Source organism: Staurois parvus, unplaced genomic scaffold, assembly GCF_062004578.1.
Source record: "Staurois parvus isolate SC_StPar_1 unplaced genomic scaffold, SC_StPar_1.0 ptg000005l, whole genome shotgun sequence".
Taxonomy (NCBI): Eukaryota; Metazoa; Chordata; class Amphibia; order Anura; family Ranidae; genus Staurois; species Staurois parvus.
Window position 1 is genome coordinate 5,374,002 of NW_028317801.1, and position 288,358 is coordinate 5,662,359.

The window sequence follows — 288,358 nt, forward strand, 5'->3', positions numbered from 1 at the left end:
CAAATACAGGGCAATCCTAGAAGAAAACTTGTTAGAGTCTGCAAAGACTTGAGACTGGGGCAGAGGTTCACCTTCCAACAGGACAACAACCCTAAACATCCAGTCAGAGCTACAATGGAATGGTTTAGATCAAAGCATATTCGTGTGTTGGAATGGCCCAGTTAAAGTACAAACTTAAACCCAATTGAGAATCTGTGGCAAGACAGAAAATTTCTATTCACAGATGCTCTCCATCCAATCTGACAGAGCTTGAGCAAATTTGCAAAGAAGAATGGGCACAAATGTCACTCTGTAGATGTGCAAAGCTGGTAGAGACATTCCCAAAAAGACTTGCAGCTGTAATTGAGGCAAAAGGTGGTTCTACAAAAGTATTGACGAAGGGGGGCGGAATACAAATACACGCCACACTTTTCACATTTATTTGTAAAAAATTTCGAAAGTCATTTATCAATTTCCTTCTACTTCACAATTATGTGCTTTTGTGTTGATCTATCACATAAAATATATTTACATTTTTGGTTGAAACATGACAAAATGTGGAAAATTTCAAGGGGTATGAATACTTTTTCAAGGGTGTGTGTATATAGATATATATATATATATATCTATATACACACACACACACACACACATACATACATATACATACATACACACACACACGCCACTTTATTAGGTATGCCTTGCTAGCTAGTACTGGGTTGGACCCCCTTTTCCCTTCAGAGCTGCCTTATTTCTTCATGGCAAACATTCCTCAGAGATTTTGGTTCATGTTGACATGATTACATCGCGCAGTTGCTGCACATTTACGATGTGAATATCCCATTCCACCACATCCCAAAGGTGCTCTATTGGATTGAGATCTGGTGACTGTGGAGGCCATTGGAGTACAGTGAACTCATTGCCATGTTCAAGAAACCAGTTTAAGATGATTTGAGCTTTGTGACATGGTGCATTATCCTGCTGGAAGGAGCCATCAGAAGATGGGGACACTGGAGTCATAAAGGGATGGACATGGTCAGCAAGAATACTTAGGTAGGCCATGGCATTTAAACAATGCTCAATTGATACTAAGGGGCTCAAAGTGTACTAAGAAAATATCCCCCACAACATTACACAACCACCACCAGCCTGAACCATTGATACAAGACAGGATGGATCCATGCTTTCATGTTGTTTATGCCAAATTCTGACCCTACCATCTGAATGTCACAGCTGAAATTGAGACTCATCAGACCAGGCAATGTTTTTCCAATCTTCTATTGTCCAATTTTGGTGAGTCTGTGCGAATTGTAGCCTGTTCTTAGCTGCCAGGAGTGGCGCCCGGTGTAGCTTTCTGCTGCTGTAGCCCATCTGCTTCAATGTGTTGTGCGCTCAGAGATGGTATTCTGCATACCCGGTTTGTGACGAATGGTTATTTGAGTCAGTTGCCTCTATATCATCTCAAACCAGTCTGTCCATTCTCCTGACATCAACAAGGAATTTTCGTCCACACATTTAACCCATTTAGCATTGCCTTGTAGGAAAGAATTAATATGTCCTGAATTTATTTTCTTATGTGCACAACAATATCACAGTGCATCCATTGTTCAAGTGTAACGAATCATGGCAGATTACATATTAAAAGTGTCTTACAAACTGTGTACTGCTGGTGATTTAATATTTGTTCTTGCACCATTATGTGTAGTTTTAAATAATAGCTGTTAATGTTAATAGCATCTCTGAATTTTCTGCATTTATACCCATAGAGGAACACATTAAAGTACAACATTACAAAAAAACGTAAGCATAGATTTAGGAAACAAAAAAGTTTATTGAACATATAAACACTTACAAAAAATCCAGTAAAATGCACACAAAAATGAAATACAAATAAAAAAAAGAAAGCACAGACCACAACTAAACAAAATTCGAAGTGATCTTGTTCACATTTCAAACTCTGTGAATTCTCCATTAACAAAAAAGGAGAAAAGAAATCAGTAAACACAAGACTTGTACTGAATGTAAAAACAAGATGATGAAAAAGACATACATTCAAGTAACTAGAATTGTATTTAGTGAGAAGTTTGTCTAAGCTTTAGCAACAGTGACTACTCAAATCTGGATTGAAAAAGGTATATGAAATAAATGTAAAATGGATTGTCAAAAGGGAGAAGAGTGTTTGGACATGCAGCAGCTATTTAGACTACAGGGTGTGTTTTGGTGTGCCATGCTACTTTGGGAGGGGGGGAAAAAAAGAACCCCGCTTGCTGCATGAAACCTAACATGGAGAGATGCAAATGTATTGTTATACTGGCCATAAGCCCATCTATCCAATTGTTTGATAGAAGGATTATTCTAATGAAGAGTCGCATCTTCAGCAATCCATTTAAAGAAATGGGCGGTTCCATGTAACAACTGTAAAAGGGAATGTTTAGTTCTGGCAGAATCATTTTTTTATGTAACTTACAGTGTTCAAACAAAATAAAAAAACAAGATCAGCTGAAATGATCTGAGTTCAGCCAAGTGAAATAAGCATCTGCAGTGTCTAGTCTTAAAATTCCCCCTCGATACAGCTTCCTGCAAGTGTTGGAGATTTAAATGTGGCAAAATCACTTATTAGTTTGTGATGGCAGCTCGAGTTCAAAAATTAAAAATGAGTTTGCATTATCTGTGCTAAAAGAATATGTGGGCCGCCATTGCCAGCCTTGCTGTCATGCGAATGCAATGGCTTCAATACTTTCTGAAGCACAGACCTGTAAGAAATATACATATAAGGATTTAAGAATTGGCAGGTCTGCTTTCTCTAAATTACAGATCATGTGACATTTGGGTCCTTTTAAATACGTCCTGCAACAATTACTAATGACGTCACAGGAGAGAACTAAGAAAATGATCAGCTGTCAGTATAGAAGCCAGAGGAAATTACTAGATTGTAAGCTCTAACGAGCAAGGCCCTTTGTTTCCTCTTGTACCAAATTGTAACTGTAATGTCCACCTTCATTTTGTAAAGTGCTGAGCAAACTGTTGGCGCTATATAAATCCTGTATAATAATAAATTAATTGGTAAAATACTGATCACAACACCCATTTGAATATCTGAAATTTTCTAGTGCAAAAGAGGAGGAAAGCTGGTATTGAATTGGTTTCTGTGGTAACACCTCTACCTTCCATTCCTCTAGATCAGTGGTCTCCACACTGTGGCCCTTTGCTTGCTTTTGGAGCACTTTTCCTTCCAGTGATATGAGGCACTATTCCTCTCACTGACACCAACAGTGAGACATAATTCTTGCCACTGACACTAATGTTGGTGCATTATTATCAATGATCAGGCACTATTCGTCCTGATATCCATAATGGGCCACTATGCCTCTGACTAATATCAATGATGGGGAACTATTCCTCCACTGACACAAACAATGGGGCACTATTTTTTCCACTGATACCAATAATGGAGCACTACTCCTCCTACTGACCACCAACCCTTCGGTTGTTTATTCTCACTGAGGCTGGGACCAGGACATTTTCTACCCTCTGGCCAAATCTGCCCCCCCCCTGGAGACCCCTGCTCTAGATGCACTGAGCTTCTAAATTCCAGCATCACATGCTGTATTCTACTGCCGACATGTAGCTTTATAGTTTCTAATTCATACACAAAGCAGGTCAGGTCAATGCTCCAACTAAAGTCTGCACTAACTATGTACAATGCAAAAGTTACAAAAGTTAAATCTTAGCAAAGAAAGTCAACCTAGGGATTTACCCTGAATATCAATTTGAGATCAAAAAGATTTAGCAAATAGAAGAGGTTGAGACAAATGGTCCTTACTTATATAACCAAGGATTTGTTCATCAATAGCTGCTGAGGACTGGACTTTTTTTTTTTTTACCAACAACCAGAAGAGTTTCTGTATGTATATGCCTTGCTTTGGTACAGCTCAACATACCAGGCCTTATTTATAAGTGTATTAAAAAAAGATCAGCCTTATAAAGCAAGTTGCCTAGCCCAGGGTAACTACAGCACTAAACACTGCTATAAATGGTCATAGATTCAGGGTAGTGCAGGACCCTAGATCAAAAGCCCTCTAACTGAATAACAAAATACCTGGAAGATACCGAAAAATGTATGGTGCATGGCTTCACTTTTAGTCTATGCTACGCATTTTCACTAAATGTGAGCTAGTACCTTGAGCAAGGAAGGCTCCACTACGGCACCCCAAGAAGTCAAGATTTGCAAGACATGCTAGGGTCCTAGCTGAAGAGGGTTGCAAGACAGGATCCCAGCATCACTGGCTCATGACCCATCATTATGAAGTAGGGCAGAGGTACTGTAAGGACCCTGGGCTAGGCAAGTTTGCATTAATAAATCATCTTTTTCAAAAGGGTGGAAACGTCTCTTAAGAACTGTTGTTGCCTGCTTTCAGATACCAAATTACATAGTCGTAGGATTATTGGCTGAGGACAATGTACAAATATAGGACATTTTTACAGAAGACTCCAGCTGAAGCTGGCAATAAATTAAGGTGATACCCATATAGCATCAAACCTTGATGTTTCTTGATGCACTTGAGTTAAGATCTGATTGGCTGTCAACAACAATGAAAATAAACTAAAAATGTAGCTACAGTTTACAGAAGTGTTTTAAATGCCATGTAAAATGCTCCATGACCACAGTAAAATGTGTGACATGGAGACAAAAAAAGGGCATTTGCAGGGTGGCTGCCTGCTTATCACTCAGAGACTCTAATGGTGCAATTTCTATAAGCCATTCCTAATGAAAATGTGACTCTCCAGCAACTGAACTGCTAATTATGTTATCATTTGGTTTTATGACCTCTGAACAGAAGTGAGAATTCCAGTGCAGAAATGTCACCATTGGCTCCATGAGATACAATATGTGATTACACCAGTGGTTTCGGGATCAGGCTGACCTATGCGTCGACAGATATAGATTTAGGCTTGAGAGAAATATTCCCCATCCATTGAGAATAATATTGCTATATGTGTTTCTTTTAGTGCATAGATTAAACAACTACCTTTTGTAAGCATATGTCTATTATCAGGTGCATGGCAATCAAATCACTTTAAATCTTAAATCCATGCATGTGCCACAAACTGATCCACAAAAGGCCTTACACTGCACATTCAAAATACAACATGTATGCAAAGTTCCCTCATTTTCTTCATTTGTCATATGGTATGGCATATTTGAACTTCATGACACATCTGTAAAATGGTTATGTGCAGTAAACAACAACTAGATTCAGCTTTCATAGTCAGAGCACTATGACCTGTTATAGGGTCGATACTGCACACCATTTTTTATGACTTTAAACATAGTAATGGCTAATAGGAATTCTTTGGAAGACAGACATCTTATTTTAAAACACAGGTTCCAAATGTATTATGGGGCAATGCATGACTCGGGTTAAAACAACTTAAATCAACCTTGCTAACTGCCCTCTTCTCATCGCCATTGCTAATGATTAATATTACTTTGTGGCTGGAGTGCTTTTATTAATAGTGTATGCATTTAAGTGATAGGATTATTTAGCTTTCCTGTAATGGAAAGCACAGATCCAAAACTTATTTTTGGGTGAAAGACATTTTAAACGGTCAACTCAAAGCTGACGATTCAACTGGTAGATGCTTAAAAAGAACTTCACCCCAAAGTTTCCAATATCTTTCAGAGACCCCTGTGGTCAGATGGTTACACCTACTTTGGAAATACAAGAAATTTGCATTTGATTTACATTATGCAGAATTAAGTAGTAGTGTGGTCATGAATCTGGATGGAGACTTCAAGGTGGGTAGGATGACAACTAGGGAACTGTAGAATTATGATCTCTCCAACACAGAGCCAAGAGTTGCAAGAAGCCAGCAGGTGACCCACCAACAACTGAAATGCAACCTGTGCGTGGACTAACAAGCCTATACAAAGCATACAAGAAGATTGTGAGTGATAGGGCATCCTATTCCTATGTTACGGCTTTAGAGCCATGTACATATCTATCCCCAGCCTACCACCCATTCTACACCTGACAATTCACCTGAAATCTGGTGTAAAACCCAGTGTGCTGACAAACCTCCTATGGGCTCCATTTTCTCATATGGATGCATTTTACATTGGGGGTCTATGATTTATGTGATATAGATATGGGGATAGTAATTTGTAGATAACATTAAAGGCTATTGCTAGCATATATATCTATCCCAACTGTATGAGGAGTGAAGACAGGGTGTATTTTATATGTATAATTTACATAATGGAGGGTACGTTTATACAGCACATTCAGGAGCCAGTCTCATCTAAACCCCAGAATCTGCTTTATGCAGGCAGTGAACGTGTGTGTGAACTAGCTGCAGCAATATAAAAAAACAGTAACATTTAAGAAACCTTTTCAGATCTGAGCCTGCCTAGTGTGTTCTGTACCAAAGATGGACTCTGCATCTTTGAATCTATTCAGCTCCATTTTGCATCAACGTAATGCAAAGCAGGCTTTACAGCATTAGGACAAAGCATAGTAAAAAGAGGGACTTTCCTGTGCCAGGAGTACACAACACACTAGGAAAAGTGTATTTTACATGTCCAAATGTAACACCTTCTCTTTTTATAACTATTTAGGCTAAAATACTCGTGTCACCATTACACAGAGATATGTGTATTCAGCATTAGACTGATAGTGCTCTTATCACAGTACAACAGACGATGTCTAGTGATCATCGACTATCAGCTAGCAAGTCTTACTAACTGAAATTAAAGAGACATGGAGGTAAGGTCACAACAATGGCATTATAAGACATGGCAGGAAGGAGATATAAATGTAACTCCTACGCTGGAATGTCTTTCTATTAACGGATATAAAATAATTTTCTTGCATACGTTAATTGGCTTCAAAAACTTACAATGAGAAGTTTCAACACAGATCATGTGACTTCTCAACAAATGCCAAAACACTCATACATCTTCTGTTTCATATTAGCTGCTCTGGGAAGAACACTGGCCCTTTAATAGGTTTACTAAACAGGAAGTTGGATGTATATAACAAATACCTTTCCTTTATTAAAAAAACTTGTCATACAGGCAAGTCATTTTACTTAAATATCCCCAATAAAAGGCACAGATCTATTGCTTAGACTAACTTCTCTTGTAGGTTTATTAGTCTGGATTCTGCAGCGGCCATCAGTAATAGATTGAAAGTGACCTAAAGACTCTTCTAGTTAAGGAAAGCAGTAGGTGTGCAACTATTGAGCATACGTCATGACAATAATTGAAAAGGAAAAAAAAAAAAAAAAAAAAAAAGGCAGTATCTGTTTAGGGAGGCATTAAACATAATTCCTGTTAAAACAGAACTAAAATCCTGTAAAGACTGGGATGTAATAAGCTATTGCCAATAAAGTCCATTGCAAGATAAAGGGCAAAAACACTCAAAAATATACAACTCAATTAACCAGATCACTCCTACCGGAGCTCTGAAATCTCAAGAGTGAGAGCTCCTTTGAGATTGTGCATCTCCATCATCAGCTCAGCTGTGATTTACAGATAGGTGAGCTCTACAGCAAGCAGTGGTGTCAGCTGACCTCTGCTGGGATTTTTTTGCTGAAATGTATAGAAAAACCAACACAGGCCTTGGACACCCTTGATACACAGAGGAGCTTGAACAGTCATGTTGTCCTAGATTTGGGATCCTGGAGACTTGTTTCCTTCGGGAATTGCAGGTGATTGTTCTCCATGGCTTAAACTTGTAGTCTCACCCTGGAAGTTCTCATATATCAATGCTGCTTTTTTAATTGTGTGCCAGATACCAGAGATATAGACCTGTGCAGCATTTACATTAGTAAACCAATTACACATGATCACCTTTAGAAAGAAGACAGCTAAAGCGGTCATCAAAAAAAACCCTTTCAGCAGTCAGCGTGAGGTAAACTGGCTGGCCAACAGTTACTGCACCTTGACTTTTGTCTTGTTAAATAACCTAATATTGGTGAGGGTGAATATGTGGAAATATTCAACAGTTATTAAAGGAAGCAAGGCTGTGTTCTTAGCTCATCAGATAACTGACATGTAATAAAAGATTACAAATAATTTAGCAGAAAAGATTAGCCTCCTCCAGGTGTTGTAGGAGAGAGCTTCCATGGAGAAGGGATGTGGACCAGAATTTTAAATTAGAAAAGATCTTGCTACATGAAAAAATAATAAACCAGAATATATATATATATATATATACACAGTTGTGTTCAAAATAATAGCAGTCAGACATCACTAACCTGATCAATCACTGTTTATGGTAGAAATGATATTTCTACATGGCAAATAATTTACTAGCAGGTGTAGTAGAGTAAAAGAAATCCAACAGACCCAACAGTGATGACATGCATGCTGCTGATTCTGTGTAATTGAATCACTAATTGTAATGGGCATGTTCAAAATAATAGCAGTGTGGAGTTCTATTAGTGAGGTCATTCATGCTTTGAAAAACAGGTGGCAATTATTGCCCTTTTTTAGGGAAGGAAGGCAGCAAATGTTGTACATGCTGGTTACAGTGCATTTCTCTCTGAAATTCTGAGGAAAATGGGTCGTTCCAGACATTGTTCAGAAGAACAGCGTACCTTGATTAAAAAGTTGATTGGAGAGGAGAAAACATAAAGAAGTGCAGAAAATGATAGGCTGCTCAGCTAAAATGATCGCAAATGCTTTAAAATGACAACCAAAACCTGAAAGACGTGGAAGAAAGCAAAAAACTACCATTCGAATGGATAGAAGAATAGCCAAAATGGCAAGGACTCAGCCAACAATCAGCTCCAGGAAGATCAAAGAAGGTCTAAAGTTACCTGTGAGGACTGTTACAATTAGAAGACGCCTATGTGAAGCTAATCTATGTGCAAGAAGCCCCCGCAAAGTCCCACTGTTGAAAAAAAGACGTGCTGAAGAGGTTACAATTTGCCAAAGAGCACATTGACTGGCCTAAAGAGAAATGGCGCAACATTTTGTGGACTGAGGAAAGTAAGATTGTTCTTTTTGGGTCTAGCGGCCGGAGACAGTTTGTCAGACGACCCCCAAACACTGAATTCAAGCCACAGTACACTGTGAAGACAGTGAAGCATGGTTGTGCAAGCATCATATGGGGATGTTTCTCATACTACAGTGTTGGGCCTATTTATCGCATAGCAGGGATCATTGATCCATTTGAATACATCAGAATACTTTTAGAGGTCATGCTGCCTTATGCTGAAGAGGAAATGCCCTTGAAATGGGTGTTCCAACAAGACAACGACCCCAAACACACCAGTAAACGTGCAACATCTTGGTTCCAGACCAACAAGATTGACGTTATGGAGTGGCCAGCCCAATCCCTGGATCTTAATCCAATAGAAAACTTGTGGGGTGACATCAAAAATGCATTTTCTGAGGCAAAACCAAGAAATAGAGAAGAACTGTGGAATGTAGTCCAATCATCCTGGGCTGGAATACCTGTTCACAGGTGCCAGAAGTTGGTTGACTCCATGCAACACAGATGTACAGCAGTTCTCAGAAACAGTGCTTATACAACTAAATATTAATTAAGCGATTCAAAGGAAAGCAAAATCTTCAAACATTTTTCAGTTTATATAGTGAATGTTTGAGTTTGTAAAGAAGAATACAAACACTGCTATTTTTTTTGAACAGTCTAATATTCACTTTTCTTCCATTTTTTTTTAGAGGAACAACACAAATTTGATATATTTTTTTTCATGTTTTGATTTGAAATAGAATTTGTAGTGTTCCCAATGAATTTGTGTGTATGGAAATAAAAGCTATTAGAAGGATTTTGAGCTTTATTCACTTTTTTCAACACACTGCTATTATTTTGAACACAACTGTATGTATATATATATATATATATATATATATATATATATATATATATATATATATATATATATATAAATAAAATATTTTTCAAAAATGTCAGCACTTTTTCAAACTCATATATATATATATATATATCACCATTTTTCTCAGTAAATATATTTCTAAAGCTGCTGCTATTGACATGAAATATTCATCATGTTGGTAACAACCCATGCCATCTATACCTAAAAAGAATCCAAAACAAATAGGTTCAGAAATTAAAGTTATGTGTAATAAAATGGAATGACCCATGGAAAAAGTATTAAACACATGAAGAAAGGGAGGTGCAAAAAGGCGTGGGAAGCCAAGACACCAGCTGAATTTTATCAGTAATTAGAAAGCAATCCTGCCCCTTGTCAGTGCAAATTAATATCAGCTGGTTCAGTCACAACTGATGGCCTATAAAAAGGTGTCTCATTACCAAGGTGTCACACAAGTAACATCTCATGATGGGTAAAAGCAAAGAGCTCTCTTAAGACCTTTGCAACCTTATTGTTGCAAATCATACTGATGGCATTGGTTACAGAAGGATTTCTAAACTTCTAAATGGTCCAGTGAGCACTGTTGGGGCCATAATCCAGAATTTCACCATAAACCGGCCACAACCAGGTGCTCCTCGTAAGATTTAGTGAAAAGAATTATCAGAAGAGTTGTCGAAGAGCCAAGGACCACTTGTGGAGAGCTTTAGAAAGAGCTGAAATTAGTAGGTACAATTGTTTCAAAGAAAAAGCACTCAACCACCATGGCATGTATGCAATCACAACGCAAGACTCCATTGCTGAAAAAAAAAGCATGCTGAAGCGCGTTTAAAGTTTGCAGCACAACATTTAGACAAGCCTGTGAAATACTGGGAGAATATAGTTTGGTCAGATGAGACCAAAACTGAGCCCTTTGGATGCCATAGTACACACCATGTCAGGAGGTCAAATGGCACTGCACATCACTCCAAAAACACCATACCAACAGGGAAGTTTGGAGGTGGGAACATCATGGTGTGGGGCTGTTTTTCAGCATAGGGTACTGGCAAACTTCATGTCATTGAAGGAAGGATGAATGTAAAAATGTTCCAAGACATTCTTGATAAAAATCTGCTGCCATCTACCAGGATGATGAAGATGAAACGGTGGTGGACATTTCAGTAAGACAATTATCTTAAAACACAAAGCCACGGAAACTCTCAACTGGTTTCAGAGAAAGACCATAAAGCTGCTAGAATGGCCCAGCCAATCACCTGACTTGGATGCAATAGAAAATCTATGGAAACAACTAAAGATCAGAGTTCATAGAAGAGGCCCACGGAACCTTCAAGATTTGAAGACTGTGTGATGAAATGGGACAAAAACACACCTGAGCAATGCATGCGACTAGTTTCTCCCTACAGGAGGCATCTTGAAGCTGTCATTACCAACAAAGGATTTTGAACAAATTATTTCAGTTAGCATGTTCAATACAGTTTCCCTGTGTCATTCCATTTTATTAAATATAATACCTTTAGTAATATATTTACTGGTGACATGTTCAATACTTATTTTACCCAGTGTGTGTGTGCGTGTGTACACACACACTACACATGTGCAATGTATGCATATTACCCCTATGTACAGAACTCCTCTTATGTTTTGGAGATGAAGAGGGGAGGTATTTTGTAGTCTAGCCCAGGGTAACCCAGGCAGCACTGATAACACTGCTAGGGATTTCACTGCAGCAGATGCAGAATTGCCAGCACATACAGTCAAATAAGAGCCCACTGGATTTATGGCTGGAATGACAGGAATTCCAGCCAATTTTCACTACTTGAAGCATTTTTAAGGAAACAAATCATTGGGAAATGCACATGTAATGCAGAAATGTTTGCCCAGAAATACATTTTTAATAAATCATACACTAAATGTGACTTTAAGGATGGCTTGTCTAGGAAAGAGGAGGTCAAGCACCAAAATGCCTAATTCATAGTGAAAAGTGGGGTGCCATAAAATGCATCCAAATTTCTTGCAATCATTCTCATATGTAAAACTGTGTGAGGCTCAGGTTCTTCATTGGTGTACGACTCTACATGGTGTACATGTTGAAACAAAATGTCACATTTAATTTTTTCCTGTAACATACCAAGAAATAAGTAAAAAAAGTCTAGTTCACAAAAATGTGGCTACCTGGTCAAACTGACCTATAAGTCTCTGCTGTGTAGATAAGACTAGAGCTATGTGGACATTACAAGTGATAGGTCAAGCAAAGGGCCCACATCCTAAGAGGAATGTTGATTGCAGCCATACTGAATGATATTTCACAGTGTTTTCTGATGTCCATTGGTGGATGCGGAATCACTGGGCTCATTAGACAGCTGAAGTTTATCCAAACCTGGAAACACAGTACATTCAAATTAGCAAGGACAAGGTTTCCAACATTAATTGAAAGGGATACGTTATATCCCTATTACTAAAAACCTCTTTAAACACTATGCAAAAATCTATATCATTGCTTTTGTACAATATCACTATTTGTTAAATACCAACTACTTTTGATATTTAACAAATAAACAAGCAAAACAAATTGTATTCAAAATCAACCCTTGTAAAACCAAATTACACTTCTAGTAAACAAATTAGGAAAAAGAAAAAATCACAATTCAATTTTAGGGAAACAATCCTACCCAACAGCAGGCACATTTTTACCAAAAAAACCATTTGCGCTTCTCTACGATTGAACTTCACATTGTTACTGGGACCTGACCTTCATGGACTTTAAAATCAAGCCCTGCCAACTGCCATTTCAGTAAAACTAAGGGCACTTTAGTTGGATATGGGGTGGCAGTGTAGGTGAACATTAGGCCAAAATAAGATTTTTTTGTATGCTCACTGTAAAATCCTGTTCTTGGATTACCTTGAGGGACACAGGATTCAGTCATTTGGGTTATACTGACACCTAAGGGAGGATTGGGACACTTCCTAAAGATGTCCAATTACAAACGAAACTAGTTGAGGCAGTGTTCCACAGCCGATACAACACATCCCATCCCATCCCTGGAGCACAAGTCAGCTTCTGGCCACACCACAGGGCAGCGCAGCCATCTTAACCATTAGCGCTGTATGTACCTAGTGCCGGTCCTTATGCACATATACATGTTCACACCAATGCGTTTTTTTAGGGCTTTTTGTAGAAACGCACTACAGTCCATTTAATATGGTTTCCTGTAGGACATTTTCCCAATCCTTTTTTTTGAGCTGCTGCATTTTTTGGGAAGTGTCAGGGATTGCTTTTTAAACTCTGTGTTTTTGGTTCAATAGACTTCAATGCAAACACTGCAAAAAATGCACGTAGATCATTTTTCCGCATTTTTGATGCATATCGTGTTTTTACCACTTGCCCTCCAGAGGATTTACCCCCCTTCTTGACCAGGCCAGTTTTTGACTTTTTTCTTTTTTACTTTTTGCTATAAAACATTTCCAATAAAAATTTAAAAGAAAAATTAATTTCTTCATAAATTTAGGCTAAAATGTATTCTGCTACATGTCTTTGCTAAAATAAAATCCCAATATATGTAAATTATTTGGTTTACATGAAAGTTATAGTGTCTACAAATGATGGTATATATACTGAATTTAAATTTTTTTTTTATGCTAGTAATGGCGGCGATCAGCGACTTATAGCGGGACTGCAACGGGCATTCTGACACTGGGGGGGAACTAACTGCCACTGACATCCCAATGACACTAATACAGTGATCAGTGCTAATAAAAAGCACTAACACTGTACTAATGATACTGGGCTGGAAGGGGTTAACAGCTGGGGCGATCAAAGGGTTAACTGTGTGTGTTTTACACTATGTACTGGGTGTTTTACAACAGAGACATGGGTTGCTTACACACAGGTTTCTCTTCTGTGAGCTTTACCCGATGATCGCCAATAGCCAGCCAGGACCCGGTGATTGACATCCGTAGCCGCCAATAGCGGCGCGGGTAGGGTGGCACGTGCAACCCCTACCCAGGAATGCAAATCACGTATATATATGTGATTTTGCACAGCCCTGTTGCTCTGTAGTAGTAATTCTAACAGAGGGCGGCAGGCAAGCAGTCAATCTGCCCAGCAGCAAGTTAGCTAAAAATAAATAAATGCAAAACAGATAAAAAAAATGTGTGCAAAGACACAAAATTCACTGCAAAAATGGACAAAATGCAAACTGCATTGGTGTGAACCAGGCCTGAAATGCATTGAAAAGCAGCAAAAACGTGCGTGTTGCGTTGTTTTATCTGCCCAGCAACAAGTTGGCCCCCCGAAAAAAAACATTCAAAAAACGCGTCAACAACATGCATGCAAAAATGCAAAATGACTGCAAAACGGACAAAACACAAACTGCATTGGTGTGAACAAGGCCTGTGATGCATTGAAAATTCCTCAAACATCAAAAAAATACACACGTATTGAGTTTTGATGCGTTTTTTTTGAGCCACATAAAAACACACTCTAAATGTGGTAAAATCACAGCAAAATCATTTGTATAACCTCTGCAAAATCACGCTTTTTCAGTGTCCATTATTGCCACCTCTTTTCCTTCCTATCGGAGAACTACCGATAAAACCATTTTCAGTCGATATATTTTGGCTGCCAATATATCAGTGCATCCCTAATTAAGCCTAATGATCTTGAAGGGCAAACAGGTCAGTTCAGAGCTAAGAGGATCACCAGAATTACCTTCAGGGGGGAAATATGCAGATCAAGCTTTACTGCTCCCGGAGAGCTACCAGAGTAGCCACTGCTTCTGCTAGAAAATCTATACACCTGGGAGACGAACCTGTCTGGTTTTTGTTAACCCTTGAGGCCAGGAGGTCCATATGGGTCCTGGAACACCCAGCTGAGGAAGTCAAACAGAATGTAAACAGAAAATTGTGGAGCTAGAAGGTCTGCACATAACAGAATCCTTTCTACCTCTGTTGCTGTGGCAAGATTCCTGGTTCCTTTCTGATGGTTGGTGCATGCCGTTGCTATAGCATTGTCCGACTTGATCCTGATGAGATGACCCACATATCCAGCATTGTAGGGACAAACAAATCACTCAGGCTCCAGAATGTTGATCGGTGTATGGGATGGAGGATAGGTCTTCCCAGCTTGAGGGGAACCTAGGGTGTCTAATGCAGCTTGGAAGAGACAATGGCCCTTAAAAATGCATATGCAGAAGACTTGCCTACTCTGTAGGCCAACATTTTAATCAAAGAGTTCTCCACATATTCACTGATAGGCTCATCCAAGAAATAAGATGTGGGACATCCACTACCCCATCTACGTAGTAGTGAAGGGATTAGCTCTAAAACTACAAATAGTGTATCAGTATGAATGGAAACTGGATCCTTTTTTGTGACTAATTAATTCACCTGATCAGGGATGAACTCTGGCACGTTCAGAGGCAAGTCTAAACCCACTTGAGCTATCTGGTTGGGAAGCTCTCAAAGCTAACAGCCAATCATAGGTGACAGGGGCATTTCTCACCCCACAGCCACACGTTTGAAAGGGGTGTGTAGACCTGCGGCCATGGGGCAGGGACGCCTCCACCATCTATGATTGACGGTTGGAGTTGACAGCCTCTTGGTGGTATAATTCAAGTCTGATCAAGCCTGAGCTCTTGACTGCCCTTGATATTTGAGAGACAAATATCACAGCCATGGCAGGTTATTATGCAGGGCCTCACAGACCGCAAGGTTTTTGGAAAAACTTCCAAATGTTTAGCTATTGGGATCCTTAAACTGGTACATTTTCTACAGAATCGTTACCACTTAATTAAGACATGAATGCTACCAGATCAACAGCTGGAACAGCCCACTTCTTAAAGGAGGCCTACCCAAAAGGTTACTGGGTTGCAAAATGTTTGGGAGCTGCGAATAGTTTATAAAGGGTTTCCCAGGTGTGCACTGGAAAAGTTTTTTTTAAGTCTTGGAGCTCTAAGGGAATAAGAGCACTAGTGAAAACTACATGTTCTTCCATTTTTAGGATGCCATGCATCAATGAAAATTGAAATGGTTTCTAAATCAGGCATGATTTTTGAGATTTTGTCAGGTAAAGCCACTGCAGCAGAAGGCGAAGAGGACGCTAAAGCTGCACTCAGATCATATAAATGATTTTGGAGGGGAAGAAGTTGAGGTACGCTTAATTTCTCTGCGGTTAATCCGAGTTGCAATTTGCCCCATAATTTCCTGCCTAACTGCAATGAAATCTTCCAAGAATTAAGCCAAGGACGGAGACACACCCAAGAGGCCTAGAGAAGACTGAGGAATCAAGCAGGAGACAACATTCCAGGTGGAAGTGTCAGGTCCTTGAGATGTACTGCAGGTTACCCTGGAACGGTTAGTGGATCGTAAGCTTGAAGAAACAGTGGAACTGCTTCCCTTGTGTTTGGGGCCTGGCATGCTGCTTTAATTGGCAAAGACAAATTTGCTCAGAATACCAGCTTAAATCCTGGGTATTCACAAACTGGCTCCTAACAGCAAGAAAGATTCCAATGGTCAGAGGTGACCAGGTCATTGTAGGTGCAGCAAGGACTGACCAAGATGGATTTGCACGGCTCATTTAGTAGTATTGGTGGTCAGCTGTTAACTCCAAATAAATGGCAGGAACAGAGTGCAGTACTCCACCCTAGAGACGCAGCACTCTGTTCCTTAGCATTTTAGCCGTTTCTGTAAAAACCAAGGAGGAAAAACATAGGTGTACACTTGAGGGTCACACCAAAGGCTGTGCCCTGTCTCTAGCCCTGAAAGCACTCTGCAGGATGGTAAGGCCTTCAAAGCCAACATGGAAGTTAATCAAATACAGCAACTGCAGAATTTTTTTCAAATACACAGCACAAACAATTCCCTGAAAAGTAATCCACCTCCACCCCTGAAGGTTAATCAAAATTTGTGTACAAAACTTTTCTTTAACAAAACCCCATCAAGTGTCCAAAACAAATCCCCACTTGTGTAAACTAAAAGTTCAACCAAATCTCTTTCGTTTCTTCTTTCAACGAAAATTCTTTTCTCAACACCCGCAAATTCTGATGACAATATCCCTCAAAAGAAGAAAACTTAACATAGTGTCATACCTTTTTAAAAATTCAAATACACACGTGCCCCTTCCAGTGCAACATGCAATAAAAGTGACCAAACACACACAAAAAAAAAAATTATATTGTATCCCCTTATTCAGTGCAACACTCACAAACCGTGTACACTCTAAACTCTGTGTTTAGATAACTCAAAAATTATCACTGCAAATGTGTACCACCACACTAGATTTGCATCAGTGATCACTAAATCCTCTACACATCCTCACACCCAAAAAAATCTCCAACTCGTGTGTAAATGGATAATTACCCTATATACCAGAAAATAGGGCATAACAAAGATCTGGATTCACTTCTTAGCTGTCGGATTCCATCCAATATTAGGTCCAGTATTAAAGTTCTCCTTCCATTCTGCAAAGGTAGAGTCCATGTAAGTCCATCAGAAGCTTTCTCCAGCAGCTGGTGTCTTCAGGACGAACCCCAAGTTCTGACGACTTTACATCTAGGTAGTAGAAAAGTTGTTTTCTACTACCTAGATGTAAAGTCGTCAGAACTTGGGGTTCGTCCTGAAGACACCAGCTGCTGGAGAAAGCTTCTGATGGACTTACATGGACTCTACCTTTGCAGAATGGAAGGAGAACTTTAATACTGGACCTAATATTGGATGGAATCCGACAGCTAAGAAGTGAATCCAGATCTTTGTTATGCCCTATTTTCTGGTATAGAGGGTAATTATCCATTTACACACGAGTTGGAGATTTTTTTGGGTGTGAGGATGTGTTGAGGATTTAGTGATCACTGATGCATATCTAGTGTGGTGGTACACATTTGCAGTGATAATTTTTGAGTTATCTAAACACAGAGTTTAGAGTGTACACGGTTTGTGAGTGTTGCACTGAATAAGGGGATACAATATAATTTTTTTTTTTTTTTTTTGTGTTTGTTTGGTCACTTTTATTGCATGTTGCACTGGAAGGGGCACGTGTGTATTTGAATTTTTAAAAAGGTATGACACTATGTTAAGTTTTCTTCTTTTGAGGGATATTGTCATCAGAATTTGCGGGTGTTGAGAAAAGAATTTTCGTTGAAAGAAGAAACAAAAGAGATTTGGTTGAACTTTTAGTTTACACAAGTGGGGATTTGTTTTGGACACTTCATGGGGTTTTGTTAAAGAAAAGTTTTGTACACAAACTGCAGAAATTAACAGTGTGTAACAAAGTTTGACTGACTTCAAGGAGAAAAGAAATCTTCTCATGACACTAGCAGAAAACTAGGTATGCTGGGAGTGGAAGGGGTTATACATGGCTGGTCACTTTTTTTTGTTTAGTGTACAATCCTTGTGTAGGCATCAGTATTACCCAAAGATTACTAAATCCTATGTTAACCTCCCTGGCGGTATTCCCGAGTGTAGCTCGGGGTAGAGTCTCAGTACCAAAAGCATTAACCCCAAGCTACACTCGGGCTTACCATGTGGCGTTGCTCAGGGATTCACTGCAGCGCTTACCTTGTCCTTCACTCCCGCGATGTGTCCCCTGCAGCATCCCCGGCCGATGCCGGCTTCCGTGTTCCACTCCCTGTGACGTCGGAACCGTCGGCAAATTTGAAAGTTTTAGAAAATGTCTTTTTTTTTTTTTTTTTTATAAACTATTACATAGTAAAACATTGCGGTTTCAAAGCATTTCACATAAATTTTGTCCCTACTGCTTTGTCCTGTGCCCTGCCTGCATTTTGACTGTTCTTTCTGCCTGGAAACTGAGAAATGTCCATGGCGTCCAAAAAGCGTCCCTTTAGGTCAAAGTCGGTTTTAGACTGGCTAGAGAACAGAGATAGTAAATCAGAACTACTTGCAGAATTGAGTGATGATTCGTGGGGAAATTCGTCAGACACTGAAAACGATTTTGCGACTTTGCTCAGTGTGAACTTGGCGCTATATTTCAAATTTCAGTGTTTTGGTTTGATATTATTGAATTAAATTTATTATTATATTATTTTTTATGATTATTTATTAAATTATAATTTATGATTTCGTGTTTCAAGTTTTATCATATCCGGAATGTTTACTAGACTCTTGTTCAAGCAGTTTTCAGTGAGTTATTCTTAAAAATGACAGGCCTACAATAAAAAAACTACATATTTCTATGCAAAATAATGGTACCGCTTTCAGCACCAAAAATCTGAAATAATCATACCGCTAGGGAGGTTAATGAATGAGAAACAAAGTTTGTTCTCTTTAAAGTAAGTCAGAGGGACACAAGTTTTTTCAAGCATCTTGTGGTACCTGCCTTTATGCAAGATTTAGGAAAGGAAAATTATCAATGGTGTCCACTTTAAAAGTGAGGTTTTCAAGTGTGACAAATTATTTTTGGGTAAGTAGCAAGTTACTAATTAACCTCCTGAACATTCCTATATACTTAAAGTGGTACTAAACCCACAACAGTAAAATTATACTATATATGCAGGAAAGAATGCTGGTTATACTCACTGTGGAACCTAAGGGGTTAATCCTTTGAATTATGTAAAACCGCTGTTTGATCCTGACTTCTCTGATCTCTCCCTTCTTCTATCTCCTGATAAAGATATATTGTGTGCAGTCCCTTTGCACATGCTCAGTTTGGTATTGCTAGAGGTTTTTTTTTTTTCTTGGGGGAGTGCACGTGATCAGCACAGGGCCAATCAGCATTGTCCAGACAGGTCAGAGGTTCTGCATCCTCTTAGAGCATAATGAAAACTCCTCCTACAAGCTTTAACCAGTGCTCGGCTGGACACTGATAGAAGAAGTCACAAGCCTGCTCTAACTGCTGATAGGAAAAGGTATTTAGCAATTTATATTTACTAAAATAATTGCATGTCCATGTTCTGCATACTGTGGGAGACCAGATAGAGTGAATGCAGGGTCCTGGGTTTAGTGACACTATTATGAGGTCGATAATTCTGTGTTCCTTATGTTGGTTATTGGTGCATTTAAACTTTAGTTATATGTATACATCTTTCATTCAGAAAATGGACCACATGTTTACATATACAGCAAACATGCGTGTATACTCCTCCATGGAAAAATTGTTCAATTCTTGTTCGAAGGCTTGTTCACACTATTTGCAGTGACCTGCATTGTTTCCTATGTGCCCCATTCACACCGCAATGCTGGAGTGACGTGCAGAAAAAAATGCAACATGTCTGCAAATTTTCACTCTGCACTTGATGGCATCAAATGTCACCACACAGAAGTGTAATGCACTACGTGACATTTCAAATTAAAAAAAAAAACCACAAAAAAAAGCTTCTAGAGCCAGCACTTCTCTATCCTAGAGTTTTACCTTGAGGGCTAGTACACACAGCCATAAAGGCTGGACTTACACCTGCAGAAGTACATTCAATAACTCTTGTATTCAGAATGTTCTTTCGTAAATCTAAGAGGTAAAAGGGCCTACAACCACTTTTGAGCAGAGTGAGTGGAGAAATCGAAGGAGAAGGATGGAGCATTTTCATTTAATTTAATGGTATTAAACAAATTTCTATATGATAAATTGGCTCCCAGACTTGAAAAACTGTAACTTGTGTTATGTGCATGCACTCGGTAGGGTGCTTTCACACTGCCCCCACTGCCCTTTGGCCGTAGTGCAGGTGCAACGCAGAGCGTTTTTGAAAGCGCACCAAAATCGCAAGACATAGTAGAAGACTATGGGAAAGTCACCGCTGACAGGGTTTCCATCTTCACCCAGTCCTTTTTCCGGGTTCACAGGCACCGGCGGCTTGAATGGCCGAGCCGTGATCCCATGCATGCACACAGGAGTCACACAGCCCTGAAGGAGTGGCATGAGCATGCCGTTCCTTCAGAGCGCATGCACGAGTGCTCCTTTACAAGTAAATATCTCCTAAACGGTGCACATTTAGGAGATATTTACAGCCTTATTAAAGGCTTACCTGTAGGTACAAGTGAAAAAAAAAACTTTACTAAAAGTTTAAAGTTAATCCGGAAGTAGAACAGTCTTTAGCACAAAAGCTTGTTCATTCCTGCAAATCACTATAGAAGCATTGTGGCTGCCCACAAAGAAAACCAATTTTTGCACAAATAAATGGTTCTAAAGGTTGTCTAAAGGTCACGTGCAACATTACTTCACTGCCATGCACATCGAAATTGTCAATTGAAAATTGAGACATTGACATGGTACTTGAACATACTTGGAAAATCATTTGAAATTGTGTCTATGAAAGCACCATTGAATGCTCGGAGAAACAAGTTTGATCCTTTCTCGACTAAACAAAATTCTACAGGTGTAAGGGCCACCTTAATTGTTCCAGATTTATGGCTGGCCACACTTCAGATCAACAGAAAACAATTTGCCAGCTACGGATTAATATTGTAATATTTGGAACCAATAATTTGTTTTCAAAATAAATCTATTTATTTTGATTATTTTGGAAGTTTTATGGTACTTTTTTGGTGTCCAGCTGCTATTTCTGAGTTCGAATTCTATTTAGCATTTTATCTGAAGCGCTCGCTTGCTCTGTGAAATAATTTGTTTTATTTTTTTACACTGTTGAATAGAATTTCAAAAAAATTCATCTTCAGAAAAAAAAAAAAAAATCAGCAAAACAAGTAATGCTTCCTATGCAGCATATAGCCATTATATATAGGTACCTATTGCTTTTAACAGCTCCTCCCGAACAGCTGAGGTGAACTTTCTTACTAAACACAGAGTTGTCACAACTGCGAATATCAGATTATATGTAACAACAATATAGAAGTTTCCCAGCCAGTTGAATCGTCCAAAATCACCTAAGAGATCAAATCTTGTGATTCCTGGAAGACAGAATGAAGTAGAATGCATTGTAAGTGGCCACATTCTTTATGGCATGAGTCAGGAGCATATCAAGTAAATAGCAGGCAAAGGGTTACAATCATACTCAAAACAACTCAAAATCAATTTCAAAACCTAAAACTAACTCAGGGCTGTCTCCAAAAATAGAACACGTTGAGAATTCAGACATTTACTGTATATATACTTGAACTGTAATTTCAAGTAATCCTTTTTTGTTTCTTATAGAATGGCAACGCGTAGATCCCCATTCTGAGTGCCTGGCTGGGTAGGTTTGTCTTTAGTTCCTTTGTTGGACACAAGGAAGTAAGGATAAATCTACAATGGGGTCACAGACAACATTACAAAGCTGGCAGAGATTCTAAACTGGCCATAGACCATTAAAACACCCCCCATCCTTCCCGCCAGGACATTGTATTCTGACAGAGGAACCAGAAGCTGCTGAAGCTGATTAAATGACTGACACCTGTTGAGGGGGGATAGCCACACACTAAATCAAAATTCAGCAGGTCCCTACTGAACCAGCTGAATTTCAATCACTGTAGGGTCAAGCTTTATTCCTCCCATCTGACCAAACCCAAACACACTTTAATTAGAGCTCTACGTCAAACAAAAAGTACTCTGGACAAAGACTGCTTATGTTTGTACTCAAACGCAAGGCGGGATATTGATGTCCGAATGGAGTTTCTTGCTTGGAATAATGTCTGAAAAAGGTCTGTGTCTAAATGTGAAATGTTTTTAGCTCATTACAAGGACTACACACTCACGAGCCACTTTATTAGGTACACCCTTGCTAGTACCAGGTTGGACCCCTTGCTTTCTTTGTGGCATAGATTCAACAAGGTGTTGGAAACATTCCTGAGAGATTTGGGTCCATATTGACATGAGTTACTGTTGCCTTTCTATCATCTCCAACCAGTCTGCCCATTCTCCTCTGACATCAATGAGGCATTTTCATCCACACAACTGCCACTCACTGGATATTTTCTCTTTTTCGGACCATTCTCTGTAAACTCTAGAGATGATTGTGTGTGAAAATCCCAGTAGATCAGCAGTTATTGAAATACTCAGACCAGCCTTTCTGGCATCAACAGCCATGCCACCTTCAAAGTCACTTAAATCCCCTTTCTTCCCCATTCTGATGCTCGGTTTGAAGTACACCACGGCTAGATACCTAAATGCGCAGAGTTACTGCCATTTAATTGGCTGATTAGCAATTAGCAAGTGACCGGTGAGTGTACTTAACATTTGCAGATCTCAAAGTAAAATCAGTGGAGTGCAGTTTCTCCACTTGCTCCTGCTATTGAGAATTGATGGCCAGGTCCATTTACTTTAGCAATTCACTCACTACAAATCAGGATTCAGCAGTATGTGAAGCTAGAAAAGTAGACCCAAACATTTTATACATCCATGCACCTATTAACAATGTACATAAATAAAGTCTAGCATGATCACTGGCACCACAACAGTAACCAGGCTCCAATAGTAAGTGTTTGTAAACCCCAAAGCAAAAATTAGTATAATGCAACTTACCAGTCCTGAGATGTAGTGGTTGCATTCTTTCTTTTTTTAGGCTTTTTTTTTAATGTATTTTCACCTAGCAATCCTGTGTGTAAGTCTCATTTTTCAACTTCCTTTGAGAGACCACCTTGTGTAGCGAAGTGGCAGTTAGAAGGTTGGAGACAAACCATTTAACACTCACAGAGGTGCTTGTAATGATCAGTTTTTAATCATTTATGTAAAACCTTTATTCCAAAATGGAAAAACTGTTGCTGTAACCGCTCTAACAGTGTTAGCTGGAGTTTGGCTTTTGTTAGTCAAGTATATCTAAATTTGATAGTGTATCTAACACTACCCTCCCCCCAGAAAAATACATTGTTGCTGTCAAAAGGTGTCTCTGTTGGACCCTAGGACAGAAAGTGTGTTGCTGGTCAGATCTCCAGGTGAATATAAAAGGTGAAAAAGCCCAGAAAAGGAAACAAATGCAGCCACCGCAAGTTGGCAAGCTGTAATATATTCATTTTTTGTTTTGGGGTTTAGATACACTTTGATGAATGAGCATTAGGAAAATTAAGCATCCAACTTTTACATACTAATTTTTAGTCTTTACCTATAGTTAACCGTCAAAATGAGACATGGGATTACAACCATTTTAAAGTGAACCATAAAAACAAAGGGGCCTACTCTGCAGACATTCCTGTAAAAATGCTATTTGACTGGCTATTAATCTGCCCCCCCCCCCCCCCCAATTTCAATAGAATCTGAATTACCGATGCAGAATAAGTATATAGACCATAAAAGTTAGAAGTCCTTATCTGCACGCAATGACCAAAACATTGAAATCATGGGTTCATTTTGGCACCAAGAAAACTACTATATTCACAAGAAGAGGTAAGCCCAAAGGTTTCTGCTCTGAGTGGTTTACTCCTCCATACAAAACCTTATCAACAGTCTAAAATGGGGAAGGGGTCTCCCTATAATATATTAAACTACTGCCAGGCACTAGGGAAGGCTGAAGCTGCACAAGGCTTTTTGAACAGCATAAACGTCAAGTACTCAAGAAGCTGAAGTGTCATTATTACTGCTAACTTGAAAAAAAAAAAAAAAAATATGAGATGTGAATTACTAGATTGCTTGTTTTATTATTCCAGTTTGTCTTTCCCATCATGGTCTGTCCAGTTACCCCTTTGATTTTGGGGAGGAATAAAAAGGAAAAAAAAAAGTTTATTTTTTTAATGCTGTGAGAAGACCATGAATCTGTTTAACGTATTTATTTCCTTTCATCTATTGAAAAGCACTAGGCATAACATGTAATGCAATGCATGTTGATATTTTGCAAAGCACCACATGACTCACTGTACCCTAATGCAGTCTATTAATCCTGTTTGGACAGCTGTGTCTGTGCATTTGTTAGCGCTGCTCTAATTGTACCATCCTTCTTTTACCTTCTATCTTATTCTTTTATTTATCTCTATGGCAAACTATTCAGGAATGTCATTTGTAAGATTCGGGGCGGGGGAGGTGGGCTTCGCCATTAATTTGTTTTCTTTGTAACAACAATTGTACCCAGCAAGCGCCCTTCCTCTCAATAACCAGTGTACATTACTACCAACTGTTACCAACAATCTCTTATTATAGAGAGCACAAAATCAGCTTTGGAAACATGGAAACGGCGAACGGGGCTTAAGTGACACAAAAGCTATTTGTTAGTTCCCACAGTATTTTTTTAATAACTGTTTACATACACGTTTATACTTTTTTTTTTCCTGGGCAGAAACAACCGAGTTAATCCAATATGTTAAGGAGACTATAGTGAGGGAGGAAACGGAACCTGAATAAACAACATGGACCTTGTAGAAATATTCCTCTGGATGCCATAAATCTTTGGAAAATTTTACCAGAAAATATAAATACATATCTCCAATAGCTGCCATGAATTAAAGTGTGACTAACCTCAAAATAAGAAACTTAACAGTGGGTAATGAAAAGAAACACCCTCCCCCCTTAAAATAATCACATTTTGTTCCTTTGCAGCCTCAAATGAAGACAGACACAGATTTGTTTTATCCAGCTGTATTTACTCAGTGCAACTTATAACATCCAAGTGAAAGACATAACACCAACATGTCAGAAAAAAACATTCAAAAACAAAATCACTGAGTTGGATAAAGGATCACCACCATGTGCCAGTATTTTGTTGCACCACCTTTTGCTTTAATTCCCTCCTTTAGTCTGTTGGGATATGTCTCTACTAACTTTGCATCTAAACTTAATATTTGCTCTTTTTTGCAAAACTGCTCAAGTTCAGTTAAATTTGATGGTGACCGTCTTTGGACTGCAGTCTTCAAGTCATTTCACAGATTTTCAATGAGGTTTATGTCTTGGCTCTGACTAGGCCAGGGGTCTGCAACCTTTAAGACATAAAGAGCCACTTGGACCCATTTCCGAGAGGGAAAAAAAGACTGGGAGCCGCAAAACCATTGCAACATTTAAAACAAATCCGACACTGCATATATTGCAAAAAACGCTCTGGTCATGAAGGGGGTTTAAGGGCCCAGTAAGCAAAGGGTTAATCAGGGCCACAGTGTATAGTCATAATCACAATCATAGCCTTAGGTCAGTGGTGGGCAACCTTTTTTTTCGACTGAGCCAAATCTCGCCAAAACCACGATTGAAATTTATTTTGAGAGAAACATTTTTAAAACTGAAAATACATCCCCCATATAGTAATTCATCCCCCATAGTAATTCATCCCCCATATAGTAATTCATCCCCCATAGTAATTCATCCCCCATATAGTAATTCATCCCCCATATAGTAATTCATCCCCCCTATAGTAATTCATCCCCCCTATAGTAATTCATCCCCCATAGTAATTCATCCCATATAGTAATTCATCCCTCATATAGTAATTCATCTCCCCTGTAGTAATTCATCTCCCCTGTAGTAATTCATCCCCCCTGTAGTAATTCATCCCCCCTGTAGTAATTCATCCCCCGTAGTAATTCATCCCCCCTATAGTAATTCATCCCCCCTATAGTAATTCATCCCCCCTATAGTAATTCATCCCCCCTATAGTAATTCATTCCCCATAGTAATTCATTCCCCATATTGTGTGAATTCACTTACCTTTGCTCCGCGCGTTCCTCTCGCTGGGTTCCCGCGCCGTTCTGGTCTTCAGGGCGGACTGTGAGAGGAGAGGTGTTCGTCACGCTGCCCCGCCTACATCCGGGCTGCCCCGCCTACATCCTGACAGCCAATGTTTACCAGCGGGCGCCCGGCACACAGAAGATCTACATTAAAAGAGCCGCGGCTTGCCGACCCTACTGCCTGTCACCTGGTGGGCAGTGTGCTCCGGAGCCGCAGGAAAGGTGAAAAAGAGCCGCATGCGGCTCCGGAGCCGCGGGTTGCCGACACCCGGACTAGGCCATGCAAGGACATTCACCTCTTTCCCCTTCAACCACTGTGTGGTCATTTTCGCTGTGTGCTTTGGGTCATTGTCATGTTGGAAGGTAAACCTTCTCCTCATTGACAACTTTCTGGCAAAGGGCAGCAAATTTTCCTCAAGAATGATATTTTGCCCATCTATTTTTCCCTCTTTCCTGGCAAGTGCCTCAGTCCCTGCAGCAGAACCCCCCCAATAACAGGATATTACCACCTCCATGCTTTACTGTAGGAATGGTGTTATTTGGAGGCGAGTTGTAGTAGGTTTCCGCCAGACATCGTTTAGTGTGGAAGCCAAATAATTACATTTTAATCTCATCTTTTCCATGTGACCTCAGAATCTTCGAGGGGCGTTTTGGCAAAGCTCAGCCATGACTGCATGTGACCTTTCTTGAAGAGTGGCTTTTTCTTGCAACCCTCCCATACAAGCCACATTTGTGGAGGATTTGTGATATTGTTATCACATGCACACAATGACCACTCTGTCATAAATTCCTGCAACTGCTTCAGAGTTGCTTTAGGCCTCTTGGTAGCCTCTCTGACCAGTTTCCTCCTGGCTCCTCCTGGCTCTTTTATCCAGTTTGGAGCGATGTCCTGATCTAGGGAGGATCTGTGTTGTACCAAATATCTTCCACTTCCTAATAAGAGACTTCACTGTGCTTCTAGGCATTGATAAACCCTTTGAAATTTTTTTTTATCCTGGAGATCTTTTGACAGTGCCTTGCCATCCATAGTTGATTGTTTGCTTCAGCTGCACTATCAGGGACTGAAATGCTCCAGGAAAGCTCTTTTCATGCTGAGCTAATCAAAATGACCACAGCTGAAAGTCAAATGGCTTTGACACCTGACTGAGCTTACAAGTCATTTTTTGAAGGACAGGGGTGGGGTTGATCCTTTTTCCAACTCAATGATTCTGTTTTTGAATTAAAAAAAAAAAAAAAAATTCTGACAAGTTGGTGTTCTGTCTTTCACGTGGATGTTATAAGTTTCACTGAGTAAATACAGCTAGATAAAACAAAAACTGTGTCTTCATTTCAGGCTGCAAAGCAACAAAATGTAATTATTTTAAAGGGGGTGATTCTTTTCTACACCCACTGTATATTTCAGCTTACCAGTTCTTAATTATGGTGACTGCATTAGTTTATTTTTCAGGCTAAGTACATGTTTTGCATGCACAAAAAATAACAGTTGATCCCACCTGAAATACAGTGTCCTTGTAACTTCCATTGCAATGAACTGAAATCTCAAACAATGCTATCAGCTTTCCCAGTTTCTCTTTTGTGAGTTACATAACACCCCCCCCCCCCATGTTACACAGAGGACAGAGGGGGATATGTTTGTAGTCTAGATCAGCAGAGCAATCTAGGATGACAACACTGCTTCTCTACATACACAGCACAGTAAAGCTGGATATACATTATATAATTTTCTTGTTCAATTTCTTTTAGATCTACCTTCAACTACATAGTGCCAGGTCCTGCCTGATTACATAGGAATTGAACGTATTTAGGTTTGACCTTGTATTATATGGTTGTGGTAAATCTAAAGGAAAATTGTATAAATGTATGGCCAGCCTTAGTGAGCATTATCACTCAAGGACAGAAACGGTGTTGTTGGTAATATCACCATGAGAAAAATAAGAAAGAAAAATCCAAATAAGGGAAACTAATCTCCTAGATTGTAAGCTCCAAGGAGCAGGGCCCTCCTATCCCTCTTGTATTGAACTGTATTGTTGCTGTATTGTCTCCTGTTATATTGTAAAGTGCTGAGCAAACTGTTGGCGCTATATAAGTCCTGTATAATAATAATAATGCAACCACCACATCTAAGGACTGATTGGCTGTAATATATTACATTTTTATTCTTTGTTTTAGATACACTTTAAACTCTGATAAGACCTAACTGAATATGAATTAGGTCTCGTGAACATTGGTGACTGTTTGCGTGCCCTGTGCAGGGCTGTGTTTTGCCAGCACAGAGATGCACAGGTGTTGCATGCATCCTTGTGTCGCCCATGTGAACAAGGCCTTAGACGCAAATATGAAATACTACATTGCACGTTTATGGTATCTTCATGAAAAAAATCAAGAAACTTGGTAAAGTACAAATTTTTATAGTTACGACACAACTTATGTTTTCAGTGCTTTACTGTGTTTAATCTGTCCTAGCTATCGAAATGAGGTAGTAGAAAGGGTGGGGACAGACATAATTTTCCTGGTGGACAGACACAGGCCTGCAAAATAGCCACACCGTCCTGGCAAGGAGAAAAAGTTAAAAGTATACTTGGTTCTAATTTGTAATTACCACACTTCCTGTCCTGATTCAGACACCCAGTCTTGCTAAACCCTTTGCCCAAGCACTGTTTTTTTATTTTTAATATTTTAAGACACCCTGTTCACAGGGAGCAATTTAGAAACAATGTAAAAACCATACCTAATGTTCTTGACATAACTGGTAAGGCCGAGCTGAGCACCAGAATAGAGACACAGTTCCCAATGATCTGTAACAAGAAGCAGAAGAATTTTAATTATTGTCATAATTATTGCTTTGTGTATGTATATATATATATATTTATTTAAGGATCAAAGCAATATGTATACTTATTGCCTGTAAAAAAGAAACATGTACCATACCATCCAACAAACATTCCTCTATATATGGTGGCAACATACAAGAACTCATTTATGTCACTTTGACAAAGGTGTCTTATGTCTACAAATCATTTGCTCTTGGCTCTGAATCCACTGTAAAGTGACATTAAACGATATCCTTATTCTCCAAAAATAATTCATACACGCCCACTACTTAATGGCCCTGTGAACTATTTTTCTTAATGTGTTTTGTCTTCTTATAACATTCTCCGTGAGCTCCTGAACCTCTCCATTTCCACCCATTTTTGTTTGTTTAGAACTCAAATGTTAGTTGTGGACACATGCGCTGCTCTATGCAGATTACACATCCCACCATAGCCAATGGGTTCCCTTAGTCCATCTCGGAAGTGAGCAAGAGAGGTTATCAATATCCCTATATACATTGGCAACAAGGTAAATCAATGTAGCCACCCTTAAACAGGAAATTGTATTACAGAAGCAAATAAAAAGGAACTTGGATCATGGAGGAGGCTGAGAGAAACAGAAGGTACATTTTGGAGTTAAGAGTACATACTTGAATAAGTTTTTTTTTTTAGTATGACTTTAATTTAGTGAAACATATCACTCCTGTGTGGTGGAGTGCATTTTCATCATTTGTGTTAATAGAAATTATAGCAAAAAGAAAAAAAAAAGGGTAAAAGGTGGTTTGGATATAAATCGTTGTTCACCAAATATCCCCTTCTTCCTCCAGTTCTCCTGAAGTCCAACATATGTCAAAGAGTTCTACAGGGCAATCTGATGAACATACTGCAGAGATCGGGCAGAATATGGAATTTCTAGATTAGTTGACTTGCTTGCTTTATGTTCCATGTGTATTAAAGATGCACTGTGATATTAGAATACTGTAAAGTGTCATTAAAAACTCTCAGTACATGCTGTTCATACTCAGTCACTATGGGATTTGTTTTCTGTACGTTGCACACAACTTGGTTCATCCTGCTGTTCTCTGGCCGTCCCCTATTTGTCTGTGTCCCCATTGCAGCCTGAGATAGTGTAGACAAGCCGTTGCCACTTTTCCTTTTTTTTGCCACATTTGTTTATTTTTTTAACATGTGGCCAGTTGAAGCTCCTTGACTTGAAGCTCCTCCCCCTGATGTTTCCCTGCAGACAGGCTGGGACACGTGACAGCTGATACATCGATTAAAAAAAAGTTTTGTTTTTTTTTTCATTAAAATACATACAGTGCCATCATCTATTCACAAAAAGAGAAGGGATAATATAAATTAAACAGGGTGTTTAATATCCTTTTAACTTCTTGTGACAGGTTAAACACACAAAACAAATGTACTTGTCCAGTAATACATTTAAAATATAGGGAATAGGATGAATAGGAAGTATACTGAAGCCTTACTATTGAAGCCTACTATATTTTGCTGAAAACCACCACACAGAATGAGCAGGCATCATATAATTCTAGAGGACCTCACTGTTGCTTCCTGACCACTCTTCACAGACTGAAATGTTTTCTCAATCCCCCTATGTCTTTTGTTATTGTGTTACACAATTTCACGAACTATAGCAGGAATGGTTCCAGTAAGTGATGGTATTTATCTATGATACTCTGTTTTCAATGCATGCTTGGCTTTCTAGGAAGAAAGCCCAGCACTGCCTAAATTCGAAGAAGCAATCCTTGTGACTGTCTGCCTACATTCTTTTCAAGCAGAAAGGAGGGGTGTCCTCACTGTGCAGTATATGCAGTCTGATTTCAGGATTAAGATATACATCACAGTTGCTTTTTCTGAGCCTCTAGAAAACTGGTTACAACCGGCTTGCAGCTCCCTTTACTCTGTAATTGTAACAGTGTTAACAATTTTGCAGAGGATAGACATTTTAATGTAAATGGATCTGGAGTACAGAGAATACAAGCTTGCGTTACATTGCCCTGCAATTTTTTTCTCTGTATTGAAAATCTCTAAACCCTTTATCTTTAAAAAGGGAGTTATGGAGCTCCCTCGATACAATTGACATAACTTTTATGGTGACAAATCTAAAATGCAAATGCAATCAATTTACTCAAATAGTGCCATGTGCCATGTATAAAGTGATACAATTTTCAAAACACTATCCTCATAACAAGACCATATCAATCATTTTATGGGACACTACAAATTAATATTTTCTGCTCTTATAAACCATTCAGTTAGGGTTTCAGACTAGATTTCTTCTCATGAATTTTGCTCCCGGGCTTTCAGCTGAGCCAGAAAACACTTGTTTAAGACGTTTCCAGACACAAGAGCAAAAAGCGTCATATGGGCAATTAAAAGAGACAATGCTTGCTCCTTAGTTACTGACCTCCCCAGCCAGCTTGTGGGAATATCCAACAAAAATAAATGTATACATTTGTGTCAAAGCGTTACTTAACAGTTTCATTCTTCTCAGGCTGGTGTCAGGTTGTGCTAAGTCAAATTAGCTTTAACTTGTAAGAAGCAATTGAAAAGGTCCCCCTTCAGTCTTATTTTAATTATTTAAATTTGAATAACTGTATTCCTCGAAAAAGCAGAAGTTCTTCAGATTTCAAACAAGCAGAGTGAAGTACAGTTTGCACAGAGTTACTCATTAGCAATACGGAGCTTTGGGAAGAAAGAAAACGCTCTTTCACTGTGTTTCTATGGCCAGTTAACAAGCCCAGTAATTGCAGGCCTTTTTTTTTTTTTCTAAACAAGTGAATGGATGGTGTCCAAACTAAACACAGCTCACATCCCTTTTTCCCACTCATTGGGGATTTAGAAAATCTTCCAGTTTGTGTTTACGCAGATTACCAACAAATAGTAATCCCTGCAAATGAGCCATATGTGGTATTTACTGCCTTATTTGGCAATTAATAAAGCTCAGGTTCACTTTTGTATGTTATTTACTTATAACATACTTGAAATGCATGAGTTTTCATAATTATATGCTTTTTATCTTCTCATACATCTTCACTGTGCTGCCTTTTAGGCTCCACCCACTTTTTAAAAATTACAAAATGCCATTGGCAACATGTATTTAAAAGGCAACCATCTATATCTATAGCAGCAGCTAGACCTTGGACCCAAGACACCCGTGCAGATATAAAAGGAATTCAAGAATAAATTATTATTACAATAGTTAAAATAGAACTATAAGCAAAACTATTTTTTTTTCATTTTGGATAGAACAAGGGAGGGTTATAACTCGTCAGGTTTTTTTCACCATGTGTCCTATTTTGGAGATTTCTCTTCACTTCCTGTCCCATAGCCAAACAGGAAGTGACAGGAAATCCCTGCAAATTAAAGGAACTCCTTGGGGACCTCCAGGTCACCAGAACTAGTGTCCCCGTTGGAAGATTTCCCCTCTATTACTTTTCTGGGGATAACTCAAAATTCGTGATTTTCTTTTACTTTCAAGAACGGTACAAAAAGGCAAATGGCGAGGGTGGATCTCGGTGAATCTCCCTAACAGGCGCAGAGCGCGCAATAAAAACTGACAAGGGTTAAAATACCTCTTCTCTCTGTCCAAAAAAAAAAAAAGTTTTTGCCTTTATTTAAACTTTAATTTGTTTCTGTATATTTTATTATCTTTAAAATAAAGTAGAAGAAAAAAAAAGTTTTTAAAGTTTCTGATATAGTGTAACAGGATTAGTACACCTGCCGTGTTTCTATTGCGGTCTGTGCCCGTTAGGGAGATTCACCCTCTCTATTTGTGCGGTTTATCATTTTCATCGAAAGTGAAAGTAAAAGAAAATCCCAAATTTTTGGTTAACACCAGACCAGTAAGAGAGGGCAAATATTCCAATAGGGACACTAGTTCTGGTGACACCCTAGGATTCCCTCACTTTCTCTTTTGGCTATGGGACAGGAAGCGGAGGGAAATACCCCCAATGGGACACAAGCAAAAAAATAGCAAATGACAAAAGCTTATAACATTGTTACTGTATCCAAATGAAAAAATATTTTGCCTTTAGTTCTACTGTAAAGCTAAAATGAAGTGTCACACCTTTTTATCTGTTTATCATCCCTCTTGCTTGCACTCCCGCATTAGTGCTCTGTGCTGGCATAGCTGAGTAACAGCCACACCCAGAGGTGTCCCTAGGGTTGGCGTCACCCGGTGCGGTAATACTTGGTGACACCCCCTCCGACGATCCCCGCAGAATGGATCGGATCTGCGGATTGAGCATAATGGATCGGACGGATCCATCCTGCAGGGATTGTCGGCTTGCTTTACAACTTACCTTTTTGTGGAGCGGGTCCGGTGTCACCCCGTGCGGACCACACACCCCGCACCTGCCTTGGGACACCACTGGCCCCACCCCTCATCACATGCACATCTCACACAACTGTACTGCAGGGAAAGAGAGGGGGGGTGTCATACAAGTTCAGTTACCATTCCTGATTATGGAGTACACTGGATATACTTAGTCATATCTACATATCCCAGTCACATTTAGAGTCACTGCAGAACTGGTGTAACAGGAATGTAAGTGGTAAGACTATAAACAACAAATATGCAGTCAGACAATAAACGAACATAGTCTTTCAGTAACTTCAATAGGGCTTTAGGAAGACATGAAGCTTATCTATGATGGGTGCCATAGGTAAGTACCTTTGTCATTGTTGTGTCATCCTTCCTTGGGGTGAAACTTCCAAAAAAGCGCAGGCTATAGAAGCCGACAACAGAGGAAACCATCAGATAGCTGTAAAGATTGAGGTAAGGGAATGTTGTATAGGAAGAGACTGCCAAGAGAAACATTGTACACTGTGCAGTCAGAGTATGACACCTCAAGTGTAAAAGGAAAAAAAAAAAAAAAACAGAGAACGAGGCACAGGCCTCCTGCATCATCTTTGACACCACTTTATTTATACAATCCAATAAAATAATCATCCAAGTTAAAATAATAGGTATGTATATGACATCCTCAGACAAGACCTTCTCGCATCTCCATCCCTGAATTGATCAAAGGAAGTGCTCCCTAAGGAACATGCAGATGGTAAACCAACTCTGACGCATTTTGAGGGCCAAGTCCTCTTTCTTAGAGCTGACTGGTTGCACAAATATTTACCCTTAAATAGTCCAGACTCAATGAGGGGTAATCAATCACCACTCCCCCATCCACCCTCAAAGAAATTAACTATTATTGCCATGACCACCAAAAGAGGTGGTGTGGGGGGGGAGATTAATTTTCACGGCCATAACCACCACCAATGCAGTGGAGGATGGGGGTTAACTTTCACTGCCATGACCACTAGTGCACAGGGTATGCAGGGTTAACATTCACTGCCATGACTACCAGTGTAGGGGTTTATGGGGTGAGGGTTATTAGTACAGAGTCCAGTGCTGGGGTTTATTATTGCTCCCACTGACAACAATATTGAGGGTTGTAGCTGTCTCCACTGACACCATGCTGGAAGATATTAATATGTCCACTGACACAAATGTTGGGAGTTATTATTGCACTAACCGATACCAGCGATGGAGGGTTATTACTGCATCCACTGACATCAATGATTGTGTCCACTGACACCAATGAAGAGTTTATTTATTGTGATCACTGACACCAGTGCTGGAGGGTATTATTACTGCCACTTACACCAATGCTGGGGTTATTGTACTCCATTTTCTTCAGTGTGAACTGTGATATGCTGCATAAAATGCAGCAGGACCAACATTTTTGGATGATAGGGTGCATTTTGAATGGGAATGCCCCTTAATACATGAAAATATGCTGCTGCGGTATGGCCCTCTGGAGTGTCAGGGGCCACACTTGGGGTCTTAATAATTTTCAAGTTGACCTCCACTGGCATAGGGCATCACCACAGTGCCCTGCACATACACTGTAATAATGTAGAAAACAACACTGAAATCGTCACATCAGTGCTGCTCTCTGGATTGAGGCCCACCCACCATTGAAGATGATCTGATAAGGACTACGTCATTGGCTTGAGCACTGAACAGTTTTACATAAATTTCTGGCTTCTAGTATCTCTCAGTATCTCAGTACCCCTCGCTCATAAGACATCGTCGGGAGAATTCCCAATGCCATTCAAATTCAGCAGCCGTTACAATGCCAAATGATGATGTCCTACACATCTGCTGGATTCCTCACAACTCAAAATGAACAAATAACATAGGAATCCAGCTCCAAGACGGTCGCAACTTCTTCACAATCTTAACCACTTCCCACCCGCCATGTACTGCGAACGGGCGGTAGCTGCAGGCAAAGTGACGTACCCGTAGGTCACTTTTCTCTTCCGGGTTTAGACCACGCATGCACGCACCCCCCCCACTGACCTCCACTGTCATTCGTTGTAGGAGGTGTATGTCAGGTCTTGGACAGTGATTTTGGCCAGGACTCTGCTGATCTCCTACAGCGAATGAAGATGCAGAGCTCTGCCTGTATTTGTAAATACAGGCACAAGATCTAACTGGTTCTTCTCTCCCTGGAACCATTTTGTTCCAGAGAGAGAAGAAGGACATCACACGTGAGTAAAAGCCGCACACTGCACCCACACGTTAGATAGAGACATTTTAGCCCCTTGATTGCCACATTTAACCCTTTGATTGCCCCTGCCACCGCCATTAGTACAGTGTCCGTGTACAGTATTGTTCAGTGATCACTGTATTAGTGCCACTAGTGAAATCAGAGAGCGTCAGATAGTGTCAGGGTCAGTTAGCGTCCCTCCCACCTAGGGTCAGCTAGCGTTAGATTGCCCGCACATTATTGCACTCACGCTATAGGTCACTGATCATCATCATTACTAGTATAGTGTTTGTACGGATCAATATATTGATCATGAACAAAACTATACCAGTGCCCCCTTCGTATTCGTGTCCCCAAAAACGCAGTGTTAGCAGGATCATCCTCGTTCGCTGTCAGCACTAGCGTTTAGTCCCAACGCTCCCCCCCACCCCTAACAAGAAGTGCAGTGTCAGTATAAATTTCTGATCACGGTCACCTGTAATATATTGCACACAAAACCGCAATGTTCACAGAATTAGGCCTGATCTCTGTTAGCACTTGCTGGTAAATGTTTTTGTAGCAGTTCAAGCAGTCCCTAACAGCCAGGTGCTCTTTTTCTTGTGAGTCACACTAGGTACCTGTAAATTTAGAGGCCAAAATGTCCAAAGAAAGGTACACTAGTGAGGCCTACAGGATTCTGAGCATGTCAGGTGAGAGCGAAGGGGAAGACTCCCTGACACAATCAGCCTCAGAACACGAACCTGTAGACAGCAACGGCACCCTGACATATAGCTCAGACGATGAAGAGGTCCCTGTTAAGATCAGGCGTACCCGACCCCATGAAGCTGAAGTCTCATATGCAGCAGGGTGCCAGTACTAGGTGTGCACTACCTTTTGGTGAACTGGCGAGCACCAGCGACCTAGTATATCCTGGTCTTTTTTATACCAGTACTGCAGTATCACTTGGTGACGTGGCGAGTTCCACAAGTGCAGTACAAGCTGGTGTGGTGGCGAGTAAGTAGTGTCCCGCAGCCACCAAGAAATCGCACACAGGCCCGTAGAGCCCCTAATGTCCTTCCGGACATGCTTGCAAATCCTGATTGGCAGCCCACAGATTCTGCAGCACCCGTATTTCCCTCATTCACTGCCCAACCCGGAATTCAGGTGGAAAGAGCAAATTTAACTACTCCCCTTGATTTTATGGAACTGTTTTTCACAGAAGATTTGTACAATTTGATTGTAGGCCAAAGTAATTTATATGCTCAACAATATGTCGCCACAAACCCAAATTCAAACCTTGCCAGACCATTCGCATGGAAACCAATTACGGTTTCCGAATGTAAAACTTTTTTGGGCCTAACCCTCAACAAGGGCATTACAAAAAAGAATGAGTTGCAGTCCTATTGGTTCACAGACCCGATTTCATCATATGCCCGTATTCTCTGCAGCCATGACCAAACATAGATATGAGATGATAATGCGCTTCATACCAGGGGTGGACTGACCATTTGAGCACTGCCCGAGGGCCCGGGGTCAGTAGGGGACCCCATGAGATGCCCCTGGTACCTTTCATTGGCTTTTTCATAGGCTTTTTTGGGTGTGGGCGAGGACACGGGGGCCTCATAATCCCCTATTGCCTGGGGGCCCCATGAGTTGTCAGTCCGCTTCATACATTTCAGTGATAACACACTCTGTCATCCTCGGGGTGACCCTGAACATGACAGGCTCTAAATAATTTGGCCTCTCAAACCACCTTACTGAGAAATTTGCAGGTGTGTATACGCCCCAGCAAAACATCTGCGTGGATGAGTCCCTCATTCACTTTACTGGCCGCCTTGCATTCAAACAGTACATCCCCAGCAAGCGTGCCAGATATGGGGTCAAATTGTATAAGATCTGTGAGAGGGCCACAGGCTATACATACAAATTTAGGGTTTATGGAGGGAAGAGACAGCGAATTAGAGCCCCCCAACTGCCCAGACTACATGGGGAGCAGTACAAGATAATTTGGGACTTGGTGTCGTCTTTGTTCCGTAAGGGGTACCACTTATACATGGACAATTTGCATACAAGCATGCCACTATTTAGACATTTGTACAATCTTGGAATTGGCTCATGTAACACTGTGTGACCTAATCACCAGAGCTTCCCCCAACGGCTTGTAAATACCCGACTTAGAAAGGGGGAGAAGGCCTGATTAAGGAATGATGAATTGCTCACAGTGAAGTGGAAGAACAAACGGGATGTTTTCGTCCTGTCTTCCATTCACGCAGACGTGACGGTCCAAATTAACACGGTATTTGGCGTTGTTGAGAAACCCCTCTGTGTCCATGACTATAACCTTAACATGGGGAGGGAGGACTTCAATGACCAAATGATGAATCCGTACCTAGTTTCCCGGAAAGCTAGATACTGGTACAAAAAGGTGTCTATTTCAATTGGCTCTATATAATGCTTTTGTAATTTACAAAGCAACTGGAAGAAGTGGTTCCTTCCTAAAATTCCAGGAAGAGATCATCACGGCCCTTTTGTATCCAGAAGGTGCTGTGGCCCAATCCTCAAATCCATATGCAGTTAGCCGGCTGCATGAGAGGCATTTTCCAGATGTCCTCTCTGGTACCTAAACACAAAAGTCACCCCAAAGAAGATGTCATGTCTGTAGCAGACACTGAATAAGACACGACACCCACTTTTTTTTGTCCCTCCTGTCCTGGCCAACCTGGTCTTTGCCTCAAGGACCGCTTCCGTCGCTACCATACCCTAGTGGAGTATTCGTATAGGGTACAGAATTGCACAGTTCAGGGCATATATTTACACAGGGTCTCAAAAGATGTTAGGTAGTCAGGAAACTGGCTATTGCATTTTGAGAGACCCTACGATCTTAAAAAAGAAAAAAAAAAATGTAAAGAAAGACAAAAAAAATAAAAAGTTCAAGTCCGAAAAAAATAAAACATTTTAAAAACCAAAAAGTTTTTTTTTTGTTGTTGTTACTGTTCTACTGTTAACCATTGTTGTTTTCTTTGCAGGAATGTCATTCAGCTGCAGCACAGACCTGTTTATTCTGACAGCAACAGGAACTTGCTCTCAGAATATACAAGTCAGTGTGGGCAGTGCTTTTGGATGAGATTTTTCATCCGCAGTTAAAAACAAAAAAAAGAGCATATAGCCAAAGCATGGGGGCCTGGGGTGGCCAGTGGATGGATGGCCCCTATACTTTGGCATATGTTATAACATATTTTGGCACATTTCATGTGTGCCCACCGTTAGAAGTGGGTGGATGCAGGGAGGTATATTCTAATGGTGGGCATGCCACACAATTTCTGGCAGAGATGTCTCCTCTTTTTTTCCATTCAGCCCAAAGGCTGCATTAAAAAAAAAAAAAAAAAAAAGGAGGAACATAGCATATACACCCAACAAGGACCCGCAACGTGTTGGTATATCTTTGGACTTTGAGTGGTTATACCAGGATCATCCTGGTATCTTTTTTCAGCCGGTGGTCGGCTTTCATGTAAAAGCAATCCTAGTGGCCAATTAGCTGCAGGATTGCTTTTACAAGGATCGGGGGAAGATACCACCCCCCACCCCGCTGCCTTCCACAGCCTTCTCGGGCAGTTCCGTGCCATCGGGGGGAACCTGAGAATGCAGCCGGTGCTTCTGCCAGATGACCATAGAGCTGATTGGAGACCGGAATGTTGCCAATAATCTCTATAGTCTAAGAAATCAGAAGCTACGAGCAGTTCATCACTTCAGTTTCTCAGGATATAAACAGCGCCATTTGTAAATTGGGAAAGCATCTGATCACACCTATCTTGGTGAGATTAGATATTGTAAGGGCAGAGGAGATATCTAGAGTCTGATAGACCCCAAATTTCTAAAAAAAAAAAAAAAAAAAAAAAAAAAGAATATATGACAATGCCCATTGAAGTTATAGGGGATATTTGCATTCTCTGTGATAGCATTAAAAGTGATCAAAAGAAAATAAAAAATGAAAGGGACAGTGTAAAAATAATTAAAAAAAAAAAAAAAAAAAAAAAAAAGAATAAAAGCGTGAAAAAGCATGTTTATATTGTGCAAAATAAAAAGTGCACAGGTGATCAAATACCACCAAAAGAAAGCCATTTGTGTGAAAAAAAGGACATATATTTTGTTTGTGTACAGCATTGCATGACCGCACAATTACCGGTTGAAATAGTGCAGCGCTGTATAGCAAAGAGGCCTGGTCAGGAAGGGGGTAAATACTCAGGAGTGCAAGTGGTTAAAGAAAGTGGCCCAGGAGCAAACTATAAACTTTGCTGAACTTAATGTAATGTAATGTATGAATGTAATTTTTTTTCTCAACTTGCATGGCAATGAAAATATTTGGCTTTACACATTTTTAATTTTCCTACTTCGTGTCATCATGTAAAGGATACAATATTAAAATAATTTCTAACACAGCTCCAGCAAATCCAAAAGTGAACAGTGATGCATTTCCAATGCCCGGACCCTAAAGGAACAAATACAACAGTTATAATGATGTTTTAAAAACTAAAACACTGATTTGAAAATTAATATTAAAATGAAATGATCCATTTGTCAACCCTTATATCAGCGTATGTTGTGTTTCTACACCATTAATCCATGTAAAAGTGGAATTCCACCTTGTTTGCATGTAATCATCTGTGAACAATGGACTTTTTAGGAGAAACAGAAAAACAAAATTGAAAAGGAACCCAGCGCTCCCTCCTGCTGGCAAAAAATAAGAATACAAAATATTATATGTATATTTCATATCCCCTTAAATTAAAAATATTTTTAAAGTGTATAAAAATAAATACTTTTTATACTGTACATAGTTACTTATTACCTGTTTGTTTTGTGTTCTTCTATCAACTGCGTTAACATTAAATACTTAAAAGGTGACAAGAGGACAGAGGGTGATCATATGATGTAATATTGCTAAAGCCAGATGTAAATTTGAGTACATTCATTTGTGACCATGTGATAACATAATATTGGGTACTCACAAAAAGGCTGGGATTGCCTAAATCACAAAACTTAAAGCTAAATGCTAGATAATTACAGTGTTTAATCCAGTAAAATAAAAGCTAAAATGTGGATTTCACAAGAACTCAACTGACCATACACTAGTAGAATTTCAAACATTTGTAAGGAAATTCATCAGTATCTTTGATATCTTGACAAACGGTCATTCACAATTACGTCAAAATTTTGTTTGCTTTTAAGTCCAAAGTCCATTTTTATGTTGAGGAACGTTACTGTTAAATTGTTTAACAATTTTTAGATGCAGCTTTTCACAGATTGCCCATCTTAACTTCTGAGACACTCTGACTCTCTAAAATGCTCTTTTTATATCCAATAACATTACTGACCTGTTGCCAATTAAAGTACAACTAAAGAAAAAACTTGTTTGTTTTGAATAGAGTGGAGACAGATTAGAACACCTGTCAGTCTTTATTGCTGTCTGTGCCCCCCATTAGGGAAATTCATCCTCTCTACTTTTCCTGTTTACCATTATCATTGAAAGTGAAAATAAATGAAAACCCCAAAATCTGGGTTGTCCCCAGAAAAGTAATAGAGGGGAAATCCTCCACTGGGGACACTAGTTCTGGTGATCTGGGGGTCTCAAGGAATTCCCTTTATTTGCATGGATTTCCTGTCACTTTCTGTTTGGCTACAGGAAGGAAATGAATGGAAATATTTGAACTAACCTAATTAGTTGCAAAATGTTCTTCCAGCTCTTCCTTGTTAGTACCACTTGCTTTGTCAGCTTTTCATTGCCGTCCCAACTTTGAGACGTATTGCTGCCATCAATTTCAAAATTACCTTGTTTTTTTTACCTAAAATGGTACATTTTCTGGATTTAAACATTTTAAATGTTTTCTAATTTATATTCTGAACAACATGTGGGATTATGAGATTAGCAAATCATTGTATTCTGATTTTATGTAGATTTTACACAAGGCCCCAACATTTTTGGAATTGGGTTATATTCTTTAAGAAGGCCGAAGAGGGAGGGTGGACAAGCAGTGGGGAGTTTTTTTTTTACCTTAACCTTCCTAACAGTAATCCCGAGAGTGACTCGGGGTTAATTTACAGTACAAAAAGCGGTAAAGTCAAGCTACACTCAGGATTACTCTATAGTGCTTCTCCTGTGATACCCTGATCCTTACCTTGTCCTGCGATCCCCTCCCACTGTGTCCTCCTGCCAATGCCGGCATCCATCTTCCGGGTTCCGTTCCCTGCGAGCGTTGGTACGCAGGGGGGCGGAACCGGTGGGAGATCCAAAAAAGTAAAAATGTGACACACAATAAATTGTAACCTGTCAACATTACATTACTGTATCAAACCCTTTCACCTAAATTTTGTCCCTAGTGCTTTGTCCTGTGCCCTGCATGCACTTTTACCGTTCTTTCTGCCTGGAAACTTGAGAATGTCCATGGCATCCAAAAAGCATCCCTTTAGGTCAAAAGTGGTTTTAGACTAGCTAGAAAACAGCAATAGTGAATTAGAATCACTTGCAGAATTGAGCGATAATGATTTGTGGGGAAATTCATCATCAGACACTGAAAACTATTCTGTGACTGAGCTCAGTGATGTGCGAACTTGGCGCTCTATTTCAAATTTCAGTGTTTTTGGTTTGATTACATTATCGTATTAAATGTATTATTTTTTATAATTATTTATTATAATTTATGATTTCGCGTTTCAAACTTTATCATACCCGGGATGTTTACTAGACTCTAGTTTGGACAGATTTCAGTGAGTTATTCCTAAGAAATACAGACCTACAATATAAAACAACAAATTTCCATGCAAAACAATGTACCGCTTTGACATTCAAAAATATTGATTAGTTAGACCGCCAGGAAGGTTAACGCAGAAAATGCATTAAAGTAAAAAAAAAAAAAAAAAAAAAAGAAGAAGTTTGGACTTTAGAACTACTTTAAGGACTGTATGCAAAGTATATTTTTCACTGGTCCTTAAACTTGGAGCTACTCTTGTTTAAGAAAGCGCAAGCCAAGGAACTGTAGTTTTTATTTTGTTTCTGGTGTTCATCTTTCTCAAAGGACTTGCAATTTCATTTTTATAGGACTATGTCATTTTAAAAGCTTCTGAAAGGGTTAATATTTACATAGCACAAAAGTTAGGACATGCTTAAATAAAAAAAAAATAAAAAAAAAACTGAAAACAGTACATCCAGTCAGGCCAGACACATTATTATGCTGTAAGAATTGCTTAATGATTCTTGTTTAGCATAAATCAATTCCTACACACGATGAGATCAGAGCACTGGCATCCATCCAGGTTCTCTGGCTCACAGACATCTACCACAGCCATTGTACAGGTATCATCATCAAAAAAATCTAGGACAGGTTCTAAAGGGGAATGTACCACTCATGCCAAAAAATGTAAAGGCAGACAACAGCTTGTTTCATTAAACTGCTCGTTACACCTGTGCAGGCTTTGAAAATGCAAAACCAGTCAGGCTTTGTTTTTATTCAGCTAAAAAAGGATTGTTTTACAAACAAAACTTAATTCCATCCATTATCTAAGCATTTAGTTAAACCGGTTGTTTTCCCACTTAAAAATTCAAACACATCTAAAAAAGGCACATTGATAGATGTGCAGGTCCATGAATGTAGTCTGGTGGGTTTCTACACATCATAGAGTGTAGCCAAAAGGTTTTTAAAGAAATTTCCTATCATTTCCTGCTATGTGACTAGAACAGACAGTGAAGAGAAATCTCCTTCCAGACAGCCAAAGGAAAAAAAAAAAATCAAATATCATCAGGACCAAAACATAAATATACAGAAATACAATGACTGTGAATACAGCGTGTAGTTACCATAGCCATCTCAGACTGCATGTGTAAGCACATTTACAGTCAGGTCCATAAATATTGGGACATTGACACAATTCTAACATTTTTGGCTCTATACACCACCACAATAGATTTGAAATGAAACAAACAAGATGTGCTTTAACTGCAGACTGTCAGCTTTAATTTGAGGGTATTTACATTCAAATCAGGTGAACGGTGTAGGAATTACAACAGTTTGAATATGTGCCTCCCACTTGTTAAGGGACCAAAAGTAATGGGACAGAATAATAAATCATAAATCAAACTTTCACTTTTTAATACTTGGTTGCAAATCCTTTGCAGTCAATTACAGCCTGAAGTCTGGAACGCATAGACATCACCAGATGCTGGGTTTCATCCCTGGTGATGCTCTGCCAGGCCTCTAGTGCAACTGTCTTCAGTTCCTGCTTGTTCTTGGGGCATTTTCCCTTCAGTTTTGTCTTCAGCAAGTGAAATGCATGCTCAATCGGATTCAGGTCAGGTGATTGACTTGGCCTTTGCATAACATTCCACTTCTTTCCCTTAAAAAACTCTTTGGTTGCTTTTGCAGTATGCTTTGGGTCATTGTTCATCTGCACTGTGAAGTGGTGTCCAATGAGTTCTGAAGCATTTGGCTGAATATGAGCAGATAATATTGCCTGAAACACTTCAGAATTCATCCGGCTGCTTTTGTCAGCAGTCACATCATCAATAAATACAAGAGAAGCAGTTCCATTGGCAGCCATACATGCCCACGCCATGACACTACCACCACCATGCTTCACTGATGAGGTGGTATGCTTAGGATCATGAGCAGTTCCTTTCCTTCTCCATACTCTTCTCTTCCCATCACTCTGGTACAAGTTGATCTTGGTCTCATCTGTCCATAGGATGTTGTTCCAGAACTGTGAAGGCTTTTTTAGATGTCGTTTGGCAAACTCTAATCTGGCCTTCCTGTTTTTGAGGCTCGCCAATGGTTTACGTCTTGTGGTGAATCCTCTGTATTCACTCTGGTGACGTCTTCTCTTGACACACATACACCTACCTCCTGGAGAGTGTTCTTGATCTGGCCAACTGTTGTGAAGGGTGTTTTCTTCACCAGGGAAAGAATTCTTCGGTCATCCACCACAGTTGTTTTCCGTGGTCTTCTGGGTCTTTTGGTGTTGCCGAGCTCACCGGTGCGTTCCTTCTTTTTAAAAATGTTCCAAACAGTTGTTTTGGCCACGCCTAATGTTTTTGCTATCTCTCTGATGGGTTGGTTTTGTTTTTTCAGCCTAATGATGGCTTGCTTCACTGATAGTGACAGCTCTTTGGATCCCATCTTGAGAGTTGACAGCAACAGATTCCAAATGCAAATAGCACACTTGAAATTAACTCTGGACCTTTTATCTGCTCATTGTAATTGGGATAATGAGGGAAGAACACACACCTGGCCATGGAACAGCTGAGAAGCCAATCGTCCCATTACTTTTGGTCCCTTAACAAGTGGGAGGTACATATGCAAACTGTTGTAATTCCTACACCGTTCACCTGATTTGGATGTAAATACCCTCAAAGTAAAGCTGACAGTCTGCAGTTAAAGCACATCTTGTTCGTTTCATTTCAAATCCATTGTGGTGGTGTATAGAGCCAAAAATGTTAGAATTGTGTCGATGTCCCAATATTTATGGACCTGACTGTATATCATAAAAGCACATAAAGCATAATGTACCTATTGTATAACATCCATACACAAATTGCCACTAGCACTTCATAGAAGGCATTTTCAGGTCAGCGCTTCCTTTTTTCTTTTTCTGGAATCCATGAAACCTGGTGACATTCTATTATGCAAAGAAAGTCTTATGTGGTCCTGGGCTCTGCAAATTACCCCTCCCGAATGGGTGGGGGGGGGAGGTACCTGCTATGCATTACAAGTGGTAGTTTTCCAAGTATATTATGACTAGAGGTTTGCTTTAAAAATGTGTGGATACATATCAATCTACCTGCAGGCAGGGGCTCATACTGTACTTGTCAATAAAACCAAGTCTATTCTATACATCAGTAGAAAATCACACTACACTGTACCTTTGAACCTTTTGGCATTGCTGTTTCATCCACCAGTAATCGCAGAATGTTGCAGGAGACCAGAATCACGGAAAATGACTGAAACAATACAGGACAAAACTGTCAAGGGGGAATTCTTTAAAAAACAAACGTTAAATGCAAAAAAGGAAGCACAAAACCTTACTGTTGCAATGAGGAGAAGTATCATTACAGCTGGGTAGACCAGGTTTCTCTCCCAGGCAGAGGCTTTCTTGCGTCTTTCTTTTAAAAACAAAAAAAGGAAAGGAAAGCATGAAAACTACACAATTGTTTAAGAGACTTAAAGAAAAAAATCCACTCTGTTAAACCATCCAGGTTAAAAAATAGATAGTTCATAGTTCTACAACCCTCTTTCTATTGTAGTGGGTTTCACTGGAAGCTAAAGCTGCAGTTCCAGATGTAACCTGCATCACTACCTCCTGCTAAAATCTGGTGTACTTGTATGTCCATAAATGACAATGTTTCTCTATTGAAACCACGGTATTTAGAAGGTCAGAATCCATCCAGTGAACAGAAGCAGTACAGAGATCCCACTAACACTTGAGGTAGGTATTCATACTGCAGCTGTTTGCCATAATTAAGGTCTGACATACTCGTTCAGTTAGGTTCATGTTAAGCAGTACAGTAGCTCTTTTATTATTTTAATTTGCTCTTATCATTTATGGATGCCAGAGAGAAAGATACAAGCCCTGACTAATGGCATGCTAGGGTTGTGCTTACACATCAACCAGAGAGCTATCGGTTGGCTGTATATTGCCAAAGTGCCCATATACCCACCAAGTTTTGACTTCACGGTCTTGGCATTCATGAGATCATTCTCAATCTTCTTTGTGTTGTTCTCTACAACAGAAGCTCCTCCTGTTAAAACAGATATGCATGTGTAAATACACGACACGCTACAAGAAAAAGGGTAAGGTACGCGTGCTTACTAAATTAATTGCATACTTACCAAGCTATCATTAAATTTTAAGCTGAGCATACACAGATCGAAATCAGCCAGTTCAGCGGAGGCTAGCTAAATTTCAATCTGTGTGGCCCTCTCTGTTCGACTGAATTCTGTTGAACAGACACCCTGGAAAACTTTTGTTGATCAGTGGCTGGAGCTGCTGATCATTCTGTTCTGAAATCAGAGTCTTGCTGTCAGAATACAATGTCCCTGTGGAGGGCGGGGGAATTCCTCCATTAACCTTGCTTGTGTGGATGGATGAATCTGGTAGTTTTTTTATGTTGCCAATTAACTGTCCATGCCCAGCTTTAGAGTGGACCTTTCATACTTCTCTATATTTCAAAGCTGTTAAATGCTTACCAGTCATAGGCTCAGAAAAATCTATATAGAAAACTTTACACTCTACAGAGATCAACCAATGCCCATCAGCTGCATATACAGTATATCTGGGGTGCCTAACTAAAAGTTATTTTCTAGAGTTTGGTCCAACAGCTTAAAGCCTCATTCACATCGGTACAGAGGCCTGCAGTGTGTAAATGTAGCATTTGTTTATACGTCTGGAGCTGCCTGCAGACAGCCTATGTCCATTAATGCAGACACACACAGACACAGCTGCACATTTGAGTAAGACAGGCATGCAAGAGGTGGATGCACAGTCACAAATGCACACCGTCTGCTTTCTCATTGTGAGGCAGGCCTAAACCAGGGAAATTAGTGTTTTTTCCCGAAACAGTTCTGTGCAGCACAGTGCATCTGCAAGACAAATGGCACTCATACATACAATGTTGCACTCATTTTACCATTATGTTTTGCAGAGTCATACCGTTCTCTTTTGGGAACAAATTGCGGTTTTTCTTTTCTTATCCTGTTATCTAAATAAGACAGTCTTCCTTGTGCATTTCCTTAGCCTAACCTTGCATGCAATGATTTCTCTGCCTGAACAAGAGAAAATCAAAAAGACAAATTGCAAAACAGTGTGAATGGAAGAATTTCCACTGCTGACTATTGTATTCAGACAGACGGTCTCAACAGCTGTGGCTGCCTGAATACCCAAACATTGACTGCATCTACTAGGATGCAGTTACTGTTCAGCTGATAATTTTCTACCCGTACTGATTCTTAAATTGCGTTTTGAGGCAGATGCCTACAGGGCCACCCACTCAGCTGGAATTAGCCAAAATTCAGGACGCATATGGCCAACTTCAGGCAAGAATGAGTGTTTGCATCATTCACACCACACAGCATGCAAAACTGTGCATATGTGCACTGGAGTTAACACATGCTACAATGTAGTGCTTGCATGCTGCATTTTAGAGCTGGCTATTTTTTAAACCCACTGTGTAATTCTTTGTGTAGCAGTCCACTGTGAGCAAAGAATTGTGAGTTGCAAAAAAAAAAAAAAAAAAAAAGTGCAGCAGGTTTACATTTTTCAGCAGTGCAGACCAATGCAATGCTTTGGTGTGTATTGGGCACATAAACAGCAATTGTATTTGCTGTGCCCTTGTGTTAAGCCTACAGAATACATTAATGGAAGTGTGAGTTTATGTCTGGCTGTCTGTGCAGTGCCTGCCAGTACAGCTAACAGAATGGTAAAACAGTGTCGGCTGCAGTGGCACTGCAAAGGCTGTAATGGTAAAGCATGTTTGGCTAAAGTTTGAAAAACACTGAACACAAGTGTCTTATCTTGTATCTATTTTTCAGATTTTTTTTTTTTCCCAAGGAAGTCAAATCTCATTAGTGTCCAAATTGGCACAGGTGTACCAGAGTTGTTCCATGTCTCAAAGAAGTGCCTACTGCTCTGTGTCATAATAGTCTAGCCAACAGATCAAGATGGTAGACAAGACTTGTATGGGCTAGTTCTATAGAGTGAAGGATTCTCTACGCAAACCACAAAGCAGCTCATTTAAGGTCAATTTAACTGTATTATTCTGTTTTTCTTCCAGTCCCAACACTGGGTTTTAGTACCTCAAAGGAAATTGTAAGAGTATCTATTTGCATTCCCTGCAGGTGATTGGCATCTCTATACCAATTAGTTTGAAATTACACTGTTACTAGCATGCAATAAAAACAGCACCTTTCATCTTTGTTAAGTTTGCAAAGATACCGTCTAACCCAATAACTTTGATCAAATACAGATTTTTGATCCTGCCCCACCCGTCTCTGTGGATTTTGGAAAACTAATAGCTGTGGGCATTTTTTTTTTAATTTAATATAAAAGGCCGTGCTTTATTCTTTTCATTGAAAACCTGATGCTGTATGTGAAATTTAAGATGTTGGAAGGCTCCCCTCTCCAATCTTATTTTTTTGGGGGAGTTGTATTGACAAATCAAAATGCTCGATTGTACTAGTGACCTGAACGCCAACTTCTGGATGCAGGGCAAGATGGCACATAATTATACATTTTGCTACACAACTCTTCTGAAACTTCCTATGTATAATTTGAGTGTAATTAGATATTAAGGAATGCGCCGAGGTTAATCAAAAGGCAAAGTGTCAGGGATTTGTTTGTGTACGAGATAAGCACCAACATTCCTGATGTTTTACAGCACTAAGTTGGAATCATTTTCAGGACAAGTTAAAAGAAGGACTCAAGCTTATACTACATTTGCTAATACAATAAATGCTCAGGCTACCACATTTTAATATACAACCAAATGTAAAATTTTGGGTACCAGCCAAATTTAAACCTCTTTTGATTTTCTATGTGAAATAAATTAACACTAGCACTGCCACATATTGCTCTCAACATTTAAAGTGGTTGTAAATCTTTACATATACAAAGTGAAGTGACTGGCCTCAAGTTATACATAGAGATGAAAAATTCTTCTACATAAGTTGTACCTGTTTATCTGCAGTATTATCTTCTTTACATCTATTCAAAGTCCTGAATTTTAAAGCTTGTGTGAGAGTTCAGAAAAAAAAAGGGGGCAGAGAGCTGAAGATACACACTGCAGAGCTCAGTAAGGAGAGCTCTGACAGCTGATTGGAGGGAAAGGACACACCCCCTCCACACACCACACAGGAATGGAGTGGAGGCTGTCAATCTACTGAAGATCCTTCCCTTTCACCATTTTCTCTTGGTGTCAAGAAAACATGTCAGTGGTGTCAGAAGTGACTCATGCCAATAGCAGAGGAATAAAGCAGCAGACAGAAATGACTTTAATTGAGACAAGTACACACTATAGAGGAATATGCTTTGCTCATATTTCATGCCTGAGGTTTACAACTACTTTAACACATAATTCCTATATACCTTCTCTGTCTGTATGTGCTCTGTCTGAAATCATCAGGACTTCGTAACACTTGCAGAAATCACAGCCTCCAAATGCTTCCTGTAGCCATTTTAACATTCTTTCTGTCCTCAGATGATTCTAGATCATAAAAACTCAAAGGCTATTTTGTATGAACAGTATCTGAGATCAAATCAAAGATTTTCAAAAATGCTCATGTTGAGGAACCAGGAAGCATTCCAATGCCTTCGTCTTTTGTTTCCTGAAGTAGTTATTGGATGAATGGGAGTTTTTTAATTTTGGTCTTGTTCAGGTATCCATCCTATTTAAATCTTCAGTTTTCAAACAGAAACATAATTGGATGATAAACTTACGAGTATCTTTAATAATAATACTGCTAAATTTGAGGTTACATGGGAACCATGGATTAGGTATATTTCTATTATCTAATGGACTTATGGCTGGCCCTCTTCTCTTTCCTTCCTCCTTTCTTTCTTCTCTTTTGTTTTTTATTCCGTTGTATTCTTTACTCTCTTCTTTGACTCCTCTGTTCAATTTTTTTTAGTATCCTTATTTTGTCAGATGACTATCTGAAACTGCCCAGGTTTACGGACCGATGAAATATGTGCTACCCTACTGGGGCTGTGTCCTCTTGTTTACAACATCATTGGTTGATGTATTCTTATGTGCCTATATACTCTATGAATCTGTTTGTTTGCCTCAACTCACCATGTAGTTGGGCTATGTTTCCTTTTTTCTTTATATACTTTCTACAGTTTATCAATAAAAATATTAAAATATAAATCTTCAGTTTCTTCTCTAACATTGGCAATAAACCACCAGGATGTTAGATAACTGTCAACATTCCTGCACTGTGCACCAGTAGAATTTGACTCCAATTGATCAAAAACCCCAAAGCATTAGGTCTTTAACACAGCTGTTGGTGGTGTGGATATTAGGCTGCTAATGCCTAAGGCAGCAACACAGGAAGGTCTGGCAGTGATAGGCAACTAGCTGAATTGAGGATAGACCGACACATGGTCGGACAGGTAAATGGTCAAGGCAAGTGCCAGACAGAATCAGGGTCCAAAATACAGTCCAGGGTCAAATTCCAAAAAGCAATTCAAATGCAGTATTGTCATGGATGGTAAAGACTATGTAAACCTGCTGATCAAGCACAAGCTTAATAAAACAGAACTAACCAGCTGTGAGAGACACTCTGCTGCACAGTAGAGATCTCACTGCAATGCTGGAGAGTGTCCAGTAGATATTGGTGAAGAGCAGGATCCAGCAACTCTGGAATTCACATAATCTTCACATGAAGATGGTAAAACAGCCATTTCTGTGAGCTTGATGCATTTGTGAATAGAATTCCAATACTGCACAAAATCAATTGGTACATTTAAGCACATATTTCCTGCCCCACACTTAACAGTCCTTTCCAGCTACTGTATATATTTGGTGACTGAAGTCAAAGTTCAAGACCACAGTTGCTGATTTCCAAATAAATCTGTCTTAGCGAAGTGTTGTGTTGCATACTACCTTCAAAATGGTAAATTTTGTGAGCACATTGCAGGTATGGCTGAAAAGGATTAGTGCTGGATGAGGTCTAAGGTGACGTAGCAACTTGGCAACCTCCTCCCATACCTTCGATTGGCTATACTGATGACTGCAATAGCCACAGAAAGCCTACTGCATACCTGACAAGTCTACAATCACTTCTATCTGTGACAAGTCATCAGTCTGCTCACTCCACTTAACAGCACGTTTCTTGCCAGCGCATTTGCATGCAACTCCTAGTCCTGCTTCTCCTTACCTAAACTAGTTCAATATGTTAAAAATTAATTTAGGGAGCTCGTTCATTTTTAATTGATTGCCAATGCAGAAAAAAGTGGACATACGCCATTTCTTTTGCGATGCAGCACACCCCACAATGTACAACATGTGGGTCATGGTGCTTTGCAGTGCAGGTACATTTTTTACTACATTGGCATCATGCAAAATAAAGGTTACATTACTGCAATGTAAAATAGTGCTGCATTTATTTGTGTCTTATATGTATGTTTGGAGTCAAGGTTTAAGTTAGATCTAAATCCTAAGTGAGGACTTTCTTATTAAGTAAATCTCTAAAATGACACAAATTGCTAAAAGCACAGTGTATCACTAGCAGCTGACTTTTTTAAATATAACATTTAGTTTAAATGTGTTGCATACACCATATGCTGTCTCAATTGTATATTCTGTTAAGAGTTCACCGCACTCCACTTAAATCTAATAATATTGGATTGTTATAGAACCCGATATATGCCACAGATGTAGCAGAGATCTTGGGGACCTGATACACATGCTGTGGAGTTGCCCAAAGTTGCACAGATATTGGGAGACAGTTGTGGTCACTATTAATCAGGCCTTTCAAACAAATGTTGCTGTAGACCCCAAACAATGTGTATTAAGCATGCTTGATGAGGTTGTGGGATTCATTTATTGAGAAGGACGATTCAAGGGCCTTATTTAACCGGTTTCCAACTGCGCTATACAGTGCCACCCATCAGTGTCACCCACCTGTGCCCATCAGTACCACACACCGGTGCCCTGCAGTGCCACCCACCCATGTCCATCAGTGTCTCCCACCTGTGCCACCCATCAGTGCATCATCATCATTGCTGCCTATCCGTGCCACCTCATCAGAGCCCATCAGTGCTGCTTCGTCAACACACATCAGTGATGGAGAAAAATTACCGGTTTGCAAAATTTTATAATAGAAACAAAAGAAACTTTTTTTTTTCAAATTTTTTGCTTTTTGTTTATAGCATAAAAAATAAAATAAAACACCCAGTGGCAAGTAAATATCACCAAAAGGAAGCTCTATTTGTGTGAAAAAAAAATGATAAAAATTGCATATGGGTACAAGGTTGCTTGACCGCGAAATTGTCAAAGTGCAACAGCGCTGAAAGCTGAAAATTGGCCAGGGCAGGAAGGGGGTATAAGTGCCCAGTAGGCAAGTGGTAAGGCACGTAAGTTTATTTTATTGCAGTGGAAAAACACGCCACCACCTTCTATACCAAAGTAAATTGATCATATGGGCATTATGCTACGCTATGAACGAGTTCTATATCAACAAAGGAGTTTCCCAGCAACATAAGAGAAGGTTGGGACAGTTTGTTGAGCTTCCCAGACCTGGAACCAGTTGATGTGATGATATCCTAACTTCAACTTCAGTATGTTAATGGCTGACCACAAAAGTATGCTTAGATCAGTATTTCTCAACCTTATTTCAGTCATGGCACCCTTTAAAATTCTGCACAACTTTGAGGCACCCCATTCTAAAATTTAAAAACTAAACGTTTTACATAATGCAGCAACATCCACAAATGCAGGGCACCCAAGGTTAAAGGTGATTTATTCTTACAAAGCACACTGGTACTGACTAGGATTCCAATGTTTTTCTCCCTTAGTTTCTATCCCTCGCTAAGCTAATGTGACCCAAGTGCTGACGAAGATGGGTGGGGGAAGGGCAAAAAAGGATGCTGTGCAGGTGTCCAATGTCCTTCTTATCAACCAATGGTTTCTGGGATGCTGGCAGCTAGAAGGTTGTAATGGTGCACAATGAAAACCTGTGGCTTTGTGTAACTAAAAAGCAGGCTTCATCCACCCTCTGGCTTTACATACAATTTTTGGGAATTATTTAGGCATTTTGCCAAGGCACCCTGGTTGAAAAAGGCTGGCTTAGATATTCCAATTTGTGTGTATTACTGTGGAATGCTGGCAGACTAAGGACATGAGACTATTTGCAAATGTTTTTTACTGACTTGATTGTTACCTTGTCTCAGATGCAATGAGGTGATGCATGTGGAGATATGTAAGCTCTGCAACAGTTTGAATTGTTCAATAAACTTTATTTCTGATTTGAAAAAAAACAAAAAAAACAATGGTTTTAGCTTTTTTTTTCATCAATTTTTTTATCTCAATGCTGCTGCTCTCCTCTAGCCTTTTTCAGCCACTTTCTGTTTACATGTACTCACTTTAGGAATATCTGCACATCATTGCTTTGGATCAACTTTTTGATACTGAGAACAGTGGGCTCTGCCTGTACAATGTGTATCGGCATGGTAGTCTGGCAGTGTGTGACAGGATCAGAGTGCGCAGGATCACAGCTCAAGCACTAAGCTTAAAGTCCCTGAACAAGGACCTTCATGGTAAGATCACCACTTGTTTTTAAAGGCATATTCCACTTTTTGTAAAAAGTAAAATTGCACCCATATTGGAAAAAAAAAGAAATAGAATGCATTAATATTTGCATTGATGCCTTGCAAACTGCGATCAGTGCAACACAAGTTGTCTAGTCCCATGTCCATACAGAGGTGCAGGCTTACCGTTATGGGTCTAGAGGAAGTAATCAATGGACTACTACCTCCAGGTGTAGGAAAAAATTACCCTGGGTCTAGGTGCTGCAAACTGAAATCTGTCTGCCAGTTGTCCATACCTGAGATGTAAACAGCAGACAGGGCTCAATTGTGTAGTTCTGCCCAGGACAGAATCTATTCCACTTCTCTTGTTGTGGCAAGGTTTCCTCCCTGATAGAATTGATGTAAGCTACAGGTTAAAGTCTGGATCAGATGACCTTCCAGTTAGAGTGTCCAGAATTGCAAGGAAAACCAAATCTCCTTAACCACTTGACCTCCGGAAGATTTACCCCCCTTCATGATCAGGCCATTGTTCGCTTTTTTGACACTGTTACTTTAATTGACAATTGCGCGGTCATGCAAAGCTGTACACAAATGAAACTTGTACAATTTTTTTCCCCCACAAATAGAGCTTTCTGTGGTAGTATTTGATCAATACTTTTTTTATGCTATAAAAAAGGGCAATTTCACACCACATGCAGTTCAGTGCTTTTTTTTTTTTTTTCTTCAAACACGCATTTATAGTAGGTCACATGGTTTCCAATGGCATAGTTCACACCAGTGCCATCAGTTCCCAAAAAAAAAAAAAAATGCTGCATTTTTTTTAACACTGAACTTACAGGAATGCATTAAAATGTATCAAAAATGCACCGGAACACACCTAAACATACCAAAAAAGCACTGGAACGCACATGTCCTTTAAGTTTAAGAAAGAGAGGGGAAGAAATTAACCAGAACATGTCGAAAACCCACACAGAGCAACACATTTGTAACGCATCACATCCGGACTGCATCTCTATGGTGTGAACAGGCCCTAAACAAAAAAAAAAAAAAAAAGACCACAACATTTTTATAAAAATATTTTTAACTTTCTGCTATAAAGCATATCCCATAAAAAATGTATATGTATTCTGCTATATATTTTTGGTTAAAAAAAAATCCCAATAAGCGTATATTGACTGGTTTATGGAAAAGTTATAGCGTATACAAAGTATGGGATATATACTGGAAATTTTATTTATGTTTTTAAACTAGTAATCATGGCAATCAGAGGCTTATAGAGGGACTGCGATATTCTGGCGGGCATTCTGACACTGTGGGAACCAGCGACACCAACGCCTCTTTCATACTAAAATTCCAATCACAATGCCCTTGCGATCTGCTGCAGGAGTCAAAGTTAACGACACTTTGAACGCAGGTCGTAAACGCACTGCGTTTGCCCACACTGGCCCACATCAAACAGTATGGCACAGTACCATGTTATGCAGTTGGCGTGCATTTACAAAAAGTAGTGCATGCACCATTTTTAGCGCAGTGCAATTTCAGCCCATTCAAAAGAATGAAATTGCACTGCATAGACCCGCACATGAACGCACAGCACATTCCTGTGTGATTCAGATCAGGGCATAGTGTGAACCTGACCTATTACAGGGATCAGGGCTAAAAATATGCACTGTCAATGTACTAATGACACTTATTGCCCTAGATGTTTAACCCCTTCTCAGCAAACACCACTCAAGTCGGTTTCCTGATTCTACCTCCATTAATACACCTCCAGGTGCTGGCCTTGCCCGTCACAGATTCCACAGCGCAAAGAAGGTTCTGGATGGTCACACATCCAGTTAAAATCATCTTTATTTTTATTTATTTTTGGAAAATTCATATTTATAAATGCACAGAAAAATACAAAGAGATAAGAACATCAAACAGCTTGTATAACAAAGGTTACATCTCAAGTGAAAAGATAACCAAGGGATCATTAAAACTAATATTGTCAGTCTTGACATAAGCAAGTGGAAAGCAAGTGTTATAAAAGGCATGTCTGAGAGAAAAGGGAGGCTTTTTGAGAAGGCACAACGAGTGGCATAGTAGGGATGTAGAACCCTTGGACGCAATCGCTGATAACGTTAAACTATCATGCTATCTAATGTCTACTGGCCAAAGATGTGTGCATTAAGGAGTTTTTTTATTTTTGAAATAGGTGAGAAAGAACAGAAAACAGAAGAGCGTGCAGAGGGAAATGTGGGGAAGAGAAATAAAGGGAGAAAGAGGTGAGAGAGAAAAAAAAGAGAAAAGGGGTGGGGGGGGGGGTAGAGATGATAGAGGCAAGGGAAGACAGCAGTAGAGGTTCGATATGGCATGAAAGTAGGCCAAACCGCCAGGGCAGTAGCAGCAGAACAGGGATTTAGACGTAATGGGAATACTCGTCACAGAAACGAAACTGATCCCAGTAGAACCAACTAGTCCGGCATTCCTCTGATTTTCCATGAAGAACAGAGGTCATATGCTCCATGCTTTCTATGTCGTTCAACCTGGCAAACCATTGGGATATGGTTGAAGGGGTCTGCTGTTTCCACATAGCTGGAATACAGGCTCTTTCCGCATTTAATAGATGTTAAGTAGGGATTTGTAGTATTTTTTTCTTTGAGAGAGGGGTCAGCTTTAGGAAAATTGCTGCTGGGTCATCTGACAGGAAAAGGTCTGTGAATTTATGTATAAATTGCAGGACTTGCTGCCAATATGGGCGTATTACAGGGCATTCCCAAAAGATGTGGAGACGTGTAACCAAGTGAGCTCCACATCTCCAGCACTAATAGGTTTCCTGTGGGAACAATCTGGCCAGAACCGATGGGGTCCTGTACAACTTAGTCACTATTTCATAGGTTGTTACTTGATAATGCACAATGAAGATTTGTGTGCGAAGAAGAGGATCCGATCCTTTTGATGATCAGAGAAAGTGGTCTGTAGATCTGTTTCCCACTTTGTCAGGAACGGAAGGCCCGACAGTGCATGTAACGTCAGTAGGTGTTGGTAAGTGATTATTTATGGATCGGTTCTTCTCCCAGACAAAGCCCCTCAAACGTGGTAAGTGATCTTTGAAAAAGGTGCAGTTTGGGGTGGGTGCTCAAAAAATGTGAGAATTTATAGGCTTGCCAGTTGTTTAAGATTTTGGGTCCTAATCGAGCAAATATAGCGTTACCCGTCGCCTAACCTGTGGGTCGAAGAAAAAAGGATGCGTGTAGGAGTTTTTGATGAGCGTGTTGGAAAAATGTGGAGTCTGCCAGGCCAGGGGCGAAGGACGGGTGTCCTATGATCAGTATCATCGGAGACAGAAAGCTTTGTAAAGAAGAAAGTTTGTACAGTCTTCCCAACTTTGTCAACGTGGCATGGATCAGCGGGTGAGGAGATATATATGCGGTATGTTGATTGTCTGCCAGGGTATCCCCCTTAAGGGTGCTCCGCTGTGTAGTATAAAGCTGGGTCTGAGAATCCCATGCCCCCCCTTAATTTGGGCCGCAGTAAGAGCAATCTGCTAAGGCATGATGGTTTCCCGTGCTACACAAAATTGACAAAAGTTTACCGTAATGAACTGTATATATGTCTGCAGAATCTTAATCGGCAGGGCCTGTAGGAGGAATAGCAGTCTGGGCATTGCGTTCATCTTGAGTACATTACATCATCCAAACCATAAGGCCAAATGGCTCCATCTGGTTAGGTCTTGTAAAGAAGAAAAAAATGGTTGGAAATTAAGTTTGAAGGTGGAGTTCAGGTTTGCAGGTATTTTCGTTCCTAGGTATTGGATATAGTTAAAATTTGTCCATAAACTAGAAAGAACAGAGTCAGAGAGTGAGATATTGAGGGCTTCCGATTTGTGGAGGTTCATCTTAAAGTTAGATAGGGAGCCATAACGCCTAAGTTCTTGTAGAAAGGAAGGAAAGGAAGTAAGCGGTTCCGAGATATAGAAGAGAAGGTCATCCGCGTAAGCCGCAACTTTGTTGGAGGAAGGGTTCTAAAGTAAGAACAAAGAGGAGAGGTGAAAGCAGGCAACCCTGTCTGGTGCCATTAGAGATGTAAACGGATCGGAATTAAAGCCATTGACTTGCACTGTTGTTGAAGGGGATGTATACAGAGCTGCTATCCATAATATCGGGGCAGGCATGCTGAGATGTTTAAGAGTCTCAATAAGGAAAGTCCAATTGACTCTTGTCAAAACCTTTTCAGCATCGGTTGACAGCAGTAAAGGGGTGTTTTGCAGTTTGGCCGGTGCTATGATGTTCACTGTTCTGATGGTACTGTCCCGTGCTTCTCTGGATTGAATAAAACCCATCTATCATTCTTCAATGCCTTATATCACTAGATCATTAAGTCTTGTTGCAAGAATTTTGGTAAACAATTCAACGTCGTAGTTCAGCAGAGACATACAGCGGTAACTGGCACAAAGGAGGGGATTCTTTGTCTGGATTCGGGATCACAGAGATATTGGCCCATAGGAGGTTGGGAAAAGACCCTGGCCTTCCGTAATAGCATTAAAAAAGTGTTCAGAAAATTAGGTGAGTTGAGGGAGGAAAGCTTTGTAATATGCAATGACAAAGCCAGCAGGGCCAGGGGCTTTACCTGGCTGGGTGGTCGATACGGCTGCTGTCAGCTCATCAGCCGAGATCGGTTGTGTCAGGGATTCTCATTCATCTCGTGTAAGCACAGGGAGATTGGCTTCTCTTAAATAATTAGCGATGTCCGCAAGCTGGGTCGCCTACTGGGAGGCGGAGGTGGTGAGTCTTAGATTGTAAAGGGCCGAGTAGAATGTGCGAAAAGCCTTTGCTAGCTCCAGAGTGGAATGGATTTTTGTTCCCGATGGAGAATTTAGAGCAGAGACAAATGATCATGTATTCTGGGCCTTCAAAGCTCTAGCCAGCACGCGACCACGTTTGTCCCCATATTCGTCATAATAACAGCATGTCCTCAAAAGGATATGTTTAGCCCCGTAAAGTGAGTGTTCCCTGATCGACTCTCAAACTTTCGTGAGCTCCACTTCCGTGGCTGGGTCAGGTTTAGTTTTGTGCATACCTTCCAGAGTATGTAGTCTAGTAAGCAAGGTGGTTACAGATTGTAGTCTGCGTTGTTTGGCCGCATGTCCATGTTTAATGAGGATACCTCAGATGTAACACTTATGTGCCAGCCACACAGAAAGGAGGTTGGCAACTGATCCGGAATTCGTGGAAAAATAAACATCTAATTCGTACAGAATGTCGGCTACTACATCAGGGTCTTTTAGCAATGATTCAAGGGGAGACAGCGGCATCTCTGGATGTCTTTGGTGGGGAGCAAGTTCTAGGGACATTGGAGCGTAATCAGAGAGCACAATATGATCTATATCAGTTTTAGAGGAATGTTGTATGAGAAAGAAGTTGATCCTAGAATAAGAACCATGAGAGGGAGAAAAATACGTGTAATCCCATTCTTGAGGGTGGAAGATCCTCCAGATATCGACTAATTGTCGTGAGTGAAGGAGATCATTGAGATGTAGTTGCAGTCACTTAGGAAGGGCAGCAGATCCAGCTGAAGAGTCCTATTGAGGGTCAATGGTCAGATTGAAATCCCCTCCAAGTATAAGGGTGCCATCTAAGAAGGAATCGAGAGTAGAAAGAAACAATTTGAGTCGGCAATTGGTTAGTATTCGGTAGGTATACATTTGCCAGAGTGAATGGTTGAGTATAAATTTTCCCTTTCGATAGGAGGAATCTGCCCTCTGGATCATGGTACTCATCCAGGAATTGCCAGGGGATAGATTTAGCAATCAGTATACTCGTCCCTTTGCATTTGGAAGACGGTGAGGGGCTGTGATACACCGTGGGGAAGTTTTTGTTAGTAAGTCTCTGGATTTTATCAACACTGAAATGGGTCTCTTGTAGGAAGACTACCTGAGCCCTCAGTCCCCAGAGTTCAATGAATTAGCTAGTTCGTTTCTCTGGGGAAGTTAATCCCTTGATGTTCCATGAAACAAATGTCACAGCCATAGACTACGGAGCTTGAATAAACTTGTAACACAACCTCAAACGTGGGGAGGGTATGCAATTAGAAGGATGGGTAGTGGGAAGGAGAGAGAGACATCGGGAAAAAAAAAAAAAAAAAAGAAGGGGGGGGGGGGGAGAAGGAGAGGAATAGGTGAGGAAAGGTAGGGGAAGGTGAGAAAAAACTGAGAAGAAAGGAGAGAAGTGGCAAGGAAAGAGACGTCAAGTAAAAAGAAAAAAAGAGAGAGTAGATAGAAGGGAGAGCCCTATAGGTTAGAGGTCGAATGAGCGGTTCTATTGCCACTCAGGCAGAGAGTGGCTACAGGGGGAAGCGGTAAGGCACAGTTGGAAGTCAAGCCCCGAACCCAAGGGGGCCCCCCATCCGCACCCACAGAAGTACTAGAAACGACAGTGTCAGAGCACTCTACAAGATCTCCATCCTGCAAGAGAGCGTAATGGTCAGAATCAGGCACCTTCAGTGGATTGCATTTTAGCATCTCCTTAGTATTATTCCTGGGAGGTCTCTCTGCGTGGGTTGTATTCTTGGGATCGCACTAGGGGGGAACTGACCTGCGAGAATAGCCATCACAAGGCCATAGGTCCCCCAGGTGCAAGACCGTATATAGGCAATGTCACAAAGCATAATAGTGCATATTGCATGCTATCAAAAAAAGAAGGTCCACAAGATGGAGGCTTTATCAATTAGCCCCAGGGTTATCAGCGGTGGTCGTCCTGGTGTGTAGCTTGCTGTCAGTTTCTTCTGGATCTGCGGTTTGTACGAACTCTTTACGGCTTGCCCTGGAGTGTTTGCTCAGGAGGGTCCAGAGTGGGATTAATAGTGAGCCAGTTAGGAACTGGAAGGGGATCCTTTTTGGCGAAGGCAAATAGTGCTGGCAGATCTGATGGCTGGCGTACTGGAAAAGTCCAGTTTCCCTTACGCACTATTAGGTGACCCCATTGGTATGTCATCCCCAGCTCCAGGATTCAGTCTAGTAGAGGCTTTAGGGACTTGCGCATCAGCAAATTTTTTTAATGAATATCAGTGAGTAGGTGAACAGAGGATCCATTAAATTCGAGTACTCCCATTCTCCAGGCTTGTTGTAATATCTCTTCCTTGAGTCAATATGAGTTTAATCATAGCTTTATTAAAGGTGATTTTAACCAGATACGTGGCCAACCAGAACCTTCTTTGCATCGTGGAGGCTGGTATCTACCATGAGGATTTTTCAAGATATTGTAAGAAAGGACTTCCTTAACTGCAGAGGAGGGTTCCTAAGCAACCAAGACAGGGACAACCTGGTCTTCAGATGAGGCTTCTGCAAGGGAATAAGTGCAAGCTTATGGCCCCTGTGGTTAGACTCACAGCAATCAATGTTGCAATTTGGCATATAAAATCCTGCATGATTGTGGTGAAATCCTCCCATGATAAAGACAAGAGCCACGCTCAACAGGGAAAAATTCCAAGCCGTCAGTGTCAGGCTCTTCAAGGAATGCACCACAGGTAGCACCAGAACAATTAGTGGACCATGAGCTAGAGGCAAACAGGGCAGTGGGACTGGTCTGCATGTGTCTGAGATGCAAAGAAGGAAAAAATATATCCATTCTCTTTGGACACCAGCAAAAACATGAGACATGCTGGGAATAGGAGGGCTTGCCCGTTTTTCAGACTGCCAAATATTTTTGTAGGCAACAGTCACCCAACAGTCTCTGAATTCTTTTATGTGAAGAAGAAAGAAAGAGACTTACAAGTACAATCATGCAGCAACAATTTCTATTGCCACATCAAATGTTGCCAGCAATGCTAAAACTGCTCACTGCTTGCAAATAACAGGCCTGATAACATCTTGATCCAACTATGGATCCAAGTGGGATGAATAACCCTTATATGGTTTTCTCTCTGGGATCTCTTGTGGCAAAATCTCCACAAATGCTGTTTTAGCTCATCCCCATAAACATCTATTACAAATTCAGACAAAGAAGTCCCTATGATGTACTTTAAATGGAGAATTTAATAGCAAGAGCCAGGTCTGTTCATAGTGGCCAGAGCAGGAAGGGAAGACTGGAAACTCAATGAGATACACAAACCTACAGGGAAGTGAAATATTTCTTGTCAAGATCCTTGCAGAATGTTTTTATATAACAATCAGTCCACCCAAAAGCATATTTTTCTTCAGCCACTGGCATCTTGTATGCTTTAGTTATTCCAACAGTGAGAGCTCACTGTTGTAATTTCTGACTCTTTTCTTGTCTAACTGGAAGTTTGAGCGTTCCCTCCTATCTTTCCTTATCTAAGCACCCTCTTTCTGCATTCTTTATAATGTAAATAGAAAATTCTTTATAATGTAATGAAATAGAAAAATGCAACAGGAAATCACAGAGAGATCCTCATATGACCACAGCAGGTGTGTAGAATCCCAAAAAGGTACATGAAAAGGTGCAGGTGGTCTAAAACTCCATCTACTCTCACAAACCAAAATATCAGTTTTGAGGTTGACTGACCCCTTCACAAAAACTACATATACTCCTCTATACATAAACTACATAATTAGGATTTACTTACGTACTAGAGCAAAATGACAGGGAAGTGAAAGAAACTTCAGCAGCTCATGTATCTTTTCCCATTAGCATGCGAGTGCCAGAATGATAGCAGCATGTTCCTTTGATTAATACGTCTGCTGATAAAGGGACTGGCGAGCTTTCCTGAGCACCAAGTAAGAGACAGACACTAATCCTTCAGCGGATTCAGAACAAAGTGCTAATATGCAAGCTTAGAGACCTTATAGCTTTGTAGTGAGAAAATTGGATTAAGGGTGATTACTGCACATATACCTTCTTGAGAAGCTAATTTCTCATACATATAAAATGATATTCAGGAAGTCTAGACATTCCACAGGGAACCTGCACCGTCCGACGGTCAGAAACCAAAGTTTGCCATTCTTGTTATGAAAGCCAAATTGGATTTTCAACAGAAGCAACTGGTCTCTCTTCTAACTTCAAGAAATTATATCTCATTTACCAGCACATTTCAAACTGGGTTCACCAGGCCAGTCACACATCATAACATGTACAACTAAGAAACGCACAAGTAACCCATAACAAATTTTCATCAAACTGCAGTGAAGTCTGCCCGGCTGCTGTACTTTGCACATCATCTTCACCTCATCCTCACCCGACCCAGCTCTTAGCCAATCTTCAGGTCCCTGGAGCAGGCATATTAACTGTGGGCAGCAGGCTGTAAGTCCTTGCGGCTTCACAGCCAGCTGCTCACTGTGAATGGTCTGGCAGTCTCCTGGGACCTGTGATGTGATCCAGGAGGCTATAGGGAAGGAAGGGGGTGGAATTCTGCTCCGATCGCCTAGGCGGCAAGAGGGACAAAAAGCAAAAAACTTCTCCTCTTGGGTGAAGTTCTGCTTTAAGGAAGAAAAGTTCTGACATTTGCAGATTGAAACTCATTGCTTTGATCTGCAGACGAATGGAACAGAGTAAATACAAAAATGAGAATGTTACTTTGTATTGCTCTATCTTGCATGTAAACAGTGTTTACTGAGCCAGAAAGGTACTTTTTGACAGCAGCTACTGACAAATGCAAGAGAGAAGGATGTACTACACATGCCCCATGTACTTCCATGAAGTTTTTTTGAGTGTGTGTAATAACTTATTCTTCACCCTCTTCCCCTGGCTACTCTTTTCCTATGTTTATTTATTCTTTTCTAACCATTAATAAAACCCAATTACAAAAAACTTGGGACACTTTAAAATTTACATAAAAACAAAATGCAATGATTTGCAAATCTCAAACCCATATTTTATTCACAATAGAAAACAGCAAATCAAATGTTTAAATTGAGAATGTGCACCATATTAAGAAAAAAAATAAGTCATTTTTAAATTGATTTTCAAAACAAAATTTTTACTTTTTATGCAGAGTAATATATTTTAAAAAGTTTTTTTTTGTTTAAAAAATTACAATAATGTCATATTTGCAAGATAATTTCACCAAAAGAAAACGTTGTATGGGTCTAAAAAAATCATTTGTGTTTAAAGTGGTTCTAAAGGCTCCAGATTTTTTTTACCTTCATGCATCGTATGCATGAAGGTAAAAAACCTTCTGTGTGTAGCAACCCCTCTAACACTTACCTGAGTCCCATCCCGATCCAGTGATGTCCACGAGAGCCTAGGTTCTTCAGAGACTCACACTCCTGATTGACTGAGGCAGCAGCGGGAGCCAATCAGGAGAGGGAGGGGGCAGAGCAGAGCCGCATCTCTGTGTGTGAATGAACACGTAGAGCTGTGGCTCAGGAATACGCCTGCTTGGGTGCCCCCACAGCAAACTGCTTGCTATGGGGGCACCCAACAGGAGGGAAGGGCCAGGAGCGCTGGCGTGGATCCGAGAAGAGGAAGATCCGGGCTGTTCTGTGCAAAACCACTGCACAGAGCAGGCAAGTATGACATGTTTGTTATTTTAGTGTCAAACTTACTGAGGACTAAACAAAAACATAGCAGAAATATAAACTGTTCTGGTCCATAGGGGGTCGAGAGATGCGAGAGCTGAAGTGGTTAAAGTGAAAAAAAAAAATACAAATGTTTATAATTCTTCGCCCTCTTTTCTCTGCAGTGCTTCCAGAACAGATTAGAGGGAGAAGAACAGGGATTTCTAATCCCTAGACAGTGGGCACTAACACCTGATCACCAACGGTGGTAAGTGCGGGGGGGGGGGGGGGGTTAATACAATGATAGTTCATCTTTTATTTTTTTTCTGAAAACTTAACTTAAATTTTGAGAGAAGCTTGCTAAGGATACAGGTGTAAGAGGAATATACTACACACACACGCTAAACTAAAAGCAGCATTTACAATAAAGTTTATACAGTATAAGGTATTAGTGATTTGGATGGGATCTGCTTTTTTGAGCAAGTCCGTGCAGCAAAAAAAAAAAAAAAAATATTGGTGTGATTTCAAGATATGAATTAGTCTACAAAAAGTGTAAGTCCAAAAATTCATTTGTGGTTAACGAGTCTAGCAAATAATGCCTTACACCATTCTGCTAATTAATGAGAAGCTAAAACATCAATTACATCGGCAGAGAGGCAGATTTAATACTCAGTCAATACTGTTCAACTCAGCAAAAACTGGTTTCCGCATTGAAGAATGCAGGACTGTGACTGCATCAGTGGACAATCTGATACAGAGTGGATGGCTGAAAATCCATCTTTGCTGCTCTATGCCACTCACACAGCAAGGCTTGGAAAGTGGATAATCATTGCAATGAAGCGCTTGGTTTCTTCCGCTTTCTACTTCAATTCACCTGTTTCACAGTGATGAAAGCTCTTCCGTACAGAACACCATTAGTTCCCTTGACTTTAACCTTCTGAATTAAATGTTTTTTGCTGGTGAAAGGACAAGTTACGTAGATGATATCACAAGAACAGGACTTGTCATCACACTCTTGTTTTTGTTTCCTGAGGTTATCCAGACTGAACACTCCTCGTGCTAGGAATATCTGGCATGGCAGTGGGTTTATGACTAGCATTATTTTACTACAATATAGCACCCTGCACCTGTGTGTTCACATTCAAAGTCAATTTTACTCCAGAGCACATCTACAGATAAATATGGTTCATATGTATGGAGGAAAAAAAATTGTGCAAGACCAATTTTTTGACACGTTGAAGTTTGTATATATCCCATTCAAAATCAATGGGTGCCTAAGACAACACACGCCCCTACACATGAATTGCAGTGCACAGTGTTAGGGTGTGAATAGACACCAAGACTGGAAAAAAAAAAAAAACTATTGCATTTTTTGTACTTTTTTTTTTTCCACCAGATGTGTTTTCCACTGAAATCAATAAGCATTTTAAAAAACTTTAACAAGTGCTGCAATGCACTTGTAATGGCATGTGCATAATGCCATGCTATTCTAGGCATTGATAAGAATTTCCCAAGCACATTACAAACCACATCAGTAAAAAATGCACACACTGCAAAAGATGTATTTCCAGCCTCATGCTTGAAACCCAGGTGTGCTAGAATTTAGAAAAAAATAAAAGTACTTTGGGGTGAAGAACCACTGTATATAAAAATCAGCAACTTCAGCCACCAAATATAAACATGTCATATTGAAAATCAAAGCTAAATACAATTCAAACCACAGATTACAGCACATTAAACCCCCAGGTTGCTCATTTTAAAAAAGCTAAGGTAGTATTGGTATTTTAAACTCTCTACTTCCTGTCCCAATAGGTAGGTGGACAATCTCTCAAGTGGCACAAAACTCTGAAAAACACTGCTAACAGACCCCAATTAGATAGGGGATCTTTATTTATTTTAAAAGTCCCTTTACTCTCAATCCAGCTGGATATTGCATGGCATAAGAGAGTTGAAGACGCTGTAGCCTCTTTTTAACTTCAGAGAATGTTTCTGAACATCTGCCAAGTAGTCGGGGTAGAAGGATACCTTCGCCCCATTGTAAAGAATATCTTGTCGCTCTCTAGCAAGACACAAGATCTCCCAATCTCTGTAGTTCAGTAGTCTAGCTAAAAAAGGTCGTAGAGAAGCTCCTGGTGGCAAAGGGCGAGACAGGGTTCTGTGTGCGCTCTCCACCGCCAAAAGAGATGTAAAAGCGTCCTTGCCAAATAACTGCAGTAGCCACTGCTCCATAAATTCAGTAGGATCTTTACCTTCCACAAGCTCCTGCAGCCCACAATTCTGACATTATTACAACGCATCCGGTTTTCAAAATCCTCATTGCGCAAAATTATTAGCTCTGGCCAGTTGAAAGGTGGCCTGGGATTCTGCAAGTAATGAAGGCAATTTGTCTTCCAGGTTGCTAACCTGACTTTCCACAGCCGTAGTACACTCTCAAATCTTTTGAAGATCTTGTCGCAGCAGATAGACATCTATTTTCTGGCCTTCCAACTGGTCTTGCACAATATGAACAGAGGTGGTGCAGGTGTGAACAGAATTGTGTCTAGTGTGGGCTGTGAGGCATCCTCCCTCGAGTCATCATGAGCAGAGCCCCCAGGGATATCTCACTCTGCGTCTGCCTCAAGATCCATCTAGGGCTGATCCAAACATGGCAATGGCAAGGCCTGCGCTGCATCGAGTGCAGCTTCCAGATCCTCCTGAGCATCTGACGGGCCTGATTGCTTTTTTGCTTTTGTCCCACTAGTGTGCTTTCCCCACAGGGTGGGCTTGCCCTATTTACCCATTGCCTCTTTGTGCTTATCTGTTGGGCTGCATGGCATTTGTTGTGGCAGAGGGGCTTGAAAGCTATTTTGGTTCTCGGCAGCGGCCCCTCCTCACGGGTTTTCCTGGTCATGTCCAATGTTAAGTGAAGGGGAGACACACCGGGTAGGTCTCTAGGGTGCAGGCTGTCGTAGCAAGTAAGCAGAATCGGGAAGGAAGGCCAGTGACAGAATCGTAGACAGGATCAGTAGTGGGAGCTCCATGCAGTGCGTCCACGCACATGCCCAGCTTGGCCACGCCATAAAAGATCCTTTAAAATTGAACCTGGGTGTAAGGTCATTTTACTGCCCAGATGCCACTATATACAGGTGAAACTCCAAAAATTTGAATATCGTGCAAAAGTTAATTTATTTCACTAGTGCAACTTAAAAGGTGAAACTAATATATGAGATAGACTCATTACATGAAAGCAAGATAGTTCAAGCCGTGATTTGTCAGAATTGTGATGATTATGGCTTACAGCTCATGACAACCCCAAATCCACAATCTCAGAAAATTAGAATATTGTGAAAAGGTGCAATATTCTAGGCTCAATGTGTCCCACTCTAATCAGCTAATTAAGCCATAATACTTGCAAAGGGTTCCTGAGCCTTTAAATGGTCTCTCAGCCTGGTTCAGTAGGAATCACAATCATGGGAAAGACTGCTGACCTGACAGTTATGCAGAAATTCATCATTGACACCCTCCATAAGGAGGGAAAGCCTCAAAAGGTAATTGCAAAAGAAGTTGGATGTTCCCAAAGTACTGTATCAAAACACATTAATAGAAAGTTATGTGGAAGGGAAAAGTGTGGAAGAAAAAGGTGCACAAGCAGCAGGGATGACCGCAGCCTGGAGAGGATTGTCAGGAAAAGGACATTCAAAAGTGTTGGGGACTTTCACAAAGAGGGGACTGAGGCTGGAGTCAAGAGCCACCACACACAGACAGATCCTGGACATGGGCTTCAAATGTCGTATTCCTCTTGTCAAGCAGCTCCTGAACAACAAACAACGTCAGAAGAGTCTTACCTGTGATAAAGAAAAACAGACCTGGTCTGTTGCTCAGTGGTCCAGAGTCCTCTTTTCTGATGAGTGCAACTTTTTGCATCTCATTTGAAAACCAAGGATCCAGAGTATGGAGGAAGAATGGAGAGGCACACACTGCAAGATGCTTGAAGTCCAGTGTGAAGTTTCCACAGTCTGTGTTGATTTGGGGAGCCATGTCATCTGCTGGTGTTGGTCCACTGTGCTTCATTAAGTCCAGGGTCAACGCAGCCATCTACCAGGAGATTTTGGAGCACTTCATGCTTCCTTCCAAAGACGAGCTTTATGGGGATGCTAACATCATTTTACAGCAGGACTTGGCACCTGCCCACACTGCCAAAAGCACCAAAACCTGGTTTAATGACCGTGGGATTACTGGATCAATGCCAACATTTCAAAATTTCTGCCAGGGCATGTAAACTTTTGAGCACAACTGTATACCCTAAAATGACGGATGCTGGTATGACATATGGCAGTGATCAGGATGTTGGTATGAGGTATGGCGGTGATCAGGACATTGGCATGAGCTATGGTGGTGATCAGAACCCGGGTATGGTGTTGATCAGGATGCTGGTATGGGGTACAGCGGTGATCAGGACGTTGGTATGGTATATAGTGGTGATTCAGACACTGGTTTGACATACGGGGTGATCAGAATGCTGGTATAGGGTATGGTGGTGATCAGGACATTGGTATGGGGTATAGCGGAGTTTTTGTTAGCACTGGGACAGGTGACAGGGGTTGGATGCATTATTTATTATTACACTGGGGTAGTGATCAGGGACACTAGGGCTGGCTGGCATTGCAGTCTGAGTGTACAAGCAGCCTGACAGGTTGCTGTACACTCACAGGCTGCAGCATAACATGATAATATGAAAGATGTGAATAGGCCCAAATAGAATTATGAATACGATTCAAAAGGTAAAGTTCTCTTTACACATAAAAACTTTAATGTACACGAAGTACCCAGGCTACTCTCGCTATGCTTTTCCTTGAGGCATTACATTTATTACTATTGCACATTTATGACAAACTTGATTTTGCAAGGGTGTGCAAAGAGATGATCGCTTTTACAAATACTATATAAAAACACTTAAACCCAAGAACACACATTTAACCAGTTAACATCTGGCCTATAGTGGTTTTACTACTACAGGGCGGACTCCCTGCGCAAAATGATGTATATATCAATGATCCACACTCCTGCCGTGTTCAAGGGCTGGGAGCGCGTGCACCTGCTGGTGCTGTGATTCAGAACAGCAGTGATGTTGGCCCTGGACCTGATGATCGGCTGTACCCAATCAGAGCTCAGCCCGTGCCTGTGTTGACATTACACGGACACAGAAAATGATGCAATCTCATCATGGAGCACATTCCGTTCCAGAGAGAGACGGAAGTAGGTCCACGTGAGTAAATACAGCACACTGACACAGTAAAAGCACAGCTAGGTCACATTTAACCCCTGATCACACACCCCCCCCCCCCCCAGTTAACCCTTTCACTGCCCTGTCAACAGTGTAATTTTTACAGTGTACATATTCTTTTTTTTTTTTTTTTTTACTGATCACTGCACTAGTGTCACAGGCAACTTCAGATAGCGTTAGCGTCCCTCCCAGCACACAAAACTGCAGGGTTAGCAAGATCAGGCTTGATCTCTGCTAGAACTAGCAGGTATGTATTTTGTAGCAGTTCAAGCAGTCCCTGACAGCCAGGTTCTCTTTATCCTGGGAGTCGCACTGGGTACCTATAACTTTAGTGGCCAAAATGTCAACGGAAAGGTACTCTAGTGAAGAAGTCTACAGGATCAGCTTCTAACCTCAGCTTGTTCAATGAAGCTTTGGCAATGAAACCTGGAAGCTGATTGGTTTCTATGCTTTAGTGAGTCTGATTTTGCACTCTCCACCTTTAGTAAATAAACCCCATAGTGTCCTTTTGAATGCGCTTGCAAATCCTGATTGGCAGCATACAAATTCTGCACGTATGGATTGGTTGTGGATCAAAGCAATTTATACGCACAACAATTTATCGCTGCCAACCCAAGTTCAAACCTTGCCAGACCATTTCCATGGAAACCTATTACAGTTTCCGAATTTACCTTTTTTGGGGCCTAACCCTCAACATGGGCATTACTTAAAAAAAAATTAACTGCGGTTGTATTGATCCACAGATTCATCATATGCCCCTGTTTTCTGCTGCCATGGCCAGTCATAGATATGAGAATTTAATGCGATTTATGCATGTCAATGACAATACACTCTGGCATCCTCTTGGTAACCCTGAATTTGACCAGGTCCACAAAATTCGGCCCCTCATAAATCAACTTAACCAGAAATTTGCAGATGTGTATACCCCCTAGCAAAACACCTGCGTTGATGAGTCCCTCATTAATTTTTCTGGCCGCCTTGCATTCAAACTATTTCTCCCCCAGCAAGCGTGCCAAATATGGGGTAAAAATGGATAAGACCTGGGAGAGGGCAACAGGCTATACATGTATCATAACGGGCTTATGGTACCATGAGGGGATGATATTGTAATGATACACTTCAGGAGTGGAGGCAAGGAGACTGAGCGGTTTGCTGATTCCTTCATATGATATCCCACAGCGGTTTTTCTCTTATCTTTGGTAAGGGTATATATGCCTTATGTAGTAGAAGTGATACACCATTGGAGTGGTTTGCACTGAGTGAAGCACATCACTAATTTGGCACAAGTGTTGGTTTTTTTTCTTCTCACGTTTTTGCACTATTTTTTGCGTTTGCACACATGTTTTTTTCAGAGTTATTAAGTTAATGCACTATGTTGAGTTTTTTTTTTTAGGTTTTCCGTGGAAGCTGTTTTGAGGATTACAACACTATAAAGAATTGATTTCAAGTGGGATTTATATAATTATTTTCATCGCTTTGGATTGCTGAGACACTGGACACTTATTTAATTAGAATTTTGTGTGACTATATGTTTTTGGACACTTATTACTTTGAGGGTATATATTGATGTTTTTGGGTAGGAGGTTTTGCACCAGTGGGTGGGTTTGATGATTCTTTTAGGAATTCTTTATGATTAGTGCTTTCAAGGGTTGAAAGTTTTTTCTATCTAGAATCGTGTAGTTTATTGGGTTGTTTTGAGGAGATACCGTATTTACATTTATAGGCTATACATGTAATTTTTGGATTTACGAGGGAAAAGATACTCACTTGGAGCCCTCCAGATGCCCAGACTACATGGCAAGATAGTTTGGGACTTGGTGTCACCCTTTTTCCATATGGGGTACCACTTATACGTGAACAATTTTTATACAAGCATGCCACTATTTAGACATTTGTACAATCTAGGAACTGGTGCATGTGGCACCGTGCAACCTAATTGCCGGAGCTTCCCTCAATGGTTTGCAAATACCCATCTTAGAAAGGGGGAGAAAGCCTGCTTGAAACATGATGAATTGCTCGCAGTGAAGTAGATGTTTTCGTCCTGTCTTCCATCCAAATTTCCACGGCAGCTGATGTTGTTGATAAGCCCTTCTGTGTCCATGACTATAAATTTAACATGGAAGGGGTGGACTTCAATGAACAGATGACGAAGCCGCTGGTGCAAAATAGTGTCTGTATATTTCTTTCAATTGGTTCTGTACAACATTTTTGTGCTTTACAAAGCAACTGGATGAAGTGGATCCTTGATAAAATTCCAGGAAGAGATCGTCACGGCCCTTTGGTATCCAGAAGGTGCTGTGGCCGAAACCCCCAACCCAGATGCAGTGAGCCGGCAGCATGAGAGACATTTTCCTAATGTCATTCCAGGTACCCTAATCCAACAGTCACCCCAGAAAAGATTTAGTGTCTGTAGCAGACACTGAATTAGGCGTGACACCCGCATTTTTTTTTTTCCTTCCTGTGTTGGCCAACCTGGTCTCTGCCTCAAGGACTGCTTCCAGCGCTACCACACACTAGCGGAGTATTAACATAGGGTACAACAGCATGGCACAGTCTAGGGAACATATACACAGGGTCTCGAAAGATGTTAGGTAGTCAGAAAACTGGCTATCACATTCTGAGAGACCCTAGCATGTGGAGGTTACCGTTTAAAAATAAAAAAAAGGAAAACAAAAAACAAAAATAGTCATTTTATTGAGGTACTTTATTGTAACGGTTTTATTATTAACCATTGCTGTTTTCTTTGCAGGAATGCCATTCAGCTGCAGCACCGATCGGTTTGGTCTGACAGCAACAGGGTCTTGCTCTCAGAATGTATGCAAGTGTGTGCAGCGCTGCTGACTGAGATATTTCATCCAGTGTTAAAAAAAACAAAAACATATGCCCAAACATGGGGGACTGGGGTAGCCAGTGGGTGGTTCACTCCTATGCTTCGGCATATATATTTTATAATTTTTTTTGGCACAGATTTGAATTAAATAGTTGTTTTGTTACTTTTTTATTGTTATGGTTTTATTATTTGCGGTTTTCTTTGCAGGAATGCTATTCAGCTGCAGCACCGATCTGTTTACTCTGACAGCACCAGGGTCTTGCTCTCAGAACATACGTCACTGTGTGTGCAGCGCTGTTGGACGAGTATTTTTTCATTCGCAGTTAAAAAAAGCATACAAGCCCTGGGGTGGTCAGTGGGTGGATCACTCCCATGCTTCGGCATATATTTAAAAAAAAATTTTTGGGCAGAGATTTCTTCATCCACATCGATCAATGTGAATAGGGAAATCTTTTTTTTTTTTCCCGTTCAGCCCACAGGCAGGGCGGTACTCTTCTAGAAAAAAAAAAAAGAGAACATATATACCCCAAAACGCCCCCCCTGCATCTGACCACACTGATTTTGGTGGGAATAGATTATTTAAGGGCAGAAGAGATATCTAGAGTCTAATTGACCCAAGATTTCTCAGAAAAAAATACTTGTCGCTGCCTATTGTTATCACAGGGGATATTTACATTCCCTGTGATAACAATGAAAGTAAAAAAAAAAAAAAAACCATAAGGGACAGTGTTAAAAAAAAAAAAAAAACCGGCACACAACTGCATACACAAGCGACGGCCCCACATCGGTATGTAATCAGCAGTCGCACCATGTATGTGAGTTATCGCCACAAATGGCAGATTGAAGGCAGTAATTCTAACACTAGACCTCCTGTGTAAATCTAAAATGGTAGCTTGTAAAGGCTTTTAAAGTATCGCCTACGGATATTTAAAATGTATGTAGTTTGTCGCAATTCTATGGGGCATACGCAGTTTTAAAGCACGTCATGTTTGGTATCTATTTACTCGGCATACCATCATCTTTTATACATTACCAAACAACTGGTTAATATATTGTGTTTTTGTCCATTAAAATTCAAAAAAATGTATTTTTTAAAAAACATTTGCGTTTGAAAAATAAAAAAAAGTACATAAAAAATTGCAACACCCACCTTTTTATTCTCTAGGGTGTCTGCTTTAAAAAATATATGTTTGAGGGTTCAATAATTTTCTAGCAAAAAATACTGATTTTTTTTCCATGTGAACAAAGTGTCAGAAGAGACTTGGTCTTCAAGTGGTTAGAAGAGTGAGTGATGTGTGGCATAAGCTTCTAATGCTGGGCATAAACTGCCAACAAAAGTTTGTCTCTGTTTGTTTATAGCACAAAAAAATAAAAAACCCAGAAGTAATCAAATACCACCAAAAGAAAGCTCTATTCGTGGGAAAAAGGACATAAATTTTATACCCAAGTACAGCATTGGATGACCACACAATTATGAAATAGCGCAGCACTAAATAGTAAACAATGGCCTGGTCAGGAAGGGGGTAAATCTTCCGGAGGGCAAGTGGTTAGTATATTGCCTCTTACCAGTTCTTAGATGTAGTGGCGGCAATATTGTTCATTTTTATAATTTTTATGTCTAAGAACATTTTTAGCAAGTACATGGAAAAAAAAAGATATTTGCACTTACCGTAAAATCTTTATCTTGAAGTCTATTGAGGGACACAGGATTGTTAGAAATTCAGTGGAATTATAATGCTGCCTGCAGGAGATTGAAACTAGGTCCTTTATAATCCTGCCTCCAATCACCATGTTTTCAGTCGTGAAAAAGCAGTACAAAGAGCCAACACCACAGAGAGACCTGCGTCACTCAGTGAGCTTCAAATAAAAAATTTTATGGCAGCTACAAAAATCTTATTTTCTTTATTGTCAATTGAGGAACACAAGAATTCTTAAGCAGACAGTATGTCCAAAAGCATTCCAACTGAGAGGTGAGCGACAGCTTCTGGATAGTCTAACAGATATGGAGATAATTTTACAAGAGAATATCAGAAGAAACCAACACCTGAAACAAGTCTTAATAAAAAAAAAAAAAAAAAAGGGTCAAACCAATATATGAAAAATTGCATTGGCCAATGAGATGACACTGAGGATCATCCCTTGTGGTAGCAAAATTATAGTCAAGACTTTTTCCCTAGAATATTAGCAAAAACAACTGTTGGGGGGCGGAGTTATGCAGAGTCTAACTAACATTTTTTTGTTTGCTAGTGTCAGTGTAAGCGGAAGGTTTACGGATTCAAGAATACGTGTCCCTCATGCAGTGTCTTTATGACTTTCTTTGAGCAGACAAAAAAAAAATCACAAATAAATGTTATCTTACTTCTGTAAACTACCAATCCCCAAACCATCATGTATAGGAGATAGAGAGGAAGAAATGTTTAATTGTCTAGTCTGGGTGACAACCATGACTACCTCCATAGACACAGTGGAGTGAGCGTAGCCACTCAGGCACAGGAAGTGTGTTATTAGCAGGATCAGGGGAAAATAAAAGGAAACAAGCCTGAAAAATGAAAACTAATGTAGCCACAACACCTAAGGACTTGTACGCTACAATATGCTACATTTTTGTCCTTGGGTTTAGATACACCTTAACCGCTTCCCGCCCGCAATGTACTGCAGACGGGAGGTAGCTGCAGGCAAAGCGATGTACCCATACGTCACTTTGCTCCTCCAGATTTAGACCGCGCATCCCCCCACTGTAATTCGTTGTAGGAGGTGTATGTCAGCAGGTTTCAGCCAGTGATTTTGGCCAGGACTCTGTCGATCTCCTACAGCAAATGGAGATGCAGAGCTGTGCCTGTATTTGTAAATACAGGCACAAGATCTAGCTGGTTCTTCTCTCCCTGGGACCATTTTGTTTCAGAGAGAGAAGAAAGACATCACGTGTGAGTAAAAGCAGCACACTGCACCCACACACGTTAGATAGAGACATTCTAACCCCTTGATTGACGCATTTAAACCTTTTATTGCCCCCTGCCAGTGCCATTAGTACAGTGTCAGTGTACAGTATTTTTCAGTGATCACTGTATTAGTGCCACTACCGACGTCAGTGTCAGTTAGTGTCCCTTCCAGCTAGAGTCAGCTAGCGTTAGATTGCCCCCACACTATCGCACTCACGCTATAGGTCGCTGACCACCATCATTACTAGTAGAGAGTCTGTATGGATCAATATATCGATCACGAACAAAACTATACCAGTGCCCCAAAAAAAACGCAGTGTTAGTAGGATCGCTGCCAGCACTAGCATTTAGCCCCAACACTCCCCATCCCCACAACAAGAAGCACAGTGTCAGTATAATTTCTGATCACTCACCTGTAATACATTGCACACAAAACCGCAGTGTTCACAGAATTAGGCCTCATCTCTATTAGCACTTGCCGGTAAATTTTTTTTGTAGCGGTTCAAACAGTCCCTGACAATCAGGTGCTCTTTTTCCAGTGAGTCGCACTAGGTACCTGTAAAATGTCCAACGAAAGGTACACTAGTGAAGAGGCCTACAGTATTCTGAGCATGTCAGGTGAGAGCGAAGGGGAAGACTCCCTGACACAATCAGCCTCAGGATACAAACCTGTAGACAGCAACTGCACCCTGACAGGTAGTTCGGACGATGGAGAAGAGGTCCCTGTTAAAATCAGGTGCCCAACCCCATGAAGCTTAAGTGTTAGGATCACATGACTTGTCTCATATGCAGCAGAGTGCCAGTACTAGTTGCGCACTACCTCTTGGTGAACTGGCGAGCACCAGCAGCCTAGTACATCCTGGTCTTTTTTATACCAGCACTGCAGTATCACTTGGTGACGTAGCGAGTCCTGTAAGTGCAGTACAAGCTGGTGTGGTGGCGAGCACAAGTATTGTCCCGCAGCCACCAAGAATTCGCACACAGGACCGCGGAGCCCATAGTGTCCTTCCAGACGTGCTTGCAAATTCTGATTGGCAGCCCACAGATTCTGCAGCACCCGCACTTCCCCCATTCACTGCCCCACCCAGAATTCAGGTGGAAACAGCAAATTTAACTACTCCCCTTGATTTTATGGAGCCGTTTTTCACAGATGATTTGTACAATTTGATTGTGAGCCAAAGCAATTTATATGCTCAACAATATATTGCCACAAACCAAATTCAAACCTTGCCAGACCATTTGCATGGAAACCCATTATGGTTTCCAAATGTAAAACATTTTTGTGCCTAACCCTCAACATGGGCATTACAAAAAAGAATGAGTTGTGGTCGTATTGGTCCACAGACCCGATTCATCATATGCCCGTGTTCTCTGCTGCCATGACCAAGCATAGATATGAGAAGATAATGCGCTTCATTGATTTCAGTGATAACACACTGTCATCCTCAGGGTGACCCTGAACATGACAGGCTCTACAACCCTCAAACCACCTCACTGAGAAATTTGCAGATGTGTAAATGCCCCACCAAAACATCTGCGTGGTTGAGTCCCTCGTTCACTTTACTTGCCACCTTGCATTCAAACAGTACATCCCCAGCAAGCGTGCCAGATATGGGGTCAAATTATATAAGCTCTGTGAGAGGGCCACAGGCTATGCGTACATATTTAGGGTTTATGAGGAAAGAGACAGCAAAGTAGAGCCCCCCAACTGCCCAGACTACATGGGGAGCAGTGGCAAGGTAGTTTGGGACTTGGTGTCATGTTTGTTCTGTAAGGGGTACCACTTATACGTGGACAATTTGTATACAAGCGTGCCACTAGACATTTGTACAATCTTGGAATTGGCTCATGTGGCACCGTGCAACCTAATCGCTGGGGCTTCCCCCAACGGCTAGTAAATACCTGACTTAGAAAGGTGAGAAAGCCTACTTGAGGAATGATGAATTGCTCGCAGTGAAGTGGAAGGACAAACAGGATGTTTTTTTTAACACGGTATCTGGCGTTGTTGAGAAACCCCTCTGTGTCCACGACTATAACCTTAACATGGGAGGGGTGGACTTCAACGCCCAGATTATGAAGCCGTACTTAGTTTACTGGAAAGCTCGATACTGGTACAAAAAGGTGTCTATTTACTTCAATTGGCTATATAGAACGTTTTTGTAATTTACAAAGCAACTGGATGAAGTGGATTCTTCCTAAAATTCCAGGAAGACATCACGGCCCTTTTGTATCCAAAAGGTGCTGTGGCCCAATCCTCAAACTTTTTCTGGCAGAGATTTCTTCCCGTTTTTCATTCGAACCACAGGCTGCATACTAAAAAAAAAAAAATAGAACATAGCATATACACCCAACAAGGACCAGCAACGTACTGGTATATCACTGGACTTTGATTGGTTATACCAGGATTTTTTTCAGCCGGTGACCAGCTTTCATGTAAAAGCAATCCTAGTGGCTAATTAGCTGCAGGATTGCTTTTACAAGCAGTGGGAGAAGATGTCCTCCCTCCCTTGCTGCCTTCCACGGCCTTCTCGTGCATTCCCATGCCATTGGGGGAACCTGAGAATGCAGCCGGTGTTTCTGCCAGATGACAATAGAGCTGACTGGAGATCGGAATGGTGCCAAGCATTTCTATAGTCTAAGAAATTTGAAGCTATGAGCATTTCATCACTTCAGTTTTGCAGGATATGAACAGCGCCATTTGTAAATTGGGAAAGCATCTGATCACACCGATCTTCGTGAGATTAGATAATGTAAGGGCAGAGAAGATATCTAGAGTCTGACAGACCCCAGATTTCTCAAAAAAGAATATATGACAATGCCCATTGAAGTTATAGGGGATATTTGCCGTCCCTATGATAGCATTAAAAGAAAAAAAAAAAATGAAAGGGACAGTGTAAAAATAAACAAATCAATTTTTTTATTAAAGCACCCTTGTTCCCCCGCGCGCGTACCCACGTTTTCAAGCGTTGACCCTGTCCCAGTATGTAAACAGCAGTTGCACCATACATGTGAGGTATCGCAGCAAACGTCAGATCAAGGGCAGTAATTCTTGCACTGGACCTCCTCTGTAAATCTAAAATGGTATCTTGTAAAGGCTTTTAAAGTGCTGCCTATGGATATTAAAAATGTATGCAGTTTGTCGCCATTGCACGGGGCATGTTTGGCATCTATTTACTCAGCTTACCATTATCATTTATATCTTACCAAATAATTGGCCAATATACTGTGTTTTTGTGCATTAAAAGAAAAAAAAAAGTGTATTCTTTCCAAAAAATTTGCATTTGAGAAAAAAAAAAAAATCAAAAAATAAATAAATCGCTGCACGAGTACTATGTGAAAAAAAAATTGCAGCACCCACCAATTTATTCACTATGGCGTCTGCTTTAATATATATAATTTTTGGGGGTTGAAAGTAATTTCCTAGCAAAAAATACAGATTTTTTTCATGTGAACAAAAAGTGTCAGAAAAGGCTTGGTCTTCAGGTGGGTAGAAGAGTGAGTGATGCGTGGCATAAACTTCTAATGCTGGACATAAAATAACTCTAACCCCTAAAATGACCCCTTTTTGGAAAGTAGACACCCCAAACCATTTGGTGAGAGGCATGTTTAGTCAGTAGAAGAATTTATTTTTTTACCACAAGTTTTTGGAAAATGACAAAAAAAAAAAATTATATATATATTGTGGCAGTGCGGTATTCTGCCACGGTGGTGACCCAGGATTCTCGACTATACAGGCTGAGGGGCTCCCGGCAGTTCTCATAATGCAGAGGAAACTGGTTTATCAGTTTCCTCTTTGGTTTTTAAAGCCTGTTTTGGGACCTGTAGCCTGGAGATTTCTAAGAGATTTGGGAGGGATGAAATCTCCAATCCTGGGTCCATGTTTTGAGAGCAGCCAGTGCGCTGATTGCACAGGTGTGCGCAGGCCTTTTTGTGGAGGCCAGGCCATAATTCTGGGCTCCACCCTGGCAGATAGGAGGTCTCTGCCTTGGAGTCAGGTGGGTTTCACCTAGTAGAGGTGGAAGCCAGACAAGCTCTGTGCTATTGGCTAGCTGCGTGCGGGAAAGCCATTTTGGATAGAGTCTGCAGGAGACAGACGGAAATCAGTGTACAAGCCAGAAGGCTGAATATCATTTGCATTTGTTTGATGTGGACACCCCTGCGTGGGAAGATTTATGGAACTTTCTCTTTCAAATAAAATTGGGCAAAAAGGCCCTTAAAAAGAAGAGAGTTGCTGTGTGCTTTTGAAACGAAAAGCTCTACCATTTGAAGCGAGATCTCACATCTCACAATAAATATATATATATATATATATATATATATATATTTATTTATTACACAAAATTGTCATTCCATGGGAATATGTGGAATTACTTAACAAAATACATTCTGCTACTTCTTCCGTGTATGGGGATGCCACATGTGAGAGACGTTTTGGCGGTCTAGCCAAGTACAATATCCCAAAATCCAATAAAAACCTTCAGGCTTTTAAAGGGCTTTATTTCCTCATTACACTTCCTGACTACCTATCACAGTTTCGGAGGCCCTGAAATGCCAGGAAAGCATCAAACCCCCCAAATGACCCATTTTTGGAAAGCAGACACCCCAAGGAATTTGATAAGAAGCATGCTGAGTATTTTTCAGATCTCGTTTGTTGCCACAAGTTTTTGAAAAATGAAGGAAGAAAACAAAAACATATTTTTTCTTTTTTTTATATTTCAAACCTTGTGAGAAAAAATTAGATCCGCAAAATAGTCACCATGCCTCTTTTAAAAATTCCTTAGGGTGTCTACTTTCCAAAAAGGGGTCATTTTGGGGGGGGGGGTTGGTGCTATCCTGGCATTTCAAGACCTCCGAAACTGTGGTAGGTAATGAGGAAGTGAAATGAGGAAGTGAAATGAGGAAGTTACGCATCTTCAGGCTTTCAAAGTGATCATTGGATTTCAGGCTCCTGTATGTGGCTAGGCTCCCAAAAAGTCTCACACATGTGGTAACACCATACTCGGTAGAAGTTGCAGAATGTATTTTGAGGTGTAATTCCACATATACCCATGGCTTGTGCGAGAAATATATCATTTAAGTGACAACTTGGTGTAAAAAAAAAAAAAAAAAAAAAATTGTGTGTCAATGAAAAAAATCTTCCATGGACTCAATATGCCTCTCAGCATATAGCTTATGGTGTCTACTTTCCGAAAAAGGGCTCATTTGGGGGCATTTGTACTGTCCTGGTATTTTAGCACCTCACGAAATTTGATAGGCAGTCAGAAAGTAAACGCTGTGTAAATTCCATTACCTATACCATAGTTTGTAGACGTTATAACTTTCACACAAAGCAATCAATATACACTTATTGGGATTTTTTTTTTACCAAAAACAAGTAGCAGAATTTTGGCCTAAATTTATAAAAAAAAATTAGTTGTTTTGGATATGTTTTATGACAGAAATGAGAAAAGCTTTTTTTTGTTTTCAAAATCTTCTGGTTTTTTTGTTTATAGCATGAAAAATAAAAAGTGCACAGGTGATCAAATACCACCAAAAGAAAGCTCTACTTGTGTGAAAAAAAGGACATAAATTTCATTTATGTACAGTATTGCATGACCACGCAATTGTCAGTTAAACTAGTGCAGCGCTGTATGGCAAAAAATGGCGTAAATTAAAGTATGTAGACACTATAACTTTCACACAATCAATATACACTTATTGGGATTTTACTTACCAAAGACATGTAGCAGAATACATTTAGGCCTAAATTTATGACTAGCTTTGAGTTAACTATATATTTTTTTATAGCCGAAAGTAAAAAAATAATCGTGTTTTTATTCAAAATTTTTGGTCTTTTATTGTTTATAGCATGAAAATTAAAAGCACATAGGTGATCAAATACCACCAAAAGAAAGCTCTATTTGTGTGAAAAAAAAAGGACATAAAATTTTGTTTGGGTACAGCATTCCATGATCGCGCAATTACCAGTTGAAATAGTGCAGTGATGTATAGCAAAAAGAGGCCTGGTCAGGAAGGGGGTAAATCCTCAGGTGGGCAAGTGGTTAAAGTGATATTAAAGGCTCTTTTTTTTAACCCCTTTTGCGCCAGCGCCTCCTGGCCTTTTAAGAAGTTGCAGAAGCTGGGAGCTGGGGCGGGTTTTTAGGGTCATGTGACTGCCGTGATTCGCTGTCACGGCAGTCACATGATTGGAAAAGGGGAGATCGCAAGGGGAGATCAGAACCTTTCCATGAGTCACGGACATATGTGCTGGGAGCGCGCAGGGCACGTGCTCTCAGCACATATGTATTTTCAAATGGTACTCAAATATGCGGTCGCTCAACGCCAAGGCCCAGATGCCGAGAGGCCGCATATTAGTGTACGCTCGGCGTATAGGGATTAAACAACAAACATGTCATACTTGCCTGCTCTGTGCAATGGTTTTGCACAGAGCATCCCCGATTCTCTTCTTTTCAGTTCCCTCCCCCCTGGTGTGTGCCCCCAAAACACAGACTGTGGCTCAGTTGGTCCTCACTGGCTGTGATTGACAGCAGTAAGAGCCAATGGCTCCCGCTGCAGTATCTCAGCCAATGAGGAGAGACTTGGGAGAGACCAGGCTCTCGTGCACAGCGCTGGATCGGGATCAGGCTCTACTAAGTATTAGAAGGGAGCTGTGAAGGGAACAGCACAAAGGTTTTTTTTTTTTTACACCTTTATGCTTAGAATGCATTATACCTGAGCAAATGTTCCACTGTCCTGTAATAATAGCTGAACACCAACAACACATCTACCAGCAAAAACTGAGCATTTCTATTTAGAATAAAGGGTAAATCCAGCAGCCTGTGAAGGTATAAAAAAAATAGAGTAGTATAATATATTTTGCAAATAATTTTCCATATCTGTCTGCCAAGATCTAATTTAGAAAAGTAAGCAGAAAGATGGAGCACTTAAATGACTACAGTAGAAAAAAAGTAAATAGATCATTCTAAATAATTAAAGTGAAATACCATTCAACTTTCGTTGTAGAGCCTCTTCTTGTAAACTTATGATGTACATCTGCTCATCGAGATCCTCAAGGAGCTAAAAGACAAATTAAAAAAAAAAACAAAAAACAAAAGTCATCACAATACAATTCACGTCCCTCAATTTAAATTGAAGGCCTATTAAAACATACAGGACTTTGTATGCATCAGTGTATAAAAAACAAATATACATTAACACAGGCTCCTGCTCTTATAGACTATAAGCCTCATCATTCATAGCACAGCCAGTCTGCTGACATAGAAATGTTTAGTTTTTTTTTCTGTTTAACCAAGGTAATTGTAGCTTGTCATAAGTCAGTAAAAGACAGACACAGACAAACAGACTCATAAGGTATAATGTATAAATATAGAAAAATAAATCTTTTTGAAAAGAAGGTTAGGACCTATTCACAGTGGTTTAATGTCCAGCAGCAGTCCGTTCCAACTGCAGTGAGCCGGCAGTGTGTGTGTGTGGGGTAGGGGAGCGGTGTTGTTGTGCAATTCAGCGCATCACACACCAAATAAATTTATTAGAAGTGCACAACAGTGCTTCATGTCACTGTACAGCAGCAAGGTGCAATGCGCTGCTGTACAGTGACATGCAACCCTGTCCGGTGAGCTGCGATAAAATGCAGCATGTCTACTTTTTATCCTAGATCACTGCAGCGCAGCTCCAAACTGTGATTCAGCGTAACTAGGATACGTAGAAAACAAATTGCTTTTTGTGTGACCTAGCGGTGACTTGCATTTTCCAGTGCGTAAAAAAGCTGGTCACCGAACTAGTGTGAATTGGCCCTTAAACCATCCAACATAAAACAACTTCTTTAAATAATTAACTATTATTGATCAAATACTGGAGTTGAAACAAAGGCTTGTTTAGCAAACAGTCCTTAAAAACTGAACTTCATTTAATAGTGAACATGGAAAAAGGGTTTTCTCCGCAGTCACAAACAGCAGCAGGTCAAAAAATTCTGCCTGTAGATTACTAGAGAAAAAAAAATTAGAGGCAATTTCTTTGCCCTGTCAAGTAAGAAATGGGTGTGAAGAATAATAAAAAGAAAGTTGCAGACAAAGGTCACTGGTTCATGGGACTGAGGACTTGGGACAGAGGCATAGAGAACAGAAGGGGGAATAAGAAGGGCACACAAGGAATGTCAGAGGAATTCTGAGTCCATCCAATAGAACAAGGAGAGCCTCAGAGTGAGGAGTGAATGGCTAAGAACGGTGTGCTCCTACTTGACTTAGAGTGTTGAAATAGGACAAGCAAGAATTTTTAGGGCAGTTAAGAGGAAAAAAAAAAAATCTTCCTTTTGTCATTTAATTGAGGCTGTCACTCTTGGTGTTTTAGCTTGTGTGTCAGTAATTAACAGGAGAAGAATTACAGAAAGCATCCAATTACAATCACAACTACAACACTACAATCACGTTCCACCTAAACTGTTGCACGAGAAATAACGAGAAATATATTAACGCAGTAGCTTATGAAAATTGGAACCTAACAAAACAACTACTGTAGGACTCTCTCACTGGCAATAACATACGTGCATTTATAGGACATAAGGCATACAAATAGATGGAATGATTTTTAATAGTATTATTCATATTGTGTGTTTAGATCTGTTTAGAAAAAAAAAAAAAAAACAGAATTCTGTGCTGGTACACCAGTTTCCAACCAGACACCAAAGAAATAATAATTGCCTCCTGTCAAAATGTACCATTGTATGTGTATGAATGTAGGATATGGACCTTAGATTGTAAGCTCTTTGAGGGCAGGGGCTGATGCAAACAGTGCTGCATACATTGTCAGCGCTATGTAAAATAGCTATAACAACAACATTCCAGCTTGTCACAAATACAGTAGTAGCACCAAGGTTTATATGACTGATATCTCGGAGCCAGCATGTCAGTGCAGGAAGTTCATGTCCACTCTAGATGATGCTTAACCGTTTCAATACCGTGCAATTTTACACCTTCCTGCCCAGGCCATTTTTCAGGTTTCAGCGCTCTCACACTTTGAACGACAATTGCGCGGTCATACAACACTGTACCCAAACTAAAATTTTATCATTTTCTTCACACAACTAGAGCTTTCTTTTGGTGGTATTTAATCACCGCTGGGGTTTTTATTTTTTGCTAAACAAAAAAAGACCAAAAATTAAAAAAAAAAAAAAACACATTTTTGTTTCTGTTATAAAAGTTTACAAATAAATAATTGTTCTTCATAAATTTAGGCCGAGATGTATTCTGCTACATGTCTTTGGTGAAAATAACCCAAATTAGGATGTATTTTTTAGTTTGTAGGAAAGTTATAGAGTTCACAAACTATGGTATAGATCTGAATATTGATCAATCCTGAAGTACTGACAGCCAATCTAATTTCTTGAGGTCCAAGAATGTCAGAATAGTACAGATATCCCCAAATGACCCCTTTTTGCAGAGTAGACAGTCTGACATACTTCATAAGAGGCATGGCGAGTTTTTTGAAGTTGTTTTTTTTTGTCATAATTTTTCAGAAAATGAAAACATTAAAAAAATTATTTTCACAATTTTTTTTTTTTTTTACATACTGTCACCAGTGCAGTACAGCGTCATCATATAACTGGCATGGCGGTGAACAGGGACACTGACTGGTGACAGTATGAAAAATATATATATATATTTTTTTTTTTTTTATTATATTTAATTTTTTATTACATTTTTTTTAAGATTTTTTTTTTCATATTTTACTATGACCAAAGTAGTACAATGTTACCATAGTAACATTGTACTACTTTGGGGAAGTGATCAGTATTTTTTTTTTTTCTTTACACAATTTGCTTATAGCAAAGAATTACTTTGCTATAAGCAAGCATTTACCTGAATGAAATCGATTCATTCAGCTTTTTTTTTTTTTTTTTGTGCTTAGCTGTGATTTGGTCACAGCTAATCACATGACATGTGCATGTGATTATCTGTGACCATTCACAGCTAGGCACTAGTATACAATGGATGGCATCATAAATGAAGCCATCCATTGTATACAACTGTCATGTGACCTGCTGCGATTGGTCACAGCAGGTCACATGGTACCAGCAACGGGAGCCGGTACTCGGATCTGTTATCGGCCGTGTACGAGGTGCACGGCCGGTGACAGATCGTGCTGCTGCGCCGCTCTGCATTAGCGCAAACTGCACATGTGCGGGAGCACGCCAAATGGCGTGCACCCGGAACGCAGGAACACTTTTGAAGCCGCCAAACGGCCATTGGCCGGGCAGCTAATGGTTAAATAAAACTGTTGCCAGCCTATATATATTTTTAGCACTGATCACTATTAGTGTCACTAGTTCCCACAAAGTGTCAAATAGCATAAAAATGTAAGCTGCAATATCGTAAACCCGCTTTAAGTTGCTGAATGCCACCAATACTAGTATAAAAAAAATTAATAAGCAAATAAAATTCCAGTATATGTGCCATAGTTTGTAGACATAACTGTTGCGTAAACTAATCAATATACACTTATTGGGATTTCTTTTTACCAAAAATATGTAGCAGAATACATTTTGGCCTAAATGTATTAAGAAATTTGATTTTTTACAATTTTTTTTATTGGATAGGTTTTATAGTGGAAAATATAAAATATTGTGGGTTTTTTTGTTTGCTTTTTTAATTGTCGGTACTTTGTTTCTTTTTTTTTTTTTTTTTTTTTAATTAATCTTTATTAACATTTTCTGATGACATAGAATAAACAATAAGTCAGCAGATATACGTCAATCTGACAAAGAAGTAATAAATAAAAAAAAAAAAACCATATAACAACAGAGGTAAACAAACATCTTTGTTTACACCATAATTGCGCATAAACGGAATATCTATGACACTTAGTATTTCCAATAATTCAAACAAATGAAAAGAAAAAGAATAGAAAAGGAGGAAAAAAAACAAACACACACACTAACAAACACAACACTAGACTTCCAAAAACATCCAGTAAATCAGTTCTGCAGAAGCAGTATTGACCAAATAGCAACAGGAAATACCCATGTGGGGGGGGTTCAGTACATAAATTTAATCTGGGTACAGCGTTGCATGACCGCACAATTGTCAGTTTAATTAACACAGTGCAGTATCACAAAACAGTGGTTAAAACAGCTCTGCGAAACACCACTTTCAATTTACTACCATTTTAAAACATATGACAGTAGGCAGGTGGAACTAAACCCATCAATTTAACGGTTTAAAAGAAACAGTTAAATTTAAAGTGGAACTATACTCACCTCGGCTCCAGTGATGTAGCGTCCTGCTGCTCCCTGCCTGGCTGCTGACATCTTCGGGCAGCCAGCTTCTGGGTCTCAACTACCGACCGCTGTCATTGTCCAGGCAGGGATGACATCACTCCCATGCATGAGCGGGAATTCAGTCAGATTCGACATTGTGGAATTTGTACAATGTGCTGCACATGCGTGGATTTCTAAATTCCATAGTTGCTTGTGCTCGCCACCAAACTGTCAATTCATCAAATGGCTGGTGTCATAATTACATGTGTAGCACTATGGCAGTTGCAGATCAAACAGAAGCTAGGATGGCAGCTTCCTTGGCTGAAAATGATAGGAGGGTTTAGTTTCACTTTAACCGCTTGCCGCCCTGCCACTGTGTATATACGTGTGCAGGGCGGCAGTGGAGCGCAAAACCACGTTTAAAAACGGGTTCCGCGCTCCCGACACTTTCGCCGGCAGGGGGCGCGCGCGCGCGCTCCCGCCGACCCGCGGGTGATCCGATTCGATCCAGGAGGGATCAATCATTAGATTTCAGCCAGTGATTTCTGGCTGAAATCGGATGATCGGTCCCTGTCCTATCCTGTCCTGTGTTGATATTTACACAGGGCAGGATATGATGTCATTCTTCTCTGCCTGGACACATTCCGTTCCAGACAGAGAAGAAGAGACATTTAAACGTGAGTAAAACAGCACACTGACAGTTAGAACACAGTCTAGGACACATTTAACCCCCTGATTGCCCCCCCCCAGTTAACCCTTCACTGCCCTGTCACCAGTGTCACTGATCAGTGAAGCGATTTTTATTGATCACTGTATCAGTGTCGCTGGCGACTTCCAATAGTGCTAGCGCCCCTCCCAGATAGCGCCAGTTTGCCCCCCAGTACACCAATAAAGCCATTTAACCCCTTAATTCCCCCCCCACCCCCCCAGTTAACCCCTTAACTGCCCTGTCACCAGTGTCACTGATCAGTGAAGCGATTTTTACTGATCACTGTATCAGTGTCGCTGGCGACTTCCGATAGTGTTAGCGCCCCTCCCATATAGCGCCAGATTGCCTACTAATACACCAGTAGTCCCGTCTAACCCCTTGATCGCCCCCCCCCCCCGAGTTGACCCCTTCACTGCCCTCTCACCAGTGTCACTGATCAGTGAACCAATTTTTACTGATCACTGTATCAGTGTCGCTGGCGACTTCCGTTAGTGTTAGCGCCCCTCCCAGATAGCGCCAGATTGCCCGCTAATACACCAGTAGTCCCGTCTAACCCCTTGATCGCCCCCCCCCCTCCCTGAGTTGACCCCTTCACTGCCCTGTCACCAGTGTCACTGATCAGTGAACCAATTTTTACTGATCACTGTATCAGTGTCGCAGGCGACTTCCGTTAGTGTTAGCGCCCCTCCCAGATAGCGCCAGATTGCCCGCTAATACACCAGTAGTCCCGTCTAACCCCTTGATCGCGCCCCCCCCCCCCCCCCCCTGAGTTGACCCCTTCACTGCCCTGTCACCAGTGTCACTGATCAGTGAACCAATTTTTACTGATCACTGTATCAGTGTCGCTGGCGACTTCCAATAGTGTTAGCGCCCCTCCCAGATAGCGCCAGTTTACCCGCCAGTACATCAGTAATCCCATTTAACCCCTTGATCGCCCCCCCCCCCCCCCCCCAGTTAACCCCTTCACTGCCCTGTCACCAGTGTCATTGATTACAGTGAACAGATTTTTACTGATCACTGTATTGGTACTGGTGACTTGGTACTGGTGACTTCCGATAGTTTTAGCGCCCCTCCCAGATAGCACCAGTTTGCCCGCTAGTACACAAATAATCACATTTGACCCCTTGATTGCCAGGAACACGCTTACTTGCACGCTAAACCTTCATTGCTAGTATAGTGTCTGATTGGATCAATATCTTTGATCAGATCAGCGCTATACCAGCATTCACATTACTTTAGTATCCCCAAAAACGCAGTGTTAGCGGGATCAGCCCCAACACCTGCCAGCACCTGCGTTTAGCCCCTACGCCCCCCCTTCTCCCCCGGCAAGTGCAGTGTCAGTAGATAACTGTCACTTGATACATATTACACACAAAACCGCAGTGTTCACAGAATCAGGCCTGATATCTGTTAGCACTTGTCGGTAAATTTTTTGTAGCGGTTCAAGCAGTCCCTGACAGCCAGGTGCTCTTTTTCCCGTGAGTCGCACTAGGTACCTGTAAATTTAGTGGCCAAAATGTCTAAGCAAAGGTACACTAGTGAAGAGGCCTATAGGATTCTGAGCATGTCAAGTGAGAGCGAAGGGGAAAACTCACTGGCAGAACCAGGCTCAGAATACGAACCTATAGACAGCAGCGGCACCCTGACAGCTAGCTCAGACGACGAGGAAGTGGTCCCTGCTAAGGTCAGGCGTACCCGATCCCATTCACAGGTTGCTGAGGTGGTACAAATGCATGATGACTCTCATATGCAGCAGAGTGCCAGTACTAGTGCCGCAGTATCTTTTGGTGAACTGGCGAGCACCAGCGGCCTAGTACGTCCTGGTCGTAGGCATACCAGCACTGCAGTATCACTTGGTGACGTGGCGAGTCCCATAAGTGCAGTACAAGCTGGTGCGGTGGCGAGCACAAGTAGTGTCCCGCGGCCACCAAGAATTCGCAGACAGGCCCGTAGAGCCCCTAGTGTCCTTCCGGATGTGCTTGCAAATCCCGATTGGCAGCCCACAAATTCTGCAGCACCCGTACTTCCCCCATTCACTGCCCAACCCGGAATTCAGGTGGAAACAGCAAATTTAAATACTCCCCTTAATTTTTTTGAGCTGTTTTTCACAGAAGATCTTTATGCATTGATTGTGGATCAAAGCAATTTATATGCACGCCAATTTATCGCCGCCAACCCAAATTCAAACCTTGCCAGACCATTCGCATGGAAACCCATTACGGTTTCCGAATTTAAAGTTTTTTTGGGCCTAACCCTCAACATGGGCATTAATGATAAAAATCAATTGCGGTTGTATTGGTCCACCGACCCTCTTGTTCACATGTCCGTGTTCTCTGCTGCCATGGCCAGGCATAGATATGAGACGATAAGGCGTTTTATGCACTTCTACGACAACTCACTCAGTCGTCCTCAGGGTGACCCTGAATTTGACCGGCTCCACAAAATTCGGCCCCTCGTAAATCACTTTAACCAAAAATTTGCAGATGTGTATACTCCCCAGAAAAACATCTGCATCGATGAGTCCCTCATTCAATATTCTGGCCGCCTTGTAATCAAACAATATCTCCCCAGCAAGCGTGCCAGATATGGGATCAAGATGTATAAGACCTGTGAGAGGGCAACAGGCTATACATGTAAGTTTCGGATTTACGAGGGAAAAGATAGTTACTTGGAGCCCCCCGGATGCCCAGACTACATGGGGAGCAGTGGCAAGATAGTTTGGGACTTGGCGTCATCCTATTTCCATATGGGGTACCACTTATACGTGGACAATTTTTATTCAAGCGTGCCACTATTTAGACATTTGTTCAATTTGGGAATTTGCACATGTGGCACTGTGCGATCTAATCGCCGAGGCTTCCCCCAACGGCTTGTAAATACCCGTCTTAAAAAGGGGGAAAAAGCCTGCTTGAGAAATGAAGAATTGCTCGCAGTGAAGTGGAAGGACAAACGGGATGTTTACCTCCTGTCTTCCATTCACGCAGATACGACCGTCCAAATTACCACGGCAGCTGGTGTTGTTGAGAAGCCCCTCTGTGTCCACGATTATAACCTTAACATGGGAGGGGTGGACTTCAATGACCAGATGATGCAGCCGTATTTAGTTTCCCGAAAATCCAAACGCTGGTACATAAAAGTGTCAGTTTATTTATTTCAATTGGCTCTATATAATGCTTTTGTTCTCTATAAAGCAACTGGACATAGTGGATCATACCTAAATTTCCAGTTAGAGAACATCAGGGCCCTTTTGTATCCAGAAGGTGCTGCGCCCCAAATCCCTCTCCCAGATGCAGTTAGCCGTCTGCATGAGAGACATTTTCTCGATACCATTCCTGGTACCCCAACCCAAAGAAGACCCCAAAAAAGATGTCGTGTCTGCAGCAAACGTGGAATTAGGCGTGACAGCCGCTATTGTTGTCCCTCCTGTCCTGGCCAACCTGGCCTCTGCATCAAGCCCTGCTTCCGCCTCTACCATACACTAGTGAACTATTAGTATAGGGTACAGCACGGCACAGATCAGGGCACATTTACACAGGGTCTCAAAAGATGTTAGGTAGTCAGGAAACTGGCTATCGCATTTGGAGAGACCCTACCAGCTGTTTAAATGTTTGAAGTTTGGAAAAAAAAAGTTAAAAAAATAAAAAAAATAAATAAAAGTACAAATACCTCCCAAAAAAATAAAAAAATATAAAAACCAAAAATAGTTATAGTTTTTTTTGTTGTTGTCATTTTTGTGATTGTTCGACTTTCACTGGTTTATTGTTGTTTTATTGTTAACCATTTCTGTTTGCAGGAATGCTTTCAGCTGCAGCGTTGACCTGTTTATTCTGACAGCAACAGGAACTTGCTCTCAGAATAGACATAAGTCAGCGTGGGCAGCGCTGTTGGATGAGATTTTTCATCCGCAGTTATAAAAAACAGAATATATGCCAAAGCATGGGGGCCTGGGGTGGCCAGTGGGTGGATGGCCCCTATGCTTCGGCATATATATTTTATATTTGTTGGCACATTTCATATGTGCCCACCATTAGAAGTGGGTGGATTGAGGGAGGTTTCTAATGGTGGGCATACCACCACACACTTTTCCTTATAAAGTTGTTTTATTGAGTTTATGTTTTATTGTTAACCATTGTTGATTTCTTTGCAGGAACGTCAAACTGCAGCACTGACCTGTTTATTCTGACAGCAACAGGGTCTTGCTTTCAGAATAGACATAAGTAGGTGTGTGCAGTGCTGTTGGATGAGATTTTTCATCCGCAGTTAAAAAAAAGAGAATGTATGCCAAAGCATGGGGGCCTGGGGTGGCCAGTGGGTGGATGGCCCCCATGCTTCGGCATATATATTTTATATTTGTTGGCACATTTCATATGTGCCCACCATTAGAAGCGGGTGGATTGAGGGAGGTTTCTAATGGTGGGCATACCACACACTTTTTCTGGCAGAGATTTCTTCTCTTTTTTTTCATTCAGCCCACAGGCTGCATAAAGAAAAAAAGAACATAGCATATACACCCAACAAGGACCAGTGACGTATTGGTACATCACTGGACTTTGAATGGTTATACCAGGGTGATGCCTGCAGCTGCAGGCATCATCCTGGTTTTATTTTTTTCAGCCGGCAATGGGCTTTCATTTAAAAGCATTCCTAGTGGTTAATTAGCTGCAGAATTGCCTTTACAAGCAGCGGGAGAAAATGGCCCCCCCTCCCCCTCCCTGAGATAGCATTAAAAGTGATTAAAAAATAAATAAATTAAAGGGACAGTGTAAAAATAATTAAATAAATCAGAAAAAAAGAAAAAGAAAAAAAAAGAAAAAAAAAAAAAAGGACCCTCGCCCATCCGCGCACGCGCACACCTGCGTCCGTGAGCGTTGACCCTTTCCCAGTATGGAAACAGCGATTGCACCATGCATGTGAGGTATCGCCACGAACGTCAGAACAAGGGCAGTAATTATAGCTCTAGACCTCCTCTGTAAATCTAAAATGGTAGCTTGTAAAGGCTTTTAAAGTGTTGCCTATAGATATTAAAAATGTATGCAGTTTGTCGCCATTGCACAGGGCATGCGTAATTTTAAAGCATGTCATGTTTGGTATCTATTTACTCAGCATAGCATCATCTTTTATATCATACCAAATAATTGGCCAATATATTGTAATTTTGTGCATTAAAATTAAAAAAGTGTATATTTTTCAAAAAAATTGCGTTTGAAAAATCGCTGTGTAAGTAATATGTGAGATAAAAAATTGCACCACCCACCATTTTATTTACTAGGGTGTCTGCTCTAAGAAAATATATAATGTTTGGGGGTTCACTTTAATTTCCTAGCAAAAATACAGATTTTTTTAATGTGAACAAAAAGTGTCAGAAAAGGCTTGGTCTTCAGGTGGTTAGAAGAGTGAGTGATGTGTGGCATAAACCTCTAATGCTGGGCATAAAATGCCCCCACCCCTCAAAATGACCCCTTTTTGGAAAGTAGACACCCCAAACTATTTGCTGAGAGGCATGTTGAATCAATAGAAGAATTTATTTTTTTACCACAAGTTTTTGGAAAATGAAGAAAGAAAATAAAAATATATTTTTTCTTTTCTTTTTTATATTTCAAAACCTTGTGAGAAAAAATTAGATCTGCAAAATACTTACCATGCCTCTCTTTAAATTCCTTGGAGTGTCTACTTTCCAAAAAGGGGTCATTTGGGGGGGTTTGGTGCTATCCTGGCATGTCAGGGCCTCCAAAACTGTGATAGGTAGTGGGGAAGTGAAATGAAGAAGTTACGCACTTTCAGGCTTTCAAAGTGCTCATTGGATTTCAGGCTCCTGTATGTGGCTAGGCTCCCAAAAAGTGTCACATGTGTGGTATCCTCATACTCGGTAGAAGTAGCAGAATGTATTTTGGGGTATAATTCCACATATACCCATGGCTTGTGCAAGAAATAAATCATTTAAATTACAATTTTGTGTAAAAAAAAAAACAAAAAAAAAGTTTTTGTCATTTTCCAGAAACTTGTGGAAAAAAAATAAATCTTCCATGGACACAATATGTCTCTCAGCAGATAGCTTAGGGTGTCTGCTTTCCAAAAAGGGGTCATTTGGGGGTGTTTGTTCTATCCTGGTATTTTAGCACCTCAAGAGATGTGATGGGCGGTCAGAAAGTAAAAGCTGTGTAAATTTCAAATTATCTATACCATAGTTTGTAGACGCTATAACGTTCACACAAAGCAATCAATATACACTTATTGGGATTTTTTTTACCAAAAACATGTAGCAGAATACATTTTGGCTGAAATTTATGACTAACTTTGAGTTTACGATATATTTTTTATAGCTGAAAGTAGAAAAAATTGTTTTTTTTTCAAGATTTTCGTGTTTTTTTGTTTATAGCGCCGAAAATAAAAAGCGCACAGGTGATCAAATACCACCAAAAGAAAGCTCTATTTGTGTGAAAAAAAGGACGTACATTTTGTTTGGGTACAGCATTGCATGACCGCGCAATTATCATTTGAATTAGTGCAGCGCTGTATAGCAAAAAAAGGCATAAATTACAGTATCTATACCATAGTTTGTAGACGCTATAACGTTCACACAAAGCAATCAATATACACTTATTGGGATTTTTTTTTACCAAAAACATGTAGCAGAATACATTTTGGCTTAAATTTATGACTAACTTTGAGTTTACGATATATTTTTTATAGCTGAAAGTAGAAAAAATTGTTTTTTTTCAAAATTTTCGTGTTTTTTTTGTTTATAGCGCAGAAAATAAAAAGCGCACAGGTGATCAAATACCACCAAAAGAAAGCTCCATTTGTGTGAAGAAAAGGACGTAAATTTTGTTTGGGTACAGCATTGCATGACCACGCAATTATCATTTGAATTAGTGCAGCGCCAAACAGCAAAAAAAGGCCTGGTCATTAAGGGGGGTAAATCCTCTGGGGCTCAAGTGGTTAACCGCAAAAAATAAACACTTACCGTTGGTTTGACCAAAAGTTGACCCATTACTGTAAACATTCTGGAAAGTCCAACAGGCGTACTCACTAAAAAGAGAGAGAACACAATCAGGATCAGAACAGTTTACTGTAGTGGTATGTAGCATGGTATATTAGTTAGCATGGCTTTTGAGTATACGTATAAAATTATCACAATCTAAATGATTACTACAAGCAACCATTTACATTACCAAAGGGGAAAAAAAAAACAAAAAAAAAAAAACACACACATATTATACACATACCGATTAACCATAACATTGTGACCATCTACCATGCTGATACAAGAGAAGTATGGCCAAAGCTTGTTTGTGGGTCAGCTGATTGTAGGAAGGACAGAATGTGATACAGAAAGTAATGGGGAAGTACCTCTGCTCACTACAGGCAAAGAAGAATTTACAGGTACGATATTTGGATCTTCATGAAAGTGGCTTTTCTTGCTTCTAGCAAAGTATAAATAACAGATTCAGAGATCTCTGTGTCTCACAAGACCTAGGCTGCAACAACCGTGCCATTAAAGACAGAGACTGGGAAGAAGGATGAAACAGAGGGCCCTGAGACAGCAAGTCTGGCCTTTTGGGAAGAGGTTAGTGGTCTGACATACATCACAGCATGTCTGTGTATGACTTCCTCTAGGCCAGTTTGGTGCAATGAGAATGACCATCTTCTTTTCTTGCTCTATCTTGTTGAGCTGATGAGGCAGAACTCGAACTGTGGGGGGAGACACAGATTAACCTAAACTGAAACCAAGGATTTATCAAGGGTTCCGATGCTGGTGCTAGAGGATCCTTGGTGATAGACAAGGAAACAAGCAAAGTTTTGGGTAAAACGCTTCGCTTTTACCCATAGGACCACAGTTGAAATTGTATATTACCTGGTCTACCTCTTCCTTTTTTTTTTCCGTGGCTCTAGTTCCCAGGGATGAACTTCCCTGGCGTTCTTCTTTGGAGGTCTTGACACGCGCACGCGCGCACACACACACACACACACACACACACACACACACACACACACACACACACACACACACACACACACACACACACACACACACACACACACACACACACACACACACACACACACACACACACACACACACACACACAATTTGCTAGAAAACCTTTCCTTTCAGAATCAACATTTTCTATAGGACACTATACTACAAAATACTCCCACAAATGTGGGCTATTGATGGCAAACAAGATATGTTAATTTGCACACACAAAAAAGTATTTTCCTAACAAATTCATTCAAGACCATGTTGCTGCCTTTCTTCCTGCAAGCAGTTATGCTACCCGCCAGTTTTACACACTGAATTGCTCTTGCAAGCCTCACCATCTGCTGCATGTGGAACTATTTCATCTGGCTATGCTGGTCTGATGTCCCAGGTGTTTTCGTGGCAACCACATGCTGATCTGCCTTTATCCATAATAGTGCCTGTCCCTGTGACCCCCACCGGAGACAGATATCCCCTCACTTCCCGTTTCTACGATCCCACTGGAGGAAGACCTTTCCTCACTTCCTGTCCCTGTAAAACCACCAGAGGGAGACTTCCCCCTCACCTTGTTGTCCCTGTGACCCCACCAAAGGGAGACTTCCCCCTCACTTCCTGTCCGTGACGCGCAGTTATGGCTTGGTTATCCAGTATTTAGGAGACTAAAACAGGCAGAGAGGAGGCGATATACCTCCTCACCACCCATTTATTACAGTTTGAAGAGTGATCCAAATGTTGATGCTGCTTCAAAAAGCAAAGCAAGTATAAATAAGACCCGAAACTCTTTTCTGGAGTGATCGGTCACAGACTGCCCATTTTATTTGTTAACAAAAGGGAAATATTTTTATACATATTGGTAGGATGAGGAAGACTAAAATTCTGCAATGCCAAGGCTTTTGCACACAGCAACAGTGAGCTTATCCACATTAGCAAGCATGTTGCATGAATCTCCCTGATCAGGTGTGAAATCGAGTGGGGGAGAAAAATCTTCTGAAGCCTCCTCTAATACTGCCTTTATATCCTTATCATTCCCTTTTGTGTCAGCCTAGTCTAGGGCAGGTGTATCGGGATCTGACTCAAGTAGAGATGGAGGAGCTGGAGGCGGGGGGAGGTGTTTTCAGGGGCGGACTGACAACTCATGGGGCCCCCGGGCAATAGGGGATCATGGGGCCCCTGTGTCCTTGCCCAAACTCAAAAAAGCCTATGAAAAAGGTGCCAGGGGCATCTCATGGGGCCCCCGGGCAGTGCCCGAGTTTCCAAATGGTCAGTCCGCCCCTGGGTGTTTTGTATCCCTGGACCAAGATGGCTGCATTAAACATTAAAAGCTGTTAGTTGTCCTAGGACTTTTGACATGGATGTAGAATATGATGCTTTCATCAGGTAGGCCACTTGTTGCATGCTTGAAATAGAACTAGAATCATATGCAGAGACCAGTGTTAATATTGGTTCCTGCTCCAATACAAGGGTAGTATCATCACTTTGAGGTTGAGTGTTGTGCTGACCTTCGGCAGAGTAAAAGTGCATCTGAGATTTAACCGTGGATCCCTTTCACCTGATTTCAATCATAGCTACAGTTAAGGTTATACCCCTGTGGGATACTCACATAGAAGGGGTGGAACGTGTGTCCAAAAAGGGTGTGCAGCAACCCAGTTGTAGACCGTTCTGTAGCAAAAGTCTTGCGGCAAAAAGGGCAGGAGGAAGCACCACAGGCGGAAGTGGCAGTAAAGTGTGCAATCTGTGGTGTTACAACACACCTGTTCATCCACCTTAAACTAAATTCTGTGGTTGAAATTTTAAAAACGTTTACACTGTAAAGTGATTACCTTCCAAACATAGCCATGGGTTTTTACACTGTCAGAAGTACAGGTTGACCCTGTCTTATCTGTCAAAAACGATTGACTGTATATAGAGTCCATGCTTTGCCCTTTAGGGTGGGCATAGCCCTGAAGGAGTCTTCAGGGTCTGGGTCCAAAAGATATGGACCAAGACCCTGAAACTGTATAAGCATCCTGTGTCTAGGTTCCAAGGTGAGCCTTTATGTAGAATCCAGTGCCCAAAGCAATATTACAAACCATCTGCACAGCATGGGGTCTGGGTACAGCTCTGAAGGTGTTACCAAGGTTGCATCTACCCAGATGTACTGCTTCCATTGTAGTATAAGACAGTGAAGGAGATGGTTAAAGAGTTGATTGATTAATCGAAAAATAAAATATTAAACTAGTTAAGCTGTAAGTGATTTCTCAAGTGAGAAAAGGTCCATCACCACAGGACAGAAGCATAAAAATGAGGACTCACAAAGTGAGGTAGGGTTATAGGGGATGCGCTCTCAAAAGTTTTGCCACTGTCCAGTCATCTAAAAGTAAGAGCGTATAACTCAGGGTCTATGAATACTTTGCCTGTGTCCTGTACTGTACAATTAATTAATTGGCTTGGTAATTCTGATATGCACCGTACTGCATTCATATGATGGCCAAACTATAAGAACATTTTAGATAATGAATAATTGGCACTGGTATTTGTATAAAATATTTATTAAATGCAACAGCTGCTGTATGCACTTGTGCAGTACCCAGTGAAACAGTGCACTGTTATTACTGGATAAAACTAATGTGGGTCCCTGCTTCTACAGGGAAACAGCACATCCAAATAAAAAGGCAGGTAGTATAGGTTTTCCTCCTGTACATTTATTGCAGAAAGGTTTCCTCTGCCAAGAACAAGCTTTCATTTACAAGTTACAACTACATAACTTTACAATATCTATTCTAATTTTGATGGATGCCCTTTTGATCAAAGCTTCAAAAAAATCCAGAGTAGAAATTAGGAAACCTCCATAACCGACCTATTTTTTTAGGCATATCCTTCATCCACATCCTTGTTCCAGTACTTAGCAGGTCACAGATTCGCAAAAAGCATGCAGCCAGTAAATGGACAGGATACCGGACATGCACACGCTTGTTCCATGCTAGTAACCCACCAGAGTAGGAGGATTCAGATGACAGCCTCGTAACAATGTACATTCCAAGTCAGGGCAGGGAAGTCAGCTCCCAAATTTCTATTCTGACATCTTCATGTCACAGAGTTACAGTAGACCTAAATCATACCTGGATAACATTCAGTTCTGCCATAACACTGTGCATCAGGAATTGCCTCTCTTATAATATCCTGTTTTAACGTTTTTTTTCAAGACTCTTATATCAACTTCCTGTTTATATGCACATCTCTCCAGATCATTTCTCAAGTCCAGCTTCTTGACGGTAACAGCAGCAGACCACACCTGTGCAATGTCTGTTGGTATGGCCATTAGTCCTTTCTTCAGTGGTTTATTTGACAGATTAACAACACAGGAGCATAGGTGGGAAACAGTTGTCTCCCCATTACAGAAGTACCTAACATGGGCCTTGCAGGGGTACTGGGTATTCTCAAATTTTAAAATGAAGACTTAAAAAAGGTGAAAACAACATTGATTGGGTTCATATCACTTTAACATGTATGAGGACATAAAGGTTAGATAAGGCTGACATTACTTACGGAGTAATAAAAGACATCCCATCAATGAAATACAGGAATATAAATAGGGTAGGTAATACTCCCAGAGATCTGAAAGGTTGGAAAATAAATTAGGTTTCATATATGTTTTTCAGAGACGGACATGATCTACATCTTATGAAAATATAATGTGGATGTGAATAATGTGGACAGTCGCAGGCCATTATTACTTAAGACACAGCGCATCATGGCTCTTTGCACATAATCGATTTATATGAAATACCAGAAAACCTTTCTTCTAGGCCAGGTTCATAGCTATCCAAGCCTGCTTTTATTTTTGTTTTTTTAAAACGTGTTATAGCAGGTTTACATGCAGTTTCATTATTCTATTGGTCATCATGGTGCATGAAACCGCACCAAAAAAACAGGCATGCCTAGTTTTTCGAATCGCATCACAATGCGCCATGGAGATCTAAACAAACTCCTTGAATAACACTGCTTCCTATGGCACATACGGGGCTTTGCGTTACAAGGAAACATGAAGGAGTGAACGTGACCTTAGCATTGAATAGTGGGGTTGGAGCCTCTGGCAGGGTTTTATATTAGGTCTGTTTTCAGTTCTGACCATCAAAGCATTGCAGTCAACTTTGTCACCCCCAACCCAAAGAAGCTATTGGGGCATTTCAGAAAAGTAATATTTAGCTCAAACTCCTTTCTCATTAAGACTCATTTTACATTGGCTGTTACCAATGACAACTTCAAGGGGTAGGGTGTGTCAAAGAAAGATAAGCCAAATTCTGTTCATAAAATATAAAAAAATTAGGTACAGTATAAAGCTAACCTCGCATTCGTTCCTCTGCATCATTTCTCTTCATCGTATGATAATACTAATCATACCCACAGGTGAACATGGCTTCATGCAAGTAAAATGGACAATTTTTATTTTTAATACAAGCGGTTGTTAAGGGGGGTTGGGAATTGCTAATATGCTGAAGTTGAGATTTTAAAAAAATTCCTTTTATACCATTGTCAATAGCATCTCCTCTGGTACGATGCTTTATTGCAGCATTAATATTATTATTATTAGAATAATACTACAGGATTTATATAGCGCCAACAGTTTGGCAGCGCTTTACAAAATGAGAGCAGACAGTACAGTTACAATACAATTCAATACAAGAGGAATGTTTACTACTAAATGACAGGTTCACATTGGTTACGTATATAGAAATTAAATTTTACACGGTTTTATAAATCCAGCAGATTAAAATTTTAACAGCAAATCTTATAACCTAACCAATTATAATAGTTTTGTGAAACCTAGTCAAGCTACCATTCAGTAGCTACTGTTTCACTTGTTTCCATCAATTAATTCAAATTCTAAGGCTTCATTCACACTAGGGTGTTTCAAATCACGGGCGGAATCGCTGCAATTCTGTCCGCAATTTGAAAACGCGAGATCATGTGTTTGCCATATATTTCAATGACACATGAAAATGCAGGGCATTTTTGCCACGATCATGGGACGCGCGACAAACGCATTGAGATCGCACAAACAAAATCATGGGATGTGTGACACCCAAAACAAGTTGAATCGCGCGTTTCGTGATTTTTTTTGTGCAATTGTGGAGCATTTGGTGAGCAGAAAACCACCCTGTGATCGCGGCAAAATACCCCATGTTTTCAGGTGCCATTGAAATGAATGGCACCTGAATGCATATTTTCGCAGCGCTTTTTCAAATTGCATGGAGAACTTTGGTAGTTCCACCTGCAATTTGAAACGCCCTAGTGTGAATGGAGCCTAAAACAAAGAGTAAACAGTAAATTAAAAACCCACTTGGTGTGTGTGAACTACCCAGCAAAAGCATCTAAAAGGGACAAGTAGAGCTCAGATCCTTACCATACAAAGACTCCATGCTTGCAGAACTGTTGTCAATCAAGGCAGATGCTACCCACACGATTCCAAAGATAAGGAGTGCCAGGAGAATGAGCATGACAACAGTCTCCAGAATCCGAGCTTTAATTCCCTATTGAACAAATGAAAAGAAAGTACAACTTTAACTGCACAATCACAAAGAATACATTTTAGCCATTGTTTATTGGAGCAACTTAAATAGTGGATTTCACATAAAAAAATTTTTAGTATTGGAACGATCTAAAAAGGGTTTGGACCTCTGCAAGGTTTCCATTGAAAGCAATGTTCCTGGTCACCCTAGCCATCTGTAACAGTGACTGCGTCCACCAAGACAGAAAATGGGAGGGAATCCAAAATGTTACAGTTGTCCCCAGAACAGAAGCAGAGATCATCTATTCTAACATGGATGCCCGTTATTGAAAAAGCTGTCAGAGGCGCTATTTCCCCTCATTTAGGGATAGTTTCATTCAATGTAGAAAGCAAAAAAAAAAAAACTTGACCGGCGTTCTAAGCTTTCTCCCCCATTCATAACAAAATAAAAAGTTCAGGTTTGAATTCTACATATCACTAATAACTGATGTAACAACTTATACACAGAGCAATGTTTTTGTGGCCTTAACTCAAGAAAAACATGATGCATTAAGGCCTTAGTAAAATTAGTATTTGGCCTATTATGCATTTCATTGGTCCAATACAGACAAGTATTGAGTGAAGTCATCATTTTGCGTTTCTCTGTGACGCAACAAAACGTAATGTGGCTTCTTCTGTCAGAATGAAAGAGATGCTGTAGTCCTATCTATTAAAAATGTTTGCCCCAAAAGTGATTTTCCCAGCACGCAGGAAAGAAAACATGTTTATTGTGCTTCAGAATTCAGTGCATCTATGCAAAAGCCTCTAACTTGACTAGACTAAGTCAAAAGAGCTTTCCTCATGAACTGCTCAGCAGGCATTCAACTCCTGTACCTGGCCACAACATGTCTTTGTCTACCAGCATTTGTTAAACAGTCATAACTCTGAGCCTGAAAAAAAAAAAAAAAGCTTGTCTGTGCGTTTTCTGGTCCCAGCACCATGCTAGGCAGAGGGAGATGCAAATAGAATTCTAGGATACATGGAGGTCCCAATTCCAATATATAGATCGTTAGTTAGACCTCATTGTGTCCAGTTATGGAGACCTCGCTTAGCAAAAGATATTGAGAAGATAGAATGAGTCCAGAGACCGGTAACAAAAAATGCGGAGTGGTCTGAGGGATAAAACATATCAGAAAAGACGCTTATTATGTACAGTCTGGAGGAAAGAAGGGAAAGGGGAGACAAGATTGAAACCTTTGAAATACATCAAGGGGGTGAATAAGGTTCAGGAGGGCAGGATTTTTTAGTATGAAGCCAAGATAAAGATCACAGGGACATGACCTCAAACTAAAAACAGGCAAGTTTAAAACTTCTTAGAAATTATTTCACCAAAAGGGTAGTGAGTTAGGCAACAATAAGTGGATTCAGACACGACTGGGACAAAAACAAATCTAGACCTAAAAATGTTAAAAAAAATATTAATTTAAAAAAAACACAAACATTTATTAAAAAAAAATATCACACCAAAAAAGGACAGATTCCATGGACCACTTTTTTCTGCCATCACTTTTCTATCGTTCTATATCTGAGCCCATATAGGCCTTGCCTGAAACCAGTGGAAAAGCCTCCTACATATACATTATAAACACAAAGGAAAGATTCAATGAGACTCTGCAGGCACACTGGTCACACTATCATCGGCAGCTTTCCGTTCACTGGCCACATTGTGTGATTTGACAGCTTTCCCCTCAATGACCACATTACATTCTCTGACAGCTCTTCCCTCACTAAGTACACCGTATGCTCTGGCAGATCTTCCGTTAATTGCCACACTATGCTCTCTGGCAGCTCTCCCCTGAGCGTCCACAGTATATTCTCTGGCAGCTCTCCCTTCATCAGCCACAGTACATTCTCTGGCAGCTCTCCCCTGAGCGTCCACAGTACATTCTCTGGCAGCTCTCCCCTGAGCATCCACAGTACATTCTCTGGCAGCTCTCCCCTGAGCGTCCACAGTACATTCTCTGGCAGCTCTCCCCTGAGCGTCCACAGTACATTCTCTGGCAGCTCTCCCCTGAGCGTCCACAGTACATTCTCTGGCAGCTCTCCCCTGAGCGTCCACAGTACATTCTCTGGCAGCTCTCCCTCCATCGGCCACAGTAGATTTTCTGGCAGCTCTCCCCTCATCGGCCACAGTACATTTTCTGGCAGCTCTCCCCTCATCGGCCACAGTACATTTTCTGGCAGCTCTCCCCTCATCGGCCACAGTACATTTTCTGGCAGCTCTCCCCTCATCGGCCACAGTACATTTTCTGTCAGCTCTCCCCATATCGGCCACAGTACATTTTCTGGCAGCTCTCCCCATATCGGCCACGGTGCATTTTCTGGCAGCTCTCCCCTCATCGGCCACGGTACATTTTCTGGCAGCTCTCCCCTCATCGGCCACGGTACATTTTCTGGCAGCTCTCCCCTCATCGGCCACAGTACATTCTCTGGCAGCTCTCACCTCATCGGCCACAGTACATTCTCTGGCAGCTCTCACCTCATCGGCCACAGTACATTTTCTGTCAGCTCTCCCCATATCGGCCACAGTACATTTTCTGGCAGCTCTCCCCATATCGGCCACAGTACATTTTCTGGCAGCTCTCCCCTCATCGGCCACGGTACATTTTCTGGCAGCTCTCCCCTCATCGGCCACGGTACATTTTCTGGCAGCTCTCCCCTCATCGGCCACAGTACATTCTCTGGCAGCTCTCACCTCATCGGCCACAGTACATTCTCTGGCAGCTCTCACCTCATCGGCCACAGTACATTTTCTGGCAGCTCTCCCCTCATCGGCCACGGTACATTTTCTGGCAGCTCTCCCCTCATCGGCCACGGTACATTTTCTGGCAGCTCTCCCCTCATCGGCCACAGTACATTCTCTGGCAGCTCTCACCTCATCGGCCACAGTACATTCTCTGGCAGCTCTCCCCTCATCGGCAACAGTACATTCTCTGGCAGCTCTCACCTCATCGGCCACAGTACATTCTCTGGCAGCTCTCACCTCATCGGCCACAGTACATTTTCTGGCAGCTCTCCCCTCATCGGCCACAGTACATTTTCTGGCAGCTCTCCCCTCATCGGCCACAGTAAATTTTCTGGCAGCTCTCCCCTCATCGGCCACAGTACATTTTCTGTCAGCTCTCCCCATATCGGCCACAGTACATTTTCTGGCAGCTCTCCCCATATCGGCCACAGTACATTTTCTGGCAGCTCTCCCCTCATCGGCCACAGTACATTTTCTGGCAGCTCTCCCCTCATCGGCCACGGTACATTTTCTGGCAGCTCTCCCCTCATCGGCCACAGTACATTCTCTGGCAGCTCTCACCTCATCGGCCACAGTACATTCTCTGGCAGCTCTCACCTCATCGGCCACAGTACATTTTCTGGCAGCTCTCCCCTCATCGGCCACAGTACATTTTCTGGCAGCTCTCCCCTCATCGGCCACAGTACATTTTCTGGCAGCTCTCCCCTCATCGGCCACAGTACATTCTCTGGCAGCTCTCACCTCATCGGCCACAGTACATTCTCTGGCAGCTCTCACCTCATCGGCCACAGTACATTCTCTGGCAGCTCTCCCCTCATCGGCAACAGTACATTCTCTGGCAGCTCTCCCCTCATCAGAGACAGTACATTCTCTGGCAGCTCTCCCCTCACCAGAGACAGTACATTCTCTGGCAGCTCTCCCCGACAGTACATTCTCTGGCAGCTCTCCCCTCACTAGAGACAGTACATTCTCTGGCAGCTCTCCCCTCACCAGAGACAGTACATTCTCTGGCAGCTCTCCCCTCACCAAATACACTACATTCTCTGGCAAAACTGCCAAACTATGTTCTCTGGCAATCAATTCCCCACCCCCCCGAAACTTAGTTGTAAGTCATTGCGGATTCTTCCTTTTGAGAATACGAATATCTTGGGTGTCATTCTGCTCCAATGCTTTTGGCATTTTTGGAGTCAAGTAGTTGTTGAATATGCAGATTAGGAGCTCTAGCTTCACTCGGACTTTCCTGTTCTGTGCCAGAGCCTTAGAAATTACTGATAGAACAGAGATCCAAGTAACCAGTAATTTCCAGCGATGCCAGTATTTCTCTCACTTCTTTACAAAATTACAGAATCAACACAAACACAAATATATTTTTATGCTGCAACTTTAGTTTTATGGTATGGCGCTCCAGTCTATGTTTCACTGCAATTAATTTTAGGTGACTGATTTGAAAATAAAATACGTTTTGTATGAAGTCCAAAATTTGGTCTCTAAATAAATAAACTACCATGATTACGTCATAGTTTCAAAAGGCCATTTTTAAAAGATGGATTGCATTTTGGATTTTTCAGGCTGAGAAAGTAGATTAGCAAATTGTATCTGTGATTCCAATCAAGTGAATGGAAGACACTGGCAAAGTGCCAAATGTGGCGCCCAGCCAAGCCCAGGCGTTACACAGGTATGGTGAGGTAATCTTTTTTGAACACTGCTCTAGCAATGAGCCTGCATGCATTTCTTTAAAGTCTGCAGAGCCCTCTAGTGGACAATAGAAATACTGCATTTTTCTATAGCCACAAATGCTTGCAAGTGTTTTCCTTTTCCTTATAGAAAAGTGCAGAAAAAGCATAACTTCAGCTAAGCAGACTTATAGCAGTAGTAAGCTCCACTTTGTCATTTTTACCTACAAGCAAGCTTATATTAAAGCATACCGGTTGGTAAAATTAATATTACCTAGCAGAACTAGGGCCCTCGGTTTACCATGGCACTACCTGCCTAAAGTTTTCATGTCGCCCCTTGCCTGCATGGGTTTCCTCCAGGTATTCTGGTTTCCTCCCACACGAGGCTGGTAGGTTCATTAGATCCTGTCTAAATTTGCCCTAGTATGTGTATGTATGAATGTGAATTAGGGACATTAGATTGTATGCGCCTTGAGGGCAGGTACTGATGTGACTGTACAATGTATATGTAAAGCACCGCTTAAATAAAGAGTGCTATTTAAGTACCTGCAATAAATAAAATATCTACTAGACATTAGTGCTATGCCGCAACCATGACTCCCATGCACATGCGTGGGAGTGACATCTTTGCAGCCCGGCCATTGAGACGGGTGAAGATGGAAGCCCTAGCAGTGGTGACAGTGTGCCTATAAAGCGATACATTTTATGGGTAAGTCTTTATTAATGTAATGCATGCTAGCACATTATGACATTAACTTGCAGATAGACTGGAGGATTGGGGGGGGATTTATATATTTCAGGATGTAACCACTTTAATAAAAAATTTAAAAAAAACTTGGAAGTAAATGTAAACATAATGACAAATACTGTGTGTGTAAACTACGTACAGCTTAATCTCACATAAAAATACACATTTTTATTAAAAGTAGGTCTGATGAAAACCTGGGCAATGCAGACAAAATGGGTAAGTAGAAATCAAATTTCATCACGTCAAAAAATCACGATAGATCCAATTTACTAAAAGTGTCAAACTTGACCCACCCCACCTAATTGGTTATAAGGCCATTAATCTCATTAAAGAACCAATATGAAGACTTAGGAAGAGGAAAGGGATTGGTCATGCTTGCCTTGGTGCAGGAAGAGTTTGTCTTCAGCTCAGAGGATCCTGGTGAAGGACAGGTGAGTAGGGAAACAAGGAGGTAGATTGACAAAAGGGAGCATTATCTGAAAATTAATGTCTTAGGTCCCATTTACACCTGAGCCTCTCATAGTTCAAAGCTCCACAATTCTCAACATCAATGTCCCATATATTACAATGGTGACTGTTTTCTCATGAGAGCTCAGATGCCTGTAGCTTGAAGCCTAAAAAGCTGCATGAGTTACTTTTGGAGGCAGATTTCGCCCCAAAGACTTCAGTGGAAATGCCTAAAAAAAACACTCAAATCAAGCATTTCAGGCATTTTAGAGCCTCTAAGAACTGCTCTTCTCCCCCTAGTGCTTTCTATCGGCTAAAACAAAAACACCTAAAGTTTTAATATACATGTAAAACACTTGTTATAGGTTTGAAAATGTATTTAAATGCTTCCAAGTATACTCAAAAAAATCCCTAAAACTGCCTGAAAATTGCTCTGCTCAGGTGTGAATGTGGCCCAAGGAAAACTGCAGGCCAATATGTTTCTGTTCCTGCACCATATTCTTTCTGAGCAAACAGCAGCCTACACACATGCATACTAGAGTAAGAAATCGGCTTCACAGAATTGTGTGACAAGAAGTGGAAGACCTGCCCAGAAACCCCATGAAAAGCTGCTGATTGCTTGAAGAAAATTACATAAAAGCTCAGCATAATAAGCAAATTTCTTTTGATAATTCCTGTATAACATTATCATGTTACCAATTGTACATGTTGCTTGTGGAGTTCAAACCATGTGCAGTTTTTATTGTTCCTATGTACATACATAGTAGGAGCAGAAAGGTCTTCGCTACTTTGAAAACAATGGCCTTCAGGTCTGACATACAGACTCCAAATAGACAGGTTTTCACTGAGCCCTGAAAATGGCATTTCTGAAGCGAATGCAAATGGCCGTGCTTGACCAAATGCTAGTTTTAGTCTTCCTAAAGAGGAGTTATACTATACATGTGCTACAAAAAATGATGGTCTCCATACAAAGCCGCTAATCTGCAAAGGAGGCCTTTTTGTCTATAAGCAGCCAAACACTTCTGAGGTCAGGCAGCCACATATCAAATGGCCAGGAACTGAAAAGTGGTTGTACAGGTCTCATAAGTGTGAATATGCTGCTCTAGCTGAGCTGCCTCTATTGTTCCCCTAACAATTTGGGTGTTTGTTACCCTTGTCATAAGCACATCTCTGTCAATATTAGCCATCACTGTGCAGGCTGCATCATCTGGGAAGTTTAGGAGGCCTATTCTGTACTTATAAGCCGCGTAATAGACCCATGGGTCATGTTTAATAGTGAAGAAGAGAACACTGGTCAAGGAATTCAGTATACTGGAAGGTTCCCATCATCAGACACAAACCAGCACACTATCCATCTACAGGAAGTCAATATATAAAAACATACTGATTGGAATTTGATTATACTTGGCAGTATGACAAATAGGGGAACCTTTACAATCTCCAGGTGTGTGCAATAGCTGAGCAGCAAGTAGCACAATGGAACTCCGGAGAGGAAATTGTAGAATAAAACCTCACATTATAGCTACAGAGCAGAGGTGTATAGACAAAGGGTTGATATCATGTTGATGCAGGAATGAGTGGCATCAGAGGCAAAGAAAAAGCCTAAATTAAAGCGAGACAGGCTTCCATAAATTAGACTGTTCACACTGTCTTCGGTTACATATCCAAGCACTCGACCTTCTGGCTCAGAGTTTTGAAGTCAGCGGAAATCCTTGATGAGGTTAACAACCTTATTATAGACACCTGACTGCAATTGATTTTACTTACTGCATGAGGAAGCTCAGAGATGTTTCGTTATGTAGCTACTACAGAAATGTCTACATGTTTCTATTTCAGCAACGAAAGCTATTTCTGCATTTACAAATCATACACTGGAATAAATACAGCCAAGTGTATTTATTAAGGTTGGAAGCCACTTGTACCACAGGAAAGTTATTCTTCTTAAAAATCTGCAAATTATTTAAAGATGAAATGTAAATTGTTACGTCAGTTCATGCATTCTGCAAGGGCACAACAAAACCAATTGTTCTCTATGTTCCCTGTTCACACCACAACACTGGTATCATGCGCAGATTTTTTCATTGAAATGAACATGTAAACTGATATCTCTGCAAGTGAAATCTGCACCTCAGTTTCCATCAGTTTTTCTGCACATAGGGTGTGAACAAAGCCTAAGACTGATTCCAAATTTGAAATATTCGGCTTTAAAAAAAAACAGTTTGTACACTGAAGAGTGTACAAGGATGAGTGCCTGCAGGTAACAATGAAGCATGGTGGCGATACCAAATATTGATCTTAGTTTTTTTTAATCTTTTTATCAAAACAAAGCGAAACCGCGCTAATGGAAAAACAAGTATTATATGAACATTAGCTGCTAGCACACTAAGCGATATTTACCAACATACAGATCAGTAAACAACAGTGTTGTTGCGGTTGTGGTGTCAGTAGCATGGTGGTGTTTTCTATATTAAGCGCAGCATATTGTTGATTACTTTTTTCTTTTCATGATCTTCATAGGTTGGTAATGGATTATTAAAAATGATTCAATTTATTATTTGTGAAAACAACCTCATTTTACAGCACTTTTTCACAAATACCTTAAACTTTTTCACATTTTTGTTAATGCAGAAATCTTATGAGAATCCTATACAACGCAAGAGTGCTAAATTTTTGCAGCAGTTTTAGGAATCTGCCATAAATGTCAGGAGTAACATGAACAACAACAGTCACACCTGAAGTGATATTAAAAAGGCACACTACAAATGAAACTGAATGGGTCCAGACTTTGTACCAGGCAACTTTAGCAGAATGGTTAAATGCACAGCTAATATGCATGTCTGTCAATAGTTTTGTCAGCCAAAATATTTGTGATCGTGTACAGCAATCCTTGTAAGTGACACAACCATGTCACACTGCTTACCCAGGAGCGGGACATATCTCACATTCTCATTTGGGGTGGAGTTGTGCTGCTAAATTGAGTGACTACAAACAATTCCATCACTCATTTTCTCTTTGGAAGAAAATACTTAGAGCAGATGAGTAGATCGGAAAATCAAAAGGTAAAAAGTATTTTTGAACTTCTAAAAGTGCTAATAACCAATACAAATGCAGATCTTTATTGACTAAAATATATATAATAAACACAACAAATGCCTTTAGTTTCCATGGGGAAGAACACTCAAATACCAAACGGCTCAAACATCTTGACCCGGAGGAAGGTGTGTAAACAGAACTTAATACATTATGCCTCCGCCCATCCAGAAAGCCTGGGAAAATTGTCTGAATTCATGGCACATTGAAAATAAATATCTTGGCCATTGTCTGCCTGCTACAAAAAGAGTTCTCTTAGTAACATTAGGTTAAGGTTTGCTCAGCAAGCCTTTTGGGCTGCAAGAAATTTTCCATCATCTAGCAAAGATAAATGTAAGCCCTTAAAAGGAATATGAAAATAAAGGGCAGGTGCTGGTTATTCTAAAGGAAAAAAAAAAAAGCGAGCAAACAGACATGCTCATCACCTGTCTCTGTTGCTTTAGTTGGTGAATAAATGTCCACGCTGAGTACAGGGGAATATTAGTCTGCATGTTCAGCTGTCAGGTCAAAAGGACGCTCTCATTGAAGCTGTTGAACTGCCATGTAGGATTATTCTTTACAAAGGTACCCAAAGAATTGCTGCTGCCTCTCATAGAAATGAATAACATTTTTACATGTTTCTTCTCTTAATCTTATTAAAAAGTCTAACCAGGAAGGACTTGGTGAACTGAACGTTCCATAGTCTATAAAGACTGCACTTTATTACCTCTGTAGAACAAACTATGCATCTTCCTGTCTGTGTAATGAGCACTGTGGTCCAAAACAGGGTTTTGTCATCATATGCCACTATATACAGGTGAAACTCCAAAAATTTGAATATTGTGCAAAAGTTAATTTCAGTAATGCAACTAAAAAGGTGAAACTAATATATGAGATAGACTCATTACATGTAAAGCAAGATAGTTCAAGCCGTGATTTCTCATAATTGTGATGATTATGGCTTACAGCTCATGAAAACTCCAAATCCACAATCTCAGAAAATTTGAATATTACATGCAATCAATAAAACAAGGATTGTACATAGAACAATATCAGACCTCTGAAAAGTAGAAGCATGCATATGTACTCAGTATTTGGTTTGGGTCCCTTTTGCAGCAATTAATTCCTCAATGCGGTGTGGCATGGAAGCTATCAACCTGTGGCACTGCTGAGGTGTTATGGAAGACCAGGATGCTTCAATAGCAGCCTTCAGCTCTTCTGCATTGTTTGCTCTCATGTCTCTCATTTTTCTCTTGGCAATGCCCCATAGATTCTCTATGGAGTTCAGGTCAGGCGAGTTTGCTGGCCAATCAAGCACAGTAATCCCATGGTCATTGAACCAGGTTTTGGTGCTTTTGGCAGTGTGGGCAGGTGCCAAGTCCTGCTGGAAAATGAAGTCAGCATCCCCATAAAGCTCATCTGTGGAAGGAAGCATGAAGTGCTCCAAAATCTCCTGGTAGACGGCTGCGTTGACCCTGGACTTAATGAAGCATAGTGGACCAACACCAGCAGATGACATGGCTCCCCAAATCAACACAGACTGTGGAAACTTCACACTGGACTTCAAGCATCTTGCAGTGTGTGCCTCTCCATTCTTCCTCCATACTCTGGGTCCTTGGTTTCCAAATGAGATGCAAAAAGTTACTCTCATCAGAAAAGAGGACTTTGGACCAGGTAAGACGCTTCTGACGTTGTTTGTTGTTCAGGAGCGGCTTGACAAGAGGAATACGACATTTGAAGCCCATGTCCAGGATCCATCTGTGTGTGGTGGCTCTTGATGCACTGACTCCAGCCTCAGTCCACTCCTTGTGAAAGTCCCCAACAATTTTGAATGGCCTTTTCCTGACAATCCTCTCCAGGCTGCGGTCATCCCTGCTGCTTGTGCACCTTTTTCTTCCACACTCTTCCCTTCCACATAACTTTCTATTAATGTGCTTTGATACAGCACTTTGGGAACATCCAGCTTCTTTTGCAATTACCTTTTGAGGCTTTCCCTCCTTATGGAGGGTGTCAATGATGGTTTTCTGCACAACTGTCAGGTCAGCAGTCTTTCCCTTGATTGTGATTCCTACTGAACCAGACTGAAAGACCATTTAAAGGCTCAGGAACCCTTTGCAGGTGTTATGGCTTAATTAGCCGATTAGAGTGGGACACTTTGAGCCTAGAATATTGCACCTTTTCACAATATTCTAATTTTCTGAGATTGTGGATTAGGGGTTTTCATGAGCTGTAAGCCATAATCATCACAATTATGACAAATCACAGCTTGAACTATATTGCTTTGCATGTAATGAGTATCTCATATATTAGTTTCACCTTTTAAGTTGCATTACTGAAATAAATGAACTTTTGCACGATATTCAAATTTTTTGAGTTTCACCTGTATAGGCTCTCATCACTACCAATGAAATGGTATGTGTGCAGCTTTAAACAAGTCAATATTACTACATTTTTATTGATATCAAATTACTAGTTTCATTTTTATCTTTTCATTACCTAACTTTTTCCACTTGCTATGTAAAACAGATGGCAACTTGCTAGGTACAGTAAAGAGAAGCTGCTAGTTTGCTGTACAGCTAGCTAAGGAGAGCAACAAGAAAGGTACAAGTTGAACAAGTCATTTTTTGGTTAATCATTCTACACCCACAACCAGCTCCTCTGCTAGACACTTTGCTCTAGCCTGCTTCCATACCAGTGTATGCTGCATATTCCCATGCCATTTGCTTGATGAAAATACTGTAATGTATTCCCTTAGAATGCTTTGAAATCATCCAGCACCAAGCCTTAAAGGCTACTCACAGTGCTAGTACCCGAAAAATAGCTTCCTGAAAAGGTCCTCATACCAGAAATATGTTCTCTGTGTCCAATTATGTATATCCAACCCATATATTGTACCTGTCTGGATCTGTTATTCTGAGAATTAATCACTTCTAATCCATTCCGGTTGACAACTTAGCTTGCCTACTGGCTCCTGTATCCTGATCCACCATCCTTGTATGACTTGGCTTGACTGTGCTTCCACTATTTCCATAGATCCACAGCCTTCATTAGTGTAGGTCTGCACAGACCAAGTGGTTACAATCTAGTACAGCCATTCTGAGCATAACTGCAAGCCAAATAAAATCAATGGAGGAGGATTTCCGCTAACAGAGAAGACAGCAGCACAAGGGACAAATTTTACTGACTGTATGCAGATGTAAAGGTAAACCGGATCCCTGGGATCAGAAAATCGGTGCAGACGTCTGCTCATGCGAATTGCCCTGCACATACTTCTAGGCAAAAAGGGCAACACCAAAACGTACTGTGATGGTTCACCTTCACCACATGTGCACGTAGCAATTGGCATGTAACACTTGGCGCCCAGAGACCCATTTAAACTGTGTCGTCACTGAGAGAAATTGCTGAATGTTCTTCAGCATGTTCCCCATGTGTTTATACACCTGATCTGTTGCATTTTTTCTACCTGTGTATGATCCAGCTTCCCCAGGAAGCATCTGATTTCTGCCTCAACTCTGTTCATCTGGTTACCTTTGACCTCGGTCCAATTACTGGCTGCCGATTCTGTACTGCTTTGCCCGGCTTTTACCGACCTTGGCCTGATTCCTGAACTTGCTCTGTTGATTATTATAGCTGGACAGCATGGGAACAAAACTCCAGCCTGCTCTCCAGTTTTCCTCTGCTACCCATTCTTCTAGGACTGTGGTTTCCAGTTCTACCTAATGCAGTGTGGATACCATCAGCCAGCTACCACGGCACTCATGCCACTCCATGCCTTCACACGGTCTACACCTTCAGTAGTGTTGGGCAGGAGGTGGAAGAGAAGCCCCACAACATTTCAGTCGCCTCCAGGTACATGATAGTAGTCTCCCTTGCAATTTTTTATTTTTTTTTTAATCTGTAAACGTAGGCTTTAAATTCTTTAAAACAATGCACATCATTGTTGTGATAAAAACTTGTAAAACATTACAGCAATGCATGGTAATACACTAAGCATGGTGCAATGCATTGCTGTGCCAATAATTTTGAATGACATCCCAACATACCTGTGCTAGAGCATGATGTGCATTATGGTGTACCGTGGTAAAAAAAATAAAAATAAAATAACTCAGGGATGTTTAATTCATATCACCCAGCGCCCAGGAAATGTAATTCCAGGCACCAGGCAGGTAGTTTGTTTTTTACCTGTAAGCCCTGCTGTGGGCAAGAAGCAGGGCTCATCTGTCAGGTGGAGGCATTCAGGTGGCAGCGGTGTCACCCGATTGCTTCCACACAGCCCACTAAGTTGCCAGCCTCCACATTTGTATCCCCCCCGGGGTTGTCTCCCTGGCTCCGCTTGCCCATCTGCAGGACCGGGACCAGTCAGTGGCTGCCAGCAGGTATAGAAGAAGGAGGAGGGCGGACACATTCCCTCCCCTCCCCCTTCTTGTCCTGACCCGGAAGTGATATTATGTCCCCATTGACAGATTCCCGGCTGGAAAAGAAAGCCATGTGCACTGCATTACATTCAGTAGAGCACAGGAGAGACATTTGGGGTCTTTTAGACCCTGGATGTCTCAAAAAAGAGAACTTTTCACCAAAAATCATCACATAGGGGACCTTTTGTCCCCTATGTGATGAAAAAAAAAAAAAAAGTTAAAAGTAAAAAAATGTTTTTCTGTTTTTAAAATATTAAAGTTACACCCAAGAATATAACCCCCACATATGTACACACATACAAACTTAAAAGCACACACTGGGGCGCCTACATATGAAAATGCTGATTGCGATACACGTTACATATCACTGTGCACGCCAGAATGAGAGCAAGAATTCTACCACCAGGCTTCCTCCATATTGCTAAACTGATGACCTATAAGGGGCTTTAAAAGCATCACCTATAGAAAATATAGGGTACTAAACTTTGTTGCGGTTTCATGAGTGTGCACAAATTTAAGGTTTGACATATCAGATATCTATTTACTCGATGCAAACTCCTCTTTTTCATTTTACAAAAAAACTGTGCTTATTATGTATTGCTTTTTGTGCCCTAAAATTAACTTAAGTGTATTTTTTACTGAAATTTTGCGTTTCCTAGACCTTTGTGATAATATCACGTGACATAAAAAATTGGAACTACCACTATTTTATTCTCTAGGGTCTCTGATTTAAAAAAAATATAATGTTTTGGAGTTTTGTGTAATCTTCAGGCCTTAAATAATTTTTTATACATGTGCAAAAAATGCAAAAACAGCTCTGGCAGCGAAAGGGATAACAGATAAGCCCAACACTCCTTTCCTGCCAAGCACCCAATCAGTGCTCATTACACTACAAGGTCTCTCCCCTCCCTGCTAGTCCCCAGGTGCGGTGCTGGAGACAGGCAGGGAGGGGAGGAGAAGATAAACAGTGCAATGTTAAAAATATTAAACATTTAAGTTGCGATAAAGCCCTTTTGTTTTTAAAAGCCCCAGACATTACTTCAAGCAGTTTTAAATACAGTTTTGGTTAAAATGTATTTATTTTTTTATCTGAACAAGTAGATTGTCATGAGGGACAAGTAGATTGGGACACAGATTTAGTCCCTGGAAAAGTAGTTTTTTTCAAAAAATTTCCACACCCCTGAATATGCTGTGGTAACGCCAAACACCACAACACACAACGTGTACTGTGGGGCACGTGTTACAGCAACACACACATTACAGCTACACACAAACAAAAGAAATAAAATGGGGTGGGGGTAATGGATTTTGTCACATAAAAATAAAATAAATGCAGAGACAGATTTACTATACAATTTTAGCTTGAGTCATAAAATTCTGAAAGTAGCACTGCGCCAATATAAAACCTTCCTCTAACCTCTTCCTAAATGAGTCTGCTTTTAGTGAAGATTTGCCTCAGCTACAGTTCTCATTCTGCTGCAGACCTTTACAAATCTTAGTTGGCTGTTCAGGATTTCAGGCACAAGGGTTAAAAGTACACAAAACAAAAACCTGTCACCTGTACTTTGTTAAATGAGAGACAGTCTGATCTGCAATAGCTTTGCAACTAAGTTTTATACTTTTGCTTGATAAATGTTTTTTAATATTTCATAATTATGCACCTGAATAATAAAGCCCATTTCCGATACACCCGGCTACCGTGGGCTCTCAGAAACAAAATAAAATCACTATACTTCAGATTCAATCCTATTCCATCCCCTTCTTTTAACTAGCAAAAGTCACCGTACCTGTGAAGAGATGTGCAACACTCCTGTGCAGGTATAACTATTCGTTAATGGGCAGACTAGAAACACACAACTGAATACTAGGGAAGCGTACCAGTAAATTTAAGAATAACAGTATCATCATTACTGAGTAATGCAAAATGGTCTTCACGCTCTTCAATGAGCTGCAGAGAAATCCATCATACTGCAATTTGGAAATGCCCTCTAGTGGAAAGTTTTGTAGTTATTACTCATTATGAGAGCAATGAAAACATTACCACAAAGTTTAACCACTTGCTATCCAGAAGGTTTTACCCCCTTTGTGACCAGAACATTTTTTGCTAATCAGCACTGGGCTACTTTAACTGGCAATTGCTCGGTCATGCAACACTGTACACAAATTACATTTAAATAATTTCTTTCACACAAATAACTCTTTTGATGGTATTTGATCACCACTGGGTTTTGTATTATATAAACAAAAAAGAACAATTATGAAAAATATATATATATTCTACTTTATTATAAAACATATCCAATAAAAAAAGAAAAAAAAATAAGTCAAAATTTCTTCATAAATGTAGACCAAAATGTATTCTGCTACATGTCTGATAAAAATAATCCCAATAAGTGTATATTAATTGGTTTATTTGAAAGTTATAGCGTCTACAAATTATGGTATGTATACTGGAATTTACGCAGCTACAGACGCTATACTTGTAATGGCGGTGATCAGCGACTTATAGTTTGACTGTGATAGCTGGCAATCTGGTGCTAACAGACACTGGCTGGGAGGGACACTGATATTGCTATTGACACAAATACAGAGATCATATATAATACTGTACACTGTACTAAACACTGGCTGGGAAGGGGTTAACATCAAGGGGCAATTGAAGGATTACCTGTGTGCCTAACAAGTGTAATGCGTGTGATATATGCTGCTTTTACTAACAGATTTGTTTTGTCTCCCTGCTTTTCAGGGAGAAGAAACAGCCAGATCACTGTCCTGTGTTAATACAGAACTTTGGGCTGTGATTGGACACAGCTGATCATCAGGTATTCAGCCAAAATCATTGGCTGAAACCTACTGACAAACTTTTTCTGTGTCTAATCACAGCACCGTTCATCAGGGGGTGCGCGCACGTGTACCCGAAACCCAAAAGAAAGTCTGCGATGTACCGGTGCATTGCCTAGCCTGGCTGTACAGTTAAAGAGTAAGCAAACCAAAACAACGTCTTATTTGCCTTCCTTTGGCCTGTTAAATATAAAAATGGGTACAACCTCACTGAGTACTAAGAAAGTAGGGAACATCAAAATCCCCATTTGTGAAACTTTATGAATAAGGGAAAATCTTCAGGAAACTGGATCCCATTGTGAAAACTATGCACTTCTATATCATAGCTTCCCTTATAAGTAGTATTTTTAGGGAAAAAAAACAGCAGTGGACTAAACGTCAGAGCAATTTTCTTCCGCATTTATGATTTGCAAACTGGCCAGGTCTGACAGGTATTCTTCAAGGCAGTAAAAGACTATAAAATTGACCCAATAGTACTTAAGACATCACCCTTCCCCTGGACTACCGATTCAGACAATTATAATATCTGTAGACTTACAGTGTAAATTGTACCCATTATTAAAAAATCTTACTTTACTTGACCTTAAAAGGGAAAAGTTTGGGGTTGCTACAAAAAAAATAAACAAACATACATATTCACCTCCATGCTGCAGCATCGGTCTGATGCTGTAGCTGTCCTCTGCTGATTACACGTTCAAGAGCTGAGTTATCACATAACCATTCATCATCCGGGTCATGGTCCTTTCTGAGCAGAGAGAAGTAACTGTCAGTCACTATCTGCTCCTCCACTAGAGCGCCGGGCTGGGGAGGGGGGCAGGAGCATCTGGCTCAGTCTCCCAGCCGAGCTCTAAGAGGTTGAGCCAGCTGACATTCTGACATCTGGGTGAATCCCAACAATATAGTCGGGATCCTTCCAGAGCCTGGAGTGGTCTGTCACATGAGCCAACAGCAAGCTATAGCCAGCTGTTGACTGATTCTGGGTCACAACAGAGCACAAGTGCACTCCTGTGACCCACAAAAGAAGTATGACCTAAAAAAATGATGGCCATACTTTTCTTTTCAATAGGGCATGCCAGCATAACCACAAAACATGATATATTTAAAGTGATTGTAAAGCCTCAAGGTTTTGTACCTTAATGCATTCTCTGCATTAAGGTTAAAAAAAACAACGTCTGCTAGCGGCACCACCGGCAGCCCCTTAAATACTTATCTGAGCCCCATCTCAATCCAGCGAAGAGCACAAAAGCGGAGGCTCTCCCCCTTCTCATGGCTATTTGGCTCTCACTGCTGTCAATCACAGTCAGTGAGGAGGGGGCCTTACAGATGATCAGAGCTGGCTCAGGAACAAGCATGCATGAGTGACCCTATAGCAAGTGGCTTGCTATGGGGGACACTTGGCAAGGGAGAGAGGCCAGAAGCACCAGCAGGAGACTGAGAAGAGGACGATCAGGACTACTCTGTGCAAAACCACTGCACAGAGCAGGTAAGTAGAACATGTACGTTATTTATTTTTTATAAAATATAAGACAAGCCTTTACAATCACTTTTAGTGAAAAAAAGAAAAGAAAAAGGGGGGGGGGCACATGCAAATACAGATTTCCATAAAGTTTCTATTTGCATAATAACTTCACAGTGGCTTTCAGTTCCTGGCATTCTACCTGTAACAGTCAAAGCATAATCAGGCACTTTATGGTCCTGCCATCTGGCAGCAACCTTTGCGTGTGCATTTCACTACAGTCCAGGTTTACAGAATTGTTGTTGGCAGCAATTCTTCACTTGCAATTCACAAAAACATTCTCTTAAAATATGTTCCTTAACAGACAGAAAGGTTATAAATCTACTTTTTGTGCACCAAATACTTATGAAAACCAAGATATTACCTTGTGAAAGTAGTGACATCGCTGTGATTTCTATAATCTGTACAGACAGTAGAGCTGTGGGAGGAACCCAACAGGTCCACCCACTACAAGCTGCCTGTATTAAAAAAAAAAAAAAAAAAAAAAAAAAAAAAAACTACAAGAGGGCAGATACAGGACCCATCACCCTGTACAGAGATACAGCAGCATTGAGCGGTCTGATTACAGGAAGCTCCAGCACAGTGGAAAAGTACAGGAGCGGTTTTAAGCTGGGATTACAGTGTAGAAAAATACACAAAAGGATTCCAAGATTCATGTAAGCATACACATGGCTCTTGTATTTAGACAATATTTGTTTAGCTTCGAGTTCTGTTTTAAAGTATTTACTGCTACAAAGTAAAACATCTGAACTAATGCTGAGACACAAATACCAGAGCAATGTGTATCGTGGGGCCTGGAGAGTTAAGCATAGGTCTCTGTATGTCAGTAAGTGTTTTTTAGCCACAGGCATAATAAGTAATACATTACTAATACTGAGCATTTGTATAGATGAAAAAATGTTGTGTTTATTTGGTATTTAAGAGTATATTTATATGACTATAAAGTCATTCATTCACCAATAACTAAAAGTTCAGAGCATATGTCTTGGTGAAATGTTTACTAGTGTTCAGGTGAGTTATTATACATTATATTAAAGCCCTCTTACTCATTCCATTAGGTTTCATTTCAGAGACAAAAGTTGTTTAATCAGTTACATCAAAGGAAATAGTTTGTTCCACTGTATTTTCAAAAAGAACCAACATCTTAAAAAGTAACAAAATAAGGTATATTTTTCTTTGAAACCCCAGGTCATTAAACAGCCTCAGTTAAAAGTTTATTACTTTTCAAATTGAGCTTCTGGGGCAACTCTGTTTTAACGGATTACAGTTATAGCAGCTAGTAGATCTCTAAAATACTCTCCTTATTATATAAAGTACACCACTTCCTACTTAATGCAAAAAGCAGTTCCATGTTATCACTTCCAACACAAGTCTAAAAATATAGCGTTTATTGCTTCTCTAAAAAGGTAGTGGGCAGAGACATGGAAAGGCGTGCAGCCTCCTGTGCATCCAAAACTGCAGTTTATAGTATGGAAAAAATAAAACGTGGAGCCACATTACTAGCTTGCTCAATTGCGGTTTTAGGGTTGTTAGCTGTCAACAGTGGCTACCAAAGACTAGGGCTTGTGGGAGCACTGAGAAAATATAACCAGACTATGGCAAGTAAGGCCAGAGGGAACCAATCCTTGCCCTCCCCCATTAATGATTAGGAGTATAAGTGGATTGATTTCACAGAAACTTTGTCAAAGACCTGTGCCAGTCCTGAGCAGCCCCCCCAAAGCCCAAGAACCAATATGTGAATACTGCAGCTAACTAAAGAAATCAACAGCAGCAAACTACATGAACTGCCAAGAAATGCAGGGATAATAGCGGCGTGATTTGTTATGGACAGGCCATCACGGTAGTAAATTGTAGCTGTATAGTCCTCCAAGCAAAAACATAGTGATTTGACAACAAAATAATTAAGACAAGATGATTATGACAATGTAAGGGTAAAGAGCAAGCCTTTATTACAACATACAGACAAAAAACGGACAATCATTAAAATAAGCAGGCAACAAAGCAAGGAATCACTAGCAAGCATAAGGAACAAAAACTCATTGCAAGATATAATTTTGGATTCTTAGCTAATGAGGTTTTTTTATTATTATAATATTTTTTATTATTATTATTAGAAAGCTTATAGCTCCATTATCTGCTGCCTCAGCTCCTCAAATATTTAATGCAATATTTCTCAAAAGTATTTGCAAATTGCTAGTCACACCCTCCCACCCCCACTTCACTTTCCCCCCATGACAAAACTGTGGCCTTACAACTGGCTGCTTAGGCACTTGTGCATTACATTATGGTAGACCACCGATTTTGCCAGTCCTACCTGAATCATCACCTAAACATTAGTCATGTGATCAGAAGGGGTCTAGTGGAAATGGTTTCATGAGAACATTTATTTATGATTAGGGCAGCAAGGTAATAAATTGGTATTCTGGGGAGTTAAGGGAGTGTGCTAGTACACATGTGCTAGACAACATACGGGTACGTTGCCTAGCCTGTCTGTGACGCCTACCCACAGGAGATGTGCAGCAAGCAGTTCATTTCTTCCAGAATCAGCACCAGTTTCTAATTCACTCTGAAATAGAAACTGGCACAGAGAGACCTGAAATGCAGATAGACAAACATCTGCTCTGGTAATGTTTCTTTCATTCATGAACAGCTTGCATACTGCTGTGATTGGCCCACAGCTATCATATGATACCTGGCACCCTGTACCATGTGATTCGCTGTAGCCAGTCACAGCATCACAACAGTAAGCAAGCCGTCATGAAAAAGTTTGAAAGCAAGACTGAGGAGTAAGGTAACTGCTGCACAATACACTAATTCAATTTCAACTTTTTGTCCTGCAGTTAGGCTTTAACCATATGAATAAATGCTGATTGTAAGCACCCTTGCGGCAGTGATGTATAAATTTGCCCCACCCACTGTAAATACCACTATTGCTGGACAGTTTGGTCTGCATATAATTAAGAAAAACCAAAAATTAAGGAACATAAAATAAAAATCTATATACTGAATATAAATCCATACAACTATGAATTCCATACAGTTACAGAAAATTATATTTCTTACTACAGTGGGCCTTTAAAATATTAAATCATTATTTGACAATTTGATTAGGATCATAACTAATTTACAAACAATTGTATCTGACTAGCATTCAAAGCACATCTATATTTCTCTGAAAACTAACCTGGCAGCCTATTTTATGAAGACTCAAAGTCCCCATACTACAGTTGAGTTGGTGACTGGTTCATAATATAAGCTGTTAAAAAATAAAGATCACCTATTTTCTGTAAGAAGGCGCTGTGATCAAACCAGTATGCAAGTCAAATTCCCCTGAAAGGTTCCCAGCGGGGCGCCTCTCTTTTCTTAGTAAAGTACGCGATTTCCTCTCACCCACAAAAAGTCATACAGAGAACCTGCATGGTGTTGGTAACACTAAGCAGCACTTCCTTAATCACTCATTTCCAACAATTTATGGATGATCAGTGGCAAAAAAAAGCATAATGAAAGAATTTCAATGGAAGGCAGTTGAGACAAACAGGCTTTTGCTTCCTACCTATTTGCTGCGACTCTTTAAAATGGGGGCCTGATACAAATTAAAATGCTAGAAAATAAAGAGGGTCGTCTGGCTATAAAATACAGTACTGGGTCACTTTTATGTAAGTTTGCCAAAAGGGACAAAAACCAGGACAATTTCAAACTGTGACACAGGATAGAAGCATATTAAAAAAAAATCTTGCTTTCTTCTACATTGCGCTGTCATGTTACTTAGCTTTATAGACCTTGCAAACAGGAGACCCGACCTCTTCGATTTCCACCTGGCCCACCTAATTAATTAAGCAAGGAAGTTACCTTACATTTTTTTTTAGTCCTATTTGCTTTTATTATCAGCCGCTTTGTTTGATGTTGTTGAAATTAACCTCTTAATCCCACTGAACATTTTGGGAATGTCTGGAGTGTTTCGGTAATTGGTCAGGATGTCTCTGTCGCGCTCATGTTCAACTTTATGCAACAAGTAGCCATATGATGTCCAATATTAAAAGTTTAAAAAATATGACACAGACACTTCACTAGCAAAGATGTATTTTAACCTAACCCTAAAAAAGGAAGTGTGCATGTGAGTGCACTTTATCTAAGGTCTGAAAATCTGGAAGGATATAAAAATATACATTTTTCTTTATAATTACATGGAACTCTGTTAAACACAAAACAGCCATAAATCTATATTTTACTACTTACTTATTAAAGAGATCTTTACACACAAAACATTAGAAAGAAGTACTATGCATTGAAACACTTTGTATATCATGGTTTAAAATATATCTAAAGTTCACATTTGTTTTGGTTGTTTTAGATAGGTAAACTCATTCTTTAGACTGTTGAGGGGATGAGAGATGCCGCACACCACTAGCTCACCCTGCCCATGATTAAGCCCCCAATAGACAGGGTGAAATGCATCAAAGACAGGGTTCAGGAGGAAGTCAAGGCTGAGGTCGTTCACATATCTTTTCACCTGTTGAGGTAGAGGTGTGCAGCATCTCTCATCTCCTCATACTTTCCTGTCTTCTGGATTAAGCATAAGGCAGCCTGCACATTGCTGTGAGACACCGGATCTACCAGAGCACCTTGAGAGGCGCTATAAGTGGTATAGGGCAGGGGTCCTCAAACTTTTTAAACAGGGGACTAGTTCACAGACCTTCAACACTGTTGGGGGGCCAGACTATAGTTTAGAAAAAATATGAACAAATTCCTATGCACACTGCACATATTTTATTTGTAGTGCAAAAAAACAGGAAAAAAACAATACAATAAAATATTTAAAATGCACTGCACACTAACGCACAGGACACCGCAATGCATGGTCCACTGTAACGCACAGGACACCGATATGCACTGTACTCTAACACACTGTACTCATACACTGGATACCGCAATGCACTGTACTCTAACACACTGTACACCGCAATGCATTGGACACCACAATGCACTGTACACCGATACACTGGACACCGCAATATACTGTACCTGGTGTGCTCTCCTTCTCTCCTGTTGCTCCCCTGGCTGCAGCAGGTGAAATTCGGGGCTTCCAGGCTGCCGCTCGCTGGGTCCTCACAGCCGAAGACTCAGCGTGCAGACTAGCTATTTGCCGGCCAGCACCGGTTTTGTTTTTTTTCCTCGGCGGGCCGGATAAATGTCTTTGGCGGGCCGTAGTTTGAGGACCCCTGGTATAGGGTATTGTGACTGTCACATAAGTGTCCCCACTGAAAGATTTTCCATTTTTACTTGTTCAGGTGAAAACTGATTTTCAGTCCTCAAACAATGGTAACCAGGATAAATAATCTCATAAGTGATGACACAGTATTAAAAACCAGAGAGAGATTCCATTCCTTCCCTGCTTTTACCCCCCCCCCCCCCAAAAAAAAAAAAAAAAAAAAAAAAGCTATAAAAATTGGCTTTGTATACTCTTTAAAATTTAGAAGAAATGAATTAAACAATCTTCTCACAACACACATACAGTGAAAGGTGCATGAAGCTGGCAGCGAAAGCAGGTGGTAGAACGTATTACAACATTGCATGCCTGGTAATGCCCCGTCACTGTTCTACCCTGTAGGTCAAGGAACTATGCAGAGAGATACAGACCCAAGTCATACAACAGGGAAGATTGGCATTTCATGTTCAATTTGCCATGGTTGTATGATAAACTACATATAAAATGCAGACGGCAGCTTCTAGACAATAAGCACTTTATTTACCTCTATACATTTTCTCAAGACAGAACATTTTCCCAACCTGCATGCATTGTTGGACTTTGTTCTTCAGTTCTCTATGAACTGCTGAACATAATTTTATAGTGCATCTCTAGCCATTTTTGTATGTTTGCTTAGACAGGAGAGGGTATAAAAGCATTTCATGGTTTTCAAAGAACAGGAGGTGAGGAGGAAACTGCTTAAGAGAGATTTCCTTCCACTTCCAGTTGTGTCTGTGGGAAAAGAAAGTGAAAGCAAATCTCACCAATGGAACATAGACAGCAAAAACAAAACATTCGAGTCTTGGCAGCCACATTAGACAATTAGAGAGGGTAAATCTTTCAGTAAGGACAAAGACAGAAATAAAAACATACATTCTAAAATGTTCCCACTCTATCCAAACCTTTTTTAACTTCATCTAAAATGTTATTTCCCTGTGGGGCACTGCCATTTAGCATCTCATGAAGCAAAGAAGAGGTAAAGGCAGGACGTCAATCACAACTAAACCTACACATGCCTCAGTCCCTGTGGCAGTCAAGTGTCACTGATCTTTGTATATATCAGAGGGCTTCTGCGTTCAGGTCCATGCACCTACTCCTGCCTGCATGTCAAAATTTGACATGAAATTTTGTCCATGACAGCGCTGCGTGTGCATCCACTTCTATGGGCTGCCTGCACACAGCTCCGAGGTGGATGCACACGCATCTGCCAACAGCTCTGCACAGAGGAGGGCACTAATCTGTCTTCTGAACAAGCCCAAAGAGGAATTCCAAGCAAATACATTACAGGGTTCCAAATGTATTAGCAGGATTCCAGCAAGTATGTAATTAGAACATTTATCTGAAAATCATTTTTGTTGTGATTTTCATATTTTTACATGTACTGTTTCATATTTTTTAATACAGCGTTTGATATTCCCATCTGTAAATGCTCCTTTTGATGGTTGCTAATATTTCAGGGAATGTAATTAGCAGTCCTGCTTAAAGTGTCACTAAAGCTATTTTAGTAACTCACTCCCGAGCCAGGCTGTGTGTGTCTATAAACACACATACCATGGCTTGGCCCTGCGCCCTCCTTACTGGATTTGAATGACAGCAGCAGGAGCACAGCACTGAATGGAGATCAGGCTCAGGTAAGTTAAGGGGGGCTGAAGGGAAGCAACATTTGAAAGGCTGTTTTACCTTAATGCAGAGAATGTATTCGGGTAAAAAAGCCTTTAGAACCACTTTGAAGTAAACCTTTCAGAAGCCTGGATAATATGATAAACATGCACAAGCCAATACCAAAGCCCCACATCAATACATCAAGAGATATAAACTACTGACGTTATATGCAAAGCACAATTTTTCATGTAAAAATAAAGCAGAGCCTCTCACCCCCCCTGCTACTGGTCCTTTAGAATGAAGACAGAAGGAATATACACTCACTTTATTCGGTACACCTGAGATGTGCTCCCTGCCAGGAGAACACTGATTAAAGCTAGCAGCTATAACAGCCGCTAGCAATAATCGCATGTAAAATCCAGCAGGCTGGTTGTACCCAAGTTGATCGATCGATCAGCTTGGGTACATTCAGCCTGCACATACTTGGTTCAAATCTTGGCTGGTTCAGCAGGAACCAGACAAGATTCGAACCATCTATTGCCGCCTTAAGACCTAAAGCAACAGGCAGCTCACTGAATTATTACAATTGACAGCTTTTGGGTAAAAGGTTATTTATTGATCAGTGATATGCCAGACAGTCTAAACACAAAGGCACACAATGATCTACCCTTCCATGAATGAAGACTGTAAACAATGGAAAGGGTCAGCTGTATGGAGGACAAAGCATTATAAGTATTGTGCAGAGTGTGAACAGTTATCTACTTTATCCTATGAAGAAAAATTAAAAAACACACACCTCTCCCTCTTTCAGTTAGGTGTACTATGAAGGTTCCTGTTAACTGGCTTTTGAAAAGCAAGTCATATATTGAAACAATATATGATACTCACCACATTTTCTAATATAATTCCTACATTTTACAACTACTTCCTAAGGTTCATAGTTACTGTAAAGAGGAATGGGATAAAGAGGTGATAGAGGCTATAAAAAGCAACCATTGCAAGCTGGAAAAAAATCCACTTCAGACATTTAAAAGCCCATAGACAGCCCCTTAAGGCCTAAATGTCCAGTTACATTAATACACACATTTAATTAGAAACTAAGCAGAGTGGTCTGTGTTCTATGTACAGTCGTATGGCACAATTCCAATACTCATAATCAAGTGCATTAGTTAAGAGGTTATTATAGGTGCCTCGGGAGAAGGGGCAGGTTGGTTAGAAATTAAATGTTTACAACAGAGGTCAGAGAAAGATGACTCAGTAAAGCATTGTGTAGAAAAACCACTAATTTACTGCTTTAATATACTAGAAGTGCAATAAACTGGTAGGGATTTCTCCAAGATGTAAACATAAGCCTGCAGTTGAAAGCAGTTAGAAAACAACTGCTAACAAAAATTATAAAATAAATTATCACGTCTAACTTTTAAATCAAAATGATTACTCTAGACCTTGATTTCATATGGAAATGAGCAGTTTGCAAACATGCAGACCTTATAGAAAATGCCAGAAGCCATCTTTTCTTGTTCTGACAAATTCACAGATGAAATCGTATTTTCTGCCTCTCTGTCAAAGAGCATATGTCCCTGAACACATAGGGTACTAAATGCAAGTACCACTCGACACAGTGTCTAGCTGCAGCATATTTCAGCCTGTAAAAGACTGATAGGCAGTAGGCAGAGGGGCTGAATGCCACACCTGTACCTCCTAGGCACAAAGAAACACAGGGAAGAATACATTTAAGCATGCATTCACTTTAGATCATTAGGTACATTTTAAATGCAACTATTTTATGTATTTGATATGTACCTCAATTTGTAATCCCTTTTACAGCAGCACTTAGAGAGGGAAGTGCAATACTGGGGAGTCCATTAGATGTTCTGCATGCACATTTGCTGACAAGTAACATGCGGACAGGAGGAAAGCAAAAAAAAAAGATGACCTCATTGGTCTGCTGCTACTACTTCACTATCCAATCACAAGCTTAGGCATTATATTAACCTAATTTTCTTGTGGTTGAGGCTGCTGACACTTTCAACCAGTACCACTTCCTGGGGGAAGGGAGTTCCACATTTTTACCGCTCTAAAACTAAAAGAACCCTCTACAATCTACAGTTAAACCTCCTTTCTTCTAACTGGAAATTGTAGCCGTGTCTTTTTCAGGAGATAGAGTATCCAGAGTGATAAACTGTAATCTATGCAATCAGGCCTCATAGCAAAGGTTCTCCATACTTCTTTCTAACTTTGTTGCCCTTTGCTGAACTCTTTCCAATTCAATAAAGTCTTTCCTGAAGATTTGTGACCAAAACTGAAGTGCATACAGTGTCTTGAAAAAGTGCATACCCCTTGAAATTTTTCATATTTTACCTTGTTACAACCAAAAACGTAGATGTATTTTATTGTGACTCGGTGTGATAGACCAACACAAAGTGGCACATAATTGTGAAGTGAAAGGAAAATGGTAAATGGTTTTTAAAAGTTTTTACAAATAAATACCTGAAAAATGTGGCGTGCATTTGTATTCAGCCCCCTTTACTCTGATACCCCTAACTAAAATCTAGTGGAACCAATTGCCTTCAGAAGTCACCTAATTAGGAAATAGAGTCCACCTGTGTGTAATTTAATCTCAGTATAAATACAGCTGTTCTGTGAAGCCCTCAAAGATGTATTAGAGAACATTAGTGAACAAACAGCATCATGAAGGCCAAGGAACACACCATACAGGTCAGGGATAAAGTTGTGGAGAAGTTTAAAGCAGGGTTAGGTTATAAAAAAAAAAATATTCCAAGCTTGGAACATCTTTGAACATCTCACAGAGCACTGTCCAATACATCATCCAAAAATGGAAAGTGTGGCACAACTGCAAACCTACCAAGACATGGCCTTCCACCTAAATTGACAGGCTGGGCAAGGAGAGCATTCATCAGAGAAGTAACCAAGAGGCCCATGGTAACTCTTGAGGAGCTGCAGAGATCCACAGCTCAAGTGGGAGTTTTGTCCACAGGACAACTATTAGTCGTACCCTCCACAAATCTAATCCAATCCAATTTATGGAAGAGTGGCAAAGGGAAAGCCATTGTTGGAAGAAAGCCATAAGAAGTCCTGTTTGCAGTTTGCGAGAAGCTATGTGGGGGACACAGCAAACATATGGAAGAAGGACACAGCAAACATATGGAAACTCTGAGCATCACTCTGAACACACCATCCCCACCATGAAACATGGTTGTGGAAGCATCATGTTGAGGGGATGATTTTCTTCAGCCATTAGATTTTTTTTCTTCCGCATAAAAATCTATGGACGTAAGCATCCGTGGTAATATCCTCAGGTTTACTGCGTTGGAAGCTTCAATTTTGGCCTAAAAGTAGAGCATATAAATGGATGCTGGGAATAAGATTTTTCTTAAATTTGACTGAGGGACACAGGATGTCTTGAACCTTTTGGTTATACTGTTGACTGCAGCAGGATTGGACACTGGCAAAAACAAAAAAACTGTAGGCCAGCCCAGGAGAACAGCTCCTACTACCTGCATACCTCAGATCTGTAGCAAAGCAGTACTGAGAGCATGATCATAAACAGAGAGAGTGGGACCTATGTAACAATGGACTCCTAGAAAAATATTTTACAGTGAGTACGAAAATCCTATTTTCTCTTTCTCATCCATTGAGGGACAAAGTTTTTAACCTCAAGATGTCCAAAAACAGTCAAGCTGAGGGCTGGGCAACACAATCGCTAACAGGCCTAAGAATACAACAGAAAACTGGAGACTGCCTGCAGCTCAAATAGCTTAATGGAGTACCTTATGCCCAAAACTGGCTTCCGATAAGGCTGAAACTTCAACTTGGTAAAAGTTAAAGAACTGAACACCAGGTGATAGCGGAGGACATCTGGGAAACAGATGCTTGATACCAAAAAGCCTCAGAAGCACTCACAAGTCTAGTAGTCTGTGCCTTGACAGTAAAAGGGTGCAAACTCAATCCTTGAATCCATAAGCTTGAAGGATGGCTTGTTTGAGCCACCTAGAGATCATGAACATAAAGCTAGTGCATGCTTTCACGGTCCTCCCAAGAAGTCAAAAAGGGAACTGGTCTTTCTGAAAGAAGCAATAAGATAGACTTGCACAGCCCATATCACCACCAAACAATGGAGTGGAATTTGCTTTTGATGAACTAGAGCCAGAAGGAGGGATGGAAAATCAATGCCTTGTTGATGTAAAAGGCAGTTTAAAGCTGTCAATCCACATAATAGCCTTACAGAGATAATGGTTACAAGAAATAAATAATTAATTAATTAATTAAAAAAAAAAAAAAAAAAAAAAAAAACACCTCGTTGGTGAAGATTGAGAGAAGGTATCTAATGGGTTCAAATAGTGCCTTCTCAAGCACAGACAGAATCAGATTCAGGTCCCACAGAGTCACTCAGGAATGGACAGTAGAAGCTACATGGGAGCCCCCAAGTAAAAAGGTCTTACTCAAGGAGAGAGACGATAGCCATCTCTGAAAAAGGATACAAAAGGGCAGAAACCTAACCCTTTATAGTGACAGCCAAACACTGCAGCCCCTGATACAGGGAAAAAAAAAAAAACTGTGGGGGTGGAGGCCCCAAGACTCACGGCAAGCGAAGTACACCTTCCATGTCTAATGATGGACTTTGCAGAAAGTAGACTTCGTACCCCTAAGCATGGCAATAAACAGACTCAGAAATGTCCCAGTCATGTAGAACCTGGGCTATAACAGCCGTGCCAGTAAAGCCATTGTCTGTGCACAGATGAATCTTCTTTCCCAAGAAACAATTTGCCATGTTGCTTCAATGTCTGCCTGGAGTCCTACCTGGTCCGCACATCCACCAACTGCACTACCGTGGGCTTGTGTAACTGAATCTGGATCAGATAATTTACCTAATGGGAGGTCCAGTGTTCCTAGGACAGCCAGATCGCCTTAAGTTCCAGAGTACTGACAGAGATACAAGATTCCTTTGAGCCCCAGGCATTGAAAGGGTACCCAGGTTGGCATCCATCAGGAGGAACTTTCATCAGAAAAGAACATACCAACTCCAAAGCAGGATTCCTGAGCCACCAAAGCCAGGGACAAGCTAGATTTCAGTGTAAGACAAATTGGTCTATTTAAGCATTTGACAGACTTGTCCAAGAATGACAGATTGTTGTGTTGTAGGTGTCTGGAGTAGAACTGGGCAAATGGACTCTTCTGACGAAGAAAAAATTTGGCTTCAGCTTGGGTTAGACCGAGATTTTGCAGAGATTCGATTAAGCAGGTGATGAGACAGTTCAAGTGCTTAATCGAATCTCTGCAAAATCTGGACAGTTGTGGCTATGGTTTTACCGGGTTTTTTTTCTGTGCGCTCACTATCTACTCATTTTTATCTGACCCCTATTAGTTAAGGTGCCGGTGGTTGTTTTCTTGGTTTTTTTTTTTTTGTTTGTTTTTCTAAACATTTATATTTTTGAATTGAGATCTAAGAGGTCTGTCATCTCAGATGAGGTCTTCACTCATGATTAGGAAGAAGACAATCTACTTGGTCTCTTCTTACACCTGCAAAATCTTGCCTCATCTGAAATTAGGACATTGTGGAATATTTCCTTTTTGGAAAAATATGTCAAAGAGAATATGGTCCAAAGATAACGAAGATGGGACGTGACATCAATAGTGATCTAGAATGGTATCAGTTTTTTAACAACACTGGCTTACAATTGTTAAAATTCCTGATTCTAAGGAAAAGGAAAACTGATGCATCTAGACACTGAAATCAACAAAACACGAGACAAACTAGCACCCCTTATGGGAAGAGAAGAATATATAGCATAATCAGACAGATTGAAGCTCTTAATCGATAACATGGAAAAAGAACAAAAAAAGTAAAAAAAAGAGGAAGAAATTTTCTAGAGATCTAAGATTATTAAGGAGAACACAGTTTTCAGATGGCAGATAATTAAAAGAAGCTCAACCTATGACCCCCTCCCATAGGGGATCTCATCACGCAGTATTGGACATTAAGGTGGGGTTCAAAGAAACTTATGCCAAACAGAAAAAGCGTCACCATTCCCATACCTCATTTAGAGCTCAACATTTGCAGAAAGATTGGTATATATCACCATCGAGATCATACGGGGACAAAAGATATAAAGTACCTATTAACAAAAGGTTTGAGGCCCTACATGATCTCCAAAACACCAATACCAGGAATCTGAGGGTTCATCCAACTAACCCTGCTAATACCTGCCATCGAGGGAACCAACCAGGCTGGAGAGGGTATAATAGGAGAACTCACACCACTAGACCTACTAATAATGGTTACTACAGTCATTTTTGATCTCGAGAACCATCTTGGCGAGGATCTAACAATTACATTAGATATGAGGATGAGCATAATGCTCCCCATCCTCCCTCCCAGCACAGACCCTATGATGGTAAAAATGATGCATCCAGTTATCATACCTATGATAATTCCCAGCATCGAGGTGATGCAAGAGGCGCCTATCATTCTCCCTATCAATGGCGAAATGATATGAGACCCCACTATATACCACCCAATAGTGATTACTGGAATGGTCATAATTACAACAGTACGGGACCCCATAAAAATGATCATGATTACTTTCTTAATCCCCACAACAGACAGTACAAAACAACAGGGTCATTATTTAGGAGGAGGAACAACAAAAAAGAGAAGTATACACACAGAGGAAAACAAGGGAGAAAGTGGGTTAACAGACCCCAAAAAGAGACGCACTTAAGTAATAATGGAATTTTCAATCATAGCCATACAGTTTTGACCACTAATGAACTTTCTCTGTTGAATAAGTGGCTTAAATTTGCACCCAAAGCTAAGCTGAATACATTTCAGACCTATATTGATATAGATAGGTTCACTAGGCAATTGTCCCTAAAAAGACATTTTTTGAGCAACCCTCCTCTAAGTAATAAGAGTGTGACGAGTGAAATTTAAATTTTCAACTTGAAAAATGTTTCACTTTTTAACCCTGCCACTCATACCCACTCCCATATGAACATCTTCAGGGATATGGTTATTAAAGATTACGAAACCCTGAGGGTAAAGAATCCTGGCAATCAGCGATCGGTGGATGCAGGGATTAAAACACTTTGAGAAAAAGGATCTGGTCATTCGCCCTGCAGGGTGGAGGGGTAGTCATATTAGATAAGGTGGATTACATGGCAGAGGTACATAATATTTTGGATGGCAGAGAAAATACATAAGGATCTACAACATCCTCCAGGTAGACCAATAGTCAGTGGCATTGGTTCCTTGTGCTCCACGATAGGAGAATACATCAACTGCTTTTTACAGCCATTGGTTTCTTCAACCCCGGCCTTTTTGAAGGACACAAAACAAGTCCTTAATGATATAAAGAGTATTCCGGTTAATCCATCTACTTTTTTAGTCACAGCGGATGTATCTTCCCTTTACAGTAACATAAAACATTTTGATGGAATGTCAGCTGCGGAATTTTATCTGAATGAGGCTGATGATATTCCCCTCTGTCAAAAGAAACACATTTTAGAACTTTTAGAATTTGCAATGCAGCATAATAATTTTTGGTTTGACAACACTTTATATCTTCAAATTACGGGTGTTGCAATGGGAGCCAAATTCGCACCAAGCCTAGCCAATTTATTTATGGCCAGATGGGAAGAAGATATTATATATTCGAGGGAGTGGCCAGAATTAAGTTTTTATCAATGATACATAGATGACATTTTCCTTTTGTGGCAAGGAAGTGAATAGTCACTACAAAATTTTTTGTCACCTTGAATAATCTTAATATTAAACTTACTTATCAATATGACCATAAGGAGATTAACATTCGAGACCTAACCTTGATGAATGAAGGTACTAAGGTTGTGACTAAGTTTTTTTTTTAAATCTACCGATAGGAATAGTTGCATTCCTTTGGACAGTTGCCACCACCCCTTCTGGTTCCAAAACATACCAAAGGGCCAATTCTTAAGAATACGTGGAAACTGTGATAATCTGGATGACTTTTTCTCAGGCTGAGGTCTTGAAAGGCAGATTTTTGGAAAGAGGGTATATCTCCTCATTGAACTGAGTCATCACATATGTGGCAGAACTAGACAGATTTTCCCTGTTGACATATACAAATGAAAAATAGACCTACGTGTATCTGTCCTTTTGCAACAGATTTTTCAATTCAATACAAAGAGATATATAGGATTCTCCAAACAAAATGGGGAATACTTAATGATCCTGTGCTGGCTGATCTTTTACCTGAAAGGCCAGAAGTAACTTTCCGTAGAGCTTGCTCTTTAAGGAATAGAATAGCACCAAATGTAATAGATCCACCCAGTACGATGTCCTTTTTTCAGGAAGGAAAGGTTTCTTTCCGTGCAACAAATGCATGATGTGTAGATGCAATGGTACTTGCAAAAGAATGGTAGACACTTTCATGTCTCATTCTACTGGTAAATGTTACAACATGGATTCTCTTACTACCTGCAATAGCAAATATGTGGTATACCTCTTAGAATGTCCTTGCAAAAAGCAATACATTGGTAGGACCACGAGGAGATTAAGAGATAGACTAAGGGAACATGTTTATAACATAAAGAAAGGCCTTAAGGAACATTCCCTTTCTAAACATTTTAGCTACCACCATCATAGAGACCCTTCAGTTTTGAAGTTTATTGGTACTAATCTGATTCGCCCGCATTGGAGGGGCAACAACAAACGCAGAGCCGTATCTATGCTTGAGACAAGGTGGATCTTTGAAATGCAGACTTTAGCACCTTTAGGACATAACATTGACATCAATTGTTTTATTGATAACAGCTGATTTATTCGTTCATTGCCCCATAAGTGTTTTTTGTGTTTTGTTTACACTTCTTATACATTGGCACTTTCGACGAATAGTATAGCACCCATTACTCCCCAGATGGGTAGATTTTTACATTTTAGAAGGATACATTTTTAGAGCTCGTTTTATATTTTGTCCTCTCGCCCATACTTATATTCTTTTTACTCAACCCCCTTTTTACCTACTCTTCCTCTCTTCTTTTTGAGTTAATGAGCAATTCCAAGTTCTACAGTGGGGCAAAAAAGTATTTAGTCAGCTAACAATTGTGCAAGTTCTCCCACTTAAAAAGATGAGAGAGGCCTCTAATTGGCATCATAGGTAGACCTCAACTACGAGAGACAAAATGAGAAAAAAAAAACCAGACCACCACATTGACTGATCTGGAAAGAATTTATTTGCAAATTATGGTGGAAAATAAGTATTTGGTCACCTACAAACAAGCAAGATTTCTGGCTCTCACGGGGGGACCTAGTGAATGACCTGCAGAGAGCTGGGACCAACGTAACAAAGGCTACCATCAGTAACACACTACGCCACCAGGGACTCAGATCCTGCAGTGCCAGACGTGTCCACCTGCTTAAGCCAGTACATGTCCAGGCCTGTCTGAAGTTTGCTAGAGAGCATTTGGCTGATCCAGAAGAGGATTGGGAGAATGTCATATGGTCAGATGAAACCAAAATAGAACGGTTTGGTAGAAACACAACTCGTCATGTTTGGAGGAGAGAGAATGTCGAGTTGCATCCAAAAGAACACCATAGCTACTGTGAAGCATGGGGGTGGCAACATTATGCTTTGGGGCTGTTTCTCAGCAAAGGGACCAGGACGACTGATCCATGTACAGGACAGACTGAATGGGGCCATGTATCGTGAGATTTTGAGTGCAAACCTCCTTCCATCAGCAAGGGCATTGAAGATGAAACGTGGCTGGGTCTTCCAACATGACAGTGATCCCAAACATACCGCCCGGGCAACGAAGGACTGGCTTCGTAAGAAGCATTTCAAGGTCCCGGAGTGGCCTAGCCAGTCTTCAGATCTCAACCCCATAGAAAACCTTTGGAGGGAGTTGAAAGTCTGTGTTGCCCAGCGACAGCCCCAAAACATCACTGCTCTAGAGGAGATCTGCATGGAGGAATGGGCCAACATACCAGCAACAGTGAGTGCCAACCTTGTGAAGACTTGCAGGAAACGTTTGACCTCTGTCATTGCCAACAAAGGATATATAACAAAGTATTGAGATGAACTTTTGATATTGACCAAATACTTATTTTCCACCATAATTTGCAAATAAATTCTTTCCACATCAGCCAATGTGATTGTCTGGATTTGTTTTCTCATTTTGTCTCTCATAGTTGAGGTCTACCTTTGATGCCAATTACAGGCCTCTCATCTTTTTAAGTGGGAGAACTTGCACAATTGGTGGCTGACTAAATACTTTTTTGCCCCACTGTATTTGCTATTGTGTTTTTAAATGATCTTATGTGTATTTTATATGGTCTTATGTGCATCCAGGTTTTATTTCATGTCACTTGAACGTTTTTTGTTTGTATACATATCATTTCTGAGTTGTATTAGCCTTTAGACTATTTATAGGTTTTTCTAGAATGGGTCTATTCAGACCATTTGCTATCACCACTGGACCAGTACATCTATTCTAGGACCGTTAGTTTTTTCATAAGTAATCTGTTTTTATCATTATTTTTACATCTATTTATGAAGCCCCATTATTTATAATTTAAATTTTTTCAACATTAAGTTTAATTTTTTTCTGCTTCAGCATTTTCAGAGCTGCTTGTGTTATTAAGCATTGCTGGTACTTGTTGTTCCTTGTGACCACAACAAAATGGCGATCGTTGCTAGGTGCCTTTCATTATGATTAATATACCTTCTATTAACAAGGAAGTACCAGGATAAGTCTCCCTTATTATTAATGTCTCTTAATAATGTGGACCCGTTTTACATTTATTCAATCATATTCCTGTGTTTTTTTCATTCAGCCCTGGAAGTCAAGTTGTTTCTGGTCTTCATCAAAATGGCGCCCGGCCGTGCGCGCATTCGGGGCTATCTAAAAGGCTGGTTTGTGATGGCGTCAGTAGGAGGCGGATCACTTCGATAACGTGCGTGCGCACGAAATGAGTCAGCAAGGATACTGCGTACTGATGTCACGCTGCCGCATCCATCTTTGTAACTGGATTACACATGCCGTTTTGCTCCACGTGGATGCTTCCAATTATTCCAATACAATACTGCACCATAAGCGCTTTTCTTTCTATGCTCTTTTTGTGAGCTGTTCCCTTCAAGGTGGGGCTATTTTGTTGCTGATGGTGAAACGGTCTGCTGAAAGTATCTCCTAACTCTGATATATGCCAGCTGTGCTTTTCCTTATCTTGAGTATGAAGTGGATGAGGCTGGCCTGTGGAGGAGCTAGTGATCATTGAATTCAATGCGCATTTAACATGCGCTTCTGGTGAGTGCGTTATAAAGAAGTATTTATCACGGATTCACGTATCACTTGATATCATGATCATTTCTCTTTGACTCTTTATTTGGAATACTGGTTTATTGATTTTTTGCTCTTATTCATTGCATGTGCTGAATTGTTCACCATTGTCACGATACAGTGCACTTGTCACCACTGCGCTGCCATTCAGTGCAGCACTATTTCTATTTGCATTATTCATTTTTTCACTATAGCGCTATCTCAGAGCGCTTCATCTGTATCATTTTTGTGCATAGTCACTACAGTCACAATTTATTTATTTACTGTATGACACTAAAGCATTGAGTATTTATAATCATCTTATTTATTCTTTATGAGCGCTGTATCTTCTTTTCATTCTATCATTTTGAGGATACAATGGCTTGTTCTTTTTGTGCCAGCTGCTGTTGTGTTTTTTCCAATACGTTTTTATCAGAACCCGCGCCAACTGTTGCCTCAGCAGGTCGTCATCTAAATACCCCAAAGCGGATGTAGGTAAAAACCCTGGTTAGTACCCGAGGTTCAGAAGATGACCCAAAAGGCAAAGTCACAAACCGGAAGAGCAGAGGGCCCACAGCAAAGGAATCATTGATGCGCTAGAAAAAGGAGGACAAGTTGATATGTATCCTTGATGTTCCTAGAGGCCAAAAGTTTCCCTGATGAAGGGATGCTAAGACAGACCTGGTGAATTTCATGCCATGCATAATTTCTGGGCCCCAATAAAACATTTCAGGCTTTGAGATCCAAGGAAGGATGGATGCCCCTTTTTGGTCTGGGAACTGTGAACAGATTGGAATAAAACCCCTCACACCATAATCCTACAGAGTCTGAGGCAATGACATCCTGCTCCAAAAAGACCTGCCAGGGCTGTATGGAGATATGCTATTCTGTGCATTGACACAGGAAAGTTCAAAGCAATGAACCAGAGAGGGTGCTGATAGCGAAACTATCTTGTAGCCCCCTGAACTACTTCCCGCACCCAAGCATCTGAGATGGAGGCTGTGCAAGTGTTCACAAAGGCTCCCCACTTTGGAAAAGATGTGAAGACCCCCTAACCGATGAAAAAGATTTTTCTCAGTGTTTGGTGGAAGATCAAGAATTGTGGGTGGATAGGGTGCCAGATTTGGTTTTGGATTTGGAGGTTGAGGCCTTGGAGTAATGAAAGGGGCTCTTATTGCACTCCCTCAAGGGATGAGTCTTCCCAGCACAGACTCTAGCAGAGGGAAAAATTCCAGACTGCCAGTGTCAGGCACCTCAGGGGGCACAATGCAGGAAGCACGAAAACTACAAGTATGAACTGAAGGGCACCTGGTAAACTGGGACAGTGCCCCCATGTGCATCAGACGTTGCATCGCAAGGTGAAAAGCAACTTAACTCCAGGTACAAGGCTAGGCCTCAGATACTCATGAACCCAGCTGTTTGGGTAGAAGGTGTGGCATCAGGAAGCTGAAAGTGACTAAGTCATTGTAGGCAGACAACAGGGACAAACCCAAGAATTAAGTTCAAAGTGATTCATTCAATTAGAGCCGAAGAGGATAAGTGCTTCTTCAATGCTGACTGGTGAAGAGAGTGCAGAGCGTTCTCACCACACTTCACCTAGGGAATTACATTAGTGCTCAATCTCTCTGAGTTAACCTCTTCCATAGCAAGACCCATTGAAAGCAGGAAATTTAAATGCGAAGGTGGTAAAGCTGCTCCCAATGCTTGGCCTACTTCAGAGACAGGGTCAAGCGCCTAAGCAATGCCATGGCTCTGTACCTGGAAAACCCTCCGCAACTAACTGTTACAAGTACACGCAGGTCTGTCAAACCCAAAAATGCAGAGGTGGTGCCCAAAGGTCACATAACAGGTAGCCCCACACATTTAGCTTAGCATGGTCCAAGCACAGCACTCCAAAGTCAAGCTTAGGAAAGGCCAGTCCAGATAGCTGCATACAGAAAACAACTTCAGCAGCGATGTAGCAGGAATCCTGATTACATAAAAGAAAAAAAAGTAGCTAGCAAAATTTTAGTCTTTCCTCAGAAGAACAGATTAAAAAAAAATTGTCAATTGTCAAATTTTGCTAGTATCCAATCCTCCTGTAGGAAGCAGTTTAATAAAATGATGAAATAAACTTCCTCTCTCAATGGACAAGATAGAAAGTAGTCATTACTCTCAGATTTGCACTGGAGAGTAGTCTAGTGGGTGCACTATCACACTTCCAGGGGGCAGGAGGGGGATTACATTACCAATGTTGTGCCTTTGATGGTAACATTTGCCTTCTTGACAAACAGAGAACGGGCAAATTCTTGGCTAAAATGTAGAAGCAAGGGTTGATTTAATCCAGGCCTAAGTTCTCTCTAAAGAACGGGGCTTGAAAATTATACCTTACGCAGATAAAGTAAAAAAATACCTTTTTCAGTCCAGCAAAGCCTTCAGATTCAAGAAAGAAGAAAGCAAACGGCATCAACACAAAAAGACACAGATTGGAAAAAAGGGACACGAGATTCCACAGACCTGCAAATTCAAATGAGAATTTGGTTAGTTAACAGTAAAAAAAAAAAAATTCAAGTTTATGTGGTTTAAAACTGATTATTTAAAGCTAAACTCTTTGGTAAGCAAATACTGTAATGACAAGAGACGTGTGTATTCTTACTTGAATCTTGAGCTTGTGCATTTCTTCCAGGCCTGTGCAATAATCAAGCATGAAACTTTTGATTTTGTGCAGGAGCCTCCTGTACTAAAGACCAGGAACTGCTCCTCTCTCCCCTTGTACAGGGAGACTGGTCATGCATCCACCCTCTTGTAGTTTTCTGAAGGCAGCCTGTAGTGGGTGAGCCTGCCGAGTCCCTCTCCCACAGCTCTGCTCTGTGATGTCACTGCTACTTTTACAAGGTAATAACTAGGTTCACAAAAGCATTTGGTGCACATAAAGTGGATTGATATAGCTTTGTTGGCTTTTAAAGAATATATTTAAATGAAAGATTTTGTGCCTGGATTTCAGCTTTAAAATATTCAGCAGCACTGACAAATCTAAAGTAAACAAAAAATACACTTCGTGTATACACATTTTTATGTAAAACATACTGTATATGAAACCATAGCTGAAGAAAACCACATATGGTTCAAGGGCCTATCATTCCATTCTAGAAGACAGCAGGTATGTTAGGAGCTGTAGAACATGTACTTTTATTGACATCAACATCAATGACTCAATGCAGCGGTCAGCTTCATTTGTCTGACACACTATAAGGATTTATTCAGGCCTATGCGCGGTATGAACTCTGTAGGGCAGCTGAAAAAAACATGTTCTTAATTACAACGTGAAAGACTACTAAAGCCATAATCATAAAGGTGTGCTTCCATATCTATGACTAAAAACTTAAACAAGGAATTCAGAATCTTCACTTGGCAGTTCATTCTATGGTGCAAAGTGCAGAGTACGAGTTCAGAACAATCCTTCACAGTACCAAAGAGAAAAAAAAAATATAATAAGGGAGGAGGCTCTATATCAAAGTCCTTTAAAGAACTAAGGCATTACATCACTTATTGTACATACCACAATGGGAACACAAATGAGATGGTGACTGGGTGCTATGGCTAAAACAGCCGTTGATCCTTCAACTTTGTTATAATGAGGCCCATTCTACTGTGCGATACAGGCCTATAAGTTACCCATGAGTCCTTAATATGTAATTCATAAAGCAGCCCAGGCCTATGCCAATTATGTGCTCATTTCCACTTCATAGTAAACCTGCACTCATAGGTAAATGTTTGAAATGTCCTACGTAGGTGAGGAATCACAATAGCCACAAAAACCTGTGCACCTCTTGGTTTTTAACTTTATTACTAGTGCCAAACTTGCCCTGAATCTGACTAAATGGCAGGGTCCCAGTACATTGCAGTAAAGTATCACTCTCACTGAACAGGCAGATGGCTGTTTGCAGGACTTGGGAATTTAGAGGAAACCATTTTTAATAACAAAGTTAAACCAAATTTAGAGAGGCTCCCAGAAGACACTTTATAGCTAACAATGAAGACCAAGTTTACCCAAATGGAATATGATTAGATTTTCGAGTCAACACAGAAGTTTTCAATTCCATTTTTTTTTTCTTTTTTTATACTTCAGGTACATAGAGTTTTTTCCATAATTTTACTAAGTGAATTTATCAGTTTTACTTCATGTTCTGTAGAGGATTTAGAACACGCCTTTATCACAACATTCATAAAACGTGTGTGCCTAGCATGAGACTGGATCCAGAAATAGAATTATTGGCGGCCCTAATGAAAATATTTAATATTTTAGGCATCTGCCTGGATATCATCCAAGATTTAAAGCCAAAGATCAGAGACAACAGATTTCTTGGATGATTAATCTGAAGCGTGCTGAAAGTCACTTTGCAAAATGTATCTCTGAACAGAACCCACTGTTTACGTTTTAAAGCTCCCATACTGACAAATTACACTTTCTGTCACCTTGATTCAGAGGGGAAGACGCACAAAAACTAGTGAAAAAAAAAACGGAGCCCATGTGGAACTACTGCCCACAGTAACCAAACTGAAAAATCTGTTTGATAAAAAAGGGACACAGGATTACCATTTATACTGATATAATTGGATTATACCAACGTTGGTCAGTCAAGTATGACCCCTCCCACTGCCAGCGTACTTTTAGAAAAACAGTAGCAGCCTCTCCCCCCCCAAACACAAGTTTATGAGAGAGTAGAAAGGGGAGGGTATCTCTGATAGGTTAAAAAGATAGTTTTTGAAGGGTCTACAGAACAAAAGTAGATCCTATGGAGTCACAGGAGGAGACACATGAGAGATGCACTTTAAAAACAAATCATGACCAAACAATGAAAGGCTAGCAGACTTTGGAATAAAATCAGGCCAATTGCGAGGGGGGGGGGGGTTAGGCTGTGACCAGATTTTTTTTTTTTTTAAAAAGGGGGAGAATATTAACCAATAAGTATTTTCTTTCTTTGCTCATACTAAGCAAGTGAGCCTTTCATGTGCGATGGTAGACCTTAAAGGGAAGTTGATGTCCTAGTTTTTAAAAGTATGAAAACTGCTGATTTAGAGAGACCCCTGTCTCTAGATACCTGGGCTTCAACAGCCATAGGATTCACAGCTAGCGACTGAAGCAGGATGGTAGACCCAGCCTTGAGAAAGGAAATCTTGTCAATCCAGGAGATCCCACAGGGTTGCTGCCAGAAGCTTGATCAAGACCAGGAACCACATCTACCTGGGCCAGTGCAAAGTAGTCAGCAATGCCTTCCATTTGCAGAATAGACGCAGAAGCAGTTTCAGCTGAGAAAAAGCATAGATCAAGCTGTACTGATCCTACAGGTTCTCTGCATCTGGTTACAAACCTGTGCAGTTTGTTGTTGAATCAGGAGGCCCAAAAGGTTTACATCCAGCACTCCCCAGCAGTGACACCTCTAGGTGTACAGACCACTCCTCTGGGTCTAGATGGACACCAGGAATGTGACTGCTTGTCCAACTGGATCCTATTTGGATGGCATTCCAGGCAGGGTCACCAGTGTCAGAATGTTAAGGGTAAGACAAGACTTTTCTATCATCCAAACCCTCGGCACTGACAAGGTGTCTAGGACTCTTCTCCCCTGCTCTCAGGCTGGCATCCATTGTGATGATCTTCCATGACTTGAAGGAAGGATTTCCCAGGTCCAGAGCTGGACTCCTGAGCCACAAGGCCAGCAACAAGCTGGTTTTGGGTATCAGGAGAATCAGTTTGTTCAGAGACTGAACCGATTTGTTCCACAATGGCAGAAGGTGTTGAAAGGGGTCTGGAGTGGAAAGAAGCAAATGGGACTGCCTCAAGGCAATCAAAAAACCCAGAAATCCCATGCAGAGTTGTGGAGTTGATCAGCTCCTGGACTGTAGATTCCAAGTTTGAAACTGAACTAGTAGAAGTGTTTCTTGAAGAAAAAGTTACACCTGAACAATATACTTCAAGTGATGTATCATTGAAAGTGCAGATTTTTGTAGTTTCAGAATCCAACCAAACCTTTTTAAGGTCTGGACTGTCTGCATTATATTGAGAGTCAAAGTTTGAGATGACAGTTCTTGTAATAGGAGTACCTGTCAATGGTAATACAAGCCAAATTCCAAAAAAGTTGTGACAGTGTAAAAATCTACATAAAAGCAGAATGCAATGATTTGCAATTCTCACATCTATATTTTATTTATCGTAGAAAATATTAACTTATCAAATGTTTAAAACTGACAAAACTGTAGGGGGAAAAAAAAAAAAAAAAAGTAAACATTTGACGTTTTCTATTGTGAATAAAATATGGGTTTACGAGACATGCACATCATTGCATTCTATTTTTATGTAGATTTTTCACAGCTTCCTAACTTTTTTGGAGTTAGGGTTGTAAATTGTCAGCATAAAAAAGCCTAGCACAGGGTCTAGAACCTGATGGAGAGAGGCTATGAAAGACTTAGATTCCATACGAAAATGGTGAATAAAAAAAAAAAAAAAAAAAAGGTCAACTTACCACTTTGATGGCCAGACCATTTCTGCAATTTTTCGTTTTTTTTTGTTTTTTTTTCATATTTCACTTACAGCTTTCACAGGATCGATAGAATGGTGCTACTAATTTTGTAGGACCAGTGATAGCTGCATAATTGTTTATCAAAAATTACTTAAAAATAAAAACACAATCACTAAAATCATTTTTTGTGCTACAAAACACAACATAACTTGCAAAATTCGTACTTCATTCTTAATAAATTTAAAATCTAAATCTATATCAAGTTAACATATAAATATTTATAAGTTTAAAATTTCTTTTTTTTGAAACTCTAAAAAGGTACATAAAACTGTAAATGAGCAACTTAAGATAAAAATCTGAAAGGTTGGCTTGATACCTGTATTCTAGCAATTACTGATTGGCAGTGCTACGTATGCTACGTTGGTGTGCGTTGCCATAAAATGATGCCGGCATACATTTTATTGTAACGCAGCATGGTACAATGCACTACTGCTTATAGAATTTAATGAATTTCAAATAACAAAAACAGTTTTCCAAAAAACAAAATCGAGCACTGCCATGCACTGTAAGGCCTCATGCATACAGAGCTTTTTGCAACCATTTTTTATTTTGCTGCTTCCAAACGGCCCTCCATATTATCCTATGTGTCCATGCACACAGACTTTTAGAAGCATTTAGTAGCTGTAGCGTTTACCAGCAGGAAAAAAAATCCAGGGCCAGTGCGTCCAGGAGCAGCAGTGTTTTGGCAGAAAAAAAACGCGGGCAGCTCCTAAACTCTGCTAAACACCAGTGCCCAGGAGAGTTTAAAAGAGTTTTTACTTCACCGATTGTTAAGGAGAGGGCCAGGAAGCTAGCCGCCGCATCCTTAACAACGGAGGAGTCATCAGCTGTCGTTGCCAGCAATAAAAGAAAAAGTGAAAAAAAGGCATAGGGGTCCCCCCCAATCCAAAAAAAACCTCCAGTCTCGATGAAGGCTCCCACCATCTGGCAGCTCCACTGTCTGACAGCTCTCAAATAACTGAGTGAGCAGAGCCATCTGGTAACATCACTGACCCTGTCCCCTCTCGTGACATCACTGACAGGGCATGGCTGGGGCGGTGGTGTCACAAGGGGACAGGGTCTCCCAGTGACAGGACCGGATGGACCCGCCCCTTAGTTATTTAAGGGATGTTAGATGGTGGGAGCCTTCATCGGGACTGGAGGTTTTTTTTTTTTTCCAGGTCAGCGGTGGTGGCGGGCATCGTGATTAATGGGCAATTTTTTTTTTAAAACACATTCAGCTGTCAGCAGGGAACTCCGCTGACAGCTGATGACTCATTCGCTGTCAAGGACCTGGCGGCTGTTTTCTGGCCCTCTCTTTCACAATGGCCCCGCTTAACGCTGAAGATACTAAATTTAGCTTACGCACTAGACTAAACACTGCTAAACGCCGGCAAAACACATTTGCGGTTTTTGTCCAGCGTATTTAAAGCAGTTTTTAGCTTTTCTAGTGTGCATCAGACCTTATAATGCATCATAGTGCTTGTGCACAATAGCAAGTATCCACTAATGTAACATGCATTATCAATATGTTTATAGTGCACGTGTATGTTATGTGTGTGAGGTGTATCTTAGGCCTCATTCACACAGCAGAGATGTAGAGCGTCAAGGAGGAGCGTATTTCTGCATCCAGAAGTAACAAGTTCTTGAAAAGCTGTAGGCAGCAGTCTGTACAAATCAATGCTAGACCCCGGATTTTTCACTTTTGAGGTGGAGAAAGATTGAGGATGCTGTATCAGCAATCTCCTCCTTTGCAGACACTCTCAAACGAATTGGAAGGACTCTGTACAGAGGCTTCCTGTTAATTCACAAAGTGAAACTAAACCACATAGTTTTCAATTAAGGAAATGCATGGATAATGCTGTACTGGGCCTACAAAACTAAAGAGCATCCAGCAGAGGATCTCTGCATTTGGTGGCAACCCTGTGCAGTTTGTTGTTGAATCTGAAAATCAGGATGTTCACATCTGACGTCTTGCTCTAGTGACAAGGGTCCTGGAACACCTCTGGGTGCAGGGACCACTTCCCTGGATTCTGACACTGTTGAGGTAATCTGTCTGCCAATTGTCTGTGCCTGGAATGTGAACGATGGGCAAGGCTGTCCTCCCAGGAGAGAATACTTTGTTTTTCCTGCAGCCAGACTTCTTAAGGTTGATGTAGGCCACTGTTGTGATCATGTCCAACTGAATTCTGGTTGGATGGACCAATCAGGATCCAACTGAAGAGCATAACTCTAGCCTGTTGTCCCTGGACATAACAGATCTTACCCAGGCATCCGGGACACTTTCCGACCAGGTGTCAGCAAGGGCCAGCATATCTTTATGCTGAAGCAGCTGTATCCAAGGGCTTCAGAGACTTGGGGCTTTTGGAAAGACTGAGTGGAAGGCATGGGCTTTGCTTTAGGGATGGAGGCTTAGGAATAATAAAATGGCACTCTTCTAGGCCTTCCCTTTATGCTGAAGAGGACTTTCTGCAGGCTTGGAGATTTAGAGACCGAGGTTTGTAGTGGTACGGGTCCCTCCTCTTAGGCTTTGCCTTTGTGTGAGAATCCTTGGAGAAACAAAATTACCTCTTTTACTGGCTTCAGAGGCAGAAGATGATCTACCAGGTCTGGGCTTCAGCTTTGGTGAGTAATTTTACAACCAGTAATGAAATTATCCAGCGAAGTATCAAATGGTGTTCACCATCCAAAAGGCATGCACAGAAAGTGTTTTTTTATTGCTGTTCAGCAGAGCAATAGTTCAACCAGAAATTCTCCACATTTGAACAGATAGGAGACACATTCTGGAGATGACAGGGATAACACCAACCAAATGGTTCACACAGTAATGCTGAGCTGAGGACAAATGCTCAAAGGGAATCCATTCTGCTAAGGTCTGATGGCCCGCTGTATCTGCTAAAGCTGGTTGCATGACAGAGCCTGTAAGCTTATAATACACTGCTCAAAAAAATTAAAGGAACACTTTAAAAACACATCAGATGTCAATGGGGAAATATATTATGCTGGATATCTATACTGATATGGACTGAGTAGTGTGTTAGGAACGCAAGGATTCCCCATCATTTGATTTTTGGGGTGTCTTTGAATTCAGTCCTCTGTAGGTTGATAATTTTCATTTCCATCAAAGTGAAAAAATTATGCAGCAGGCTAGTCCATTTTGCTGAAATTTCATTGCAACTCAAAATGGTACTCAGTAGTTTGCGTGGCCCCCCACATGCTTATATGCATTCCTGACAATGTCGGGGCATACTCCTAATGAGACGATGAATGGTGCCCTGGAGTATTTCCTCCCATTCCTTCATCCTCTAGGAACTTCCTGCATACTCTCGCCACATGAGGCCAGGCATTATCGTGACCAAGAAGAATCCAAGACCCACTGCACCATCATAGGGTCTGACAATGGGTCCAAGGATTTCATTCTGATACCCAATGGCAGTCAGGGTGCCATTGTCTAGCCTGTAGAGGTCTGTGCGTCCCTCCATGGATATGCCTCCCCAGACCATCACTGGCCCACCATCAAAACGGTCATGCTGAACGATGTTACAGGCAGCATAAATGTTCTCCACGGCTCCAGTGGCGGACCTGCCAATTCTGGTGATTAATGGCAAATGCCAACCGAGCTCTATGGTGCCAGGCAATGAGCACAGGGCCCACTAGAGGATGTCGGGCACTCAGGCCACCCTCATGAAGTCTGTGTGATTGTTTGGTCAGCGACATTCACACTAGTGGCCTGCTGGAGGTCTTTTTGTAGGGCTCTGGGAGTGCTCATCCTGTTCCTCCTTGCACATAACGAGCAGATACCAGTCCTGCTGATGGGTTAGGGACCTTCTATGGCCCTGTCCACCTCTCCTAGAGTAACTTCCTGTCTCCTGGAATCTTCTCCATGCTCTTGAGACTGTGCTGGGAGACACAGCAAACCTTCTGGCAATGGCATGTATTGTTGTGTCATCCTGGAGGAGTTGGACTACCTGTGCAACCTTTGTAGGGTTCAGGTATCGCCTTATGCTACCAGAAGTGACACCAACCCTAGCCAAATGCAAAAACTATCAAAAAACAGTCAAAAAAGAGAAGTAGGGAAAAAAAATATCAGTGACTTCCACCTGTAAAACCATTCCTGCCCATTTAATGCACCTGTTAATTTCATTAACACCAAAGCAGCTGAAACGGATTAACAACCCCCTCTGCTACTTAACTGGCCAGGTCAATATCCTAGGAGTTTAATTGACTTGATGCTATACTCCGATTAAATAGTGTTTCTTTCATTTTTTTGAGCAAGTGCCAGCTTATATTACTCTTTTGTTACTAGGCAATTTTTTTGTGTGTCCCGTGCTGTGATACCTTGACAATCACTCTGCCATCTAACATACACCCAAATTAATTTTAATATCTTTTTTAAGACAGCTTTCTTTTGTAGGCATTTAAAAACCATTGTTTATATTTTTAATATACACTCACCAGCCACTTTATTAGGTACACCTGTTCAATTGATTGGTAACACAAATTGCCAATCAGCTAATCACATGGCATGCATGTAGACATGGTGAAGACGACTTGCTGAAGTTCAAACTGAGCATCAGAATGGGGAAGAAAGGGGATTTAAGGGTCTTTGAACGTGGCATGGGTGTTGGTGCCAGACGGGCTGGATTGAGTATTTAAAAAACTGCTGATCTACTGGGATTTTCACTCACAATCATCTCTAGGGTTTACAGAGAATGGTCCGAAAAAGAGAAAATGTGCAGTGAGTGGCAGTTGTGTGGACAAAAATGCCTTGTTGATGTCAGAGGTAAGAAGAGAATGAGCAAACTGGTTCAAGATAATAGTAAGGCAACAGTAACTCATGTTAAAAAGGACCAAAATCTCAGAGGAATGTTTCCAACACTTTGTTGAATCTATGCCATGAAGATTTATGAAGGCAAAAGGGGGTCCAACCCGGTGCTAGCAAGGTGTAGCTAATAAAGTGACCAGTGAGTGTATATAGGAGAAAAAGACCAAAAATCTGGGGTTCAGCAGAAGTGCTGAACAAAATGGTAGCAACTGTGAGCTTGGATCTGTGAGCACTGGAGAAGAACAGACAAGTAGGCAAGTCTGCTACATAAAGCAAATATGCAGTTTGTACTTCCATGTAATAACAAAGGTCTCCCCCTATCCCTGTAGCTGCCAAGTTTAGTTTAGGTTTAAATGTAACATTTTCCAGTAGTAGTCAATGCACATATAAGATGAATATCTGACTGGGTGCACTGCAGTCAAAAGCATCAATATGTCAACAAGGGAAAGCTGAGGCACCTTTAGGTCTTGAAGCAGGGGAATGGGTTCAAGAATAACTATTCATTGTTTCTGATGTTTCATCAGAGCTCAAACCATCTCTTTCTCAAGGCAAAAACTTTGCAGACTGTGCAAACATATATGCCCACATACCCCACTTCCCACATGGGATGCCACCATACCAAGTGAGACAGACATAGGCAGCTCCAGAGGGTAACCAGTGGCAACCAAAACATAGGCAGGCATCAGTGGGTGCCCATATGAGGCTCAAACATCAAACCTGCGGTCCAGCAGAAGATCATTTTAGGGGAAGTGGTCATATAAAGTTTGTGGGAAGTAATTCGTATCTAGTACACATGGCAACCACCTGTAGTGGTGAGCATACAGTCTATTCTAGAAAGAGTTCTGAACGGCTTTGACCAACAGGAAAATTCTTCTATCTCTGAATTTTTTCCATCCCCAAATCTTAGCTAATAGCACTATACGAACTGAAAAAAAAAATCCAACCAGGGAAGACTCAACTTATGAAGTTAAGGGTTTAGTACTAAGTTGAAACCATTAATATAGCTGACCAGGGGCAAACCTGTGATATCCTGTTGCTTATCTCAATAAACAACCATTGTTGCATGTGCGTTGCAGGTACATCCTCACCAAAAGGAGGGGGACAGAGTGAACCAGTGCACTATAAGATAATGACCTTTGCAGAGAGAAATTAATTGGAAAGCTAAACCCCTCCTGTCGCAATCGTACACCCAGAGATGGACGCGGTTCAACCATTTTGGCATCAACCTCCATCTTGGCAAAGGATCCTCCATCTTGTACAAACATACTTCCCCCTCATTCTCCCCCTTTCCTCTCTGTTCATACACATTGACATATGGCCCCTGGGTTAGGAGTGTCACAGGAGGCCAGAGCCCAGCAGGGGGCTGCGAGCTATAAAACCCCCAAGGGAGCTGGGGCCTCGCTGTCCAAAGAACCTGTGCAACCTAGCACCTCGTAAAAAGATAACTCAAGCCTTCCCAGGAGTTCCAAGGAAGTCCAGAGAAGCACGACCAGATAACACTTTTAAAAATCCATTTTTCCCCTATGTTTCATATCTTGGAATATGAGAGACTTACATAAAAACCAGGCATATCGTCAGATTGGCCAAGAGGAGACGAACAGGAAAGCAGAAAAGTAGATCTCGTGAACCATTCAGTGTAGAATTTCAGATTTCATGTCTAATCAATCCTCAGACGTGTCTGAATAATAATATACCCGCGGGTGGAGTGCCACTTGTGCACAGGGAAAGTTATGAGCCAAAATATAAACTACAAGAGATTTTGGCTCTAGTTTAGGTCTATGCTCAGAACTTCCCACCCTAAACGGGGTATTGGACCTTGACTTCAGAGACACCCCCTGTTGGGGAACTACTTTTTTCTGTAAATATTTTTATTGTACCCTTTTGACCTTTTAGTAATAAATCTTTCTTTCTGAAAGTGTTGAACTGTTTCTATAGCTCTTTATTGCAATTTACGAATTCCTGCCTCTAAAAGAGCGCTACTGTGTTTGTTTAACCCTCTGTATAACCAGCCTGCGGTGACCATGTTATACAGATGATTATCTCAACCATTATAGTGTTATAGCTGATATCGACAAGTTTCCTCTTTCTCTGTACAAAAAGGAGGTGTTGACAGGGTGAAGGGTTAATTGCGCAATTAACCTGACCCAGTAACAATCGCATTCAGGCTGCCAGTACATAGATTGTGGTCCAATTAGCTGGAAAATCGTTGTGCAGGGTGCAGCTGGGTGTGGCATTATGCATGTGACATCGTGGTTTTAGATTGGCCAGTCCTTTGGTCACGAGTTTGGTGAGAAGGTCAGGGATCTGACGCCGTGTTCGTCACACCTCCCAAACATGTATAGATTCCTCACAGCAAAGCAGGAGTAGGTGGCATGGAAACATTGGGACACACACACACACACAAAAAAAAAAAAAAACCACCACACAGCCAGTGGCCTGTCCAGGGAATGGTATATCTGCCAATGCCAATCTGAATAAAAAGGGGAAAAGCATCCAACACCAGTACACTCTAAAGAAGAACCCCACAAAAGGATATAGCACCGCAAAGGCTAATAAGCAGTATAAATTCATTCAGGACGTAACAATGAGACCAATGTATCATATAGTCAAACAATGCATGTACCACATTCCTATCCATATCCCCCCCACCGACTCCCAACCAACCCTCCACCACACAAACCTCCCCTCCCCAGGGCAACCCCAGCAATCCTACGGGCCCCCCTCCTCCCTCCCGAAACAAGGGCACCAAGGGCTAACCCTCCATCACTCTCTAATCCCTAAAGTCCCCCTATCCCCTGCAGGTGGAAATAATCCCCCTTTAGTCCCTCTGGAATTGTGCCTGTGACAGTAAGTATATCAGAAAATAAAATCCGACTAACAGGAGAAGGTCCAATTTGTATGCATAAATATTGAATACACAAGGTGTAGTTCCACCACAAAAGAGGAGAGCAGCTGAACGGGGTAACCCATGTTCCTCCAATGAAGTGTAACTCAGCTCATAACTGTAGTAGGTATGCCAATATGCGCTCTCTCCTCATAACATCACCAGAGCCGGTCTACTGGTCATCTGATGGGCATAATACTCATAATCTCAGTAGCCAGATGATGCAGTGTCCTTCAGCATGTGACAATATCCATGTAAGAGTCCAAGTCGGCACAACCTCACAGACTGGGCCAGAAAGCCAGCATGCATTCCAGTATCACATCGGGGGATGGCACGTGGAAGGAGGACATGATCCCTCCGCCGACATGTTTTCATACTCTTCTATATATCAATATCGAGGAGTGGCAGCCAACCAATCCATAGCTATGCCCTGAAGAAGCCCCAGTCAGTGGGAGGGGTGACATGTAGGGGGAAGGGATCATGTCCTCTTTTTTTAAGCAACAGAATCTTTTGACCTGTTAGGATTTCTTGTAAGCATAGTATCTGGACATTGTGTGTTTTTATATAATCTAACATATGGACTAGTTTGAATTTAGAGATAAAGAAGAAATCTACTGAATCACAAGGAATTAGGTGCAACATGGTGTATGCCACCTATTGAAGCTTTTTCTTTTTTTAATACAATTTACTATTGCAGATGTCAGGCAAGTCGCACCTGAAATTGGACTGACCTGCGGCTTTGAAATTGTGTGAAGTCACACAATTTCAATAACAGATTTAGGTGTCCTTTTATGAAACAGACATCAGCGGCGATCCTAAGGATCGTTGCTGATCTCAGATCATTAGTGGTTTAGGAAACAGAGATGATCAACGGAGAACATGTTCTCCACTGATTATCTCAGCACACAGATGGCCAGTGTATGAAGGAGCGATGTCAGCCCTTCACTGGCGATCTGTGTTCTCCCTCCAGATTCTCCAGCCCAGAGCTGGAGAATCGGGGGAACCACAAACGAAGCAGCAGTAATTTACCACCGCTTAGTAAATGGTGTTTGACTGATCTCTTACTGTAATTTCGCGAGATTATAGTAACAGCAGCCGTTTTCCAGCATTCAAAGCGTTGTAGGTTACTCTCTGTTCATTCGGAGAAGCGATCTATACCGCTTCATAAAAAAGCATTCAGAGGAGAACTCTCTTCTCTGAGAGTGCCGAAGAATTGAGCGGCGGTCATTTACGATTGTATGATAAAAGGACACCTCAGTGCGAACCAGGGCTTAGCTCTCCAGGGCAGACCATGGTACGGGGAAAAACCTGCGTTACAGAGATGATGTCGATTGCTCGAAATTGAGTGAAGAATAACCTGAATAAAGTGATACCCTAGTGCTGTTGCTTTTTAACCACTTGCCTACCAGGCACTTATACCCCCTTCTTTACCAGGCCAATTTTCAGCTTTCAGCGCTGTCGCACTTTGACAATTGCGCAGTCATGCAAGATTGTACCTATATGAAATTTTTAACATTTTTTTCTCACAATTAGAGCTTTCTTTTGGTGGTATTTAATCGCTGCTGGGCACTTTACTTTTTGCGCTATAAACAAAAAAAAATTGCAAAAAATTTAAAAAAAAAAAAGTTTTTGTTTCTATTATAACATTTTTCAAACAGGTAATTTTTCTCCTTCACTGATGTGCGTTGATGAGGCAGCACTGATGGGCACTAATAGGTGGCACTGATAGGCGGCACTGACTCGCATCACTGCTGGGCACTGACTGGCGCAACTGCTGGACACTGACTGGCACAACCGCAGGGCACTGACTGGCAGCACTGCTGGGCTGCACTGACGGGCACAGGTGGGTGGCACTGGTGGGCACAGGTGGATGGCACAGGTGGGTGCACTGCTGGGCACAGGTAGATGGCACTTCTGGGCAAAGGTAGGTGGCACTGCTGGGCACCGATCATCAGGGCACTGATAATCGGTGCTGATCCCTGCTCTGACAACTGCCGGTTCTCGGCAGTACTTTCCTCACGCTCTGACAGCGTGAGGAAAGTGCAGCCGAGAACTGGCAATTGCATTTCCCCGTGATCAGCGTGTCATTGGACACGGCTGATCACGTGGTAAAAGGCCGCTGTGATTGACCTTTTACCACATCACGTGATCAGCTGTGTCCGTAGGACAAAGCGATCACAGAGATCGCCGGGTGCGTGCCCCCGGGGGCGCGCAGGAGAGCGGGTTCTGGGAGGACGTCATATGACGCCCTCCCAGAACTGGCCGGCCGCAGTGTAGCCGTCATTCGGCTATCTGCGGTTGGCAAGTAGTTAAAGGGCTTATATTCTTCACTTTGCACCAAATATAATTTCTGTCTCGATAATTCAGCATGGGATTACCCTCGACAGGCAGGCTTCCTGGTAGCCTAGCAGAAATCCAATGTGCATAATAAAGCAAAAGGGACAGAATATCCTTACTCCATATGACAATGCCCCAAGAATTCTGCAGGATCGTAATCCTCTGTTTATTTTCCTGGGAGGCCAACTAGCTTAATGTTATTATGGCACAACCTATTTTAAAGGATGTCAGCCTTATCTTCAGCTGCTTTGACCCTTTTTTCCCCAGAAGTTTGTAGTTGCTGTTTAAAGGGTGTCCTCTACAGAGCTTGCACACTGTTCAACGCTGGCACCTCTATCTCAAATTTTATGCACATCAGCGCAATTTCATCCACTTTTACCATTAGGAAACAATCCCTCATGTTGCAAATGTCCATGGTCTGCTGAGGTCAGCTAAGCAGGTATGGAGACAAAATTTGAAGCTGCGGGGTAACATTGAGCAAGATTGTGACTTTTGCTTTGGAGCTGCAAATAAGCGTGTCTGGTTACACTGCATGCTTGAATGTGACCCAAATATTATGTATACATTACATTTTCAAAATGCTGCATAAAACATTCTTTACAAAGTCAGCCCAATAGCAAACGTTTTCTTTCACAACAATATTCCGCTACTCCAACTTTTTTTAAGCAAAACTAAAAATAAAACTCATACATGGCACTATAGAGAAGCTGGGGCTGTACTTGAGGCCCAAATGCCTTTGAAACAGCAAACCTAAATAATATTGAACTAGTATTACTTACTGTTGTCATCTAAAAACAAAATAAATGTGATTCATGCAGCTTCATCCCCATCTAGTGGTGACTAACAGAACACCACCAGACCAAAAAAAAAAAAAGTACAAAACTATATACAGTGGAACCTCAACTTACGAGTTTAATTCGTTCCGTGGCCGAGCTCGTAACTCAAAATGCTCGCTCGTTAAATCAATTTTCCCCATAAGAAATAATGGAAACGGCCGTAATCCGTTCCAACCCTCAAAATGGCACCTCATATTTTTCATTTTTCTTGTTATTTCATAAGGAAAAAAGCTTTTTACATAACTAATATTATATAAAAACAAAATAGAAAGAAAATATGAAGATATAATAAGGTTGTATACAATTTACTTACCTTGGAGATGATTTTTGTTTTCGCTTAATTCTCATCACTCTCTTCACTTTCACTAGTTCTTGGCCTTTTTGCCACACTTTGCTCACTTCGAGCTGAAGGCCTTTTCTTAAGAAACATGTCTAAGGAAGTCTGTTTCATTCTCCCTTTGAGAATGTTTCTGAAACGACGTAGGCATGTGTCGTTGAAAAGCTCTGTCGCACGACTCGTTGCAATTTTTTCAGGATGGTTCTTTTCAACAAAACCTGCCACCCTCTCCCACATTGCCAAAATATCCTTGAGGTCTTTTGTACTGATTATCTCTGGCTCTGTCTCCTCTCCCTCCGAAGTAGCTTCAGTTAATGCTTCTGTGTGCCGTTGCTCTTGTAACTCCTTTAACTCGTCAGTCGTAAGTTCCTCGGAGTGCTCCTCAACGAGTTCCTCGATGTCTCTTTCATCCACCTCCAGACCTATAGTCTTGCCAATGGACACGATCTCTTCCTCCACTGGCTCCTCTTCTTCCTCAATCTCAAACCCTTCAAAATCTCTTTCAGCCACATTTTCAGGCCACAGCTTCTTCCAAGCAGAGGTCAAGGTCCTTTTCGTAACCCCCTGCCAGGCAATATCGATGATTTTGAGGCCTATTGCTATGTTAAAATGCTCCTTCCAAAACTCTCGAAGGGTGAGGTTTGTGTTCTCCGTCACCTCAAAGCAACGGCGAAACAGGTGCTTGGTGTAGAGTTTCTTGAAATTTGATATTACCTGTTGGTCCATTGGCTGGAGGATAGGGGTGGTGTTTGGAGGAAGGTAGAGAACCTTCACAAAATTATACTCATCAAGTATTTCTTCCTCGATCTGTGGTGGATGTGCAGGAGCATTGTCGAGGACGAGAAGGGCTCGCAGGGGCAGGTTGTTCTTCTTCAAATATTTCTTCACCGAAGGACCAAACACAAGGTTTACCCAGTCGATAAAGAACTGCCTGGTGACCCACGCCTTAGGGTTTGCCCTCCACATAACATGGAGTTTCTCCTTTATTATCTTGTGTGCTTTAAAGGCTCTGGGGTTCTCCGAATGGTATACGAGTAGCGGCTTTATTTTGCAGTCACCACTCGCATTGGCACACAGGGCGAGGGTCAACCTATCCTTCATAGGTTTGTGTCCTGGCATCCTCTTCTCCTCTTCGGTGATGTATGTTCTCCTCGGCATCTTCTTCCAGAACAGCCCAGTCTCGTCACAGTTGAAGATTTGCTGGGGGATGTATCCTTCTTCCTCGACGAATTCTGCGAAAGTTTTCACAAACTCCTCTGCTGCCTTTACATCAGCACTTGCTGCCTCACCATGCCTAACAACGGAGTGAATCCCCGTCCTTTTCTTAAAATTATCAAACCAGCCCCGACTGGCTTTAAAGGATTCCTCCTCCGTTGAAGTGCCTGGGGTTTGCTGTTGTAAATCTGAAAAAATACTGCGCGCCTTCTCGCAGATTATTCCCTCGGTGACGGCATCTCCGGCAAGTTGTTTTTCCGTCAGCCACACCAACAGCAGATTCTCCATCTTCTCATGCACATCTGTACGGCGCTTTAAAATAATCTTGACACCTTTGGCTGGCTTAATTTTCTTTAGGGACTCCTTCTGTTTTAAGATGGTGCAGATTGTTGACGTTGTACGGTCGTAGTGCTTGGCCAGTTCCTTTACTCGCATGCCTTGCTCATGCTTCTCGACGATTTCAAGCTTTATTTCGAGGGACATCATCCTCCTCTTCTCGGTACTCGCACTACCACTTGCTTTCTTTGGTGCCATGGTTACAACAAAGTTAGAAGTTGGGATTTCAATCACGTGTAGACAGCGAGAGAGAGAGAAAGGCTCGGAGATAGGATGCTGTGACTCATACCCTCTGAGCTGCGCGCACCTTGAAAATATACACTTAGAGCTGCGCGCGCCTCGAACTCGTATCTTAAAATTCTGCTCACGTGCCGAAGCAAAAAATCGTCCGAGCGACTGCTCGTATCTCGGAAAACTCGCACGTTAGTTCGCTCGTAGGTTGAGGTTCCACTGTACTCAGAATGTGACAATTTTAGATCAGACATCCGTTACAAATAAGGGAGCAAATAAGACGGCTTCTAAGATTATTGATTTTGAACTATGATTCGAATATATCTGCAACTATAGTGTATATAATGATGAATACTGCAAAAAATTATTCTGAACAATGTTTAGTGCATTTCACCTGTACATCATATAGGCCACATTTTAAAGCACTTATTTATTAGACCTCTTGTACACAGTACTGATGTTTGAGCAACAGCATTTCTGGACATAATTTCAGGCTTTTGTGTTGAGCTCACAATACATTCCTAGGCAAAATCATTCATATTTATGCTCATATGCATGTATTTATGCATATGAACATAGTAGCTAAGTGGTTAGCACTGCTCCTTGAGGACTGATGTTTATGTACAGTACATCTGTAAAGCACTGCAAAAATTGATGGTACTACAGAAGTACCCATAGGTACCACAGGTTGCATTTAATAAAGAAAAAAAAATTTTCTGTACTGAGCCTTTTCAAGCTGCAGTGTGCAAGAGACCTAACAGCAAAAATACTACTCGTGTATAACACAGCAACCACTGTTAACTGTGAAACTGCCTTGGCCAACAATCAAAGCCGACTTTTAGTTATCATGATTACTGCACACCACTGTTTAATGCATAGTAAAAACTGTGCCTTTTTTAGAACCATTTTAAAGTAAAGCTCCACCTGGGTCCTCTTTAGATCCAGCGCTGTTCCCCAAGAGCAGCATTGCTTCTCCCTCACAAGAACAGAGGCAACATTGTGTGCTGCTATGGACCCATACAGCCCAGATCTAACCCACATGTTTAATCCCATAGCAAGCTCTTGCAGACAAAAAGAAGCCAGCAGAGGCCAATTCAGGGCCACTATGTGCAAAACCATCGCACAGAGCAGGTACATATAACATGTTTATTATTTTAATAACGAAGAAAAAAGCTGAGCATTTACAATCACTAACTGTACAATTAGGGCCCAGTCATTCTGTTGCGCTGCTTTAATGTGCATTATGCCACATGATAGCCAACACATGAAGCAAGCATCATATTATACTTTGTGTACCCAAAGCACCCTTTTGCATTCATATGCGTGGGGGTAGGGGGCTTTAAAAGTAGTTTTGGGTTTGTTTTTTTTGGGGGGGGGGGGGGGGGGGGGTGTTAAAAAAAAAAAAAAAAAAAAGGTTTAACAAACAATAACTATTGCTATCATAAGGGGACAGGCTCTCCTTAGGCCTCATTCACACTGTCACTCCTGTGTTATGCCTTTGAAGTGGTCCAGGAAGTATAAACAACTTTTATGCCTCCCAGATCACTTTGTCCTGCTTTAGCTGCATTTAGTCTTGTTTACATATGTTAAGAGCACTAATCGGATTCTGGATACATATTCGCACCACAATGCATGCATATTGTGTCGCATTGCCTTTTATTGTAACACATTGCAATGCGTTGGTGTGTGTCTTACATATGTTGCTTTTGCATTGCATTTATGCACATTTGTGCACTGTTGCATGCATTTGAGCTCCTAGCATTAGACTAAGAAACAGTAGCTCATGTTGTACTTTTTTCAGCACTGGACAAATGCAACATAGCATGCTGATGTAAACAGCATTCATAAGGAACCATTTTTCTTTTGGTTTCAGCTTTTTTCCCAGTTCGGAAATGTGTTCAGAACTTTCTGGGTTCATACCATCCAGGGGAGATCAGCAAACATGTATACAAGAAACAAATCTCTGTGAATGTCAGCAGCCAGGAATAAAAAAAATGTATACAAACTCCCAGTTGCTATAGCGACCAGGAGATGGTTTTAGGGTGGCACGGCCATCAGCGATATAGTGACGATGAATGGGTTGAAGGACACCTTGTACCAAAACTACATGTCTTACATGTGAAGAAACGGTTTCCATGTCTAATTTACAGTACTATAATTACAATGGGATAAGCCATTCAGCTTGTGACATATGCAGGCTATGCCCAGTGCAAAACAATGTCTGTGCTTTATCACTTTCCTGTAATGCAAGTCTGTGGGGTGGATTTAAACTAGCGCACGCAGAATCTGGTGCAGCTGTGTATAGTAACCAATTGGATTCTAACTTCAAATAGTTCACTTAAGCTTGGACAATAAAACCAGGAAACTGATAGGTTGCTATGCAAAGCTGCACCAGATACTGCATGCTCCAGTTTTAGTAACCCCCCCCACCCCTTATATGAGTTTGAGATGAAGGCTGCCATTAGTCATCTGTCCTCCTGAAAATATAACCGGACTGTCCTCGCTCTTACTTTAGGACCCTGTTTGGGACAGACAGACTTCAGGCACAGCATACTCTTGCTTCAAAGTCATATTTCGTGAGAAAAAGTCAAGAGAAGAAAAAACAGTTACATGATTTGGCAATGTCATGTGACCAGCCTCTCCTCCTCCGCAACACTGTTCAGCATGCACTCCAGGTAACACTGCTGGCTCCACACTGTGGTCTGCCTTGAAAAATGCAGGGGAAGAGTGAACAAAACACTGTGGACCAAAATAATTTTGCAGTTAGGAATTTCTGAAGATACTTTGACTTTCCTTATTGCAGAACTGATCAGATTTCCTTACTCCGAAATATTGAAGCCAGGTGATCAAAATAACAGCCACATAACTAATATTTTGAAAAAAAAAAAAGTTAGTAATGACAGCCTCCATACTTCCTATGAAAGATTTACCTAAACATGAACTTCACCAGACCCAAGTAAAATTAAAATTTCAACACTAATAAATATCACTGTATAATAGGATGTAAAAAAAAAAAAAAAAAGAAGAAGGACATACCGCCCTGCTTCCATACCAGTAACTTGAAATGCCTGTACACGAAGAAGATTTAACACATGCGCAGACATTCCACAGGTCTCTGCCAGGTCCCAAATATGTGGCAGGGACCTGCGTCATGTCTGCACATGCATGGATTTCAGACATGCCGTAGGTCTCTGCCAGGTCCCATATACCTGGTAGAGTATCTCCAGCCAATTAAAAAAAATTGACATGTGAACATCTGATACAAAGATAGAAAACATGCATCTTTGAGCATTTATTGTATGTGTTAGTAAAAACAGAATGGATGTATACAGTTTGTCAAATGGTGTCAATGTAAATTGTGCTGCAAATTTCTATGGAGAAAGCATGGCACTTCACTAATAGTTTCATATAAATGACAACATTTACTAACCATGAATAAGAGACCCATTCAGCCATTGGATATAGTAGCTTTTAGGGAAGGACAGGAGAATCTCATTGCTGATAATGGAGAAAGGAAGAAGCAACACAGCACCAGCTGAAACTGCCAGTGTGAATGTACTCAGGAACAGTCTGGAAGAGAAACACAAGTATCGATTGGTCTAAAGGTAAATTAGGTATAGTTCATTAGAAAACTATTACTTTTAAGAACATTTACCTAAGTACGAAACAATTCAATGCAAGATTTAAAACTAAATCAAACAATCGCAGTTCTAAAATTTGCTGCTAGAGGGCACCCAAAACTCATTCTCCAGTGACCAAATGTAATCAAGACTAAAATCAAGTTCAGGCTAGAAAGATGTGTGCCTTTCCCTTGCAGGATTCATTGCATTTCACATAAAATATTAGAAATGAGAAAAACTGGATTTTTGTACTTACTGTAAAATCCTTTTCCAGGAGTCCAGTGAGGGGCTCAAAGTCTTAAATCTCCAAATTATAGTGCTGCCTACAGGAGGAATATACATTTGCAACAAAAAACGGCAGGCCAGTCCAGTCCAGGATCACTCCTACTGGGACTATGACTTGTTTTTTTGCCGGTATCCTAGGAAGATGGATGTCTATTCTTTAGCTCTGCTGTTTTAAAGACTAACCTGTGATTTTCCAGCAATTTTTTTTGTTTTGTCTGCATGGGATGTACAGGTGTTCAAAGCATCCCCTGCAGACAGCCACATTGATGTCAATTTGGAAGCAATGACTGCTTGGACACAAATGCAGACCATGCGCTTTTGGGGACCCGCACCCACAAAGCTGTAAAACTGGGAGCATCAACTGTGTGTGTGACATGAATGGGAATGCCTGCATGCGGAAGAATGAACACTGCAAGAAAAAACACATCCCTCACACTGGCGTATGTTTAAGTATGTCCATGTGAATGAGGTCTAAGACTCTTTTTGTACACCACTTCTTGAGGTTTCCCCTCGGGTTTGCAGCTGTCCAGCAAAAAAAAAAAAAAAAAAAAAAAAAAGAAAAATCTGTAGGCCAGCCCAGGGTATAAGCCCTCCTACTACAAACATGCCTTAATTTTGTTGTAACGCAGTACTAAAAACATGATCATGAATACAGAGTAGGGAGAGGGTAGGACCTGACGGTCTGGCAGGGCCCACAGTGTGCATAATAGAAGCCTTACCAGGGCAGCATACCACATCTACCCGAGCTAATTCAGAGCAATGAAGACCACCAGAATGCTCCCATTTCCACTGACATACTCTCCATCTTAATTCTGCAGAGATGAGGAACAAGTTTCAGAGGAGGGAAGGCATCAAACAGGGTGTACTGATCTCACCGAGCCACTAGACTAGAGCATCCGCTGCTTCCATCAAAGGATCACTAATCCTGGATACAAACCGGTCTCATTTCTTTTTGTTGAATATAGGACTAGGAGGTCCAACTCCAGCCTCCTGCATATGTAACAGGTCCTGGAAGACATCCATGTGTAGAAATTATTCTCCCAGGTCCATACACTGTCAGCTGAGGAAATCTACCTACAACCTCCTACACCTGGACAATACAAGTCTGACAAGTTTGCAATGTGAGGTTCTGCCCTGGACAGGATTGGCTCTACCTCTCTTGCCTCAGCAAGACCTCTGTCTTCTCCCTGATGATTATGGTGATGTTATCCAACTGAAGCTGGATTTGATGGCCCTCGAGCTCATGGACTCAACACTGAAACAAAAGCCAAGTCTGTGTCCAACGTAACACTATTTCAAAAGAAAGGACTGTCTCAACTCCAGAGCCGGATGAGCCACCAAGTCAGAGATATCCTGGTCCTTGGCATCAACCGAATAGGCTTGTCCATAGACTGGTCTGTTTCACAATGACAGAATATTGTGCTACAGATGTCTGGATTGATACAGGGCACAGGAAACTGCCTCAAAAATAGGCTATCATTAGCCCCAAGATTTTTATTCAGAGAGTTGAGCAGCTCCTGAACTAAAGAGTTCAAACCTAAGAAAGAAGAGTCTCAAGCATCGGAGGACAGAACATTCTCTGGAAAGTGGGCACACACCTTCTTTCCAAGAAAGGCTTGTCTGAGCATTTGGCCGGTTAAGAATGCCAGATTTGGCCAGGAAGCCAAGCTTCAAAGGGCTCAGTGCTAAAATCGAGAAAGTGGAGAAACGAAAGAGACACTTCGACATTCAGAGAGGCAGAGGACTTTACAATCTGCTCCTTAGGATTCTTCCGCTGGAGAAGAGAAGTTCTCTTACCACAGCATCTAGAGCTGGTCCAATAATGCATTGTTTCTCAAAGGCCATGTGGATTAAGCGTTTTTACAAGACAATTCCGCATTTCAGAACATTAGCCAAGGTTACCTAGTCGCAAGGTTTCCAGTAAGTCATCCTAGATGAAATTTAATACTACAGCCATCTGCTCCACATGTTCAATGAGCAGGGCATCAACAGTAGCAGTGGCTAGATCCCTTGTAATGGATTTTGACAAGCAAGACAAGGTAAAAAGACAAAGACAGTGCCAAGAAGCACATCAAGAAAGGAAGAGAAAGGGTAGCATTCAGGCAGCAGACAGAAGAACCATCAGTAGGGCGCAATGCAAGTGTTTCCTGACCCTGGAGAGCATAATGGGGGCACAGATTACAGCATGACTGCAACAGACCCCCCCACCCCACCAGGACCAGTCCAGCAGGGTCTGGATGCAGTATGGTATAAAAGCCCAGACCATTCTGGATAGCTGCAAATCCGAGGGGAAACCTCCAAAAATGGTGTAGAGAAGAGTCTTAAGCGAAATAACAACTGAGTAAAAAAATGCTGGAAAATTCAGAGAGCTGAAGAAAGGACATCCATTCTCCTAGGATTCTAATAAAGGCATACCTGCCTGTGTCTAATGCTCCTGTAGGCAAGTAGTATAACCTGAAAGTTTAATACTTTCCGTGTCCCTCAAAATATAAAATGTCATAAAATAAAAAGTAACAATAGATTTATATCCAATTGTGAGAAAGAGGGTGAAGGAGGCAGGGCAATTTGACATGTACACTAGGGTGAAGATCTGCTTGAAAAAAAGTCTTATATGAATTTGAAACGTCAGGTCAAGTTACTGCTGTTAAGCAGTAAACGACCTGAAATTATCAACGTAGTGCTGGCTTCTGCGTATACTTCACACACAATAACAAGCACCTGCACTGGGCAACACAGTTCATCACAATGTACACTGTATTCAAATCTGTGTTTTGTGCTCCAAAGAGCAGGTACATTACTTTACACAATACACTAACCACAATTAACACATATACCCCGGAATTCATCAAATCTGTTGCTGACAGATTTTGCAAAAGTGTCTCACATGCATTTTAAAAGTGGTGTAGCATACATATAGAACACCTAGAATAAGCCGGTGACACGTCTGCAAAATCTGTCTGCACCAGAGTCTCTCTCAGTATGTCAAAAGAGAACTTGATTAGCTCCACTTTTGTGGGATACAAACTGTATTTTATATTGCCTTTGGCACATTTTAGAACTACCTGACATTGGTTCACAAGAAGGAGGAAAATGTATACGTACGAAACACGGTTGACAGTAACGTCCTCATCCTCTTGTTCATCTGTAACAAACAATTGTACGTAATGTAAAAACAAGGCTATATCACCACTCCAATAAACAGGTTAACATAAAAAAGATTCTGAGAAACCAACAGCTAAAGATATAAAATGTCACTGTGGAGTCAAGGAATCTTTGAAGAACACACAAGTTAGCACATGTGTAAATGGCTTTTCCATAGATATTAAGAGAGCAGTACACATGTGCAGGAGGGTTCATTGCCTGCTTGGGAGAATTTTTGAGTTTGTGCAGCACCATGGAGGCTGCACAGTGAAGATCGTGCTGGAGTAAGAACAGGGGTGTATAAGGCCACATTTACATGGATGACTAGCCCTGGTGCGAATGACAGCCTCAGAAGTTTGCTGAACGTTTCAATAACCAGCCGCCACAGCTAACTGTGGCTGTCTGCACAACCAGCGATTTTTTGTGGTCATCGCTGTTGGACACGCACAGTGTAGCCGCTCACAGGTGGCAAAATAAGCAGAAATTTCTGCCACTGTCATTCATACTGGTGCTAGTCGCCCTTGCAAATGTAGCCTAATACTTCAAAGCATTGTTGGGAGAAGATGCTTGACCGTAAAAAGAAAAAAAACTACAAAAAAGTACATATACGAAGAAGGAATTAAAATGTTAGACCAGATGCGATTTCTCCTGCGCTCTAGGACAAGGGTGAATAAAAAATCAATGATTTTTTTTTTTTTTTTTTTAAAATCAAAGAAATTGGATTTTTTGGATTTAAAATCTGATTTTTTTTTTAAATAAAATGCTTTTTGGAGGAAAATATATTACCATCCAAAGGTTATTCCATCATGAAATAAAGATTAGTTTTTTAATTATGTAGAATAAGGCTGTATATGTTTATTTTTTTGGTAAATAAATGCCATTAATCCATTCACAATGTCATGCTCTTCCAGGAGGTTTTTGTAAGATTATTGGGCAGTTTGTCTGCCTACAAGACATGCCTCTTCTTCACAGCAAAAATGTTATAACATGAACAGAGTTAAGAAAAAGACCTTAATCCTAACTTCTACAAACCTATGAATACAGAATCAACCCCTTCAGTGCTAAGTTTCAAGAAGTTCAGTGAATAGAAACAATATTTTTCTGATTGTTTGGAGTGGAATAGATCTGCACAAGAAGAAAGTGAAACTAAGTGTGAGGAGGAAGGGGCCGACAGTCTACGTTTCTTAAAATATATATATTTTGTTTAGCTAAATTAGTTAACAAACATGGATGTTTGTTTAAGCAAATAACATATGCTGTAATGTTATTGTTTCAGATGAATAAATCTATTTAAAATTGTTATTATTAAGGTAATGATTATTTTTCTCCTTCCTAAGTACAACAGAAAAGTTGTCCAAATATGAATGATTAACCTATTAAACTGGGGATAAAAAACTAATGAAAAGTTGTTATTCTAAAAATCTTCATCTACTTGCATATTAAAGTTATACCAGCAAATTAGTCTTTATGTAGAAAACTATGATTTAAATCAAGGCTTACTGACTAGTGATTTAAATCAGTTTGATTTAAATCAAATCCACCCTGTCTAGAACCCAGGCCGGTGGCGAGTAGATGGAACCAAAACCAGAAAAAGGCAACCACCAGTGTATTAAAGGTTGTGCAGCTCCAAACACGGCTGGGGATGCCCGACCAATACTGCAAAGTGAAACAAAAACGAGAAGCGCACCAACCTTGCGCATTACCTCAGTGACCAAATTTAATAATTAAAGAATGGTACTCACAAACAGCAAATAAAACCAGGCATGTAGTCCTCGAAGGGACTTGAGAGATAAAGAGCCAGCGCGAATCCCATCATGGGGGTAGACACTCAGTACAGCTGACGCGTTTCAAAGGCCATGCCTTCTTCATCAGAGCTCTGATACAGTGCTCACCAGATTGCTGCCATCGTGACTCCATATATGGAAATGCAACAAGCACTAGTGACCTGTATCCAAGTTATATAGGTCCTGGTGTCAAGGTGAGCGGCAGTCCTTATGTCTTGGTGGTTGTGTTGGACGGGTGAAGCACTAAATTTAAGACTTGGATCACTGAAGCATACGTCAATTATGAACTTTTTTATGAACACATGATTATTTGAGTATCTGTTGAGTAGCGCATTACTTTAATCACATTTTTTACTGTTCAGAGTGTGGGATCACTTTTGAGTGGGTGCAGCTACACTAAGCATTTAGTGAGTTTTAATATTATTTAGTAGCACACATTGTCATTGTTTGTATAAATCATTTTACTGGCAGGATTCTACAAAATCTAACTCTTTTTCAAGCAGTAAAAATAAAACGTATCTGGTGCCTGTTTTCCTGTAAAAATTACCAAGCCCCAGTTAAGGGGTAGTGTGGTTTGCTTTCAAAATGTATTAGCAGTTTTGTGAATCACTAAAGCGGTTTTGGACTACTTTATGAATTTGGTCTGTTGTTCCTCCTGTTGACTTATGCTCTGCTGCTTTAGCAGGTTAATGTGACCAACTGCCTGGACCATCACACAAGTAGTCGGCACTGGAAGGAGCATGGACCAACAAAAAAAAAAAGGGAAGAAGGAAAGTAATCTAACCTATTTCCTATTTCACGTTATCCATCCTAGCAAGACTGTTAGAACTGCTTTATGGCAAAATATGAGCACTTTAAACATGAGCTTGATTTATAGCAGATGACAGGTAAATCTTGGTTATGTGAAGAATTTCTTGTATTGAACACGCTGGAAAAAGCCGTTAAGCAGAAATGAATGATCATCTACCTCTCAGCAATATGAAAATGGATATTAGTCTCCTGCTTACTTTCAGTACCATGCAGATGTGCAACACGACAAAGTCCTAATTAGGACAAGATTCCTAAATGACACAAGCACTGGAAATACTCAGAAGGAACATGTCTATATATCAGACTAAAGGATGACAGCAAACAGAACAAGAAAAAAAAAACAGTACCTATAACAGTGACATTACTAGTACACTGTACAGAGGGTCAATGGAGGAAGGAATGCCATTGGAAATAATTTCTAAAAGTCATTTTATTTTCAATTAAACATATTTATGCCATAAATAGAAAATAACAGCAGAAAGCTTACCTGCTTTTCTTTTGTACCGTGAGATGATGAAGTACGACACAATGTATAAAATAGCAAACATAAGAAAGCAGATCTATAAGAAAGAAGAAAAAAAAAAAAGTTTAAAAGATCCTGTCAAATAACAGATTTTGCTCAAAGTAAACCTGTAGTGGTTTTTTACTGTAATACATGCTGGCACTCATAACAGGCCTCTACATATCCCATCTTGAGTTTTCTCCAATTTCCCAGCAGCTGCAAAACCAAGGCTATTACACACATAACTTCAACTTGGAAATCAAAATTGTAGCCCACTCTCTACCACAGTCAAAATGTGGGGGATGTCAGAGATCAAACCTGTTGGATGAAGTCAGTATTTGCATACTTAAAACAGTTGTGAACAAAACTACTGTATGTTATAGACCATTCTTTCTCAACCAGGGTTTGTAGAACCCAATGGTTCCTCCAGAGGTCACCAGGGGTTCCTTGAGATGTGGCTGATTGACTTTACATTTGGTAATGCCTGCTTAATTCCAGAGTCCAAAGCTATTTGGCACAGCCACTGACATGCTGCCGATAATCCTTTCAGCCATCTGTAAAGGTGGCATTCTAAACACCATTGTAAGGGTGGCATTATTCCCTGACCTCTAAAATGAATTGCTGCATGGGTTCCCCAAGACCTCAAAATTATTTTGACGGTATAGACACGAATACAAATATAACCATGCAAGTACCATAACTTATTTTGTTTAGTTTCAGAAATCTTTTAAACAGTACCTTTTTTTAAAAGGTTAAAAACATTCTGTCATGTGACCATGTACAGTGCATTCATAACGTATTCAGACCCCTTCACTTTTTTCAAATTTAAATGTTGCAACCCAATACTACAGGTGTTTAATTTTTTTTCATATTCATCTACACTCAGTACCCCACAATGACAAAAAAAAAAACAGAATCTGAGAAAAAAAAGAAGGTTGCAAATTTAGGAACAAGGAAAAAAACTGAAATATCCCATTGGCATAAGTATTCAGACTCTTTTCAACAACACCTGAAATTTCGCTCAGGTGCCTCACATTTCTCTTAATCGATCCCGAGCCATTTCCATATCCTGACTGGTGTCCATCTGTGATAAATTAAATTGATTGGACATGATTTGGAAAGGCACACCCCTCTTTGTAAAAGGCCTCTATAATTAAGAGTTGGTCTTAATTACCTCCAGTTTCATTATCTATGAACTGGAAGGTATCCATTTTTCAACTTGGTGCAGTAATAGAACCAAAGTGGTGCTATTAACCACTTCCATACTGGGCAGTTTAACCCCCTTCCTGCCCAGGCCAATTTTCAGGTTTCAGCGCTCTCACACTTTGAATGACAATTGTGCGGTCATGCAACACTGTACCCAAACTAAATTTTTATCATTTTGTTCACACAACTAGAGCTTTCTTTTGGTGGTATTTAATCACCACTGGGGTTTTTATTTTTTGCTAAATTAACAAAAAAAGACCGAAAATTTTGAAAAAAAAAAAAAAACCCTTTTTACTTTGTTTCTGTTATAAAGGTTTGCAAATAAAAAATAGTTGTTCTTCATAAATTCAGGCCAATATGTATTCTTACACATTTATTTGGTGAAAATAACCCAAATCAGTATTTATTATTTAGTCTGAAGGAAAGTTATAGAGTTCACAATCTATGGGATATATCTAAAAATTGATCGATCCTGAAGTACTGACAGCCAGTCTAATTTCTTGATGCCCAAAAATGTCAGAACAGTACAGATATCCCCCAAATGACCCCTTTTTGCAAAGTAGACAGTCCTACGTATATATTTTTTTTAAGTAATTTTGTCATAATTTTTTGGAAAATTAAGAAATTTAAAAAAAAAAAATGTACTTTATTACATTTTTTTCTCTTTAAGATTTTCTTTTCATATTACACTATGAGACAATAGGTGAATATAATGGCGCCTATAGAAAAGGTATTAATGGATCACTCTCCAATCTACCAGCTGCAAATTCCACCCTATAATAATAAAGTGTATGACCAAAGAAACAGAAATAATTTGCGCTAGTAAATAAATACAAATGAATACCCCAAAAACAATTATAAATATAAAACATAAATAAATGTGTCCAAAATAATGTGTAAAAATCAATAATGTCCAAAGGTGAAGAAAAATGTGACAATCCACCACCATATATACTAAATAAACTCACCAGAGCTGAATGCTGATGATAAATCAGCATAAAACGCTAATTGCTCTGGAAGCGATGGTCAGCAGGATGTTGAGCCACTAGTAGATTGATCTCCAGGGGGTGATAATCTGCAGAAGCCAGCTCAAAAAAACAACGATGTAAAGGAAGCAATGATCTATAATCGAATATACCACTAAGGACATCCACTTCTCCTAGACTCCACCATATCCATATCCAAAGGGTATTAGGCCCGACACTTGGAAAAGAACAACAGCTTCATAGAGCAGTACCTTTTAAAACAACTTCATTTATTATGCACTCATCGCACTTAACTCAAAAGGTGTCCCAGCCGACAACAGCATTAACAGCAATAAAATACAATGGACGAACCAAGCCACTTAGCACATGCGCAGTAGACCTCTGGGAAACGTAATGATGTCACATCGATCAAAACCCCGCCCTACGCGTTTCCTCATCCGCTGATCGATGTGACGTCATTACGTTTCCCAGCGGTCTACTGCGCATGTGCTGAGTGGCTGGGTTCGTCCATTGTATTTTAATGCGGTTAACGCTGGTCTGGCCTAATACCCTTTGGATATGGATATGGTGGAGTCTAGGAGAAGTGGATGTCCTTAGTGGTATATTCGATTATAGAGCATTGCTTCCTTTACATAGTCGTTTTTTTTGAGCTGGCTTCCGCAGATTATCACCCCCTGGAGATCAATCTACTAGTGGCTCAACATCCTGCTGACCATCGCTCCCAGAGCAATTAGCGTTTTATGCTGATTTATATGGTGGTGGATTGTCACATTTTTCTTCACCTTTGGACTTTATTGATTTTTACACATTATTTTGGACATTTTTTTGGACACTTATTTATGTTTATATTTATAATTGATTTTGGGGAATTCATTTGTATTTATTTACTAGCGTAAATTATTTGTTTCTTTTTTTTATATTACACTATGATCAAAGTAGTATAATGTTACCCTAGTAACATTGTACTACTTTGGGGAAGCGATCAGTATTTTTTTTTTTTTAACACAATTTCTTTGTTATAAGCAAGCATTTAACTGAAGTAAAGCAATTCATTCAGGTCTTTTTGTTGTGATTAGGTGTGATTAGCTGTGGCCAATCACATGACACAGATAGGCTGTGATTGGCCCAGCCTGTGCATGTGATCATTCACAACTAGACACACTTGTATTACAATAGATGACATGAAAAGAAGCCATCCATTGTTTACAACTTTCATGTGACCTGCTGTGATTGGTCACAGCAAGTCCCATAATACTGGCAACAGGCCTGTACACAAATCTATCATTGGCTGTGTCCGAGGTACACAGCAGGTGACATCTCACAGCAGTGCGGCCCCGGGGGCACGGGCAAGGCATGATCCGGGAAGGATGTCATATGACGCCCACCCGGATCGATGAGAGTCCCACTCGGCCGTCATTTTCCGATTGGCCTGGCTGGAAGTGGTTAAAGTGGAACTTTAATCAGAAAATTAATGTTCTGCTAGATCACCACAGGCTTACCCCTTGTGCAGGTTTAGCTATGTAAAACATTAAAAATAAGTGCCTATGGGGCACGTCCAAGATGGCAATCGGAGTGGCCACATAGAAGAGAGCTCTGCCGCCTCGGAGCTTTAATCCGCCTTCATCCTGGGGGTAGCAGGCTCCTACCACCACAAGAGAGCCCTGCGGACTTGCCCTGCTGCATAGAGAGATAGAGGGGAATCGGGTTGGTTTGACACCCCCCCCCTTGGAGGATCGTGGCCTCCAAGTGGATCGGATCCATCCTGGGTGCTGCTGCCCTGCTGTCTGGAAGCCTGGAGTGGTGACCTACTGTCAGGGGGAGGATGGTGCCATCCACTGGACCCTAAATCTGGCTTCGGGGACTTGTGGCCTGCCGGGACCCACATTCTGGGAAGCTTGTGCACCCATCCCTGGGGTGGCGCGGCTTGGCCTCGTCCGGGTATCTGGGAAGAGGTGGCTGCTGACTGGGGAGGGGGGACATCTGAGTGATCTGTGGAACCTCCCCCTCCCACCGAGGATCTGGCAGGTGGCGCTCTGCACCTGGGCCAAGCCTGGCTCCTGTATCGAGCTTAGGATCCTGCAGGGGTCCACACCTGTGTGGTACAGGTCTCAGACTTGAGTGAGGGGTTTCAAAACCTGCTTACGGTTTTTATCTCCCCTTCCCCTCAAAGTTATAGTGTCCTGAAGTACCACGGATAGGGCGATTGTCTCCTGCATGAGTTCAGCTTCGTTTATACTTATTCAGTCATATGTGAGGGCCGTGGGGGCCCATTACTCGCATTCTGAGCCAATTGTTATAGTAACCATTTTTTTTCTGCCGGTGAGAATGAGTTTTGGGGATGACTAGAGACAAACCTTCGACTGCTGACAGAAGATCGGAAACTACACAAGCTGCAAAAACCAGTCGGCCCTCAGGGACTAAAACAGGCACCACCATGACTGCATCCCCCTCCCAGGAGCCCAACCCACCTGCTGCACCCGGAGACTTTAATTCTCTCATGACAGCGATAACCAATTGTCAGACGGTGCTCACCACAAAAATAGAATACCTGCAGACTGATATAGGACTGATCCGGAGGGATCTTGGCACATTCTGGGGCCGAGTGACAGCGGTCGAGCAACACGTCAGCGATGTCGAAGACATCGTCTGCGACTATTCAGCAGAGATACATACAATGCTGGTTGAGGTCAAATTCCTTGGACACCAGAGCAGAGGATGCAGAGAATCGCAGTAGGCGCAACAACCTCTGTGTGGTGGATCTTCCTGAGGGGGCAGAGGGCGACGATCAGCCTTGGTTTACCGAGAATCTCCTTCTCTCCTTGCTGCCTCGAGTCACCTTCTCTAGCTTCTTTGTGGTTGAGAGGGCCCATCAAATGCCAACAGCTCAGGGCCCACCTGGCTCACCACCCCACACTTTTGTTTTTAAGCTGCTCAACTACCGTGATCGAGATCAGACGCTGAGGGCGGCCAGGGCCCAGGGGGAATTGCGCTATGAAAACCGCAAGTTGATGGTGTACCCTGACTACTCGGTGGATACCCAACGGCAACGCCGATCCTTTGATGCTGTTAAGGCCAATTGCATGCAAAAGGCCTTATCTATGGCATGCTGTTCCCTGCAAAGAGTTGAAGATGGTGAAAACACATGCTTTTTCACTGTTCCTGAGGAGGCATCTTCCTGGTTGGAAACCCTACGACCTCAGCGCTAATCTTGCTATACTAATGGAAGATTAGGCAATTTGCTACCTCTGCCACAGTTTACATATTGAATTGGGACTCCTGGATCATCTGTTTCTCAAGTTATAACTTAAGCTAGCACCCTCGGCGATAGCAGAGTGATCTGCCCCATTAAATATGAGTCGGCATCTCTACAACAGGTGCGCTCTTTTGACTTGCTCTATGTACTCGCTCCACGGACATCCCTACAGCCTGTTACCGGTTTTTGTTCAGGGAAATAGGACTCTACCGGATTTGGGGGGGGAAAGGTCAGGGGTTGTGTTTTTTTGGGAGTTTTTAGTCCTTTTCCTTTGTTGCAAGGTACATTTGATATCTTCTGCAGTTCAGTCTGTGCATGGTATCAAGCAAATATACTGATTTTTCTGCTGCATATTTTACAGTTCTATGTTTTCTTCCCGGCGACAACTGTGTTTTCAAATACTTATTTTATGTCGCCTCATGATTTGAAATGTATCTCCTGGAACGTGAGGGGCTTCGAAACATTCCTTGCTCTTCCAATTTCTCAAATCCTATAATCCACATATTTGCATTTTGCAAGAAACCCACGTAACGGGCTGTAGAATATTGAATCTAAAGAGAGCTTGGGTTGGTCACTATTAAAATTCCACATATTCTTCTTATGCTCGAGGTGTCAGTGTCCTGATACACAAATCATTGCCGTTCACTTTCCTCCATCTCAGGCTGAATCCCGAGAGTAAATACGTTATGATTCATGCAATGATCAACTGCTTTGAAATGGTAATTGTTGGACTATCTTCCGCACGCTCGTTTGGCTGCCTTAGTCCCGCTCCTGGCCTCATATCCCACATACCATGTTGTTCTTGCTGGTGATTTTAATCTTACTTCAGACCCTAGTGTTGACAACTTATACCCAGATGCCAGCAGGGAGTAGGAATTGGCAAGGTGGGTGGGGCTTTACCAGTTTATGGATGAATGGGAGGTGGAAAAATCCTGAGACCAGGGCCCATACCTGTCCCTTGGCATCACACAAAACATTGTCTAGAATTGATCTTTGTTATGTAACACCTACGCCTTTGGCGAGGATTCAGATTTCCATCCTTCCACGAGGGATTTGTGATCATGCTCTACTTATTAGCTTGAGTATCAATGATGCCCCCGGGGGAAAAACTCTGAAGGTTATCTCGGTACTGAATTACTGATCCTGATCTAGAACCCACTATATGGAAGGCATTGCAGCAATATTGGGACTTTAATGAGGATACTGCAGCGCCTCATACTACTTGGGAGGCTTGTAAGGCTACCCTTAGGGGACAGTATTGGATCTCAGGGGTTGCAGGTTAGACGGTGGGTGGAAGTGGATTTGGTGGACCAGAGGGTGCAGAAAGCTGAATCCAATTATGTGCTCAACCCAGATTCTATTACTCACCACAACTTACAGCTAGCTACTAGCGAGGCTTTAATTGTTACGCACGGAAACCTCCAGGAAGGCGATGCTCCATCAAAAGCAGCTTATTTCTGAACAAGGAGATAAAGCAGGCCGCCTATTGGCTTGGATGGCTAGAGAACAATCTGCCATATCCAATATTGCCCTTGTACAGACTGAGGACAGTTTCAGGATCCTTGATCCAATCTCAATCAACCCTTGTTTTGCTGACTATTACGCAAGTTTATACTCCTCCAAGGCTGCCTACAAGCCACAGGATTTGTCCTGTTACTTGGATAGTGTTAACCTGCTGTCTCTCTCCCTGGCCCAGAAAGGGCAGTTGGAGGCGCAGATTTCCTTGGAGGAGATCCAGCAGGCGACTGACGCTCTCCAATCCAGCAAAACGCCAGAATCCGGATAACTTTCCAATTGAACTCTATAAAATATACCTTAAACAATTGGCTCCCCGCTTTCACTCTTTATTGCACTGCTTGAGACAGGAACCTTGCCTTCTGATATGCTCCAGGTGTTGATAGTGGTGATCTTGAAGCCAGGAAAGGACCCGGCCTACTGCCCCTCCTATCGACCGATCTCCCTGTTGAACACTGATGCGAAAATACTCGCTAAAGTGCTTGCTAGGAGACTATGCTCGGTTATCTCTACAGTAATACACCATGACCAGACGGGTCTTATGCCGGGTAAGGGCACTGACATTAACATACAGAGACTGTTCACTCACATTTCTGCGGCCCGTAACAGTGATGACCCTGGAGTGGTGCTATCCCTGGACGCCGAAAAAGCCTTTGATTCAGTCGAGTGGGAATATCTATGGCAGACTTTGCGACTCTTTGGGTTTGGCCCCAACTTCATCTCTTGGATCAGATGCCTGTACAGTGTGCCACTTGCGAAAGTACGTACTAATCATATTCTCTCTTTCTCCCCATTTTGCTCTCCATAGGGGCACTCGGTAGGGTTGTCCGCTTTCGCCTGTTTACCCTGGCAATCAAGCCTTTGGCCGGCCTGATCCGATCTTCCAAGTCCTTGCATGGGCTACCGGTGGGCAACAGGGAGGATAGCATTTCCGTGTATGCGGACTGCACTCTCATATATTTGAAAGACTAATTCATTTCAGAGCGGCACTGAGCCTTATTGATCACTTCGGTAGATACTCCGAGATACGCATAAATTGGGAGAAGTCATTCTTGTTTTCTCTTACGCCAGGACCCTTGCCTAACATTTCCTTTGCCCCTATTAGATTGGTCACTCAATTTAAAATACTTGGGTGTGACAGTGCAGCATGACTTGTCAAAATACCTAGCGGACAACCTTCATCTCCTCCTACAACAGTTGCAGACTAGATGTACGGCTTGGTCTTCCCTTCCTATAAGCACCATAGGCCGAGTTAATCTTTTTAAAATGGTATTTCTACCCAAGTTAATCTATTTTTTTCGACATACGCCGGTACAAATCCCGCAGTTCTTTTTTCGTCGAGTGAATGGGGATGTCTCTGTGTTTATTTGGGCTGGAAAGACCCCTAGAATTTCCCACTCTACTCTGCATTTACCCATTAATCGCAGCAGCCTAGCACTTCCTAAACTGCTTCTATATTATTGGGCTGCTGTTTTAGTCATGGTGCGCTGGTGGATCTCCCAGCCTAGGGATAATGCTGCGGCGATCCTGGAGGAGGCAATATTGGGCTCATATACAGAACTTCATAGCTTAGTTCATAGAGGTCCGAAATCCATCTTGGCCATTACTCTGCCCATGCTGACGACTCTGAGGGTGTGGAGACAGGCTAAAGTTCAATTTCGTGTAAATAACTTCTACTCCCCTCATACGCCGATTTGGGGCAATCCAACCCTTCCCCATCTGCACATGATACCGGATCCTGTAGTGTGGGCAGGCAAATGCCATTAAAATGCTGCATCATATTATGCCTGATGGCACCCTGCTCTCCTGTGATGAACTCAAACGCAATCATGGCTTATCTAAACGGATGTTCTTCCAGTTTTTACAATTGCGTCATACAGTGGCCACTCAGTTTCCTTCCCCCCCCTTACTGTCTAGACTAACCCTCTAGAAAACTTGTTAACAGAGAACTTGCCTAAACCCTTATCCCCGCTTCATTCCGTTACTACCTCCATCTACCCCTAAAATGCAGTTGCTTTAAGATAAATAGCACACGGACCACCCATCCCTGCCGGAGGATGACTGGGAGGATTGTCTTTTACAATGCCTCCCTACCATGATCTCAGCCAGGGACTGATTCATACAACTTAAATTTATCCATTGAGTATATTACACCACGTGGCGATTGGCTGCAATATATCCTGATAGATTGGCAACGTGTCCTCGTTGTGATATGGCAGTGGACACGTTTCACCATATGTTTTGGGAATGCACAAAGCTACATCTCTTTTGGGCCGGAGTAATAGCTACTATTAACGCTGTTGGTAAACGGTTTATTCCCATGGACTCATTGATTGTGTTGTTGGGTCTCCTGGACCTTGTGGGGGCATCTAAGCATAATAATACTTATTTGTCATCTATTCTATTATGCTAGAAGATACATTTTGTTGAAATGGAAACGGTCTACCTCGCCGACTATCTCGGGATGGAAGTCGGCAATTAATGGTGCACTTCCTTTGTATAAACTTACTTATATGAGCCGTGACTGTCCAGGAAAATTTGATAGAATATGGGCTTGGTGGGTGGAGACGCAGGGCCTCACGGTATAATACTTGGTGAATTTACTTTGCGGGTGTGTCAAGTTTATACTGTCTGACTGCCTAATGTTTTGTAATTTGCCTCCCCCCCCTTACCTGTCTTTCCCCCTCCTGCTCTCCCTCCCCCCCCCCTCTTTCATATCTGGCTCTCTCTGTTCTTTTCTTTTTATGCTCCAGTTCACGCCCTGAGATCTTTTTCTCAAGTCCTCACTGGTGGATAATGGCAAACTGCATTGTAAAATATATGTTTTTACTGACTTTTCTCAGGATGACCGGTTGAACTTGTATGGTTTACAGCATTAGAAGTTTATGTGCATTGTATTTCTACTATATACCACATGCTTGACTGATCTCTTGTACCTTGGTGTGTTTATACTTTTGTAAGATTCAATAAATTCAACTGTTAAAAATAAAAAGTAAGTGCCTATATGGTTTAAAATCCAGTAGTCCACTGTCCCACCCTGCTCTGCACATGCTCAGTTGCTCTCCATTTTTAGTCACTATGCAGAATTTGTAGAGGCCGATCTGCTGACAGTCTAAGGATTAAAGCAGAACTAAACCTATGGATTTAAGTTTAAAAAAAACAAACATTTATACTCCCAGCATGCCAAGAATGCGAACGGTCACATTTTCGCTAAACCAAACTGTCAAACCATCAAATGACGTGTTAAAACTGATCATATGTGAAGCATCATGGCAGTTGTAAATCAGACAGATGGCAGCTTCCTTGGCAGAAAAGGATAGGAGGGTTTAGTCCTGTTTTAACGGCTGCTCATGGCTCTGAGCTTCAACAAAATGTCAGCCTCCAGCTAGAAGAAACAGGAATAATGCTGAAGGCAATTTACAGCAGACACTAATTTTGGTAGCATAATTAATGTGGAATGTATGTTCCTTGCTAAAGAAAATTATATTTATCAATTGTTAGGAGTAAATTTTCACTTTATGAACTACTTTAATCTGTAGGTTTTGGAAAAGCTACCAAAACTGGCAGCAGGGATTGTTTTATAATCTAGCAAAGGTAATTTTAAAAAAGTCCATACCACCAGAAAAGTAGTGTAAATGCTTTTTTGCATTCCCCTGATTGGGTTCAAGCAGCAAACCTAAAAATTCAACTACTGTGGCTGAAAGACTTACAATTTTACAGACCAAAGATAAACAACCAAAGGAAAACCCTATTTTTTTACAGTAAAACCATTTCTGAATTCTGTGGCTTGTGCAGAGTTCCATTTTAATGTGTCTTTATCATAGCCAAAACATCTGCGTGAAAAGGCTTTAAAGAGCAGCCATTCCCAGACTCACATGCTACATACAGTACAAGTTGCACACTGAATCATTCTCAGTTTTTTTTGTGCTTTGTAGTTCACAAAAAGGATATGGTGGTGTTTTTAAAGACACTAGCTGACAGGACTAAGAGCATAGAAGAACATCTGGAATGCTGACTAAACTCTGCCTTTAGCAGTTGGGGCTTAGGTTTGCCTAATAGTCTTGCCATGTAGCAAGCACTGACTGTATTATTGTTCCCCAGTAGCCCTCAAAGCTAGCAGAAGTCATTTGTTTCTCTGCATCATCATGAAGAAGTTATGAAAGCTGGGCTTTTGAGCTACACCGCAAACAGTCCAGTACTATCAGTAGCCCTCTGTGATAATGGTAAATTAAAAACCAGAACAGAAAAGGTGCTGCTTGTAATGGTAATTAGCGGATCAGCCCATATATTCTGAAACCGGGCATACATTCAGCTTATCAATTAAAACATGAAATATCTACATATAAGAGGAGAGAATCTACACTTTAAAAGCCAATTAAAGCATTTATAGATCAAATAGAATTATTTTCTTGCCTTTGTGCGAAGAACAAGTTGAGATTAATTTGACGGAAGCAATTCAGGGATTGTTTTATCTACATAATAATGTGGTTTTACTTGCAAGCATGTCAGCACTTTACTGGTGACAGCTGTCAGCGTATTACCTCATAATAGAGCTGGGAAGATTGGTGGGATGAATTCCCAGAGATAAACTTTCTGTCAAGCCATGCAAGCTTCATCAATCTCCAAAAGCTGAATACATTGGACATTATTAATTCATCTCCAGAATGGGTAAAATAAAGTGCCATAAAGAAAAAAGCCACAGTTCTGAGTATAAATTACAACTGATTTTCCAATTAATGTCTTCTACGCTGTATCTTTCATTTATACGTAAAGAAAGAAGCCAAAATCTGCTGTTGAGTATTGAAGGATTGTGCCACCAGTGTTGACTGGACCACAAGAGAACACTGACCAACAACCAAAATGTCATAACAGATTTTCAATATTACACTGACACAGAACACAACATCAATTATTTAGCTGCCTGTATCTACAGTGTGCATACAAAGCAAAAAATTTAATTAAAAAAGTATATCTCATTCAGCACAGCATCCCCAATGTCCTTCTGCCCCATCTCTTCACCTCTGGATGTGCTCTCCTAAGGCAGCCCATAGAGGATTAATTTTTCTTTCCTTCCACAAAGGATGGACAAAAAAAAAAAACAAACAAAAAAAACCTGGAGTGATGTTATCCCACAGCTGCAAATGAAGACAGTCAAATATCGACATCCAGAAAAAGATGCTGGTTGAGATGAGGGATGGGGACTTTTGAAAGAAAGTTAAAATGAATCTAAACCTTTAACATTTTTTTTGAATAACAAACGTGTTTTGCACAAAGCAGTCCTGATCCTCCTATTCTGGGGTCCCCGTTGGCAGTAGCTCCTCCCCCCTTCCAAGTACACCCTCCAGCAAGCAAGCCACTTGCTAAGGGAGTACATATACCAGCTTGCTCCCAAGCCCTACTGCCTGTGTCCATAGACACAGACAGTAGGACTTCGCCCACCCCACTCAGAATTTGATTGACAAAAGCAGGAGCCAATAGCTCCCGTTGCTATCAATCTGCCCTGTGAGGAGAGAGAGCAGAGCAAGGCTCTGCTCTCGGGCCCGGCACTGGATCGAGATCAGGCTCAGAGGATGCATTAAGGTAAAAAAAACCTTAAGACTTTAAAAAAACTAAGTTTAGCTCTCCTTAGTTCAACTTGCGAGCCTGTGCTCTCAACCGAATTGTCAAGCCATCAATGGCTGGTGTCATGGCTGATCAGATGTGCAAAACCATGGAAAACGCTGAGCAAACAGAGGCTAAGATGGCAGCTTCCTTTGCTGTTAAGCAGTTGTCTCCAAACTCTGGCCCTTTGCTTGCTTTATTCCCCCCCACCATCAGCAACAGTGGGACACTATTCCTCCCACTGACGCCAATAATGGAACACTATTCCTCCCACTGACACCAACAATGGGACATTATTCCTCCCATTGATACCAGTGATGGGGCACTACAGTTGTGACCAAAATTATTCAACCCCCACTGAAATTGAGTGTTTTGGCCAGTTTGACATTGCTTTTGATCATTCAGTCATCTTGCTTACATTTACATTAAAGAGGCACTTGTAGGTCAGACAAATATAACATAACAGTTATAATGAAATAACCACAAATGTCTTTTCTGTGCTCACAGCATTATCAGTTTTATTCAACCCCCAAGTGACATTCAATCTTAGTACTTAGTACAGCATCCTTTTACAGTTATAACAGCTTTTAAACGTGAAGCATAGCTTGACACAAGTGTCTTGCAGCGATCTACGGGTATCTTCGCCCATTCTTCATGGGCAAAGGCCTCCAGTTCAGTCACATTCTTAGGCTTGCGCACTGCAACTGCTTTCTTTAAGTCCCACCAGAGGTTCTCAATCGGATTTAAGTCTGGTGACTGCGATGGCCACTCCAAAATGTTCCAGCCTTTCCTCTGCAACCATGCTCTAGTGGACTTGGAGGTATGCTTGGGATCATTGTCCTGTTGAAAGGTCCAACGTCTCCCAAGCCTCAGGTGTGTGACGGACTGCATCACGTTTCCATCCAATATCTCCTGGTACTGAAGAGAATTCATGGTACCTTGCACACGCTGAAGCTTCCCTGTACCTGCAGAAGCAAAACAGCCCCAAAGCATGATTGACCCTCCACCATGCTTCACAGTAGGCAAGGTGTTCTTTTCATCATAGGCCTTGTTCTTCCTCCTCCAAACATAGCGTTGATCCATGGGCCCAAACAGTTCTAATTTTGTTTCATCAGTCCACAGAACACTATCCCACAACTTTTGTGGTTTGTCCACATGGCTTTTGGCATACTGCAGTCGACTCTTCTTATTCTTTGGAGACAGCAAGGGGGTACGCCTGGGAGTTCTGGCACGGAGGCCTTCATTACGCAGTGTGCGTCTTATTGTCTGGGCTGAAACTTCTGTACCCACATCTGACAAATCTTTTCTCAGTTCCTCAGCAGTCACACGGGGACTTCTCTCCACTCTACGCTTCAGGTAGCGCACAGCAGTCGAAGTCAGCATCTTCTTTCTGCCACGACCAGGTAGCGTTTCAACAGTGCCCTTTGCCTTGAATTTGCGAATGATGCTTCCTAAGGTGTCTCTTGGTATGTTTAACATCTTTGCAATCTTCTTATAGCCATTGCCCTTCCTGTGAAGAGAAATCACCTCTTCTCTTGTCTTCCTGGACCATTCTCTTGCCTTCACCATGTTTGTAACCACACCAGTAAATGTCTAGAAGGAGCTGAGTATCACAGTCATTTTAAAGCTGCCTAATTGGTGCTTATTATGCTTGATTGCTGCTCGGTGACATCCACAGGTGTTTTCAATACCTGATGGAAAGCACCTGTATGAACCTCTGTTCTTCAGAGTGGTAGTCTTTAAGGGGTTGAATAATTGTGGCAATGAAGAAACCACATAAGAACCATTTACTACTGTATTACATAAACAATTGATGTCATTTTAGTTGCATTTGGGTAGTTACAACGTCCTTGTAGGATTTGATTCTGAATACAATTCCAAATGTACACTATAGTCCCTAAACCCCTTTACAGCATTGGGGGTTGAATAATTTTGGTCACAACTGTATATCTCCCATTAATACCAATGATGAGGAATTGCTTACTCCCACTGATACTAGGACATTTTCTTCTCCCACTGGCCACAGTCCGGCCCCCCTAAAGTCTGAAGGACAGTAAACTGGCCCTTTGTTTATAAAGTTTGGAGACCCCTGCTGTAAAGGATAAGGAGTGTTTAAGCTTGCTTTAACTTTAAATCAACTCCTCATTAACTAGACATTTTTAATCCCACTCCTGGTATCTCACATACTGGACTGATAACCTGGATTCTCCCATTCACCTCCTGTCATCAGAAGAAACACCACACCATCATGGGTGACAACCAAGGTGGGTAAATTAAAAAAAAAAATTAATCGATGGTTAATAATTAAAAAAAAATTTTATCAAATTTATTTTCATAAAATGCTTTTGGAGTAAAAATCTATCTAAAAGTTTTTTATTTAAGATATATTAATAATTTTGCTTATTCAGCATGAAGTGGAGCTTAGTTATGTAGCATGAAGATGTATATTCTGCAATATTTACATTTTTGGTAAACTCATTCAATGAATCCAAGCTCTGCAAGCTAAGATAACATGCACTGTATTGATGCATTCACACAATTTTACAGTATCCATGAGGAAAATCATAAAATAAAAGAATTTGAGTAGTTCTCCAGCTATGTGTGAGTAACCTATTAACCTAAAATCGGTTCTGATATCGCCGTTTTACTAACCTGACAGCTTATTATTCTAAAAAGGAAACCTTCATTTGGTTTGCAAATATTAAAGATTCTAACTACCAGCAAGAATGAGTCGGATTCCTTACATTTAAAGAGCACCTGTCATTTTAGATCATCATGGCAGAGCCTGTTAGCGGGCGTCCACTCACCTGCTGCTGCCATGTCCCTCACCTTGACTGTTGGTGTTGTCAGAGGAGGAGCTGCTGCGGGACAGAAATGACAGTTGCTCTTTAAAAATTATGATTTAAATCAAGCCTTTTCACTAGTGATTTAAATCAACTTGATTTAAATCAAATCCACCCTGGTGACAACCCTCTTCCCAAACTGAATTGCCCAGTCTACTCCATCTGCTGCATCACACAGTCTTTGTTGCTCCACTCCGTGAAGACAGCTATGAGATCAACATTTTTGTAACTTGGGGTTTGTGACTTCTACTCCCAGTAAAATCTGTTAATATTGTTGATTTAACTTGAAACCAAATGAGTCTTGGCTTTTAGGCATCAAATGATTTAAAACAAAAAGTTCCCAAGTTCAAGTTCTTGTACCACCTAGTTGTCATTACGGTTGGAGAAATACGTATTAAACAACAAACAGTGGGATTGTAAATATACAGATTTTTTTATGTACGTTATTAAAATATTAAGGTGCTACTTCACTACTAATAAAACCCTATTTCTCAGAGCTGATTAAAGCGATGTTAAAGGCTTAAATTAAAACAATAATTAGAAAAAAAAAACAAACATAAAAAACACACATATCATACTTACCTGCTCTTTGCAGTGGTTCCGCATACAGCAGCCCAGATCTTCCTCTTCTTGGGTCCCCCGCCAGCATTCCTGGCCCTTTCCTCCTGTCGGGTGCCCCCACAATAAGCAGCTTGCTATGGGAGCACCTGCTGCACAATGTGTCAATTCACACACGGAGCCATGACTTGGCCCTGCCCCCTCTCTCTTCTCACTGGCTGATTGGCTGTGATTGATAGCAACGGGAGCCAGTGGCTCCCACTGGTGGCTGAACCAATGAGGTGAGGGAGTCCTGGGATTACTGAGACTTCAGTGCACATCACTGGTTTAACAGGGCGGCTTAGGTGAGTATTAATGGGGCTGGGGGAGATGCTGCACAGAGAAGGTTTTTTACCTTTTAAGGTGAAAAAACCTTGAGCCTTTACAACCACTTAAAGCTGGCCATGCCTGGATTGAATACATCAGTTTCGGAATGGATAAGCCCAAATTTCAATCCATGTGTGGCCACTGTGGTTGAACCACCTTTCTGGTATTTCTTCACTCACTCAGTGCCGCAGGCAATAGCCTGTAGCGCTGATCTGTGTATTTGGACTTCAGAAGTCTTCCTGCTCTCAGAATACAAAAGGCATAGTGTGGAGGATTCCCCCCATTCACTTCCAATGTGTGGATGAGAGAATTGGGTCAGTTTTTTTCACTCAACCCCGCTGGTAGAACAAAAAAAAAAACAAACTGACTCATAAGACCAGCCAGGTGTCCCAAAAACAACGTATAAAAAAAAGAAATATATAATAAAAATAAAGTGAGTGTGTTAACCACACTATAAATATATTCCAACAATATATACAGTCATGGCCGAAATTGTTGGCACCCTTGATATTTTTCCTGAAAATCAAGTATTTCACACAAAAAAGGTATTGCATTAACACATGTTTTGCTATACACATGTTTATTCCCTTTGTATGTATTGGAACAAATATAAAACAGAGGCAGAAAAGCAAATATGACATAATGTCACACAAAACCCCAAAAATGGGCTGGACAAAAGTATTGGCACCCTTAACTTAATATTTGGTTGCACACCCTTTGGAAAACATAACTGAAATCAGTCGCTTCCTATAACCATCAATAAGCTTCTGACACCTCTCACCCGGAATTTTGGACCACTCTTCCTTTGCAAACAGCTCCAGGTCTCTCTTATTGGAAGGACACCTTTTCCCAACAGCAATTTTAAGATCTCTCCACAGGTGTTCAATGGGATTTAGATCTGGGCTCATTGCTGGCCACTTCAGAACTCTCCAGCGCTTCTTTGCCATCCATTTCTGAGTGCTTTTTGACGTATGTTTGGGGTCATTGTCCTGCTGGAAGACCCAGGATCTTGGACGCAAACCCAGCTTTCTGACACTGGGCCCTACAGTGCGACCCAAAATCCTTTGGTAATCCTCAGATTTCATGATGCCTTGAACACAGTCAAGGCACCCAGTGCCAGAGGCAGCAAAACAACCCCAAAACATCATTGAACCTCCACCATATTTTACCGTAGGTACTGTGTTTTGTTCTTTGTAGGCCTCATTCCGTTTTCGGTAAACAGTAGAATGATGTGCTTTACCGAAAAGCTCTATCTTGGTCTCATCTGTCCACAAGACGTTTTCCCAGAAGGCTTTTGGCTTACTCAAGTACATTTTGGCAAACTGTAGTCTTGCTTTTTTATGTCTCTGTGTCAGCAGTGGGGTCCTCCTGGGTCTCCTGCCATAGCGTTTCATTTCATTTAAATGTCGACGGATAGTTCGCGCTGACACTGATGCTCCCTGAGCCTGCAGGACAGCTTGAATGTCTTTGGAACATGTTTGGGGCTGCTTATCCACCATCCGGACTATTCTGCGTTGCAATCTTTCATCAATTTTCCTCATCCGTCCACGACCAGGGAGATTAGCTACAGTGCCATGGGTTGCAAACTTCTTGATAATGTTGCGCACTGTGGACAAAGGCAAATCTAGTTCTCTGGAGATGGACTTGTAACCTTGAGATTGTTGATATTTTGCCACAATTTTGGTTCTCAGGTCCTCAGACAGTTCTCGTCTCCTCTTTCTGTTGTCCATGCTTAGTGTGGCACAGACAGACACACAATGCAAAGGTTAAGTGAACGTCTCTCCTTTTTATCTGCTTTCAGGTGTGATTTCTATATTGCCCACACCTGTTACTTGCCCCAGGTGAGTTTACAGGAGCATCACATGCTTGTAACATTCTTATTTATCCGCAGTTGTGAAAGGGTGCCAATACTTTTGTCCAGCCCATTTTTGGAGGTTTGTGTGACATTATGTCGAATTTGCTTTCTTTCCTCCCTTTTTTTGTTTTGTCCCAATACACACAAAGGGAATAAACATGTGTATAGCAAAACATGTGTTAATGCAATACGTTTCGTGAGAAATACATGATTTCCTGGAGAAATATCAAGGGTGCCAACAATTTCGGCCATGACTGTAAATGTATGTAATATACATATTTCAAACAGGTAATCCTATCAATAATGAAAGTCCACATAAAATTCCACAAAACTATTTAACCACATGACTCCATTTAGTGCAAAAAAATCTTCTGAAATTCTGTAATTCTGTACATCTTCACCCACAATTATGGTGTTACGCTTACTACAAAGAATGGACCTCTAAATTATAGGTCGGTCAACTGGCCCTTTACGAATGCTCAGGGAACCATCCTCCAAAACATTTGATCTTAAGGCGATCCTAAAAGTTCTTTTTTTTGGGAAAATAACAAACATATACTTACCTGCTGTATGCAATGTTTTTACAGAGAGCAGCCTGGATTCCTCCTCTTCTTAGGTCCCCCACAGGCTCTCCTGGCTCCTCCTTTCCTTTTTTGCGAGGCAAGAACTGCTCCAGGGAAATATGGACAAGAAGAAACTGACAGCATTCGTTTATTTAAAGTGGTTCTAAAGGCGGAATGTTTTTTACCTTAATGCATTCTCTCCATTAAGATAAAAAAAATCTTCTGAGTGCAGCTCCCCTCCCCCAGCCCTGCCTTATACTTACTTGAGCCCACTCTCGATCTAGCGCTATGTATGAGAGCAGCAGCACACTCGCTCCTCATAGGCGCAGAGACAGCAGCGAGAGCCATTGACTCCCACTGCTCCTCCCCACATACCTACTGTATATGCCAGAATAGTACCTGCAGTCCCACTACCCTCCTCTGCTTACAAACATCTTGAACCTCTGTACATGGATAGAGCCTATTAACTTATTTCACTCTTCCCCTATGCTCCCAGACTTTCAGACACTTCTTATGAACCCTTCAGTATTGTATATCTCCCAGTCATTGCTAAGCCCACTAATGCAATAAGGTAGCAAATTCACCACTGCCCACCTGACATCCACAGGGATCCACACTAACCCCAGCACAGCTAGTTATGCTGTAAAAATTGCTGTGTTTCCTATTATACTGTAATTGTTTCAACATACACTGTACAGTACTTTAAATAATTTATGCTGCTCCAATATACATGGTGCTGTATGTTACATAATGCACTCTGCTATAAAATTACATAATCTATTCTCCAACGTGTATAATTCACCCAGTGCCCCCGATTCTGTTAATGGTTGTAGCTTGTTTTTGTGATGTACATGAAGACTAGAAAATCTCCATGTACAATATGCAAACATTTCTTTTTTGGAAGACAATGAGGCTGCAGATCAACAACACTGGGGTGCAAAAAAAAAAATACTTGGGAGGGGGGTTATTAAAACTGGGGTAGAAAGAGAGCTGTGCATGGTAACCAATTAGCTTTAGAGTGTTCATTTAAAAGAAGAAGTATGGCTTTTAAAAGAAAAAAAATGCTGCTGAAGCTGTCATGAGCCAACTTTATCACCGAGAACTAAGCAATCATGACTGCTGATCCTCAGTTTTCGACCTGCTCCAAGAGATCAGTTACTGTATGTCGCCGCTCTTCACTCTGTTCCTTCAGCACTCAGTGGGTGCCAGGCTGGGGAGGGGGCAGGCATTGCTCACTCAGACTCTCAGCTACTTGCTGAAAATCAGGTCACAAGCTCGCAAAAAGTAAATGTACTTCTGTGACCCACAAAAGAAGCATGGCCAAAAAAAGCTTTGGCCATACTTCTGCTTTAAACCAGTGAATTTAAATCCACTTGAAAAGAGAACTCCAGGCAAAAAAAGTTTCGGCCATTCAGTAGGGCAGTGCCCACACTGCAAGGGTTAACGGCTCGTTTTATTCAAGGGGAGCAGCAGAGATGTACTTAAAAAAAAAAAAAAAAAAAAAAAAAGAAAAGAAACAAGGCACAGTGATGAGAGCTAATTTTGCCCCTCATACGTCAAACTCACTATTGGCCACTGGGAACATCTTTATATCAGGCATAACATCCCATATCTATCCCACATTGTGTATTATGGTCACATTGATGATATTATAATTATTTGGTATGGAAACATTACTGACATTCAGGATTTTGTATCCTACTGGAATATCAATGATATGGGCCTGGCATTTACCCATGTAGTCGACAAAGACCACCTAGCCTTTCTTGATCTTGATATTTATCACAGCAACAATCAGATCCATGCTAGGAACTACACCAAACCCACAGCCGGAAACTCTTTTTTACACTATAAAAAGAGTTGCCACCACCCATGTTGGCTTAGAGCAGTGTTTCTCAACTCCAGTCCTCATGGACCCCCAACAGGTCATGTTTTCAGGATTTCCATTATTTTGCACAGGTGATTTGATCAGTTTCACTGCCTTAGTAATTACCACAGCTGTTTCATCTGAGGGAAATCCTGAAAACATGACCTGTTGGGTGTCCATGACGACTGGAGTTGAGAAACACTGGCTTAGAGACATTCCTAAAAGCCAATTTTGTCGATTGCGCGATAACCCAGCAATCTGGCTACATTTCACAAGGTACAACACTTACAAATAAATGTATCGAGAAGGGTTACCCCTTGGATATAGAAGAGGCCCACACACTTTATACCAATGGCCCTACAACATCAGAACTTCCTGACAAAATGCCATCACTGATAAGATTTGTCACTCAGTTCCATAGTCATCATAAGCAAATGGAATATACTATACGCAAACACTGGCCAATCTTGCACCAAGACCCTTACTTCAAATCACTTTTACCACAACAACCCAAGTTTTCATACGGGAAAGCTCCCACCTTAAAAAAGAAAATAGCACATAGCAAACTTAAAACTAAGACAAAGAACACAGTTCCTCTCACCCTTTCCCCTATTGTTGGTATGTATCAGTGCAAAGAACCCTTATGTAAGACATGACAGTTTATTCATCATGGACAAAAGGAGTTCACTGCCAAAGGGATATCATATCAGATTAAGGAATTTTACACATGCTCTTCTGAATACATGGTCTATTGTCTAATTTGTCCTTGTGGTCTGAACTATGTGGGTAGAACCACACGTACCCTTCGTAAACGTTTTTCGAGCACCGTCGCCTTATAGAGGATGGAAAAGATCAGCACAGTGTACCCAGACATTTCCTTGAATGCCACGGTAAATCCACTGACAGTCAGTGTGTGGATTATTGAAGGAATGCCACGGGACCTCCCTCTGGCAGAGCACTTTATGCACAGAGCACTTTATGCGTCTCTGTCAGAGGGAAACTTTTTGTATCTACACCTTGGATGTTTTATCCCCTGGTGGCCTAAATGAAGAGCTTGAAATAAGCTCCATTTTATAGAGACATTCGCTTCCTTATAAATATCAACACAATATCCTTATACAGTTGTGTGTACTTTATCACTAGTAGTCCTTTCCTCCAACAAATTTAGGTATATCCCTTCCTTATCCCGCTCTCATTTAACTACGATCCCTATTAGTACATCACAAAGGGATAATAAGGAGAAACACAAAATTCACATTACTATTATAGCAAGCCCAATTATTAAAATGCATTTTTCTAACTTTGTTTTTATATTTATTTTCATTAAGTTTTTATTTATGGTACAATAAATTTACCTTTTTCATTATCTCATTTATTTATTCATTATTATTAACATTTATTTTCACCTCCATTGTTCTATTCTAATTTATTTTTAGAATTTGTAATTTTCTATTTCCCTTCTATCGAATATGCCATTTTTTTAGACATATGTTATATGTATACATACACACTCGTATACTTTTTAACCCAAAAGCATTAGAGCTATTCTCGTGTGTTTTTATGTCTTTTTTATATCTGTATTAATTCCTGTACGATGCAGGAAAACATGTAGGTCCTTAGGACCCAGGAACTACTTGCCTCCCTCCCATTCCCTTCACACTATAAAAATGACAGGGTTCTATTGGGGTTCAGGTCTGAAGAAGGAGCCGACTGAGCATAATCCAAAATGCATTACTGCCCCTTCACCTCCTACATCCGACTCTGCTCTCCAAGCCTCATTTTTTATGCACAGGCACATCCTGGGATCTACTTCCTGATCCTATAGACAGAGTTTGCTGCTGGAAGGCTGGATGTTCCACCTGGATTTTATTACACCACACGATGGAGTCTTTTTAACTATTTATCTTGTAAGTGCAATTTATCTATTGTTTATTAATAAACTGTCAATACTGCACTTAGAGGTACCTTCTTCTCTTTTTTTTTTGTGTTACTGCATTAGAGCCTTGCTTCCACTCTGAGAAGAGCTGCCTCAGTGTTACTGCTCCCATCCATCCCTGATATCCATCTGGCACCTTTATCCTACAGCTACAGAGGTTGGGCTCTGACAAGCGCGCCCTATATAATATACATTTTCTAGCAGAGCTATACTTACCTGACCCGCCGATCCTCTCCACACAAGACCAGTCCCTTTGGCTCCTGCTCACCCGCGGTCCAATGGTCTTATAAATGGACTGTCCCTGACGTCAACATGCTCAATGCACGCTTCATAGGAAGGAACAGTCCACCGCTGGACCTTCGGGGAGCATGGTTTTTCAAAGGATTGGCAGGTCTGTGGAGTAGGAGCTTTGTGCTCACCCCTATAAAGGTAAAAAAAAAAAAAAAGAAGTTGTTCAATGCTGTGGGGGTACAGCCCCACTGCTTGGAAAATAAAATTTTTGCCCAAAGTTCTGCTTTAATGGCATCTCAAAATAGTTGCATACAAGGCATATAGCCAGCGTGCTTACGTTAACTCACAACCCAACCAATGGTTGATCTCATAGCTGATCACATGCTAGCACCATGGCAAACGTAGATCAAACAGAGGCCAAGACAGCAGCTTACTTAGCTGTAAAGTATAAGAGGTTTTGAAAATAAGACCTGAAAGCAGATTGGTTGCCATGTGCAGCTGCTCCAAATTCTGGCTATGCTAGTCTTGGTAAATTCCCCTTATAGTGCTTTAGCAAAATTACAATCTGTTCAGTTAAGGTTTATAGCTACTTGAAGCCAGCTGCTGCATGTCCACCTCAGTCATTGACAGAAGCTGGAATGTCTGACTGGAACCTCCAAAGACAAAACAAATCTCCTCTTTTTTCTATATCTGAAGTCTTAGGCCCCTTTCAGACTGGCGCTCCAATCTGGTCCACCTGTCAGTTTTCAGGTGGAACTGAATGGAAGGTCCATTCATCAGTACATTTACGTGGAGCAGATTGGAGATAACTGGGTGTAAATGGACAGTGGAGTCAGTTTACTCCAAGCCTCCCATAGAGCAGAGTGGGCTCTACCAGTGTCTGTTCTGCAGATATGTGTCATCTGCCCGCTCTTCTCTGATCAGCAGAGGATGATTGGTGATCGCAATGAACTCTGCCTTATGTCAAAGGGACCTTAGACTAGGCATACACTTCAGGCTCTTCATTCAGCCTGCATGCTTAAAAAAAAACACACACACACATATATATATATGAATGAAAACACTGAAAATTTTCCACTTGACTAGAGTCCCTCTCATAGTAAACTATAACCAAAATCGTGGCAAAATGCCAAGATACAAGAAAACTATCTGCCAGCTCAACATTACAGTACAATCAGTATGGTAATCTGAAAGGACACAGCATCGTGAAAGCTTCCAATGATCTTCAGTGTGATTAGCAATTTAAAGCGGTTCTAAAGCCTAAACATTTTTATTTTAATGCATTCTGTGCATTCCCTATCAAAGCCAGTGACAAGGGAGAGGGGGACAGGGTAGAGTCCCTCTGTCCGTGTCAATAGATGTAGACAGCGAGGCTCAAGGAACATGCCAATATGAGTACTCCATAAAAAGTGGCTTTCTATGGTTGCACTCGGCAGAGTGGAGGAGCCAGGAGACTGGTGGGGAACCTAAGAAGAGGAGGTTCGGGCCACAGGTAAGTATAAGGCTCCATGCACACGGGGCGTTTTAATGCTGAAACCGTTAGCTGTGTAAAGTCACGTTAAAACATGAGTTTTTCAGCGGTTTTTAGCGTTTTTGTATTAGCGTTTAGCTGCATTTTTTAGCATTTTTTTTCATACAAAAACGCTTGTTTGCCACGATTTACCATGTTTTTCAGCATTAGAGTGTTTTTACAGCTAAAAGCTCCCCTGCCAAAAAACGTTGATTACAGTCTATGTGTGCATGGACACATAGAATAACATGCTGGGGAGTTTACTGGCTGTAGAAAAAAACATCAAAAGCCAAAAACAGCCGCTGTAAAAACGCCCAGTGTAAATGAGGACTATACTGATTTGCATGAAGCTGGAAAGGGTTACAAAAGTATCTCCAAAAGCCTTGATGTTCATGTGTCCACTGTAAGACAGACTGTCTACAAATGGAGAAAGTTTAGCACTGTTGCTACTCTCCCTAGGCGTGGTCGTCCTGTAAAAATGACTGCAAGAGCACAGCGCAGAATGCTGCATGAGGTAAAGAAGAATCCCAGAGTGTCAGCTAAAGACCTACAGAAATCTCTGGCACATGCTAACATTTTTGTTGACACATCTACAATAAGGAAAACATTAAACAAGAATGGAGTACATGGGAGGACACCACGGAGGAAGCCATTGCTGTCCAAAAAGAATATTGCAGCACGTTGGAAGTTTGCAAAAGAGCACCTGGATGTTCCACAGCACTACTGGCAAAATCTACTGTGGACAGATGAAACCAAGATTGAGTTGTTTGGGAAGAACACACAACACTATGTGTGGAGAAAAAAAGGCACAGCACACCAACATCAAAACCTCATCCCCACTGTAAAACATGGCGGAGGGAGCATCATGGTTTGGGGCTGCTTTGCTGCCTCAGGGCCTGGACGGATTGTTGTCATTGATGGGAAAATGAATTCCAGAGTTTATCAAGACATTTTGCAGGAAAACGTACGACCATCTGTCCGCCAACTGAAGCTCCGCAGAGGATGGGTGATGCAACAGGACAATGACCCAAAGCATACAAGTAATTCAACAAAACAATGGCTACAACAGCACAGAATACGCCTTCTGGAGTGGCCCAGTCAGAGTCCTGACCTCAACCCGATTGAAATGCTGTGGCATGACTTTAAGAGAGCGATTCACACCAGACATCCCAAGAATATTGCTACACTGAAACAGTTTTGTGAAGAGGAGTGGTCCAAAATTACTCCAGATCGTTGTGCAGGTCTGATCTGCAACTACAGGAAACGTTTGGTTGAGGTTATTGCTGCCAAAAGAGGGTCAACCAGTTATTAAGTCCAAAGGTTCACATACTTTTTCCTCCCTGCACTGTGAATGTTTACATGTTATGTGCAATTAAACCATGGCAACATCTAATGTTTGTGTAGTATTATGTTCAGCAGACTGTGTTCTTCTATTGTTGTGACTTAGATGACGTTCAGAGCACATTTTATGCCCAATTCATGCAAAACTCCATGTAATCCCAAGGGGTTCACATACTTTTTCTTGCAACTGTATGTTTACTACCCTGTGTAAGAAAGATCTGTATACTTACCTATCATCAGCCCACTCAGGTCCAAGTAACACTGCAGAGAAGAAAAGAAAGCTCTCCGATAACAGCTAGTAAAGTCTGAAGCCGTGATATCACCCATAGTCTTCAATGGCCCATCCGTTTGTCCCTTTCTTCTTTGGATCCATGCTGGCTTACGCAGGTGAGCTGAATCACATGACTGGACTAGAGCAGGCTGAAAATAACTATACATAGGTGTTAGGAGGGGGTAGGGGACAAGTTTAAGAGTAGTTAGAGTTAATCCCAGAATTCCATTTTAATTTAAAGGGAAACTAAAATTGCTTTGGGTGTTTAACTATTTCTAAGTTTTTAAACTTTTAAAATCTGTTTTATTGGTTTTTCTGTACATACAGTGGGGCAAAAAAAGTATTTAGTCAGCCACCAATTGTGCAAGTTCTCCTACTTAAAAAGATGAGAGAGGCCTGTAATTGGCATCATAGGTAGACCTCAACTATGAGAGACAAAATGAGAAAAAAAATCCAGACAATCACATTGGCTGATTTGGAAAGAATTGGCTTCCAATTTCTTAGACTATAGAGATGATTGGCACCATTCCGGTCCCCAACCAGCTCTATGGTCAGCTGGCAGAAACACCGGCTGCATTCTCAGGTTCCCCCAATGGCACGAGACTGCCTGACAAGACTATGGAAGGCAGGGGAGAGGGGGGGCGGCATCTTCTCCCGCCGCTATGAAAGCTTTGACAAGAAAGCCAATAGCCGCTGAAAAAAACTATACCAGGATGATGCCACTCAAAGTCCAGTAATGTACCAGTAAGTCACTGGTCCTTGTTGGGTGTATATGCTATGTTCTTTTTTTTTTTTTCTTTTTATACAACCTGTGGGCTGAATGAAAAAAAAGTAGAAATATCTGCCAGAAAAAGTGTGTGGTATGCCCACCATTAGAATATACCGCCCTGCATCATCCGCCCACTTCTAATGGTGGGCACACATGAAATGTGCCAAAAAATATTATAATATATATATGTCTAAGCATAGGGGCCATCCACACACTGACCACCCCAGGCCCCTATGCTTCGGCACATTTTGCTCTTTTTTTAAACTGCGGATGAAAAATCTCATCCAACAGCACTGCGCACACCTACTTATGTATATTCTGAAAGCAAGACCCTGTTGTTGTCAGAATAAACAAGTCGGTACTGACGCTGAATGACATCATCATTTCTCAAAGAGGGTTTTTCCCCCCTAAGACGGGTATTTACAAGCCGTTGGGGGAAGCCCCGGCGAATTGGCGCACGGTGCCACATGCGCCAATTCCAAGATTGTACAAATGTGGTACCCCATATGGAAAAAGGATGACACCAAGTCCCAAACTATCTTGCCACTGCTCCCCATGTAGTCTGGGCATCTGGGGGGGGCTCTATCTTTTCCCTTGTAAATCCGAAACTTATATTCATAGCCTGTTGCCCTCTCACAGGTCTTATACATCTTGACCCCATATCTGGCACGCTTGCTGGGGAGAAATTGTTTGAATGCAAGGCGGCCAGAAAAATTAATGAGGGACTCATCAAAGTAGATGTTGTGCTGGGGAGTACAGACATCGGAAAATTTTTGGTTAAGGTGATTTACGAGGGGCCGAATTTTGTGGAGCCGGTCAAATTCAGGGTCACCCCGAGGACGACAGATTGTGTTTTTGCTGAAATGCATAAAACACATTATACTCTCATATCTATGCCTGGCCATGGCAGCAGAGAACACGGGGAAATGATGAATCGGGTCTGTGGACCAATACAACCGCAATTCATTTTTTTTTAGTAATGCCCATGTTGAGGGTTAGGCCCAAATAAACTTTAAATTCAGAAACCGTAATGGGTTTCCATGCGAATGGTCTGGCAAGGTTTGAATTTGGGTTGGCGGCAATAAACTGTTGAGCATATAAATTGCTTTGATCCACAAATCAATGCATACAGATCTTCTGTAAAAAACAGCTCCAAAACAATCAAGGGGAGTATTTACACTTGCTGTTTCCACCTGAATTCTGGATTGGGTATTGAATGGGGGAAGTACGTGTGCTGCAGAATTTGTGGGCTGCCAATCGTGATTTGCAAGCACATCCAGGACACAAGGGGCTCTACGGGCCTATGTGCGAATTGTTGGTGCTCGCCACCGCACCAGCTTGTACTGCACTTATGGGACTCGCCACGTCACCAAGTGATACTGCAGTGCTGGTATGTGAAAGACCAGAATGTACTAGGCCGCTGGTGCTTGCTAGTTAACCAAAAGGTAAGGCGGCACTAGTACTGGCACTCTGCTGCATATGACAGTCATCATGCTATTGTAACATCTCAGCAACCTGGGAATGGGTCGGGTATGCCTGACCTTAGCAGGGACCTCTACTCTATATTCTGAGCTGTCAGGCTCCCGCTGCGGTCTACAGGTTCATATTCTGAGGCTGATTGTGTCATTAAGTCTTCCTCCTTCGTTCTCATCTGACATGCTCAGAATCCTGTAGGCCTCTTCACTAGAGTACCTTTCAATTGACATTTTGGCCACTAAATTTATAGGTACCTAGTGCGACTCACGGGAAAAACTGGGCGTTTTAATAACACTGGTAATGTCAGCTGTGTAAAGTCATGTTAAAAACATGAGTTTTTCAGCATTTTTTAGCTTTTTGCATTATCGTTTAGCCGCGTTTTTTCGCATTTGCATTTTTTAGAAGAGAAAAAAAAAAAGTCCAAAAACGCCGGTTTACCGCAATTTGCAGCGTTAGAGCATTTTTACAGCTAAAAAAACTCCTCTAGAAACCCACTAGCTCTGGGGTTTTTTTACAGCCAAAAAACTGATTAGTCTATGTGTGCATGGACACATAGGATAACATGCTGGGGGGTTTACTAGCTGTAGAAAAAAACATCAAAAGCCAAAAACAGCCGCTGTAAAAACATCCAGTGTGCATGAGGACTAAATAGTAACCAAAGCACTTCTGAATTGCAGCACTGGGGTGCTCAGTTTGAATCCCAATGAGGACACTGCCTGCATGGAGTTTGCTTGTTCTCTCTGCACTTTTGTCAGTTTCCTCTCACACTACAAAGGCATGCTAGTAGGTTACAGTGGTTGTACATGAAATATGAACATAGCATATCCCTCTACAGCGTATACTGTCTCAATCCAGAGCACCAAGTGTCATTTCTGTCTGCTGCCTGGTTCCTCTATCAGCATGAATCACTTCTGACAAACTTTCCTGACACAAAGAAAAAATTGTGACAGGGGAGGGATCTCCAGCACACAGCCTGTGACTGACAGCCGCAGCTGTCTTCCTGTGAGCTGTGTGAAGGGGGTGTGTCTCTTCCCTCCAATCAGCTCTCAGAGCGCTCCTCACTGAGTGTAACTTCAGCCCCCTGCTTTCTGAAAGGTCAGGCAAGCTGTATAAATTCTGCACTTTTAATAGATGTACAGGACAGATTGTCTGCAGATAAACAGGTACAACTTATGTAGGAGGATGTTTCAGCTCTGTGCATCACCTGAGGCCAGTCACTTCAGTGACTATATATATATATGGAAGGGTAGTATGTGTGTGTATAGGAATGTATATGAGAAAGGATCCTTCGATGAATGTCCACTACATATAGACAGACCTATAATAAACACATGAACACACCAGTTTTATAAATGACTAAAGAACATATTAATAAAGCAGTGAATGTGTTGTTTGCTGGACATTCCCAGGTAGCGAATCATTGGCTGTACACAGACCAGGAATGTTCACCTGCAGTGAATGTCCGGTGAATACACATACACTGATGATCAATGTGCCTTGTGTTGTCGGTGAGCAGCCCAATCACAGTATACAGAGGGCTCCTCATCACAGCCCCTCCCCCTGCCAGTGGTTATTATGGGCTGGCAGTGTGCCTGTGTCCCCATGGTCAGGTTGTGATGACAGGGGACACGGCCAGGCAGTGAGGAGAGGGGGGAGGTGTCAGGCTCATACTCACAATGCATTCTCTAACTTGGCTGTGAAAGTTCTGTTCTCTGATGGTCACTTCGTCCTCGTCCATCCTTCATATTGCTGGAGCCCACAATGGACTATGGCCGATTCTGGTGACCCCGAAGAGCATAACCCGACACAGGGAGGCACAACAATAACAAAGACCCAGCCTCCACACCACTCCTTCCTCTGCCTCAGACACGGCTCCGGCCAAAACACTGGCACACGCGAGACCTGCTCGTAACGCATCCACTGATTGGTCCTGAGGCAGGGCAACGCTGGGTCGTCGCTTCTGTTCTGCTTCTTCATTGGCCAAGCCCGCGTGTTTCTTTTCCCGCCTCCTCCTTTTCCTGTCAGTCAGTGTGTACTGCAGTGTGAGGGGAGGCTGAGGGACGGGGGCGGCCAATGACGGCTTTATTACCGCCACACGTGATCAGAGCCGGCTGTCCGCCCTTGTGTCACACTCTAATGATGGTCACTAGAAAGTTCAGGTGGTCAGAAAAGTCCTCCAAAACTACATTACTGCACACAGCATTGTATGCGAGGACTTGGAAGCCTCGTCCCCATACACAGCAGGCAATGGGAACATCTCATACAAGTGTAAAGCTGTACATTCCAAGTTTTATTTTAAGAAATGATAAATATTGAAAAATGGGAAAAAATGTGTCTTTATCAACGCTTTGAATTGAACCCTGCAGAACATCATGACCAGTACTGTACATGGCAGGTGCCTGCAGACTATTGCTCCTGACTAAGGTGGCTACCTCATCTCTTTAAACCTGAACATATTAACCACTTACCTCTCAGAGGATTTACCATCCCCCCCCCCTTCGTGACCAGGCCATTTTTTGCGTTATGGCACTGCTTTAACTGAAAATTACGCGGTCATGCAATGCTGCACCCAAATGAAATGTACCGGTATGTCCTTTTTTTCCCACAAATTATTATTATACAGGATTAATACAGCGCCGACTGCTCAGCCTTTTACAATATAACAGGAGAGAATACAGCAACTATACAGTTCAATACAAGAGGGATAGAAGGGCCCTGCTCCTTGGAGCTTACAATCTAAGAGGGAGGGGCTAGTGGTACAAAAGGTAGTAACTGTGGGGGATGGACTGGTTGGAAGAGTAGAAGATTCCATTATTAGCTGAGAGCAGGATAGGCTTCCCTGAAGAGAGAGGTTTTCAGAGATCACCTAAAAGTTAGCAGAGTAGATGATAGTCTTATAAATTGGGGTAGAGAGTTCCAGAGGATGGGGGAAGCTCTGGAGAAGTCCTGGAAACGAGCATGGGAGGAGGAGACAAGGGAGCTAGAGAGCAGGTGGTCGTGCGAGGAGCAAAGAGTACGGTTTGGGTAATATTTGGAGACAAGATTGGAGATGTAATTTGGGGCCGAGTTATAAATGGCTTTATATGTTATTGTTAATGTTTTGAATTTTATCCATTGGGCAATGGGAAGCCAGTGGAGGGATTGACAGAGAGGGGTAGCGGATACAGAACGATTAGTAAGGTGGATGAGTCTGGCAGCAGCATTCATGATAGAGTGAAGAGGGGATAGCCTGCGATGAGGTAGGCCAATGAGAAGGGAGTTTCAATAGTCAAGGCGAGAGATAACAAGGGAGTGAATAAGTTGCTTATTAGCTTCAGAGGTTAAGAACGGCCTTATCTTAGAGATGTCGCGGAGGTGAAGTCTACAAGATTTGGACAGTGATTGAATTTGGGGCTGAAAGGACAGATGGGAGTCTAGGATTTCACCTAGTACCCTGGCATGAGGGGAGGCACTGATGATTGTGTTATTGATCTTGATGGAGAAGTCAGGGGAGGGAGCACTGGCTGGAGGTTGGAGCTCAGTTTTGGAAAAGATTGAGTTTGAGGAAGTGGAGTGACATCCATGCCGATATGTCACTTAGTAGGTTAGAAATGTGAGAGGAGACTGAAGGGGTGAGGTGAGGAGTAGAAAGATAGATTTGTGTGTCATCAGCATAGAGATGGTAATTGAAGCTGTGGGAGTTTATCAAGTGATCAAGGGAGGAGGTGTAGATGGAGAAGAGTAGGGGTCCAAGGACGGAACCTTGAGGGACCCCTACAGAAAGAGGAAGTGGAGAGGAGGAGCCAGAGTTATAGGTAACGCTGAAGGAGCATTGCGATAGGTAGGAGGAGAACCAGGAGAGAGCAGAGTCTTGGAGGCCAAGAGAGTGGAGTTTTTTGAGGAGGAGGGGATGGTCAACAGTATCAAAAGCTGCAGAGAGGTCAAGTAGTAAGAGTATAGAGTAGTGGCCATTGGTTTTAGCAGTTAGTAAATCATTAGTGAGCTTTAATAGGGCCGTTTCAGTGGAGTGTAGTGAGCGAAAGCCAGACTGTAAAGAGTCAAGAAGGTTGTTGTCAGTGAGGTAGGAGCTCAGGCGATTGTAGACTAAGCGTTCTAAGAATTTAGAGGTAAACGGAAGCAGGGAGATGGGTCTTACGTTGTTCAGGTTGGTGGGGTCCAGGGAGGGCTTTTTAAGTATGGGAGTGATATGTGCATGCTTTAGAGGGGAGGGGAAGGCACCGTTAGAGAGGGAGAGATTGAAGATGTGAGGGAGCATAGGAGAGAAGAAGAGGGTGAACATAGTAGTTGTGAGGGGACAGGATCCAGGGGGCAGGTAGTGAGAGGGGCTTCTGAGAAAACCTTAGTGACCTCTTCAGTAGTAGCAAGGCCAAAAGAGGAAAGTGTTGAGGAAGGTTTAGTATAAGGCAGGGGGGAACTACAAGTCTCATCGTGCCTCTGCCTTTGGGAGTCATGCTTGTAACTGTCAGTTTTGCAATGCCTCATGGGACTTATAGTTCTACAACAGCTGGAGGGCCGCAGTTGCCCACCCCTAGTATAAGGTATGCTAAGTGGGATAGATGTCTGTGCAGTGGAGATGCCCCTATGAATTGCATCAATCTTGTTTTTGAAATTATTTGCAATCTCGTTAGCAGTGAGTGAGGTACTGGGTGGAGGTGGAGAAAGTAGAGAGTTAAAACTAGAGAAGAGATGACGAGGACTGGATGACAAGCTATTGATGAGAGTGACAAAGTAGGCTTGTTTGGCAGCATGGAGGGAGGAATTGTATGTTAAGAAAGCAGATTTATATAGGGTGAAAGCTTGCTGTGATTTGGTTTTACGCCACAATCGCTCCAGCGCACGACTATGTTGTTTAAGATTTCTGGTGTCTTCAGTCTGCCAAGGTTGTAATGGTCGGGGTCTGATACTTCGTCTAGTTAGAGGAGCAAGTGAGTCTAGTGTGGATAAAAGTGAACTGTTGTAGACAGCAGTGGCCAGGGCAGGGCAGGGGAGAGATTTTGTCATAGAGGCAGTCAGTTGCAGAGTAGAAAAGAGAAGGGTTAAAATTGTGAAGGTTTCTGCAGGTAATTGTTTGCTGTTTGGAGGGATAGGTGTTTGAAGATGAGGACACTGAAGGTGATGAGATTGTGATCAGAGAGAGGAAATGGGGTGTTTGTGAGGTTGTAGGGAGTGCAAAGATGGGAGAAAACAAGGTCTAATGTATTCCCAACATGGGGATGTTAACATCTCCAAGAATGATAGTGGGTATTTCAGAGGAGAGAAAGTAGGGTAGCCAGGAAGAGAAATCATCAAGAAAGCGAGACATCGGTCCAGGAGGCCGATAGATCACTGCAATCCTCAGAGAAATGGGAGAAAATAGCCGAATGCAGTGAGTCTCAAAAGAAGAGAAGGATAGAGAGGGAGGGTTATGGAGGACTTGAAAGGTGCTCAGTAGGGATAGAAGCAAACCAACTCCACCACATTTCCGACCAACTCGAACTTTCAGCTCCCTCCACAGATTTTCAATCTGATTAAGGTCTGGAGACTGGCTATGCCACTCCAGGACATTAAAAGTAAAAGTGAGCTATATTGCTTTCGTTCACAGTATTTGCTGTTCTCTTGATTCACCTAACGAATACCTGTTGTTAATGTTTATTACTTCTCATAGAGGTCCTACAGTAAAGCTGATCTCTGTGTTTTATTATAAAGTGTGTACTTTTCATTGGTCCTTGCACTTACACTATTGCCAGGTGTGTCAGTTGGGGCTGAGACAATTCTTGGGGTTGAGAGGCGGAGTGAACAAACTTAAGCAGCCCCTTTAAGGGTATCGCTACACGTATATACAGTCATGGCCGAAATTGTTGGCACCCTTGATATTTTTCCTGAAAATCAAGTATTTCACACAAAAAAGGTATTGCATTAACACATGTTTTGCTATACACATGTTTATTCCCTTTGTATGTATTGGAACAAATATAAAACAGAGGCAGAAAAGCAAATATGACATAATGTCACACAAAACCCCAAAAATGGGCTGGACAAAAGTATTGGCACCCTTAACTTAATATTTGGTTGCACACCCTTTGGAAAACATAACTGAAATCAGTCGCTTCCTATAACCATCAATAAGCTTCTGACACCTCTCACCCGGAATTTTGGACCACTCTTCCTTTGCAAACAGCTCCAGGTCTCTCTTATTGGAAGGACACCTTTTCCCAACAGCAATTTTAAGATCTCTCCACAGGTGTTCAATGGGATTTAGATCTGGGCTCATTGCTGGCCACTTCAGAACTCTCCAGCGCTTCTTTGCCATCCATTTCTGAGTGCTTTTTGACGTATGTTTGGGGTCATTGTCCTGCTGGAAGACCCAGGATCTTGGACGCAAACCCAGCTTTCTGACACTGGGCCCTACAGTGCGACCCAAAATCCTTTGGTAATCCTCAGATTTCATGATGCCTTGCACACAGTCAAGGCACCCAGTGCCAGAGGCAGCAAAACAACCCCAAAACATCATTGAACCTCCACCATATTTTACCGTAGGTACTGTGTTTTGTTCTTTGTAGGCCTCATTCCGTTTTCGGTAAACAGTAGAATGATGTGCTTTACCGAAAAGCTCTATCTTGGTCTCATCTGTCCACAAGACGTTTTCCCAGAAGGCTTTTGGCTTACTCAAGTACATTTTGGCAAACTGTAGTCTTGCTTTTTTATGTCTCTGTGTCAGCAGTGGGGTCCTCCTGGGTCTCCTGCCATAGCGTTTCATTTCATTTAAATGTCGACGGATAGTTCGCGCTGACACTGATGCTCCCTGAGCCTGCAGGACAGCTTGAATGTCTTTGGAACATGTTTGGGGCTGCTTATCCACCATCCGGACTATTCTGCGTTGCAATCTTTCATCAATTTTCCTCATCCGTCCACGACCAGGGAGATTAGCTACAGTGCCATGGGTTGCAAACTTCTTGATAATGTTGCGCACTGTGGACAAAGGCAAATCTAGTTCTCTGGAGATGGACTTGTAACCTTGAGATTGTTGATATTTTGCCACAATTTTGGTTCTCAGGTCCTCAGACAGTTCTCGTCTCCTCTTTCTGTTGTCCATGCTTAGTGTGGCACAGACAGACACACAATGCAAAGGTTAAGTGAACGTCTCTCCTTTTTATCTGCTTTCAGGTGTGATTTCTATATTGCCCACACCTGTTACTTGCCCCAGGTGAGTTTACAGGAGCATCACATGCTTGTAACATTCTTATTTATCCGCAGTTGTGAAAGGGTGCCAATACTTTTGTCCAGCCCATTTTTGGAGGTTTGTGTGACATTATGTCGAATTTGCTTTCTTTCCTCCCTTTTTTTGTTTTGTCCCAATACACACAAAGGGAATAAACATGTGTATAGCAAAACATGTGTTAATGCAATACGTTTCGTGAGAAATACATGATTTCCTGGAGAAATATCAAGGGTGCCAACAATTTCGGCCATGACTGTATATATATATATACTTGATTTTGTGCAGCCCTGCCACCCTGTAGCAGTAGTTCTGCTATAGAGCTGTCCGAAGTGGTTAATTACACAGGTTCTGAGGCTAATTTAATGCAGATAAGGCACTAAGAGTTTAATTACCACCTTCATCAACCAAAGAAACTTTGTAATTAATATGTGTTCAGTTTTAAAGAGATGTAGTGGCAACCCCACTCCAGCCCCAGGTCCCTATGGAGGGACAGAGCTCCAGTTATGGGGCTGGAGGAAGTAATAATGGACCATGGGTGCGGTTACCTCTCAACATTTGTGCTCCATTGATATCTATGGGACATGTAGCCACCATTCATACAGCTTGTTCTGTGCATGGATGAGGAGTGAGCACAGGGTCTGCCAAGGATGTCACGGGGAGAAGAACCCCACAAATGAAGTAAGAGAGGAGTTGTTTGAGGGTGGGGGGACACCCTAAATTGAGTGTAATATGAAACATGGTAAGAAAATGGATTTATCCTCTAAATCCACAGCCAGCGCTCAGGTGTTTTTCCATAATGTGCAAATATACAGCAGACTGCACAAACTATGTCTGGCAGAAATCCAGGCCATATAGTCCAGGCCATATATGTCCATCCATATATGAAATTCTACAACTAGACACAAGCCCTGAGGAAGAGGGATGTCCGAACCAGGGGCGGACTGACCAATTGGAAACTCGGGCAGTGCCCGAGGGCCCGGGGTCAGTGGGGGGCCCCATGAGATGCCCCTGGTACCTTTTTCATAGGCTTTTTTGAGTTTGGGAAAGGACACAGGGGCCCCATGATCCCCTATTGCCCAGGGGCCCCATGAGTTGTCAGTCCGCCCCTGGTCCGAACACCCTAAGTTTAGACGTACATTTGGGGGGCAGTAAAAATTTGCATCACGTTTTTAACATCCTCCTTTTGGCTGCAAATGGAAGCTGATGGGGGCATTTACATACCACAGTCACAATATTTCACTTTACACCCATAACAAAAATTACCCAACATGTCATGATCTGTGGCAAGTCTGATCCATTCAAATGAACAGGGAAGTGCTGCAAACACCATTTGTCAGCAAAAATGAGGTTAACCACTTCAATACTGGGCACTTTTACCCCCTTCCTGCCCAAGCCAATTTTCAGCTTTCAGCACTGTCGCAGGGAAAAAGGGCAACTTGACAATGAGGGGGATTGTCCCCTCAGAGCAACAATTTAACAATAGAAATCTGGATGAGGAATCCTGATCATCCCCTTTGGACTTCTAACAGATCACTCCCTGTCCCTTCGGCCTGCTTTTACCACCCAAGCTTAATCCATATGTATAGAACACCCAGACTCCATCTCCTCTTGATAGATAAGAACTGTTGCCATAGCTCAGGGTTAGACTGGGGGGACTTTGGCACATACAGAAATTCCCATATCTTGTCCTCACATGAGACCCATGAGACCCTTTTTGCCTCAGTTTCTTCCATGATCTTCCATTATCTTTCTGGGGACACATGGGAATTCATACCCTACTGATTACTGAGCTGAAAGAGTGACTGGGACTGTGTGCCTGCCTGTGGGTGCATCTACTGGGAAAGAACCTAGGGACCTAAACAGCGGGCTCCTATGGGGGTAAGCACTACACTGGGAGTAAAGAAAGTCCTATCCTCGGTGTCAGTGCCAGCAATATTGACCTCCAGCACCGGTATTGGTGGCAGTAATAGTAAGCACCAGCATTAAAAAGGTATAGACTCCAGAGGGAGAGGCATCATTTTGCCCCTGTACAAATAATTAGTAAGCTCTTATATGGAATATGCAGTTCAGTTATGACCACCATCTATAAATAAATAGGTGGTCTACATCGTGAACTTGGTATAGTTATTCATTTTCAGGTCATTACAGAGGACAAGGGGGCACTCTTTACATCTGGAGGAAAAAATGTACATAAATAGAGAAAGGCTTCCTCACAGTAAGGCCCACCACACACATTACAATCTGACTGTACAATGCCTCTCCCTGGTCCCCGCCTGCTTTCCATCTTCTCCCAGTCTTCCTTCCAGGTTTGGCATCTTCAGCTGCTTGAATGACCAGGCTAGGGTGACGTCACTCTTGCATATGCGTACGGGAGTCATATCGCCATGGTACACAGAGCAGGTCATCAATGTGGTCTGAGCTGCGTATGTGTGGCTCAGAGCACACTATTAAAGTAAATAGACAAATAAACTTAGTGCTGCGCTGCTAATGTAAAGTATAAGTACCAAATCATCAAACAATTGGATATAAAAACATAACCTTCAAATATTAAATTGCCCTGAGAGATATCCTCAAATGAGCTGCAAAAGACTTGCTGATCGAGGCAGATGGCTTTGTCTATTGCAGGGCATCAACCTCCAGTGTAACCATTAGAATGTGTTTGAATGTTCAAGAAGTGTTGGGTATAGGTTTGTGTCTCATGGAAAATGGTTGATTTTCTACCATCAGATGCCCTGAAGGGCATTTGAAGGCTAAGGAAGGTGAGGGGTGGACAATCTTCTCCCACTCTTTTGAGGGTTAAACTATTATAATCCATCCCACTGCCCCAACCAAACATTGTTTTGGCACCTGCCTTCATTGTTGTCTTACCTCTAGACTGGAGATTTGATCCCAAGTGACACTTAAAGGGACCGCTTGTTCAACCGGGTTCGGAGATCAAGAAAAAGGAAGGAGGGCACCCAGTGGTTCTAAAACAGTGAATGACCAGAAACGTGAAGGAACCCCAATGTATTAAATTATTCTAAGTGCATTCAAATCTTCTTAAGGTGAGAGTTCTGAGAGCACTGAGGTGACACAATTTGCATGTTTTGAAGCACTTCAAAAGATGGTGTTGGTTATACAGTCAGGTCCATAAATATTGGGACATCGACACAATTCTAAAATTTTTGGCTCTATACACCACCACAATTAATTTGAAATGAAACAAACAAGATGTGCTTTAACTGCAGACTGTCAGCTTTAATTTGAGGGTATTTACATCCAAATCAGGTGAACGGTGTAGGAATTACAAGAGTTTGCATATGTGCCTCCCACTTGTTCTATGGACAGATGAGACCAAGATCAACTTGTACCAGAGTGATGGGAAGAGAAGAGTATGGAGAAGGAAAGGAACTGCTCATGATCCTAAGCATACCACCTCATCAATGAAGCATGGTGGTGGTAGTGTCATGGCGTGGGCATGTATGGCTGCCAATGGAACTGGTTCTCTTGTATTTATTGATGATGTGACTGCTGACAAAAGCAGCAGGATGAATTCTGAAGTGTTTCGGGCAATATTATCTGCTCATATTCAGCCAAATGCTTCAGAACTCATTGGACGCCGCTTCACAGTGCAGATGGACAATGACCCAAAGCATACTGCAAAAGCAACCAAAGAGTTTAAGGGAAAGAAGTGGAATATTATGCAATGGCTAAGTCAATCACCTGACCTGAATCCGATTGAGCATGCACTTCACTTGCTGAAGACAAAACTAAAGGGAAAATGACCCAAGAACAAGCAGGAACTGAAGACAGTTGCAGTAGAGGCCTGGCAGAGCATCACCAGGGATGAAACCAAGCGTCTGGTGATGTCTATGCGTTCCACACTTCAGGCTGTAATTGACTGCAAAGGATTTGCAACCAAGTATTAAAAAGTGAAAGTTTGATTTATGATTATTATTCTGTCCCATTCCTTTTGGTCCCTTAACAAGTGGGAGGCACATATGCAAACTCTTGTAATTCCTACACCGTTCACCTGATTTGGATGTAAATACCCTCAAATTAAAGCTGACAGTCTGCAGTTAAAGCACATCTTGTTCGTTTCATTTCAAATCCATTGTGGTGGTGTATAGAGCCAAAAATGTTAGAATTGTGTCCATGTCCCAATATTTATGGACCTGACTGTATGTTCAGGATGAGAAATCCTATGGAGTTGTGAAGGAAGTTGATATAAAACTATATCCATGATTCACTGTTCTAATTCAAATTACACGGATTTGCTTCTATAGACATTGTGTTTTATTTATATAATTTATACACTTTTTTATGTACATTTGACGTTTTAATATCCAATTGTTTGATGATTTGGTATTTATACTTTACATTAGCATTAAGTTTATTTGTCTATTTATGTTAATGTTGTGGGAACACAATTTTTGTTGCTAGCAGCAGCTCTATACAATTATCATTCATTACATAGTCACATTGAGGTATTGCAGGATATATTTTTTTCACTTTATCAGAGCACACTGCCCACTGACAGGCAGGGTGTATATTTATGACGGACCCCCGTAGAGTCTCTTCTGTTATAAAAACCCTGCCTGTAAAGTGTTTTTTTTAAACCTGACATAACTAACACTTAAAGCAGTATTACACCCAAAATCAAACATTATTATATTGCAACTTACCAATTCCTTGGATGTAATGGCTGCATTCATTTTATTTTTAGGCTTTCTTCTATTTTTATCTGGTGATCTAGCCAGTAAGTCTGTTGTTTTTTAAAAGGACAAGTTCTCTTGCAGGTGTATCAGTTAGATCAGAGAGAAGACAAACCACTTAACACTGACAGGGGTACTGAACATGATCAGCTTTTATTTATTTATGTGAAACCTTTACCCCAAAAAGAAACAACTGTTTGCTGTAACTGCTAATTAACAGCTGGAGTTTGGGTTCAATTTGTTAGTGTATCTAAATCTGTTAGTACATCTAACACTCCCCTCTCCCCAGACTGATAATGCTGCTGTCCAAAGGTGCCCCCTGTGCTCCTTCATCCAGAGTGGAGGACACTCTAATACAGGAGGTATGTTACTGGCCAGATCACCAGGTGAAAACAAAGGTAAAAGGCCTATGAAAAGAAAAGTAATGCAGCCACCACATCTAATGATTGGTAAGCTGCAATATATTACATTTTTGGTTTTGGGTTTAATACTGATTTAGCAATTATAGGCGATAACACCGAAGATCACTGATCCAGTGAATATTTGATTTATCTTAGGGGATCAGGAAAGAATTTTTTTCCTCTAGTGGAGCAAATTTGACCATAATTTAAGGGTTTTTTGCTTTCCTCAGGATCAACTGTTGGTATAGGGTTTTGTTTATGGAGGTTTTCTGTTTATTTGTTTATGTATTTGTTTTTTTCTATCAGTTGAACTAGATGGACTTTTGCAAACTGACTATGTAATTTGATTAAAGAAAGTGATAATTAAACTCTGGTTGGCAGTGTATGAGCCCTTAGTTGTGTTTGGCAGTGGCACACTCAGGGCTCGTTCACACCTAAAGTTGTGCTGTGGTTTTACTGCCCCCACTCCCTAATCCCCTTTAGCTGCTGATGCAGCAGCCAAGGTTGTACACATGCCACAGCAGGAATTAAACCCCCTGTTGCTTTTGGTGGGTGCTACTGCCTGCAAATTGCTACCATTTCAAGTAAATGGGGCCATTCTGCAAGCACCCTGCAACTGAATGCTTCTGTGGGATCCAAGAGGTTAGAGCTGGTGGTGAGAAAGCATCAAAACGCTGCCTGCTACAACCCCTTGTTTGCTGTAATTTACAAGGTTGCAGGGCACTTTCAGAGCGCCCTCATTGACTGGAATGGCAGGTGCTACCCCCACTAACCATGACAGGGCTGCTGCTGCGACATGTGTACACCCCTGGCCACTGCAGCTAAAGGGGGTGCGGTTCGGGCAGGAATGATTAAAACACGTCTTAACTATGGGTTTTTACCATTCCCCAAACTGCAAATGTAAACAAGCCCTTACTGTTCTGAGCCTCCTATAAGGATGCTTTCACATTGGTGTGCTGTGGTTTACCTGCACTCCGGGTGCAGCGCAATGCGTCTGCGACTTTGATGGGATTAAATCCAGCAGGTGTGGTGCACTTCCTGAAATGCATCAAACCTCCTGCAGTCAGGACAGTACCCACAGTGGGAAAACGGCAGTGAATCAGTGTGAAAACAGCCCTATACTATTACACCCAGTGTATTGCTTCACACTGACCTGAAGATCTCTTCTTTCCTGCTGCTGGCACCACTCTGGGGACCACTAGCTGGGATAAGAGGTGGAGTGCAGTTGGTATCACTCTGCATGGGACAGGAGCCTGCACTACAGAGGAGGCATCAGCTTATGCAGCTCTTGCCCCCTACTACAGCTCCAACTTTACAAGTAGTCCCCCTGCATTGTAAACCCAGACTGCGATCTACCAGCTGCCTGCGATCTACAGGTTGCTGACCCCTGTTCTAGAGTGATCACACAGGTTGACCAAGCTTGACCAATGTAACAATGCAAAAAATGCCATACCTGAAATTCTATGTATGTAAAGGCAAATCTTTTTTTCTCTAGTTTTGGATAGAGTGGGTAAGGGTTAGATCCGCTGATCATTATTTTTTGTTATCTATGTTATCACTTTGGAGATTCACCCCTCTATTGGTTCTGGTGACCACTGTCAAAGAGACAAAAAGTAAAGAGAATCCTGAATTTATAATGAAATTTTCCAATGGGAGAAAATGTTTAAGTGACAAGTCTCTAAGGACTTGTTCACACTTTGCTTTGGTCTCTGTGTTCAGATCACTCTTCAGAGGGTATTTGACAGGCTGTGAGGAGGCATTTTCTGAAGAAGCTGATTGATTTCTATGCAGAAGTGAGCCTAATTTTGCACTCTCCAGCTTTAGTAAATAAACCCCATTGATTCTCCTCCTCACTAGCGTGCCGCAGCTGTATGTATTGCACGTGGTTGTCGAGCACTTGCAGAGTGGCCCCAATCCCTGGAATTGATCAAGCTCAGCTGGAGCTTTGCCCGCTGAAAGCGATAGCGTGTATACACCCATGGTCACTGCCTCTGCAGCTAAAGGTGGAGTGGTTTGGGGATGGTAAAAACACACCTCAACCACAAGGTTTTACTGCCTCTCAACCGCTAGAGTAAATGAGCCCTGACATGGTCATTTCCCTATCTTAGGGGAGATTCCCTCCCACCTTTTGTTCTGTCTCCAAGACAGGAAGTGGAGAAAAATCTCTCCAGCAAGGCACAGATAGCAAAATATACCGTGATATGGGTAATCCTTCTTTGCTCTATATAACAGTAAAACTATGTTGGCTATAAATACATTTTAATGTCTGAAAATAACATACAGTATTATAAGCTGAAATTCCTGAATTTCTGTTTAATATCCCATTTAGAAATCTATTACATGGCAGATGAAAGTTTTGTCATGTATAGTATTCATAATTACAACACACTTATGTTTCCAAGGTCAGTTGGGTAAAAGCTTCAGGACCATATGGCATTTTAACTGATTCAACTTAGAACCCACCAGAATTATGCGTGTTTCAATTACCTTATGTTCATGTAGGTTCACAATGGGTAGGAAATACTGAAAGCAGATAAATCAAATTAATACTTGGAAAAATAGGGGCAAGATTTATTTTTAAATCATAGCTGTTTCATTCTAATTAAATTTAAATGTATTTTATACCTCTCAAGAGTGTTAATATAATAAGTGGTCCTCTTTGAAGCTTAATATCCTTGATCCCTGTCAATAATTATAGTGGGTGACTAATAAAGTCTGATGACCAGCGTTTTTTTTAATCTATACATTCTTATGCTGTCTCATTAACTGTAATGAATGGATTGGCTCTCGGTGCAGAATCAGCTGAAAGGCCCAATGTTAATCAAGGACGTGCAAAATAAGTTTCTGATCTTTTTTTCGACTTTGCCCATCACTCTAGTAACATTCTCCATGGCAGATCCACGTTCTTTATTTATGGTTCCAGTCGGCTAAACTCTTCACTTCCTCCTATTTCATCCGTTCCCTTTATTTATTGCTGCAATGTATTTTTTATTGAAATTCCTTTGGGTAACGTCAAATTTTAAAAATACCAGCTTTGCAATGTTCTGTTATCTTTGGACAGGAAGCTGCTGATTCTCTGATATATACCTGAAGGATTCTCAGTCATTTTAGATTTAACTCTACAAATCCTACACCCTATTATAAACAAGGTATAGAAGTATGGAAATTAAAAACTTGCTCTACTAGGCTATTATTTAAAGGGAATGTACAGTCTTTTCTGTGTTTTTTTTTTCCAGAAAACATCAGATGTATGTTAACCACTTGCCCTCCTGAGGATTTACCCCCCTTAATGACCAGGCCTCTTTCTGCTACTCGGAGCTGCACTAATTCAACTGATAATTGTGCGGTCATGCAATGCTGCACCCAAACAAAATTTATGTCCTTTTTTTCACACAAATAGAGCTTTCTTTCGGTGGTATTTGATCACCTGTGCGCTTTTTATTTTTCACGCTATAAGCAAAAAAAAACCAAACATTTTGAAGAAATAGATATTTTTTACTTTGAGCTATGAAAAATATATAGTAAACTCAAAGTTAGTTATAAATTTAGGCCAAAATGTATTCTGCTACATGTTTTTGGTAAAAACAAAATCCCAATAAGTGTATATTGATTGCTTTGTGTGAACATTATAGCGTCTACAAACTATGGTATAGATACTGCAATTTACACCATTTTTTTGCTATACAGCGCTGCGCTAGTTTAACGGACAATTGTGCAGTCATGCAATACGGTACATAAATGAAATTTATGTCCTTTTTTTCACACAAATAGAGCTTTCTTTTGGTGGTATTTGATCACCTGTGCACTTTTTATTATTGGCGCTATAACTAGAAAAATTTTGAAGAAAAAACATTTTTTGAAAAAAACAATATTTTCTCATTTCGGTCATAAAAAATATCCAAAAAAACTAAAATTTCGTTGTAAATTTAGGCCAAAATGTATTCTGCTACATGTGTTTGGTTAAAAAATTCCCAATAAGTGTATATTGATTGCTTTGTGTGAAAGTTATAGCGTCTACAAACTATGGTATAGATAATGGAATTTACACAGCTTTTACTTTCTGACTGCCCATCACATTTCTTGAGGTGCTAAAATACGAGGATAGTACAAACACCCTCAAATGAACCCTTTTTTTTCGGAAAGTAGACACCCTAAGCTATCTGCTGAGAGGCATATTGAGTCCATGAAAGATTTATTTTTTTTCCACAAGTTTCCACGAAGTTGCCATTTAAATGATTTATTTCTCGCACAAACCATGGGTATATGTGGAATTACACCCCAAAATACATTCTGCTACTTCTACCGAGTATGGGGATACCACATGTGTGGGACTTTTTGGGAGCCTAGCCACATACAGGAGCCTGAAATCCAATGACCACTTTGAAAGCCTGAAGGTGCGTAACTTCCTCATTACACTTCCTCACTACCTATCACAATTTCGAAGGCCCTGACATGCCAGGATAGCACCAAACCCCCCAAATGACCCCTTTGTGGAAATTAGACACCCCAAGGAATTTAAAAAGAGGCATTGTATTTTGCAGATCTCATTTTTTTCTCACAAGGTTTTGAAATATATAAAAAATTATTTTCCAAAAACTTGTGGCAACAAATGAGATCTGCAAAATACTTACCATGCTTTTTATAAAATTCCTTGGGGTGTCTGCTTTCCAAAAAGGGGTCATTTGGGGGTGTTAGGTGCTATCCTGGCATTTCAGGGCCTCCGAAACTGAGATAGGTATTCTGGCATGTGTGAGCAGTAAATCATTTAAGTGACAATTTTGAGTAAAAAAAAAAATATCTTTTTTTTTTGTCATTTTCCAAAAACTTGTGGTAAAAAAATTAATTCTTCTATTGATTCAAAATGCCTCTCAGCAAATAGTTTGGGGTGACTACTTTCCAAAAAGGGGATCGTTTTGGGGGGTGGGGGCATTTTATGCCCAGCATTAGAAGTTTATGCCACACATCACTCACTCTTCTAACCACCTGAAGATCAAGCCTTTTCTGACACTTTTTGTTCACATGAAAAAAATCTGTATTTTTTGCTAGGAAATTAATTTAAACCCCCAAACATTATATATTTTTTTAAAGCAGACACCCTAGTGAATAAAATGGTGGGTACTACAATTTTTTATGGCACATAGTACTTGTGCAGCGATTTTCCAAATGCAAATTTAAAAAAAAAATAAATACACTTTTTTTACTTTTAATGCACAAAAACACAATATATTGGCCAATTATTTTGTAAAGTATAAAAGATAATGATATGCCGAGTAAATAAATACCAAACATGACATGCTTTAAAACTGCGCATGCCCCATGCAATGGCGACAAACTGCAAACATTTTTAATATCCATAGGCAACGCTTTAAAAGCCGTTAAAAGCTACCATTTTAGATTTACAGAGGAGGTCTAGTGTTAGAAATACCTCACATGCATGGTGCAACCGCTGTTTACATACCGGCACAGGGTCAAGGCTTGTGCACACAGGTGTGCGTGCATGGGAGGGGCGATTTTTTTTTTTTAGTTATTTTGATTTTTTTTTATAATTTTTACATTTGTGCCTTTCATTTTTTTTTTTGATCACTTTTAATGCTATAAAAGGGAATGCAAATATCCTCTATAACTTCAATGGGCATTGTCATATATTCTTTTTTGAGAAATCTGGGGTCTATCAGACTCTAGATATCTCCTCTGCCCTTACATTATCTAATCAAACCAAAATCGGTGTGATCAGATGCTTTCCTAATTTACAAATGGCGCTGTTTATATCCTGCGAAACTGCAGCGATGAAATGTTTGTAGCTTCCGAATTCTTAGGCTATAGAGATGATTGGCACCACTCTGGTCTCCAATCAGTCTATGGTCAGCTGGCAGAAACACCGGCTGCATTCTCAGGTTCCCCCAATGGCACGAGACTGCCTGAGAAGGCCATGGAAGGCAGCGGGGGAGGGGGCATTATCTCCCGCTGCTTGTAAAAGCAATCCTGCAGCTAATTAGCCACTAGGATTGCTTTTACATGAAAGCCGATCGCCGGCTGAAAAAAAACAATACCAGGATGATGCCTGCAGCTGTAGGCATCATCCTGGTATAACCATTCAAAGTCCTGTGATGTACCAGTACGTCGCTGGTCCTTGTTGGGTATATATACTATGTTCTTTTTTTTTGTATGCAGCCTGTGGACTGAATGACAAAATTGAGAAGAAATCTCTGCCAGAAAAAGTGTGTGATATGCCCACCATTAGAATATACCACCCTGCGTCCACCCACTTCTAAAGGTGGGCACACATTAGGTCACACTTTGCCACATACGCCAGTTCCAAGATTGTACAAATGTCTAAATAGTGGCACGCTTGAATAAAAATTGTCCACATATAAGTGGTACCCCATATGGAAAAAGGATGATACCAAGTCCCAAACTATCTTGCCACTGCTCCCCATGTAGTCTGGGCATCCAGGGGGCTCCACGTGACTATCTTTTCCCTCGTAAATCCAAAACCTATAAGTATAGCCTGTTGTCCTCTCACAGATCTTCTACATCTCGACCCCATATCTGGCACACTTGCAGGGGAGAAATTGTTTGAATGCAAGGCAGCCAGAAAAATTTATGAGGGACTCATCAACGCAGATGTTTTGCTGGGGAGTATAGACATCTGCAAATTATTGGTTAAGGTGATTTGCGAGGGGCTAAATTTTCTGGAGCCGGTCAAATTCAGGGTCACCCCGAGGATGACAGAGTGTATCGTCGTTGAAATGTATAAAACACATTATACTCTCATATCTATGCCTGGCCATGGCAGCAGAGAACACGGCATATGATGAATCGGGTCTGCGGACCAATACAACCGCAATTCATTTTTTTCAGTAATGCCCATGTTGAGGGTTAGGCCCAAAAAAAATGTAAATTTGAAAACCGTAATGATTTTCCATGCGACTGGTCTGGCAAGGTTTGAATTTTGGTTGGTGTCGATAAATTGTTGTGCATATAAATTGGTTTGATCAACAATCAACGCATACAGATATTCCATGAAAAACAGCTCCAAAAATCAAAGAGGTATGTGAAAGACCAGGATGTACTAGACCGCTGGTACTCGCCAGTTCACCAAAAGGTAGAGTGGCACTAGTACTGGCACTCTGCTGCATATGAGAGTCATCAAAATTTACTGGCAAGTGCTAATAGAGATCAGGCCTGATTCTCCGAACACTGCGGTTTTGTGTGCAATGTATCAAGTGACAGGGACCTACTGACACTGCACTTGCTGGGGGAGAAGGGGGAAGGGGATAAGCGTAGGGGCTAAAAGCAGGTGCTGGCAGGTGCCGGGGCTGATCCCGCTAACGCTGCGTTTTTGGGGACGCTATACTAATGTGAACGCTGGTATAGTGCTGACCTGATCAAAGATATTGACCCGTTCAGACACTATACTAGCAATGGAGGTAGATTGTACATGAGCGTGCTCCTGGCAATCAAAGGGTTAAATTTGATGACCGGTGTACTGACGGGCAATCTGACGCTATCTGGGAGGGGCGTGAAAACCATGGGAGCGCAAATCATGTATTTCTGCTATAGGGTTGTCAGGAAGCGGTTACAGAAGAGGTTTGTGTTACGGCGCTGCGTTATTTTAACTGACAATTGCGCGGTCATGCAACACTGCACCCAAATTAAATTTACGTCCTTTTTTTCCCACAAATTGAGCTTTCTTTCGGTGGTATTTGATCGCCTGTGCGTTTTTTATTTTTTGCGCTATAAGAAAAAAAGGCTGACAATTTTGAGAAAAAAAAACAATATTTTGGACTTTTTGCTATAAAACATGTCCAGTAAAAAAATGTAAATATCAAATTTCGTCATAAATTTTGGCCAAAATGCATTCTGCAACATGTCTTTGCTAAAAAAAAACCCCAATACGTGTAAATTAATTGGTTTACATGAAAGTTATAGCGTTTACAAACCCACAAGTGCTTGTTTTTACCAATGTTTTTTCTTTATACTGGAGAGTAGAGGATGGCTTACATCACAATATCTACCTCATCCAGTATGAGGAAGCATTGTATTCATTCAGAAAATACAAAGCCTCCTGTGAATGGCTCAAAAGAAACTCTATTTTGTTCCAGGAGCAGAACAGGAAGTTCCTATCCCACTGCTGGAACACAGCGCTGTATACTGTATGTAGCTGAGGCTACATACAGTTTATACAGCGCTCCCAGCCTCTGCATCTGTTAAGCAGGCCATAGATTATGCAGTTTTCTTTCTTTCCACCACAGATGGAAGGAAGGAAAATTGCTTGATTCCCCCATCAAATTTTTCTTGCAATGCTATTGTGTTCTGCCGGCAAGGAGCCTTCCCTGTTGGCAGAACACAATTAGTGTTGCTGGCTATAACCAGCAGCACTGATTAATCTGGGAAAAACGTGACAGGCTGGTTGTACACAAGTCGATCGATGGATTGACATGTGTACAACCAGGATGCCCATGTACATGGATCGAAATTGGGCCAGTCCCTGCTGAACTGGCCTACTTTCAATCCATGTATGGCTGACTTTAGTGAAATAAATAGTTTGTTTGGAGCCTGGAGTTAGCCTTTAACTAAATATATACACTCACCAGCCACTTTATTAGGTACACCTTGCTAGTGCCAAGAAAATATCCCCCACACAATTACACCACCACCATGAGCCTGAACCATTGATACAGACAAGATGGATCCATGCTTTCATATTGTTAGGCCAAATTCTGACCCTACCATCTTAATGTTGCAGCAACCAGTCTGCCTATTCTCCTCTGACATTAACAAGGCACAACTGCCGTTCACTGGATATTTTCTCTTTTTCGGACCATTCTCTGTAAGTCCTAGAGATAGTTGTGTGTGAAAATCCCAGTAGATCAACAGTCTTTTAAGTACTAAGACCAGCCCATCTGACACCAACAACCATGCCACATTCAAAGTCACTTAAATCCCCTTTCTTCCCCATTCTGATGCTCAGTTTGAACTTCAGCAAGTCGTCTTCACCACATCTACATGCCTAAATACATTGAGTTGCTGCCATGTGATTGGCTGATTAGCAATTTGTGTCACCAAGCAATTGAACAGGTGTACCTAATCAAGTGGCCAGCAAGTGTATATAGATATAGCACCCTCCTAGATAGGTGCTAGGTTTAGATAGATAAGATTTAGTTGTGCTATGATAGTTAAATTCAGCTGTTACATTGTAGTGGACGTGGTTATAATTGTTGTTAGGTAAAAGCATAACTTGCACACTGTAATCAGTGTTGCTGTGTTCTGCTAATCAGGTCTGCTCAATAAGTTCAGCTGCTGCCAGCATGATAGCTCCCTCTGCATCCAGAAAGCTTGAGAAACTTCTGGATCATAGCTGTGGGGTTCTGCAGATGGCAGCATGAATATTGATACCACCCCAACCTATCCCAGAGAGAAAGGCTCTGAAGGCATGCTGGGTAACTGTATATATATATTCAGTGAGCACACTGAGTTCTGGGTCTTTCCTGTATAGGATTGTTCTAGCCTGGAGAGGGCAGGTTGCTAGTTTACGTCCAATGACGAAACGCGTCAAAGGGAAGTGACGTCAGACGCAAACGAGGAATCGGAAGTGGAGCGGCGGCCATCTTGGAGAGGGGAATATTGACTGTCACAGGCGGTTTGGACTCTCCTGGATCTGTGATGGCAGAAAGGTTTTCTTTATATATGTCATATGTGATAACAAGATTTTAACAATGTAAGCAGTACCATTAAAATTTCTGCATTTTAGTGTGTGGCAGTATTACACTATTTTCTGTTTCATACATGGGTATCTGGACGGCGGATATGGTGGAAATTGGTCTGAAGTACTAGTGTGGATGGATCCATATGGTGCTATGAGTTCAGAGTGAAATCTGAGGATACTTGCAGGAAGATTCATCCCATCATACAGTCTTCTTGGTGATTGATATTAAGGCAAAAGTTATTTTTGAATATTGGTAAGGGTATTCACTCCTTACTTCAGTAGAAGTGCACACTGTGTTGTGTGATTTTTGAGCACAAAAAGAGTGATTCACATACACGGTTTTTCACTATACATTGTGTAGTGTGCCTATATATATTTTTATTTTTATTTATACACCTTTTTCACTTGGGTGAAATATCACTGGATTGTTTTCACGTATTAATTTGCTTTATAAAGGATAATGCACTATGTGGTTTTTATGTTTTTGTTTTTGAGGTAAATCAAGTTGCTGCAAGAGGCTGAGGATTTGTACACTTGAATCGAATTTTGGACACTTGGATTGATTTATTTCTTTATATTTTTTAAAAGGGACATATGATTTTTTTAGATATTTTTGATTTATTTTTTTGGACTTTATTTTGATTATATTCAGAGATCTGTGGAAAGGATTTATGATATTTATTTATCACTGAGCATATTATTGTTTACATTCGCTAATTGGCCACGAGCAGGGCTAACGGGTTCTGCACCTGTGCATAGATATGTGCTTTCCCTGACACTCGTACTGTCATCCCTGCAAGGAGAGGAGAGAAAGCTGCAGGGATTTCAAATCTTCAGACCTGTGAATCACTTAGTGCTTTAACTGCATTAAATATGTTTAATAAGTAATTAATATATGTGTTCGGGTTTAAAGGGGTTGAGGTGGCAACCCTAGTGTAGGTGTAACATGAATCTTGGGCTAAAGATTTTTTCACACTTGCAGTAGAATGTGGTGCCCTCAAAAGAGTGATCAGCATTCACATTACTTTTCAGAGAGCATTTGACAGGCTGTGAGGCATTATATTGCCCCCTCATTGCCTGATTTAACCCTATAATGCCACACTACTGGGCTGCAATCACATGTGTAACACCCTCCTAGTTAGGGAGCTCTAGCATCAGTTGTTAGACAGGTGTGAGATGGGGAAACAGCTCTCATTGTTTGAACACTGTTTGTGTGCAATAAATTATGGTGTGGAGTAAATTGATGTTTTGACTGACATTCTGCGGTTTAGCCACAAGATGTCACTGTTTTTCTAATACAGGCTGTTTGTGTCAGGCCACAAGTGTTGTTACTGATTATTGGAAGGACTCCACAACTTGAAGTGACATTTCACATTGGAGAGCTGATAAAATCCTACAAACTCAAGCCAGACTGGCGTTTTGCTCAGAAGGAATACTCAGGCACGTGCTACAGGACCAGTTATGGGAGGGGGAATACTGTAGATTTGTGTAAGATTGTAAGCTGTTGTGCTGCACCGCAGGCAAGCCCATACCGTACACCCATACACTGATTCGTGCTCTTTTAGGGTAATAACAGGTAAGGTGTGGCAGCTTACTTGTGCCCGCCAGTAGGTAAATTACTTCACTTTCTACCTTCATCCATCAGAAGGCGCCGTGCTGTGCAGCACAGGGGTCTCAGCCTTTGGGCTGGGTGTATGTAAATTTATTGTATGTTCCCAGCATTTGTGGTTGTGTTTATTTGCCACATCTAAGTAAAATTCTGTTGTGGCAAAAGCTAGTGTTGGGGTTGCTTTCCTCGTTCGTGACTTCACTGTATCCTGGGGAGCCCACCCCGGTACATGGCTTACACAGGGGCTGAGCAGCAGCCCAGGTGCAACAGTCAGTGGGAGATTAAATTTGGGTCAGACCTGAGAGGCCAGCCCCTCTGGAATTTCTCCCTGCTCTAGAACTTTAGAACTTTGGGGAAATGTCTAGAACCAGTGGGTGGATCTAAAGAGTGTCTGGCTTGTACTGTTAAGGGATCCTGGCCAATCCCCAGCAGGAGGCTTGGCAAAGAGCTAGGACAACCATTAAAAGTGAGAGAGCCTGCTCAGCAGCAGGAGAGTTCGGGTGAAAGTTGAAGAAGTAGGCTGAAGTGAAGGAGCCTGGGAGGGGGCCTAGATGGGAGAGGGGCTCACCTATAGGCGGAAGAGCTGGACAGGAAGAAAGCTTGCACCCTTACTGACCCCCTGAGAGAGGACCACCTAAGCAGCAGAGGAGGAGCGGCCCAGCTAGAAGGACTGGTAGCAGCCACCGAATCAATAGCAGCACAGGAGAGGGACAAGTGAGTAATCCTACACTCCCTGGGCCAGATAGGGGAAGGAGTACTCTGGTGGAAAACCAGATTAGCAAACCTGCTGGGACTGTCTTTCTTTTAAAGTGGCAGAAATGGATCCCCTGTCCAGGGATTTCCTTCAGGCAGCCAGATCAAAGAATATTTGGGGTTTGGAGAGGTACACTGGGAGATGATATCTGACTCTCCAACAGATACTGTGTTGTAGTAGACTTGTAAATAGTTCCAGAATGTTTTCCTCGGTTCATCGGTTCCATTGGGGATCCCATATACCCCTTTCCCCATCCAAGTTAATATCCCCCTAAAAAAATATCAAACACAAGCTCAAGGATTTTTTTACTCCTGGATGTAAGTCTTTGTGAAAATGCATGTTGCCTGGCTATGCAGATTTATAGGGAGAACCAAAACTTCAGCAACTCCTAAGGGGGTAGTGCTACACATGCATTGCACACAGTTGCAGCACGACTTCACTGACCTCCATGAGCAAGTTTGACAATTGGTGCCGCATGTCAAACTCTGCACCCCAGTTTATTATTCAGCAAAGCATTGTGGGTGCAGAATGTGAACAGCCGTGTCCAGTTGTTGTTTTACAGTTCAGGTGGGCTGCCACGAGGTAGAAAAACCACAGCTCAGCCACCTGTTTTTACTGCCCATCCATCACCTGTCTGAAAGCAACCTAAAAGATGGAGTTAGCTTTTAAAATAATTAAGCACTCTTTGCTTATTTTAGCAGCACTCCCCTCCCACCAAAAATTAGCAAATGCTACTCACCCTCTCCATGCTCCAAGGTTGCCCTCTCTGTCTTCCTCCAGTCCTGGCAGCTGGTAAGTATGTGAGCGCCGCACTCTGCAGCATTTTAGACCGCTGACGGTGGTGGAGAAAAGGACATGACAGCTGCAGAAAATGTATCTACGAGTATAATAAATGTAAATTGTGTGTGTGCGGAGTGCCCCTGGGGAGCAGGCTTCCTAACCTGGAGCTAGGATTTATTATTTACCTTCTGTACTCTCCTCTGTCAATCCTCAGAGTTCATCAAAGACTACATACTTCCGGGTATGGGAGGACACATGACAACACCTCACCGATTCCCATAGTGTAGTGCTTTCTGCGTGAACAGTCAATCACGTGGTGATGGGAAACATGCATAATAAGGCTCAATTCCGTCTATTTTCAGCCATGTGGCAGTAATTCTCTAATTTATTTGGTCATAGCTATAAATGTCAATTTTTTTTAAATAACAATACTTGTTCTGGTGTGTTAGTGTTGTGAATTGAGCTTCATGTTATCGGCCTCATGCACACGGACGTACAGTGAAGCAAAGAAGTATTTGATCCCCTGATTTTGAATGTTTAGTAGCCCAGTCCAGCCTTGTGTAGGTCTACAATCTTGTCCCTGACATCCTTGGACATCTCTTTGGTCTTTGCCATGGTGGAGAGTTTGGAATCTGATTGTCTGATTGCTCCTGTGGACAGGTGTCTTTTATACAGGTAACAAAATGAGATTAGCAACACTCACTTTAAGAGACTGCTTCTAATCTCAGCTTGTTACCTGTATGAAAGACACCTGGTAGCCAGAAATCCTGCTGAATGATAGGGGATCAAATACTTATTTCCCTCATGAACATGCAAATCAGTGCATAATTTGTTAGACATGCATTTCTTTTGAATTTTTTGTTGCAATTCTGTCTCTCAGTGTTACAATACACCTACCATTCGATTTTTAGACTGATCATTTCTTTGTGGGTGGGCAAACATTCAAAATCAGCGGGGGATCAAATACTTATTTCCTTCACTGTATTGATTAGGCCGGATCTTGCTGAAAGCAAAAATTCTGCATAAAGAGTTTCCTGTACTGCATCTCATATGGACATACACCTGTCTATCTCTGTGTCAGTTGAGATGTCTATTATTCGGCACCTGCACCATTCATTACACGCTATTGATTTTTTGTATCTCCTCCAGAATGAGTCAATCATGCAGTGAAGGTCAGAAGGCCGATGTCATTCTGTGCTGTTACCTATACATTGTTGATGTATATATGGCCCTGAATTCACTTGTCAGCATCAGCAGCAAACAGCGTCCATTCACAGTCTATGTTGTACACATATAGATGTCAGCACAAATGTTTACATGTGTACAGCGTCACAGTGAGACCATGAAAGCCAATTTTCCTTTTTTGGGGTTTGGCAGTTAAATCCAACAGACCATAACAGAGCAGTGTGAAGGGGCCAATAGCATACAATACTGCTCAGTACTAATAACCGATCTGAACACAGCTTATTATATGCCCATGTACAAGAGCTCATAAATTTCAGCTCTTTGGATTGAGAAAAAAATATATAATAATTGTAACAAAACAATAATAATATTCAAACTAATAAAATTACTACACACTTATAATAATAATCGCCATACAAATAATCGTAACAAAGAAATGAATAATAATAATTGTAATGCTACAAATAGTGAAAGTAATACTACTACTAATAATCAAATTAATAATAGTAGTAACATCATCATCATAATACAAATAATCATAATAAATGAATAATAATAAAGATAATAATAATGAAAGTAATACTACTACTACTACTAATAATAATAATCATATTAGTAGTAATAATAATCATCATCATAATACAAATAATAATACTAATAAAGGTAATACTACTAATGATAATATTAACAATAATAATCAGCAGCAGCATCATAATACCAATAATCATAATAAATGAATACTACTACTAATAATAATAGTAATAATAATAATCATAATACAAATAATCATAATAAATTAATACTACCACTACTTCTAATAATAATAATAATCATCATCACCATAATAATACAAATAATCATAATAAATGAATGATACTACTACTAATAATAATCATAATACAAACAATCATAATAAATGAATAATACTACTAATAATAATTATAGTAATAATAATAATCATATTACAAATAATCATAATGAATGCATACTACTAATAATAATAGTAATACAAATAATAATCATAATACAAATAATCATAATAAATGAATACTACTACTGCTACTAATAGTAATAATAATCATCATCATAATACAAATAATCATAATAAATGAATAATACTACTACTAATAATAATAGTAATAACAATAATAGTCATACAAATAATCATAATAAATGAATAATGCTACTACTACTAATAATTCTAGTAATAATAATCATATTACAAATAATCATAATAAATGAATACTACTAATAATAATAATAGTAATAATAATAATATTCATAATATAAATAATAATAATAAATGACTAGTACTACTACTAATAATAATAATAATCATAATACAAATAAACATAATAAATGAATAATACTACTACTAATATACTAATAATAATCATAACACAAATATTCATAATAAATGAATACTACTAATATTAATAATAATAATAATAATAATAATCATAATACAAATAATCATAATAAATGAATAATAACAATATTAATGCTAATAATATTACTAATAATATCTATAATAGCAATAGTAACACTAATACTAATATAAATATTTTATTTAAAAAAATGTATTTCAGGTACTTATATATATATAATATATATAATTTCCGCAGTGCTTTACATATATATATTATACATTCACATCAGTCCCTAACCCTCAAGGTGCGTACAATCTAAGGTCCCTAACTCACATTCATACATACACATACTAGGGCCAGTGTAAACAGGAGCCAATTAACCTACCATCATGTCTTTGGAGTGTGGGAGGATACCAGAGTACCTGGAGGAAACCCACGCAGGCACAGGGAGAACATACAAACTCCAGGCAGGTGGTGCTGCGGTTGAGATTCAGACCAACAACCCTAGTACTGCCAGGTGGGCAGCACGGTGGCTAAATAACAATACAAATATTCATAACAAAGGAATAATAACAATAAAAAAAGTATTATTATTTAATTAGTTAGGGCCAATAATTAGACCAGACACATGTACAGCTCAGAGTGTCCAGCAGGGGGCGCTGTGCAGCATGTGCCATGTTCAGGTTGACACTCTGGCCGCTCTACAGGACGGAAGCAGCTCGTTGTCTCCAACATGGCGGCGCCCATGCCAGGCATGAGTGCCGAGTGCTGGCCATGCTAGCCGCTCAGTGGTGTATAACATAGGAAATTAAAGAGGAAGATGAAGCGGAAGATCCCTGCTGGGTCTCGGCCGGCAAAGATCCGGAAGCTGGCGCTGTCAGTCCAGACGTTCGTGGAGAAGGCGGAGGTCGGCGGGTCGCAGAACAGCAATAGCCGGGTATCGGGGGATCACTCGGGGTCTGGAGGTAGAGGGAAGAGCCGGAAGGAGCTGAGGAAGGAGAAGCGCCTGTCCAAGAAGCTGAGAAGGAAGGAGTATTATCAGAGGAGGTATGTGGGCGCCCAGCCCGCAGAGGAGGCTCCACAGAAGGACAAGGATCCACAGAAGGACAAGGCTCCCCGGACACCCCCAGTCCAGAGAGCAGAGGCTGGAGGACAGGACAGGCAGAGTCCAGCTGGGGGGAGGCCGAAGGCAGAGGCCAGGAAGAGAAGGAAGAAGATGAGCAGAGAGGAGGCCAGGAGGAAGGCTCTGCTGGAGGCCAATGAGAAGGAGGAGAAGGAGATCCGGAAGCTGGAGAGAAGTCTGAGGATGAATAAGAGGAAGAATAAGAGTTCCCTGCCCCAGGCTTTCACTCAGGATGGTCTGGATTACATCCTGGGGGTGCTGGAGCCGGGGAGCTCTGTGTCTGGGCTTTACGGTGAGGAGGAGGAGGAGGACACTGTTCAGAAGATCTGGGGACTATCTGATCATCCCCTCCAAAAAGATTCAGAGGATGAAAGTGGGGGGAGTGAGGAGGAAGATAAGGATGGACTGGAAGAAAGTGAGAGTGGTGCGGAGGAGGAAGGTGAGGATGAGGATAATTCTCTGGAGGAGCACAGTGAGGATGATGATGGTGTGGGTCAGGAATCGGAGGTGGAGGATGAAGAAGATCAGTCTAAAGAGACATTACGACATGATCCAGACGGTGGAGATGAGGAGGACGCTGCTGTTGCCAACAAGGTGGGATTTTGGTGAGCTAGGTTTGCAATGGTTAGAACACCTGTCAGCCTAAACACAAGTATGACCATATGACACACCCACCTAATGCAAAATGTCTGTATTCAGGGAATACATCATGCACACGCGTGTATGGTTGTACATACCTCCTGTAACTCCCGGGGTGGAGAAAAACACCACGATTATAGCTACAGCATATTTTACCACTGTAAAATTGTAATCTCCCCTTTCCTGCTGCTGCGGTAAGAATGATCAGAATATATTTGATGTTATGGGATGGGAGACATCTTTGGGATCTAAAGTTCCAAAAGACTTGAACTGGCATGTGGTCATGTCATTAGCATAAAGCACTTCATTTATGGAAGAATATGAATTGTACAATCTAGCAGGCTCTTATTTTCTGCTGAGGGAGACAGGTGTGACTCTGCAGTGAAGATCTACCATTCCACAGATCCCTGTAGTGTTTGGTGCTTTCTTAAATAAGTAGTACAGACAAAGCTCTTTTGGCTGTACTTCTATGGATCACAGGAGTGCAGTTTGTTCTGCACTCCTGTGACCCATTTTTAGCTGAGAGTGGGCTGAAAGCTCGCTGTCGGCTGACATCACTCAGCTGGTCCAGGCTGGGGAAAGAACCTGAGTTTAGCCTGGGTTCACACTGATGTGGTGCGGCATATCGCATGTGATTCGCACAGGAACTGCACCACATTCCTGTGCAAATCACATGTGAATTCTGTGCGGTGTGATTTGAGCCATACCTTATGTATGGCTCAAACCACACCACATCTGCACCAAAAAGGTGCAGGACCCTTTTTTTTTTTGTCTGCACTAGAATCAGATCGTATGGGTATTTACACCCATGCGATCTGATTCTGCACATCACACCTTGTTTTGCGAACCGATTTCGGGGTGTTGTTAACTTAACATACACATCTGCAGCAGTTGGCAGGAACGGGGTGCGATTGTGATGCGGTGCGGAATTTGCACAGAAACCACTGCATATTCCTCCCTGCATCAGTGTGAACCCAGGCTTAAAGTCGGGATCCACCCCAGAATCTGGAGCAGAACCTGACTCAACCTCTCAGAGGATCTCTGAGAGCCTGAGTCAACCTCTCGCTCCCCCTCCACAGCCCAGCACTCCAGAGTGCAAGGGGGGGCAGAGCAGATAGCAGTGACTGACAGTCTCTGCTCAGATCGGCTGTGAGAACTCAATGATCAGCAGTCATGTGAATGCTGAGTTCTCACATTTGGAGCCAGCAGGGGACAGATGCAGCATCAGACCAATGCTGTGTCCACCTAGGTAAGTATAATTTGGGGGGAAAAACACATACTCGTCTTTTAAGTTTGGAGTTAGCTGCAGAGAGGGAAATGGGTATAACTGCCTTATAGTAGACCTGAGATAATCACTTTTTTTGCTATGGCCCTTGAATAGGCACTTGTAGCTGGGTTCTGCTGTTCACAGTCCTACTGAGCCTTTTGTGAAGTCCCTGCACCTACAGTGTACAATGCTGCCTGTTTTGCTCATGTCCATTCTGTCCCTTTCCTCATCCAGCCAAGCCAGGTTGAAAGTTTTATCTGTAATTAATGTTTATACTAATAATGTAAAACACAACAATTTTTTTCCAGGGCCTTCTTTTCAAGCCGGCCTCTGCAGATCTTGCTCCTGCCTTCAAATTCCGCCGTGTAGTCCCCAGCAGGGGAATTTAGAATAGAGAAGAATGGGAAATTGTTGAACTCCTGTTCACAGGTCTCTTCTGCTTAGGTTGGATCCAAAGCTCTAAGCACTTCCAGGTTAAGAGATATGAAAATTCTAGTGGCAGTGGCCTTGTAAGTAGCAGATCAAGAACTCTTTGTCCCCAGTCTGTATGGGCTGGGGGCAGAGAAGACATGAGAAATAATAGACCCCTGAGGCATAGGTTAAAAAAAAATGGTAACTGTCATTCCCTATGTACTCTTGCAGAGGAGATATCAGGGGTTTAATAGACCCCTCCTTGACAAGTTCATGAAGCGTAACTGTCACTCCCTATGTACTATTACATAGGGGGCTTGTGCGGGATGTCCATCTCTTAGTGATGCTGCAATTCTTTTTTTTTTTTTTTTTTTTTTTGAACCACACCCAACAGGAAAAAAAATCTAGGGAGAACTCTGCATCAGTTCATAACCTTGTATAAGTTGGAAAATCTAGATCTGATCACACCATTATAGTTTCCCTTTAAATTGTTGATATCAGGCAATGTTAAGAGTCTGCCAGAAGCTCCCTGTGGGTCCAAATTTGTTGCTGAAATTTGGATTCTAATACGCTCTTTAGGTTTTGACTGCCAAATACAGTATCTTGGAATATGACTTCAGACTTTTGGGGGGGCACTAGTGTGAACCCATCTTTAAATGATAGTCACTTTAAAGGGTTCACCTTTTAGGGGAGTTTTCCAGAAAAAAAAAAGCACTGCAGCATCCCAAGCACATTACAACCCACTCTTCAGAGTAAATTAAAAAAAAAGTGATCCTTTGTCATTCCATACATGTTGGCTGTACATTGTCCAGAAAAACTCTGACTAGGTATCCCTCCCCCACTCTCTACGTTCTGCCTGAACTTCAGGACATTACAAACACCTAAGGATTGAGCACACCGGTCCAAAAGCTGTGTGTGATCTTTGTAGCCGTAGCAGCTGAGGTCAGGGAGGGATAGATTGCCCACTGGGGAAGCGAAAGCACTGTATTCCTTAATGCTAATAGAATATGGTGTCACCCTCTTGGCTGTACTGTCTGATAGAGATGTACAAATTTGTTGGCTGGTATGACCGTTCACATATGTTTCTCTCTGTGTATTTACAGTACCTGCTCGCTTGGAGTTCACCTTTTGGTTACTAGAATGTACAGGTGAAACTCGAAAAATTAGAATATTGTGCAAAAGTTCATTTATTTCAGTAATGCAACTTAAAAGGTGAAACTAATATATGAGATAGACTCATTACATGCAAAGCAAGATAGTTCAAGCCGTGATTTGTCATAATTGTGATGATTATGGTTTACAGCTCATGAAAACCCCAAATCCACAATCTCAGAAAATCAGAATATTGTGAAAAGGTGCAATATTCTAGGCTCAAAGTGTCCCACTCTAATCAGCTAATTAAGCCATAACACCTGCAAAGGATTCCTGAGCTTTTAAATGGTCTCTTAGTCTGGTTCAGTAGGAATCACAATCATGGGAAAGACTGCTGACCTGACGGTTGTGGAGAAAACCATCATTGACACCCTCCATAAGGAACGAAAGCCTCAAAAGGTAATTGCAAAAGAAGTTGGATGTTCCCAAAGTGCTGTATCAAAGCACATTAATAGAAAGTTATGTGGAAGGGAAAAGTGTGGAAGAAAAATGTGCACAAGCAGCAGGGATGACCGCAGCCTGGAGAGGATTGTCAGGAAAAGGGAGTTCAAAAGTGTTGGGGACTTTCACAAGGAGTGGACTGAGGCTGGAGTCAGTGCATCAAGAGCCACCACACACAGACGAATCCTGGACATGGGCTTCAAATGTCGTATTCCTCTTGTCAAGTCGCTCCTGAACAACAAACAACGTCAGAAGCGTCTTACCTGGGCTAAAGAAAAACAGAGCTGGTCTGTTGCTCAGTGGTCCAAAGTCCTCTTTTCTGGTTAGAGCAAATTTTGCATCTCATTTGGAAACCAAGGACCCAGAGTATGGAGGAAGAATGGAGAGGCACACACTGCAAGATGCTTGAAGTCCAGTGTGAAATTTTAATCAGTCTGTGATGATTTGGGGAGCCATGTCATCTGCTGGTGTTGGTCCACTGTGCTTCATTAAGTCCAGGGTCAACGCAGCCGTCTACCAGGAGATTTTGGAGCACTTCATGCTTCCTCCTGCAGACGAGCTTTATGGGGATGCTGACTTCATTTTCCAGCAGGACTTTGCACCTGTCCACACTGCCAAAAGCACCAAAACCTGGTTCAATGACCGTGGGATTACTGTGCTTGATTGGCCAGCAAACTCGCCTGACCTGAACCCCATAGAGAATCTGTGGGGCATTGCCAAGAGGAAGATGAGAGACATGAGACCGGACAATTCAGAAGAGCTGAAGGCCGCTATTGAATCATCCTGGTCTTCCATAACACCTCAGCAGTGACACAGGCTGATAGCTTCCATGCCACGCCGCATTTAGGCAGTAATTGCTGCAAAAGGGGCCCAAACCAAGTACTGAGTACATATGCATGCTTATACTTTTCAGAGGTCCAATATTGTTCTATGTACAATCCTTGTTTTATTGATTGCATGTAATATTCTAATTTTCTGAGATTGTGGATTTGGGGTTTTCATGAGCTGTAAGCCATAATCATCACAATTATGACAAATCACGGCTTGAACTATCTTGCTTTACATGTAATGAGTCTATCTCATATATTAGTTTCACCTTTTAAGTTGCATTACTGAAATAAATGAACTTTTGCACGACATTCTAATTTTTCGAGCTTCACCTGTACATACGGGGAAACACTGGAGAGTAGCTAGCGTAAAGTGTTATTATACCCATGAGCCTGTATTCACTATATCTAGTCTCCCACAGTACACAGAGCATGATAATGCAACTATTTTAGTAAATATAAACTGCTAAATACCTTTTCTCATCAGCAGTTAGAGCAGTCTTGTGACTTCAGCAGAGCACTGGTTAAAGCTTGTAGGAGGAGTTTTCTTTCTGCTCTAGGAGGATGCAAAACCCCTGACCCTCTGTCTGGACAGTGCTGATTGGCCCTGTGCTGATCACATGCACTCCCCCAAGAAAAAAAAAAAACTCTAGCAGTACACACTAAACTGAGCATGTGCAGAAGGGCTACGGGTTCAGTTTGTCTTATCAGTGTAGACATTTGAACAAGAAGAGGGGCAGAAAAGTCAGGATCAAACAGCCTTTTTACACAATGCAGAGGATTAACCCTTTATGTTCCACACTGAGTATTACAAGCATGCTTTTCTGCATATACAGACTAATTTTACTGTTGTGGGTTTAGTAACATTTTAAATGATTAATCATGAAGTCAAGAAAATCTTTCTGTTACATTTTAGGTTGTGTTCATAAAGTAGACTCAGGTCACCGTATCCTTTAAACAGCACAAGTGTGTAAATGGTTCACAGAATACAATGTGTTCTGTGAATAGGTAAGGGGAGAGGAGGAATAGTACGGCTTCTGTATGAGAGCCTCATCTTCGGAAGTATAGTGTCCAGCAGCGATGCACATGTATGTACAATTTTCTGTGTACAAATCGAACTCCTACGTTCCACAGTGGATAACTGCATAAACCAAAATTAGATATTTCTGCTCTCACAATCCTGCATGGACTGTATTTTATGCTGTACACAGAAAACTTTTTTTTTTATTTTTTGCTAATGTTTATATGGTGTGCATGGACCCCATTGACCAATGCTTTAGGCCGACATGTAAATATCAGCGTGTAGCAGCGGCACTGCTGTGCCTGATGACGTATTGTTGATATTTACATTTACCACTGGATGAATCAATCATGTGTCAGCAGCGAATGGGCAGAATCACTCAGGGCCGACTTGTCAACATCAATAGTAAATGATTGGTGGTGGTGCCATCGGCTGCACTTTATTTACATGTGGACTCTGTGCAGCTGCGATGGACAATAGGGTCCATCTGTGCTATATGCATATAAACATTAGAACAAATATTACATGCGTACAGAGAGTAAACTTTTTACACAGGTTCTGTCAGCAAGATTCTGTATGAAAACAATACACCCATGTGGTATAACATAAAAATGGGAAATGATCCAGGCAGTGACATACACCTCATGAGACCAACCCCAGGAATATTTAAAAATCCCCCTTGCAATGGAGACTCCTGCATTGCAAGGGTTAAAGGCCCGATATGTCTAGGTTGCCGGAATAGGGAGTGAATACTTACCTTTTTCCTCACTCCAGTAGGTTCCCCCCAGTCCCGTTTCTGGCTTCCTGCAGCTGCCTCTGTAAGCTGGCTACGATTGCAGTCCAGCTTCCTCCATGTATAATTTGGGGTTTATGTCCCTGCATTATACGTGATGAAGCCAAGGCTCTGCCCACAGGCTGGAGCTTTATGGAGACTGAGCTGGGGATAGAATAACAATGGATATACAATATACCAAAAATATATCAATTGTATTATTGTTTTTTGAAAGTGCTTTCGAATGATTTTTGTATAGTGTATGGCCTGCGTAGGTAACCACAGCCTTTATAGTACCTCTAGACATAGCGATCAGTGCGGTTCATACCCCCGAAGCTGGGGATTACACAGCACATTTTAATAAAAAAAAAAAAAAAAAAGCAAGTTTTTGCCTGGGGTTCTGCTTTAAACTGAAGTAAATTACTTGCAAAGAACACAGCAAAGAGCATGTTTACACTGGTGGCAGCCTTTGCCATCCCTCTGAAAGGTTGATGTACAGGAAATTGCTTTAGGAGGGTGGTTGACAAGTGGCTGGGAGACGATATGTCACCTCTTCACTGCCTGTTTTAACCCTGAAAATCCTGTACCACTGAGGCACAACTGTGTACGTTACACCTGTTGTACAACAGATGCATCACAGCCCTGTTCACTTGAAAGGCTCTCATTTAGCAGTGGTACTGCCTGCTGAACATGACATGGGGTATCATTTATGCTGCGGCATGTGTACAACCTCTTTCTGCCACTGTGTTAGTTAAAGGGGAGTGGTAAAATTGCACCTCATATGCCTATTTTTACACTCTACTTCCCTGTCTGAACGAGCCCAAATGACTCTGAACTCCATGTCTGTTGGCTTCTAAAAGCATGGTAGCACCTGCTGGTTGTGCTTGTTAGAAGGCCTTCCAAAATCTGCTCTCATAGAAATCAGCTGTGCCTGTGCTGTGAAATTTAAAGAATGAATTTCTGCACAATGCTTATAGACACAGAGCTTTATGAGGGCTTGTTTGTAAGTGATTTACTGCTTGTTCAGATAATGTAAAATCTTTAGTGTGCATGATCTGGGCACAGGTTCATGTTAATTGGTCCATTTTTACTTTGCCATTCTTAGATTTGATTTATATGCACACTGACCTTTATAAATTAGGGGAAATTGTGTTTCCTGTGATAACTGGTTAGATGTCAACTGTCTCTATTACAGGTTGGAAAATGAACGGAAGAATCTTAACAGGTTGCTAAGTGATTGATGTTGGTCTTCTATTAAATGTGTCTTTCATATTCTGGTTTCTTAGAACTCCAAAGATGTGGGCAGTAAGTATGTCCCTCCCCAACTAAGACAGTCCTCTGAAGCTGTGGATGCTAAGAAGAGGGAAGAACTGGAGAGGCTGAAGAAGAGTGTGAAAGGATTGATGAACAGGTATCACATGACTGATCCACCTAAATAATGGTGTCCTTTCTCCTGAGTTGTGTGCTCTGTCTTGGCTCCAGGCCTGGAGTGCATCAACTACTTTATAGTTCATATTTTTAATTGACAGGCTGAAACTCCATGGACTTTAAATCACTCACAGGCTTCTGCTAATTAATTTACTCTCTTGTTGTGCACGTATGCTGCGGGTCATTTGGTGATGTATGGAGTTTACCCTTTGCAACTGGAAGTTGAGATTTTTATTCCATCCTCATCTGTGTCCTTATACTATAATAGATACCTAGACATTAATCTATTGTATTTCCTAATTGTTAATTAGCTCATGATTGATCAGCTGTAGATCTTCTTTGCAGAAAGGCAGGCTTTGCATCAAATCACAGAAGAAAGGAATACTTTCAGTTATAATTGACCTTTAGACAATTCTTAAAGTATATCTATAGGGATTTATATATACATATAGATAGAGTAGAAGAGGCTTAAAACCACTGTCAGATTTTCACTTTGAGAGGTTATCTTTCCAATACGAGGGAATCACCTCTTAACCACATGACATCCAGAAAATGTACCCCCCCCTCCTGACCAGGCCATTTTTTGTGAAATGGTGCTACGTCACTTTAACTGACAATTATACGGTCATGCAATGCTGTACATAAATGAAATATATGTCCTTTTTTTTCCCCACAAATGGAGCTTTCTTTTGTTGGTGTTTGATTACAATTGCGGTTTTTATTTTTTGCGCTATAAACAAAGACCGACAATTTTGGAAAAAAGTTTTTTTTTCGTTTTCTGCTATAAAACATATCCAATAAAAATTTTTTTAAAATATCAAATTTCTTCATAAATTTAGACCAATATCTATTTTGCTACTTATTTTTTATAAAAGAAAAAAATCCCAATAATCGTATATTGTTTGGTTTGCGTAAAAGTTATAGTGCCTACAAACTATGCGATATATACGGGAATTCTTTTTTTAATACGAGTCATGGCAGTGATCAGCAACTTATAATGGGACTGCGATTTTGCGGCAGACATTTTTACACTAACTGACACTTTGTGGGAACCAGTGACAGTAATACAGTGATCAGTGCTAAAAATATGCACTGACACTGTACTAATGACACTGGCTGGGAAGGAGTTTAAACTTCTAGCGCAATCAAAGGGTTAACTGTGTGCCTAGCTATGTGTTTTCTATTCACCGTGTGCTACTTTTACTAAGGGAAGTGATGGATCTTATTTCCTGCTTTGGAGGGACACAAGATCCACCACTTCCCCTGTCAGAACAGAGCTCTGCTTTGTTTACATAGCTACAAGCTGCGGGTGGTGGTGGACATCCACTCTCCGGCTCCCACAGGTCGGTTTCTGCTGTCAGTGATCATAGCGAAAGCCCCCCTAGGAGGAAGTGCTGAATCACATTTATATACATGATTTTGCACATGAGGACCACCCTGTAGCAGTATATCTGCTATAGGGTGGTCTTTAAGTGGTTAAAGGATAAGTTCACCTTCAGAACATGTTACTTGTTCCATCATCTGCAGCCTCTTCCCCCTGATCCACCATCCCTGTGACAGTGGGTGAGGGATCTTTTCCACACACCCACTGTCCCAATTTTAAAATAATGCAGCCATGCAAGGCTCTGCTCACACGGTCACATCATTCATTCACAGTTTCCTGTGAATAAATGCCTGCAAGTACCATCATTATGGCTGATGGCTTGTAGTTCTCAATGAACTGTGAAGGTGCTGATGAGCGCTCTAGTAGTTCATTGATCTTCCTGTTTTCATGTAACTGCCTGCCCATATGAGGTACAGGCAAACAGCTATGCTGAGAGTCTGCTGAGCCTGAGATTGCAATGCTGCGCAGGCTCCTTAGAAAAAAAATAAATGCAATTTTTATTTTTTTTACCTGCAAAAAAAGTGCATTTATTTACTTTATTTTTTGTAAAAGGTAAAATGATGGAAAATACATTTAGCAGATTTCTTCATCCACACAATGGTGGTGAATGGAGGATTCCACCACCCCACCAGCTGGGATGCTGTATTCTGACAGCTGCACCCAGCACTATCACAATAAACTAATCAGCGGCTGCAGATGTTGATCAACAAAAGTTTTCCAACTTGTTCAATCAAGAGAATTCCCTGCTGAGCTGGATGAATCTTGATCTATTTATGGCTACCTTGACACACCATGTTAAAAGTACAATTTTACATTTCACTCAAAGTGCCACCTGCTGGTGGAGTGCGGAATTGCCGCCTCCTATTTCTGTACATGAGTGCTTAGTAAGGCGCTTACAACGATAGTTAGGGCTCATGTACACAGGACCTTTGGAAAACACTTCTGAACGATGGAAACTGACTGGTGGAAGACGTGTGTTAAAAAAATGTCTGTTTAGCTGCGTTTGCATACTGCGTTTATACGTGTTTGCGTTTAGAAGAGTTTTTTTAAAGATAACATCAGGAGACCTTCCAAAATGCCCAGAATGCACTGAAAAACAGTAAAAAAGTAACTATTTCAGACATTTTGAGAGAAATAGAGAGAGCAGCAACAGAGAGAGCAGTATGTGTTGAGATGACCTGTCTTTTCTGGTTGTATTTACTATGGAATCCATCATGAGCATAATGCGGCATTTTTTCCTTCACGCAAAACCTGGAACTGACTGCGCTGGTGTACCGGGTCCATTTGAATATATTGAAAACGCTTTGCATGCATTTCTGAGGATGAAAAAAGGCTCTGGACAGCATTTGGATATAGAACAGTTAAAAACGCTTCTAAACACGGTTAGCCATGCTTACAAGTGTTTGGCATTTGAAACGCTGATAAAATCTAATCCTGAACGCAAGTTTGGTGCGTTAAAAAAAACGACTGTAAACTCAACTGCCTGCAAACGACTGTAAACGAAGATGTGTACATGGACACATAGGAAAACAATAGGGAGCGTTCAGGGGCTGCTGAAAAAAATGCAGAAAAGCTCCTGAACATCCGTTTATCAGCTGCAGTGTACATGAGCCCTTACAGTGATACCTGGAGCTGAATCACCTTTTTGTGACAGATTTTTACTATCAGTATGTACTTTTCTTGTGAACCACCTTCTTTTAGTGTTTAATAGCACTGTGTACATGTTGAAGTTTTTTTCTATTTTTGAACAGGGAAGTTCAATCCAAATATAGTGAATTGAATTCCTGAAGATAAACTGTTGCTTTGCCCTTGTCTACTTATTTCTCATAGTAGAGATTTCTTTCTAACTTTTAAAGTACACTTGTTTTGAGAAAAGTATAGGAGCTGCAATTCTGGCTTCCTTTTGAAAATGCTAGATAGCTGGCTGTCTCTGTCCTCAATATGTTTGAGGCATTGACCCAGAATATGCATGTTGTAAATTTAGCTATACACGGCTCGATTCCCCATTCATGCTACCAATCTGGATGGAGGAACCTCCAGTGCCAGGTATTGCATTTAGGCAACTACAGCTGCGCAAATACCTGAACATTGACTGCTTTCGATAGGAAGCAGTTACTGTCCTGTCGATAATATTTCAACCAGTTTTGTTGATCTTAAAATCGACTTTTGTTGAGCTAGGTGGTACTTTCAGGGCCACTACTGCTCAAATTTTGGGCAGTTTAGGAAGAATCAGCTGAAATTTTAGATTTCTATGGCCATCCTAAGTGAGTGTCAACATTCCGTATCTCTGTACTTGTTCCCAGTTGATAATATATAAAGCATTGAAGCCAGAAAACTAGCATTCTCCAAAGAAGAGGTAAACAGTGGCAGCTGCATTAGTCTCTTGTGACAGGTATACTTGAACCTTATCCCTTGAATCCAGCCACTAACTAATATGCTGGATTATTGCCGCAGCTGGCATTGAAATATTTGTATGAATGAAAATAATCCCCCTAAACCCTTACCTTCGTTTTAACAAATAAATGAAAACCCCTAATTTCTAACCTGACTAATCATTATCACTAAAATAACCCATCTAGCAGAATACTTCTCTTTCTTTGGGAACAGCAATTCACAAAGAAAACAGCCCTTTGCCAAACACAAATCGGGTCATTGTCCTGTACTGAGGAGTAGTGATCCAGTTAAATATTTTCCTCAAAACATTAGTGATGAGTTCTACATGTTGTAAGAGAATGCTGACCCTTTTTCTTGTCTTCCTTAGACTGAGTGAACCAAACATGGCCTCTATCAGCGGACAGCTTGAGGAACTGTACATGACCAACAGTAGAAAGGACATGAATGATACTGTAACCAGCATTCTCTGCAATGCTTGTATTACTCCGGCCAGAATGCAAGACCGACTGATGATGGAACACGTGCTTCTTATTGCTATACTGCATCATACAGTGGGGATTGAGGTAACAAGATTTGGCAACCAGCATCTGCATATATTAATGGAAAATATGGTTTTAAAATGATGTACTTATCTCTTTTGTAATACCATACCCAGAAGGATTTGACCTTCGGCTGGGAGCTAGAATCTGACTGGCAGTGTGTCCCCTTGTTGTGAGTATTGTGCTCTTCTGGTCTCGGATGGGAAGGTCTCACTACAAAGAGGCACATAGAGATGAAAAGGCAATGTAGTCTTGCCCAGGAGCACTTTTAAAGTTTGCTTGACTGAATGATTTAGATTATTGTAATTCACATTCCCAATAAACCGAGGAATATTTCTGAATTCAAGCAGCAGCGGGTCTCTAATGCGTTTGCCATAATGTGCAAGTATGCTAAGCACATTATAGTAGTCTTTGCTCCCTAGTTTGGGTGTTGTCAATTTCTGCTCTTCTTTCTTCAACCATTGGACAGCCATTAACCATTTAATTCCTGTGCATGTATGATGGAATTGCATCATCCTGATGCACAGCTCCACTATTGGCATCTTACAAGTAGTGGGAATGTGTACTGCATATGTGCTACAGGCTGTGTACATGGAAAGAAAAAAATGCTGTCAGAGACATACAAAGCCTCTTCTACAAAAAAAAGATACCTGCTAGCATTTTTTTAGGTTGTAGTGGATAACATTAGTAACTGGCTTTCTCCTCTAGTTGCTCCCTAAGTTTAAAGGATAAAAAACTTCTAAGTTCAAATAATTGTACCCCCTATAAAGTACATGGCTGCCCTCAACTCCACCCATTTCAGTGAAAAGCCTGTAATCTCCATGTTGACACGCTGTCCATTACAGTCGATGGAGTTTTGCCGATTGTCAGTACACCGTGCAGCAATGTTGCAGATACAAAGTACAGATTTACCTAGCAACTGGGTTTATGTTTACCTTTTCTTTTTTTTTTCCTTAAAAACTTTTATTCTGGATTTTCATGTTGAACTCACACTTAAAATTAACCAGAATTCATATTGGATATATTACTATTTATTGAAGAATAAAATAACAAAATGGGCTTCACAGCATACAAATCCATCAAAGCAAGGAGCTCTATTCATCCATTCATTCCAACCCATTTCTTCTTTTATACTCTGCAACATCGTCATGATATTGCTTGGACAGGAGAGCCCAAAGAGGGACTGAATTTCCAAAGGCTAGGATGACATTCAACCATTTTGGTTTTGATGGGTAATATTTTATTGAGGTAAACATCGACCGAGCAAATATTTTAGAAACGGGTCCTCTCACAATCTTTATTACCAGTGACACCAACATGGCGAGATGAAGTCTATGTTTAACTTTCTGTCAATTGTTTTGTTTTTTGTTTTTTACTTAAATGCAGGTTATAGCAGTGGTATTGTCTTTACAGAGTTTCCTAGACATTCTGCTAAGATGGATCAGTATAGCCTGCTCACTTTTAGACTCTCAAATTGAAAATCTGTATGGATCTTTATGAGCTTGCAAGTGGGGAAGGGGTGTCCCATAGTATAGCAGAAGTGGCTGAAAGCCGTCTCACAGTTCACCACTTGCTGTTTGAAAGTGTTAGATATGGAAACGAGAAGGGAAAGATCCTATGACCTCCCTATTTCAGTTGTCTGTATATTTTGTCTTTGGTTTCTCAGACCTATGCACAATACAGGCTATTCACAGCATTACAATAAACATCTTTACTGAAATTTTGATAAAATGGCTTTGAGTGTGCTGCCTGGTCCATGCAGATGGTAATTATGAGATATTTATATGCAGTGTTTCTAATTCCTTTACAGCCGTACTTCGGCTTACAAATGTAATGCGTTCTGCGGGACTTTTCATAACCGAAACGCGGTTTCCCATAGGAATGCATTGAAAACCAATTAATCCGTTCCAGAGGTCAGAAAAAAGTAATAAAAAAAAAAAAAAAAAAAGTATTTTATCTGTTCAAAACTCTTTATAAAGTGCACTTTAAAGACAAATACTGTACAGGGACATGATTACAAATTAATTTGTAAATGCATTGAAAACCAAATAATCTGTTCCGGAGGTCAGAAAAAGGTAAAAAAAAAGTCTTATCTGTTTAAAACTCTTTATAAAGTCCACTTACTATACAGGGACATGATTAAAAAAAATTTGTAAATGCAGTGAAAACGAATTAATCCGTTTGTACTGCGAAAACAATTTGTAAGCCGAGGCATTATTTTCAATGGATTTTCATTCATAAACCGAAAATTACATTAACCGAGGCATTCATAAACCGAGGTACGCCTGTATTAAAAAGTTGCATTTTTATATTTGAGCCCTGACTATAACAGTGAAAATATATGCTATACATTAAACAAAAATTGCAACTGCCTTAATTTCTAACTAGCTATTAAAGTGCATATGAAAAGGCTTTACACAGAACAAACAAAACAAATTTTCGCTCAGCCCACTTACCAGCTAGCCAGCAAAAAAAACATATTACACTGTTTTAACAATTTGTGTTAAATGCTATACATTCCCTTAAGAAAAAAGAACGTGTGCGTCCGATATCTTCTAATCTTCATGTGATCATCTTTACAGGTGGGTGCTCATATCCTGGAATCAGTAGTAAAGCAGTTTCATGACCTGCATCAAGACATTGGTGAAAGTAAAGAGTGTGATAACCTGCTCACCTTCATAGGACACCTATATAACTTCCACGTCATTGACTCCCGCCTGGTGTTCGACATATTGAAGATGCTGGTGTTCACATTCACAGAGAGGGACATAGAGCTGATCTTGCTGCTTCTAAAAAACGTTGGCTTCTCGTTGAGAAAGGATGATGCTCTGGCTTTGAAGGAGCTGATAACGGAGGCACAAAACAAGGCAAATGCTGTGGATAAGCAATTCCAAGATCAGACTCGGGTAAGAAAAGAAATCTGAGAGTTTATATGTGTGGTCTGTGGTTTAGGTTTGATCGGTTCTGAACACTTTATTTTGTTACTTTGTTCACAAGAATATTATTTTGCTCCCTTCCCAATTTTACGATCAGTGTCAAGCTGAAATTAGTCCTCCACATAAAAGAAAAGAAATTAGTCCTCCATTTGAAATCTTTAAAGGCAAACCTATGCTTTGCCCATGCAGGAAAAATCACAGATTAATTTTTTTTTTTTTTTTTTTTTAGAATCACAGATTCATTTTAATACTCCTTCCGCAGCAGGACATATTCTGACGTCCTTCAACCCCAACTACACAGTTCAGCTGCCAGGAGCAAAGACAATACCCAGTACCCCGGGTTTGGAGGATTCTGTGACTCCCTTCTTCCTCTAATGTGACTGTACATAGTGATTTGGCCAGTGTTGTCACATGAGTGTTGAGAGAGAGTCCTCAGCTGGAGTGGCTCTGGGCTTGTACAAGGCTTCTCCTGCTCACAGCAGCTGAATGGATCTGTAGCATAGCTAAGGAAAAGTGAATATGTACTGCTGGGGTGGGGCATTAACCTGATAATTTCACAAATAACCTTGACATTAGTCTGCATGCTAGAATGTTTGCGAGGAGTTTAAAGTGAACCTGTTGCTTTGTCCTCCACAGACAAATGGCTTACTTTAAGATTAGTGATTACATCTTCCTTTTAACCCAATTAGTTCTACTGGTTCTTTACACCCCCCCCCTTCCTGCATGCTGTTTTTTCCCCAACTCTCCTCCTCCTCCCTTCTATTCTGTTTTCTTGTTGTTTAAAATCAGAATCCCCAGAGACCAGAGTTGCTATCCCTACATTTTATGGGGGCTTGCAACACTGACTACCATATTGTAAATTGCCCTTATTTTATCACCCTCAGTGGGATTCGCACCTCACACACCTTTGGCGGTTGTGTATTAGATTTCACTTTTTAAATGTTCGTTGATCGCTTTGATATGTGTACTGTTTTTGCATTTAGTACTAATTGTACTTACTGTATGTAACTCTGTTTTTGAGATCTTCTTGGGGGGAATAACAAAAAGAAGAAAAAAAAGATTTGCAGTATAACCATTAGGTAATGTAACTTTACAAAGTGCATTCTGCTTTTAAAGAAAACTTGTCATAAGAGAAACACTACAGCTGGTATGACTGAGCTGCTGCTGAAATGCTAATTGTTTGGTTGTTTCTGGGCTCAGTACTGTCTGATCTGGGGCAAAAGTGCATCAAATGGAAGTCAGTGAATTCAAAACTGTCTGATCTGCATAGTTCTAGGCCAGTGACTAAGGAAGCGATGATGTAGAGGTCAGTAATAGCAGCCCTATGGTTCTTTCATAAAGGGTTTCCTTTTGTAGAGACTGGTCAGGCTGCTGCCATCAGTGCTTTTCAAGGTGCAGACACTGGATCTGCTATGTTTATCTTTGCTGACCTGGAACATGTATACATCCAATGAAGAGTTGGTACTCCTTAAAGTGGTATTAAGAGTTCGGCTATTTTTTTAATTAACAAACTTGTTATACTTGCCTGCTCTGTGCAATGGTTTGCACAGGGCAGCCCCGATTTCTCTTTTCCTAGGGTCCACTGCCGAGGTTCCTGCCCCTTGACCAGTGCCCCCAATAGCAAGTGGCTTGCTATGGGGGCACTGGTGCATGTTCACTCTTGAGCCTGACTCTGTGTCCATAAGACACATAGAGCAGCGGCTCGACCCTGCACCCTGATCTCTTCTCATTGGCACACTGGCTGTGAGTGACAGCAGTGGGAGCCAGTGACTCCCACTGCTGTCTCAGCCAATGAGGAGAGGAAGTCCCAGGACAGCTGAGGCTCTTGTGCAGATCGCTTGATCGAGTTGGAGCTCCGATGAATGTTAGGGGAGCTGGTGGGGGACAGCAGCGTAAAGAAGGTTTTTTACCTTCATGCATGAAGCTAAAAGCCTTCTGCCTTTTAGAACCACTTTAAATGTCTGTCCTTTTCCAGGTCTATTACTCCATTAGGTAAATAAACCAAGTTGAGAGCTCAGGATCTTGGTGATGGCAGCTCCCATATTTGTGCTTTTGACAGCTCACCACCCTTTTCCAGCTATACATGTGTTACTTCTCCAAACTAATTTTTTGTGACGGCTCATTGAAAAGCTCAATAAGCAGGTTGCAGGTAAATAACAACAAGAGAGCGTTCTGCATGCAGGATAGCTAATCATGAATATTGGAATATTGATTAGGGCAAGTCCATCCTTCAACAGACCTTGAGGATTGTATCTACTGTATAATCAAGTCTACCTTTTGAATCTTTGTGAGGAAAGAACAAACAGAGGGCGCACAGGCCTAGTGCATTACCATAAAAAATGTTTAATAAGAAATAAAGTATGTGTTGTACTCACAAACGACAATAAAGTCAAGGCATGTCATAAAAGAGCAGCCTAGTCAACACCGGGCTGAGTAACAGTCCGCAATAGGGAGTGTAGACATCCAATAGGCTGATGCGTTTCGAGGACTTGCCTCATCCGCAGAGCCAAGTCCACGAAACGCGTCAGCCTATGGGATGTCTACACTCCCTATTGTGGACTGTTACTCAGCCCGGTGTTAACCAAGCTGCTCTTTTATGACGTGCCTTGACTTTATTGTCTTTGTGAATACAACACCTATTTTATTTCTTATTAAACATTTTTTATGGTAATGCACTAGGCCTGTGCGCCCTCTGTTTGTTCTATTGTGGGCAGCAAGGTGTGCATGTTCCAGGACATTCTTAATGTGGTTGTAGTCTGCATCGAGTCCATCCCCAAGCGCAGGAGCATTTGTGTTTGCTGGTTCTTTGAATCTTTGTGTTTCATGCTCTACAAGACATAAAAACATAACTGAAACAACCACACGTGTTAGCTTTTGGAAGCCGGAAATCCAAGCCTAGTAGTTTCTTCTAATTTGATGTGTAAAAGATCCAGCAAAATGATCATGAAAATTGTAAGCCTCTGGTGTGTCCTGTAACACACCAATAGTTTACCAGTTCACCCAAACAGCTACAGTCTCTGATGCTTGTCTTCAGCAGTACAGGAGTAAAGTGAACCATGCCAGCATATACTCATATTTCCTTTTGTTTCTCCTTCACTCCATTTGGCTGCTGAAAGCAAATACCCAGAACTTCCAATGTGGAAAAGCGCTGTGATTCACTCCATGTGACAGCGTTGGGTTGACCACCAAGCAGCAGCAGTTGTCACACAGGGAAAGAGTTCATAGCCCTATGTAAGCTACAACTGCTTCTCCTGCTCCGAGGCAGCAGAGTAACATAGAAAAGGAGATCCAGGTAACTGCAGTCCAAGTTTCCATTCATGTTCTCACTTATGTTTCCTAAATTTCTTTTATCTACAGTAGTCTTTATTTGTTATGGTGTGTTATCATGCGGTGTATTTTGTTGACTGTATTGTTCGGCGAAAGGTGAATAACAGGCTGATCAGCTTAATGAAGACTGATCTGTGATTGGCTGCTATGGGTTATGCAAAGCAAATTTTTTGTTTTTATTTTAGTAACATTTACCTAAAACTGAATCTGTACACATTAAGGTTTAATGTGGCTTTCTATATAGGTTTGCTAGATGGTGTAGCGATATTTCTTTTTTACGTTTATCATTCTGCAGATTAAGTTTATGTTGGAGACGATGCTTGCATTAAAGAACAATGATATGCGCAAGATACCAGGCTATGACCCTGAACCTGTGGAGAAACTGCGTAAATTACAGCGCTCTTTGGTAAGAATCGTTCACAAATCAAACTAAACATTGTTTAATCGGCTTGATTTTGGTTAATGTAAAGTTAAAGTAGAGCTCTGGGCTGTACAATGCTGCCTCCCCAGTGCGCCATTGTTCTCCATACCTTTTAAAAGTAACTGCAAAGTTAAAACCTTTTCTAATGTTTGTGTGTGGATATGTGACTTCAAAGCTGTATCTCCACTGTGTTATGTGGAGCTCAACAATGGAGCTGAATCACAGAGTGCAGTGATGTTACCCACCAGCATCCGCTGCTGTAGGCTTTGTTGGTGGGGGAGAGAGTTCCTTGCCACCTGCCGCACATTTACACAGAGGAGACAGAGCTTTGCTGTTGCATGACTGCATAGAAAATCATAAAATTAGGGTATTTAATTTGCAATTTCTGTGATAATGTATGCAAGGCAATGAGGAGAATTGGGGTGACGGCATTGAATGGGTGGGGTATTGCATAGCCCAAACCTCCACTTTTAATGTGAAATGAAATACAGAAACTGACAAGTGGAGATCCAGTCAGCAGAAGGGTAAGAATGACGGTATTTATTAGGACAGACATATATGCGGCGTTGACACATCTGTCTGTCCTTATATATGTTCACATTTTGAGATAAAATAATAATAATGCACGTTTTTGAAGAAAAAAAAAGTGCCTTTATTATTTTTTTTCCTGCTGAGACCTGCAAAGCATTGCACCTGTGATCAGTGGATCAATGTCAGACAAGCCCTACAGCGTTACCACTGTCCATTTGAACTCTGCAGGGCTTGTGAATAAACTATGAGCATGCCAATCAGCACCTTTTACAGTTCATTGAAAACTATAAGCCATCTGCTGCGATGGCAGATGGGACTTGTAGTTCTCTCTTTCACAGGTTCCTGAGAATGAATGACACAGCTATATGGGCATAGCCGCTGTTTTCAAAATGTGACAGCAGTTGCGGGGAGAGTAGGGAGATCAGGGTGGTGAGGAGGACCTGTGCTGGAGCATGTTACATACTAAATATGGGTGTAACTTTTAACATTCTCCAGAAGGTGAAGTTATCCTTTAACTTTTCCCTCCATTTTGACTACAGACCAGGTCAAGACGAGTGCCTATTGGGCAACAAGTAGGATTATTTCTGTGCGCACTAACAAGCACTTCCTCTTGTCAGAAAATCTTGTTATTGCCACAGTGGAAGACCTACATAGCCCATTCCATCATCGCAAGTGAAACGCAAATCAAAGATGAAGATGCTTAATCCCAACGCACACATTCCTGCTAAAGATGGCTGTATGCATAGGCAGGTGCTGCAGCGACCATCGGCTGGAATCGAGCGGAGTTGCCTGATGAAGGAGTCCTGCGGGACTCCGAAACATTGCCTTGCTGTAACTATGTAAACCTTCATTAAAGCCTTTCTGGACCCACACTGGAGATCCTTGGTGTGCTGGTGACATTTCTGTCTCCTGAAACTCATATCAGGCTCCTATCCAGCCATGAATTGGCCATTCTGACTTACATTTTTTTCGCTGATATTAGAATTACTTTAAAAAGTATATTCTCACTCATTTTTTGTAATCTTGTTTTTCTACAGTAGTCTTTATAATCGTAATGTATGGTCACATGGTGTTGTTGATTGCTCTGTTTTTGTGAAGGTTCACAGCAGTCTGTCTGGCAGCGACACTCGCCTCCGTGTTTCACTGGAGAACCTCTTGGAAGCTGACAAAGTTGGAAGGTGGTGGATTGTTGGGTCATCATGGAGCGGAGCACCAATGATCAATGAGTCTTCAGGGAAGGTGCCGGCAAAGTCTGTTGGCAAGGTATGGATATTGTGGGGGTTTGAGCCATAAATATAGTAAAAATAACACGTTTATTTCTTCCTTTAAATTCAGATAACCTGAGATTTACTTAGATGTTCATATAGTTTAAAGATATACATATGACTTTTTTTGACATTTACAAAATAGTTATGTTGTTTGTTTTTCATTGTATTTATGTCTCCCCGGCAGAAAGCTCCTTTTGGTTGTAATACAGTTGTGCTCTGTTTACTGCGTAGTTAATATGTATTAATATTTTTTGGTGCAGTGGAGAGTGGTAGGTTTGTGTGTTTTAAAGGATATGATTAACGTGGAGGTAAAGGCAAAACCTAACTAACTCTAAACCTGCTTTCAGCCACATTCTAAGCCTAATCTATCTAGCCCTTTAAATAAAAAATCACTACATGTTCTGCAGCCACTCCAGTCCGGTCCCACACTGAGCTGTCAGTGGCGCTTCTGTATGTAGGAGTGGCAGCCAACAACGGAAGCCCCATAATAACTCTGGGTGTCGTCACTTCCCAGGCATTTTTCAGCTGTTGTCCGCTTTCTCCTGCACACAGAGGGCTCCACTGGAGACCAGACCTGAGTAGCTGCAGAACAAAGAAGTATGACTATTTTACAGGGCAGCTGAAAAGCAAAAACCCCCTTCTGATGCGACCATGATTTGGCATGCTTGACTTTTTATCAAGTGGTGTCACTTGGCCACAGGTAGTTCATATATACTGATTTGGAGAATTTTTTTTTTCCATAAGATTTTTATAAAGTTTTATAGTCCATAACAAGATAATAGCAGTGTATGAGAAAGTCACACAGCAATACAAAACATGCTCAATGACACATGCAACAGTATAAGCAATCTGGTCAGTAAACAATAATCCAGACAAAAAGGAAGGGAAGAGGAGAAGAAAAAAAAAGGGGGGGCTCATGAACTGGCAATGAAACTAGAAATGCTTGCCAGAGCAACATATTGAAACTAGGTCCTGGTCCAGAGAGGCAATTGCTGGCAGTGAGTGAGGCGTCTGAAGGGGAGTGTGGCTCACCTAACACACGCTGGTCACTTGAGCTATTCAACTGGATGTCAAGGAGTTATTATATGGACTCTTAATAATCCAGTTGATGACGTGTTTGTGGACTGGTTTGCTTACTATTGCACTTTCTATCACTTGGTGGTGGAGGACTATTAATATCTTCCTTGAATGGTGTAGACCGCTGCTGGAGTAATTAATATTTGCTCTGTTTATGTAATATGTCAATTTTGTAATAAGGCAGCTGTCCATTATACGGTTAGCAGAAGAAATTCGCCACTCATAAAGCTCATAGTATTGGAACATTATTTATGCTGTAAGCACTTATTTTAGTTAAACACAGAGAATTAAATGGTATTGCTGTTAACCCTAAAGCAGAGTAGGGCCAAATGTGGTCGCACTGAGTATTTTATATAAAAAGTAATGGACAATCATTAATTGGATTTGGGATATAGGGGGCTGATTTAACGGTTAAGCGTTAGGAGGAGGCTAATAGGTTAAAAAACAAGGTTTGGTTGAGGGGTTCATTAAGGGTTTAATTGTTTTAGGAAGATTACAAATTGAGAGCTCCTTTTTGGGGTTATTACCCCTTGGGTAATTTGCTTTGACAGACTATTAAGTGTCCATTGTCTATTTTAGGGTTGGGGCCACTTTCAGTAAAAACAATTTTTTTTTTTTGCCACTAAAAGCCCCAGAACTATTGTACTGGGCTCCTAGCTCTGAAAATTCACATATTGTGAAGGGGTAAGATTACTTGTATATGGTATTAGGGACTATGAAGATTATTGCAGCTAGCAAAGTCAGAGAGAAGTCACAATTCTTGATCTACATACAAGTTTTGGAACAGTTACTTGGAAAGTACTAAAACCATTGGATCGTCTTGATAGCCAGTGAATTAGAATTTGAGTAGGAGAGTTTAGTAATGGCAGTTTCTATATGTCTTAGTATAGGTATCCTTTAATGCTATGAAACACATCTATGATCATGTGATATCATCTCTCAGGTCAGTGCGAAGATCATGGAACTAGCCCGCAAGCAGCGAATGAACACAGACATCAGGAGGAACATCTTCTGTGTTATCATGACAAGTGAAGACTATCTGGATGCTTTTGAGAAGTTACTTAAGTAAGTTTTCTTGATGGGCTGTGAAAACATAGACCTGCTGCAATGAACTTCAGTTGTCTATGCTCCAAATTGTGTCAAGTTTAATATAATCACAGTAACAAAATTAGGGGGCACAGATCACATAGATCAACCACGTCTTCTGATGAGCTCACAGACTCTTCAGCTACATTCCTCACATCTTGGCCAGGTCCGGCTGACACATTTCACCCTAATTGGGCTTAGACCCTAGAGGTTTTTCTGTTGTGATCGTTTCATGGAGTGAGATTTGCTACTGGAGGAGCCGACACCCACTGTGGGAGGAGATCTGATGGAACGACAAACAGGAGATGTATGAGCAGCACTATTTTTTTTTTCAAAGTTGTATATGATGGCATAAAACACAGAAGATATATCAAAGACATATAAAATGTTTCTGGTGACCCATGTCTTGAAACACTGCTGCTTGCTGCAGGTATTCCACTCTTTTTGGGTGTGGGTATATTTGCACTTGCTGTTGGATGCAGTAATTCCTAACACTGGTTTGTATGTCACTACAGGATGTACAAACTGGCATGAGGAACCCACTACATGTGATTTTGCAGAAACAGGTATTTGACCCACCCAGAAAAATTGAATACCTGGAGCAGTGAATGTAGCAGCTTTTTAAAACACAGGCCCTTGGAAAGTTAAATAATATTTTTTTTTTTTTTGGTTCAGGCTGGCCTTGGCAACAGGATAAATTTAAGTTTCTATCAATTGTGGAACTTTTGTCTATTTTCACTCTTATGTATCCCTATTTTATACTGCTGTTGTTGGAAATTATGTTAGTGTCTGCAGCTGCTCTTAAAATTTTAAAGACTGGGTGTATTGGTTGGGGTGTGAGAGAGTAAAATTGATTAAATACTACTGTACTCTGTAGCTGTTGTTTCTGAACAGGTTTACTTGTCCTAATAAAATTGTCCTATTGTGCATCACAGCTGGGCGATCTGCAGCCTTTCCAGGGTGAAGAACTAAGGCTCCATTTTTACAATTGTGCGACTTGTCATGTAACTTCTGACAAATAGGGGGCTATTTACTAAAACTGGAGAGTGCAAAATCTGGTGCAGCTCTGCATAGAAACCAATCTGCTTCCAGGTTTTATTGCCAAAGCATAATTGAACAAGCTGAAGTTAGAAGCTGATTGGCTGCCATGCACAGCTGCACCAGATTCTGAGTGCTCCAGTTTTAGTAAATCTACCCCATAAGGTCGCTTGACAAGTCACAGCCCATTGCTTTCAGTAGCACCCATTGGGATCTATGCGACTTAGAAAAGGTTTCAATACCACTTTTATGCGACTTGAGTGCCAGAGAGTGTAAAGCTGCATCGAAGTTGCATTGGAAATCGAGCAACATTGGAGTCTTATATCAATAAAAACCAGCGCAAACCCACATAATCAATTGCATTACTCCACTTATTAAACAAACTTAAAGACTGTGACAAAAAAAACCACTTTTGTGTTAGTAAAAATTAAATTATAAAATATATAAAAATAAATATAAAAAATTAAAATTCATAAGTCCAGTGACAAAAAAATCCCAAAAACTTTAGTAGACAGTCCCGTGACAAAATAAATCAAATAATAATTAAATTATAATTTTCATTGGATTCTTCCGTGCCTTTGATCCCTTCACCATCCACCAGTGCAAAAACCAACATTAACCGCACTCACCAGATATTAGTGAGTCACACGCCTTTCAGGAATATTAAGGGCTCCTGGACCCCCTTTACTTTTTATGAGACCTCCAAATGCTGCTTCCTCTTATGTGTGGGTGCCTCTTCTGCTTACTCCTGTCACTGAATCCCCCAAGGAAAATCAGGAAGAAGAAAAGACCATAGCGTGATACCGTAGTGGTTTCTCCTCAAAATAATCTCTCCAGACCACTCACATTTTAGCGGGATATAACCCGCATTTTATTAGAAACAACAATGATTTTCTTTCAAAATGATCCACTTTCCAAGTACAGCGACTTTGCATAAAGACCCCACAGCCTGGTATACAGCAGGATGGCAGACCTCAGATGCAGACTTGATAAGACTTGATAACGCCCTGTGGGTGGGGCGAAACGCGTTGACGCACTTCCGGTTGCCTGTTCCGGCGTCTGACGTCATTTCCGGTGAGTGGAACGCACGCCGAGCGGTGCGTTCCAAGGGGCCATCTTAGCATAGTGGATGAGTCTGCATCTGAGGTCTGCCATCCTGCTGTATACCAGGCTGTGGGGTCTTTATGCAAAGTCGCTGTACTTGGAAAGTGGATCATTTTGAAAGAAAATCATTGTTGTTTCTAATAAAATGCGGGTTATATCCCGCTAAAATGTGAGTGGTCTGGAGAGATTATTTTGAGGAGAAACCACTACGGTATCACGCTATGGTCTTTTCTTCTTCCTGATTTTCCTTGGGGGATTAGGTGAGAGGAGTAAGCAGAAGAGGCACCCACACATAAGAGGAAGCAGCATTTGGAGGTCTCATAAAAAGTAAAGGGGGTCCAGGAGCCCTTAATATTCCTGAAAGGCGTGTGACTCACTAATATCTGGTGAGTGCGGTTAATGTTGGTTTTTGCACTGGTGGATGGTGAAGGGATCAAAGGCACGGAAGAATCCAATGAAAATTATAATTTAATTATTATTTGATTTATTTTGTCACGGGACTGTCTACTAAAGTTTTTGAGATTTTTTCGTCACTGGACTTATGAATTTTAATTTTTTATATTTATATATTTATTTTTATATATTTTATAATTTAATTTTTACTAACACAAAAGTGGTTTTTTTTTGTCACAGTCTTTAAGTTTGTTTAATAAGTGGAGTAATGCAATTGATTATGTGGGTTTGCGCTGGTTTTTATTGATATAAGTTTTTTTGGTTTTGCACCTGTGTACAGCAGCATCTCACGGGGAATTGTGTGTTTAATAGGAGAGTCCTGGGCGCTGAGGTTTTGTCTTTTTTACAACATTGGAGTCTAAATTACCTAAATCTGGCTGGTTGGGAGGTTATAATACTTTAATAGGTGGTAGTTCAGTGGGTTGGCTATTTTCCTTTTTTAGTATCTTGTGTTGTGTTATATTTGGACTCTTCACAGTTTCATTTGTGTCATCATAGGCTAGGCTTGAAAGATCATCAAGAGAGAGAGATTGTTCATGTCCTTATAGACTGCTGTCTGCAGGAAAAGCTCTACAACCCCTTCTACTCCTTTCTTGCCAGCAAGTTTTGTGAATATGACAGGAGGTTTCAGGTAATACATGCCCTCAAAATGCAGTTCTCTTACTACAAGACAGTGTTTGAAGTGTGCTAGAAATCTCTTTGTATTTTTATTTCCTTGCCTACTGACAATCTTGTACAAAACGTATAAACATAGAAAAGTGACGGCAGAAAAAGACCAGGTAGTCCATCGAGTCTGCCTGTGTGTGTGTGTTTTTTTTTTTTTGTTTTTTTTTTTTTTTTACAAGATTAAGGCAGAGTTCCAGTCAGTTTTGTGTTTATTAAAAGTCAGCAGCTACAAAAGCTGTAGCTGCTGACTTTTAATAAATACACCCTCATCTGTCCCGGAGTCCAGCGATGTGTTCACCCGCGCCGTCCCTTCTCTGCCTCTTCTCTCCCTGGTGCCGGCACCAGACTGTGACAGCTTGCGGCTTCACAGCCGGGTGCCTACTGCGCATGTGTGACGCGCTGCTCATTCTCATTGGGCCTCTTCTGGGACCTATGAAAGTTCCTCGGAGACAGCGAGAGGAAGGAGGGGGCTGAACTTCCGGCTCAGTTCGCCACGGCGAACTGAGGCAGAAGTGGGAGCGGGTACCTTTCAAAAACAGGTATCCGCACCCCCCCCCCCCCCCAAAAGGTGCCACATATGGCAGTGGAGGCGAATAAAAAGTCATAACAAAGAATAAACTTTTTCTGATGCAGTATTATACTCGTTGGTTTTAAAGTTTGCTGATCTTTTATTACAGAGTAGATTCTTTGAGAAGGAAATCAAATGACCTAAAAATGAATCTTCAATATTAACTTCAGCTTTGTTCTTTTTGGCATGATGCAAAACATTCTGAATAATCCAAACAGAGTTTGAGTTGAACAGTTTGGTTTAGTATCCTGCTGTTGCACTGGAAGACATGCAGCAGGAACATGAGCAGTGCTTGTCTATGAATGGCCTAAGCAGTTAAATCAAGCTTTACAATTTTTTTTTTTAAACTCCACCTGATGGAAAACCACATCTTTACAAGGAGATGTGATGATTTTTGTGTTTTGTATCCCTGTGAGTGAATTGTTGTCCACCAAGCAGTGATGCTGCAGTTGGAGTTACTCAGTGTTATGTGATCTTACTACGTTTCCATGGATGAGCTTTGTACAAGAAAAAAAGAGCAGAAATGAGTATAATCCATGTTTGTCAAGTTTGCCTCACTTTAGAAAATGACTGTGCTGAGAATTATATGTAGGCCACTTCTGATCTGGCCTTCTGAAAATACTAGGTGACCGGTTTTTATGCTGGTATAGATAGACTTCAAGTCATTGATCCAGAACAATTATGTTATCAGAAGTTCTGCCTTTACATGTTCCATTCTTGTTCAAGCTCAGTGAAATATTGAACACAGAGACAAATCGGGCATCTAGCTTTATCACAATGATAGAAACATCAGACACCAGTTTTGTTTTGTTTTTTGTTTTTATTTTTAATAAATAGAGCTGTATGAAAATGAGCCTAATTATCCATTTCTCTTATTTGTATGCTCTCAGATGACATTTCAGTTTAGTATGTGGGATAAATTCCGGGATTTAGGAAATCTGTCAACAGCCACATTCTCTAATCTCATCCAGCTCCTGAGTCACCTGATTAAAAAGAAATCTCTTCCGCTCTCTATTTTTAAGGTAGGATTGATGTCTCCCTATCTTAGAACAACTTTCCAAGCACCTTTGACTTTAGTAATGCATTTACTGTATATGTTTTATTGTTCCTATGTATATGTTGTGACATATTTTAGCATTAGGTTTATATTTTCTTTTACATCTTTGCAGGTCATAGAGTTCAGTGAGCTGGATAAAACAAAAGTCTCTTTCCTGCGTCAGATTCTAAGTAGAATACTGGTGGATGCTGAAGTTGATGATCTTGCTGTGATCTTTGGAAAGTAAGTAGATGCTTGGTTGTACTTTATTTACCTCTTCTGTCTGTGAAAAAGCAGTACCTTTCCTGAATTGCTTGAACTTGTTATATAGGATTTATATTTTGTTGACTGTGGGATTCTTGAATCCGCTGATTTCATTCTTTTTATTGTCCTCAGTCATACTTGAATGCCTATGTCTAATATACCTTTTGGATGTATGATGACTATAACTCTTTAAAGTAAGCCTGGCCTCCACTTTATCTAAAACTAAAAGCACAGTGGAAGAGAAGAATGCCTGCTATTGGCACCTACCCTATGCCCTGTCTGTTATTTGCACATGGCTGAATCGCCACATTACGGCACAACCCCCTACTCATCCACCAGCACACTGTCCAATGAGAGTTCCTTGCTGGTCATGTTAAGGAGACATTTGGTGTGTGTTTTTGTTTTTTTTTCCTGCCCTCTTATACACAGGCTTGTTTCTACTTGACAAACTGGCGTCTGGGTCAGCTGACTTCACAGTGGCTCCTCAGAGTGGATGGAAATAGAGTTCAGAATTCTCCTACACAGTAGTGTCCAAAAAATGTCTCTTTCATGCCCAGAAGATAACATCATTACTCGAATTTATTGACATTTAGGCATTTTTTTTTTTTTAAGGAAAACTCAAATAAATTGATCATGAAAGAAGTATATAGATAGCTAGTGCTGATCACTCCTTCTCAGAATGCTGATTACCTGTCTGTTACAGTGAAGCTTTGGATTCAGTCTGAAGCCACTGAGTCATAAATAGTGTAACAATTGCCAATTGCCTTTTCCAAATCTGTGACTCACAAGTAGTACAGGAAGAATTTTTAGGACATCTTCATGACCGTTTTACTATCATGGGAGAGAAGTATGGTAGCTTCCATTGCAAGCCTTATGAAAATGCTAGAGGCTTGTTTTTTTTTTCCTTTTGTACGTTTCAGTCAATCCTCAACCATTTTATCCCTATACTTTTTTTGGTTCAGCGACTCCGAGAACATTGAATTTTCAGAATTGGAATGGCAGTCTGTTAACTAGTAATCTCAAAGCAGAGTTCAGTAATGGCAGCCTCCATTAATCTCTCATGACAGTGTCCCTTTAAGTCACGGGTGTCAAACTGGCGGCCCTCCAGCTGTTTCCAAACTACAAGTCCCATGAGGCATTGCAAAATTGACCGTTACAAGCATGACTCCCAAAGGTAGAGGCATGATGGGACTTGTAGTTTAGCAACAGCTGGAGGGCCGCCAGTTTGACACCCCTGCTTTAAGTCATTGAGTAGAAAACTAACCCTGAAACATCTATCCAGCATGAGTCTGAGAAGTTTTGCGTTTTTTTGCAAGCCATAGAGCTTTTCTGCTCATGACTTTTTGAATTGCAAAGCCCTAAATCAGCAGCAGGTGACACTGTAGATGGGATCTGGTAGTTTAGGTACCAGAGAATGCAGGGGAAGAGAGCACTTTAACAATACATGGATGGTAATTTCACATTTAAAAAAAAAATCCTCTTTTTCTATTTAGCATGGCTTTTTCATTGCTTGTCATTTTAAATGTTTTGTCTTTTTCCATCAGAATCTCTGACAATCCCAAGCTTGGAATGCTGCGTGAAGGCTTAAAACTCTTCATTTCCCATTTCCTGCTGAAGAACATCCAGAAGAGCACAGAGGAAGTGGAGCTGCTACGGCAGAAAGCAGATGTAGCTGTCAAAGCCCTGCAGGCAAAGGATAACAAACTGCAATTATAGAGACTTCACTTTGTCTTTCTCATAGAAGACAAGGAATTATGTCACAAGATCTGGATCTGACTTTGATCATTTTTATAGAGAATTATACATTAATAAAGGAAAAGTCCATTTTTGGTGGACTTTTCTAGTTTAACAGATCCAGACTTTCTCATATAATAGTCTAACTGTGAGGATAGTTTTATGGCATGGTAAGCTCTGTAGGTGGTGTTGGGCCAGCACAATGTCACCTCCTTCTTGTTCCTGATGGTTTAACAATTAGCAATGCCTGTGACATCAAGTGTATGGATTGGAGTTGGTCAGTCTGGCTACGACCAGTGCACCTAAAAGTGCTGGAGCATGCCACGTGTCACGCTGGCTATGGTGTGCCACAGATGTGGCCATGTATTTACCAGTGGACCTTTCCTTCATAATAGCTCTATATAGAAAATATCTTCAGAATTTCTCTGAATGCATATAAGCCCCATAGTGTCCCCATAAGACTGAATGAGAGAAATCACTTGATTTGCATTTTGGACCATAAGACTACGCACAGCATGGAATCATGTGATAAGGGGCTACAGTGAGACCTACATGAAAGAAAAACCTGTAATGTTGTTGCAGCAGAATGTATAAAACACTGTACATTAGGAAATGGCGTGACCTTTTTGACTGTAACAGTGTTGCAGTGTTTCCTGGATAGAATAGCAGTTTACTGCTTCATATGTGCTTCCAGAGCCTCTGTATCTGGTACACTGACTTCACAAGAGAGCCTCCTGACAGGAACAAGGAATCAAGCACAGTGGAGGTGAATGAGCGACCTTGTATATGTATCAGGGCAATTTATTCCTTTCCATTCAGAACTAAATCATTAGTTTTGGATGGACGTTATTTTAATCCCTAAACTATTTTTCAGTCAAGATCAAAATTCTAAATTCTTGCCTAGCGGAGTGTAGATCTATGGTAGTTATTATTCAGTGTGTATACTGGCCCTATATGGAGACTGTACTGAATTATACATGAGCATGGTGTAGTTGCAATGACCTGGCTTTTACAAACAATAAGGGTCCATCCACACTGGGCATAAAAAGTGCTGCTTATACAGGCGGTTGGTGTTTTTTCCCCAGTCAATATAAGAAACTCTGTTAGTCTATGTGGCCATGCACATTAGGGCATTTAGAGGCATATTCTTAGAGCAGTGTTTTCAGGCAGAAAAAAAACCCCATCACAATGGCCATTTTTTATGAAGCTTTTTCTGCCAGAGGTTCAGGTGTTTTTTTTCTGCCCCTAGTATGCATGGACCCTATGATTGCTAAGACAAACTGAAATGTTAAAAAGGAACTAACACCAAATAGCTACTACCAGAGGACTGCCCCTTAGGCATGCTTTAGTTTTACATTGCATCTTCCGTCCTGCTTCTGAAGCTAACGGCTTCAAACCTATCTGAGATTTAGTGAAGGTGTGTCCATCAATCAACTCGGAGAAAAGGATTTTACGGTGCGTACAAAATACAATATTTTCTGAGCACGGGAACTTCAGACTATAAGTTGATCACTTGCCGTTCACACTGTCTAACAGAGGACACTGCAATTTTGTGAAAACCGCTTCAAAAATGTCTCATTTCATGTTTATACATTGTAGCCAACTGAGAAAAAAAAATCCCTCTGGTCCTAAAGGGGCTTAAAAATAAACTTTCTAATGGTTGGGGCAACCTTTTGATACCAAATGTGGGTTTGGGATTAAGTACAATATTTTTTACTGGACAGGAATGTTTTCTTTCTTTGAACTGAAGACAAGTAAACTTTACCATACTATGGTAAACAAATGTCATTATTGTTTTTGGCCACTAGAGGGAATCCTGTCAATAAAAAAAACTGTCTATTCAACAAAGCGTATGGCGCTGGTTACTTCTTATACATCTCCTGCGACTTGTGTAAACTTTATGTAATATCTTTAAAGAGTGCACAAAACATATAAAGAAACGACGTAGAAAAGCGCTGTAAACGTTTCCAAGATTGCAAAGTAACATTTATGAACACTAGTGCAGTGTAACAATTTTCCATATAGTACATTTGCCATAAACAGCCACATTGTACTATGTAGATGTACAATCCAGAGAGGGTCTTGGCCAAATTGAGGACCATCCAACTGAAGTTTAGCAATTGATGGTTTTTCTGCATCAGGATTTGGTGTTCCAGCACTTGCACCTCTGTATTTCCAACGGGATACTCATCAGCTTCTGGACAATTCCTCCTCCTTCCTAAATGATAATCATTTTGCTACTTGCAGGTTGGTGACATGAGGGATATTTGGACACTATGAGGTTGATTTACTAAAACTGGTGTAGAGAATCTGGTGCAGCTGTGCATGTTAGCCCATTGGCTTCTAAATTCAGCTTGTTCAATTAAGCTTTGGCAATAAAACCTGGAAGCTGATTGGTTTCTGTGCAGAGTTGCAGCAGATTTTGCGCTCTCCAGTTTTAGTAAATAACCCCCTATCTGTACTAATAACCCCCTATCTGTACTAATAACCCCCTATCTGTACTAATAACCAATGAGAAGGTTAAACTGACACAAGACAGATGTATAGGATATTCTGGGAAGTTGTATAGATGGGGAGCAGGCACAAATGATTCACTGGAAGAGCATTTTTGTAGCCAGTTCAATTTATGGAACAAATGCCAACTGTCCCTCATTTGGATCCAAATGATGTCTCACTAGCCTGAACACAGACCACAATAAAAGACTATGTGATAGAAATAAAGTTAAAGTGCTAGTTCACCTTTTTAGAAAAAAAAATGAAAAGGTGAACCAACATCCTACACTCTCCCCACCCTCCAGTCTCCCCTGCACTTACCTCCACGGGTGATTCCATTTCATCATCCATGCAGCATGGTGCAATGGTCCTGTGGTTTGAAAACCGTGCTGGTCTTCCTCTACTTTGTTGGGACAGATCATAGTGGTTCTGATTGTTCAGCATGGTCACATGCTGGCGCTGACCAATCAAAACAGCTATAATCTTTCCTGGCGTCTTTAGAGAAAGGAAGAGGGAAAAACACCATGGTTTTCAAACCCCCCACAAAGGTGAGTGCAGCTGGGAGGGGGTAGGGGTTTGTAGGGTGTTCATCTTTTCATTTTTTCTGAAAAGATGAGCCAAAAGTCCCTATGTGATATCATAGTGATGGGAAAAGTGAAAGCAAAAGCCAGAAATGATGTACTATATGTTGCTTCTTACCTTTTAGGTCCATTCACATCAAAGTGCAGTAGGACTGCGTTGGGAAGCTTTACCAGCACAGTTCTACCACAAGACAAGGCAAAATGCCTTGCCTCCTACCCGGCCAGTTCACACCATCACATTGCAGGAGTGGTGTCTGGAATACGGTACTGATTTACAGCGCAGTGAGACATAGGCCACTGTCTTGCACCATGCTGCAGCCAATAGAACTTTGTTATTTTGTGATATTCCAATAAAGTTTGTTTACCTGTTCCCATGCATATATGTGTCCATGGGGAATAGTGTTCTGTGCTGAGACCACACTCGTAGTACAGTACCTAAATTGTCACAGCTCCAGATGCATAATTGCGTTTGGGAGCTTCTAATCATGTGCCAGCTGTGACAGGCAGTCACAATGGTCACATGATTGGAATGGCCACCTCCGCCTCCCATTTAGTTTGTCTTAAAGTGTGATAAGTGGGATGTGCTACAATCAGTCCATTGGCATCATTGTCAACCAACAGCACACTAGCAGCTATGTTCCAGTGCAGCTGCTGGTGTGAAAAGGCTCTAAAAGTGCTCTTTTCTGAAAACTCGTGAACTGACAGATCCTACTTCATGTTTATGAGGTGGCAGGGGAGGGTTTTTTTTTTCACAATTACCCATTCTGTGATGTGCTGGCAGATTTCACTAGCAATTGTAAACTACACATGTAGGGATGTCAGCCATAACATAAATATTCAGGCATGACTGGTTCATTGTTAATGTATTTTAATAGAACTTTCCGTCTGTCCCCGTCTAAACATTGACATTTTTATTTTTAATATATCAGTATGTATCGAAAGTGAACAGCAAGACATATCACATTGTGTCGTTCCAAAGACGTTTGGGCAATAACGCACATCACAGTTTGTTGTGTCATTATAGGAATAAAGAGAACTGTATGTTCCACATCACCAAGGAACAAATTATCAGGTATAAGGAAAGATCATGTAAACCTTGAGGAGCAGATTCATGTAAATTGTGATGTAAAATTAAAAAAAAAAATTAAGAGTATGTGGTCCAGACCCCTTAGCAGTTATATCACTGTCATCAATGCACACCAGACATCATTTTATAGTTTTATAAAGCAGGGGGCATAATGAGGGAAGGAATACAAGGAGGAGGGACAAAAAAAAGGGGGGGGATTTGTTGCAGGGGGTGAGTGGGAGAAAGGAGAACATCCACAGCAGGGAAAAAAATTGGCCCCTGAAGAATATTAATACCTAAAGACTGCCATAGAGGTTTCAAGTCCCGGCTGATACAGCAGGGACCAGTTAAGACTTGATCCATGTATGGGTAGGCTGATTGTACCCAATTCAATCCATCAATCGACTTGGGTTCAAACAACATGTCGGATTTTCACCATAAGATTACTGCCAGCTTGAATAGCCGCTGGCAATAATCACTTTGTTCTCCCAGCAGGGATGGCACCCAGAGGAAGGATTCCCCCATCAAAACTGACTGTGTTGATGAAGGAATCAAGAGATTTTCTTTCCTGCAATCTGTGGTTGCCGGAAAGAAATAGGAATCATCTATGGCCTGTCTAAGAGTCAGAGGTACAGCAGATATTTATTAGAAAAACTGAACAGATCCCAGTAGAACCAGCATGTATTAAGCTCCTCTGTTGCCTTTAGGGCAGTCAAGTGTTCCATCTGTTGGATATCATTCACCCTGGCAAACTATTGGGAAACAGTGGGTGGTGATTGTAGTTTCCACATGCTGGAGATGCAGGGTCTGGCTGTATTCAATAAATGTTTTAGTAGCAGTTTACAGTACCTTTTACTGGACATCAAAGTCAGGTTCAAGAGAACCACCGCAGGGTTGTTAAAGAGTGAAAAGTCCGTAAGATTATGTACTATTTGAACAGTGCCATCTTTTCTAAGCAATGGAAAGTGGTCGTAGAGTCCCATGTATAAACCTGTTCCACAAAAAAAAAAACAGCTAAAAGGTTAAAGACTTGTTCACACCTATGCATTTTGTGGTGCTTTTTGCATAAATGCACTCCATTCCATTTAACCTGGTTTCCTATGAGACATGTTTACTTCTATGCTTTTTTTGTTTTTCAGCCTCTACATTTTTGGAAAGGGTCACAGACTTTTTTAAATGCAAAACAGTCTTTTTTGGCTTAATAGACTTCAATGGAAATGCTGCAAAAAGGCATGTAGTGATTTTTTGACATGTTTTGTACGTGTTTTGCGACTTCTAATCTGCCCAACAACAAATTGGAAAAATAAAAATAAATTAAAAAAGTGTCAAAAACGCATGTGCAAAAAGCACTGCGGAAACGGATCAAAAGCAAACTGCATAGTTGTGAACCAGGCCTAAGACATATTTTATTCCCTGATATACAGATGACATTGAGGGGGGGAGCATTTGCAAATCTGCATTGGAAATCTGCTAATTGAAATATGGAACAGCAAGCAATAAAAACTTTAAAATCATATCAAACATTTTTTATCAGGTGATCATGAAATGTGTATGGAATGGAAATATACAATAGCATCCCTTTAATAACATTTCAGCAATACACATTTACTTTCCCTACACAGACTAAAACATAAAAAAGATAAGAGGTTATATGAGAAATTTGGAAATGCTGTGAAAATTGACATGTGACAGACTGTCCTGCACTCCCCAAACAAGCGACTTCTCCCATTAAAACAGAGTATCAGCTTCCATGTAACTTTGCTAGCCATATTTATGGCAGTATCAGCACATATCCTGCCAAAGGGGACCAATGATTCCTCCTCCATCTGTATTCATTAAACTTTGCCGAGACATCAGGCACCTTGTGGATTAGCAGCACTTAGTAAATACTGCCCATGACTCCTCACTCGGAGACACTTTGGTGCACTCACAAGTGTCAGGTGTGCTTTCTTTCAGTTTGTAAAACAGCAAGCCAGTGATGGAGGAATGCGTTAAAGTGGCTGGGTCAGGACAATGCAAACATTTTTCCAGACTTTGCTGTGAAATTTTTCCCAAAAAAAAGAACGTCTCTTTTACTTTCTGGAAACAAATAGTTTGTGGAGAGGTCCTGTGGGTATCAAAAGGCATATCAGATTTTCCTTGTAGAAATCATGTCCTGCTTGTAGTAAATAGGAATAGCTTATGTCTAATCATATTGTAGCTGAAGAGTCACTAGATTTACATAGAAGTTATTAAGCCCCTAAACCTGAATTCAAAGATATACAGACCAGCCATAGCTTTATGACCAACCACCTAATATTGAGTAGGTCCCCTTTTTGCTGCCAAAACAGCCCTGACATGTCATGACATGGACTCCTGTAGACCTCTAAAGGCATGCTGTGGTTTATGGCACCAAGCAGATCCTTTAAGTCCTGTAAGTTGCGAGGTGGGGTCTCCATGAATTGGACTTATTTTTCCAGCACCTCCCACAGATGTTCAATTGGATTGAGATTTGTAGAATTTGGAGTCAACACCTCCAACTGGTTGTTGTGTTCCACAAACCATTCCTGAACCATTTTTGCATTGAGGCAGGGCGCATTATCCTGCTGAAAGAGGCCACTGTTATCAGGGAATACCCTTTCCATCAAGGGGTTTACTTGGTTAGTAACAATGTTTAGGTAGGTGGTATGTGTCAAAATGACATCCACATGAATGGCAAGACAAAAGGTTTCCCAGCAGAACATTGCCCAAAGCATCATACTGCCTCTGCCACCTTCTTCCCATACTGCATCCTGGTGCCATCTCTTCCCCAGGTAAGTGACGTGCATGCACCAGGCCATCTACATGTTGTTAAAGAAAATGTGAATGGTCAGACCGGGCCACCTTCTTCCATTGCTCTGTGGTCCAGTTCTGATGCTTACTTGCCCATTGTAGGTACTTTTGGCTGTGGACACGGATCACCTCTAGCACCCTGACCAGTCTGAGGCTACTCAGCCACTACACAACACACCATGATGCCTATTTTCTCTGCTTTCAACACAACTTCAGGGACAACATACAGTTGTGTTCAAAATAATAGCAGTCAGCCATCACTAACCTGATCAATCACTGTTTTTGGTAGAAATGATATTTCTACATGGCAAATAATTTACTAGCAGGTGTAGTAGAGTAATAGAAATGCAACAGACCCAACAGTCATGACATGCATGCTGCTGATTCTGTGTAATTGAATCACTAATTAAAAGGGACATGTTCAAAAATAATAGCAGTGTGGAGTTCTATTAGTGAGGTCATTCATTCTTTGAAAAACAGGTGGCAATTATTGCCCTTATTTAAGGAAGGAAGGCAGCAAATTTTGTACATGCTGGTTACAGTGCATTTCTCTCTGAAATTCTGAGGAAAATGGGTCGTTCCAGACATTGTTCAGAAGAACAGCGTACCTTGATTAAAAAGTTGATTGGAGAGGGGAAAACATATAAAGAAGTGCAGAAAATGATAGGCTGCTCAGCTAAAATGATCACATATGCTTTAAAATGGCAACCAAAACCTGAAAGACGTGGAAGAAAGCGAAAAACTACCATTCAAATGGATAGAAGAATAGCCAAAATGGCAAGGACTCAGCCAACAATCAGCTCCAGGAAGATCAAAGAAGGTCTAAAGTTACCTGTGAGTACTGTTACAATTAGAAGACTCCTATGTGAAGCCAAGCTATCTGCAATAAGCCCCCGCAAAGTCCCACTGTTGAAAAAAAGACGTGCTGAAGAGGTTACAATTTGCCAAAGAGCACATTGACTGGCCTAAAGAGAAATGGCGCAACATTTTGTGGACTGATGAAAGTAAGATTGTTCTTTTTGGGTCTAGTGGCCAGAGACAGTTTGTCAGACGACCCCCAAACACTGAATTCAAGCCACAGTACACTGTGAAGACAGTGAAGCATGGTTGCGCAAGCATCATGATATGGGGATGTTTCTCATACTACGGTGTTGGGCCTATTTATCGCATACCAGGGATCATGGATCAGTTTGAATACATCAGAATACTTGAAGAGGTCATGCTGCCTTATGCTGAAGAGGAAATGCCCTTGAAATGGGTGTTCCAACAAGACAACGACCCCAAACACACCAGTAAACATGCAACATCTTGGTTCCAGACCAACAAGATTGACGTTATGGAGTGGCCAGCCCAATCCCCGGATCTTAATCCAATAGAAAACTTGTGGGGTGACATCAAAAATGCCGTTTCTGAGGCAAAACCAAGAAATAGAGAAGAACTGTGGAATGTAGTCCAATCATCCTGGGCTGGAATACCTGTTCACAGGTGCCAGAAGTTGGTTGACTCCATGCAACACAGATGTACAGCAGTTCTTAGAAACAGTGCTTATACAACTAAATATTAATTAAGTGATTCAAAGGAAAGCAAAATCTTCAAACATTTTTCAGTTTATATAGTGAATGTTTGAGTTTGTAAAGAAGAATACAAACACTGCTATTTTTTTGAACAGTCTAATATTCACTTTTCTTCAATTTTTTTAGAGGAACACAAATTTGATATATTTTTCTTCATGTTTTGATTTGGAATAGAATGTGTAGTTTTCCCAATGCATTTGTGTGTATGGAAATAAAAGCTATTAGAAGGATTTTGAGCTTTATTCACTTTTTTCAACACACTGCTATTATTTTGAACACAACTGTATGTACGTGCTGCCTAATATATCCCACAGACTTTCAAATGCCATTGTAATGAGATAATCCATGTTATTCACTTAACCTGTCAGTAGTCAAACGTATGGCTGATCAATGTATATTTAGACTGCCATGGCTGAGTGTTATCTGAAAATGCTAGTTCCTTGGCTGTCTCCTTCTTCATTACTTTCTAACTCACAGACCTGGCACAAGCATGTAGCAAATGAAGTCAGAGTGAAATCAGTACACCATCGGCATGCCTTGATTGGTAAATACCAGTATGGGGGAGTTCCTAGGCAGGCTGCATTTGCAGGTAGACCAACCTAGTTAATGCCCACATGTGAAGCTGAGTCTCCATAACTGAAAGAACTGAAATCCAATAAATTAATGTGGTACGTCTGGGGAGGAAAGCACTAGATGATGATGGGTGTTCTCCAGCCAGGTAATGAGGCAGGCTCTATTTGGTTTGCTTCAGCTTCTAATGCACTCTGCAAGAAGCTCACAGTATGAAGTGAAACCAGAGAAAGCAATTTCAGTACCGAAAATAAGTCTGTTCAAGTGTGCAAGACTGAGGGCAAGGCTGGAGTTCAGCATTAGGTCAGAAGATAGGTAAGACAGCCAGATAACTAATGTTTTCAGCTATGTAGGTTGAGAACAATTGAGAATGCATGGCATCACTCATTGTAATATAGTGTGAAAGAGTTCTAAATATACAAACCCTGTTATCACCACCCATTATTATATACCAATTGCAGGGCATATAAATAAAATCGGTGAAAACCAATAAGTGTTAATGACTTTTCCACCGATGAATATTACACAAGTAATGTAAAATACAACTTCCCTTGTGTACAAATTTCACCATAATGCTGTAAAATCCAACATGAAAAGTGAGACTCCTAAAAAATTGCAGATCTTCCACCACTTCTGCATATGAAGCCAAAGCTTACCAGAAAAGTGCACCTTAAAGCCCCCAGTATGGTACAGTCCCCAAACAGGATTAGGAATGAGCCTCAGCCACCTCCGACATCATATTCAAAGCCACCGGTATCCACACAAAAGGAAACAAATGCGTCTGTAGTGCTGATTACTATCCATATAAAATTCTTCCAAAGGCAATAACAGCACTTCAAAGTTTGAAAAAAAATGCCACAGTGCTTGCAGTGTACGTGATGGTGTCAGAATGTGTGTCCAGAGGCTCCGCCCAAGGCGTTTTGTCACCCTAGGACATCCTCAGGTGTTCATCCACTCATCATTAGTTATTAGATGCAAATGTTCTTTATCATCATAAGTTAATTACTTAAGCTTTTTTGTGATGAGCACTAAAAATATTTCTGCTTTAAAAGCTATTTTCAAGTATCTTCAGCTTGCTCCGTTACCCATGAAAATGAAAAATAGAAGCTTTTTGGTTGCTATCCACAGCTGCACCAGATTCTGGCTGCTCCAGTTTTGATGAATTCCCCCATTGTCATCCTACAATGGAAGACTAAAATGCATCTTTTATATTGCAATGTATCTGAACAAAAATTACATTGGATATAACTTCTGTGTTGTTTTGAAGAGTTTAGCTGCTTGTGGATTGTGCCAAATCAGCAAGTGGCCATGCTGTCCACATAGACTGGGTTGAAGATCATTTCATATATTAACATTTTAAGCAACACAAGCAAGAAGTTTTAATACATTCCCATCTCTTGATTATTTCCTGCTCCAGCTGTTCACCCCTACATATATGGGCACAATCTGATGTAGCTGATGCTCTGCGCCAATTAAACTAAGCGGATATAATATTTGGCTGTGCTAGATATTATTAGCCAGTCCCTATTGTTCCCCCCTCCCCCAAGGTTAGACAGTTCTAAAGATACATGGTCATTATTGATGGGTCGAACACCCCCTGTTTGATTCGCAGTCGAACATTCAAACCTACCAAACGTTTGACCGCAAACTTTGAACAGGAACAATTTACTGAGGGGTATCTTACAGCATCTGAGTATGTGGTACGATCAGGGGCGGACTGACCATTTGGAAACTCGGGCACAGGGTCAGTAGGGGGCCCCATGAGATGCCCCTGGTACCTTTTTCATAGGCTTTTTTGAGTTTTAGCAAGGACACAGGGGCCCCATGATCCCCTATTACCCGGGGGCCCCATGAGTTGTCAGTCCACCCCTGGGTACAATACCGCACAACTACTAAAATACTGCATGAGTTATATTATTAAGTCATGTGGTATTTAATAGTGAATACATTCTTTAATGTTTCAACTGTCAGTGGAGTTCCTCGCTGATAGCTAAATGTAAAAAGAACTGCGGGCATTGCCCGGCAATTAAAATTTTTTTTTAAAAACGGTGTGGGGTCCCCCCCCATTCATACCAAGCCCTTTGGGTCTGGAATGGATTTTGAGGGGAACCTCCACGCCAAATTAAAAAAAAACTCCATAATAGACCCTTATCTGAGCATGTAGCCTAGAAGGTCAGGAAAGGATGGGGGCTGAATAAGTGCCCCTCCTCCTGAACCACACCAGGCTACATGCCCTCAACATGGGGGGGTGCTTTGGGTCAGGGAGGCTCCCCCCCAAAGCACTTTGTCTGTTGATGGGGTCTGCGGGTGGGGGGCTTATCAGAATCAGGAAGCCCCCTTTAACAAGGGGTCCCCAGATCCCCCCCCAATGTGAATGCGTATGGGGCACATGATACAGCTACCCAATCACAAAAAAAAGTGTAGTGTAAAAATGACAGTAGACAGTCTTTGACAAGGCTTTTATTAAAAACAAAAAGAAACAAAATGTCCCCCGAAGTAGATCCAGCGTCAATCACGATGCCCACAGCCACCACCGACTCGAAAAAAGAAAAAAAAAACACTCCGCTTTCAACGCTGGCTTGTGCCGACAGCTGTGCCGGGATGTCAGTTCTTAAATACTGTAATGATATTGTAAGGGGGTGGGGTCACCCCGCCCCCTTGTGACATCATCATGTGCTGGGATTGGCCAAAGCATTGCACCTGACCTGTGGTGCACTGCCAGGGTCCTAACCGTTCCTGTGTTCACCAAACACACGAACATCCCATGTTCAACTTGAACATGAAGCCCAACCCTAATGGTCATAATTCCTCCTCCTACCCCATGGCAATAAGCATGCAATATGAGCATGCAGGTTGAATATCTAACTTCTGGCAGTAAGCCTGTGAATGCATTCTCAGCCACCCTCTACCACTGTGGTCCCTAAACCGTGACCCGCAGGCTGGATGTGGCCCTTTACTTTCCTCTGTTGGGCCGTTCAGACACAATTCCATTGACACTAACAAAGGGACATTACTCCTCCTCCCTCTAACCACATGCCCTCGGCCACACCAATACAGAGGCATTGTTTACCACCACTAATGTTAATGCTGGGACATTTTTTTTTTTTTTTATCAAATAGGTTTTTCTTATCAATTTTTTAGGTTTTAAAAAAAAAAAAGAAAGAAAACAAGTAAAGATGGTACTCTACAGAGACTGCAGCATACATTCCTGCCACAATCGGGACATTTTATACTCCCAATGGCCCCTCTAAGGTCCTAAGGACAATGAACCCCTTGGGGGACCCCTGGTCCTAATGTCTTTGACCATCGTAACTTTAGCCACCAAGTATGTTGAAAACGAACAAAGTGTTAGTAAGATGCTGGTAATTATGATAATAGCTTCCAGAATCCTTGCTACTGAAATTCATATGTAGTTATACGGCTATCCTAAGAACAAGATGTGTTTTTGTTGATATGCTGACTCTTTTATTAGATACAGCTGTGATTTCTATAAGGAAGTAAGACAACCTTTATGGGGAGGAATAAGAGGATTAAATCATGTCAGGGCACATGTGGGGAAATGATCACGGATTGTTATGAATATCTTCTAAGGCAAGGACGGATTCGCTAATAAAAAATATAGCAATCTATGTCTGGTTTCAGATTGCCATTGGTTAGACAAGGCATTGTTTTACATTGTGCTACAGAAATTAGAAGGTAGATTTTATAACGTTGTTCATGCAAAACTAATGAGAGACCATGTTTTGTGTGATGACTTTATATGTAATACATACACACACACACATATACAGTTGTGCTGAAAAGTTTGCATACCCTGGCAGAAATCATGAGATTTTGGCATTGATATTGAAAATATGCTACAACAAATTATTTGCGCTTAGTGAAAACAAAATGTGACCATATGAGTGCTGCTACCAACAAAAGTCAGATAAATAACTTATAACAATATTATCATACACTTGGTGCGCATCTCTTCATAAAAGACAATCCTATGAGGTGCCTCCTTAGTATTAACTGCTTGCTGTCCACGTTATAGCAGAAATACTGCTACAGGGCGGCACGGGCGCATAAAATCGCCTATAATATACGTGATTTTGCCGTTCTGGGTAGGGGGCGTGCGTGAGCCATGCACGTGCACTCCCTGTGCCACCATTCGCTGCCTCTCCTGTCAATCACCAGGTCCCAGACGGTGATTACTCGCCAGCACCTGGTGATCGCCAAGTAATACCGACGGGGGGGAGAGAACTGTATGTAAACAATACAGTTCTCTGCCCTGTCAGCTCCAGCACACTGCTTTGTATGGCTCTGCATAGCAGAGCCATACAAAGTAGTGTGCTTACAGTGAAGCACACACATAGCACATAATGTGAAACAGTCTACAGCACAGTTAACCCTTTGATCACCCCAGATGTTAACCCCTTCCTGCCTAGTGCCATTAGTACAGTGTCAGTGCTTTTTATTAGCACTGATTACTGTATTGGTGTCACTGGGGATGTCAGTGCCACCAAGTCAGTTCGTCCCAGTGTCAGAATGCCCGTCGCAGTCCCACAGTCCTGCTATAAGTCATTGATTGCCGCCATTACTAGTAAAAAAATAAATAAAAATTACCAGTATCTATACAGCCGTTTGTAGATGCTATAACTTTCATGTAAACCAATTAATTTACATGTATTGGGATTTATTTTTTGCAAAGATGTAGCAGAATACATTTTGGCCTAAATTTATGGCGAAATTTGATTTTTTAAATTTTTTTACTGGACATGTTTATTAACAAAAAGTCAAAAATATAGTTTTTTTCTCAATATTGTCAGACTTTTTTTTTTATAGTGCAAAAAATAGAAAATGCACAGGCGATTAAATACCGAAAAGAAAGCTCTTTTTGTGGGGAAAAAAGGACGTAAATTCATTTAGGTGCACCGATGCATGACCACGCAATTGTCAGTTAATGTAACGCAGCCCCGTATTACAAAAAATGGCCTGGTCAGGAAGGGGGGTAAATCCTCTGGAGGGCAAGTGGTTAAACAAGGCAGAAATACAACACTGTAATAAATTAGTGCAAACAATCAACTAATAGTGAATATAAAGTGATCAGTCCAACGAACGTTCCAGTGGTGAATATAAATCTTGAAAAGTACTCCAGCGTGATTCCCCCACCCAATGAATAATCTGCCTCTTACCAGAGGTATTGATCTCTGTTGCCAGAGATCAATACACACTTGTGTGCTCTGTGTCAGCACTCATCTCAGTAGTGATATGCTTTCATCACTTCCTCTGCATGTTGTAACAGATCACAGATCAGGGAAGGAATCCTATATATATATGGTGTTATAACTTAAAAACTCTTTTTATTTAAATATGACAGATATATACTCACAAAAATGAGGAATTATGAGCACATCTCTAACAGATGTTAGAATCTCGAGTAGTGGCGTATGTGTGACGTCCCTGGCTAGGCGCCGCCCAACATGTTTCGCCACCAATCAGCATCGTCAGGGATATGGAGCATGGAGTATTTTTGAAGATTGATATTCACCACTGGAACTTTTGTTGAACTGATTACTTTATATTAGCTATTAGTTGATTGTTTGCACTAATTTATTACAGTGTTGTATTTCTGGCTTGCTTAATACTAATGAGGTTGCGATCCGTATCTGTCTATGATCTGTTTTGTCTTTCTTACTTCAATAAAACTTTTTTTGGAATAAAAAAAAAAAAAAAAAAAAAAAAAAAATACTAATGAGGCACCTCAGGTGTCTATAGGACTGCCTTTAATGAAGAAATGCGCATCAAGTGTATGATAATATTGAAAACATGACTGATCATGCCAAAAAACCAAAAAGCCAAATTTTATTTAAAGGTAGTGATCATATGAAGCCATCTATTATCACATAAGTATATATATATATATATATATATATATATATATATATATACAGTGGGGATCGATAGTTTGGGCACCCCAGCTAAAAATTTGTATTAATGAGCATAAAGAAGCCAAGGAAAGATGGAAAAATCTCCAAAAGGCATCAAATTACAGTTTAGACATTCTTATAATATGTCAACAAAAGTTAGATTTTATTTCCATCATTTACACTTTCAAAATAACAGAAAACAAACAAATGGCGTCTGCAAAAGTTTGGGCACCCTGCTGAGTTAATATCTTGTACTGCCCCCTTTGGCAAGTATCACAGCTTGTAAATGCTTTTTGTAGCCAGCCAAGAGTCTTTCAATTCTTGTTTGAGGTATCTTTGCCCATTCTTCCTTACAAAAGTCTTCCAGTTCTTTGAGATTTCTGGGCTGTCTGTCACGCACTGCTCTTTTAAGGTCTATCCATAGATTTTCAATTATGTTGAGGTCAGGAGATTGTGAAGGCCATGGCAAAACCTTCAGTTTACGCCTCTTGATGTAATCCCCCGTGGATTACGAGGTGTGTTTAGGATCATTATCCATTTGTAGAAGCCACCCTCTCTTTAACTTCAGCTTTTTCACAGATGGCATCAAGTTACCATCCAAAATTTGCTGAAATTTTATTGAATCCATTTTTCCTTCTACTCGTGAGATGTTCCCTGTGCCACTGGCTGCAACACAACCCCAAAGCATGATTGACCCAACCCCATGCTTAACAGTTGGACAGAGGTTCTTTTCATTAAATTCTGTGCCCCTTCTTCTCCAAACGTACCTTTGCTCATTCCGGCCAAAAAGTTCAATTTTAACCTCATCGGTCCACAGAACTTGTTTCCAAAATGCATCAGGCTTGTCTATATGTTCATTTGCAAAGTTCAAACGATGATTTTTGTGGTGAGGACTAGAGATGAGCGAATCGAACATAACGAAGTGGAATTCGTTCCGAAGATTTGGAAAAATTCTATTCGCGACGAATCCGAAGATTAGCAAACTTCGGATGCACGAATCGAATTTTCCCAAAAATGGCGGCGACATGTGTGGCCACGGAGAAAATGGACAGAGAAGATGGGGCGGGGATCTCTGGGAAGGCGCGCAGACAAGGCGCGCTGACCCAAAATGCATTCATGACATGTGATCGCATTAGCCAATCAGCAGCCAGCCAGCACTATAAATCGCGGCCATCTTAGAATTCTCGATTAGCCTCCGGTCATTCAAGAGAGACAGACCTGTGTGTATTAAGGGACAGAGTTAGGGCCACAGAGACTTTAGGGCCACAGAATCGTTACTCAGGGCCACAGAATCGTTACTCAGGGACACAGAATCGTTACTCAGGGACACAGAATTGTTACTTAGGGCCACAGCTATCAAAGAATCGAAAATTTAAAGTGACATACACCCTTTTTTTTTTTGGTGGCTGTCGTGCACAGTTGGTGCTGCAGTTTGCCGATAGTGCAAAATAAACTGACTTTCTGCTTCACAACCACTATTGTACGTTCAAAGAGTTAAATCCATTTACACGCCGGCTGGCGGTAATATTTTTTGGGTGATTAGTGCATTCCAGTGACATAAACGTACAGTTTCCAGCCAACGGCAAGCTGCAATTGACCGATTGTGCTAAATAAACTGACTTTCTGCTTCACAACCACTATTGTACGTTCAAAGAGTTAAATCCATATACACGCCGGGTGGCGGTAATATTTTTTGGGTGATTAGTGCATTCCAGTGACATAAACGTACAGTTTCCAGCCAACGGCAAGCTGCAATTGACCGATTGTGTACAATAAACTGACTTTCTGCTTCACAACCACTATTGTACGTTCAAAGAGTTAAATCCATTTACACGCCGGCTGGCGGTAATATTTTTTGGGTGATTAGTGCATTCCAGTGACAGAAACGTACAGTTTCCAGCCAACGGCAAGCTGCAATTGACCGATTGTGTACAATAAACTGACTTTCTGCTTCACAACCACTATTGTACGTTCAAAGAGTTAAATCCATATACACGCCGGGTGGCGGTAATATTTTTTGGGTGATTAGTGCATTCCAGTGACATAAACGTACAGTTTCCAGCCAACGGCAAGCTGCAATTGACCGATTGTGCTAAATAAACTGACTTTCTGCTTCACAACCACTATTGTACGTTCAAAGAGTTAGATCCATTTACACGCCGGGTGGCGGTAATATTTTTTGGGTGATTAGTGCATTCCAGTGACATAAACGTACAGTTTCCAGCCAACGGCAAGCTGCAATTGACCGATTGTGTACAATAAACTGACTTTCTGCTTCACAACCACTATTGTACGTTCAAAGAGTTAAATCCATATACGCGCCGGGTGGCAGTAATATTTTTTGGGTGATTAGTGCATTCCAGTGACATAAACGTACAGTTTACAGCCAACGGCAAGCTGCAATTGACTGATTGTGTACAATAAACTGACTTTCTGCTTCACAACCACTATTGTACGTTCAAAGAGTTAAATCCATTTACACGCCGGCTGGCGGTAATATTTTTTGGGTGATTAGTGCATTCCAGTGACATAAACGTACAGTTTCCAGCCAACGGCAAGCTGCAATTGACCGATTGTGTACAATAAACTGACTTTCTGCTTCACAACCACTATTGTACGTTCAAAGAGTTAGATCCATTTACACGCCGGGTGGCGGTAATATTTTTTGGGTGATTAGTGCATTCCAGTGACCTAAACGTACAGTTTCCAGCCAACGGCAAGCTACAATTGACCGATTGTGCTAAATAAACTGACTTTCTGCTTCACAACCACTATTGTACGTTCAAAGAGTTAAATCCATATACACGCCGGGTGGCGGTAATATTTTTTGGGTGATTAGTGCATTCCAGTGACATAAACGTACAGTTTACAGCCAACGGCAAGCTGCAATTGACCGATTGTGTACAATAAACTGACTTTCTGCTTCACAACCACTATTGTACGTTCAAAGAGTTAAATCCATATACACGCCGGGTGGCAGTAATATTTTTTGGGTGATTAGTGCATTCCAGTGACATAAACGTACAGTTTACAGCCAACGGCAAGCTGCAATTGACCGATTGTGTACAATAAACTGACTTTCTGCTTCACAACCACTATTGAACGTTCAAAGAGTTAAATCCATTTACACGCCGGCTGGCGGTAATATTTTTTGGGTGATTAGTGCATTCCAGTGACCTAAACGTACAGTTTCCAGCCAACGGCAAGCTGCAATTGACCGATTGTGTACAATAAACTGACTTTCTGCTTCACAACCACTATTGTACGTTCAAAGAGTTAAATCCATATACACGCCGGGTGGCGGTAATATTTTTTGGGTGATTAGTGCATTCCAGTGACATAAACGTACAGTTTCCAGCCAACGGCAAGCTGCAATTGACCGATTGTGCTAAATAAACTGACTTTCTGCTTCACAACCACTATTGTACGTTCAAAGAGTTAAATCCGTTTTTATTTTTGGGGTGCTTATTGAATTAAAGAGTATGTCAGACAACACGCAGAGGAGTGGCAGAGGAGGCAATGTTTCAGGAGCGAGCAGACGTGGCAGCAGAGGAAGGGGTCGAGGCAGCACTAGTCGCAGCCAGAGGCCAGTGCTCCCGGTGTCATCCAGCGGTCGTGTCTCCACCGACAACCCTGCCGTCATCGATTGGTTGACTCGGTCGTCTTCCTCTTCCCAGGTCACCTCTGACACCTACAGCCAACGGTCGGTGGGTACGTCAGACACAACCGTTAGTTGGCATGGCCCGGGAGCAAGCCAACTGAAATCACGTGTCCTCGACCTGCCCCTGTCCTTTGGTGTTCCCTCACCAAGCGAAGTATCGCATGCTGTGGGCTCAGCCCCACTGTACAGTGAGGAAGAGCTAACAGAGGGCGGTCAGGAACGGGGGGAGACATCCGCCTCTTCAGCAGCCAGGCGAAGAAGTACTGGCGAGGAGAGTGGCTCGGTAGCTGGTCTAGAGACAGGTCTGTCTCCTGACCCACACGCAGCCGAGGGGGCTAGTAGTGACGCGGAGACCCTAATTGATGATGATGAGGCTGATCGCACTTGGCAGCCTCGTCGTCATCAGGCTATTGCTTCCGCATCATCAGGAGAAGAGGGTGCCAGCTTGCCAGCGAGCAAAACAGTCGGTGGGTTGCCCAGGAGACAGCAGGGTCGCAGCAGTGTCAGTGGAGCCAAACGGCCACGGAGTAGAGCACCAGCTCCACTGCAGCCTACCACCATGGCCAGTAGTGGTGCCGGTGTGCATGGAGGAAGTAGCAGTCAGCCAGTGAGGAGTAGCAGGGGCAAAGTTTCCTACTCGGCGGTGTGGCAATTTTTCGTCAAGCCGCCCGAGGAAGTAAACGTAGCCGTATGTCGACTATGTGGCCAGAAATTCAAGCGTGGCCAGGGGGCCAATGTTGGGACTACAGCGTTGCGTCAGCATATGCAGCGTCGCCATTCGGTGGCCTGGGAAAACCGTGATAAAGATACGGCGGTTCTGCCTGCCCCAGCCCCCGCTCCATCACCCGCTCCGTTACTTGCTCCGTCACCCGACGTCAATCGCCCTCTATCAGCCAGTCAAGGCTCCAACACCTCTGCTGAGGGGAGTTGTCGCTCGTTGGCATCTTCCGCTCGTTCAGATGCTCCTTCTCCTGCTACTCCTCTTCACGGATTCCGTCAGCAGTCTTTCTTGGAATCCGTTTCCAAGAGACAACAGTTTGCGAGCACGCACCCGACGGTGCAGAAGCTGAACGTCCTCCTGTCCAAGTTGCTGGTGCTGCAGTCCCTCCCTTTCCAAGTGGTGGACTCAGCACCTTTCCGAGAAATGATGGCTTGTGCCGAGCCGCGGTGGAGAGTGCCAAGCCGGCATTTCTTCGCCAAAAAGGCAGTGCCAGCCCTGCATTCACATGTAGAAGAGATGGTGGGCCAGTCTTTGAGCATGTCGGTCTCTGCCAAAGTGCACGGCAGCGCCGACGTGTGGAGCTGTAACTACGGTCAGGGACAGTACATGTCATTTACGGCCCACTGGGTGAACGTGGTGCCGGCACAGCCGCACCAGCAACTTGGACAGGTCACGCCGCTTTTGCCTCCACGTTTGCACGTCCTTGGTCCAGCAAAGATGTCCGCCTCTACCACCTCTTCTTCCGCCGTGTCCTCAGCCGCCACCCCCGTGCCAAGTCCCATTACCCGACCGGCATATCACATGTGCAGGGCGCAACGGTGTCACGCAGTGCTGCACCTGGTATGCCTTGGCGAACGTAGTCACACAGGGGAGGAACTTCTGAGTGTAATGAACAGAGAAATCGACAGATGGCTGTCTCCGCGCAAACTGAAAATCGGAACCATGTTGACCGACAACGGAAAGAACATGGTGTCTGCTCTGCGTCAAGGAAGGTTGTGCCATGCGCCATGCATGGCTCACGTGTTCAATCTGGTTGTCAAGCGGTTCCTAAAATCCACCATCCCACTGCAAGACATCCTTAAAATGTCACGTAAACTTTGCATGCATTTCAGCCATTCCTACACCGCAAAGCACACCCTCCTTAAGCTGCAGCGGCAGAACGGAATTCCACAGCATCGCCTGATCTGCGACATTGCAACAAGGTGGAATTCAACCCTACATATGAAACAATGAATGAAAGTGAGCGCTTTCTAAAAACGAGCAGCTAGAACACACAGGACAACCAAAAAATCCTCACATAGAACTAAGTAAAAAGTGCAGCGCTAGAAAAAAATAAAAAATAAAATAAAAAGAAAATAAGTAGTCAATGTGCTTAATAGGTACTCCAAAGTCAATATAAAGTCCCAAAAACGGAATGATGTGTATACTGTGGTAAAGATGCAGTTGAAGTTGGGTAGATGTGATCCCCGGATCAATGAAGATCCCCAGGTCTAAGAAGCATACGTTCCCGAGATAAATAAGGAAGCAGTCACAGCTACACCCGAGAGAACCACCACTCCTTCACTTTGCATCCTCGGTATCTAAGAGGAGAAACTCCTCACAAAGAGAAATGCCCATAGTAAGGTATATTATAAAACATTTATTTAGAGTAAAAGACAGGATGCATCCAGATTGGATAAAACGTATCAGTAACACCGCCAACAAATATTAGTATCAGCAGCCAAAGCAAACAGGACTAACCGTCCTGTCAGATGTAGTGGCCGCCGGAGCTCCCCAGTGCTCCGACGGCGTGGCGTCAAGGCGTGCGTAGGTTCTTCCTTACGCGTTGCGTGCCAAGCACATCTTCAGAGGAAAGAACCGGTATACGCCGTGACGTGCAAGTCAGCGCTAAATAGACCAAAAAGCGCATGCGCCGTAGTTAGGCGCCATTTTATCGTAGCTCACATACCAATCTGTGTGTCAGTCCGAGATAACAGGAGAGTCAACAGATACAAAAAAAACATAAATACAGAAACATGAGTAATATAAATTGATATAGAGAATCACATCTTATCAATGGCAAAGGTTGAAAAAACGGAAAAAAGGGGAGGGGGAATGCATAACTAAATGCAACCAAAACGGCATATATTACAGCAATAAAACGGAAATCAATATATGAAGTAATATCTTGTCACTAATAAATGACAGAATCAGTGTGAGGTTTGCGATGCAACCAAGGGCAATATCATGAAAAAACGTGCCAGATCAAAGGACACATTGATATCATAATCATGAATCAGAACAATCAAAGTTCTATAGTGACAGGGACCTGATTGGTAAGAAAAGATCCATAAAATAAAAAAATAAAAAAATAAAAAAATAAAAATTAAAAGTAAAGAAAGGGATCCCTCTAAAAGGTAAAAAACGGAGGGGGGGGGGGGGGAGTCATCCATGAAGGATTTGAATTAAAGAAAAAGAAAAAGAAAAAATAATCAAGACATAGGCCCGTGACTGCATATAACATAACCATGATATCCATAGTATAAAAATATTCACATAAGACAAAAAAATATAAAAAGGTACATTATATATCATAAAAAGAAAAACATAACAAAAAGAAAAATCAGCTATTGTCAATAAAACAATTTACGTCAAGTTCGACGTTAAGGCCACGTGGGTATAAAGTATCTAGCTGGCAGATGTACTTAGTCTCTAACTGGGAGACAGCTCGGGTTTTGTGAGTACCCCTCCAGTGTGGAACAACAGTATCAATTCCGATAAATTTTAAAGAAGAGGGATCTCTACCATGGTGACGTCTAAAGTGTAATGAGAGAGAATGATCTTTAAACCCCTTTCTAATATTGTTGATGTGCTCTCTAAGCCTATCACGTAGCCTTCTTGTGGTGCGGCCTATGTACTGCTTGGAGCAGGGGCATTCAAGCAAGTAAACCACATATTTACTATTGCAGCATATGAATTTGTCAATATCATATGTATTGTTGTTGGAACTGGACCGAAAAGTGGTGATTTTCCTTTTCCTAATGCCATCTACTTTACAAGCTATGCATTTATTGCACGGGTAAAAACCTTTATAATTGAACAGAGCCAAAGGTTTAGTAGGAGGATTAATCACATTAGGAGATATAATATCTCTCAAAGTAGATGGCTTACGGAAAATAACCTCTGGTGAGTAAGGTAAGATTTTACTGAGGATGGGGTCTGCTCTCAAAATTTGCCAATTCTTCTTAATAATATGACGGATAGATCTATGCTGGGTGGAGAAGGTAGTAATGAAGGGACATATTAAATTCTTGGACGATTTGGGATTAGATGTAAGCAATTGTTCCCTTCCCATATCTGCAACCAGGTTAACGGTGCCATCAAGCATGGATATGTTATAACCTTTTTCAATAAATCTATCCTTCAAAATCAGAGCTTGTGCATGGTAATCCTTAAGATCGGTACAGTTCCTCCTGATCCTCTGAAACTGGCTTTTAGGAATGTTAGAGAGCCAGTTTGGGTGGTGGCAGCTATCCAGAGGAATGTAGCTGTTCCGGTCTGAAGGTTTGAAGTAGGATTTAGTGATAATCCTACCTCCAACATTCATGAGAACTAAATCCAGAAAATTAATCTCCATCATACTGTAGTTGAACGTCAGATTGATATTACTGGTGTTATAATTAAGTGTTCCGAAGAAATTGATGAGCGATTGCTCACTACCATTCCATAATAACAGGATGTCATCAATGTACCTCTTGTAGAAGGATAGTTCAGGCCACTCCCTAGCGTAAATGACCTCTTCCTCCCAGTATGACATAAAGAGGTTGGCGAGGCTGGGGGCAAACTTAGCCCCCATCGCCACGCCTTTAATCTGCAGATAGAAATTGCCATCGAACCACATGTAGTTCTTTTTCATAGCAAAGTCCAACAGTTCAAGGATAAAACCCGTGTGTGGTATAGTTAGAGAGCTATGATTTCTCAAATAGTACTCAACTGCCTGTAGCCCTTCATGGTGGCTAATACTGCTATACAGAGCTTCCACATCTGCAGTAACCAAGTAAGTTGTGGTGTTGGTAGCCACGTCCTGTATAGCATTAAGTACTTGCTTGGTATCCTTTAAATAGGATGGTGTAAGAGCAACTATTGGTTGGAGAAAATGATCTATATAAGCTCCAATCTTAGAACATAGGGAATTGATCCCACTTACAATAGGCCTTCCTGGTGGGTGCACAGCATCCTTATGCACCTTAGGCAAGATGTATAAAATTGGTAGTTTGGGTACTTTAGGACACAAAAACACCTTTTCTTTCTGGTTGATTAACTTGTTGTCAAACCCTGAACTAATAATACTCTTAAGAGATTTCTTGTAATTGGAGATAGGGTTAGCATTCAGAGGTAGATAGGTAGTGGTGTCATTCAAAATTTTGTACACCTCATCCATATAGTATTGCTTATCTAGGATTACCACTCCCCCACCCTTATCCGCAGGACGGATGACCAAATCTTTCTTCTCTAGAATGGAATTCATAGCTTTTCTAGTAGAGAAATCAGTGTGATACTTTTTTATAGGAAGACTATTCAAATCTTTAAGGACCTGCTCACGAAAAAGGCCTACTGCAGAGTTAGCTTGGGGTGGTGGATTAAAGGTGGAAGCGTTGCTTAAATTGGAGTAACTAGATGCAGGGGACTCCCTGTTAACGGGGTTGGAAAGGAAATACCTCTTAATGGACAATTTCCTAGAAAATTTCTGAACATCTATAAATGCTTCAAATTTGTTGAGATATCTGGTGGGAGCAAACTTAAGGCCTTTATCAAGTAGTTTGATCTCGTCCTCAGAGAGATCAACTTTACTGAGGTTAAAAATCCCATTGCCTTTTAAAATTTCCTCTTTTTGGGGGTGTACGTGCGTTCTCCTTCCTCCTCTTTTCCCTCTTTGTTTCTTTTTGTCCCCTGACCTGTCCCTAAAAAATGCGTGGGTTGGGGAGCAGGAGGGTGATAATTCTGAGGTCCCTGTGGTATAAGGGGAGCTATATTATGAGGAGGTGGATAGGACCTATTAGGAGGTCTCGGCGGACCAGAATTCCTCGGCGTTCCCGATTGTTGGTGATATTGATTGGTCAACAACACCGTGGCAGTATGCTGTGGAGATGGAGGCAGGGAGTCCCTCGCATTCCTTGGCACAAATGGCCCATAGCATGCTCGGTTGCTTGCGTAGCGACAGCTGAATAATAACCATCAGACAGAGGGATGACTTTTGGCTGTCCACCTTGTTGGACCCTCGCTACCGTTCAAAAATGGTGGCCTTTTTCACACCTGCTGAGAGGGAGGCCAAAATAAAGTACTATAAAAACCACCTATGTAGTCAGTTGGTCTCTGCCTTTCTGCGCCAACGTCCATCCTCAGACACTGTGGGCCCTGTGCGCTCGCGGGAATTGCTTTGTATATCTGTCGCCTTAGGGGCCGCTGTCTGGTGACATAATTTTTTGTCACTGTGTAGACATCTATTTATAGGCCGATATTTGGCCACAAAAATATATTTAGTAATAACCTAGCCGTTCAGGCCGCTCCCTGAACACCTCGGGAATTGCTTTGTATATCTGTCGCCTTAGAGGCCGCTGTCTGAACAGCTCATGAATTGCTTTCTATATATGTCGCCTTTGAGGCCGCTGGCTGGACAGCTGATGAATTGATTTGTATATATGTACTTATTGTCCGCTGTCCGGACAGCTCATGAATTACTTTTTGTATATAGCCTTCCAAACCACTCTCAGAATAAGTCATGATATTCATGCTGTGTATAGCCTTATAGGCCAATGGTCAATCAAGTCATGATTGTTATAGTGTGTATAGCCTTATAGGCCGCTGTCTTTACAACTTTATAATTCCATGCAGTATATAGCCCTATCGGCCACTTTCTGGCATCCAGTTGCTGTAGCCCCCATCACCACACTGTGCTACGGGCCCCTGTACCGCCTTCTCATACTGCTGCCAGATCCATCCTCTGCCATGTGCGTCTTTGTCGTCTGCTCACGCTGCTGGGTTCCAGTTTTAAACCTAGGTCTGTGTATGGCTTCCGAATACTGCTGCCTCCACCGCCACCCTGCGCCATGTGCCTCTGTCGTCTGCTCACGCTGCTGACGGCTTCCGCTTTTTAACCTAGGCCTGTGTATGGCTTCCGAATACTGCTGCCTCCACCGCCACCCTGCGCCATGTGCCTCTGTCGTCTGCTCACGCTGCTGACGGCTTCCGCTTTTTAACCTAGGCCTGTGTATGGCTTCCGAATACTGCTGCCTCCACCGCCACCCTGCGCCATGTGCCACTTTCGGGTCTCCTCACACTGCTGCCAGGTCCATACTGATTCATGGCCCCCTGTACCGGCTCCTCATGAACGTGGTTCAGCGGGTTTGCATCACTTAACGGCAAATCGTTGACAAATGCTGGGACGTTCAGTGTTGTGCGCATTAAGCCAGACACCAAAGGGCAGCACAGACCTGTTATTACTCGCTCAAGCATGGCTGAACAAAACCAGTCTCTACCACAAATTGGACCCAGACCTGCCCAGGGTCTCGTAACTAGATTGCATGGAGGAGTAGAGTCCGTTATCGGAATTAAATAGACAAAACGCCACACCAAAAAGAGTGGCCATTTCCAACACTTATTCCAGAAAGAGGAACAACCCATTTCATATACGGCCCATAGACGTTTCACGTCTGCCACATTCAGTCGATTTAAGACGCAAGCTCCACTTCCTGTGGTCTCTGACCGTCGATATACCTTTAAGTGTCAGCTTTGAAGCTATATTCCCTCCGGAGCACTGACACTGGTGCCCTTCCGTCAACATGAAGCCAAACTCTTGGGTATCCCAGAAGCTGCTCAGCGGGTCAGGGCAATAAAGCTCCCGGTTCGCAGGTTGTTCCGTCTTATGGATGGAAGTACGACGGTATATGATCTTCTTCGCACCCACGGCATTACCTCATAAAATTTCTGCATTGCATCTGCAATCACAACGCTGACTTCCCGGATCGCCACTCAGCCATTGGACTCTTGATAGTCGTCTCCCCACACTGCTGCTGGGGGGACTTTTTAACCTAGGCCTGTGTATGGCCTTTAATTGAAGCTGCTTACGCTCCGCCACTCTGCCATGGGCCTCTTGGGTATCCCAGAAGTTGCTCAGCGGGTCAGGGCAATAAAGCTCCCGGTTCGCAGGTTGTTCCGTCTTATGGATGGAAGTACGACGGTATATGATCTTCTTCGCACCCACGGCATCACCTCATAGAATCTCTGCATTGCATCTGCAATCACAACGCTGACTTCCCGGATCGCCACTCAGCCATTGGACTCTTGATAGTCGTCTCCCCACACTGCTGCTGGGGGGACTTTTTAACCTAGGCCTGTGTATGGCCTTCAATTGAAGCTGCTTCCGCTCCGCCACTCTGCCATTGGACTCTTGATAGTCGTCTCCCCACGCTGCTGCTGGGGGGACTTTTTAACCTAGGCCTGTGTATGGCCTTCAATTGAAGCTGCTTCTGCTCCGCCACTCTGCCATTGGACTCTTGATAGTCGTCTCCCCACACTGCTGCTGGGGGGACTTTTTAACATAGGCCTCTGTATGGCCTTCAATTTAAGCTGCTTACGCTTCGCCACTCTGCCATGGGCCCCTGTACCGCCTCCTCTTGCTGCTGCCAGGTCCAGAGTGTGTCATGGGTCCCTGTACGGCCTCCCATTGCTGCTGACTTCATCGCCAGACTCTGCCATGTGCCACTTTCAGGTCTCCTTACACTGTTGGTGGGTTCCATTTTGTGATAGGGTGCTGTATGGCCTTCCATTGCTGCTGCCTCCACCGCCACCCTGCGCCATGTGCCTCTGTCATCTGCTCACGCTGCTGACGGCTTCCGCTTTTTAACCGAGGCCTGTGTTTGGCTTCCGAATACTGCTGCATCCACCGCCACCCTGCGCCATGTGTCTCTGTCGTCTGCTCACGCTGCTGACGGCTTCCGCTTTTTAACCTAGGCCTGTGTATGGCTTCAGAATAATGCTGCCTACACCGCCACCCTGCGCCATGTGCCTCTGTCGTCTGCTCACGCTGCTGCCAGGTCCATACTGATTCATGGCCCCCTGTACCGGCTCCTCATGAACGTGGTTCAGCGGGTTTGCATCACTTAACGGCAAATTGTTGACAAACGCTGGGACGTTCAGTGTTGTGCGCATTAAGCAAGACACCAAAGGGCAGCACAGACCTGTTATTACTCGCTCAAGCATGGCTGAACAAAACCAGTCTCTACCACAAATTGGACCCAGACCTGCCCAGGGTCTCGTAAGTAGATTGCACGGAGGAGTAGAGTTCGTTATTGGAATTAACTGTGAGGGACTTTTAAACCTAGGCCTGTGTATGGCCTTCAATTGAAGCTGCTTCTGCTCCGCCACTCTGCCATTGGACTCTTGATAGTCGTCTCCCCACGCTGCTGCTGGGGGGACTTTTTAACATAGGCCTCTGTATGGCCTTCAATTTTAGCTGCTTACGCTCCGCCACTCTGCCATGGGCCCCTGTACCGCCTCCTCATGCTGCTGCCAGGCCCGTAACCTGCCATGGGCCCCCGTACCGACTCCTCATGCTGCTGCCAGGCCCGTAATCTGTCATGGGCCCCTGTACCGCCTCCTCATGCTGCTGCCAGGTCCAGAGTGTGTCATGGGTCCCTGTACGGCCTCCCATTGCTGCTGTCTCCATCGCCACACTCTGCCATGTGCCACTTTCAGGTCTCCTCACACTGCTGGTGGGTTCCATTTTGTCATAGGGTGCTGTATGGCCTCCCATTGCTGCTGCCTCCACCGCCACACTGTGGCTCCACACTCTGGTTTTGGCCCCGTGACTGCCCAAATGAGTGAAGTGTGCGGTGATTCTAAGATCGACGGCACTCATCTGCATGTCATACTGACTGACAGTATTATTTCTCTTCCCCAGCAGACTCCAAGGGCATTTAAATTAAAGGTACAGTGTTCTGCACTAATATAAAGGCTCTCTGAAGCCTAGAAACACCCTTTTTATAAGTTAAATTCGCAGCGAATATATTCGGCTCGAAGCGAATTTATTCGGCGAATTCGGCGAATCAGCCGAACCGAATTTTTGAATAATTCGCTCATCTCTAGTGAGGACGTAGAAGAGGTTTTCTTCTGATGACTCTTCCATGAAGACCATATTTGTACAAGTATCTCTTTATAGTGGAATAGTGTACCACAACTCCAGTGTCTGCCAGATCTTTCTGGAGGGATCGTGCAGTCAAACGTGGGTTTTGAATTGTTTTTCTCACAATCCTGCGAGCTGTTCTGTCTGATATTTTTCTTGGTCTTCCAGATCTTGCTTTAACTTCCACTGTTCCTGATGACTGATATTTCTTAATTACATTCCGAACAGAGGATATTGACATCTGAAAATGCTTTGCTATCTTCTTATAGCCTTCTCCAGCTTTGTGAGCGTCAACTATTTTCAGTTTCAGTTTTCTAGACAACTGCTTAGAAGAACCCATGGTGCTGATTGTTGGGGCAAGGTCAGATGAGTCTGGGCATTTAAAACCTTTGAGATTGACATAACCTGGTCTTCCCAGACGATGATTGAGAACAATCCATGACACTGGCAGGTCTCAGCTTGGCAAAGGGGGCAGTGCATGCTATAAATTCTGCAGGGTGCCCAAACTTTTGCAGACGCCATTTTTTTGTTTTCTGTTATTTTGAAAGTGTAAATGATGGAAATAAAATCTAACTTTTGTTGACATATTATAAGAATGTCTAATCTGTAATTTGATGCCTTTTGGAGATTTTTCCATCTTTCCTTGGCTTCTTTATGCACATTAATACAAATTTTTAGCTGGGGTGCCCAAACTTTCGATCCCCACTGTATATATATATATATATATATATATATATATATATATATATATATATATATATCATGAGGCGCTACCTGGACCACACAGATGCTGCACAGGCAGTCCAACTCCTCCAGGATGGCACATCAATACGTACCATTTTCAGATTTGCTGTGTCTCCCAGCACACAGTCTCAAGACCATGGAGGAAATTCCAGGAGACAGGCAGTTATTCTAGGAGAGCTGGACAGGGCCATAGAAGGTCCTTAACTCATCAGCAGGTCCGGTATCTGCTCCTTTGCACAAGGAGAAACAGGATGAGCATTGCCAGAACTTTACAAAATGACCTCCAGCAGGCCACTAGTGTGAATATCTCTGACTAAACAGTTAGAAAACAAATTTCAGGAGGGTGGCCTGAGGGCCTGACTTCCACTAGTGGGCCCTTTGCTCACTGCCCAGCACCATAGAGCTTGATTTGCATTTGCAATTGAACACCAGAATTGGCAGGTCCACCACTGGTGCCCTGTGCTTTTCACAGATGAGAGCAGGTTCACTCTGAGCACATGTGACAAACGTGAAAGGGTCTGGAAAAGCCGTGGAGAATGTTATGCTGCCTGAAACATCGTTCAGCATGACTGTTTTGGTGGTGGGTCAGTGATGGTCTGGGGAGGCATATCCATGGAGGGACGTACAGATCTCTACAGGCTAGACAATGGCACCCTGACTGCCATTAGGTATCGGAATGAAATCCTTGGACCCACTGGCAGACCCTATGCTGGTGCAGTGGGTCCTGGGATCCTCCTGGTGCACGACAATGCCTGGCCTCATGTGGCAAGAGTATGCAGGCAGTTGCTGGAGGATGAAGGAATTGATACCATTGAATGGCCCCCATGCTCGCCTGACCTAAATCCAATAAAACGCTTCTGGGATATCATGTTTCGGCCCATCCAACACCACCAGCTTGCACCTCAGACTGTCCAGGAGTTCAGTGATACCCTCGTCCAGATCTGGGAGGAAATAACCCAGGACACCATCCGTTGTCTCATTAGAAGCATGCCCTGACATTGTCAGGCATGCTAAAAGCAGGTGGGGGCCATACTGAGTACCATTTTGAGTTGCTGCAATGCAATTTCAGCAAAATGGACTAGCCTGCTGCATCATTTTTCCACTTTGATTTTCTGAGTGTCCTTAATTTAGTCCTCCGTAGGTTGATCGTTTTAATTTCCATCAAATGTTGGGGCAACCTTACGTTCCTAACACATTACCCAGTCCATATTAGTATAGATATCCAGCATTATATTTTTCCCCATTGAGATCCGATGTGTTTTCAAAGTGTTCCTTTAATTTTTATGAGCAGTGTATGTATCTCTCTCTCTCTCTCTCTCTCTATCTATCTATCTATCTATCTATATATATATATATATATATATATATACAATAGAGGCACTCATGGGTCTTGCAGAGGAGGTAGATCTAAACATATATATAAAATATATATACTGTAATTCAACAATTAGGGTTGCAGAAGATTGTAGGGCAAGTGTTAAAAGATCAGTCTCATGAGATGATGGCCAGGACTATGTTGGCAAGTTTCAGTAATTTGGTTGCACTACTAAAATCTCACAAGAGCAATCCCTTTCTTTCAAATTTAAAATATAACTAAAGGCAAAATTTTTTTTTAGTTTTGGAAAGAGTTTAGAGGGATTAGAACACCTGTCAGTTTTTAATGCTGTCTGTGTCCCTATATTTGTGCTGTTCACCATTATCATTGTGAATGTGAAAGCAAAAGAAAATCCTAAATTTTGGGTTGTCCCCTGAAAAGTAATAGAGAGGAAAATTTTCCAATGGGGACACTAGTTATGATGACCTGGGGGTCCCCAAGAGATTCTCTTAATTTGCAGGGATTTCCCCTAACTTCCTGGTTTGGCTATGGAACAGTAAGTGAAGGTTAATTTCGCCATTGGGACCAAGAGGGCAAACATAAACCTGACAGGGGTTAAAACCTTCCCTTATTCTATCCAAACTAAAAAAAAAAGTTTTGGCTACAGTTTATCTTTAAATCCCATCCACTCTGGCACGTTACTGTAAATCATGGTAAAATCCATGGATAAAGTGCATTGTGGAGCCACTCAATTTTAATGGCACCACAAAGCACTGTTAGCGTGGTGGGTAATGAACTTGCATCACAACACACATGCCATGGGTTGTAGAGAGCTGTGAAAAAATGTTACATGTCCAATGTTTAATTAAAGTAATTCTAAAGGCATTCTATGCATGAAGGTAAAAAACCTTTTGTGTACAGCCCCCCCTTACCCCCCCTTATTTCTCTCTCCTCATAGGCTCTGAGACAGCAGTGGGAGCCATTGGCTCCTGCTGCTGTCAGTCACAATGGACACACAGAGTGTGGCTCTGGTTCAAGCCCATGTAAGTACCCCCATAGCAAGCAGCTTGCTATGGTGGACATTCGGCAGGGGGGAGGAGCCAGGAGTGCCGGCAGCCCAGTCCTTGATGACACGTGCAGCTACAGGGTCTGCTGTAGTATGGCCAAAACCAGAATGGCTGTGGGGGCAGGGGCTGGCAAAAAGAAATGTGGGGATGGAGGCAAAGACTGCAATGGACATATGGAGTAACGTTCTGCTTTAAAATAATGTATTATCTTAACACAGATACCGTAACACACTGTAATGCACTAAGTTGACACACATACAGTATGTTAATACAATTCATAATGTGAATGAACTCTTTACACCTACACTTTCCTGAAGAGTGACAATGCTCTAGATGAAAAATCACATTATTCTCAATGGGCTCGTTCATGCCTGAGCATTGTGTCATCTGTCACATATTGTGGGAAGCTTGAAAAAGTACACAAGCTTCTTTAGGGTAGAATTGCTTGTTTATGGCCCAATAGACTTTAAGTGGAATACCTGAGAAAAACTTGAATCAAGATATTATAAGTGTAAAATATTCAAACAAAAAAAAGTGTCACTGCCGCCTGAAGAAGAGATTCTTAGATACAGTTAAAAAATTGCTGTTTTTGGTGACAATAAAATTGTCCTTTGTTTGGACACTCTTTTACTTTATTTATTACAGGTATTTATATGGTGCCAAAAATGTATGCATCTCTTTACACACAGTGCATTTATAAAGTATTCAGGATTACTGCAAGGCACAGATCTGGGGAAGGCTATGAAAACATTTCTGCTACACTGAAGGTTCCCAAGAGCACAGTGGCCTCCATAATTCTCAAATGGAAGAAGCTTGGCACAAGCAGGACCATTCCAAAAGCTGTTCACCTGGTGAAACTGAGCAATCAGAAGGGCCTTAGTAAGAGAGGTGACCAAGAACTTGATGGTCACTCTCATTGAGCTCCAGAGGTCCTATGTGGAGATGGGACAGAGTTCCAGAAGGACAATCATCACTGCAGTCCTCCACTGATCTGGGCTTTATGGCAGAGTGGTTAGATGTAATTCTCTCCTCAGTGCAAAACACATAAAAGCTTGCTTGGAGTTTGCAAAAAAGCACCCGAAGGACTCTCAGACCATGAGGAACAAGATTTTCTGGTCTGATGAAACCAAGATTGAACTGCTTGGCATCAATTGTAAACGTTATGTGTGGATGAAACCAAGCACCACTCATCACTTGCCCAATACCATCCCAAGAGTGAAGCATCATGCTGTGGGGGTATTTATCAGCAGCAAAAAGTGAGAGACTGGTCAGGGTTGAGGGAAAGCTGAATGGAGCAAAGTTCAGAGATATCCTCAATGAAAACCTGTTCCATAGCATTTAGGACCTCAGACTGGGCCGAGGGTTCATCTTTCAACATGACAGCAATCCTAAGCGCACAGCTAAGACAACACAGGAGTGGTTTGGAGACAACTCTGTGAATGTCCTAAAGTGACCCAACCAGAGCCTTGACTTGAACTCTATTGAAAATCTCTGGAGAGACCTGAAAATGACTGTTCACTGGCAGTCCCCATCCAACCTGACTGAGCTTGAGAGTTTTTGCAAAGAAGAATAGCAGAAAATCCCCCAATCCAGGTGTGCAAAGCTTGTTGCATCATACCAAAAAAGACTTGAGGCTGTAATTGCTGCCAAAGGTGCTTCAACAAAGTTCTGAGTAAAGGGTCTGAATACTTAGGTACATGTGATATTTCAGATATTTCTTTTTAATAAATTCACAGACATTTCTAAAATTCTGTTTTCACTTTGTTAATATGGGGCACTGAGTATAGATTAATGAGAAAAGAAATGAATTTAAACAACTGTAGTATTAGGCTGCAACATAACAAAATTGAAAAAAATTAAAGGGGTTTGAATATTTAATGAGTGCACTGTATATATTATACATTCACATCAGTCTGCCTCAAGGAGCTTACTATCTAAGGTCCCTAACTCACAATCATACAAATACATACTAGGGCCAATTTACCTACCAGCATGTTTTTGGAGTGTGGGAGGAAACCAGAATATCCAGAGGAAACTCACGCAGGCACAGGGAGAACATGCAAACTCCAGGCAGGTAGTGCTGTGGTTGAGATTCAAACTGACAACCCTGGTGCTGCCAGGCAGGGGTGCTAACCACTTAGCCACTATGCATTTATATTTGGGTCTTACTGCTGTATGGAAGGAGCTAGATTTTTTGTATTAATGCTTGTTTACACAATTATGCTTGTTTACACATAAGGATCTTCTATTTAAAAGTCTATGGTTCCAAAAGTGTGTGATTCTGCTCCCGTGCTATAATTAGCAAATAAAAACATGCAAAAAAGTTTTCTAAATTGGTTGGCTATTAGTCAGTGTGTATATGGACTTGTGTAAGCTTACACTTACACTTAAAAAATTTCAGTATCATCAGTGACGGATTTATCTCCAGCTAATGGATAGTAACCTGCAAATCACAGTGCCATTTATTTTGAATGGTACCTCAACACACATCCCCATTATACCGCAAAGGACCTGCAGTTTAGTGCACCACAATGCACAGACCCTCTGAAGAAGTCCCACTGAGGGACGTAACGTGTAAGGGTGGAATAAAGGCGGTGACCTCATCAGGATTAGCGAGCAGCAATGTGGTTTTCCTATGTATATGATATTTAAAGAGATATGCTACTTTATATTGCTCTAATGTGAGTAGATGGAGTAGTAGGGGCATCTATTACATCAATGGAGTGGATGGTGGTGGATTGAAACTTCCTGGATAGGATCCCAGTTCTTCCTGTGGTGGATGAAAAATGAGGAGTCTCACACTGTACTGCCTGTTTTGACCTTCTGCTGCTATAGAGGTCAAATCCCAGGTGGGCAGATTTAATATTTGAGCACATTGGGGTGGTGGAGTGGATCCTAACTGTGTAAATATATTTGTAGAGCACACTGGTGGATGCACGTAATAATTTGAAGATTTTTGGACTTCACAAATATTTTTGAAGACTTTGAGACTGTTGATTGTTTTACAGGTATATGTAACATATGGTTCTTTAACACAGTTCTTTGATTTAAGCACAAGTTGTTCAATTGAGTATTTTGATTGATTGTTTTCGTTTTGATTTAAGATCGATAGTTTTATATCGATTGTCTTCATTTGATTATAGTTTATTAGCACCACACACATTTTCTATTTGATTAACTCACAGATATGAACTACAATTGAACTTTTCCATTATGGTGCGCTAAAAAAAATGTGAAGGTCCTTTAAAAAGTAATTTGTAAGGTATCAGCAACCAGTTCAAGATTAATAAAGTAATGCTAATCTCCTGTACTTGGAAAAGTAATTTCAATAAGAAAATTAAATATATGCATGCTTCAAATGAATGATTTTTATAGTATAGATTGTTCACTTACAAGTTTGTCTGGTACCTACAGAGCACTGTAATTTTTTTTTTTTTTTTTAAGTCCGCGAACGTGCGAAAACGAAAAACCCGTACGTGAATCACAAAAAACGTGCAAGTGCAAAACACCTCACAAAAAAGTGCACTTAGGGGTGTGCTTTGTCCTTCCCCCGAAGGGGATGGACCTCTACCCTGATCCCCTGGGGCACGAAGCTCCTGACAGGGACAAGGTTCCCATTTGGTCCACCTAGCCAAAAGGCCTGGCGGACCACCGTTCCTTGTGGCCAGCCGAAGCCAGCCACACAGTACT

The 288,358-nt window shown here is 41.3% G+C and overlaps 3 protein-coding genes across 3 annotated transcripts; 2 read left to right on the plus strand and 1 right to left on the minus strand.

Annotated features, from left to right (window-relative positions):
- Positions 1-11,716: 11,716 nt before the first annotated feature.
- Positions 11,717-196,289, minus strand: LMBR1 (limb development membrane protein 1). The gene is made up of 17 exons (XM_089693439.1): positions 196,062-196,289; positions 166,225-166,297; positions 163,105-163,144; positions 159,528-159,667; positions 138,953-139,056; positions 100,799-100,925; positions 98,941-99,009; positions 94,399-94,463; positions 82,458-82,530; positions 46,422-46,502; positions 45,790-45,866; positions 45,627-45,704; positions 40,132-40,205; positions 33,865-33,955; positions 29,087-29,153; positions 21,532-21,693; positions 11,717-12,223 (listed from the first exon to the last, which is right to left on the minus strand). Exons 1-17 carry the CDS (start codon positions 196,122-196,124, stop codon positions 12,150-12,152), a joined length of 1,458 nt encoding a protein of 485 aa, XP_089549565.1. The 5' UTR covers positions 196,125-196,289; the 3' UTR covers positions 11,717-12,149.
- On the plus strand, positions 102,017-109,241 carry LOC149474411 (uncharacterized). Its single transcript, XM_089652019.1, has 4 exons — positions 102,017-102,032; positions 103,076-103,830; positions 106,442-106,540; positions 109,185-109,241. Exons 1-4 carry the CDS (start codon positions 102,017-102,019, stop codon positions 109,239-109,241), a joined length of 927 nt encoding a protein of 308 aa, XP_089508145.1.
- A 26,507-nt stretch (positions 196,290-222,796) lies between the features above and the next one.
- Positions 222,797-254,841, plus strand: NOM1 (nucleolar protein with MIF4G domain 1). The gene is made up of 11 exons (XM_089693549.1): positions 222,797-223,803; positions 231,026-231,150; positions 235,313-235,508; positions 238,067-238,390; positions 242,043-242,153; positions 243,798-243,962; positions 245,988-246,109; positions 249,224-249,356; positions 250,850-250,981; positions 251,129-251,238; positions 252,804-254,841. Exons 1-11 carry the CDS (start codon positions 222,907-222,909, stop codon positions 252,973-252,975), a joined length of 2,487 nt encoding a protein of 828 aa, XP_089549675.1. The 5' UTR covers positions 222,797-222,906; the 3' UTR covers positions 252,976-254,841.
- Positions 254,842-288,358: the final 33,517 nt, after the last annotated feature.

Bases quoted from the DNA above. Each gene is read 5' to 3' on its own strand.
- NOM1 (XM_089693549.1), top strand. From the start codon at position 222,907: ATGAAGCGGAAGATCCCTGCTGGGTCTCGGCCGGCAAAGATCCGGAAG. The intron at 223,804-231,025 runs GTGGGATTTTGG...CTGGTTTCTTAG, and splicing joins ACGCTGCTGTTGCCAACAAG to AACTCCAAAGATGTGGGCAG. The intron at 231,151-235,312 runs GTATCACATGAC...TGTCTTCCTTAG, and splicing joins GTGAAAGGATTGATGAACAG to ACTGAGTGAACCAAACATGG.
- LMBR1 (XM_089693439.1), bottom strand. From the start codon at position 196,124: ATGGACGAGGACGAAGTGACCATCAGAGAACAGAACTTTCACAGCCAA. The intron at 139,057-159,527 runs GTTAGTAAATGT...TTGAATTTGCAG, and splicing joins GAATGGGTCTCTTATTCATG to GTCTGTGGAATCTCGTGTCC. The intron at 94,464-98,940 runs GTAAGTAATGTC...CTCTCTTTTTAG, and splicing joins GGGATGTCTTTTATTACTCC to TGAGTACGCCTGTTGGACTT.
- LOC149474411 (XM_089652019.1), top strand. The intron at 103,831-106,441 runs GTACATTCTCTG...ATCTCATTAAAG, and splicing joins CTCTCACCTCATCGGCCACA to AACCAATATGAAGACTTAGG. The intron at 106,541-109,184 runs GTGAGTAGGGAA...TTGTTAATGCAG, and splicing joins AGGATCCTGGTGAAGGACAG to AAATCTTATGAGAATCCTAT.